Genomic DNA, 216,498 nt, shown 5'->3' with positions numbered 1-216,498 from the left:
CGCAGATATGTATGATTATTTATGCTTAAGTCTCTCTTGAAGGATAAATTATTGCATTATTGGGATTGCCTCCTGGGAGAACCAGATAGCTGGAAATCAAATAAGGATATAAACTATCTACTGCACAGCCCTTTTACATTTTATACTAGTAACATATGACCTATTTCTTAAAGCAACAAAAAAAGGGAGTTTCATAAACGTACCCCTAAGTACCGGCTGGTCTGGGATAGAACCTAATTCTTAATCCTATTTCAGTGCTTTCAACATAACCACTCCTTGAAGTCACCTAGTCTTGAAAACCTACTGGTCTAATTTTTCAGGATTTGAAATTTTGATCCATATTTACAAAATATCAAACCTGAGGACTCATCACAAATCCTGGGCTTATTCTGGAGCAGCTCTTGATTTTAACAAAGAATGAGTCAGTCTTAGCTCAGAAACTTATATTTTATATAATAAAGAACAGAATGAAAGCAGTCACAAACTCCTGAAAAGAAAGGTGACAAGAAACCTAATAGGCCTGCCCCCTGGGTCTAATTTATAGATTTAGAAATCCTTAAGGAAACAGACCCTTACTCAATTTCAGGTTTAGAAACTCCCTACTCAGCATCTCTTCTATGCACTAGTTTTAAATACTTTATAACATTCTCATTTAATCACTAAAACACTGTGAAGTAAGTATCGACCCCATATTACAAACAGGGTGAACTAAGCTCAGAGGTAAATTTCATGCAGCTAGCATTTGGTAGATCTGGGGAACTGGGATCCAGATGTAGGTATGTCTCAAAAATACCGTACCCCAACTTTTTAGTGTTAAGTCACCTAAAACCAGAAAATATTTTTAAAAATATAAAATTAGTTTTCATTTTATGATCAGCAAAATCCTGAAATTTAATGTGTAATCACTGAGATATGATTAATAGAGGGCAATCATAAACAGGTTTGAAGATTTTACTTGAGTCCATTTGCTCTGGTAATTATGCTAATTCTTCATTTGCATTTAACAAAATTTTTGTATTTCCTGCTTAAGAAATGAAATAATCCTTACCAAATACAGCATAAGAGAGACAACCAAAGCTCCCATGGTTAGGTAATAATTATTTTGGCTTCTATTTTAAAACTGGATAGGTAACAAAGATTGTCAGGTTCACCTATAAAACTATCAACAAAAAGGTTTCTTCTGTAATCACTTAGCCGACAGATGGTCAACTTCCAATAACAACCTGGTAAGCATTAGAAAGTTATCTCAATTCAGATACAAGCAACTGCTTCCTCAAATGAACATTTCTCAAATAACTGCTTTCCTCTGTATAAATCCTAGTGAAATTTAGTCAAATTGCAATCATGGGAAATCAAAACAACCATCTCACATGCTTTCTTAGGTAAGTAAAGTTACTCAGAATTCTAAAGCTTAAGGCCACACTAATTTTTAAGATTTAACTCAAAATTCATTCTTGTATTCCACCTTGAACTAGTTCACTTTCAACAAAAATTTAACTTTGTTACTAATGATGTTTTTAACAGTTTACAGCTTTTTTAGGTATGGATTCACTGCATTAGGTCCTCTGCCTCACATTAAAGAAAAAGTTTCCCTCAAGATAAGTCTCAGTTAAAAAAAAAAAAAAAGAGACCTAAGTTAGCTAATAAGTGAACAGAAATGTCAAGAATGAAACTTACTCATTTTGTGAAACTGCCTAAATTTCTAAAGTTGATTAAATTCCAGATTGATTTTTAAAGAACACTTTGCAAATAGGAATATGGGTATATCTGACTTTCTTTTAAGCAAATATTTTACTAAATGAACTGTGTCTAAGAACTGTTAGGCAGAAATACAAAAAAGTTGACATGGTTCCAGACCAGAAGTGCTTTTTAAAGTGGAAGTTAATTTAGCATATAAGACAAAGACGATAGAAATAATATACATAATTTTATTACAAAAATTTTTTTAAAAAACAAAATGCAACATTCTAAAAAACTGAAAATTTACTATTGATACTAATTCCTACGAGTTTGCTGTGCTACCATACACAAGTCAAGAAATTAAACAAACCATTAAATATTCAGAAACATTCAACATCAGAAGCTTTAAAATCTAACTGTATGTAGTAGCCCCTCAAAAAGCTACAACCTGAACTTTAAAAAAAGTATTTTCTCTACAAAGAATCTTATCAGCTATACAAAAATCTGTACAGTTTTTATACTGAAGCTAAATATTGAGCTGCACTTGAATTCACATTCTTAGCAAAAATAATTGCCTGAGCACACACGCACACTCCACACACATTACAAGATAGCCATTTATTCTTCATCCTCTTCCTCTTCCTCCTCATCTTCATCTTCTTCCTCCTCTTCCTCTTCCTCCTCATCTTCTGGTTCATTCTTCTTCTTTGAGCCTGTTGGCCTGCCAGGGCCCTTCTTTCCGGCTTCACTTTTGCCCTTGGCACGGTATGCAGCAATATCCTGAAATATTGTCAGAGAAATAAAATCAGCATCCGGGGTCATTACTCAACTGTGAAAACCACTAAGTTGTAAACAATCTAAGATTATTGACCAATAATCCTGGCGACAGTTTAAAAAGGTATTCAGAGTCTGACTCAGTCTTGAGAGCATTTGCTCCCTCCAGGCTTTAGAAAGCTACTGATCCAAAATGATGGGGTTGTATTAGATCAATGTCAGTACTTTCACTACCAATATCCGTTTACATCACAAAGCCCCCCCCCCAACTTCACATTTCAGATATATCTACATAAAACAATACATCGACCCCCTCTTTTTTCAAACTAAGAGACCTATGTAACTACAAATGAAATCTACCAGCGCTACAACCACCAGCTCCAGTCAAAAGAGAGGAGGTTCCAATTAGCTTCTGCTGCTTAAGTGTACAATTTTTATGTTTCTAAACATAGCTGACAACCATTAATACAAGATTATCTAGACTTCCCAACTATCTACAGTTTATACCTATTTTTCTAACATCTATTTAGAAAACATCTACCTAATTTTAACGTTGGCTTTAAAAAAGACGATGTACCTTTTCGTATTTCTCCTTTAGCTTAGCTGCTTTCTGTTCATACGGTTGTTTATCTTTGGCTGACTGTTCAGACCACATTTCACCCAATTTTTTTGCAGTATCCCCAATGGATAAGCCGGGGTGTTCACTTTTGATCTTTGGGCGATGTTCAGAGCAAAACAGGAAGAAGGCAGATCTGAAAGGAAGCAACAGAGTTAATAAACTGAAACGTCAAGGGGCAATTTGATTGACTTTAAAGCAAACTTACGGAGGTCTTTTAGGAGCATTGGGATCTTTCTTCTTTCCTTTCTTGTCACCTTTGGGAGGAACATAATTTTTCATCTCCCTGTCATAACGAGCTTTGTCACTTTTTGCCATGTCTTCAAACTTTGACTTTTCCTTTGCAGACATGGTCTATGGGCACGAAAGAAGCAATAAAAATACAGCAAAGTTGTAAACTATAGACGTGCAAGATCATCTGTTTCAGGGCTACATTTTCCTTAGTTAGTAGCATTTTGCTAGAGCCATCTTAAAAATAAAACCCTAAAACAGTCTGCTTAAAACTCTAAAGAAACTATTCGGGCGGGCGCTCGGCGGGGGACGCTGCAGGTTCCCGGGGACCGCCCCGCCCGGGGCTGGCCGAAGCCCCACCTGCGAGCGCCGCCTCACCTTCCACCGCTCCGAGCACTTCTTGGAGAACTCGGCGAAGTTGACGGAGGAGTCCGGGTGCTTCTTCTTGTGCTCCTCCCGGCAGGTCTGCACGAAGAAGGCGTACGAGGACATCTTGCCCCTCGGCTTGTTGGGGTCTCCTTTACCCATGGTCACCGAGCGGCGTCCACCTGGCGGGGTGACGGCGGTGGGGGGCGGCGGGACTCAGCTTCCCGCCCAAACCCGCCCGCCGCCCCCAGAACCGCCCCCGCGCACACGCCCTCCCGCAGGCCGAGCTCCGCGCGCGGGACCCCCAGGCCCTCCCCGGGGCCGCGCCGCCGCCGCCGCCCTGGCCCCCGGCCCGGCCGAGGCGGCGAACGCCGCGGGCGCCCTCCCAACCGCGTTCCTGACAGAAACGTGCCGGCTTCCACGGCGCGAGCCGCACTCAAAGGGCTGTCGCCTCGCAACCGACGGTCAAACAACTCTTGGAACCGGGCCCGGGGGAGCTTCCCGCCCTCCACAGCCCCCGGCCCGCACCGGCCCGCAGCCCGGATCCGCCCGCAGGGCCGAACCCCGAGGGCCACAGCGCCCACGCCGGCTAGGAGGCTAAGAAGGAAGGGGCAACAGCAGGCCCAGGAACCTGAGGGGCCGAAGGGGACTCTTGCCTGGTGGCAGCTTTTCCTCAGAGTCCCGCCAAGCGGCCGGTCCGGCAGAGACGCTTCCTTCCAAGGGCTCCGGCGTGAACTGGTTTCTCGCTAACGCAATCCTCAGCCTCTTGTTTTGCAGAGTTCTCCGCGCCACGGCAACTTGACGAGCCGGGCCGCAGGCCACACCCCCGTCTCTCTGATTGGCTCTGATGATTATTCAAACGCAGAGAGGCCCCGCCTCCCCTCCACGGAGGCTTCCGATTGGTCGGTTTCTCGCCAGGCCCTTCCCTCCGGCCCCAGCCTAGCAGGTTCGGTGGGTCGCCCAGGTCGTTAACTCCCAGACCCGTTAGAACCGGTCAGGAGAGGAATGTACTGCTCGATGCTGATTGGCGGCGGGAAAAGGGTTTGAAAAATGGCGGGCCCGACGCTGACTGGCTAGGGCGGTAAACGGGGGGAGTGGTTGGCCCGAAAGGGAAAGCCCCGCCAGATTTAAAAATACCAAGCCGGGAGACTGGGGGTTGTTCTCAAGGGGTTGGCGGCGGCGGCTTGGTTTCCTGGCACGAAGGTAACAGCAGCAGCAGCGCTCTGCCCCTTCTCCGACCACAGTCCAGGGCCTGTCTCCTCCGCCTCTGCTCGGCGCCCCAGCGGTGTCCTCTCCTCGGGGCCCTGCCCGCTCGGCCCTGTGGTCCTCAGGGTCTCCCCTGCCCCGTCCAAAGCGTAACAGAAGGGGAGAGGCTGAGGAGCGCGCCCTGCGGCCCGACTGCCCGGCTCGGCCCGTCGCCGCTGGGGCTGGGGCAGAACCTAAGGAGGACAGAGGTGACAGGGAACCTGGGACGGGGCGCGGGAGGGCAGCCGTTCCCGCCTCTCGTGGGGTGTTACAGTAAGGCGCTTCCCGCCGGTGGAGTTCCCCTTCGGAGATCCCTCCCTTCCCCCTTTGTCTCGGGTGGCAAATACCGAGAGGTAAACACGGGCGCCCTCGGGTCCGGAAGGGGAGGCGGCGGGCAGTGGCTCCGTTGGCCCCGCCCCCGTCATCCGGGTCCGATGCCGGCTGCGCCCGCCTGGCCGAACCCCGCACCCTTCCCTGGGCGCTGGGGGAGACCTCGGAGCCCCGGCGGCCCCGCAGCTGGCCTGGCTGTCACCTCGGTCTTCACTGCCTCTCCCTCTAATGTGATCGTTTTTTAAAAACTTCTCGATATCAAAGATCCCTTTGAGCCCCTCATAAAAGCAGTGAACGCTCCCACCCCCAGGTGCATACATTCGCCCAACTGCACAGCGCAACGTTTCACAGCCGCCTCCAAGGCCAGGTTCAGACCCGCCGGCTTAGTGTCTAGTTCGAGCGCGCCAAAGCTCCCTTAACGAACTGCTTACTAGCGTCACGAGCTGCGTTTCCCAAGGTAGGAGGACTTTCCCTGACGTCTCAGTATGCTGTTTCTGTGTTGTATTTAGTCTTGAGGACTGTTTTTTCCTATTGGCCCATAAGTTGCACTGACAGTTGGTTTCAACACATTTTAAATATTCCTTTTTTCTCAGTAAGTTCGCTGGCATTTGTTAGACTGTGTGCTCCTATTTGGTTTGTATAAGGTGATCACTGTCCATAGTAACTCACAACCTGCAGCTCTTTATCTAGATTTGTTAATAAAAACTAGGCTTTTGAAAATGTATTTTCCTTGGAAATGAATATTGATTGCCCAACATTGTGCATGTACTAATGACACTATATTTAAAAATAAATTTTAAAAGTGCAATGTGTTAGTGATCTGTTTATTGCTGTTTGAATAATGTAGTATGATTTATTTTGTCAATTTGGATTTTTGCATGCTTTTATAGCACAATTGTAACTGACCTTATTTGAGAATAGGGTCATTGCAGATGTAATTAGTCAAAATGAGGTCATACTGGAGTTGAGTGCACCCCTAATCCAGTATAACTGGTATCCTTATAAAAAAAGGAAATTTGGACATAGGCATAGAGGTAAGATGATGAAAAGACAGGGAGAATCTGGCCATCTAGAAGCTAAGGAGAGAGGCCTGGAATAGCTCCTTCCCTTCCAGCCCTCAGAGGGAACCAAACCTGCCCACACCAATTTCCATTCTTTACTCCATTACAGCAGAGAACAGGAAAACATTTCTATATTTAATCTACTTTTACCGTGGATGCCAAGACTTCACTCTCATGCTGTACTTCCTGACCTAGAAGTAACATTGAGAAGCACAGTGAAGTGACAAATGAAATAAGGTTTAAGTGAGATCTAGACAATTACTGATTACAGAACCCTTTTTTTTTTTTTTAAATAAAAACTATATATAGAATCTGGTTACACACACACACAAAATCTAGTCCCAAATGTAGTTCTGAAAAGATGGATTAAATACACAAGAGTCCTGGTTTACTATTATGAATTACTTGGCATACTATTATGACTTTATCAGAAAACTAAAATGTCCTAGAAAAAGGTAATACCAAAGGTCTTTTTCATTGTGTTTCTAATATTGTTATGGTTCTAAATGGGAAAATAAGATTGTATTTCTAAAACTCAACTTTAAAGCCATTTCTTTTCAGGAACACATCAATTTCATATTCTAAAAATAATTTCCCAAATTTATTTTTATTAGAATGAAGAGGAAGTGTTCATGTTTTTCATAAAAAATGTATAAATTAAAATCCAGCAAGGGCCAGTGACTTTGAACAGTACATTTTAACATTTCTAGGCTTTTGATTGACAAACTGTAAAATGAGGTTTGGGGGATAATCTCTAAGATACCATTCAGCTCTTAAATTGTATGATTCTGTAAGTCTGTGAATGTATGAAAATAATGTGGGAAAATAAATATTTTAACTTTTGCAGTCATCAGGTAGTCAAGAGATTATAATTAAAATTTTAAAAGATAAATACCTTGGGTTCTAGGAAATCCCTTGGTTAGAAGAGTACCAATTAGTTGTGAGCCCAGTTACTTCAGAACAGTATGTGATAAAGTTAAGAGTTTATAGCTGTCCAAATGTAATAAACTAGATAGACCAAACTTTCGATTACACAATATTGCTCAGTCGTCTTAGTCTTCTAGTAAAATGATTTACCAGGGTTTTTTCCCCCATAGATGATACCAATATATACTTTATTTACCCACCTTTACCTGAGTTTAGCATCTCACAAATTCTAACAACATAAATATTTAGCAATAAACTAATTATGAGTTAGGATTGAAACTGTTTCCAAAGCAGGTCCACTATCCTATATGTATAAATAGCTATTCTGTAGATAAATTAGAATTTCTCTACAGCAGGGTCAATCTGGCAGGATTGTGTAGAAATGATCTGGGTTGTGCTAGGTATTGAAATTCCTATCATTTATTCATCCAGTTTTCCTAAAAATTTGGACTTTTCATAATCTGATCATCAAACCAGACTGGAAAATCCTGATAAAAGATACTATTATATACATTTTTTTGTAAACCACCCTCACACACAAAGCAGTAAATAATAAATTCTCAATAATTATTTTTTATTATTTATTAATTGTGTAGTTAACCAAAATTAAGTATACTTCACATAAGGTTGGTTGCATATAAAATAATTCTTGTTCTCTCAAGTTGCATAGTTAATGAAGAAAACTAAAAACCGTTACTCTGCACACACATTTGTTTCTCAAAGATGAATCTTATATTGAAGTTTAATATTTTTAAGTTATTTTAAAGGCAGTGACGGGGGAAGGATAAGCATACTGAAGTACTGTCAACCAGGCATATCTACTTGTGGGGAGGTCACTGGTTCTGGGGCCTAACTGTATACTCACTCACTCCAGAGTCAATTTAGTGATGTAGTTTAACAACATATTTTTCGAAAAGTAAAAATGCAGGTCAAGAAAAAACAAAAATCTTTCATTCTATTCTACTGCTAGCATTTTCAATGAAAACTGATAAGAAAACAAAGTTATTTTTTCTTCAAAAAAAAAAAAAAACCATTGGCTATTTTTGTCAATCAGTATGAACTAAATGTCCACCAAAAAGTTATTTACTTCCTAAAAGCCTCCACTGCCACAATTAGGGGGAAGAAAAAAAGGACAAATTGAAAACATCATGTTTTTATTTTTTTTTAACTTTTTTTTTCGAGGTTTAAAAATTTTTTTTTTTTAATTTTTATTTTTTCGGATGTACATCATATTTCAAATTCTGGATACATTACATCATATTCACCACCCGAACACTAATTATAGTGCATCTCCTCACATGTGACCCTAATCACCCCTTTTGCCCTCCCCCCTCCCCCCTTCCCCAATGGTAACCACCAGTCCAATCTCCAATGCTGTGTTGTTTTTTTTTTTTTGTCGTTTTTATCTTCTACTTATGAGTGAGATCATATGGTATTTGACTTTCTCCCTCTGACTTATTTCACTCAGCATAATCCCCTCAAGGTCCATCCATGTTGTCACAAATGGCCAGATTTCAGCATTTCTTATGGCTGAGTAGTAGTCCATCATGTATAAATACCAGATCTTCTTTATCCATTCGTCCCTTGATGGGCACCTAGGTTGCTTCCAAGTCTTGGCTATTGTGTATAATGCCGCAATGAACATAGGGTGCAAGTATCTTTATGCCTTTGTGTGTTCAAGTTCTTTGGATAGAACCCAGCAGTGGAATAGCTGGATCATATGGTAGATCTATCCTTAATTTTCTGAGGATACTCCAAACTGCTTTCCATAGTGGCTGCACCATTTTGCACTGCCACCAGCAGTGAACAAGGGTTCCCTTCTCTCCACACCCTCTCCAACATTTGTTGTTTCCTGTCTTGTTAATTATAGCCATTCTGACCGGAGTGAGGTGATACCTCATTGTAGTTTTCATTTGCATTTCCCTGATAGCTAATGATGTTGAGCATCTTTTCATATGCCTGTTGGCCATCTGTATTTCTTCTTTGGAGAAATCTCTGTTCAGATCTTTTGCCCATTTTCTAATTGGATTGTTGGTTTTTTTGTTGTTGAGCTGTATGAGTTCTTTATATATTTTGGATATTAACCCCTTATCTGATATGTGGTTTGCAAATATCTTCTCCCAATTGTTAGGTTGTCTTTTCGTTTTGTTGATGGTTTCCTTTGCTGTGCAGAAACTTTTTAGTTTGATGTAGTCCCATTTGTTCATTTTTTCTTTTGTTTCCCTTGCCCGGTCAGACATGGGACTTGCAAACATCATGTTTTTAAATACACTGTAGATCTGTTGAAGCAATCGAAAAATAATTCAAACTAAAATTCTAGTCAGGGAAGAGTTCTTCCTAGGTGCGCTGATGATTTTTGAGAACAGTTTATAGATTTTAGGCATGGAACTGAGGATCAATCTGACTTGGTCCAGGTAGAAGGACTTTTACTATAGGAAAGAGAATAGAACAAGCTTTGGGCAGTTGTGTGGGGTTACCACAATTAGCTGGAAACTAGAGGGCCTGTAAATATATAATGATCTGTTTTCTACACACACAGGCTGAATTCTGGGTGGTATGGGTAAAGAATTGTGCCAGAAGCTTCTAAAAGACAACGTGAAACCTCCCAGAGTTTCATGGTACTTAGTGGACAAAAGTCTGGCTGGAGGGAGAGAGTTTGCCGCAAACACAAGACTGGTCTCTTCCTGAAGACATGTGCTGTATTTTGAAGCTGTACAGGCAGGAATGTAGAGAGACCAGCTCAAAACCCTCAAAGAGCAAAAATGAATCTTCCATAGTCTGTCAGGGCTAAGGAGACAGAGATCCCCAAGCCCTCAATCAAAAGCCATGTGACAGAAAGGAGCCAGAGGTGAACTGGGTCTTATTAAAACTTTTCAACCCAGCCTGGATACATACAGCTGAATCCCTCATTGGATTGAGACAACCACCCTTTCTCCTTCTAGCTATTAGAGGGGTTGATTCTGCCTAACAGAGGAAAGGTCAAACCTCTCCAGTAGAAGATACCATCTAGAGCACATCATAATAAAAAATTTGAAAACTAAAGACAGAGAAAACCTTAAAAGGAACCTGAGGAAAAAGACAGTAAATTTTAAAAGCCATTAAGTCTGAGTGCTGACTCTTCAACAGAACTATGAAATCCAGAAGACATAGAATGACATCTTTAAATTGCTAAAGAAAAAGAAAACAACTGTTAACCACAAGTTCTATATCCAGGGAAAAAGCTTTCAAGTGTTAAGGCAAAATAAAGATGTTTTCAGACAAACAAAAGCTGAGAGAATTCATTGACAGCAGTCCTGCTTAAGGAAAATAATCCAAAATCCTCAGGAGGAGAAAAAGAACACAGGCAAGGGTAGTTTATGTAAATTTTAAAAGCCTGTTACGTGTTTAAAACAGCAATAATAATAATGCCTTGTGGGTTTTTATAATGTGGAAGTAGAATATACAACAATAGCACAAATGGTTAAGAGAGATAAGTAGAGTTAAATTGTTGTAAGAGTCTTGCATTGCTCAGAAAGTGATAAAAGTAATAATTTGTATTAAATTGTAATATACCTAGCATGCTATACTTTGATTGGGGTGCTACTACATAGGTATGTGTGTATATACATATACATACATACATACATGTATGTAGATACATACATATATGTGTGCAAAAATTTATCCTCCTCTACATAGGCTACAAGGTCTTAAGTGAGTCTATGCTAAAAAAGCCAATGCCTAATGGCTACTAAGCATATGAAAATATATTTAACATTAATCATTAGGGAATTGCAAATTAAAATCACAATAAGATACCACTTTGCACCCACTAGGACGGCTGTAATCAAAAAGACACAAAATAAATGTTGGTGAAGATGTGGAAAAACTGGAACACTGGTGGGAAAGTAAAACAGTAGTCACTAAAGAAAACAATTTGGCAGTTTCTCAAAATTTACACATATATTTACCCAGCAAGTCTACTCTTAGGCATCTACTCAAGAGAAGTGAAAACCTATGTCCACAAAAGTCTTGTATGTGAATGTTCCCAGCAGCTTTACAGTCATGTGCCACATAAGGACGTTTCAGTCAACGATGAGTCACATATACCACAGCGGTCCCATAAGATTAGTACCCTATACCCAGGTGTATAGTAAGCTATACCATCTAGATTTGTGTAAGTACACTCTATGATGTTCACACAATGACAAAATCGCCTAACAAGGCATTTCTCAGAATGTATCCCTGCCATTAAGCAACAAGACTGTATTTGTAATTGTTAAAAACTAGAAATAACCAAATGTCCACTAACTGGTGAATGAATAAACAAAAACATGTTATATTCATACCCTGGAATACTATTCATCAATAAAAGGGAATGGAGGAGAAAAAACGAACCAACACTGATAGAAGCTAGAACATGGATGAACCCTTAAAAACATGCTAAGTGAAAGAAGCCAGACACGAAAGACAACATATTGTATGATTCCATCTATATGAAATTTCTAGAAAAGGCAAATACATGTATAGACACAGAGGAAGAGTGTTGCCCTATGGCTGGAGGTGGGAACAGGGACTGTTGGCACAGAGGTATGACAGAACTTTTTCAGGTGATGGAAATGTTCTAAAACAGTTATGGTGATGGTTGCACAACTGTATAAATTCACTAAAAATCACTGAACTGTACCCTTAGAATGGGTGAAATTTATGATCTGTAAATTATACCTCAATAAAGCTGTTTTTTTTTTTTAAAGGCCAATGAGTTATTTTTCCACTTGCAGAGCATTGCATTCAAAATAGTCAAGAACAATTTAGACTTTAAGCAATGAGAACTTCAGAATACAGTATGAAAACATAGGGATCGTTTGAGAGGAAGTGAATACTACTCTTCTATTTTAGGAAATAGTAGTTAAGAGTGTCAACAGCTCTTCAATTGTAGTAACATTGTTAGTTTGGCCCATATTTAGCTGAATAGCTATTGCTTTCATGCAATAGGAAAGTAATTCTTTTGTCAAGTTTTTTGAAAATAATTTTTTATCTACTTTTTTGTAGGTGTTTCGAGTTAAAGTAAATTTGTGATATATTAATACTATGCTTATCTTATATCTACACAATGATAGTTTTGAATTTAGTAATGACTAAAAATTTCAAATAAAGGTGACAGATTTACAACTTTGTTCTCTAAATAATTTTGTTACTATTCTTAGTAGTTTGATTATATTTAAAAATATATTTACGAGCAATATGAGATTTTACAGTGTACTTTTAAAAATACCGATCTAAGGGGCTGGCCCCGTGGCTGAGAGGTTAAGTTCGCGCTCCGCTGCAGGCGGCCCAGTGTTTCGTCGGTTCGAATCCTGGGCGCGGACATGGCACTGCTCATCAAGCCATGCTGAGGCAGCGTCCCACATGCCACAACTGGAAGGACCCACAACTAAGAATATGCAACTATGTACCGGGGGGCTTTGGGGAGAAAAAGGAAAAAAAATAAAATCTTAAAAAAAAAAAAAAATACCGATCTAAATTTAAAGCCTAGAATTCTAATTAGACTAAAAAATGCACTTATGTATAGCTGAAGATTGGACTAATAATAATGAAAAAAAGAAATATTTACTGTGTCTAATAGGACAAGCTGAAAGTTTAAAGGACAGTAAAAAATTGAAGTGATCTTACTTCAACAGTCATTCTAGGAATTTCTGTAACCAATTCTCTGGGCAATGATCCAACCCTTTCACAGTCACAGAAGTATTCTGTCTGTTCAGTAACCTCTAAGCCTATCTCATTCCCACATTTTTTTGGTTTTGGGGGTGGTCTGGTCTCAAGGATCTTGGGAACAGAGTAAATATAACGCTAGAATCTGAGTCTGCTCTCCCTGTTGAGTATGAAATCAAAAACAAGTCTATCTCAAAATCCCAAAACAGAAGTCAATGAAATAACTCCGAACAAATGTAAAATAAAATAGTCTTAATGTGGACAAGATTTAACCAAAAGAATCTGTATTTCTCAAGCCTTTCTCCTACACGAGGTCCCTGGTATCCCACTCAGAAGGTTCTGGATTCATCTTCAGGTTCTAACGCCAGTCTTCCACTGCCAGTGCTGCTTCCCACCCTGCACACCTGTCTCACTATGGGAACATCCTACAATACAATAACTTCATAAAAACGTTTAAACCTATGAGCCTCCAAAATATCTCTATTACGTCTAAAGCGAGTGAGAGAAAAAGACACTGAAAAACATACATGCTGATTTATGACAGGTGCGATGAGCAAAGGAGAAGTTAGAGGCAGAGGAGGACACAGGTAGGGAAGTGATAGTGATAAGCAGTAATGACAAAGGAGGATCATGGGGCAGGTTGCACAAAGTGACAGATGTATGGAAAGGGACATTTGATTTTATAAAGTGTATGGCTAATACTGCATGTTTTTAATAATAGAATATGATATACAGTACCATTTATTTAACAAACAGTGTCTGCTTTGTGTCGGGCACTGTTCTAAGTACTCTAAAAATATTAATTCATTTAATACTTCTAATAATGCCAATGAGATAGGTATACTCTTATTATCTTCATTTTATAGAGGAAGTCACAGAGGCAAAGAGAGTAAGTTACTTGCCCAAGGTCACAGTATCAGTCAGTATCCAGTCAGGAAAAGAAAAACCACTTTGGATATTTCAAAAGGAATGTTATTACCTCCATTATTGAGAGAATCCTTACAGAAGGACTGGAGGAACAAAGGGGGGAAAGCATTGTCATCCAGTGGATACTGCATGAAGACCCAGCACCTTAGCACTGGGGGAACAAAAGAGAAAGTAATGTTATCCAAAACTCACAAATGCTGTGCTTCTGAGGTTTTTGGAACTTAACTGTTGCACTATTAGAACCATCTCTGCTAGCTGCTTTGCAGGAAGCCACCAGCCTTCAGGAGGCCTCTGACTCCTGGAGCTAGAGTAGAGGAATACAGTGCTGCTGAGGGCTGCTGGAACCCAAAGAAAGGAAAAAATGTCTTCCATCCTCCTCTTGCCTTTTAATCTCCCATTAGCAGAACCAAACTGGAGACCAACTGGCAAGGGAGTCTGGGAAATGTTTTTTAGGATTCCAGTACCGTTGCCATCCAGAAGAGAGTAAAAGAAGGAGAAAGGAGCTGAGAGACAACAGACGAATAACCAGCACAAACAACTGGCAAGTGGCAGAGCTTAAATCTCAAGCAGTATGGCTTCTCAGTCCATGCTCCTTACTATGACATGACACTGATATACTATAACGAGTATTTCATACATTTTTAAATAATGTCTGATCATAAATATGGGTTGGCAGCAAAGAAATTGTAAGAGTTTTATTCTTTAAATGTTCTACAAATATTTAGCAAGTTCCTACTTTGTGCCAGACACTGTTCTACTGGAAATACAATGATGGAGAGGAAAAAGAAAAACAAAAAAGAGGGGAGAGAGCTCCTTTCTCCCTATTTCAGATTGAACAAAATTCCCTGGGAAGGAGTCCAACTGGCTTAGCATGAATCATATGCCCACCCACTGAACCATGTACTTTAGCTGAGGGGTGGGTATAGGGGGAATAACCTACTGGAAATGCCCACTATAATCCTGAGACAAGGATTTGAGTGCAGGTCGTTTATCTAGAGGATTCAGGAAACACCAGTAGGAGGTGGGGAAGTGAGACAAAGAAGGGAAGGCCGTAAATAAAGGGTGCCTTATCAAGCCAGCTACCACTGGTAATGACTGGAGCATAATCCCACGGGAAAACTGGGAAAGGGTATGAAACACATGCCTTAGAGTTATCCCACCTGAGGGGCAAGAGAGCTGCGGTATCTCTGTGACAAATCCTGTCAGTCACTGGGCCAGAGCTGCTGAGATGGGTGGTGGATAATTGCCAGGTACATCCAAATTGCCAACTACACAGGGACAGGGCTGCCTTTCACCCTTGGGAGGCAGCCCTCAGGCAAAGAGATGCAGAGGCTGGCAGCTGGATATCAGCCTGAGAACACTGAAGTGGTAAAGGCCAGGGAGGGAAGGGCAGGGATCTACCGGGTCTACTACTCTGAATTCCTTCATCATATAAAAATTTCCTCTGCAGAGTTATTATGATTTCAAAAGAAATAATGCCTGTGAAAGACTTTTATAAAGTAGAAGGTAGAATACAAACAATTATTGTTTAGAAGTTTCTTGAAGGCAGGGAATATATATCATGTTTTGTGTCTCTCATAGGACCTAACACAGTACAATACATACGCCATGAGTTAAAATAGTTACCAAGTGATTTTGTCTTTTTAATTGATACCTGAACATATTATTTTCCAGGTTTACAAAAGATGCAATTTTTTTTCTTTTTTTTGGTGAGGAAGATTGGGCCTGAGCTAACATCTGTTGCCAATCTTCCTCTTTTTGCTTTAGGAAGATTGGCACTGAGCTAACATCTGTGCCAGTCTTCCTCTATTTTATGTGGGATACTGCCTCAGCGTGGCTTGACGAGCAGTGCTAATTCTGGACTTGGGACCTGAACCTGTGAACCCCAGGCCACCAAAGCAGAACACATGAACTTAACCACTATGCTACAGGGCTGGCCCTAGTGGAATTATTTTTGAAGTGTCATTAAGATCAATAACTCATTATTGTTAACTTCTGAAAGAATTTTTTATGTTTCAAGAATTTTAAGTAGCATGGTCTTGTTCTATTCCTTCTTCTATCATTCTTCTTCTTTTTTTTTTTTGCAGGAGAAGATTTGTCCTAAGCTAACACCTGTTGCCAATCTTCCTCCTCTTCCCCCTCCTAAAGCCCCAGTACATAGTTGGACAGTTGTGAGTTCTTCTGGTTCTTCCATGTGAGCCGCCACCACAGCATGGCTAATGACAGACGAGTGGTGTAGTTTGTGCCCAGGAGCCGAACCTGGCCCACCAAAGTGGAGCGTGCTGAACTTTAACTGCTAGACCATCAGGACTGGCTCTATCATTATTCTTAAACCTAGGCCATTTAGATAAATCTATTAATTGCCTACCCAATAACGATTCTCTCTTTCCTTCTTACTTTAAAAAAATACCTTGATTAAAAATAGGGTATTGATAGATTATTGCTGGTTCAAATCAATCATGAGAATGCTACTCTGAGTAGCATGAAGGAAAGGCAAGAAAATCATAGGTGCCAACCCTGACATTGTTGAACTACTGAAGTAATACCAATAGCTTTCTTCCCTCAGCCTTCTTATGCCAGAAAAATAAACTTCTAATAATACTGTTAAATAGGTATTCTGTTATATGCAGTCAGTGATCCATAACTTTTTAAGTAGCATTTTTTTGCTCCTTTTGCATAGCAACCCATACAAGTCATTTTATTTCTAGAGTAAATTATTTAAGATAGTAACTCGTCAGAGAACAGATAAGCAGTGAGTGCTTAGCCACTTTAGTTTTAATCCTTTTGGATTCCCCTGTGACTGAGGAAGGATCACAGTATTCCCCACAGCTCTCTCCCTGTGCTCTCCCTTTCAATACTCAGTTTGATATTTTAAAACTTGCATTTAAAGATGCTCAGTAGGGCTCTATCACTGAGAAAGTTGTAATGAGATGGTGATCTTTTGGATGCAAGTTAATTTAGCATAACCAGTCACGCATCATTTCCGCCTACACAGCCACTTTGCTTGGCTCAGCCATATTCAAAAAACATTCTCTTTTCTCCCTTCAGAATATATTTTAATTCTCTCCACTTATTTCCATCTCTGCTATCATCACACAAGTTCAAGCCATAATAATTCTTACCCAGAATAGAGCAAGAGACTGAAGTGGTCTCCCTAATTCTAGGAAGTCTTGGCCTTAACAATCCATCCTTCACAGAATAGTGTGAATGATCTTCTCAAAACATAAATCAGATCAGTCACTTCCCAGCATAAAACCTATCAATGACCTACCATTTTACATGAAATAAAATCCAACACTTTATCATTGCATACAATGCCCTGCATAAGCTTCCCTCTTCCCATCTCCTTTAACTTCATCCCCTACCACTCTCCCTCTCACTCACTATGCTATAGCTATACAGACTATCTTTTCAGTTTCTCAAACACACCAAAATCTTTTTTTTGCCTCAAGGCCTTTGTACAAGCTATCCTTTCTGTCTAGAATGCTCTTACCTTCTTTCTCATCATGGCTGGCTCCTTCACTTCAGGTTTAAGCTTAAATATGAAGTCACTGCCCAACTTTATCTCATAACACTTATAACGTTTATCACTATCTATAATAATATATGTACTTGTTTGCTTATTAGTTTAGTATATATATCCTCAACTAGACCCTAGACCCTCAACTAGAAAAGAGACATGTTTCTTTTCTTCTCCTTTAACAGAATGTTTGGCACATAATTGCTTGTAAATTTGAATTAAATGACTAAATCGATTAATTAATAGCAGTGATTTTAGTTGAAAGCAATCCCCAGATTCCAAACTGGATTTTTTTTGTCCTTTCATGTAAAAGAGGGATGTGTGATTGCAGCTTTCAACATTATAATAAACTAGATGCTTGAGTATTTTTATGTTCCTCCAAAAATTCGTTCTTGAGTAAATTATTCTCTTTAATGCATTACCAGAATGGCAAAAAACAAAGGAAATACCTAAGGAAGTCCCTCCTGCCACCAAAATAAGGGCCAAGGGGAGACCATGACCATGAGCTAAACTCAGAAGTGGTAGCTTTGAGTGATAAGTAAACCTGAGGGCCAAATTAGCTGTGAGAACAAATGCCCAAAGCAGCAGTTTAATTTGTGATCTTACCTATAGGCCAACAACAAGGAAGGGAAAGTGAACTGGAGACAAAATTAAGTTAGGCACTTTAAAGAAACTAAAATGGCAGCACTTTGGTAGCACAACTTGTTTCTTGGCAGAAACATATGAAAATGCTCACTTGGGAAACCATCATAATTTAATGTTACAGAAAAATCACAGATTGATGAAATAAATATAAGTACAAAATCAAAGATGACCAAATACATAAAGAAGCAAGCCACCAGTGAACACCCACGAAATTCAGATATTGCAATCATTAGATTCAGAATATAAAAATCTTTAATAGGAAAAAGGGTGAAATTACAAAGATGAGGAAGTAACAGATGTCTATCAGGAATGACAAGAAAGATCTGAAAAATAACCAAATGGATCTCCCAGACATAAAAAACATAATTATTGAAATCTGAATGAATGAGCTAAACAGATTAGATCAGGCTGAAAACAAAATCAACAAACTGGAAGATATTACTGAAGAAATTACCTAGAATGAAGCATAGATGAGATAAAAGATATAAAAAGTGAAGCTGAGAAACACTGAAAATAGAACAATGTTTGTCAACATGCCAATATGTTTAATTAGTCCTAGAAAAAAAGAACAGAGAAAAGCAAGGAGTGGTACTATTTTAATATTGTGACTGAATTTTTTCATAAGAAATGATATGAATTCAAAGTTAGGAAGCATAAGATAGCCCAAATAGTTTAATAATAATAAGTCCACAAGAGATACTTCAAGTTGAACTTGCAGAATATCAAAGACAAATGATTTTAAAAGAAGCAAGAGAGAAAAGACAGTTCATCTACAAAGGAAAACAATTAGACTGACAGCAGACTACTCAATAGCAACCATGGAAGCCCAAAGACAGTGAAATACCTGTCAAGTGCTGAGAGAAAATGATTGTCAGCCTAGAACTGTGTGTACCCAGCTAAACTATCTTTCAAGATTAGGGCAAATAAAAATATTTTAAGATTAAGGAAAATTGCAAGACTCAATAGACTAGCCCTAAAGGGACTTTTAAAGTATATGCTATAAGTAGAAGGAAATAATCCTAGAAAGACAGTATGAATACAAAAAAGAATAGCATTTAGGAAAAAAAAGGTAAACAGAGTTGCCTGTATGAGAAAAGGAAGACAGGTAAGTAGAAAATAACCAGTCAGAACACAGAGAGAAACAAGGAAAAAATGTAAAATACAGAAAAGAGCATCAGAGATAAACGTGACGAAGTGAAAAGGCTAGCTTCATGTACCTCAAGTCCCAGAAGGTAAAGAGAGAAAATGGGGAACAGTATATTTGAAGACATAATAGCCAAGAATTTTCCACAACTGATAAAAGACACCACCGGTTTAAAAAAAAAACCTCAACCTAAGTCTCACACCTCACACAAAAATTAACTCAAAATGGATAATGGACTTTGATGTAAAACTATAAAACTTTTAGGAAAAAAGTAGGACAAAATCTTTGGGATCTAGGGCTAAGGAAAGAGTTCTTAGACTTAACACCAAAAGCACAATCCACAAAAGGAAAAACTGATAAATCAGACCTCAGCAAAACTAAAAGATTTTGCTCTGTGAAAAACCTTTAGAGAGGATGAAAGACACGTTACAGCCTGGGAGAAAATATTTGCAAACCACATACTTGATGAAGGACTAATATCTATATTATATAAAGAACTCTAAAAACTCAACAATAAAAAAAATCTAATTATAAAATGAACAAAAGAGATGAAGAGACATCAATACAGGTATATGGATGGTAAATAAGCAAATGAAGAGATGTTCAACATGATTAGCCATTAGGGAAATGCAAACTAAAACCACGATGACATATCACCACACACCTCAGAATAGCTAAAATAAAAATAGCAACAACACCAAATGCTGACGAGAATACAGAGAAGCTGGATCACTCATCCATTGCTGGTGACAATGCAAAATGGTACAGCCACTCTGGAAAACAGTCTGCAGTTCTTAAAAACCTAAACATGAAACTACATACAGCCCAGCAACTGCACACCTGGGAATTTATCCCAGAAACATGAAGACTTATGTTCACATAAAAACCTGAACACGAATGTTTATAGTAGTTTTATGCGTAATAGCCCCAAACTGGAAACAACCAACATATCCTTCATTGGGTAAATGGTTAAACAGACTGTTCTGCATCCATCCAATAGTACTCGGCCATAAAAAGGAACAAATTACTGATGCATGCAGCAACCTGGATGAATCTCCAGAGTCTTGTGTTGAGTAAAAAAACAATTCCAAAAGGTTACATACTGTATAATTCCATGTATTTTTGTACATTTTGTGTTGAAATGACAAAATTATAGAAATGGAGAACAGCTTAGTGGTTGCCAGGAGTTAAGGAGGGGTTGGGGACAGGAGGGAAGTGGGTGTGACTATAAAAAGGCAACATGAAGGATCTCTGTGGTGATGGAAATGTTCTGAATCTTGACTGTATCAATGTCAATTCTGGATTGTGATACTGTACTATAGTTTTGCAAGAGGAAACTGGGTAAAGGGTACACAAGATCTCTCTGTAATACATCTTACAACTGTATGACAACCTACAGTTACCTCAAAATTAAACATTTCATTTACAAAACTATAATAAGCTAATGGAGGGGGAAATGGAATGATAAAAAATATTTAATTGTTTACAAAAAGGCAAGAAAGAACATAAACATAGATGGGGCAAATGCAAAACAACTGGTAAGATGGTACTTTTAAATTCAAATATATTTAGTAAATATACTAAATAATACAGTTAAAAAACAAAGGGGCCGGCCCAGTGGTACAGCGGTTAAGTGCACACATTCCACTTTGGCAGCCCAGGGTTTGCTGGTTCGGATCCCAGGTACGGACATGGCACCACTTGGCAAGCAATGCTGTGGTGGGCATCCCACATAGAAAGTAGAGGAAGATGGGCATGGATGTTAGCTCAGAGCCAGTCTTCCTTAGCAAAAAGAGGAGGATTGGCAACAGATGTTAGCTCAGGGCTAATCTTCCTCAAAAAAAACAAAGATTGTCAGACTGATTACAAAAGCGAAACCCAATCATATGCTGCTTAACCAAGATAGGCCATAAATATGGCACAGAAAAAGTGAAAGTAAAAGGATGGAAAAAAAAATATCATAAAAACAGTAACCAAAAAAATCTAGTATAGGTACTCTAATATCAGACAAAGTCAAATTGGTGTCAACAATATTACTAGAGATAAAAAGACCATAAAAGAATCAACATATCAAGAGAATATAACTAAAGATTCTACACATTAAAAGATAAGAAATATCATGGTCAATCAACTTGAAAATTTGGATGAAATCGACAAATTCCTTGAAAACACATCTTAAATAAAACTGACAGGTGAAGAAATAGAGTATCTGAATGGTCCTTTATGTATTAACAAACAGTCTGTACTTAACCTTCCCATGAAGAAAACTCCAGGCATATATTGTTTTACCAGTAAAGTCCATCAAGTATTTAGGAAGTTCACAAACTCTTCCAGAGAATACAAAAAGAGGAAACATTTTTGAACTTGCGTTATGAAGTAAACAAAACCTTGGTACTAGGGTTGCCCACTTAAATTTGAACTTCAGATAAACAAAGAATGATTTTTTAGTACAAAATATTGCACCAGATACACTTATACTAAAAAGTTATTGTTTATTTGAAATTCAAATTTAACTGGGTGTCCCATACTTTTATTTGCTAAATCTGGCAACTTTATTGGACAATATCTGATAAGGACTTTACAAGACAAGTAAATTACAGGCCAGTGTCTTATGAACAGACAGACAGAAGTCCTGAACAAATATTGATAAATTAAATCCAGCAAAATTGGGGCCAGCCCGGTGGTGCAGCAGTTAAGTTTGCACGTTGTACTTCGGCGGCCTGGGGTTTGCCAGTTCAGATCCAGGTGTGGACGTGGCACTGCTTGTCAAGCCATGCTGTGGTAGGCATCCTGCATATAAAGTAGAGGAAGATGGGCACGGATGTTAGCTCAGGGCCAGTCTTCCTCAGCAAAAAGAGAAGGATTGGCGGCAGATGTTAGCTCAGGGCTAGTTTTCCTCAAAAAAAAGAAAAAAAAATCCAGCAAAATAGAAAAAGGATAAGATCATGGCCAATTTGACATTCTTCCAGAAATGCAAGATTAGTTTAACATTCAACATCAATCATTGTGATTGCTAAATTAATGGAATGAAAAGAAAAAAATCATACAATCATCTCCAGATGCAGAAAAAGCTTTTGATAAAATTCAACACCCATTTATGATTTTTAAAACTTTTAGCAAAGTAATAATACAAGAGAACATCCTTAATCTGATAAAAGATATATCCAAAGACCCTACAGAAAACATTACATTTAATGTTAAATGTTGAATTAAGTTTTCCCCTTAGATTGGGAATGAGACAAGGAGATCCACTATCACACTTCTAATCAACCTTGTATTGGAGGTCCCAGCCAGTGTAATAAAGCACTCCCCCTCCCCCGGAAAACTAAAAGAACTGGAAAGAAAGAAACAAATGTAATATGTAAAGTAATGTGTATATATAATATAAAGTAAAATAAAAAATATTGTTTAAAAGTCCAAATTGACTTGTAGATTCAATATAGTCACAATATAATTCCCAGCAGGTTTTTAAGGAATTTGAGAAGCTGATTCTAAAATTTATGTAGGAATGCATCAGGCCAAGAAAAGCTGATAAAGTTAAAGTAGAAAAAAGTTGGAAGATTTGCACTAACAGATATCAAGATTATTATAAAGTGGCAATAGTTAAGCAGTGTGGGGTTGGTGAAAAGACAAACATATAGTTCAATGGAACAGAAAAGACCTACGTATATAAAGTCACCTGATTTATGACAAAAGTATCGCTGCAGTGCAGTGGGGAGAGGATGACATTTTTTAATAAACTGTGCTAGATTAATTGAGTATCCACAGAGAAAAAATTAAATTGGACTACTATCTCACATTATACACAAATATCAAGTCTAGATGGACTGTAGTCCTAAATGTAAAAGGCAAAACACTGTCGCTTCTAGAAAATAACAGAGGAGAATATCTTCATGACCTTTCAGTAGGCAAATTTTTTTAAACAAGATACAAAAAGCACTAATCATATAGAAAACCACTGATAAATTAAGTTTTATTAAAGTTAAGAACTTCTGTTCATCAAAAGACACAATTATGAGTGTGAAAAGGCAAGCCCCAGAGAGAGAGAAGATATTTGCAGTACTTATAATCCAACAAAGATCTCGTATCCAGAAAATATGAGGAACTTCTACAAATCAGTAAGAAAAAGACATCATTTTCTTTTAATAGTCAAAAAGACAAGCAAGTATTGCACAAAAATGGCCAATAAGCATATAAAAATATGCTCAACATCAATAATCAGAGAAATGTACATTAAAACCATAATGAGGGGCCAGCTCCGTGGCCGAGTGGTTAAGTTTGTGGGCTCAGCTTTGGTGGCCCAGAGTTTCGCTGGTTCACATCCTGGGCGCGGACATGGCACTGCTCATCAAGCCATGCTGAGGCGGCGTCCCACATGCTACAACCAGAGGGACCTACAACTATGTACTGGGGGGCTTCAGGGAGAAGAAGAAAAAAAGAAAAAAAGACTGGCAACAGATGTTAGCTCAGGTGCTGATCTTTAAAAAAAAAAACCATAATGAAATATCTCTATATACCACCATGAGAGATAAAATGTTAAACACTGATCATATCACAGTGTTGACAAGGATGTTGAGCATCTAACTTTCATACACTTCTGGTGGGAGACTGGATTGTCGGAACCACTTTGGAAAATCATTTCACTGCATCCACGAAAGCTGATAGCAGGCATACTTCTGTCCCAGAAATTCTACTCCTAGGGCTATACCCTCGGAAATGCTTATGTATGTGTAAACATAGTCCCGTAAACATATGCTGGAATGCTCATAGCAGCATGTTTTGTAATAGCTAAAAAACTCACAAGGGAGATGGGGTGAATTATCTAAGTGGTGAGTTTAGAAAAAGAAATTGGGTATCGGTAGCCTAGCCATTTCTTTTCCCTTTTCTCTCAGGAGTAAACTGCTTTCAGGAATCATACATTCTGCTCTCTTCATCCATGCCTTATTTTCCAAAGTCCAGTGTGGGTATGGCTTTTGGTTGAAAGGTTAACTCTCTAATTCTGTGGTGAAATATTAGGAAATTCACTTGCCTGCTGTACAAATCAATTCCCTATATTTCACCAGAAATAGAGGAGATATTTAGTCTCCATATGTGATGTCTTTGGTCTTCTTTCCCAGTTGCTTCAGTTATTTAATGGACCCCTTTAAGGTTCCAAAATCTGGTGCATTGACCAAAATCATCAAGAAATAAGACAAGGTGGGTGGGAGATTACACATGCAGAGGGATTGAGACTTCTGGAGTGAGCTGGGTAAGTAGCTTTTAAGTTTTCATAGTGCTTTAGTAAGCACAAATCATATGAATTCTTGACCTTGGTGGCTTATACTCTGCAATGTGGTAGATTTTTACACTTATACAGCTTAACTGCTGTGATCTCTGAGGGTGTCTTTCAAGCTTAGGTCATGTAGGTCATTCACTTTGGTGGACTACTGAAATTTATAGTAATAGGCAAATAGCTGTTTTCGTAGGGCCCTAACAGATATAATTTGAGGTAGGAAATAGAATAGAGAGTGAATTTTCAGCCTTGGCCACAGAATTGACCTTGGAATTGATTCAATTAATGTCTCAGCAATGAGAACACCTCTAAAAAGCAAATAAGCTCCAGCAGCTACAAGTGAGCCTTGCTGGCTGGCCTAAGCAAGCAAAGCCCCAGCTTCACAAGTCAAGCTAGGCTCAGCAAACCTACAAGGCCTTCAGAGACCTCAGCGACGGAAAGGCCAGAAGTCTCAGAGAGCAGACAGCAGCACCTTGGTCCTCTTGTGGGTGTGTAGCCCCCACAAAACCAGCTGATTTCTACAGGTTGTGGAAGCCCTAATAAACAAAGATGATCATAGGGAAAAGAGAGTCTTTCCCTGTACAGACCCATCAGACATGAGAGACACAGCAATTATTCGCTGCTTATACTGTACCTTTCAGCTAGATCTGCAATGGAGGACTTACCCTGCACCCAAGTTTCCTGTGTGTTATAAAGCTCTGATGTTTGACCTTCCAGCTTTAAATTGTTATTGCCAAGCCTAGTAGATAGGCAAATCTAAATCTTATCCATTTGTATATTATTTTTGTCTACCTACAGGGCCAAAAGAGGAAACCATTAGGTATAGTACTAACCTCTTGGATTCACGTAGCTTGTCCACAGGCTCTTGAGATTCACTAACTATCAGGTCAATTTTGATTCATTAATTCCATATGTTCTGACCATGGCTTTATCTGTCATGCTACAATCAAACCGTAGCTTCATTAACAGAAAGGGAGAGTATTTTTATTAATAAATAATGGGAGTGTTTATTATAAAGACTATGCCATCTTTTTGGGTTGGAGTAGAGAAACAACACAAAGTATTACAAACCCAAAGGCTAAGAAGACAAAAGACTGCGCTTGGAATATTGTTTTTAGGAATTGGGTGTGCTCAGGAAATCAAGGAGTAGCTAGGGCGGCTTGAAAATTACACTTCAGTCTTATTTTCAGAACAACAGTAATGGAATAAAAACAAAATAAAGGAGGATAGGCTGATGGTACTGGCGAAAGAAGTAGGTTTCCTTAGAAGAATATCTGACCTCTTGGAGAGAGAGCTTTTGGAGGAACTGACTAGAAAGATGTGAAATGGAAAAATGAGATTTTGAATTCCAGGATAAACAGGTATAAAAGAGAAATGGTGATGCACTTGGATCTAAATGTCCTTAAAGCTTTAGAAAATGGGAAAATGTTTTCCTTGTTATTAGATCAGAAAAATGATTGAGGCCCAAAGAAATCTAACAGAAGAAAGACGAGATGAGGGCAGACTAGAATGACTCCCCAAAAGGAATCAGGATCTAGGGAACTACTGAGATGTAGTCTCTAAGGACACAGACAGACTTTGTAAGGGCAATTAGGGAAGAACTTAAAGACTGAGGCTTAACTTGCAGGGAATTTAATTTTTCCTTGGGAATTTGATAATAGGAGGTGGTTTATATTCAAATGTGACATATCTGTGTATTGTTGGTATTTTATTAGTGAAATGATTGCATTTTATTATCAAAGTTTATCTTTATTTTTTGTTTGAAGTCAATAAAGAATCTCTGCTCGGTGCACAATTGTGGTACACAATGTGCCTAGATACAATTTGAGGTAGGAAATAGCGTAGAGTGTGAATTTTAAGTCTTAGGCACAGAATTGACCTTGGAATAGATTCAATTAATGTCCTGTTTTGATCCACTTCAGGGCCTTCTGAGGGAACAGATCTACATCACACACTTTGTGATCTAGGAGATTCACAAAGGAGTGGTGATTAGGATTGGGAGAGGGACAGACTTCTGAAAGTGGGCACAAAATTATCCTGATTGCTGATAAGCTCTTCCCAAAGAGGATAACCACATCTTGGGACGACTCTATGTTTAATGTCTAAGCTCAGTGGACTAATCAAAGAAAACTTACAGAATGGTGAGTAGGGGTGGGGACATGATTCTTCACCTCACTCAGTTCCCTCACTCACTCCTGCCCTGAGAAGGTGGGATGACTTATCTGGTGAATTTGGAAAAGAACTGGGCATTCCTCTTCCAGTCCCCTCCTCCCTCCTCCTTCTTGGGAGTCAGCCTGCCTCAGACAGGACACGTTCTGCTCTGTTCTCTGCCATGTGGCAAAAGAAAGGCAGCCTGTGGTTTTCCACCTCTCCCGTGATTAGATGGATAAGTCTACCTATTTCCAGAGTTTATTACTGCCTAAAGAGGGGAGCTGCATTCCCCAATATTAGCTTTATCTGTAATAAAGAGATCCTATGGTCCTCTACCAGCCCTACTTTTTGGTCTTATTTATAAATTGGTTCAAAACTCAGATGAGAAGTTCTAGTACCATTTACTTGACTCCTTCAAATTTCTAAGAAGATGGTTTCAGAGATAAGGTGATTCCAGATTAGGGCTTGAAGGATGAATAGAGTGGATAGTATAAGAGAAAGGGATGACAATTACCAAAGAAGGGAATAGCATGTGTAAAAGCACAGGCGCTTTAAACAGTATGGTGTGTTCTGGGTGGCTCAGTAATGCAGAAGTATAGAGTGCAAGGTGAGAAGTGGTGGCAAGGAGGCTACTGAGCTAGGCAGGGGTTAATTTATAAAGGGCTTAGATTTTATCCTGTGGGTGACGAGAAACCATGGGGGTGGGAGAGGATGAAAGAAGAGTTTTAAGCATAGGATGTAATGGGAGGTAAAGAACTGGAGATAATAAGTGTACACTACCCTTTCAAGGAGCTTGACTACTATGGGAATCAGAGAGGTTATATAAATATCTAGAGCCTCTTAGAGTTAAGGGAGGATACTGGCTTGTATAAGGTGTTTGTTTTAACATGTGAGAAACTTGAGCAACCTGTAGGCTGTAAGAAGAGACTGAGATATAGGAGGGAGGGGAAGATAATTAATGGAACGAAAAACTTAGGGAGATGAGAAGTAATGAAATCTAGAATACAAATAAAGGATTCTTCCCTCTTCCACCAAAGGGGCCAAGATTTGTGAGAATGCAGATCATTTTATTGGTAGGCAACAAGATGACAAGATTATTAGCATCAATTTTCTTTGTTAAATAGCATGTTAGTCTTTGGGTGAAAATGAGGAGATGGATGGTGCAGTGGGCGGTCAGAGAAGGTACTGACAATTCAATTCTAGCCAGGGATGGGCAGAAGGACTGCAGTGAAGCACTATGGAAGAAGAGGCCGTCAACTAAGATTGGATCAAACCAGAGTTGAGTTTTGCCAAGCAGATAAGAAGGAAGGTTTTCAAGGGAACAGAAAATATTGAAGTAGCGAAAGTGACAGAACATAGGATACAAATAGAAAAGTAATTGAAGAATGTTAATTCTCATTATATCCATACCCTAAAGGCACTGCTGCTGGGTACAGGAGTGACACTTTCTCTAGTTGGACTGAATTGTGACTCTCAGGTACCAATGGGAAAAAAACCCACATAATTAGTCTTTTTGCTTATCAGAATAGTGTCTTTTTTTCTAAAACAGGGCTTTTTATGAACCAAATATACCATCCACATTAAAGATAACACAACATTAAAATAAGTGTAGCAAGAATTATTGGTATTGCAAGCAAAAATTCTCAGAAACACATAATAGTCCACACATCCTCTCATAGGGGTCTGTTGTAAACAAACACAAAATATACCCTATCAGGAGGCATGACTTACAAAATTTGATTATATGCTTGGTGGCAAAATTTCAAAAAATTTCCTGCAAAGGGAAGCAGTCCTTTGCAGGGACTTCCTTAGGGAAGCAGTCCATAAGAGACCACTCTCACTTCTGACACCAACTTCAGAGTTCAGGGTTCCCAGGACCACTCTTAGGATTGACAATTTACTTGAAGGATGCAGAGAACTCACTGAAAGCTGTTATACTCATAATTATGGTTTATTACAGCAAAAAGATCACGATTAAAATCAGCCAAGGGAATTGGTGCACAAGGCAGAGTCCAGGAAAGTCCCCAATGTGGAGCTTTCAGTTGTCCTGTGCCAAGGGATTCAGGGAGTGGTACTTTTCCCGAAGTGACGTGCAACAATACGCACAGAATATTGCCATCTAGGGAAGCTTATCTGGGCCTTGGTTTCCAGAGCTTTTTGGGGGGCTCAATTATGTAAACTTGTGGCTGATTTTTAGTCTCCAGCCCCTCTGAAGGTAGAGAGGATACAAAGCAGCCCAAAGTCCCCAGGTAAACAAAGCCATTATTCCTAGAGATCCCCTCCCAGGACATGAGGACCAAGACCAGACCTCTCTGTGGCTAAGGTTAATTCTTTACTATGCATTCCCAAAACATCAAGTAATCCATTTTCTGATTAGATTCTTATAAATAGTAGACATTAATAACCTACTCTCTGGCTCCCTGCTTGCTGAGTCTTATACTTATTACTTCTTTGTGATTTTACTTCATAGTTGATTGTTTCATTAAGTTTTTCATATTCATGTTGGAATGCTGAGTCATACATTTCATGTGTATTACGGTAACAATTTTCTGGTAAATTTTCAGCTTCTGTGGGACAATTGTGGTACTCTATTTCACAATTTTCTTGTATTTTTGAGTAGATGTTGTGCATATGACTTTCATAATCCTCATATTTGAATAAGTTGAATTTTCCTGGACTATTATCAGGAGGTAGAAAGAAGGGCCAGGATAGCTTCCTGTGGGCTCTTTCCTCAGTTGCTGGAGCAAAAGAGTGTTTCCTTAAACTATGGCAACTCTGGGAAGCCACATTTCCTCTGCCTCTCAGTACTACCATGCCTCTGAAGGGCTTCTCTACACGGTTCTCCACTTCCTGATTTATTCACAGGACTCAGGGACCCCAGCTTTGCCTTCCAAGATGATATTACTACTTCTAGAAAGTTATTTTACTGACGCTTTCTAAGATCTGCTGTCTCTGATTAGGCGCTTCTGTACTCTCTCCCTCTTCACTGTTTGGGCCCTATTCAATCTCACTTCTTTCCCAAAATGTTCTCTTGATTTCCTGGTCTCAGCTGCCCACTGTAGCACTCATGTAATTTTGAAGGTTTAGGGTTTTTTCAGTCAGGTGTCTACCGAAAATTCAGTTTCTGTGAATTTATTTTCATTCTCCTTGTTGCTCTGGATAGGTTTCAGGAGAAGGAATGAAAAGTTTCAGAACTAAGCACACCCCATGTTCTTACAGACTGGTAATACAATTTTTCTCCCATGTCTTCAAAAGATATGAAGAAATTCTCTGAAAGTACTATGCTTATTGCCTTTAGATAATGAACAAGAATGTTATAATGATCAATAGTCTAATTAGAGATAATTATATAGCTGTTCACACCTGCTATGACATTAAGGCTATGTCTAAAGTAGTTTTAATGGAAAATCATTTGAGGCATATAGTGTAGATAAAAATTTTAAATGGAAGATGCTCAGAAGCAGCATTTTATGCTGATATGCTAAAAAGAGAATTGTTAGTAAAATGTTTCTTTTGAACCCAGGCAACTAGAATATTGTGCAGGAATGTTGGAGGAGATTTTATTGGATTGGATCTTATCATTATCCAGTTGGATTATGGATGAGGGATATCTTAAGAATTCTTGTTTTGATCCTGGGGATTTAAAGCTATGTTCAATTTCTTTTTGAAGATTAATACCATTCCATCGTGGTAGTTAGCCACAAATAGTTTCATATTTGTGGAGCAAGCTCCAGCATTACCTAGGAACTACATCTGCTTTTTGTATGCCTCACACTCTCATGAGAAGAAAATCACTGTGGAAGCAACAGAGATATGCTGAGCAAAATGTTAGACTCTAAACAGTATTAGAATGCCGATGTTGTTTTAACATAAACAGTACTAGTTATAACCAGGCAACTTAAGAAATGAGATGAGAGGAAAAGCTGAGCATTTGGCAGTCACTTGGGTCTAGGGTTGAAATCCAGTAAGCATTAAGGGTGGTAACCCTAGTGAAATATCCCCCTCTCTGTGATAGGACCCAAAAAGCATAACCCAAAAGTGGGAATATGGACTAGAATCATTTGTTTGGATCAGAAATCCTCAAGCATTGGTTCCGGACTATTGCACCCTTCAGGACCTGAGAGAAGGAAATGTAACTCCTCTCTGGAGGACATAATATCATCCAATCCTTTAAATTATTTCCGTAATTTTTCAAATAAAATGAATAGCAAACAATCAAAGATAATGGGATGCAAGAAGAGTCGAGCATGAGCTAGCACCAGCAGAAACAGCAGCCAAAAGAAACAGACGTAATAACAAACATAGTCTAAAAACCACTATGCTTGCTATGTTCATGGAAAAAAGTCAGGCTTACAAATTTTGTCAAGGAACTGGAAACCATAAAAAGTGACATTTAAGATTTGAAAAATAACCAAATAGGAATTATAAAACTAGAAAACAGAATAATTAAAAGTACAAAACTATGAATGAATGTTAGAGCAGATTAGGCACACCTAAAGAGAGAATGAGTGACTGGAAGATAGATTAAAAGAAACAACCCAGAGCCAGCCCTGATGGCCTAGTGGTTAAAGTTCTGCGCTCTCATCACTTTAACGGCCCAGTTTGTTTCCCGGTCATGGATCCACACCACTCGTCTGTCAGTTGCCATGCTGTGGCAGTAGCTCACACAGAAGAACTAGAAGGACTTACAATGAGGATATACAACCATGAACTGGAGCTTTGGGGAGGAAGATTGGCCACAGATATTAGCTCAGGGCAAATCTTTCCCTGCAAAAACAAAAGAAAAGAAAAGAACCAACCCAACCTGAGAGAAAGAGATGCAAAATAAAAAATATCGAAGATAGAGCAAGAAGCATGGAGGATAAAGTGGGATGGCCTAATATATATTGAATTGGAGTCCCAGAAATGGAAAAGAGAGGATAAGGGCAGAAAAAATATGTGAAGAGATAATGACTGAGAATTTCTGAGAAATGATTAAAAATATTAATCTCTAATTTAAGAAGCCCAATGAAGTACAAGCAGGATTTTAAAAAACAAAAGGCATATTACTTGAAGTAAAACCATAGAAAATCAAAGACAACAAGAAAAACTTAAAAGAAGCCAGGAAAAAAAAAAGATTACTTTCAGAGGAACCTTGCATTTTCTGGGAAAAGGGCAAAGTAAAGATTAATATTAGATTAAAAAAAAGTAAACAACACATGTTGTAAGTTTTATGGACAAAGAACAGAAAAAGAATGTATAATTTCCAAACTAATTGGGTAGGAAATGGAACTACAAAAAAAAAATCCAACATAAAGCACAAAAAGAGACTAAAAAGAACACAGAGTTGGCACAACAAATATAAAGCACAAAAGATGAAGGATTAATATATTTGGGCTTAAATATATTTTGGTATATTTAGTATATATAGTATATTTATAAGAAAATATATTTTAGTATATGTAAGCCCAAATATATTAGTAATTACATGACCATAGACTGTCTTAATTAAAACACAAAAGATTATCAGATGACATTTTTAAAAAAACATGGAAAACCATGTGCTCTAGAAACATATCTAAGACATCAGGACACAGAAAAGCCAAAAGTAAAAGGACAAAAAAATATATCATGTAAACACTAAGTAAAAGGCAAGTGGTCTAACTATATTGATACCAAGAGACAAAACAGAATTTAAGGCTAAAACCATTACAGAGATTAAAAAGGTCACTTCAGAATGTTAAAATGTTCAGTTCAGGTTCAAATAAATTCTAAATTTGTGTAAACTACATAATATAGTCTTAATATATGTAAAGCATATGTTGACAGAACTAAAATTGATAGAACTAAAAATAAACAAATCTACTAGCTAAGTGGGATATTTTAATTTAGTAATTAATAAAACAAGCAGACAAAAAAGTCTGTAAGGATACATAAGGGTGAATAACCCAAATAAGAGGACACAGTGGACATAAATAAAACACTGACCTATTAGTAGAATATAAATTGTTTTTAAGCACATATAGACTATTTTTAAAAATCAACCATATTCTTGGTTAAAAAGCAAATCTCAATAAATTTTAAAGCATTAAAATCATACAGAGTTCTATACTGATAATGCAAATGTATTAGAATCAATAAGAAAAGGATAACCAGACCTGCATGTTTTAGAAATTAAGAAATCTACATCTAAATAATCTATACATCAAAATAATCATGAGGGAATTTAGATAATATTTTGACTTGTGGGATGTAGGCTAAACAGTATTCATAGGGAAATGTATATAAGCATATATTTGTAAAGGAGTCAGTAAAAAAACAGCAAAATAGAAAGAAAGAAGAGGAAATAATAAAAGAGAAGAACTGAAATAGAAAAAAATACACTAGAAAATATGAACGAAACTAAAATTGGTATTTTGAAAGGTCTAATGAAATTGATAAAACACTGAGGAGACTAATGAAAAAAAGAAAGAAGGCACAAATAATTGATATCAAGAATGAAAAGAGAGATACCAATACAGATCTTGCATACATTAAATATATAAGAGGATATTATGAGCGAATAAATACATAAAAATTTGGATGAAAGATAAAAACTCTGTATCAAACATAATATACAGTGGTGAAACATTAAGTCTTTCTTTTGAGACTGGGAACAACACAAAGATGACCGCTAACCACTTCTTTTCAATATTGTTCGGAGTCCTAGCCATGTAGTAGAGCAAGAAGGAAAAGTATTTGACTTAAAAATGAAGGAAGAAAACTCAATATTTGCAAATGGTATGTTTGGACGCATACCACCGTGAAATTGTGAAAGACGACATGAGTAGAGTTGTATTAAAACAGAGCCAGAGCAGAAATTTCAGAGGAATTGCCTTGCACGGCTTATTTTCTTTATCTTCCAAACTGGACCAAACTGCCAACATTCCAAAAAGTCAATAAGGACAAGATAATCCTCTTTGTAAGAACTGGTAAAACTGGACTTTGCTGACGACCAAATCACTAACCAATCGATGACTGAATCTATGAATTACAGACCTAGCGTGACCTAGCCCAAACCTAGCCTCACCTACCCCCAATGAACTCTTCTTTAATACAACTCCCCCATCCTCTCTTTTTCTCATAAAAACTCTAAGGCCCTCTCCTGTAATCAGAACACGATTTGGGTTTCTACTTGAATTTGTGTCTCCTGAATTGCAATTCTGATTGCTCAAATAAATATCTGCTGTTTAAATTGTAGCGATTTTTCCTCAGCTGACACAATCCAAACAAATATACAGATAAATTATTATGAATAGGAAAGATTGCTGGATTTAAAAATTATTTTGGAAAAATCAGCTTAATTTCTATACACTGGCAACAAAGAAAAAAATGAAATATTAAAAAGACCACTTACAATACATCAGAAATAAAAAGTACATATAAATAAATCTAATAAAAGATATGCAAAATGACAAATAAAATTCTATTGAGAGACATTGTAGAAGATCTAAATGAACTGAAAACATGCCATGTTCATAGATTATAAGGCTCAATATTGTAAAGATATCTATTCTCTACCAGGTTAATGTGTGGATTCAATGAAATGTCAACCAAAAATGCCAAAAAGCTTTGTTGTTGTATTGTTTGTTTTGTTTTCTTTTTTCTGGAACTTAAGCTGACTCTAAAATTTATAAAGAAACGTAAAAGGGCCGAGAATAACCAACACTGTCTTAAAGAGACAAAAATAAGGTGGAAGATATATACTTCCAGGTTATCAAACTTTTATAACCTTTCTAAGTAAGACATCGGGGAATTGGCTCAAGGATAGACAAAAACAACAACGGAAAGAATGGAGATCAGAAACAGATCATATATAAAAACTTGATCTATGACAAGGTGTGATACTGTAGAATGGGATATGGACAGATTTCCCAGTGAATGGTGCTTGGTCAAACGGGTAGCATATAAAAAAAAAATGAAATTGGACCTCTACCTCCCAAAATAATACAGAAGAATATCTTCATGATTTTGAAAATACTTATATAACTAAGGAAATATTACTTAAGTCACAAAGATCCCAGCCATAAAAGAAAACATTGCTATATTTTTTCCACATTAAAAGACTAACCGAAAGTCACCAACACAGTCAAATGGCAAGCTATAGAGTAGGAAAAGATATTTGCAAAACACAACATTGAGAAATGGTACTTATTCAGAATAAAGAACTACAAATCAATAGAAAAAGACAAAAACCCAAAAGAGAAACAGACAAAAGACCTAAATAGGAACTTCAAAAGAGGAAAGCCAAAAGACCAATTAACATGTAACCTTATTAGTAGTCAGGAATATTCAAAGTAAAACCACAATGAGATACTGTACATACCCACTGGATCATTAAAAAAAAAAAAGAGGCATAAAAATATCAAATGGCAGGCAAAGAAACGGAACTCTCACACACTGCATGTGGAAGTGTAAAAGCTTGGAGTGTCTAGTAAAGTTGCAGCTATGCATACCCCATGACTCAGCAGTTCTGCTCATAAATACGTATCCTGCGGAACTGCAAGCACCTATGTATCACGGTACATGGACAAGAATGATCATGGCAACATTGCTTTTAAACTGAAAACAACCCATATGTCCATCAACAATAGAATGGTTAAATAAATTGTATTTTATTTAAACCATAATGTAAAGAACTAGTTAAGCGAGTACCAGTAGATCTTAAAAACAGAGTGAATGAAGCCAGAGAAAACAAAGCACGTGATTCCACATATATAAAGTTCAAACACAGGCAAAACTAAAAAGTATTTTTAGAGTTAATAATTATGTGGTAAAATTCTAATGAAAAGTGAGGTAGCGCGTACCGTAAGTCAGGATAGCTGCGGCCGCTAGCCAGAAGCGGGGGATTATGATGGAGGAGGAGCACGTGGGATGGCAAGTTGTCAGTCAGGGCCGGCTACTTAATTTGTGGGGCCCAATGCAAAAATCTTTTTCCTTTCTTCCGGGCTCTCTCTCCCTCTCGACCTGCCACGGGGTTTTCTAATTTGCTATTTAATGTCACCCTCCCTTGGGCACGCGATTCTTAATTGGTAGAAGGCAGACCCTCACAGGGACCCGGGCGACCCCGACTCAGCGTGGTGCCGGGGGGGAAGGGCCTGCGCACCGAAGCGGACAATCCCTGTGCCAGAGCTCAGACCCGGGCCAGAGGAGAGTGGGAAAGGGCGAGGGAGCTGCTGGAACGTATGCTGAGGAGGAAGGGGCTGACCAGAGGCCCACCATTGTCCCATCCATACTTACAAAACAAATTCAGGGACCAACCTCGTGGCCCAGTGGTTAAGTTTGCGCGTCCGGCTTCCGCTGCCCAGCGTTTCGTGGGTTCAGATCCTGGGCACGGACATGGCACCGCTCATCAAGCCATGCTGAGGTGGCATCCCACGTGCCACAGCTAGAAGGACCCACAACTAAAAATATACAACTATGTGTGTGTGTGGGGGGGTGCTTTGGGGAGAAAAAGGAAAAATAAAATCTTTAGAACAAATTCAGAGATAAAGTCGTTAAGAATTTCATGATGGTGATCCAGGGCATTAAACTACAAGCAGGGTGAACAGCTTGTGGGTTGGAGGGGTTGGAGGAGGTGGGCTTCTGAGCCTGGGGCCCGGTGCCACTACACTCGTTGCACACCTATGAAGTTGGCCCTGTTGGCAATGTTCTATTTCTTGACCTGGGTAGCAGTTATATAGATGTGTATTTTACCAAAACTGCTTAAACTGGGCATTTACATTTTATGCACTTTTTTGGCATGGTATAATACACGGTGATCCTTAGCTGTGAAAAAATAGCGCTGTATATACTGGTATATGCATATAATTTTTTTCTAGAAGAAAACAAGAAATTAACATTGCTTGCTTGTAGGGACAGAGATTTGAGGAGAGGAAAGGAAATAGGCTTTTGTTTTTCATATTGAACCTTTTTGTATTATTTGAACCTATAATCGTGTTCCTATTAGGATTACGGGCCAATTTGTATATTTTGTAAATTAAATAAAATTTACAATTAATTATTTTAAAATAAAATCAGAAAAATTCAATCATGTTAAAAGCCTGTAGTTACAGAGAAGAAAGGTAGGAAAAAATACTTTTTAAAGAATCATATTTGAAACTTTTTCAGAAAGCAAAGAATATTTTCATGATATCAACAACCCTCCTATAACTTAGGTTTCATAAATCTATATTTCCATATTGTCTACTCTGAGGTAGATTTACCATGAAGCTAGTGGATGTAAGGTTCAGAGTGCCTCACTTGGACCGGACCTTTTAAAGGCCTGTACCTAATTTTGCATTCTTAATTTTATATACTTTTTCTTAAAGAAGACCCCTCAAATTATATAAGCCTGAAGCTCAACAAAACCTGATTCCAACCTTGACTGTGAATTATACTTAAAGGGATTCTTACCTGCCCTGTATATATGAAGAGTTGTAGAAATAAACAATGAACTGCGGTTGTTATGAAAATTTCTTTGAAGGATAATAGATTCACAGAAGAGATACTTTAAATCCAGCGTGGAGAATTTACATGTCATCTACTCCGGGAATGCTTTCTACTTGCCAGAAATGAATCATTTCCTCCTGTGTGCTAAAGTCTGTACTTTTCCTCTAATTTTATTGAGGAATGTGTCTTAGTCTGTTTGGGCTGCTATAAAAAAAATACCATAGACTGGGTGGCTTATAAATGAAAAAACTTTATTTCTCGAGGGTTCTCGAGGGTTCTCAAGGCTGGAAAGTCCAAGATCCAGGTGCTGACAGATTTGTGGCTGGTGAGAGTTGGCTTTCTGGTTCACAGACTGCCAGTTCACAGTCTTCTCACTGTGTCCTCATATGGTAGAAGGGGTGAGGTCCTCCTCCCTGGAGCCTCTTTTCTGAGGCCACTAATCCTCTTCATAAGGGTTCCACCCTCAGGGCCTATTCACCTCCCAAAGATCCTACCTCCGAATATCATCAGTTGAGGATTAGGTTTCAACATACGAATTGTGGGGAGACACAAACATTCAGTATATAGCAACATGTATCATGTGCTTGTTGAACTACCTGTCTCTCCTACTAGACAGTGAGCTCCAAAATGGCTAGGACCCTCTCCCACTTATTTTTGTATCCCCAAGGCCTAGAAAAGATCCTAGTATACAACAAATGAGTGTTTAATTGGATCTTTTAAAAAACACTGTATTGTATGTAAAGGAAGCATAACCACAATCCATCACTTCAGTAAAATTCATATGAAACGGATACATAAATAAACCATACATACTGTATATACGTGAACTGATTTGGTCACATTTTGCAGAAGGTAAGATTATAAACTTTTAAGGGCAAGAACCAAACAATAATTATGAATTATTTTTAAAATACATAAAAGTGCAAGGCCAAGTATGAAACTCCAACATCTCAATATCATGTTTGTTTCAGATTCTTTTTTATAAATAAAAACTTACAAATACTCTAGACACCACCTTTAAGCAACTCCCAGATACTATCCCTTGGCCTCTCTCCTCAGAGATGACCACACCCTGAAATTGAAGTGTATCCATCCCTTCCACATGTTCTCATTTTTACCACTTAAGAAAATATATTAATAAGCAATAAATAATATTATCCTGTGTTTTAATACTTTAAGCCAGCATTATGTATTACAAATATAATGTGAGCTACAAGTGTAATTTTCAATGGTCTAGTAGCCACATTTAAAAAAGTAGAAACAGGTAAACTTTATTTTAATGTTATATTTCATTCAACCCAGTATATCCAAAATATTACCATTTCAATATGAAATCAATATAAACATTATTAGGCTATTCAATATTTTTTTAAAAAAAAATCCAGTACTCAGTCTTTGAAATCCCCCTGGTAATTTACACTTACAGCACATTTCAATTTGGAAGGTGAATTTAGATTTCATAAAATTTAAGTTGAAAAAATAGATTCATATATCCAGGTTGTTCCAAATATACTTAAAAGTTTTTCCAATAACTGAAATCAGTTTTTAAAATTTAAATTAATTAAAATCAACAATGCAGTTTTTCAGTCACAACTACATTTCAGCTGCTCAATATCCACAGGTGGCTAGAGGACACCCTATTGGGCAGTGCACTTAAAAAGTTAACACAAACTACTTACCATTCAGCGTCTTTCTTTTGCTCACTCAATTTACATAATATTTTAATTTTTTTTCCTTTGCCATATCCTAGAACCGAAGTGCACAGATGGATTGGATGGCTTTGAATTTCAGGGCAGATGACATTTTACATTTTTTAAAAAAATCATCTATCACTAAATTTACTTAGTAAGTCTAAAAGAACTTTCCAAAAAAACTACTGGTTTGTATTTTTGTTTAAACAATGCGATTGTTAAACAGGATACATCTACTGATGAATAACGACGCCGTGTAACTAGCAAAGCTGCAGCATTCAGACTAGCCGCTCCCATCCCTCCACCCCGCCCTCCACCAGCACGCGTCCACATGCACGCACGCAGACACGCAAACGCGCACACATACACGTACATACACAGAGACGCGCGCACACATACACATGCACACACACGCACGCACGCGCGTGCAGACCACCCAGGAAATGCGGTTTCTTTCTCCCTTCTCGCTAGATAGAGCGAACGCTGGGAAGTTTCTGAGAAGTACTCAAGCTAACTCGATATTGGCGGGGTTCCACGTCCCCTTTCAAGTGATAATAGACTCCGCCTTCCTCCAGGTTCATTCGAGGAGAAAGGAAAAGGTTGGGGTGGAGGCGAAAAGAAGCCCTGTTATGGTCAACTAGCCATTAGCTCCGCCTCAGGAAACAGCAGACTTTGTGCGCCAGAGCATAAAACATATTTCTTGCAGGAACGTGCAAAGATTTAGAAATGGCCTTCAGTGGAGTCACTTGTGCGGGCGAGAGGTCGGGACGGGCGTTTTCCCCTAAGCAGGCGCCCAGCGCAATTGGGGGCGTTGGTGACTGGAGCTATTATCCAGCCGCGCTGTTAGCTGCCGGACCTCCAGGACTCGAAGAGCACCAGACCTGAGTTCTCTGGTTTGAGTTTCCCACAAAAATGCGGTCAGACCAAAAACTCTTGTTCTACAGATACGAAAACAGCCCCGAAACTTTTTTTCTCCCACACGCTCACTCTCCTCTCCTCCTCCCTCCGCATTTTGTGCTTTGCTTCACGAGTGACATATTCGATTAGAATGCCAACTCTGCAAAATCCCAGGACCTAAAGACAACTGAAGTCCTCAGGAGACAGAAGACGAAAACATCGCAACCTCTACTGCACGTCCCTATTTTCCCCAAGCTTTAAAAAAAAACAAAAAAAAAAACCCTGCCGTCGCCGCGCGATGCATGCTAGGATGAGTAGTTCCCCCAACCAGCGAAGCGCAAGGTCACAGCGGAGCTCCGCTTGAGTCCCCTGCAGAGAACTACAATCCCCGTGGTGCCCTGCGGCAGAGTGGACGGGACCGGACGGGAGAGGGCGCTTCGCGCTTGCGCAGGTCGAGGACTTGGAGAGAGGCGGAGGCGCAGTGGTCCAACTACTGAAGAGTCTCCATGTGACAGTGAGCGGGGTCCCAGCTGCAGGCGCCGCCCGGCTCTAGCTCCCGACCCCAAGCCCTGTCCACTGACCCGGCGCCTGCAGACACCAGCAGGCCGGGGACAGTTGGTGTTGGGCCGTGCCTTCGGAGGACTTGAGGTGCAGAGGGAACTGCCGCCGCCGGGCAGGTGCCTGAGGGACCCGCCGAGAGCCCGGCGTCTGCGGGGAGAGACGGAGCGGACTTTCTGTCGGCGCCGGCGCCCCTGAGCGCCCAGGCATGAACGGCTTCACGCCGGAGGAGATGAGCCGCGGCGGGGACGCGGCCGCCGCAGTAGCCGCCGTGGTCGCTGCTGCCGCCGCCGCCGCCGCCGCCGCCGCTTCGGCGGCGGGGAACGGGGCCGGGGCGGGGGCCGGGGCTGAGGTACCCGGCGCCGGGGCGGTCTCCGCGGCCGGGGCCCCGGGAGCGGCCGGGCCGGGCCCGGGACAGCTGTGCTGTCTGCGGGAGGACGGTGAGCGGTGCGGCCGGGCAGCGGGCAACGCCAGCTTCAGCAAGAGGATCCAGAAGAGCATCTCCCAGAAGAAGGTGAAGATCGAGCTGGATAAGAGCGTAAGTGACGACGGCGCTGCCCTGCCCGCCCCCTTGGGTCTCCGGGAGCGGCGCAGACGGAGGTCGTTGGGCGGGGGTTTCAGGCGTCCGTCCCCCCGGACCTGGTGGCAGTGCGAACCCGTTGTGGGGTCTCTAGTAGGACGCAAACAACAAAGTCGCTGCAACTCCGACCGCCACCCCCGATACACAGTTGCACTCTGCGGTCCCGCTGGCCCCATCCCCCACCCGGCTCCCTGCTTCTCTCCCGCTCTCGGTCTTCCCCCTTCCTCCCCCGCCGAGGTCGGGAAACGAAACAAAGGGGACCGCCGCCCGGAGGGCCGGGAGTAGTGTTCTTGCAGCCCGGCAGCGCCTTCTGGAATGGAGGCGCCTTCTTTGTTTTGCTGCCCAAGCTTGCGTTTGGCCCCAGGGAGTAGCTCCCCTCGTCTAGGGAAAGTGGCGTCCTGCAAGGACCTGACCTCGCAGTTGCGAAGGATCCCGCTCCTCATTCCTCCGAGCGCGAAGGAAGCTGGAAGCCGAGCTCCCCCGCGCCTCGCGGGGGCCTGGGGCTGCGCTGTGCCGGCGGTGTCGGCATCCAGGCAGCTGCTCCGAACGTGGGCAGCTCGCAGCCTCTGCGGTCTTGCCGTCCGTTGGCAGCCATCAGGATTTCTTTTTCCGTCCTTTTGCACGTCTGTTCTTCTGACCATCCCAGGTTTTTAGAAACAACCATTGCCACTTTTCAGAGCTCTGGATGGCAGTAAATGAATAACAAGATGTCACAACCTAGCTCACGCCCGGCATGTTTTTAACTTGCACTTAGAAGTTAATTTAAAAGCCTATTAGCTCGGTCTTTAATTGTTTGGTTTTTTAAGGAGTAACTGTTAAGATGTGAAGCTCAATATTTGAGATGTTAGTATACAGCTCTCAAGACTGTATGTAATTAAAGTTTTTGAAAAGTTTATTTGTGATACTTTTTCGGTTGTGTTCATGAGAAACTTTTCAGGTAAATCTGAATGATTTCATAATGCTTTGGTTGGAAAAACGTATTACAGATTAACATTTAATACTCAGAAGGAAAAGTTTACAATTCAGATTTAAATGTAGTTGGGATATGAAACCAACAGCTCATTTGTAAAAATGGATAGTTTTGTATCTGGATTCTAATTGAAATATCAAAATAGAAGGATTAGGAAGCGTGCATTATGCTACTAAAATATACTCTTTAAGTAGAAAAAATACTATCAAATAGCAAAATTGTGGGCAACATCATCTTTCCCCTTGTTAAAAAAAACAGCATGACCTAACTAATGTAGTTCACCCTCACTGCAATTTGATGACAAAATCCAGAGGGTTGGAATCTCGTTCTCCTCTGCCTGCCCTTAACTCCACCCCCCAATCCTCTTAACACTGTCGTCAGACTTGGTATGTTTTAACTGGGCGCAGGATTTAAGAATAGAAAGAAACATGCCATTCTCTTAATGGCCTGTTTTGACTGTTGTTTTTATTTTTGATAATTCACTGTGGCCTATGTGTTTTACTAATACATAGACACATTTTACTGTAATCATAAGTAGTTTGTGAAACTTTTCTGTTTCAGGCAAGGCATCTTTACATTTGTGATTATCATAAAAACTTAATTCAGAGTGTTCGAAACAGAAGAAAGAGAAAAGGGAGTGATGATGATGGAGGAGATTCACCTGTTCAAGATATTGATACTCCAGAGGTAGAGGAAAGTTTTTGTATTTTAAATGTAAATCCTATCTAGTCCATTCTGAAACTTTTACAAAAAGATATGAACAAATTTCTGAATACTCAAAGCATTTGCAAAATCTGAAAATGAAAGCAAAATTAGATGTAGCCAGTTAATATGCAGTTGCACAACTTGACTTGTTATACTTGCAGTTGACAACTCTTATCGCTCTGTTTTATAACTTTTTTGCCCCTAGTTTTTAATATTTATCCTCAAAAAATTAAAGTATTTAATACATTTGTTGTTTTGATTATATAAAAGACTTCTTTAATAATGGAATTAGGTTTTTATTGTGCTGAAATTAAACTGTTATTATACCTATTAAAGAGAAGTTTTTAACAGATTCCATGAACTAATTCATATGTGTTAATTTTTTCTAGGTTGATTTATACCAATTACAAGTAAATACACTTAGGAGATACAAAAGACACTTCAAACTACCAACCAGACCAGGACTCAATAAAGCACAGCTTGTTGAGGTATATATGAGTTTTCAACTATTTGAACTTTGAGTGAGCCTGTTCGTACAAAAACAGTCATTAAATGCTAATGAAATTGTTAATGTAGTGTATATAGCAACGTGTTTTATTTGAAGGATCAAAGTTAATAAAAAATCTATTGTGGAGGAATCTAGTTGCCTAGAAATGTTGGCCACTTAGGAAATTCCTTTACATAGTGACTGTTCAATGGATTGTATGTAGTTTTCTAAGCACCTTCTAATGCTGGCTTTCAGAAATGTTGAGTGAGAGTTTTTTCATTCTCATTCTAGAAATTTGTTCATTTTAAAATTCCATTTTCTCAGTAAACTTTACTGAACACCTAATTGAGGCATAATAAAATAAATTAATAAGTTCTGATGTCTTTATTAGAATTTATTTTTTGAAGTTTCTGATGAAATAGGTCTACAGATAAGCCCCTAAACAATATTTCCATAATTTGCTGATTTAACCATTTCAGAATTTGTCCTTGTTGATGTTAGTTTATTTGAGGCATCCATGTCGTCTTCACATCTAGAAGACACAAAGACTTGTATCCAACATTTTACTTACAGTTTGCTTTGAGATAGGGCTTCTAGTCTTTAGTGAATTTTGAAAACTTGAGTGCGTATTCTCAGGAAATAATAGAACCAAGAAATCCGGCAACATATTAAGGTATTTATAGATTTATGTACTTATACTTCAATCATATATAAAATAAAAATACTTAATCTACTAGACAGAATAGAAACATAAATATATAAATCAGTTTTCTCATAGTCTTCAGCTTGAATTTCATAATCTAACATTTTCTAAAATGTGCATATTAAATAAAAGATGAAATAGAAGGTACAGTTCTTTGGCAGAGTGCTTTTTAACACTGTTAAGATACAATATATTAACATTTTAGCCAGAATTTCTTTTTTCCTTCTTGCCTAGGCAACAAAAATCCAATTTTTGTTTAAATTTGATCTAAAAGATCTAGTCCTTTTTGGATTGTATACTACATTAATATAACATAAATGTGGATATTGCCTACCGTGATGAAACTATATTGATGTGTACAAATACTAATCACGTAAAGTTACCTTTGTTTTGGGACAAATGAGAACCAAAGAATTGATCATTTTAAATTTTACATTTAAATGTATGTATTTTTAAAATGCATACATCAAGTATGAAGTTTTTGATAATCTGATCTTCTTAAAAAAAGATATATTATTTTCAGAGCTCTTTTCTTTTTTAGAAATAGGAAATAGCGATAATCCATATATCCATGAGTATTATAGATAGTCAGAAATGCAGGTATTTATAAATGATTCCAGAGTTAGATGACTGTCCTCTTTAAGTCTCTTAATTATTGTGTGGATAACTTTTTCTTTAACAGTTTTATCTTCCAGAATCTAGATATGCGTATCAGCACCCCAGTTTAGTCTGTTATACTTCTATTGATAGTTGCAGTGCACATGTTAGATTAGCACGATGAAAAGGCAAAAAAGCAAATAAACATTCTTCAGTGTACGACCCTCTTTCCCCTCTCATTTTGTATCCATAATTTTTATTCAGAAAAATTTTCAAGGAACCTTAACAATAAATAGTGCTAATGAATGAGTGAATACAAGCTGTAGCAAACATATTTGTAAGATACTTCGTGGTTTGTTTCTATAGTACCTAAACTTTTTCAGCTTTGTATTTATCCTTTTTCTGTGAGTAGGTTCTGTTTTATTTCATTAATATTTAAAGTTTAAAAGTAAAAGTACCTCCTAATCTAGATTCTAGTTATAAAATTTAAAATAAAAGGAAATACACATTCTAATTAATGTATAATTAATTGAGTGGGCTAAAGGGTCTTTTGAAATCACACTGTCTCTTGTTCATAACATCTTATTTTTATATGCTTATGTCATCCTGTTGGTATTTTGTTAAATACAATTTATTTTAAAAATAAATAGCTCTATTACCATCACATGGCCCTTTTTCTTTTGATGAAAGTGTTTTTACCTAGTTTATGAAATCTGTTCATATCTATAATTTAATTTCCTCAATTTTTTTTTCTTTATAGATAGTTGGTTGCCACTTTAGGTCTATTCCAGTGAATGAAAAAGACACCTTAACATATTTCATCTACTCAGTGAAGAATGACAAGAACAAATCAGATCTCAAGGTTGATAGTGGTGTTCACTAGGAGAGATGGAAGTGAGACTAAGACTTGAATGTTAGATGTTAAGACTGTTTACTGTTTTTTCACATGTAGAAATGTTCCTTGTGTATTTTTTCTACAGAGGATTTTCTTTGGTTTTATTTTCCTTGTTTCTGACTCTAATAATTAGTTGGAAACTCACGCAAAACGAGCTTTCCTAGATTAAAAAATATTTTAAATAAAGGTTGTTACTATTATAGTTGCTTCAGTGTATTTATTTTGTGAAACTTGATTTTTATTATAAACTGACTTTTAGGGACCAGTGTTAATTGAGATTTTAATGTAAAGATCATTTATTACCTTTTTTAAATTTATTTATTTTTAATTCCAAGAAACTAACAAGTTAAGGAAAAGTAACAAATGTAGCATATTTGCTTTCTGTGGGACAATCTGATTTCTAATTCAGGATATCATATTAAATAGCATTATTTTCAAAGTGCTTTTTAGTGCTAACAGATTTGAAAAATACACTTCCATTGAGGTGCAACTTTTTTGTTTCCTTTTATTGTTATTATTACTTGAAGAAGTACCAGGAAGAACAAATAGTTTAAGTTATATTCTTACGTCCTTCCAAAGAAGACTTAATGTGCCAGCAAAGGTAAACACATTGCTGAAAGTTGAAGTAAGAACATAGAATTCAAGTTTTAATTGTTTCTTTAAATTTTCTCTTAGAGAAAAGGTATTTATATAGCATGAATATAGAAAGAACCTCTGCAATACCCCTTAACTTTGAGTCATGTCCTATGCTATTTACATTGCAAATTAAAACTAATAAATTGGAGAGATCTAGAAATCTAACAAGATCTTTAAATTTTGGTCATACGTAGCTCTGATTTGTTTTATTTCCTTTTTATATTTCATTCTCTGTCAGTTTTAAATATTTTTAACCTCTGCTTTTCCTGAGAATTGTGTTGCTTCACCAAGTTCCTATGATTACAAATCAAATTCATAGCTTGTGACACCAAAACAAAACAGTTTCAGTGAAGTGTTAGGAGGTTGTGGGGCAGATTTTAGGCTGGAAACGGGTGAGATCATTAATGTAGCTCTGGGTTTCTCAAAGCTGACATTTGGGCCTGATGATTCTTCATTGTGGGAGGCCGTCCTTTGTCTTGTAGCTTTAGCAGCATCGCTGGAGTCTACACACTAGTGCCTGTAGCACTCCAAAGGTGACAACCAGAAATATCTCTAGACATTGTCAGACATTCCCCGGGGGGCAAAATCACCCCTGACTGAGAACCACTGATGTAGCTAAACCTAAAGTCCTGGGTCAGTAGAAGGTGAATCTGTATTTTTAAGTGTTCTGAATGTTGTATTGACAGCTAAAATATATGGTGAACAATAAAGCAACTGGTCTTTGTTTTTGCGATGACCATTTAAAGATTTACTTGCTACTTTATTGATGAGTAGAGGCTGTAATAACTGGTATGAAAACCTCTCATTCCTGGTATTCCAGAAATCTCTGTGAGAACTGAAATGATGTATGAAAATGAACCACAAAGCTACAAGATGTGATTTATTTGAAGAAAATCTTACTTCTACATTTTATATTTTTCCTAAATCCCTAAAGACTTAATTTTATAATAAAAACTTGACTGTAGGCTTAGTTTTTCTGTAAAAACACTCCATTCTTGTGAAAAAAGCTTGAAATTATTTGCTTACATTAAAGTATCTGTTTATGAATAGATAACCTTTGACTAACAATGTTAGTTTCGTATAATTATTTGCATAAACTGTATAAAAAGTGAAAGAGCAAGAGTTCTGAGTGTTGATTATCCATTGAAATTAAGCCCTTGTTGGAGCAATTTAAAACATGAAAAGTTGAGAACTGAAGAACCTCAGCAAAGCTGAGGAACTCAAGAAACTGCAATGTAAAAGTCAGCTTTATATAAAGATTTTAATTCTTTGCTTTTGGGTTTTAAAAATGATGAATTCACTAGAAATGTTTTTACTTGTCTATATCTGAGCAGAAAAAGTAAATGGGAACTCATATCTCTATGATGGTACAGCTTACCTTTAGGTTAGAGTATCAGGAGAAGAATCCAAATGTGACTGCCATTGGGGTAGAAGGAAGAAAATATACTAAATGTGTAGCATGAGCTCAAGAAATGTCAGTTGTTTGGTAATTACCTTTTACTGAATAATTTAGGAAAAGGCTAAAAAATTAATGTCGGAGATACATTTCTTTAAGAAGAAAAGCTGTATGTTATTTCTGCATAAGGCTTTTTTTTTAAATAGAGGTGAAATTTACTTAATATACAATTAACCACTGTAAAGTGTACAATTTGTTGGTATTTAGTGTATTCACAATGTTGTGCAACCACTAGCTCTAATTTAAAAACTTTTTCATCACCTCTTAAAAACACCCGTAACTAATCACTCCCAATTCCTCCCTCCTATCCCTGGTATCTGCTTTCTGTCTCTGTAGATTTGCCTATTATATCATATAAAGGGAACCAGACAATATATAGCCTTTTGTGTCTGGGTTTTGTCCCTTAGTGTAATGTTTTCAAAGGTCATTCAGATTGTAGCATGTATCAGTACTCTGTTCCTTTTTAAGGCTGAATAATGTGTATACATATATAGGTATGTGTATGTATATATATATTTATATATTTTTTACATTTCCTTTAACGTATACGTAATGTAGATATCAAGTCAGTTTTGTACCCATAATACCCAACAGACTTATATTTTACTTCTAAACCTCTGGAAATATAGATCATTAGATCTTGTATATTATTTTTTGTTGAAAATTTTCTATAGGTTTTTATTTGTAAAATTCTTAGAATGTTTTGGCTACGTTTATGCCACACATTTCTCTTCAGATATGCTACTATACAAAGATGAGCACGTTATGGTGATAACCATTCTATAGAAGTAAATTGAATAGGCTAATTCTGTGTCAATTTACTATAATTTTATCAGTTTCTCTTCAGTTCTTTGAGAGAAAAGTTTAGTTTTAGGCTGTTAATGCAAGATGATTTAGAAATAATATGAATTTGATTATTTTTTCCTTTGGGGAAAATTATTTTAAAGCCTGTAGTACTTTATTGATAGGATTATTTACATTTTAAAGTCACCTGCCATAATATTTTGCAAAAACGATTTATTCTGGAAGAACTCATGTGTACCTGTTGGCACTTGTGAGGAAGTTAAAGTTACGAAATGATCTGTAAATGTTTTTATCTGTCCTTGCCTTCCTCCAATAGTTGTTGCTCGTTGTCTTGGTTCTCCATGTTGCTTCCAGTTCCCTAATAATCCTAGGATTAGTACCTAATTGCAGCAAACAAGATATTCAGGGAGACTCTATGGATTATGATGAGGAAAAGGAAATTTTTATCAAGAAGCGATGAGGTATTAGTAAGTATTACTGTTAACTTTGTGCTCAGTACCATGGAATTCATAGTAAGAACAAAGAGATAGAAAGTCAAAGATAAAAATACAGAAGTTGTTATTTGGTAAGCATTTAGCATATATAAGCCAACTGAAATATACAATTGCATGTCTCATACAAGCAAAGATTTGCTTTCCTAAAAAGGAATTGGATTAGATGATGTTATTAAATAACATAGCAGTTAAGAATTTAGATGCCAGAAGAAGACTGGCCATATCCAAAACCTGGCTCTACTGCTCTGATAATGTACAGTTAGGCAAGCTGCTTCTCTCTAAATTTGGCATCTTTGCCCATAGAACAGAGATCATGATAGTACTTATCTCACTCAGTTGTAAGACAGTATTTGGAACAATAATACATTTTTAATAAAAGCTTGGTTGTATTTTCTTGTAGCTAAAAACTATTGAAAAAATAAAGGATCTATTCATTAATATGATTGAATGAAATGTTTGCTTTTAAAAACATACTAACCAAGTTAGAAAAAGTTATATAAGGCAAGTTGTGTGAGCATTCATGCTTTTTACATTTATTTGGTAATATAAAGAAGAATATGTGCTTCTATAATGCATTCATTTCTAAAAGAATGTAATATAATTTCATATTACAAAGTTATTTCCAGAAAGGAGAGAATTTGATGAAAAATAATAATTATAAAATTTCATTTATTGTTTAGTTTTTTTCAAATACTATTTTCCTCATCAGATTTTTTTTTCCAACTGTTGCCAATCTTTTTTTATTTTTCTGCTTTTTCTCCCCAAATCCCCCCAGTACATAGTTGTATATTTTAGTTGTGGGTCCTTCTAGTTGTGGCACGTGGGATGCCTTCTCAGCATGGCTTGATGAGCGGTGCCATGCCGGTGCCCAGGATCCGAACTGGCGAAACCCTGGGCCACATGAACTTAACCACTCGGCCACGGGGCCGGCCCCTCAACAGATTTTGATTGTAGTAATAAGGGAACACTTAATTAAAAAGCCATTGTTGCCTCACATATGCCCTCATGCTGATCTGTTATTTATAAATAGAGATACTGAATCTTTAGTGCTTTTTTTTCTCCCTCAAAGAGAATCTATACCAAGTAGAAAATGAAACAGGTTCACTGATGATTTTCTTTATTTACCTATTCCATGCACTGTTCCAGAAAGGATAGAAGACTTCCATTATTGAGTTAGTTTGATTTTAATACCAGTCAATTCAGTGACCAAAAAAAGCCCAATCAGATCAAATGCTATGTGGATAAAACAACAAATTTGTTTTTGTTTTTTTTACAATTCCACTTCTTCATGAATTTTTGTAGAGGTCATACTATTTGAAAACATGTTCTGACGTGTTTGTGCAGATTTTAGGAGGAACTGAATTATGACTATCTCAAAATGGTTTGGTCCAACCCTGTAACACTTACTGAACACTGAATAGATATCAGATACTGTTCTGGGTGTGGTCTTCAGAAGCAGATCAGGGACCTCCAAGGTTATATTTCAATGAAATAATGTCACTTTTATTCCAAAATGATGTCTCCTGGATTTGCTACATGGTGTGGTGCTTCTCAAACTTTTCTCCTCAGCAATACTTTGTATAGCATCCTACGCTTATCCTCTGTAGCAGGCTTCACATTTATAAATAATTATTTATTTGTAATTATTACCCCTTTGTTAGAATACAAGTTCCAAGAAGACAAGTCCATCTTATTCATTACTACATCCCTAAATCTTAGTAATAGCTGGCACTTCGAAAGCATTTAATAAATTTTTATAGCATAAGGACTTTCTGAAATTACCTCTGATGGCCTAGTCAATGCATACCTCCTAAGATATGAGGGCATAGTCCACAGCTGCCTCCAACAGTCAGAAAATGTCTCTGAAGGCATCTGTTTTGTTTACCCTTAAAATTCATGTGACTGTTTAATTCTCATCCATTACATGTTTGTTTTAATATGTGTTTTGTTATTCTCAGGAAAAATTGATATATCAGGAATATGTATCATAGTTTTAAGGATACAGCTATGTGTGTGAGTGTGTGTAGTGTATGGGGTTTGGAATTAGAACTTGTTCAAATTCTGCCTTTATTTTTAGTAAATATCTTAAACTTGAGTTGGTATCTGAAAAACAGGTTTAAGAATACTTATTTCACAAGTTTTTGTTGTTTTTTAAGAGAATAAATCACAAATGTACCTAAAGTACTTGACATACATAATGTACACTCAAATATTGGCTCCCTTTCCCCCTCTTTCTAGAAAACTTCTAATTTCCCTTCCAAGAACCTCAATTTTTATCTGGTTCTTTCCATTAAGTATACCTGGTCAATAACTGTCAACTAAGAACTGAAAGTATTCTCAATCTTTGAGCCAGGATTATAGCTATTCATCTGGAGACAGAATTCTTTTACTGGGCATAGTGAATACCTTGTAGATGAAAATTTTCTAGCAAAAATTTTTAAACTGGTACCAACAGTGACCACAGAGAAAAATTAAATTGAATTAATTTTTATTACTACTTAACACAAGTTTACTTGTCCTAGACAAGTAAGAATTTATAGAATCTGCTTTATTGCACTGCATAGAAACTAGAAATGCAGTTACACTTATATAGTGCAGTTTTTGGGAAATGAGGGATGGTGTTCTCCGGAATACATGAAGATTCTCAGTGATTGTTGCAAGGAATCACAAAAGAGATCTTTGGTCCAAAGAAGACATCTCTGAAAGAAAATATAACATGAGTTAAGTTCAGCTGAAAGTTAAGATATATGTTAGTCTCTTCTGGCTTAAAAATGGACAGTGATTTCTAGGATTTCAGATATGGCTATTCTTTTTAGGTGAATAAAGTACAAAGAATGAGTGGGAGGACTTGCCCACAGGAGCAACAAAGACTAAGAAGGTAATCAGTTCTACTTTCCTCCCATTTGCCATTGATATTATGCTATCATTTATCTATAAAGAAAAGGAAAGACTGAGTGATTTCAAAACCTTATAGTCATGCAAAAAGATTAATTTCTCTGACATGGGTGAGGATAGATCATGAAGTTTAAATCTACAGGTAAGAAAAAGAAGGTTAAAAATTTCTTAAAAAGTCAATAAATAAATTTCTAGGTTTTGTAGGGAAAGGAGAAATGTTAAGCTATTCAGCTCTTCTTGTTTGAAAGATCATATAAGGTAATGTATAAAAATGCATGGAATAATATAAAATTGTGTATATGTGCAAGGTAGTATTATGATTATGGCTGATTAGCATCTAATGTACAACATGATGACTACAGTTAACACTGTTGTATGGTATATTCGAAAGTTTCTAAGAGTAGATCCTAACAGTTCTCATCACAGGAAAAAAAATTGTTTTGGTTAATATATGAGGTGATGGATGTTAACTAAACTTAGGGTAATCACTTCACAATATATGTATGTCAAATCATTATGCTGTATACCTTAAACTTATACAGTGCTATATGTCAATTAAATCTCAATAAAATAGAAAAAGATAGGATGGCAAATTAAGATTTATGTTTATAGACAGAAAAAAAAAGGAATATGCTTAGCAAGTTAAGTCTGTTGCTACTGGGAAAATGATAACCCCAAATCAGATAGAAATTACTTTTTTTGAAAGTATACAAAAATCTTGTATACTTCTTCTATACAAGAAGTATAGAAGTCCATACTTCTATTCTCATCGATTAACACAGATAATCACAAAATTGTATCATAAAATAAATACAAGTACATCTCAGTAAATTGGTTCCAAGTCTTACAATTAAAAAACACAAACGTGGTATTTTAATAGTAGATGTCATTTCATTTATGTAGTCTGGGAAAAATTAAGTCATTTTATGCAATCAGTTAACTCAAGTTCTTGTTATCATGGTTTAACATAACGATTCTCAAACTACCATGCATCAGAATCACCTAGAGGGTTTAAGCCATAATTGTTATACCTCACCTCCATTGTTTCTGATTCAGCTGGTCTGGTCTGGGGCCCAAGAATGGATGTGCACTTTTAACAAGAACTCAGGTGATATTGAAGCTTTTGTTCTGGGAACCATACTTTAAGAACCAACTGGCTTGATAGAAAAAGTATCTAGTCCAAATCAGAAGACCTGGGTTCTAGTCTCAGTGCTGATATTAACTAGTTACGTGGGATGGTGCTAGTCATTTTACCTCTCTATACCTTTCCTTGATAAGATGGTTATATCTGCCCTTTCTACCTCACAGATTTCTTAGAAAAATGAAACTATGATGACATATGTTGAAAGTAATTTGAAAAAGTTATTTTCAGTATGAATAGCCAAGGTCATAGTATTCGAAAGATTCCTCAATAACCAAAGGAAAATAATTTTAAAATCAAGTGCTAAAAATATTTATTGATTTATCTACCATTGTTTTATACTTAAATACATCTACTTTCCAGGTCAGTGGATAATGTCTATTTAGTTAATTTCTGGTTAACTCAGACATAGAGCTAGAAAATTTTTCCTTGACCCTTATCAAAGTTTTTTGTGCAGCTAATTACTTGATCCTGTTACTGAAATCTTTTATCTAAAGCCTTTTATTAGTTTTCAAATTGGTTTAAGATGTCAACCTTGAAGGTGACTTCAGCTACCAACAGATTTTTTTGTGTGGTTAAAAATCAGATAGGAAATTTAGAATTTAATAGATTGGAGTGTTATTGATTTTCTGGATTTAATTTGTTTTACTAAAATCTGCCAAACTCTGTTTCTTAAATGAAAATATTCAGTTCTATACACAATGGTGATGATTCTAGAAAATAGCTGAGATTTGAACAGGATTTTACTAAAAATGGTGATTAATTTCAGCAAACTCATTATGAGGGTGTCCTTAAAAAAGAGTTGTTATGCATACATTTCATAGCAACGTATTTTGTGATTGCATTTCCTTACTTTGGACAGCAGAGCAATTCACTGAAGTTGCAGTAACAGATCATCTCACATCCCTTCCCATCCCAGAAATGATCCTGGACGTTTACATCCATCTTTGTCAGGTCAGCTACTCCTTCCGGAAGGTTGTGACAGTTGCGATCTTTCAGTATCTTTTTGTAGCAAGACAGGCGATTTGCAGGCATGGCTTGAACTCCTAGCAGCAAAGTTAGCGCAACGGTGACAGCAAGTACTGTAAATTTCATTTTGGCTTTTGGCCCTGGGATAGAAGAAAAACCAAAATGTGTCAGTGTTTTTGGTTTTTTTAAGATGGAATTCATCTGAACATAAAGTTCCGTGGCATTCTCATAAACTTTGGATAGACAGAATGGGAGGTGATCTTTCCTACTCTCCTCTTTGAATGTGTTTCTCAAAGTGTAGTTTTATGACCATCTACAATAAAAATCACTTAGAATATTTGTTAAAAATCAAATGCCTGGGCTCCACAAAGAAATAGTGAATGAGAAATGCTGGGAAGGGCGGAGGGGGACAGGTAGTGGTAAGAGCCACAATCTGCATTTTTAAGTACCAAAAGTCTTTTTGGGTTTTTTTTTTGTACATTCAGTAGAGAAAAACTGCTTTTTAAGGTGGTAAAACTCAGGTAAATTACTAGAACAAGTATCTTCATCGAGTACAGTGTTCTTGACTTTGCATATCTTAACAAGATTGTCAAAGAACCTGGCTCCCACCCTGACAAAATCAAAAAGCTCCTTTATCCTGATATTGACAGATGATATTGTATACATATGTTTATAGTTCAGTTAAGTTTTTAAAAACTTTGGAATTATTTTTGGGGTCCATTTTTGTTGCAAATTTTTAGTAATGTTGTGAACTTTTATCCCACATGGATTACTTCATCTTAGCCTCAGTTGAAAGCACAAGCTTGAATTCTCCCTAATAAATCTCTAGCCTGTTCTTAACTACCTACCATGATGAAGAACTCATTATTGGCTAAGTCAACATATTCCATGGACATAGTTCTAACGTCTCCCTTATTGTAAAATATTTTTCTGTAGCTTCCAACCACCAGTCCTAGTCTGAACTCTTGGGGTCGTACCAAACAAGTCTAATTCCTCTTCCAGGAGATAAGTCTTCAAGTACAGTATTTGCATACAACTATGGAATATTCACCATCTATTAAATCAGGCTTCTCTGGCTTCCATATTAAATGTGTAAACAATGGAGGCTATTGTAGTAAAGGAAAACTAGCAAAAGAGTGGAGGAACCAAAATCAGAATCCACGGCCATTCAGATTTCATCTTGTTGACAGGCACCAAAGTATCTGTACTACTATGGAATATTGTAAAGAGGGGAAGACAGATACGTATATTGTACTTCGAAAGTAAACAATATTGTTGAAATTTTAGTATGAAGTTTTCAGTGATTAGATACATCTCAAAAGTGAATTATTTTAGGTAAGATAAAGACTTTTTTAAAAAGACTTGGTTCTTTTAGAGCAGTTTTTGGTTTACAATAAAATTGAGAGGAAGGTACTGATTTCCCATATAACCTCTGCCCTCAGGGGTCAGCCTGGTGGCACAGAGGTGAAGTTTGCATGTTCTGCTTCAGCAGCCTGGGGTTCCCTGGTTTGGATCCCTGGTGCGGACCTACACACCACATATCAAGCCATGCTGTGGCAGGCATCCCACATATAAAATAGAGGAAGATGGGCACGGATTTTAGCTCAGGGCCAATCTTCCTCAGCAAAAAGAGGAGGATTGGCAGCAGATGTTAGCTCAGAGCTAATCTTCCTCAAAAAGAAACAATAACAAAAATAAATAAATAAATAAAACACCCCTGCTCTCACACATGCATAGCCTCTCCCATGATCAATGGTACACTTTTTACCAAGGATGTACCTACATTGACATATCATAATCACCCAAAGTCTATAGTTTACCTTAGGGTTCCCACTTTGTGTTGTACATTCTATGGGTTGGACAAATGTATAATGACATATATCCATCATTATAATATCAAACAGTATTTTCACTGCCTTAAAAATCCTCTGTGCCCTGCCTATATAACTTCCCCCCTGCTCCCTGCTCTGTAACCACTGATCCTTTTTATTGTCTTTATAGTTTGGCTTTTCCAGAATGTCCTATAGTTGGAATCATACAATATGTAGGCTTTTCAGATGGGCTTCTTTAACTTAGTAATATGCATTTAAGCTTCCTCCATGTCTTTTCATGTCTTGATAGAGCGATCTTTCTTTTTTAGCACTGAATAATATTGCATTGTCTGGATGTACTGCAGTTTATTTATCCATTCACCTACATCTTGGTTGCTTCCCAATTTTGGCAGTCATGCATAAAGCTACTATAAACATCCTTGTGCAGGTTTTTATGTGGACATGTTTTCAACTCCTGTGAGTAAATACCAAGGAGCATGATTGCTGGATTATATTGTAAGAGTATGCTTAGTTTTGTAAGAAACCACCACAGTCTTTCAAAGTAGCTGTACTACTTTGCATTCCCACCAGCAAGGTGTGCGTTCCTGTTGAGCCACATTCTCACTAGCATTTGTTGTTGTCAGTGTTCTGGATTTTGGTCATTTTGATTGATATATAGTAGTCTCTCATTTTAATTTACATTTTCCTGATGACTTATTATGTGGAGCATCTCTTCATATGCTTGTTCACCATCTGTCTATCTTCTTTGGTGACGTGCCTGTTAAGGTTGGCCCATTCTTTTAATCAGGTTCTTTGTTTTTTTATTGTTGAGTTTTAATAGTTCTTTGTATATTTTGGATAGCACTCCTTTAGCAGATAGGTCTTTTGCAAATGTTTTCTCCCAGTCTGTAGCTTGTCTTCTAATTCTCTTGATATTTTCTTTCACAGAACAAAAGGTTTTAATTTTAATGAAGTTTAACTTATCAATGATTTCTTTTATGGATCATGACTTTGGTGTTATATCTAAAAAGGCATCACCATACCCAAGGTCATCTAGGTTTTCTTCTATGTTGTATTCTAGGAGTTTTTGAGTTTTGCACTTTATTTTTAGGCCTATGATCCATTTTGACTTAATTTTTTGTAAAGGGTGTAAAGTCTTTGTTTAGATTCATTTTGCCGCATGTGGATGTCTAGCTGTTCCAGCACCATTTGTTGAAAAGACCGTCTTTGTCCATTGTGTTGCTTTTGCTCCCTTGTCAAAGATTAGTTGACTATATTTGTGGGATTCTATCTGAGCTCTCTATTCTGTCTCCATTGATCTTTTTGTCTCTTCTTTCACCAATACCACACTGTCTTGGTTGCTGTAGATTTATAGTAAATCTTAAAGTCAGGTAGCATCAGTCCTCCAGCTTTGTTCTTCTCTTTCAGTATTGTGTTGGCTATTCTGGGTCTTTTGCCTCTCCGTGTAAACTTTAGAATCAGTTTGTCAATCTCCACAAAATAATTTGCTGGGATTTTCATTGGGATTGCATTAATCTATAGATCAAGTTGGGAATAACTGACATCTTACAATATTGAGTCTTCCTATCCATGAGCATGGAATATCTCTCTATTTTTTTAGTTCTTCTTTGATTTCATTCAACAGAGTTTTGTAGTTTTTCTCATATAGATCTTCTCGTGTATATTTTATTAGATTTATACATAAATATTTCATTTTGGGGGTGCTAATGTAAATGGTATTTTATTTTTAATTTCAAATTCCACTTATTCATTGTTGGTATATAGGAAAGCAATTGACTTTTATCTATTAACCTTGTATCCTGCATCTTCACTATAATCACTTATTCGTTCCATGTGTTTTTTGTTGATTCTTTCAGATTTTCTACATAGATAATATGCCAACAAAGACAGTTTTATGTCTTCCTTCCCAATCTGCATACATTTTCTTTTCTTTTCTTTTCTTGCCTTACTGCATTAGCAAGGACTTCCAGTATGATACTGAAAAGGAGTCATGAGAGGGGACATCCTTACCTTGTACCTGATCTTAGTGGGAAAGCTTCAAGTTTCTCACTGTTAAGTAGGATGTTAGCTGCAGGATTTTTTAGATAGTCTTTATCAAATTGAGAAAGTTCTCCTCTATTTCTAGTTTACTGAGAGTTTTATCATGCGTAAGTGTTGGTTTTTTGTCAGATGCTTTTTCAGCATCTAATGATATGATCATGTGATTTTTTTTTTTAGTTTGTTGACGTGATGGATTACATTAATTGATTTTCAAATGTTGGACCAGCCTTGCATACCTGGGATAAATTCCCCTTGATCATGATGTATCATACTTTTTCTACTTGTTTGGATTCAATTTGCTAATATTTTGTTGAGGATTTTTGCATCTATGTTCATGAGAGGTATTGACCTGTAGTTTTCTTTTCTTGTTATGTCTTTGTCCGGTTTCGATATTAGGGTAATGCTAGCCTCATAGAATGAGTTAGAAAGTAGTCCTTATGTTTCTATCCTTTGAAAGAGATTGTAGAAATTGGTATACTTTCTTGCTTAAATGTTTGGGAGAATTCACTAGGGAACCCATCTGGGCCTGATGCTTTCTGTTTTGGAAGGTTATTAATTATTGATTCAATTTCTTTAGTAGATATAGACCTATTCAGATCATCTATTTCTTCTTGTGTGAATTGTGGCAGATTCTACCTTTCAAGGAATTGGTCCATTTCACCTAGGTTATCAAATTTGTAGGCATAGAGTTGTTCATAATATTTCTTTTTTTTTAATTTCCATGGCATCTATAGTGATGTGCCTCTTTCATTTCTGATATTAGTAATTTTGTATCCTCTCTTTTTTTTTCTTAATTAGCTTGGCTAGCGTTTTATCACTTTTATAGATCTTTTCAAGGAACCAGCTTTTGCTTTCTTTGATTTTCTCTATTGATTTCTTGTTTTCAGTTTCATTGATTTCTGCTCTAATTCTTATTATTTCTTTTCTTCTACTTACTTTGGAGCAAATTTGATTTGCTCTTCTTCTAGTTTCCCAAGGTGGAAACTTAGATGATTGATTTTAGATCTTTTTTCTTTTCTAATATATGCATTCAAAGCATCCATAAATTTCCATCTAAGCACTGCTTTCACTGGATCCCATAAATTTTGATGTTTTATTTTCATTTTCATTAAGTTCAAAATATTTTTAAATTTCTGTTGAGATTTCTTCTTTAACCCATGTGTTATTGAGAAGTGTGTTGTTTAGTCTCAATGTATTTGGGGATTTTCCAGTTATCTTTCTGTTATTAATTTCTACTTTAATTCCTTTGTGATCTGAGAACAGACATTTTATGATTTCTATTCTTTTAAAGCCATTAAGGTGTGGTTTATGCCCCAGAATGTGGTCCATCCTGGTGAATGTTGCATGTGAGTTGAGAAAAATGTGTATATTCTACTGTAGTTGGGTGAAGTAGTCTATAGATGTCAGTTATATCCAGCTGATTGATGATATTGTTGAGTTCAACCATGTCCTTTCTAATTTTCTGTCTGCTGGATCTGTCCGTCTCTGAGGGATGTTGAAGTCTCCAACCATGATAGTGGATTCATCTACTTTTCCTTGCAGTTCTGTCAGTTTTTTCCTTATGTAATTTGGCAGTCTGTTGTTAGGCAAGTACCCATTAAGAATTGTTATGTCTTCTTGAATAATTGACCCCTTTATCATTATGAAAAGCCCTTCTATATTCCTGATAACTTTTCTTACTTTAATGTCTGCTCTGTCTGAAATTAATATAGTGACTCCTGCTTTCTTTGGTTAGTGTGAACATGGTATATTTTTCTACATCCATTTACTTTTGATCTATATGTGTATTTATATTTAAAGTGGGTTTCTTGTAGACAACATATATTTGGGTCATATTTTTGAACACTCTAACAATCTCTGTCATTTAATTGGTGTATTTAGACCATGAGCATTCAAAGTGATTGATATAGTTGGGTTAATATCTACTATATTCATTATTGTTTTCTATTTGTTACCCTTGTTCTTTGTTCCTGTTTTTCTCTTCCACTCTTTTCTTGGTTTTAATTTAGCATTTTTTATGATTCCATTTTCTCTCCTTTATTAACATATCTGTTATACTTTTTGTTTGTTTGTTTGCTTTTTTTTTTTTTAGTGAGGAAGACTGTCCCTGAGCTAACATCTGTTGCCAATCTTCCTCAGTTTTATATGTGGGATGCCACCACAGCGTTGCTTGATGAGCAGCATGTAGGTCCCCACCCAGGTCTGAACCCCGGAACCCCAGGCTGCTGAAGTGGAGCGTGCAAACTTAAACACGACACCACTGGGCCAGCCCCTTGTTTGTTTTTTTCAGTAGTTGCCCTAGAGTTTGCAATATACATTATAACTGATCCAAGTCCACTTTCAAATAATATTTTACCATTTCACAGGTAATGTGAGTACCTTATAATAACAAAATAAACCTAATTCCATGCTCCCATTCTTTGTATCATTGCAGTCATTCATAAGCATATATATCTATACATCTATATCTATCTGTATACATACATAAGCAGACAATTGAATACATTGTTGCTATTATTATTTTGAACTGTTGCCTGTTAGATCAATTAAGACTAAGAAAAGTTAAAGTCTTTATTTTACCTTCACTTATTCCTTCCTCAGTGCTCTTTATTTCTTTATGTAGATCCAGGTTTCTGACCTCTGTTATTTTCCTTCTCTTGAAAACACTTTTAACGTTTCTTGCAAAGCCAGTTTACTGAGAACAAATTCCTTCAATTTTTGTTTGTCTGAGAAAGTCTTTATTTCTCCTTTACTTTTGAAGAATAATTTTGCAGAGTACAGAATTCTAGGCTGGTAATTGTTTTTCTCTTAAGATTTTAAATATTTCACTCTGCTCACTTTTTGCTTGCATGGTTTCTGAGGGGAATTCAGATATAATTCTTATCTTTGTTCCTCTATAGGTGTTTTTTTTCCCCTTCTGTCTTCTTTCAGGACTTTATCTTTGATTTTCTGTAATTTAGAAATTATATGCCTATGTGTGCATTTTTTCAGCATATATTCTGCTTGATGTTCTCTGAACTTGCTGGATCTGTGATCTGGTGTCTGACATTAGTTTGGGTAAGTTCTCAGTCATTATTGTTTCAAATATTTCTTTTCCTTTCTCTCTTTCTTCTCCTTCTGGTATTCCCGTAATGTGTGTGTTACACCTTTCGTAGTTGTCCCACAGTAGTTGGATATTCCGTTCTGTTTTTTTCAGTCTTTGTTCTCTTTGATTTTCCGTTTTCGAGGATTCTATTGATATATCCTGTAGCTCAAAGATTCTTTTCTCAGCTGTGTCCATTTACTAACAGGCCCATCAAAGGCATTCTTCATTTCTGTTACAGTGCTGTTTTTATCTCTAGCATTTCTTTTTGGTTCTTTCTTAGGATTTCCATCTCTCTGCTTACATTGCTCATCTGTTCTTGCCTGCTGACTACTTTATCTATTAGAGTCCTTAGGATATTAATCATAGTTGTTTTAAATTCCTGGCCTGATAATTCCAACATCCCTGCCATGTCTGGTTCTGATGCTTGCTTTATCTCTTTGTCTTTTGGTATGCCTTGTAAATCTTTCTTAATAGCCCATATGATGTACCAGGTAAAAGGAACTGCTGTAAATAGGCCTTTAGTCATGTGGTGGTGAGATGTGAGGGGAGGGGAAGCATTTTATAGTTCTATAATTAGGTCTTAGTCTTTTAGTGAGCCTGTGCTTCTGGGCCGTGACCTTCACAAGTGTTACTCAGTTTTTTTCTCTCCCTTTAGGTGGGATAGGATGGCTAGAGTGGGCTTGAGTATTTCCCTTCCCCCAGATCAGTTAGGCTCTGATAATACCCTAGCAGCTTCGGCTCTAGTTAACTAGTTTCTCCTGAGGGCAGACTTTGTTAAGAAGAACAGAGTGCTGGGGCCGGCCCCTGGCCGAGTGGTTAAGTTCGTAAGCTCTGCTTCAGCGGCCCAAGGTTTCCTGGGTTGGGATCCTGGGCACGGACATGGCACTGCTCCTCAGGCCATGCTGAGGCGGTATCCGGCATGCCACGACTAGAAGGACCCACAACTAAAAATATATGGCTATGTACTGGGGGGCTTTGGGGAGAAAAAGGAAAAATAAAATCTTTAAAAAAACAAAAAAAAACAAGAAAATAACAGAGTGCTCAGGCATATTTCAAAATGCTTCCTTTTTTCCTCCCTCTCCCAGAAACTTGAGGGGATTTTTCTCTGATATTCACTATGTCTTCCTTGTCAAACTACTGAGGTAGGTCTCACAAGATTTTGAGGGCCCTCCTGTAATTGGGTCCCCTTGAAGTTTTTAACTTTCAGAGTTGTCCACACTAAACCTACAACAATTGGTGAATTATAGTTCAGGTTTTTCTACCTGGATTCTGGTTCCTGTGGTGGTTTCTACTAGTGAGTCTCTGCTCTGGTAAGACTCAACTCCTTGTATTTGCCCATCTGTCTCTCAAATCTTGAGGGCAGTGGTTTGCTCTGTGTCCTTCGCTCTCTTACAGATCCAAGAAGAGTTGTCGATTTTTCAATCTGTTCAGCTTTTTTCTTGTTGTTAAAATGAGTTGTGACTTCCAAGCTCCTTACATGCAAAACCAGAAGTCCAATAATGGATTTTTCAATAAGCACACTCACTGCTTTCTGTCAGTTGAGAAACTAAACATATTCCTTTATACTCTGAAGGAGTTTCAGGTTTTCTTTATTTTATATTCTAATTTGAATGTCATTTTTGGCTTTGCTTATATATTTTCTTAAAATTACAAATACAGATCTTCCTTGACTTATAATGGGGTTAGGTCCTGATAAATCCACTGAAAGTTGAAAATATTGTAAGTCAAAAATGCGTTTAATACACCTAACCTACCAAGCATCAGAGCTTAGCCTAGCCTACCTTAAACATGCCGAGAACAATTATATTAGCCTACAGTTGGACAAAATCATCTAATACAAGGCCTATTTTATAATAAAGAACATCTCATGTAATTTGTTGGGTATTGTACTGAAAGTGAAAAACAGAGTGGTTGTCTGGGTACCAAATGGTTATAAGTGTATCAGTTGTTTACCCTCATGAACTTGTGGCTGACTGGGAGCTTCAGCTCGCTGCTGCTGCCCAGCATCATGAGAGAGTATTGTACCATATATTGCTAGCCCGGGAAAAGATCAAAATTCAAAGTACAGTCTCTACTGAATGCATATTGCTTTTACACCATTGTAAAGTCAATCATATGTTGAACCATAAATCAAGGACCATCTGTATTTCAGTTAATTTCTACCTCCAAATATCAGTGAAAGAAAAGACAAAAATGAGATCTATTTCACTTTATATTTTTTCAGATTTGATGGAGCAAGACATTACAGTGTTGTATTACATCACAATCTAGTATATATAGAATAATATCTTCCAAAAGGTATTTTGCCGATCACAGCTTAAGTTTTGTATTTTTAAAAATATAATTCTCTGAGGTGCTCTAGTTCTCAGTTACTTCTAATTAGGGCCTTGTTTATACCCATAAGATAAGTAATGTTAAAAAAAAAAAAGTGCTACATTTCCTGACATTTTTTTCAGGTTAATCTTCAAAGAAGGGTAATTAAAGCTCCTTTTCATTGACCATTTACTATATAGCAAGAATACCCACAACAATTAAGCTTTAAAAACATATTGAGGTATAGGAAAGAACTCCACTATACAGGCAAAATTCTTAAAAACTGCTTTATTGAGGTAAAAATTGCATTTAATAAAGTGCAAATATTTAAAGTATACAGTTTGACAAGCTTTGGCATATGTATATTCCCATGAAGCCATCACTGCAATCAAGATAGTGAACACATCTGTCATCCCTGAGTTTCCCCATTCCCTTTTATAATCCATCCCTCTTACTTCTCCCTGCCCCGCCGACTGCCATCCAGACAACCACTGATCTGCTTTCTGTCACTAGAGATTAATTTGCATTTTCTAGAGCTTCATATAAATGAAATCATAAAATATGTACTCTTTTTATCTGCCTTTTTTACTCAGCATACTTATTTTGAGATTTATCCATGTCTATTGCATGTATCAGTAGCTGATTTCTTTTTATTGCTCAGAAGTATTACATTATATATGCTATAAAATTGTTTATCCTTCCACCTGTTGATGATATTCGAGTAGTTTTTAGTTTCAGGCTATTGCAAATAAAGCTGTTATGAACACTTCTGTACAAGTCTTTGTAAGATCATAGCTTTTATTACTCTTGAGCAAATACCTAGATGTGGAATAGCTGGGTCTAACAATAGGTATATACCTTACTTTTTAAGAAATTGGCAAATTGTTTTTCCAAAGTGGTTGTACCATTTAAAATTCTGACCAGCAGTGCATGACAGTTCCGGTTTGTCCACATCCTCTCCAAAACTTGGTATGGTCAGTCTTTTTAATTTTTGGCCATTCTAATAGGTGTCTCATTGTGGTTTTATATTGCATTTCCTTAATGATTAATGGTTTTGAGCCTCTTTCATGTGCTTATTTGTCATCTGTGTATCTTCTTTGGTGAACTGTATGTTCAAATATTTTGCCCATTTAAAACAATTGGGCTTGTTTTCTTGAGTTTTGAAAATTCTTTATATATTCTGAATACAAGTTCTTTATCAGATATATGCTTCCCAAACATTTACTCTTCATCTATGGCTTTTTTTTTTACTTTCTCAACAGTGTTTTTAAAAGTGCAAAAGTTCTTGAAATTGATGAAGTGCAACATATCAATTTTTTTATGGAATGTGCTTTTGGTGTCATATCTAATAGATCATTGTCTTACCCAAGGTCACGAGGTTTTTCCTCCTATGTCTTCTTCTACAAGTTTTGTAGTTTTAGGTTCATGTTTGTCAAATATCAGTTTTCAATATAAGAGTGGGCCTATTTTGGACTCTGTTCTTTCCCATTGATCTAATTGTTTATCCAATACTACAGTTTTCATTCTCATTGCTTTGCAATAATTTTTGGAATCAGGTAGAATTAACCCTGAAATTTTGTTCTTGTTGTTTTTGCAATTCTAGGTCTTCTGCATTTCTGTATGAATTTTATTATAAGCTTGTCAATTTCTATGGAAAATTCTGCTGGAATTTTGATTGAGATCGCATTGAATCCATAGATAAATTTGGGAGTATTGGCACCTTAATATTGGATCTTCTGACCCCTGAACATATTTTTCCATACTTTTATTTTTACTTATTTGTGGCTTTATACTTCAAATGTGTTTCTTATAGGCAGTCTATAGGTTGCTTTTATTTTTTATTCAAACTGACAAATCTCTGCCTTTTAAGTGGACTGTTTGGACCATTTACATTTAATGTGATTATGGACATGGTTAGGTTTAAATCTATCATCTTGCAATTTGTTTGCTATTTGGTCCATCTGTTCTTGGTTCCTTTCTCCCTCTTTTTATGTGCTTTTTAGATTAACTGAAGCTGATAATTTTAGTTCACATTCTTTATTGGCTCATAAGCTGTAATTCTTCATTTTCTTATATTAGTGATTGCTTTAGGGTTTATGTTGTGTATCTTTAACTTATTTATTGTCTCCCTTAAAATGATATTATATCACTTTACAATAGTGTACTTCCATTTCCTTCCTCCCATTCTTTATGCTATTGTTGTTATCATTTTATTGATGTATATGCTATAAACCCCAAAATATATTATTTTTATTTAAATAGTAAATTATATTTCAAGGATTTAAGTAACAAGAAAAAACTTATACATTAAACCATGCAGTTTCCATTTCCAGTGCTCTTCATTCATCTGTGTAAATCCATATTTCAATCTGGTATCATTTTCCCTGTGCCTGAAGGATGTCCTTTAACAATGTTATAGTGTAAGTTTGTTGGTCATGAATCCTTTAAGCTTTTTTATGTCTGAAAATGTCTTTATATCACCTTTGTTTTTGAACAAAGGTTATAGTATAATAGGTTATAGTATGATAGATTATACTATGATAAGGTGGCAGTTTTTTCTTTCAGCACCTTATGGATGTATGCTTATGGATACACCTTATGGACTTAATGTCCTTTACTAATTCTAACATTTGTATCAGTTCTTGGTTGGTTTCAATTGATTGATTATTCTAGTTAAGAGTCATATTTTCTTGCTTCTTTGCGTGCCTGATAATCTTTGTTTGGATGACAGACATTTTAAATTTTGCCTTCTTGGGGGCTGGATATTTTTCTATTATAAATATTCCTGTGCTTTGTTCTGGGATGCAACTAAGTTATTTGGAAACAGTTTGACCCTTTCAGGTCTTACTTTTATTATTTGTTAGGTAGTTCTAGAGCAGTACTCAGTCTGGGGCTAATTATTCCTCACTACTGAGGCCGTTTCTTCCTGAGTATTCTACCCAGTGCCTTATGACTTATGAGTTTTTTCACATGTGTCTATGAGTATTCCTGGCCTTTTGTGAGTCCCAGGCACTCTGTTCTCTAATCCTTTCAGATATTTCCCCCCTGACCTTGGATAGTTTCCTCATTTGCATTCACTAATTGGTTTTCTGCTGAACACTTGAATGGGGCCCTCTTCAGACCTCCAGAGTTCTCTCTCCCTCTATCTCTCTTCTCTATAGTACTCTGTTCTGTGAACTCTAGCTGCCTTGGTATCTCCGACTCTCAGCTCCATTTCCTCACCTTGGGGAGTCTGGATTCCATCTGGGTTCCCTCTCCTTGTTTTGCAGCCAAGAAACTTTCTCAAGAAAGTAGACTGGGGGAAATTGTAGGGCTCACCTCACTTGTTTCCCATCTCTCAGGTATCAGTGTCCTTCTTTGCTTGAAATCCAGTGTTTTGACAAAGGTTGTTTCCTATATGTTGTCTGGTTTTTTGTTGTTGTTTCAAGAGAGTGGGTAAATCTGGTTCTTGTTACTCCATCTTGGACAGAAGCAAAACTTTCTATATTACTGTTACTACTTGTAGCTATTTTTGGAGGAATATGAAGGACAGAAACCCAAATCTTACAGATTCTAAAAATAAGCTGTGTGGTACTCTGGTAATTTTAATACTTAAGTCAAATTCTCAGAACTGTTTCTCCTGTTTTTCTATTCTTCCTTTCCCAAATTGAACTATGGTTCCTTTGACATGCATCTCTTGGATAGGGTGATAATTATTGGCCTCCAAAACACAAAAATGAGACCCATTATGGTTTGCCTAAGAAGCCATTTATTCAGGCTGCCTTTCCTACTTCTGAAATGATGATTTTGTTCTAGGTGAAACAGGCTGCTGAAATATAGCCTAGAATCATTCTTTTCTCTTCAGGCCAAAATCTTCGTATACTTCCTCGGGTGACTTAGAATCCCTCTGCCCATACCAAGACCAAACCAGCAAGGATATTCAGGAGAAGAGCAGCCAATACTGGGATAGTGAGGAAGTCAGAGAATAGCACTGATGTGGGACTCACTGATAAGGTAAAGTAACTATGTGAGAGAGAGGAAAACAGTAGCAAGCTAGTTTAATTTGGTTCAACTTATCAAACATTTATTAGTGTTTCCTTTATGCCAGGCACTGTCCCCAGTACGAGGAATACCAAAGGAATTAAGGAAAATATCAATAACTAAACCTATCCTCTCCCAATAGCTTCAATGTCTTTGAGTAAAAGCTAAAGTCACTGCAATGATGGCCTCATATGGCCTCCATATGCAATCTGGCTCCCCATTACCCCTCTGAAATCATCTACTCTTCCCCTTGTTCATTCTGTTCCAACTATTCCTCAAGAATACCAGATGCATTCTTGCCCTAGGGCCTTTTCACTGGTTATTTCCTCTGCTCTTCCACCAGATATCTATCTGTATGTCTAACTCCCTCACCCTCTGCAAGTTTTTGCTCACTTTGCTCCTCAATAAGACCTACCCCACTGTCCTATTTAAAATCATTATCTCTCCTCACATATGCTCAATCTGCCTTACTTGTTCTACTTCTCCATGGCATTTATAAACCTCTAAGTTATTATAAAATATTCTTATTATGTTTCCCTAAACTCAAATGTAAGCTCCAGGAAGGCAGGATTTTGTCTGATGTATATCTCAAGCACCTGAAATGGTGCCTGGCATGTTAGTGAAAGAATAAATGATATATCCTAATCTCCAGATACTCAGTTAGAGAAGGAGGCATTTCTCAGATTGCTAAACTCAGTATCTAGTTGCAGAGAACTACTGTATTTATTACTGGAAGAGGTTAGTAAGCTGTCAGATCGTTAAATTTGCAGGTCATCAGGTACTATTGTTTTAATTTAATTGTATTTAGTTTTTTCTAATTAGTGTGACTTTAAAACGTACTTCCTAATTTGTTTTGTTTTCCCTTTTTTGTCAAAAATAGCATTTTTTTCTGATCAACTAGCTCATACTTGACTTAAAAATATATATTTGTATGTGTGTGTACATTTACCAGAAGATTCAATAACAACAAACACCACCTGCCTTTTCTCTAACCTCTCTCACCAGATTCTTCTTTATTAAAAGATTGGGAGTAGGGGGAGGCATGGGGGGACAGTTTTAAACCCTTTTTAATTTTTTTTCCTAACGTGTTTGAAGAATTTTTTTTATTATTTTAGGTCTTTGGCATTTTTCATATCTTTTACAGCTTTGATCTTCCTAATTTTTTACTGTCCAATCATGTTGTTCTTATTTTTGGTAATCTAGCTTAATTTTGTCTAATGTTTGTGGCTGTTGGATAAAGTCATACATTCAGCCAACTTGGGTTCTTATTGCCCTTCTTATATTTCCTGCATATGGGTGTAGTTTGTTCCTGAGCTCATTTTATGACTATTAACTGTGTAAGCGTTCTTTCCATTAGATGGCTGTAATTAGGGCAGTAAACCTGACTGGATATTATTTTAAGAAAAATACGTTTTCTCAAAAAAAAGTAAAAATACTTAGCGAAAAACGTAAAATACAGAAAAGCATAGACAGAGTAAGATTCAACTAGAGTTTCAATGTAGAGAGAACCGTTGTTAACATTCAGGTGTGTTTGTTTTGGGGAGGCATAGGTGAGGCTGCTAAGAAGGGGAAATTAGCTGGCCAGTGACAGAACACTGGGAAACTTTAACATTTATGTACTGGGTGGAAGATAAGTCAGAGAAAGAGATTATAGACCAGTGACAGAGATTGAGAAGGAGTACAGGGTTGTAAAGTAATGAGCAAAGGGGGAAAGAATGAGTGAGTGGAAGGCTGAGGCATGTTTGACAAACTCATGTCAAAGACTGGTATTAACTAGATTTATTCTTTAGAGCGTCTCCACTACACTCTGCTACATAAAAGTAGATAAATTCAAAATCTGTACACCACTCCCTGGCCTCTTTTACACGCCTTGTGTCTCTGATTATATACATGATATCGTTGCTCAGACAATGATATTTAATATTGTTAAAGTAAAGTATAAGGTTGCCAGATAAACATGAGATACGTAGTTAAATTTGAATTTCAGGTAAATAATGAATATTTTTTAGTATAAATATGTCGCAAATATTACATAGTTTCTACCTCTTGAGTTAATTTTGATAATTTATATTTTGTTAGAAAATAGCCCATATCACCCATTAAAAAATGCATTGCAATAAAGATGTATAGAATATTTCCTTATAATTAAAAAGAAATCTTTCTCCCTCCATTAGAGTCTTTCTCTATGCTGCCCTCTCTGCCAGAAATCCTCTTTATTTGGCTGGTTTCTTCTCAACTTTCAGGTCTCAGTTTCAATGTCATTTCTTCAAAGGCCTTCCCTGACCATCTAATCTAAAGTAGTTTCAACCTGACTCTTTGAAAGAGTCCTCTTCTTTGCCCTAGCAATATTTGTCACAATTTAAATTATATATTTGTGAGTTTACTCATTTTATGCCTATTGTTACCATTAGATGGAAAGCTCCATGAGGATAGTCTGTTTTCTTCACCACCACATACCCAGTGGCCAATAAAATACTTGGTCCTGATTTGTAGAATTAAATGAGTGATTCTCTGAAAAGACTTTTTTAAATCCTGAGTAAGAGCCTACAGAGGTGTCGTGTTATCTAAAAGAATGTGAACTTCTTAAGGGTAATCCTAAGGCCTTCCTTCTACTTCCCCTCTACACCTATCATTTACCATTGCTGAGCTAGCCAGGCAGTCAGACCAGTCATGTCTTCAATCCTAAATATGTGCTTTGCCTTGTTGTTCCCTCTCACCTTTACCCTTTGTATTATTTCTGACCACCCATTAAGGACAAACCTCAAACTCATCTCCTCTAAGAATCCTTCCCTGATCCAGCCATTCCACACTAACAATTCCCTTGCTCTATGTTCCTATAGCACTTATGTATATTCTGTACTACAAGAACTAGGAATTTAACTAAATAATATCTTGTCATTGTGAGCATTTTTCATAAGCCAGTTGGCCACAGAGAATATGACTACAGTTGGAAGTGGAAAATTCACTGTAAGCCATGCAGCCATTTTGTGAACTGGTCATTCTGTGAATTTACGTAGAACCAGGAAGTAAGATATAGAAATATCATAAAAGGCTTTTAGGTCATGATAAGGAGTTTAGATTTTATTGGGTGTATTGGGAAACTACTGGAAGATTTTGATAGGATAGCAACGTGATCTAATTTATGTCTTTTTTTTTTTAATGGTTGAGTTTTTATTTATTTATTTTTTTGGTGAGGAAGATTAGCCCTGAACTAACATCCATTGCCAATCATCTTCTTGTTTGAAGAAGATTGTCCCTGAGCTAACATCTGTGCCAATCTTCCTCCATTTTGCACATGGGATGCCATCACAGTATGGCCTGAGGAGTGATGTATAGGTCTGCACCAGGGATCTGAACCCGCGAACCCCGGGCCACAGAAGCAGAGCACGCAAACTCAACCACTATGCCACCAGGCGACCCTACTTTATGTCTTACAAGAAAATCCTTGGCTGCTCTATGAAGATGTGTTGTGGTGAGTCAAGATTGGAAGTAGTTGAAAAGAGGCTATTGGTGAAAGCTGATGGAAGATATGAGGCAAGAGAGAAAGAATCAAGGGTGGCTCTTAGGTTTTTTTATCTGAATGGTATTGACATTTATTGAGCTGAAGAGGAATTGGAAGGAGTCAATTTTGGAGAAATTCTGGAGCACATTTTTGGACAAGTTAAGTTTGAGATGCCTATTAGCCATCCAAATGAAGACATTGAGTAGGTAGTTGAATATGAGTCTGGAGCTCAAGGCTGGAAATACAAATTTGAGAATCATCAGGATATTTATTGACTGTATTTATAGCTCTGGGACTGGCAAGGTAGTGAGTGTAGATTGAGAAGAGAAGAGGCAAAGAACTGAGGCCTGAGGCAAGCCAATATTCAGAGGACTGAAAGGAGAGATGCCAGCCATGAGGCCAAGGACTGTAACTTCTGCTTCTTTCGCATCTCTCAGAATGCCTGCTTCAATACTGGGCTCACAGTTAAGTATTCAAAAACATTCACTGAGGGAATGAACAAATAAATTGCTGGAAGAGTAAGTGGGTATGTTGCCATACCCTGCACCTCTTCTATGTCCATGCCAGAGCATAAAATAGTGTTTCTGTCACAGTCTCAGTCACATACTACGATGGAAAGTTCCACACCTGGCAAGCACTTACTGGTCATTTTTTTTTAACACTTTATAAATTACACGTTTGAACTGAAATCTTCTCTTCTTCCTTTACCTAAGTGCAGATAAATAACTTAACTATTATTTAGTAAGTGGAAAAATGTCTGAACAGTATGTTCCTGTGATACCTTGGTTTGTTTTTTCATTAAAAGACACCAATCTTAATCCTTGGCAATCCATCAAGGCCATATATTTTCAAGTGCCAAGAAGAGTGAAATGACTGGCCAATATTGAAGGAAATTGCTCTATTTCTGTTTCTCTTTCAGTTGAAGCACAGGCACTTAAAATTCTTCCTGAAGTACATCCAAATTACAAAAGAAAACAAAGCTAAAAGCTGAAGATCTGAAGGAATAAGTAAGGATCCTTAGAAAGTTATCCACTGGTTTTTTTGGGTTCAATTTTATGTAATTCACATTATACCTAATGTTGTCTGATACCATTCATATCCCAATAGTGGCACAATTTTTAACAGATCAATGTAGAGGATACAGAATTATGAGTAAGACGTTTCCAGTTAAGCAATAGATTATTGCTACTATCATATAGGTAGGGAATTGCAAATTTTGCTTGTGTGCGAGTATTTGGCACAAGCAAGATTTGAATGGTTGGAGTTAAGTAGAGACTTAAAAAGAAAAATTATCCCATTTAATGGCTAAAACTAACATGGCTATGTAGTTTAAATGTTCAGACGTTTATGGTGCAATGCTCATACAGGCAGCTGATGTCAGTTCTGGGAACTGGTATTAAGAGCAGAGGAATGAAATAGACTTGAGGAATTAGAAAGGGCGGTTCATTTTCAGATTTCTTTCATAACTCAGCAAGAGAGAAGCAAAGGCTATAAAAGCAAATGAAAATTCCAGCCCAGTTCTTGACATTTCAAATATCAAAATTATAGTTGAAAGAGATTAGAATTGCTGTCCAGCCTGTGATGTTGCCCATTCATCTTTCTTGGAGGGTGAAAATCACTGTTATTTTTTCAATTCTCTGTTCTTCTAACCGTGTTAGAATAGGTTTGTGTTAGAATGACTGAATCCTGAAGAGAAACTTCTCGAAGTGTATGTTTAAAGGAACAGAAGTGTATTAAAAAGTGGATAAGCCTTTTAAACATCATTAAAACAGACACGATCAGCCCAAATACCCAAGTGACCTTCCTTGGTAGAAAAACCAAGTCCACGTCCTCCCTCAAGTGATCTGCCTTCAGGCCTCTCAGAAATATAGAAGATGGTATTAACATTCAGTCTTGCATCATTCTAATTATTTTCCTGGCCACAATAAATCATCATAACTGGAGAAAAATACCAGCATTTGAGAGAGCTTTTCATAGCCTGTGTAACTAAGTTAAAGAATTTTAAAGGGAATTTTTATAAGCCCCAAAGGGAAAAAGTGTTCCCTTTATCTTAGCAGTACAGACACTGTGTTGTGTTCCATGGTGGGGACACCAAAGATGAATTCCCTCTTTGTATCACACATTTATACCAGTTCCTTTTTAGGAATCAGGATTTTTAAAAGCAAAAAACATTTTCTTTCTTAGACATTGCAGTTAACTTTATGTAGAGTAGGTAATATAGAGATAAAGCTACTGCATTTAAGAAAACTTATATACTTCATCATCATCATCTAGTTCTGAGAGGTGGAATAATAAGGTCCTGTTGTATGGAACCAGATTCAGAGTTGACGCGGGCATTAATAAGGAGTAACAGTGAGGAAGCTGCCTCTTTTTAAACCTACGATTGTGACTTTCCCAGTTAAGAAATGCACATTTTTCTGTTCTTTTTTAATCTGATTCTTTTTCTTTATCCTAGGAAACATCATCTTTTTCAAAGTACATCCATCATCTCTTTAGAGAATCCCTCTCTGCCTCTCTGTCTTTCTTTTCTAACTCAAAACATAAATACATTTCTGCTCTAATCTATAGCAGTCGTTTGGAGTAGCACAAATGACATAAAATTATTTTTAAGAAAAAAAAATACATACCCCTTTTCTTCTTTCCTTTTGGTCTTCTTGGCAGAGGAATCTTCTTAAATGCTCCAATTCACTGGGTGAGTTTGGGCAAAAGGAGAAGAGAGGAGGTGCTGGAAGGAGGTTCTTTACAAGTGGACCTTTGTCCACCTTGTCTCTCGCCTGAGATTGACAGACTAGCTGCTCCAGCCAGGACTCGGGGAGGAGGGGAGTGGAAGAGAGACAGGGCTGCAAGAACTGCCTCCCTTGGATCCTTCCAAACCAGGCAAGGACAAACTAAACAGTTTCCTTACAGAGGGAAATAACTGGTCTATGCAAGAAACTCAGAGAGGCAGACTCTTGGAGCAGTAAAATATAAAATCTGAGGGATTTAAAAAGAGCACAGAGAGAGTGATTTTTACCTTAAGAGAGATGTGTGTGTGAGAGAGAGACAGAGACAGACAGAGAGAGACTGAGACAGAGAGATAGGGACAGAGAGACAGAGGGTGTGGGAAAGAAGGAGGGAGGGAGAAACGGAGGAGGAGGAGGAGAAATGGCTAATATGATTTACAAAAATAGCTGAGCACCTCTTCCTCTTTTATAGTCTCTTTGTGTTTTTTCAGCAAGTTTTACTCACTGTCTAGATCTCTTCTTATAACATTTTGGTTGATGATATATTCCAGCTCTCCAACTCCTCACCAATCATTATCAGTCAATAGGAAGCAAAAAACAAAATGACTTTAAAGAAAAATCTATTCTGTGTCTCAGAAATAAAGGCACAGAGGGAATTTCACTCTGTTTTGAGCAAACTGTACTGGAATTGTAACATCTGTTAACTACCTCAGTTGTTAGTTTGTTCCTTTTTTAAAATTCAATTTGGAGTACTGTTGCAGGACTTGGAAATAGAATAGAATAGGGATTATCTAGACATAGAATGGAGGGAAGCACATTCTAGGCTGTATTAATAAAGGCATGAAGGTGAAGGAAAGGGTAGCAACTTTGGGGTTTATAGATAGTTTCATGTGGCTGGAACTAGGTATGGTAGGAGATAAAATCAGGGGGATAGAAAGAGACAAGTTGATGAAGTACCTCATATGCTATGCTGAAAATTTTGGATTTTATCCTCAAGGTAAATGGAAAGATGATGAAAAATATTAAAAAGGATGAACCTCCCTGACTGCAGTGTGAAAGAAGGATGATGTGGGAGGAAAGAGACTAGAAACAGGGAGAAGGAGAAGGACGCTTGCTGTAATCCAGAAGAGAAGATAGTTAGGAGGCAAAACTAAAAAGATTTGGTGACCAATTAGGTTTTTAGTTGAGGTAGTTGAGAGAAGGGGTGGAGAGTATTAACTTTCAAAGGCTTGGACCCTTGGACGGATGATGCTGTTATTCATTTCAGAAAAAGAATACCAAAAAAAGAGCAGTTTTGGCTGGAGCAGGAGTAGGGAGATAGAAATGAGTTAGTCTGTGAATGTTGAATTTAAGGAGCCCTAGATGTAATTGAAAATGTTTGTAGGCAGTTGGTTAAATGGCCTTAGAACTCAGAAAGAAGTATGGGCTAGAGAATTAGAGTTTATCAACTAACAACTAAATAACTAATTGAGTTATTTTACTAAATGATCAATGAACCCATGGCTATACCACATAAAAGTTACTGAGCACTTTCTGTGTGCTGGGCACTTCACATGTCTGAACTCATTTACTCCACCTTATGACTCTATGAAGTAGATACTATTATCAGTCCAATTTTATAAAAGAGGAAACATCAGAGATGTCAGGTAACCTGCCCAAGATGTCACACACAGACAGCCAGAAAGTGGCAAGACCCTGGCAGCGTGGTTGTAGAGTCTATGCTCTTATCATTGTGCCTCTCAGGATGGTTGTAGAAAAGAGAATAGGGCTAAGATCAGAATCTTAGGGACCACTGGCATTTAAGAGATTTGTGGAGAACAAGATGTAGTGGAAAAATTAGGAAAAGTCATGGAAGTCAAAGGAAGAGCATTTCAAGAAGAATGGAGGTAAGCGGAAGGGCCCTGGTGACAGCCATTTTAGGGAAGCCATACATGTGTACCCCAATATGGAGATATGTAGAGCAAAGTGAAGACTAACAAAATCAGAAGGCGTTTCTAGCCCCAAGAGAGGTGGAATCTCTGATCTCCATTTTATTGAAGTTGGAGCAAGTGGCATGGGATTCAAGAAAAGAAATGAGAGGCATGTATGCAATTGACTGCACACTTCCTTTACATATTTAAAAATAAGTTTCCTGTGATTCTTACTAAATAAAGATTATCCCACAGATAGGATAAATTTATTTATATGACTTAAATGTGTAGAAATATGTCAGCATAAAAAGGAAAAAGGGAACTCTTCAGCCTTCACTCCATCTCAAGATCTAACCATCTTATTTACCCCATGTCCATCTAGACCAGAAGTATGGTGCCAACACAAATTGGTTTTTCTGTAGATGAATTCTCTTTTCCTCTTTTTTCAACTCTTACTTCCCTGTATGTCTAATTCTTTTTTATTTCATTTATTGCATTCCTCATTTTGTTTCCTTGTATGGAAACCATAGGTGTTCAAAATAGTTGATTCATTTTTATACTCAGCAATATTCAAATCTATACAATATGCCTGGAATTATGTTTCTTGCATGCCTGCTTCAAGTGGTGCACGGCCACTCTTTGGTAACTGTCTAATGCCTCTGGATCGTGTTCCTAGTCACTCAGGAAAGATTTCCCTTAAAAAGCACATTAGAATCTTGGCTTCCTTGTCCTTATTTTATCTCAAATATTTACTTGTTACTAGCTGGAGTGCTCATCATTTCTAGGGAGAATTATTGAACATTGTTTAATTTAAAAATGTCTGCTGCTATTCACCCTGATGTCCATTACACAGAGTTGCCCATTTGAGAAGCAGTTGAATTGCAAACCAAAGCCTGCCACTGGAGAGGCTGCCCTTGTAATTTTTGATTTGGGGCTCAAATCTGAAACCGCTATTTGTTTTCTTGTATATGGAGACTTACGGCGTTTTGCTTTGCTTTGTTTTCTCTCCTGATGGCCTGATACTCAGACCTCTTGTCGAACCGTGGTTTATATTGCTCCAGAGACCATCTGTCTCTTTGAGGCGGCTTCTGGAGCCTCCCAAAGTAAAACTTTTATATGTGGTAAGTAAGGCCATTCAAATATACTGTCCAGATTTCTGGAAAATACGTCCTGCTATATTTATGTGATACTTACTATATATATGTGTGTATGTGTGTGTTATTTATATAGGTGTATGTTATCACTCTTATGTCTAATCAAGTTTGTTACAAATAGAAAATCCCCACGAATTAGGGACAGAGACAATTTATGAGTAGAGAAAATTTGATAAACAAGCAATTATGTTAAAAGTATTGGTATTAAATTTAAAAAGAGAGCTGATTAGTATTTCTTAACAAACAAATGAACAAACAATAACAACAACAAAATCCTTCTAGTCAGATGGTCTCATGAGATGTCTTAGATATAAATAATTTTAGACATTGGACATCTTAAGCCTGTGGAAAAAAAAATGGGAACACATGTAAGCTCCTCCTTTGATTTCCACCTGGGAGCTCAGGCGTATGCCCTGATTTAGAATCTGCTGCTCCTCTGTTCCATAATTGACCCCTTTCTCTCATTTCCCTCAGGCTTCAATCCTTCTGGAGTCACTGAGGGTGGTTGTGTGGGGAGAAGAGGAGCTGGTTTCAAACTTCACAGGTCCCTCCCAGGAGAGAGGTAGGACTGTTTTGTGTGAGTATCCTTGGCAAAAAGAGTTGCAAAATAATTATGCTAACTGAAAACTAAGTCACAGCATGTTTGCTGAAATCATAGTAATGAGCTACAGACAAAATTACCTTTTAAAATTCCTTTAAAATCTTTCATCAGTTAAAAAGAAACAATTAACCTGTTTTATTAACTTAATTATTTTTGAACTCAGTAAAAGAGTATTCTTTTTCATTAAAACTATTTAAAGTATCCCTTAAGATTTCCTCCGAACTTGGAACATTTGTGTTTAGAATAGTTTTTGCAATTGGGTTGAACAAGATAACTCTATTACTGAAACTTAGCTTTCTGCCACTGAAGTGAAACTTATGAAAGCAGACTCTACTGTGGAGTCTCCAGTGAGGCCCTTGAGGAGACAGCAGAATTATCAAGGAGCTATTGTGTAAGCTGTTGAGCAGATGCTGCTACAACTACAGGGAGAGAACTGCGTCTGAGAGGCATTCGTCCTGGAATGCAGTTCCAAAGGTATGGTGCACTTGGGAACTCCTAGGATTCCCAGACAGGCAGCCATGGCTATGATGGGGATCGTAGAGGCAGTCTTCTTGCTCAGAAACTTTTAGTCAGAATGGCAAATGCAAGACCTCTTTTGCCTCGGCATAGAGAGTAAGGCACCCATGGGCAGTGCTGGACTTTTTCACAGCATTTATACATAGAGGTTGTAAGTACCCTGAATAACATGATCTTTAAATATGACAGAAATAAAGTCAGAAAAATGAACATCAGGAGAGAAGCATGTCAAGGGAAATTATCTAGTTTTAGGAGCCCATGGAATATTTAGATTAAATGATAATGTTAACATGAAAATAAACTTTGTCAGAAAAAATTGGACAAGAAGGAACTTGAAACTAACCACATTAGTTTCCTGGCAGTCTAAAAGAGGCATTGGACTGACAGCAAATAGAATCGTGGCCCAGATCCCAACAATAATTTTGTGGTTTATTGGAAACAACCCACTTATCTAACCTAGAAAGATCAAGAGATTGATTAAGTGTGCCTGTGTGTGTTCTTTTGTAGATCCTGAGGTATTGCCCTTAGTTTCCCAAGGTTGTTTCACAGGAAAAAGCATCTGATTGGTTTGTAATGATAACAGTAATAGCAATGATACAAGTAATAATAATGACATTGCCAAGTGTGCTAAACACTTTAGAAATGTTGGCTCATTTAATCCAAGCAACACTCTTTTATGAGGTAATTTTTCAGATGGGGGAACTGAGGCTCAAAAAGATTAGGCAACTTGGCCAAGATCACACAGCTGGTAAGTAGTAGAGGGGAAACTGGAAAGCAAGACAAAACTGTGCTCTTAGCCGATTACCTGAATAAATAGTAAAAGGAGTAGAATGAAGGATTGGAGAATCCAAAATAACAATACTATTCAAAATGTTCGTAGCCCATAATTTGAGTGTAAATGAACCGTACATACTCTCTGTGACTCGGAGAGCAATCACTCTCTTAATGTGCCTCCTCAATCTATTTTAATTGTTAATACTCGGCTTGAAAAATTCTTCCTTGGGCATGTAAATTTAAATTAGCTAAATAGAGTCTCCTACAAAGTCAGATATGGAAAACTGCCAAAATGTCAGTCCTTTGGATAGAGTTTCTTTTTCTTTTATCTATCTATCTATCTATCTATCTATTTTTACTCTCCTTTTTGGCTGAGGAAGATTCCCCCTGAGCTAACATATGTTGCCAATCCTCCTCTTCTTTTGCTTGAGGAATATTGGCCCTGAGCTAACATCTGTGCCAGTCTTCCTCTATTTTGTATGTGGGTCACTGCCGCAGCATGGCTGACAAGTGGTGTAGGACTGTGCCCAGGATCTGAACCCACAAACCTGGGCAGCCAAGGCAGAGTGTGTCAAACTTAACCACTACACCACGGGCCTGGCCCCTGGATAGAGTTTCTAAATGATTCTAATTCTAGGAGTAAAATTGTAGTGCCAGACACTCAGTAAATATTTGTTAAATGAGTGAATGAGTTAATGAGTAAATGAGTGAATGGATGAAATACATGGGTAGAGAGTAGGTTCTTGGGAATTAATCACCATTCAATAATTATTTATCGAGTATCTACTGTGTACTATGATTGATGCTGTAGTGTCACTGAGGACGAAGTTCGGCAGTTGTTTTCTCAAGCCCCTCTCCAAAGTTCAGGCTACTTGCCAGGCTAGACTGCTAAATCTTACTATAATTCCTCAGTTTTATCCCTTGTAAAATAAGGGGTTTAATTGATGATTTTTATTGTCCCTTTCATTTCCCACTTTCTCTGAGTATATGATTCTCAATATCCCTTTTAAATAAATTTTTTATTTTAGAATAGTTTTAGATTTATAGAAAAAATTGCTAACTTAGTACAGAGACTTCCTATATACCCTACACCCAGTTTCCTCTATTATTCAACACCTTACATTAGTGTGGTACAATTAATAAATCAATATCGATACATTATTATCAAATAAAGTTCATACTTTATTCATTTTACCTTAGTTTTTTCCTAATGTTCTTTTTCTGTTCCAGGATCCCCTCCAGAACACCACATTACGTTTAGTTGTCGTGTCACCTTAGGCTTCTCTTGGCTGTGACAAGTTCTTAGACTTTCACTGTTTTTGATGACCTTGACAAGTTTTGAGGAGTACTGGTTAGGTATTTTGTAGAATGTCCCTCAACTGAGATTTGACTAATGTTTATGATTAAACTTGAGTTATGTGTTTTTGAGAAGACTACAGAGTTAAAGTACCATTTTCATCACATCATATCACGGGTACAGGCTGAGTGTGACTTATCACTGATAATATTAACCGTCGTCACCTGGCTGAGGTAGTGTTTGTCAGGTTTCTCCACTGTAAAGTTACTCTTCTTCTCCTCCTTTCCACTACTGTAACTCTCTGGAAGGAAGTCACTATGTGCAGCCCACATTTAAGGAGTGGGGAGTTATGCTCCACCTCCTAAAGGGCAGAGTATCTATGTACATTTTTTGGAATTCTGTGAGATTTGCCTATTCTCCCTCATTTATTTACTCATGTCAGTATGAACTCATGGATATTTATTTTATACTTTGGATTACAATCCAATATGACTTAGAACGTTTTTTGTTGCTCAAATTCTTCCAGCTTTGGCCATTGGGAGCTTTTCCAGTTGTCCCCTGTGTTGTTTTGATCTACCCTCATCAGGTGTTTGGAGTTTTTTCCCAACACTTCCTTACTGTCTGGCACTACAAGATGCTCCAGGCTCATCTTGTATATTTCCTGTCCCAGGCCTAGAATCAACCATTGCTCCAAGGAGCCCTGGTTTCTTTAACTGGAGAATAAACTAGAAACCAAGATCCAGGCACTAGGTGGGCTGATTGCTACTGATGTGTCATAGCTTCTAGGCCCTCTCAGCTGACAGAGCAAGGAAATGCATAAGTATATACTAATCTGTATATATAAATATATCTATAAATATTTCTATATGTAACCATTTGTATCTATATCACACTAAACATGAGTTTGTACTAATGTCTCCAACTTTAATCCATTGCTACGTGATATGTTCGAGCCTCCGCCCCTTGCTTATCTGTAACCTCCCACTCCAACAGTGAGCAGCTTGTCCCCCTGAAGCTGCCATTTATTTACTTGTTCAATTCCATATATGTGTATAGCAGTATCAGAACTGTAAACCCATATCCTACAATAAGTAATTTTGTCAACTAGGGTACAGTGCTTATGTATAGTGTTTTTGCTTTCAGTTTTATAGACTCCATTTCCAAAGTTACTTAAGTCAGGACTTTTCCCTCCACCACACCTTGAGTGAGGTTGTTTCATGTATTTATAATACAGTTAGATTGTTTTGTCACAATCTGTATTTCATCCTGCAACACCTCAACCTCTTAAGTATACATTTTTTTTTCGTGAGGAAGATTCGCGCTGAGCTAACATCTGCACCAATCTTCCCCTACTTCCTATGTGGGATGCCTCCACAGCATGGCTGATGAGTGGAGTAGGTCTGTGCCAAGGACCCAAACTTGTGAACCCAGCTGCCAAAGTAGAGTGTATGGAACTTTAGCCACTTGGCCATGGGGCTGGCCTCTTAAGTATTTTTTTATTTTAATTTGCATGCATAGAGGTTCAGTCTTTGTGCTGTAAAGGTCTCTGGGTTTTGACAAACGCATAGTGTCATGTATCACCCCCATTACATTGTGATACAGAATAGTCTCACCACCCTAAAATATCTCCTGTTCTTCACCTATTCAGCCTTTTCTCCCGGGACTCCTGAGAACCATTGATCTTTTTACCATCTCTATAGTTTTACCTTTTCCAGACTATCGTATAATTAGAATCACATAGTATGTGTCCCTTACAGTCTGGCTTCTTTCACCTAGCAATATGCATTTAAGAGTCATCCACATATTTTCATGGCTTGATAGTTTATTTTTATCACTGAGTAATATTCCATTATATATATATATACTACATGTGTTTATCCTTTCACCTGTTAAAGGACATCTTGGTTGCTTATAATTTTTGCAATTATGAATAAAGGTGCTATAATCACTTGTGTGCAGTTTTGTGTGGACACAAGTTTTCAAATAAGTTGGTCAATATCTTTTTGACATTTATTTTTCAGGTTAATTGTAATTCTTGCTTTGTAATTATCTAGCCTTTGTATGGCTTCTCAGATATAGCTATTTAAAAAACAATAAACACTTTCACATAATAAATCTGTTCAGAATCAGGCACCATTTTTTTATACAAGTATAAATAATGAACCCATAAATATTTTATGAAATAAGAGAATTTTAAATATAGGGCTGTTTAGAAGTATTTGCATTTAATATTCTTTGAAATATGAACAGACCTGGTCTGCTGAGGCTATTTCTTTTAAATCACAAACAAGAAAGTTTATAGGTGTTAAATTAGCTGCAAAATTGTTCCTTTATTGCTCCCTCACTAATAAAATACATTAAAAATTATGTGTTTGGAAATCTAAATAAAAGCATATGCAAGTTGAAGTAATAAATACAATACAGTGTTAGATAACCAAATGTGTATACATATCAGATAGGACACATGAAATGACAAGAAATAGTAAGCAATGGAAATATTTTCCCTGGATATTTCATCTCTAAACACATGATATGTTTTACATACCATATAATCCTATTAAAACATAATTTTTATTATGTAGGATATGGGTATGCATTAGAGTGGGAGTCAAATATGTCCACTTAAAGTCTAAAACATAATAACAATTCTACAAAAATAAAAAAAAGAAGCCTTTCTAGGACACTGTCTTCTATCAAATGGCAAGTTTGTCTTTGCCTTTACTACTAGGATTCCAAAGAGGGCTCATTCTTTGGGGATGAATTAACAAAAATTGTCCCCAAGATTGTTACCACCTAACAGAATTTTCACTGTATTTTCCCACAAGTATTCAAATGACTTGTGTTGATTTGGTCCAGTAAGGCTTAAGTATAAAATCCCCTAGCATCAGAAAGCTTTAACAGTGTATGCTATGTTTTAAGTTACTTGATATAAAATATTTGAGAAAATGGAGAAGGCCAAGTACCAGTGAGAATGAGGGGCATAGAGATAGCATACTAGTTCAATGTATTTCTCCTCTCCATAAAAATTATGACCTTTTTCGTGTCAGAAAATGAATGAGTCTAAAGCCGTGTTGGCAGATGCTGAGATCTTCTTCCCTGACCTAAATGGTTCTGAGATTTCTCCATAGGAGCCTGCCTCACTGAGAGGTGAGGACTGGTGTGTCAGGAGGCCTCGAGGGCTTTAGGGCTTTAGTTCAGTGGAAGAAATTCAGGAGAGAATTCTTGGGAGTTTGATTCTCTCTGAAGCAGAACAGATCTTAAAATGCGTTGGATGGGGACTTCTGTAGTTAGCCCATCCCCCCTTTTAAAATTGACATATAATTGACATATAACATTATATTAGTTTCAGGTGTACAATATAATGACTAAATGTTTGTATATATTGTGAAACAGTCATCACAGGGAGGTGTTAACATCCGTCACCATACATAATTACGAAATGTTTTTCTTGTGATGAGAACTCTTAAGATCTACTCTCCTGGCGACTTTCAAATATGCAATACAGTATTAATAACTATAGTCACCATACTGTACATTACAGCCCCATGACGTTTTATTTTATAACTAGAAGTTTGTACCTTCTGATCCCCCCTTCACCCATTTCACCCACCCCCCACATCCCACCTCTGGCAACTACCAATGTGTTCTCTGTATCTATGAGCTCATTTAAAAAATTTTTTTGTTTGCATTTTTTTTGTTTTTAGATTCCACATATAAGTGAGATAATACAGTATTTGTCTTTCTCTGACTTATTTCACTTAGCATATCACCCTCAAGCTCCATCTATGTTGTTGCAAATGGCAAGATTTCCTTCTTTTTCATGGCTGAATAATATTCCATTGAATATATATACACCACATTTTCCTTACTCATTCATCCATTGATGGACACTTAGGCTGTTTCTATATCTTGGCTTTTTAAAATAATGCTGTAATAAACATGGAAGTGCATATCTCTTCTCAAGTTAGTGTTTTCATTTTCTTTAGGTAAATACTCAGAAGTGGAATTGCTGGATCAGACCATGCCCCTTTTAATATATGAAATTATGACAGGGAAAAATCTTCCTTCTATCTCTTTTTCACTGCCCCTTCCCCCATGTGACAGAGGGCCCTTCAGATGCTTAGTTGCCTCTAATACCCTGGAATCTCTTTCTGTCCTTTGATCCCATGAAACTTTATAAGTGCTATGCTCTATATCCTTCCAGATTTTAACTACCCATAAATTAGGAAGAAATCTGATAAACCACTTGGGCCAAACTATTTATAACCAGCATTTTTAAGTGTTCCAACTTCCCAGAAACATTTGTAGTGATTTGAAACTTTATATATATTTAGCTGGAGAAGCTGCAAGACGCAACAAGACATTGAGCCCAGATCCTCTTTGATAGTTCCCCGAATACTCTTAATTATGCCAATATAAAGTGAGTAGATATACATGTCTCTGGGGAAAGAGCGTTAGTGGCCTTACAAAGATTGTTCTTGCCAGTATCACCCCAGTATGCCAAATTAAACTTACCTAGGGCCAAGAAACCTTCAAGGGAAAGGGATAAAGACCCTATCCTTTTCTTTGTTGAGATTCAACTTAATTAGAACTTTCTGAAGGGCAGAGATAGCCCTGATATAGGTCCCCTGATAACAAAAAGCATTAATGTTCCCCCAAGAAAAATGAGGGAGTCTAACTAAGTGACTTAGGCTCAACACCAGGGTCTAGAGGTTTGTGGGGGACAGCGTGTTCTAGATACAGTGTGTAGCTGTGGTTAGAAACCCAATTATACCCAGCCACCTTGGCAAAGCTTTCATGTTTGGGGAACAGGGGCTGATTGTGTGAGTGTAAATCCAATAAACTGTGTGCTGCCTGCACAGGGTTCTGCAGCAGCAAGGGCGTTCTTACAGCAGCACCAGGCTCACTGGAGCTTGTTGGAACCACTTTTCAACAGTGACACTGTAGAAGTAATGATTAAAACCAGAACCTGTTGATGGACTGATCAGTTCTCTCCAGATATAAATTAGAAACAAGTCTGCTCCCTTTGGAGTGAGTGAGTTCCCAGGGTTCCTGGACATTTTAGGGTATGGGGAGTCCTTAAGAGAGAGAGACTGAATTACGTAAAATATGGAGGAATGAAGGCTTGAGCAAGTAACTGGAAAAATAAAGAAACATGCACCAGTTTTTAATCCTAAACTGATGGAGGTCATACAGATTATATTGAATATGCCAGTTCATTGTGAATCTCCAAGAGCTGAAGGATTTGCCAAACTTGTTTGACCACTGAATTTTTTTTTTTTTTAATTTAAACTAAGCATCTTGAAGGACTAGATTCCAAAGAATACTTTTTGGAAAATGCTTCTCAGATGATAGAATTATTAGATACAAGGTCAGGACTAAGGAGCAGTAAATTTGGGGCAGGCACCCTTTCCTGGCACCCGCATGTATGATTGCTTAATTATCTCCACAGTGCTGTGGTGTTAATCACAATGTTCTAGTAGCTCTGACCCAAGGAGGGCAGAGTATGCAGGGAGAGGGTGCTGAAATGAGATCACAACTTTCTCCTTGGCTGCATCTATCCCTTGCCTTTGAATGATGACCACCACCTGCAATCAGTTGTTGGCTCCAGGAGTAGGGATTTTCATCTGTTTTACTCTGTTATGTATCCTCAATGCCTAGAACTGTGCCCACCACAGTTTTTGTGCTCAGCAAACTATTTGTTGAATGAATGAGCTTCTGGCAATCACTGTCCTGGGAAAGTTACTAAAAGCCTAACATAGCCATTTCTTTTGCACAGTTTGTACCTTGTGGCTGCAGAGCAGGTCCTTCTGAAGATTGAGGAAGCATGAGAACAGTCATGACTGGCAAAACTTGACTAGGTTTGGTAGGCCAGCTCCTCAGCAACAGATAGTAAATAACATTTCATTTGTAAATCAAAGGAAACTCATATTTGCCCAAGTCAGACCAACCTGGGATGTGGGACAGGGGTACAATGAAGCCATTTCAAACCCCACCAACGGAATTACTGTCCCTTGTCCCTGCAGTTCCACTTTGCTCAATCTAAGGATGATGTGTAACATATTTAACAACCTATCTAGCAATGTAAGCCAGCCCTGGTGGTCTAGTGGTTAAGATTCGGCATTATCACCACTGTAGCCCAGGTTCGTACCCTGGTCAGGGAACCACACCACCCATCTGTTGTTTGTCATACTGTGGTGGCTGCATGTTGCTGTGTTGCTGAAAGCTATGTCACCAGTATTTCTAATACCAGCAGGGTCACCTATGGTGGACAGGTTTCAGCAGAGCTTCCAGACTAAGACAGACTAGGAAGAAGGACTTGGCCACCCACTTCCAAAAAATTGGCCATGAAAATCCCATGAATAGTCACAGAGCATTGTCTGATACAGTGCCAGAAGGTGAGAGGATGGCACAAAAAGACTGGGCAGGGCTCAGCTCAGCTGTACACAGAGTCGCTGGGAGTCGGAATTGACTTGATGATGGCACTAACAACTAGCAATGTAAATTTTAGAAATAAATATAATATATTTCTACAAATCAGTATACAAATAAAAATTTAAAATGTTTCCCTTCTGTTCTCTAACTAAACTATATATCATGAAACTACTTATCCTGTGATACAACTTGCAAGGCAAAATGTTCAACGAATCATTCTAATAATTTCTAAATCATTACTGATTTTTAGAAATTACTGGTGTGGTATCAGGTTTGATAAGTTCACACAAAACTAAATGCTGCCTGTCTCTAAGCTACAGTTTTACCATGGAAACTGCACCAAACTCTCCCAATGGCTTTCCCATTAAATCGATGGTCATTAGATCTGGGACCAGGGACTTGTTGCAGTGGGAGAGTAACTGGGTGGGCCATCCCTCATGGCCTGAATTCTAGTGCTTCTCACATAGCCTGTACATGGAAGGCTTTTACTTCCACCCCCACCTACATCACTGCCACCAGCCTGGCCTGTCCCACCACTCCTGCCAACTCCGGGCCCCTCCTGAGCAGCAGTCAGGCACTGCATTCCCCTCAGCTACCTCCTTGATCTGCTCAACTCATGCCCCAATGTCCAGATGTACCAGTCCCAGGTCCCATTACTGCCTATGCTGTAGTCATCGGATGATGTCATTTGGTGACATATGGTCTTACTTAAGCTATTTACCAACCATCAGAGGAGTATTTCTATATTTTATTGTGCAGTAACACTATGCCAGTGTGTATTGGCTGAATATCAGCCATGCCCCACTCCCTTCTGAATCGTTCAGAAAGTGTCAAAGTCTTCTCTCACATAAGTCACAATAAGGCCATGAATGCTTTTCTTCCATCTCACAATATCTGCCATTTCTTCTTCTGTCTCTCACCTCCATAAAATGGCTCCCATATTTATGCAATGATTCCTAGAAGCAGCTACTGATTATTCTTTATCTCTTAAAGTCCCTCAAGTGGTGTAGCCCTTGCTGATGCTCCATCTCTGAGCTAAAGCAGGAGAAAATCCTCTCCATTGGCCTGAGGGGCCCATAGTTTCCCAGCCAAAGCTGCCTTATTCTCTTCCTGACTTAGCGCTTACTACAATCCTGAATGTCTGGATAACCATATCAGAAAACAACCTGAGCATCACACCACCCTCAGTTTACTGTCACCTCCCATAGTTCACCATCTTGTGGATTGAGACTGTACATTTCAAAACTCTTTCTGCCCCAGAAATTGTTCTCAACATGCCTGGGCATCAAAAGCAGCCCGTTGAGTAGGACCAAATCATGAAGACTGAAAACTCTGTAGGTGAATTTGATCTGCTTCCAGGGTTGAAAACTCTTAGGTTAGGGGTTTGTTTTGGGTCCCAAAGCAAGTACTCAATCTTCCCCTCTATTTGTCAGTCCCGCTGCTCTATCTACTCAATGCTCAATGGAGTTAATCCTTAGGAAAGTCATATACAGCTTAGGTCTTTACTCTGGTTGTTACTCTTGCCACTCTGTGAACCACTCCTATGAACAGTGATGCACAATTTCCCTTAGGTTAATTCCGTAAGTTGCATTTCAAAAAAAAAAAGAGACCTGACATTACAAGGAAACCACTTTTAGTTGCTCCATTTCCTGGAGCGTACAGCTGGCAAAATGCCTGGGACAAGGTGTATTCAATTCAAGTCAAAGCAGAGCTGTGTTAGGAGAAACAGATGGCCCATCTAAGGTGAAAAAATTACTTTCTTAGGGGGAAAGTCAGGGTGGTTTATTCACCTCTTCCTCTAGGAAGGTGGGAATATGTGGAGGTAAAATAAATAAAACACGTTACACATGCATTCCACAGATGAACTGAATAATTGGTGCTGAACGAGGCTATTGGAAACATTCTCCCGCCTCCAAGCAGGCTAGGGGAACTTGTCACACAAGTATTAAAGTGCCCCTAGACCTTGGAAATCACTCTATCAGAAGAAGTAACAAAAACTAACACAAAATTAGAAAGGCCAACCATCAGTAACCCTCTCTGAGAGCTGGTAATGAGGGGCTGAGAAGACCGGAAATAGTTAAGATGAGCCTGGTAGAGGTTCAAGGAAATAGCTGAATATAAAACAAAGCAGTGAGAATTGTATGGTGCTCTATCTGAAGAAAAATGGGAGTAACATGGGTGGAGGTGTGGTAGATAGGTATCTGTCTTTGTTTAGAGAAGGGGAGACCAGGTGGGGAGAATTTGTTGCTGATTATCTGACACTTTCCAGAGGAGAGAGACACTTTCCCTGGGGGTTATTAGTGTTCAGATCACCTAGAAAGTACCTTCCACTCAGAAGGCTTTTCCAATACCCAGATGAAACATCCCTGAGGGTATCCATTTCTTTTGTTCTGAATCCTTGTTCAACAAGTAACATTCTGATTACGAATTTGGTCTCCCAGCTACCTTGACAATGGGTAGGACTGAGGAAACAAGTTTGAAGGTCAACGGAAAGGTTTGTTATATACCTGTTACAAGTAAATCAATTTGTGTTTTGTAGATATGTCCATCTCTTGAGAGTTTGGTTAGCATAGGCCCAGAGATACAGACAAAATCCTGGGCAACCTAATTGCGCAGCAGTACAGACAAAATCCACTGTTTGGACCTGCACAGCTGAGTGCCAGACCCCAGAATACTGTGACCACTCCTCTCCTTTGCTATCCCATGAGGTCCCACCCAAGCAGCCCTCGGTCTTCTTCCCTGACATCTGTGCCTCTCTTTAAATTCAACACAAACCATCCCAGAATATCATCTCCCTGCTTGCTTCTTCAGAACCAACAGAGGATCATTCTAAATTATCTTCCCTGTAATGCGTTCTAGTGTCTCATAGCCCTGAATCTTAGGAAACAAGTTGCATTATCTCTAATCACACTGTGACCATATAGTTTCACCAAGTAGCAAACTTACACCTTCATTTGGTCCTTGCCGTCCTCTTCATCTTGAGAGGGCAAGCCATGGTGAGGCCACATGATGATGTACCGAGGGTCCTTCAGCAAGGGGCCGGAAAGGAAGGATGTTACGTTACCAAACACAGTTCCTACCCAGACCCCCTTGTGCCTCTTTATCAAGTAACTTGAAAGGGAGAGTAGTTTGGGTTAAAGGAAGACAGGATATAGTGTTCTCAACCACAAGAGCAGAACTAGAATGGTACTTCTGTCTGTCAGCTGCATGCGCAGCAGCCATGGGAGAGTGTAGAAATTTGTCCATTTCCGCCCCTCAGAGAGAACGTATGCTTCTATGACTTTCCCTGGCATTCTCATCCCTGACTCGTCTACCGGTGGAGCACCACCACTTTGAGTACTCTCACTGAGTTGTCTCCCTCTCAGGAAGTAAACAGGAGACACTGTGTACCCCTCACTGGATATCGCACACTTGTTTGCTGTAGTGCATTTGTCCATTGGTCTTTGCTGGCCAGTAGTTTTTCCCCATCTTCAGAATGAGATGGAAGCAGCAATGACCCCACTCTGGAAATTGTCTACTAGCCTTACATCCCAGAAATTGCCTTGTATCCCTTGAAAAGAGCAAACTATCTTCTCTTTGAAGGCAAAATAGAAATATTAATATCACACATTAATTTCTTCTTCCCCCAATTTGGAGAGTTGAAAGAAGGACTAACAATGATGGCTATTGTGAAAATTCTCTCAAAATAGTCATTTCATAAGTAAAATGAGATACATTCACTGCAACCGAGATTTATAAAGGTTCTGTGAGCTGGCAAAATGGGGTTGGCAATTCAGGATGTTGGTTGCTCTCAGGGACTGTGGCTAATCTCTTGTGAAGCAAGGTTTCAGTTGAGTAGAGATTGAGTAATTAGAAAAGAGATGTGTGTAACTCCTTCTTCCTCTTTATTTATTGGGGATCAGTGAATATCCTAAGTCTCAGGCTATAGGCCAGCTTAATAGATTTAATTTTTTAATATCTCGCATCATGAGAGCTCAGAATTTCTTGCATGAAGTGGCCATAGATAACCAAGGCCAATATATCTGTCTCTGTGTTGATGTCAAATTTGCCTGACAGATTCACATAAGGGCATCCTAATAGCCATTTCTTTAAAGGAAAAGAGAATTGACATTTTTGATTACTTACTCTGTAGCCACACTACCGTTATTTTTCATGGCAAATCTATGAGATTGATATTATTTCCCCTATGTTATGGATGAGATTGAGACTCAGAGAGATTAAGTAGTTTGCTCGAGGTAATAGAGTACTTTAGAAAATAAAACAAACATGCTGTCTTCTGGTCAGTTTTATGCAGAAGTGAGGTGATAATACTGTCGAGCTGGGTTCTAGGATTTAATCTGAGGCCTGTCTGACTCCAAAGCCACTTCTCCTTTTATTGTACCATGTTGCCACATTAACATACAAGAGGCTAGAGAAATACCACAGGATTTTTTCCTTTTTCTTTTCGTTTTTTGTTTTGCTGCTCTCTATTCTTTTTCAAATTATTTTTTATTGTGGTAAAATACACATAACATACAATTTACCACCTTAACCATTTTTATGGGTGTGCTAGCCAAACCCTCAAGAAATCAACATAGCAAACAAAATACAAATTTATTTGTAACAGGTATATAATAAACCTTTCCCGTGGTATTAAATACATTCATAATGTTCTGCAACCATTACCACCATCTATCACCATAACTTTTTTAATCTTGTAAAACTGGAACTCTATTCCCGTTAAAACAATAACTGCTCATTCCTCCCTCCCCCCCAGCCCCTGGCAACCACCATTCTACTTTCCCTCTCTATGAATCTGACTACTCTAAGTACCTCATATAATGGAATCATACAGTATTTGTCTTTTTGTAACTGCCTTATTTTAGCATAATGTCCTCAAAGTTCATGCATATTGTGGTGTATTGTAGAATTTCCTTCATTTTTAAGGCTAATTTCCCATGTATATATGTACTACACTTGGCTTATCCATTCATTTGTTGAGGGACACTTGGGTTGCTTCCACGTTTTATGGTGAATAATGCTGCTGTGAACATGGGTGCACAAATATCTCTTTGAGACCTTGCTTTCAATTCTTTTGGGTATGTACCCCCAAGTAGAATCCCTGGATCATATGATAATTCTATTTTTAATTTTTTTAGGGAATGCCATACTGTTTTCCACAGTAGCTGTACCATTTTTCATTCCCACCAACAATGCACAAGGGTTCCAATTTCTCAACATCCTCACCAACACTTGTTGCTTTGTTTCTTTGATAGTAGCTACCTTAATGGGTGTGAGGTATTACCTCATTGTAATTTTGATTTGCATTTTGCTAATGACTAGTGCTGTTGAGTATCTTTTCATGTGCTTACTTGCCATTTGTATACCCTCTTTGGAGAAATGTCTGTTCAAGTCACTTGCCCCTTTTTTGTTGTTATTGTTGAGGAAGATTGGCCCTGTGCTAAGATCTGCTGTCAATCCTCCCCTTTTCGCTTGAGGAAGACTGGCCCTAAGCTAACATCCATGCCAATCTTCCTCTATTTTGTATGTGGGATAAAGCCACAGTATGGCTTGATGAGCTGTGTATAGGTTTGTGCCCAGGATCCAAACCCGTGAACCCCAGTCCGCTGAAGCAGAGCATGCAAACTTAAGCGCTATGCCACCAGGCTGGCTTCACTTGATTATTCCTGATCAGGTTGTTTTTTGTGTTGTTAAGTCTTAGGAGTTCTCTAAATATTCTGGTTATTAATCCAGATATTAGTCAGATATAAGATTTGCAAATATTTTCTCCCATTGTGTGATAATAGAATCTTTTTACTCTGTTAATAGTGTCTTTTGATGCACAAAATTTTTTAATTTTCATGAAGTTCAGTACGGTGTCACATCCAAGAAAACATTGCCAAATCTAATGTTGTAGAGCCTTTGACTTATGTTTTCTCCTAAGAGTTTTATTGTTTTAGGTCTTTGATCCATTTTGAGTTAATTTTTATATATAGTGTTAGGTAAGGGTCCAACTTTATTCTTTTGCATGTAGATATCCAGTTTTCCTAGCACCATTTGTTGAAAAGACTGTCCTTTCCCCTATTGAATAGTCTTGGCACCTTTGTCTAAAATCAGTTGACCATGTATGCAAGGGTTTATTTCTAGGCTCTCTATCCTATTCCCTTGGTATATATGTCTGTCTTTATGCTAGTACCATGCTGTTTTGATTTCTGTAGCTTGTAGTAAGCTTCGAAATCAGGAAGTGTGAGTTCTCCAGTTTTGTTCTTTTTCAAGATTGTTTTGGCTATTCAAGGTCCCTTGTGATCCTGTATAAATTTTAGGATGGATTTTTCTATTTCTGCAAAAATGTCACTGGGATTTTGATAGTGATTAAATTTAATCTGTAGATCACTTTGGGTAGTATTGACATTTTAACAATGTTAGGTCTTTCAATCCATGAATATGGGATATGTTTCCATTTATTTATGTCTTTAATTTCTTTCAGCAGTGTTTTATAATTTTTATTGTACAAATCTTTCACCTCCTTGGTTAAGTTAATTCCTAAGTACTTTATTCTTTTTCATGTTATTTGTAAATGGAGTTGTTCTTGTAATTTCCTTTTCAGATTATTCATTGTTAGCGTATAAGAAATGCAATAATTTTTGTGAGTTGACTTCGTATCCTGCTACTTTGCTGAATTCATTTATTAGTTCTAATGGTTATGTGTGTGTGTGTGTTTGTGTGTGATCTTTAGTGTTTTCTACATATAAGATCATGAGATCTACAAACAGATAATTTCACTTCTTCTTTTCTAATTTGGATGCATTTTATTTCTTTTTCTTGTCTAATTGCTCTGGCTAGAACTTCCAGTACTATGTAGAGTAGAAGTGGTAAAAGTGGGCATCCTCACCTTGTTCCTGATATTAGAGGAAAAGCTTTCAGTCTTTCACCATTGAGTAGGATGTTTGCTGTGGGGTTTTCATATATGGCTTTTATTGTGTCAATGTAATTTTCCTCTATTCCTTCTAATTTTTGAGTGTTTTTACTATGAAAGGGTGTTAAATTTTGTCAAATGCTTTTTCTGCATCAGTTGAAATGATCATGTTTTCCCCCCCTTCATTCTGTTAATGTGGTGTATTACATTGGTTGACTTTTGTATGTTGAATCACCCTTGCATTCCAGGAACAAATCCCACTTCGTCATGGCACATAATCCTTTCAATATGTTGTTTAATTTGATTTGCTAGCATTTTGTTGAGGATTTTTGTATCAATGTTTATAAAGGATATTGGTCTGTAGTTTTATTTTCTTTTAGTGTCTTTGTCTGGCTTTGATATGAGGGTAAGGATGGCCTCATAGAATGAATTAAGAAGTGTTCCTCCTCTTCTACTTTTTGGAAAAGTCCAAGAAGGATTGATATTATTTCTTCTTTAAATGTTTGCTAGAATTCTTCAGTGAAGCAATCAGATCCAGGGCTTTCTTTGTCAGGAGATTTTTTATTACTGATTCACGCTATTTTAGTTATAGGTCTAGTTATAGGTCTATTAATTAGAGGTATTTAGATTTTCTATTTCTTTGTGATTTAGTCTTTATAGGTTTTGTGTTTCTAGGAATTTGTCCATTTCATCTAGGTTCTCCAATATGTTGGCATACAATTCTTCATAGTAGTCTTACATCCTTTTTATTTCTGTAGAATCAATAGTAACATCCCTACTTTCATTTTTTATTTTAGTGATTTGATTCTTCTCTCTTTTTTTCTTAGTCTGCGTAGCTAAAGTTTTGTCAATTTTGTTGATCTTTTCTAAAGCCACTTTGGTTTCATTGATTTTCTCTGTTGTTTTTCTATTCTCTATTTTGTTTATCTCTGCTCTAGTCTTTATTATTTCCTTCCTTCTGCTAGCTTTGGGTTTAGTTTGTTCTTTAATTTCTAGCTCCTCAAGTTATAAATTTAGGTTGTTTCTTTGAGATCTTTTTTGTTTTTAACATAAATGTTTACAGCTACAAATTTTCCCATTAGCACTTCTTTTTCTGTGTCCCATAAGTTTTGGCACGTCATATTTTTGCTTTCATTAGTCTCTAAGTATTTTCCAATTTCCCCTGTGATTTCTTCTTTGATCCATTGGTTGTTTAAAAATGCATTGTTTAATTTCCACAGATTTGTGAATTTTCCAGTTTTCCTTCTGTTATTGATGTCTAACTTCTACCCATTGTGGTTGGACAAGATACTTTGTATGATATCTATCTTTTTAAATCTACTGAGACTTAATTTATGGCCTAACATATGGTCTATCCTGGGAAATATCCCATGTGCGCTTGATAAGAATGTGTATGCTGTTGTCGTTGGTTAGAGTGTTCTGTATATGTCTTTTAGATCTACTTGGTCTATTGTGTTAAGTATCTATTTCCTTACTTATCTTCTGTCTGGTTGTTCTTTCCATTATGATGATAATGGATATTGAAGTCTCCAACTACTATTGTAGAGCTGTCTTTCTTCCTTCAATTCTGTCAGTTTTTACTTTGTATCATTTGGCAGTCTGTCATTAGGTGCACAAATGTTTATAATTGTTATATCTTCTTGCTGTCTTGAAACTTTTATTAATATATAATGTCCTTCTAGATTCATATAAACTTTTTTGATTTAAAGTCTATTTTGACTGATATTAATATATCCACCTGTGCTCTCTTTTGATGGCTATTTGCGTGGAATATCTTTTTCCACTCTTTTGCTTTCGATCTATTTGTGTCTTTGGATCTAAAGTGAGATTCTTGTAGACAACATATAACTGGGTTATGTGTTTTCATCCATTCTGCCAATCTCTTTCTTTTTATTGGAGAGTTTAATCCATTTACATTTAAAGTGATTACTGATAAGGAGAGATTTATTTCTGTCATTTTGCTATTTGTTTTCTAAATGCCTTATAGCTTTTTTATCTCCTATTTCCTGCATTACTGTTTTCATTTGTATTTAGTTGATTTTTTGTAGTGAAATGTTAAAATTTCTTTCTCATTTCCTTTGTGTATATTTATAGCTATTTTTTTGTGTGATTACCATGCGTATTACATTTAACATCCTAAAGTTATAGCAGTATAATTTGAATTTATACCAGCCTAACTTCAATAGCGTATACAAATTCTGCTCCTTTACAGGTCTGTCTGCACTCCTTTTGGCTGTTGATATCATAAAATTACATCTTTGTACATTGTGTGCCCAAAAACATAAACTCATAGTTCTTTTGAATGTATTAGTATCTTAAATAACGTGGGAAGCAAGATTTGGAGTTACAAACCAAAGTTACAATAATACTATATTTTAGACTAATAATTGTTTTTTCCCTTTAAATGTATTAGTCTCTGAAATCATGTAGAAAACAAAAAGTGCAATTACAAACCATTGTTACAATAATTCTAATTTTTTTTAATTATCTATATATTTACCTTTATTGAGATCTTTATTTCTCCATACAGCTTTGAGTTACTGTTGAGGCTTTGAGTGCCCTTTCATTTCACCCTGCAGGACTCCCTTGAGCATTTCTTTCAGGGCAGATCTGATGGTAACAAACTCCCTCAGCTTTTGTTTGTCTTAATTTTTCCCTCACTTTTTACTAGATATAGGATTCTTGGTTGGCAGGTTATTTTCCTTTAGTGCTTTGACTATATCAGCCCACTGCCTTCTGACCTCCAAAGTTTCTGATGAAAAATCTGATGATAATCTTATTGAGGATCACTTGTAGGTGACTATTTGCTTTTCTCTTGCTGCTTTCAAGATTATCTCTTTGATTTTGGCTTTTGAAAGTTTGATTATAATGTATGTTTTTGTGAGTCTCTTTGAGTTTGTCTTACTTGGAGTTTGTTGAGCTTGTTAGATGTTTGTATTCAGTCTTTAGTCAAGTTTGGGAAGTTTTCAGCCATTATTTCTTAAAATATTCTCTCTGCCCTTTTGTATTTTGTGTACGTTGACCTGCTTGATGGTGTCCCACAGATGCCTTAGCTCTGTTCACTTTTCTTCAATCTCTTTTCTTTCTGTCCCTCAGACTCAATAATTTCTATTGTTGTTTCTTCAAGTTTGCTGATTCTTTCTTCTGCCAGCTCAAATCTGTCTTTGAATCCCTCTAGTGAATTTTTTATTTTAGTTATTGTACTTTTCAGCTCCAGATTTCTTTTTGGTTTCTTTTTAGGTTTTCTATCTCTTTACTGCTACTTCTATTTTTTCATACATTGTTTTCTTGACTTTCTCCACATCTTCCTTTAATTCTTTGAGCATCTTTAAGACAGCTATTTTAAAGTCTTAGTCTACTATTTCTGCTATCAAATCTTTTTCAGGAACAGTTTCTGTTGGTCTGTTTTTTTTTCCCTTGAATGGGCCATACTTTCCTGTTTCTTTGTATGCCTTGTGATTTGTTGTTGTTGTTGAAAACTGAATGTTTGAATATAATAATGTGGTAACTCTGGAAATCAGATTCTCCCCCTTTCCCAGGATTTGCTATATTTTGTTATCACGTTTGTTTATTGTTTTTGTTTTTTTGATTGTGTGGGCTGTCTGTGAGCTGAGGGTTAGGCTGAGGTGTAAAATTAAGGTCTTCTTAGGTCTTTTCTGAGCCCTTCCCTGGGCATGCCCAGTCACCTTCTAATTTTCCCCATATATATAGTTGTTTTTTAATGTCTGGCTACCAAAAAGGGAAAAAGAAAAATGAGAGCGGTGAAGGAAAACATTCTGGGTCTTTAAATCTCCTAGATGTCACTTCAGCCAGATGAGGAGGGCTGTGCATTAATGGGGGGAGGTGCAACAATGGTAGCTGCCTGCCTCTTTGCACCTCTGTGATCAGAAGCAGCCATCAGTAATCAGAAGACAGACCTCTGATATTGGAGGACAGGGTCCTTTTTGCTTACCCTGGCTCCTGTATGCAGAGTGCTCCAGGAAGATGTGCACAGCTGCTCACCTCATGACTGGGGGTGGGAAATGGGTAGCTCCTAAACTGTGCTGAGACCAGAAATTGACCAAAATTAGCTGTCCAAGTCTTCCCCCAGACATTGCAAGCCTCCAATAAATGTCCAGAATTCCAAAGTAATTACATCAGACAGATTCTGCCAGTGCAATTGTCTAGTGGGGGAGACAGATTCTTAGTGTTCCCTACTTCACCATCTTCCCAGAATCCTCCAGAATTTTACAAAATAGATTTCATTTTTTTACGAGCAGTTTTAGATTCACAGCGAAATTGAGTGAAAGATACAGAGATTTCCCATATACTCCCTGCCTGCACACATGCATGTCCCCCTCATTAACAACAGAGAAATGCCTCAGGCTTTTAAGCACCATCAGTAAAATCATGCGTAAGAAAACTTTTTTTTGAGGACAGGCTGATTTTCATATTAGAGTACTTCAATGCTCTCCACAGCATGCAAGTCTGGCTCTTTTAGGACTAGCGTTTGTGTACCTCAGGGTGGTCTCAGTAGCTAACAGGGAAGAAACATGCATGATCTCTTCTCAGAATTTATAAGAAGTGCAGGAATCACAGCAATACTGCCACCCCAAAGTCATTTTGCCACTTTCTGTCAATGGCCCTAACATTTTCCTAGTTATCCAGGGAGCCATCTTTCATAATGACTTATCCTACTGAAGCCTCTTTATTTAAATAGCTTCCAAGTTGTAGAAATTATGTTGCTGCAACATCTTCCCCATTTCTATGCTCGCTCCCAGTACTCTATTTCAGACTCTTGTATGTGGATTCTGGTCTGTTCTGAGTCTCCTACATAATTCTACCCCTTGCCAGACATTCCTTGTTCCCATCACATAGTTATTATCTATTATCCTATTATCTCATACTTCTGCTCAAAAAGAGAGAAGCTCCCAGATTCCAAAGTCAAACCCTAGAAATTGTCTGGGGCAGTCACCTAGGCTCCTAGGGTCCCCTTTCCATGCGTGAGATCCTAAGACTAGAGTACTCATTTTATGTTTTTGGATGCATTCCCTCAAACTGGTACTTTCTAAGGAACTATCAGATGCAAAAGTTCTTTATAACAATCTATAAGGAGAAAAAAATAATCTAGAACTCGTCTTCACCACAAAAAGGCCTTTGTCCTTTTCCTTTAAATGGTCGTCTAACGCCACCTGGTGTTAAAACTAAACAGTGGCTCTAGGAAAAAAGCAAGAACCTACTGTAAATGTTTTATCTCAAGTTGAGGATCTTTAGCACTGAAAGGAACCTTAAAGATCATTTAGACAGCTGCCTCATTTTATAGATTAGTAATTTATCCAGGATTTAGAGAAAGAACTGGATCCATATGTCTTGAATCTTGGGGTTTTCAATTTTCCAACACGTCCCCATAGGCTCTTAAGTCTCCAAAGGAATTGGTCCAGAGTGATGCTATTTTTGGAAGAAGGCAAAAAAGAATGCTAACATTTATTGATCCCTTATTACAAACCAGTTATTGTGCTAAATGCATTTAGAAACGTGACCTCACATATTCTTCATAAGTAGTCTGTTCTTATTTCTGTTTCACAAATGGACAAAGCAGGATTCAGAAAGGTTGAGCAACTTACTACAGTTACATTGTATTATTTGTTCACAATTATTAATACCCTCCTTGCCCTTGCCATACTTCTGTGTATGGGCCAGATATATGTATTTCCCTGCCCCCACTGACTTTGGGTTTGTCCAATTTGACTTTCTTTGGTCAATGGAATGTGAATGGACTTGATATGTGCCACATGTGAGCAGAAGCCTTAAATTTTGTGGTTTGATTGAGTGCACTTCAGTCCCGACGTTCTCTGTGAGAACAAATGCCTTAGACAGTGACTGTTCCTTCAACCCTGGCTCTTGGAATGAGACAACACGGAGCTGAGCTAAAGCCAGCTGAGCTGAACCCGTCAGAGCCACAGCTGACCCACAGTTAACCTGCAGCCCTCATGAAATGTGAGCAAGAAATAAACATTTCTTTTCAAGCTGCTGAGATTTTGGAGTTGTTTGTTGCTGCAGCAAAAGCTGACCAATACAGGGTTTGAAAGCAAGTGACTGACTTCACAATTTCTCTGGAAACTTTCTGTGAAAAAGCACGCTGCTTCCAGGATGATGTCTAATTTAACTAATTTGAGAACCTTTGTGTTATGTCTTAAGTTGCTGAGGTTCTCACCATCTTCAAGTCTTTGCTTAAACCTACTCTCACTGACACTTATCCCAAGCAACCACATCAATTCTTCAGCCTCCTTCTCTGGCTCTCCCTCCTTGGTACTTTTGATTCCCTTTGCCTTGATCTGCTTTTCCTCTTATTAAAGGCACTCAATACCTCCTAAAGTCTCTATACTTAACTTATTTATCATGCTTGTAGTTTAAAGGTCTTCCTAGCTGAATTTTAAGAGAGAAGGTTTTTGTCTGTTTTGTTTACTGTCATCCCTTAAACAGTGCATGGCACATAGTAGGTCCTAAAAAAATTTGTTAAATGAATGAATGAAAATATGAAAACACTTCTGAAAGAATGGTAGCTGTTGTATTTTAAAAACATGACCAGCAGAGGTCATAGATGAGTTCTTTAAGTATTTTGAACCTGCAACTATTATGTCTGTGTTTGTACAAGATCTGTTCTCTGTGGATGTCTCAGTGATTAGTATGGATTGCCAGATGATCAACTTGGTGGTGGCAGTTAGTATAGATCATGAACACTACTGAAAGGTAAAAATTAATAATGCCTCATATTGGTTTCCCCTGCATATATGACTTAGTCTTGGAGCCAAGCAGAAAAAAAAAAGCAAATGGAAAATAGGACCCAAGATGGGGCAGAAAGTTTTGGCTTTAAGACTGTGTCTATTTATATAAACTGCTTGTAAGTAAAAGTTAAATTCAGTCAAACAACCAGAGAAGATAGTAAATGTTTATTTTCAACTCCCAAACTATTTGCCTAGATTAACAACACAACCTCCCAAAAGTGTGTGTGTGTGTGTATACAAACAGCCTATCAATACCAGGACACTTGATGGACTTTTTGCTCTTCTCTTTTACATAAAAAAAGTGGCAAGCCAAGAATCACAAGCCGTGATCCTGCCTGAGTGTGGCTTATTCTCCCTGGCTCCATAGCTCATGCCTCAATGTCACAGTATGTAACTACATAGAGGGAGAATACAAAGGGATAATGACACTGGATTGGAAGCAAATTGTTTTCTTTAGATTGCATATTGGTTTTGATTGATTGATTAGTTCAAGGATAAACAATTGAGAAGGAAGGAAATTTGGTTTTATTAATTGCCTCCCACATCAGGCACTGTGGTAAGTACTTTCACATATTATCTCACTCACTCCCTGAAGTGAACAATGTCAAAGATAGCACCTAAACTTAGCAGAAGCACAATAATGACTGAATAAATGAAAGAGTGATAAAGTGACTGTTAGGGAAAAGAACTGTTTCTTTGCTTTGTGTTGGTTTGTTTGAGGGAGTTGATTTGTTTTATTTCCTTGATAGAACTAAATCCAATTTAAACCCAGAATGTGGGTACCAGAACGAATAAAGAATCAGTGCTCTTTATTCATTACGTGTCCTTTTATTGGACACTGAAAAGTATGGATAGAATGTGGTTCCTGTCGTGAGACATAAAAGACAGGCATGGATGGAGAGCTAAGATGAATAGATGTTAATTCTGGTCCTGCTGTGAAATTGGCCTTTCCTTTAGATACTGTACCACAAAAATAATCATTACATAATTTCTACCTTTTCTATTGTACAACATGTCATGAGATAAATATGAGATGCCATATTTGAAAGGTTTTGGGTGGTTAAATGGGAAAGCTAGTCAATAAATGGAGATTTAATAAAATTTTTTTTATGATGCCCCTTGGGGAGGAAGTATGACTAACTCACACACTCCATCCAGTAACACATGTTGCTCTGTCTTTGTCTAAATGAGTGGATGAACAAAACAGAACAATAATCTCAATACCATATACTACCTACACCCATTCTGCATTTATGGGTAGAGTGGATTTCCAGATTGAAGAAATCCATTGCATTGGAATATTAGAGATGATGGTTTTCTTGAATTTTGTGTTGGGAAGTAGCGGGATAATATAGTTTTATTCTATCATGAGGCTTGTAGCCATATAAATGCAAGGGCAGATTCTCTTAAGTGAGAATGTGCAAACTAGTCAAAAATATTTTTAGTGGGGGGCAGGTTGGGCAGGAGGATGGGGAAGAGTGGCCATTGGAAGAGTTCCCTCTAAGAGTTTATGGAAGTTCATTATCACTCCAATAGAAGTAAAACAGGGCTTCTTTCTTCTTCTAGTCCCTTTTCTTCCTCTACTGTGCTTAGAGCTTTAGTTAACTATTAGGCATGTAATATATTCATTGAAAGCATAATCACCACACAGAATGTAAAGATGCCAAGCGTGCATGAACAAATTAGAAGTTCTTAGTCAAATCCAAACAAATATATACCTGATAATGGCTTTGGCTGAAATATATTTTTATATTTTATAGCATGTTCACATTTGCCAGTGGTTAACAAAGAGTAAGCTTGCCAAACTTTAATGTGGTACAAATGCCATATTCAAGGCAAAATAAGTGGACTGTTACAGGAATTGGCAAATCAAAGCATTATCAACAGCTGTGGTTTTCAAATGCTTTGTGAGACTGGAATAATAAAGCACATGTGTCTTTAGAGTGGGCATTAATTTTTTAAGTATAACTTAGAATTGTTGGTAGTTTCATATGGTTTTATAGTTACAATCAACTTCTGATTAGATGTGATAATGGCCAAAAGTCAAAAATTGATCGTCTCTAATTAATTAATCAATTAAGGATTTAATTGAGAGACTGCTTTGTTCAATGTCATATACTTGGTGTCAATTGTAACCAATCACTTCACACCCGTCCCCATCCATACTTTTTCCAGAATAGCCATGAATATGTGTTAATTTGACTTTTACCTCTTTCCATTCATCATCATGAGAGGCCATATCTTTAGAAATGAAAAGGTCAAAAGGAAGGAGAATTGTCATAGAGATAATGAAGAAAAACAGTGATTCTAAATTGTTAAACAATTGACCTCTATATAATAGGATTCTATATTATGGTTCCAACTATGTGATGTCACAAACCATTTGAAAAGTGACACAAGATTGACATTTTGCTTTATCTAGTCACTTGAACGGATAAGTTTCATCATAAATATGACCATATATGACACAGATCATTATTTATCAATATCATGAGTTTTAATACTTTAAAAGGCAAATCGACTTACCATAATTACAACTCTGCACCATCAATTAAAAATTGCCTGTCAGAGATTATCTAAAGTCCAGCTTATCTATGCAGGGACAGAATTGCCTCTGTTTTATAAGGAGCAGGCTTAGAGGATCACATTTTGCCTTTGGTGCTGGTGCTGGTTTCAGCTACCTTCAAGAAGACCTGAGTGATCCTGGTTTACTTCAGGAAAAGATTGAGGAGAAACTGTCACAAACCTCAGGATATTAGATTGATTGGAAAGAAAAAAATAATCTGAATTATTAAAGTACTAATTGTGCACTTTAAAAAAAGTGATTTCACTAATTCAAATATTCTTAATAACATACTTGATAGTTACATAGTTGATTTAATCACCAACATTGTTGCCCAGTAAAAGTCCTTTGAAGATGCTTTCAATGCAAAGACAAGACTTGATTCAAGATTTGCAAATCTAAGTTTCTATGTGGTCTAGATGTCCAAGTCGTCATTGTTCTCCTGAGGTCAATAATCTAATTGGACCCATAAATACTTTTTTAATTGAAATGAAACAATGTTTCCAAGAAGAGTCACTGAACCTTTTCAATACCTTAATCAGTCTTCCCTAATCAGTTTAGCACATTAATTTATGTAGTTGATGAAGAAAATGTTTGCTAAAAAAGCTAAATTTTAGGCAATCTGGGGAAATTATTTAAAATTTTAAATTTAGTTCAAATTATTAACAAGAAAATCTTATATTTATATTTTCCTTTAATGTGAATAAACATTTTCACATAATATAATTCTTTTTATTTCTCTTTTGGTAAGATTTTTCTTATAATACTTTGCTGTGAATATAATACCTAAAATGGAAAGTTAACACACAATTAGTTCATATTGGGGGAGACTCTTAGGGAAAATCTTGAGCAGACCACAAAAACTTTAGATATCTGAGGTCAACATAAATGGCTTATTTAGCTGTGCCATGTGGCGTTTCATACTCTTAGTGTTTAGTTATTTGGTTTTATATCTCATTTCTTTTCTTTTCTTTCCTTCTTTTTTTTTTTTTTTTGCTGAGTAAGATTTGCCCTGAGCTAACATCTGTTACCAATCCTCCTCTCTTTTGCTTGAGGAAGATTTTACCTGAGCTAACATCTGTTGCCAATCCTCCTCATTTTCGCTTGAGGAAGATTCGCCCTGAGCTAACATCTGTTGCCAATCCTCCTCATTTTCGCTTGAGGAAGATTCGCCCTGAGCTAACATCTGTGCCAATCTTCTTGTATTTTTTTTTTTTTTGTATGTGGGCTGCCACCTCAGCATGGCCACCAATGAGTTGTGTAGGTCTGCGCCCAGGAATCAAACTCAGGCCCCTGAAGTGGAATGCTCCAAACTTAACCACTAGGCCATGGGGCTGGCCCCTATATCTCATCTCTTAACAAAATAAAAATTGTATCCTTTTCTCAAAGAGGCAAAACAGTGATGTAGTTTACAGGGTAACAATTCACTCTGCTACAAATAGATATCTCCATTTTGTCACTAAATAGTTTTAACATGTCACTAAAAAATTTAAAAAATATTATTAGCTGCTTCTTCCACTGACCCACAGTAGCTTCATTAAAGCAAATAATATGAACTTTGGATGTCAAGTTAGGATGCATCTGATTGGCACCAGGCATTGCTCTAAAGAGCAACTGATATAGAGCTAACCTACTGGACTATCAGTTTGCAAAGCCATTTTCTATACACACTGAGCCTAAGAAATGTGTGAAGCTCATTACATTGAGTGATTTTACAAACCAAAGCAGACAACATGATATGTAGAATTTGTCAGTCATCATCTATTTCTATTAGTTTTCCTAGTTCCTATGCCAATCATCAGAAAACAATTACATATACACTTTATGACTTCTTAGCTGACAAGACTTTGCTGCTGTGGGAATACTTGCATGGTTCTGTAACATCATTTAAAAAATTTAAGGCTGAGTAAACCCATAAGTAAAAGTATATTTTCAAAGAAAAATACAAAAGAGTTATCAGTAAGTTGCCAATTTCAGGACCACCATTTTGACTTTTTAATTTGGTCTTAGGACATTCTTTTCATTTTCCAAAAGATTTCTCATTACTAATTGGGAGAGTTTGGTCATAAACTCAGAAGGCAACATTGTTAAAAAAAGATCACTGTATGCTTTCTTTGAGTTTTGTTCAACAGCAAAGAATTTTCTGGCTGTTTTAATTGGTAGCTGGCTTTCCAATGCAATGATGCTATTTCACTCCACTTAATATAAAAGACATCCGTTTCCATGTCTCTCACGCATCTACTGGATTTCTTCTTGTTTCTCCTAAGGGGGAAGTATGGTAGGCTACTGTATTTCCAAGCCTAGAATCCTTTGTGCTGTTAGAGCTCTGTACTCTTTTATCCCATTGGCTCGAGGCCCAATGAGACTCGCAAGAGGACTGCATTCAGAACATTCATTCCTTAGAGCAGCATGCCTCACCCATCTTTTATCTTATATAAGCCTTGCCAGTGCCAATCCACCCCTGGAATAATCAGATTAACCCCATTTCTTCTCCTCTTGCCTGCTGCATCCCCCTCCTCTATCCTTGCATCTTCTCCAATATTTATTGAACGTTCGCAATAGACCAGATAAACCCAGAATTTTACATGTGAAGCGAGAATGCTCCTTTAGGCCTAGCTAGCAAGACTCTTGGTGCCACTTTTATGCCATCATTCCCATGCACTGGGGGCTGGGACCCTAAGCTAAAAGTTCTCCTGGGGTAAGCTTACCAGATTAAGCAAATAAAAATACAGGAAGCCCAGTTAAATTTGAATTTAAGATAAACTATAGAAAAAAAAGTTAGTGTAAATATGTCCCAAATATTGCATAGGAGGTACTTACGTTAGAATATTATTGGTTGTTTATCTGAAATTCAATCTGGGTGGCTTAAACAATGTAAATGTATTGCCTCCCAGTTCTGGGGGCTGTAAGTTTGAAATCAAGGTGTCAGCAGAATTGATTCTTTCTGAGGGCTGTGAGGGAAGAATTTACTTCAGACCTCTCTCCTTGGCTTGTAGACGGCTGCCTTCATATTCACATGGTGTTCTCACTGTATATGTGTGTCTGCGTCCAAATTTTCCCTTTTTATAAGTAAACCAGTCATATTGGACTAGGGCCCACCCTAATGCCCTCACTTTAACTTAATTACTTCTGTAAGGACCCTATCTCCAAATAAGATTACACTTTGCGGTCAGTACTGGGAGTTGGGACTCTAAAATATCTTTTTTGGGGAGACACAATTCAACTCATAATAGGTTGCTTAAGGACTTAAATATGGGAACTGAGATGAAGCACCTAACAGAAATCCTGGGCTATAGGAAATACTTAATAAATAGCAGCTGTCATAGTTATTATTAATGATTTTGTCTTCTGTTTTTTTTGGAATGATCTTATGAATACATGCTTGCTATCTGTGATTAATGGTCATATATAGAGAGGGTCTATGTGGGAAAAATGTGTAAATATCCAGAAAATGTCAGACATAAGAATCAATTATTGATAATAATAGACTTTATGATTAGATATGTCTTTGGGGTGGAGAGGAGGGAAAGAGCATGGATATAGGATAGATAGTGACTAGAGGTGATAGAATTTAATTGTCCAGACTGACTGATTTTGAATTGATTAACACTCCATTTTAATTCACTTTGAAAACAGAGTCAAAGAAAGGGACAGAATCAAAGTTTATCCTTGAGCAATAAAATTTGTGCCAGAAACAGTCAGAATCATTGTGGTTTTAGAACAAAAAAGGTCATTAGAGGATCAGCCACTTGACTCTGCTGACATAAAAATTCAGACTGTAATTATTCTACAAACATAATTACTTGGAAAATGTTTACTAGGGTAACATTTTCAAGCTTCTGAGGGATTTAAAAATGAAAAATTTTCTGTGGCACTTTTGGTTTCAGTGTGTAATTTGAAGAGAAATTCTCACTGTTAATAAAACTAGAAAGGAGAAAATCATATTTGTTAGTTCATGGAGAGAGACATCTGGTTTGATCTTGAACTTTTCCCTTCAGGACATCCTCCATGGCAGATGGGTAACCAAGACAGTGCGATGGAATGCCTGGTTGAGAGGGTGAGTCTTTAAGATGAAGGGTTATTGTGTGAGAATCTGGTCTCCATTAAGAATAGAACAAGGGGAAATATGTTGATATGTAGAAGGAAGAATTTAGGCTAGATCCAAATACTCTCTGTATTGGTAATCAGTAAAAATAAATCTCTAAGAGAGGCTAAGTAATAGTATTCCTAAGAAGATGTGTAAAATTATGATAGAAATTACGTTGTTAATAGTTTTCAAAACCATAAGGCCTTCTGAATATTCTATTCAGCATATGAGATTTGCATTACCTTACCCAGTTTTCCAATATCACTGTCTTTTCTAAATAATCCTTCTGATTATTATTACTCAATTCAATAAAATAATATATTTTTAAAGAATGGATGGTTGGGTTTGATTAAATTGATCAAGTTGAAAGTTAATTTTGGTGTTGTAAAGGCATAGTCATATAATTTTCCCACTCAAAGATTTCCATTAAAGTCAGGCCAAAGAAAAATTGAAAATGGAGAGAGTTTTAAATATTAAATTTAAGGCCTGAATCCTGATTTTCCCAGGGAGAGCCTAGATTTCTTTGAGGATGGGGCTGGTTCTTTCTTTTTTTTTCAAACCTGATTCCAAAGAATCTTTCTCATAAGGAAACATTCATACCCTCTGTTTTGCTTTGTAGAGTACCAGTAAACTTTGAACTACGTTTGTGAGAGGTGAACAGAAGGGGTGCTGCAATCTCCATCTTGATTGTTTCTGTTGATTGAAGCTGGCAGATAATTGCATAAATCTTCTTTTCACTTTGCCTAAGAAGATATGTTGAATGCAAATCTCTAAGGGATCAAAAGTGGTTACCAAGCAAGTCCATTTTCAGAATTGACTCCATATACAAAGGAATCTCGACAGATGACAAGAACAGAAAGGTTAAAATATAAATACATGAAAAATAACAACATGGGACTTTCATTTCTAGCAATATTTCTGACTAGATAATCTGAAAACTCTCTTACTAAAAATCACGTAGATATATTGGATAAAAATATGAAATGTATGCTTTTAAGTGCTAATAAGAAAGTAAAGTAAATACGTTAGAACCTTATCTTTTGACTGTTCTGGATTTACTTTTTTGCCAGTCTGGTTAACAGTGGGTTTGGGTTTTAGTGGCTATCAAAGTACAGGAGACAAATTTTTTGGTCCATGAAGGGCAGAAATTTGGAACCAAGGCCCTCAAATAAATAACCCTTGAATGACTATACATCTGTGAAAGGAGAGAACTGAAAATGTTTATCCCCTCCCAAAGGGAGGCTTAAAGGAAACTCTTTTGTTTAGCCTAATCTATTGGGGAAGAGGGAAAGGAAGGAAAACCCTGAGAGTCTGAAAACCTCAGGCTGCCCTCACTCAAGTTTAGGATTTGAAGGGCCTAGATTCTCCAACAAAATAGTATAAAAGGCAGTCTCAGGAGGACTGACGTCAGCAGCATGGCAGCATGAGATGCTCCCTTTGTCTCTCCCCTTCAATCTACCACTGGTCAAACACCCATAACTCAACACAGGTTCCTCTGCCCAACACACCAGGATACCAGAGAGGTCCACACATCTGTATATCTGAAGGTGGGTGGATTGGAACACACAGAGGCAGAACCAGGGGAAAAGTAGAGACAGTGTCCATGATCCTGGCCCCTGGCCGTGGCAGCTGAGCTTGCAGCCCGAGGGAACCCAGTAGCAGCAGCAGAGGTGGCACATATAACTCTGTCCTCCTGGCCACAGTGGCACTCATGGCCATAGCCCTATACACAAGGCAGCAGTGGCAGTGGTGCCCATAACCCTAGTCCCTCCAGCCACAGCAGTGCTTGCAACTCTGGCCCCCCCATATACAGTAGCAGTGCCTGTGAACCCAACAATCCTGGATGTGGTGGGGTACCTGAAAATCTTATCCACCCTACCCTCCTCTCCCTCAGCCACAGCAGCAGTGCCTGCAACCCAGGTGACCCCACCACAGAGGAGGCACCTGCCATCCTGGTGCCCCCATGGTGGTGCCAATGGTTGTAGCAACACCAGCAGCTGCAAGGCACCAGCAACCCTAGAGGCACAAGCAGTGATGGGAGGGCATCAGCAACAGTTCTGACAGAGGTGGTGTAGGGTGGAAAGTGCCAATTCTCAAATATACCTAGAGGCAGCTCAGGTAAGAGAAACCAAAAACTTGTGCCATAGTGCCACCTACTGAAAAAAAAAAAGGGCTTCTAATTACCAACCTGTTGAATTGTTAGAATCAAAGTAAAGCTTTACCTAAGTAAGAAAAATATTCACTACTTCAAACGTGCCAGCAGGGGAACAACTCTTCAAACAAGAGTAACACAGAATCACAAAAAGAAAATGACAATTCTCCAGAAACCAAGCTTAAAGTCACAGAAGATTATGATCTAACTGATAGAAAATTCAAAATAGCTGCCATGAAGAAATTCAACAAGCTACATGAAAACTCAGAGAGGCAGTTCATTGAGCTCAGGAATAAAATTAACGAACAGAAGGAATACTTTACCAAAGAGATAGAAACTCTAAAAAATAACCAAAATCAGAAATTCCAGAGCTGAAGAGCTCAATAAATGAGACGAAGAATGCATTAGAAAGCATTGGAAATAGAGCATATCATATGAAAAAGAGAACTAGTGAGCTTAAAGATAGAAATCTAGAAGTGATTCAGGTAGAAGAGAGATAACTAAGATTTTTAAAAGATGAAGAAACTCTATGAGAACTATTCAATTCCATTAGAAAAGGCAACATAAGGATAATGGATATTCCAGAAGGAGAAGAGAGGAAGAAGGGAGCAGAGAGCTTATTTACAGAGATAATACCTGAGACCTCCCAAACGTGGGGAAGGAAATAGATATACAAGTTCACGAAGCTAACAGAACACCTAACTATCTCAGTGCAAAAAGACCTTCTCCAAAACACATTATATTAAAATTGTCAAAAGTCAATGATAAAGAAAGAATTGTAAAGGCAGCCAGGGGAAAAAGAGAGTAACCTACAAAGGAACCATTAGGCTATGGCAAATTTCTCAGCAGAAACTCTACAGGCCAGGAGAGAGTGGAATGACATACTCAAAATATTGAGAGATAAAAACTGTCAGCCAAGAATATCTGATCTAGCAAAGTTATCCTTCAGATATGAAGGAGAAATAAAGGCTTTCCCAGATAAATGAAAGCTGAGGGAATTCATCACCACTAGACCTGCCTTGCAAGAAATGCTGAAAGGGGTTCTTCTACCTGAAATGTAATGGCAAAAGTACACAAAACTTTGAGTATGATGATAAATAGACAAAATCAGAAAATTGCAACGCTATATCAGAATAAGTTGTTAACACTTAATTATAGCATAAAGGTTAAAGGAGAAAAAACCATTAAAAATAACTATAGCCACTTCAATTTGGTAATGAACTCAGAACACAAAAAGAGATAATTTATGAAAACTAAAATATAAAAGGGAAAGAAGAAAAAGATGCAAACTTTAGAGGCAAATGAAGATAAGATGCTATCCATAGAAAAAGGACTATCTTACCTATGAGACATTTTAAACAAACCTCATGGCAACCACAAAACAAAAATATAGGGCAGAGACATGAGACATAAAAATGAAGAAACTGAGACAAACACTGTAGAAAATCACCAAACTAAAATGGCAGACAGAAACCTAAGGACAAAGAAACAATAGAGATATAGAACAACCAGAAAACAAAAGATAAAATGGCAGTATTAAGTTATCATATATCAATAATCACCCTAAAGGTAAACAGATTGAATTCACCAATCAAAAGACACAGAGTGGCTGGATGGATTAAAAAATAAGACCCAACAATATTCTGCCTCCAGGAACCTCATATTAGCTCTAAAGACAAACGTAGGCTCAAAGTGAAGGAATGAAAGATAATACTCCAAGCAAATGGCAGCCCAAAGAAACAAAACAACAAAAAAATGAGGGTAACCATACTCATATCAGACAGAATAGACTTCAAGCCAAAAAAGGTAACAAAGATGGACATTATATAATGATAAAGGGGGATAATCCATCAAGAAGATATAACGTTTATTAGTATATATACATCTACAAAGGAGCACCAAAATATATAAATAAATTATTAATGACCTAAAGCAAGAAATTGATGCCACTATAATAATAGTAAGGGACTTTAACACCCCAATTATATCAATAAATAGACCAGACAGAAAGTCAACAAGGAAACATCAGCCTTAAATAAAACATTAGACCAGACGGACTTAACAGATATATATAGCACATTCCAACCAAAAGCAGCAGAATACACATTTTTCTCAAGTCTACATGGAACATTCTCAAGGATAGACCATATGTTGCAATACAAAACAAGACAATAAATTTAAGAAGACTGAAATCATATCAAGCATCTTTTCCAACCACAAAGACATGAAACTAGAAATCAACTATAAGAAGAAAGCTGAAGGGGCTGGCCCCATAGTTGAGTGGTTAAGTTCACATGCTCCACTTCGGTGGCCTGGGGTTTCACTGGTTTGGATCCTGGGCACAGACATGGCACCACTCATCAGGCCATGCTGAGGTGGCATCCCACATAGTACAACTGGAGGGACCTATAGCTAGAATATACAACTATGTACTGGTTGGGGGGGCTTTGGGGAGAAGAAGAAGAAGTGAAAAAAGAAAAAAGAAGATTGGCAACAGATGTTAGCTCAGGTGCCAATCTTTAAAGAAGAAAAAAAGAAGAAGAAAGCTGAAAAAATCACACATATGTGGAGATTAAACAACATCCTACTGAACAACTATTGGGTCAATGAAGAAATCAAAGAAGAAATTAAAAAGTACTTGAAGAAAAATGAAAGTGAAAATAAGACATATCAAAATCTATGTGATACAACAAAAGTAGTACTAAGAGAGACATTTATAGCAAGACAGGCCTACCTCAAGAAACAAGAAAAATCTCAAATAAACAATCTAACCTTACATGTAAAGGAACTAGAAAAAGCCCAAACAAACAAACAGAGCAAACAAAGCCCAAAGACAGTAGAAGGAAGGAAATAAAAATTAGAGAAGCAATAAATGAAAAAGAGAATAAAAAGAACTCGAGTAGAAAAGATCAATGAAGCTAAGATATGATTCTTTGAAAAGATAAAAAAAATTGACAAATCTTTAGGTAGACTCACCAAGAAAAAAGAGAGAAGGCTCAAATAAATAAAATCAGAAACAAACGAGGAGAAGTTACAATGGATACCACAGAAATACCAAGGATTATAAGAGGCTACTATGATGGCTATATGCCAACAAATTGGACAACCTAGAAGAAATAGATAAATTCCAAGAGTCATAAAACCTTCCAAGACTGAATCATGAAGAAATAGAAAATCTGAATAGACTGATCACTAGTTAGGAAATTGAAACAGTAATCAAAAAACAAAGTACAGGACAAGACAACTTCACTGGTGAATTCTATCAAATATTCAAAGAAAATTTAACATCTATCTTTCTCAAACTCTTCCAAAAAATTAAAGAGGAGGGAACACTTCCCAACTCTTTAATGAGGTCAAAATTACCCAGATGCCAAAACCAGACAAGGACAACACACAAAAAAGAAAATTACAGGCCATTATCTCTGATGAACATAGATGCAAAAATCCTCAACAAATATTAGCAAACGGAGTACAACAGTACATTAAAAGAATCATACACCACAATCAAGTGGGATTCATTCCAGGGATGCAGGGATGGTTCAACATCTGCAAATCAATCAACATGATATACCACATTAACAAAATGAAGGATAAAAATCATACAATCATCTCAATAGATGCAGAAAAGGCATTTGACAAGATTCAACATCCATTTATGATAAAACTCTCAATAAAATGTATATAGCAGGAATGTACCTCAACATAATAAAGCCCATATATGACAAACCCACAGCTAACATCATACTCAACAGTGAAAAACTGAAAGCTATCCCTCTAAGAATAGGAACAAGATAAAGATGCCCACTTTCACCACTCTTATTCAACATAGTATTGGAAGTCCTAGCTGGAGCAATTAGGCAAAGAAAAGAAATAAAAGGCATCCAAACTGAAAAGGAGGAAGTAAAACTGTCACAATATGTGGATGAAATGATTTTACACATATAAAATCTTAAAGATTCCACCAAAAAACTTTTAGAAGTAATAAACAGATACAGTAAAGTTTCAGGGTACAAAATCAATACCCAAAAAATCTGTCACATTTCTATACACTAACAGCAGGATAGCAGAAGGAGAAATTAAGAAAAGAATCCTGAGGCCAGCTCAGTGGCGCAGTGGTTAAGTTCACACGTTCCGCTTCTGTTGCCGGGGGTTTGCCGGTTTGGATCCTGGGTGCGGACATGGCACCACTTGGCAAGCCATGCTGTGGTAGGCATCCCACATATAAAGTAGAGGAAGATGGGCATGGATGTTAGCTCAGGGCCAGTCTTCCTCAGCAAAAAGAGGAGGATTTGCAGCAGATGTTGGCTCAGGGCTAATCTTCCTCAAAAAAAAGAAAAGAAAAGAAAAGAAAAGAAAAGGAAGTCCCATTTATAATTAGAACAAAAAGAATAAAATACTTAGGAATAAATTTAACCAAGGAGGTGAAAGACCCGTACATTGAAAACTATAAGACATTGTTGAAAGAAATTGAAGAAGAAACAGAAATGGAAAGATATCCTGTGCTCACGGATTGAAAGAATAAACATTGTTAAAATATCAATATTACCTAAAGTAATCTACATACTCAATTCAGTCCCTATCAAAATGTCAAAGACATTTTTCACAGAAATAAAACAAAAAATCCTCAAATTTGTATGGAACCACGAAAGACCCCAAATAGCTAAAGCAATCCTGAGAAAAAAAGAACAAAGCTGGAGGAATCACTCTCCCAGATTACAAATTATGCTACGAAGCTATAGTAATCAAAAAGGTATGATATTGGCAGAAAAACAGACACATAGATCAATGGGATGGAATTGAGAGCCCAGAAATAAACCCACACATATATGGACAACTAATTTATAATAAAGGAGCCAAGAACATACAATGGAGAAAGGAAAGTCTCTTCAATAAATGGTATTGGGAAAACTGGACAGCCACATGCAAAAGTATGAAACTAGACCACTACCTTATACCATACACAAAAGTTAACTCAAAATGGATTAAATATTTGAATGAAAGACTTGAAACCATAAAACTCCCAGAAGAAAACATAGGCAGTATGCTTTTTGACATTGATCTTAACAGTATCTTTTTGAATAGCATGTCTCCTCAGGCAAGAGAAACAAAAGAAAAAATAAACAAATCGGACTACATCAAACTAAAAAGCTTCTGCACAGCAAAGGAAACCATCAACAAAACAAAAAGACAACCTAACAATTGGGAGAAGATATTTTAAAATCATATATCTGATAAGGGGTTAATATCCAAAATATACAAAGAACTCATACAACTCAACAACAAAAAACCCAAACAACCCAATTAAAAAACGGGCAGAGGATCTGAATAGACATTTTTCCAAAGAAGACATACAGATGGCCAACAGGCACATGAAAAGATGTTCAACATCACTAATTACTAGGGAAATGCAAATCAAAACCACAGTGAAATATCACCTCATTCCCATTAGAATGGCTATTATCAAAAAGACAAGAAATAACAAGTGTTGGAGAAGATGCGGAGAAAAGGGAACCCTCGTACACTGTTGGAGAGAATGTAAATTGGTGCGGCACTATGGAAAATAGTATAGAGATTCCTCAAAAATTAAGAATAGATCTACCATATGATCTGGCTATTTCTCTTCTGAATATTTATTTGAAGAATATGAAAACACTAATTCTAAAAGATATGTTCACCCCTATGTTCATTGCAGCATTATTTACAATAACCAACATACAGAAATAACCTAAGCACCCCTCAATGGCTGAATGGATAAAGAAAATGTGGTATATATATATATATATATATATATATATATATATATATACACAATGGAATACTACTCAGCCATTAAAAAAAGATGAAATCTTGCCATTTGCAACAACATGGATGGACCTTAAAGCTGTTATGCTAAGTGAAATAAGTCAGAGATGGAGAAGGACAAATACCATATGATTTCACTCATATGTAGAATATAAAAAAAATAAATGAACAAACAAAACAAAACCACATAGATTCAGAGAACAGATTAGTGGTTATCAGAGGGAAAGGGGGTGAGGGGGCATGAAATGGATATGGAGGTCAATTGTATGGTGATAGATGGAAACTAGATTTGGGTGGTGAGCACACTGTAGTGTATACAGAAGTCAAATTATAATGTACACATGCAACTTATATAATGTTATAAACCAGTGTTAGCTCAATGAAAAAAAAAGCAGTCTCAGGCTGGTAATAATACTGGTGCCCTTAATAAAAGTAATTAAAAGCTTCATTTAGAAAGACAAATTTTCAACCCTGCACAGGATTCCTATAAAGTCCCACCAGGGATGGCCCCATGGCATAGTGGTTAAGTTCAGCATGCTTTGCTTTGGCAGCCTGGGTTCCCAGGTTTGGATCCCAGGTGTGGACCTACACCACTTGTCAGCTGTGCTGTGACAGCAACCCACATAGAAAATAGAGGCAGATTGGCACAAATGTTAACTCAGGGCTAATCTTCTTCAAGCGAAAAAAGAGGAAGATTGGCAATAAATCTTAGCTCTAGGTGAATCTTCCTTACTAAAAAAAAGAAAATCCCACCAAACATGAACTCATAATTCTAAATTACAAAATACATGAAGAAACAATTCAGAATCATTGGCAATAACAATCAATATAATTAGACCCTAAACTTCAGAAATAGATTACAAAATAAGTATATTTAAAATTGTTAAAGAGGAAAAGCAAACACTGCTGAAATACTTACTAGGAGTAACTTTTCAGGCCTACAAAGGGATTAATTTGCACACTCTCTCGTATGTCATTTTAATTAAGAAATAACTCATGGTTGGACTTCTGCTTATGGGCAGGAAGGTACACCATGTTATTTTCAGACCAACCCTCCTGTATATGCTGGAGTTCATTAAGCAAAACTAAGCATGGGAATAGGCACAGTTGCTGGCCTTTAACTGGAGGCCATTGAGCAAAGGGAAGTTTGAATCTGTATTCCAGCTGAAGCCAAGTTTGGAAAGCAGACTGACTAATTCCAGAAGGGTGGAAAGAGTGAGAACCAAATGAAAGAGAAGCAAGCCAAAGCCAGTGAATTTAGGAGGTGGAGAATGTGATGTTCCTTAAGGCAAAAGAATACAAATGGAAGCAACCATTTATAGGTCACCTTCAAAGGAGGCTGTGGTTGGGAGCTGGCTTGCACAATATTCAGAAGTGTTGTTTTGACTGAAGTGAAGCCAGATCCAGTGAAAGAAATCTAATTTCAGAAAGAAACTGTCTGCTAGTGTGTTAATAGGAGATTTTAATCCCTGGAACTATATGTATTTAACTGAGCTTGGTTTCGCTGGTCTCCACCCCAGGAACTTCTGTCCTTTGTTATGTGGGTATTGGAGACAAAACTACCAGAGTCTTCTGTCTTGACTGATGAGCTTCCAGATGAATAGGAACGAACAAGTTTAAAACTAGAATCAGGCCTTAATATCTTGTCCTAATGTGAATTTAGCATCATGTCAGGTCTGTAGGAAGCCATCATGATGAAAGGACGTATGTTGAAGTCATGTGACGGTTTCTTTCATCCACATTCAGTTGTTTGGAAGTTTTTGGTACCTGTTTTTAGGATAAGGAATGGAATAGACAATTAAATAAATAAAGCCAATTCAAACTGCTTTTGCTTAAGAAATTTCCGGATTTCCAGACAGGAAACAGCTGTCTTTATAAACAGAATCCAACTCAAAGGTAAAAGCCAGATTAGCATACTTAATGGGAACACATATTAGTTGGCCATTATGGTGTTATAAAATGAAACACTCTAGTTAAATAAGGATAATTTAGAGCCAAGGGACCTGGAAACTCAGGCAATTATGTTTTCTTCCTCCCTCCCTCCATTCCTCTCTCCCTCTCTCCTTCTTTCCCTTCTCCTCCTTTTCCTCCTCCCTCTCTCTTCTCTTCTGCTTGTTCCTTTTCTCTCTAGCTGTCTTTGCAGGCAACCTTTTTGATCTGCCCATCTGCATCTGCCACATGGTGGCCTCAGACCTGCTCCCAAAGTTTGACTGTGCTGCACTCTGTGTTTTCATTTCAGTCTGTGTCAGGTGTTGCAATCAGATGCCTCTTTCAGCCTGAGGCAGGCATGGAGATGGTAGAAATAATCATAGTTCTAAAAGTAATAGAAAGATAGAGAGTGGAGTTTCTTTTTATCTCCTTGAATAAAAATAGAGCCAGTCTTCACTCCATGGGATAACAGGGCACTTGAGATGATTCATACAGTTTCATGTGGCTCTTCTCTGCTTCTCTCAGATATTGTTGAAGCTGGTGGAACTGGTATTTTTTGGAAAACCTCGTGTGATCAAGGGATTCTGATGATCAACAGGTTTAGGATATGTTATTATATAAAATAAAAACTTTGTTCTTTTTTTTTTTTAGAACTTAGATTCAGAATTCAGTGTTTTGGTTTTTTTTTCCATTCAAAGTCTGATCTAGGAGCATCAAGGTGTTGACAGTCTCTATCCTGATAGGGCCAGTGGGGAACAGTAGGGTAGAAGAGACAAAAGGCAATGAGCTTCCCTTAGAGGCTGATTTTGCAGGCTTTTGTTCATCTCCACCCAGTGTCAAGGCCAATCATGGGTCCTCAGAGCCAAGGCAGCTCTGGCAGCTTCCTTTTCCACATCGGGACACCTTCTCTGTCTGGGTACTGGGGCTCTGAGGGATCATCTGCTGTCGGGATGCTGGGAGTCCACATCCTAAATGATCAGTGCAGAGCTCTTTCCAGGTTGTTTCCTTTGTAGGATTTCAAGATATAGTCACCAGGCATCTGACTTCTTAAAGAAACAGCCACATATGTCCACAGAAACTGCCAGGAGCTTATGGAGTAAATGGAAAACAAAATAAATAAAAGAACATAGCCAAGGTCAGCAGCAACAAGGAGTCTCATTTAACTTTAGCCAGGGTCAAGTTTCTTGCTTTGTGACTTTGAAATGAAACACAGAGCAGAGAGCCTCAGCATTTTTTCAGACTCTTGTGAAAAAGGTGAAAGAAGGTGTCTTTCAGGCAGCACGGATCCTCACCCCCTCCCTGCGCGCCTCCTCCTCGGGGCTCGAAAAATTAAGGGAATCAAGAACTTTCCGCTCAAAGTCAGGCAAAAGGAGGCCAAATCTGTCAAGATCATGAAAAATAAGGATAACGTGAAGTTTAAAGTTCGGTGCAGCAGATACCTTTACACCTCGGCCGTCACGGACAAGAGAAGGCAGAAAAATGGAGGCAGTCCTTGCCCCTGGGTTTCCCAGAGAAGGAGCTGAAATGAACAGACACACTGATTTAACTGTATTAAAATTTAAAAAATTCAAACACACAAATAAAGTTTTTTAAAAGGCTGCTTGTTTTCTAATTGCGCCAATTGGCCAATCTCGTATGGGGTCCAGTTCGGGTAATATTGTTGCATTACTTAGCGTGGAATAGTGATCAGGAAATTCACTAGGCATGTGGTTTTTCAATAGTGGAATCTGTTGACACGAAAAATCCTCAGCACATTGGGTGATTCAAATGCACTTTCATAATTTGCTCTCAATTTACCCCCTTTGTTATTTCCACATTTCACGAGAATCCGTCACTTCTCTCTGAATTATGTGCTGCTCAGGACTGATGCTATACCACCCACTCAGGGAGGGCAACCTCAGCTTCTTGAACTCATAGAACCTATTGTTCTGTCCCTTTCTTACCCAGTGCTGTCACTGCAGCCCTACACTCCAGCTGGGAGGGCAGGGAAATGACTCCCCAGGGAGCCATTCATCAGGGTCATAAATGTTCTGTGTTTTACTAAGTTCCATCAAAGTTCACCCCCACACGAAGCAAAACAATCGTTCTCTATGCATTCTTTTTTCTGTATCAACATATACATTACCCGTAAAAGTGCATAGGTAAACTATTAGTGTACGTGTGATGGGTAAACCTGAAGCTGTGTGCACATCTGTACACAAGCTGAGTGCTGGCGTGTTTGTCAGTAAATTCAAGCATCTGGCGGTGCTTCAAAGACACCTTGGTGCCTAGCTGAACCACCGTCTTCCCAGGCTTCAAGTGCATACTACGACTGCTTATGTGCTTGGATTTTCATTAATTACTCTTCTCCAGTTTTCTTCCCAGCCTCCCAGGTGTACTGATTTTAATTACTTCTCTCATCTAAGCATCTCCAAAGACTGTAAGAGACTACTTAGCAGGCCGAGCCTGCTGCCAGCTTTTCCCTCTCCGCCTTTTTTGCCCACACACCCAAATTAACCAGAAACATTCATTGCTCAGTAATGAGGTTGAGATTCCTCTGTGGAGTCCTGGAAGACATAAAAGGCAGGCTGTCTTTATGTTAACATCAACTCTCGCTTTCATCGTCTTATTTCTACTATACTCTCTCTGCGACTTACTTTAGAAATAAAGCAAACATTACCCCGGCATCCCAGAGCACGCAGTCCTGTTATTGAGCAGTCTTAGGACAATTTACTGTGTAAGACACCCAAAGCAAAACAAGACACACACACACAGTATGCCAAAACAAAATCTTTTGGGCATCTTTTCCTTGTTTTTAAACCTCATTTACTCAGTGTCACATTTAATAAAGCATATACCAACTTATTTTGCCTAGCAGTATTTAATACAATAACTTACACATACAGAAAGACCCAAACATTTAGCCACAGATGTCTTCAAATAAGGGAAGGTTTGCGATAATGGCCTGTAATTTAATGTTTAGATTTTAAGAGATGTCTGGTTAAAGCAAAAGGGCTTATTGACTTATTTGCCGTCCTTATTAACTCTATGTTCGAATTGACTGAGCAAACACCCAATTAGAGTGGTAATTGTTAGTGTCACACATTAGCTGAAAAGAACAGAGGAAAAAGAAAAGCTGTAGCAGAAGCTAGAATTACCAAAGGCTTATCTTGTATGAGATAGGATCTAATATCTTTTAAGTAGGCTGATGACAATCTATCCCTTTACGTATTAAAGATAAACAATTTAGACATAGTCCCTGACGGGCTGCCTTGATCTTAATTGCAGGAAAAGACAATGTGAAATACAGAAGATTAAACAAACAAACGAACGAAACATAGGCTGCGCCTACATGCATGAGGAAAGAACCGTTCCAAATATTGTGCTGAACTTAACTTTCCTTCAAGCGATCCATGAAGCCTGCTTATACCACATCGCTCCAGGAAACACCAAGTCTTTCTGGGGTTTTGGTATGGATGCTATCAGAAAGTTCAACTGGTTTGATCAAAATCGAGGTTGTGTAGATCTAGCCATTCTCAGGGCAAAAACTGGTAACCAGAGTTTCACAATTAAGCTTTTTGTAAGGGAATTTGCAGTTTACAACCAAATCCCACATTAAAATAGCTGTCATCTGTTTATTTACATTATTTTAAATTCTAAACTTTGGAGATAAGGAGATTTTTTTGATAAAATAATGGAATCTGAGAAATATATTGATTAATCAATGACTAACATTAATCACAAGCTTCTTAATAGTAAAACATCGAGAAGAAAAGTTAGAACAGCATCATCCAGTTGTTTGACCAATTCTGAATATCCACAGACCCTGTTTACATTAGACTTCACATTTTTCAATAAATCTTTTATGTTCTATCCAATTTTTTTCTTTCAATTATTGCTGTTGGGACTTAACAGATTTACCTAGCTCTTTCAAGACTTGATTATGACATTTTACTTCTTTTGATTTAAGACTTCTTATAATTTTTGAGACGTTGTCGTGGACAATAATCATAGTAAGACAGAGACTGTGCACCAAACCAGATTCCTCTTCTTCCTGGGCACCCACATGGTTTCCAAGGCCCCACTGCAATTAGAGGCAGCCGTGAGACTGACTCCTGAGCCAATGGGATTTGTACAGAGTGATGTGGACACTTCTGGGCCTTTCCCCTTCAGAGCCTCCCAAGAGTGCTTCTCCATGCTTTCTCTTTCCTCTTCTGCCAGATTAAATGGAAGGAAGTACAGGGTCCTTAGAAATCATATATTGAAAATGGCAGTCACAAGATAGAAGGAACCTGGGTCTCAAAAATTACTGCTTGACAGAATACTTCCCCACTCCTCAGGACTACCCATTTATGTGAGCAAGGTATAGATTTTTTTTGTGTTAAAGATTTTTGGATATATATATCACTACAAAATATAGGAAGTTCTTCAGCATATAAAAGCCTTCTTATTTGGGGCAAAGAAATATGTGGATACAGGTCTTCACCTCCTGTCACTATAGCTAAAGATAGATAAATAATTCTTGTCCCTTCTCCTGGTAGGAAGAGCATGAGCATGTGGCCCTCATCCAACCAATCAAATGTTCCTTCCAGGGCCTTCAACGTAGAGTAACATGCGTAATCATTCTTGTTTCTTTGCTTTGAACAAGGATACGTGACACTGTCTCCACAGAATTGATTTTCCTCTTAGGTTCTAATATGACTTCTTCTAAATTTTAACGTCTTTTATGGCTCTTAATCTAACTAATAAACATGTGAACATCTCTAGGTGAAGTTTCAGAGAGGTACTCCTGAGACGTTAGCTGTATTTTTGCAAAAATATTGAGATATTTCTGTCAAAATTAGGAGGTTTAGCTTTTAAGGTGTGTCTAAGCAAACTTCTTACTTTCTCCCTATTTTTGCTGCCTGGCCATTGGTAAACCCTACCGATTTTGGTTTTTGTTTCATTTATTAATACTCCATGGCTTGGGCTGGTGGCTTCCAGCATGTTTACCATAAAGAATTTCTTTTCTAACTTTTGTCCTCTACAGAATTTGTGTAGATTGGAAGATTTTTCAACCCACTAAAGGCTCTTATTAAATGGCAATAAATTTTCCTTTCTATATTTTCTTACTGTCTCCTAGTCCTCATGCTGGAATAAGTGGCATAGTGGGCTGGGGCCATTTCTAGGGCATGGCTTTGACATGGGTTAGTGGAGTCTGGAATTTTGGCAAGCATGGGACATTTAAATTTTGGTGGACATTTAGAATTGTCAATTGTGCCCCAATCAGTTTACTTTAATAATATTTATTTTGTCAGATATTGTATGATGTGCTAAGGACACAAAAATGAGTAAGACATTCTTTTATCTCTAAGAAACCATAATCTGGAAGGAGAGACATATACACAAAAAGATATATCCACAATGGTGTGGCAGTGTCGTATGTCAGTGGATATAAAAGTAAAAGGGCTCTATGTGAGTCTCCTAGGGCTGCTGTAATGAATTACCACAAACTGAGGGGCTTAAAACAACAGAAATTTATTCTCTCACAGTTCTGGAGACTAGAAATCTAAAATCAAGGTGTTGGCAGGGCCATATTCCCTCTGAAGCCTCTCAGGTAGAATCCTTTGTTGCTTCTTCTAGCTTCTGGTGGTTGCTGATAATACTTGGCATCCTTTAGCTTGTAGATGCATCACCCCAATCTCTGCTTCCCTATTCACATGGCCTTCTCCCCTATGTCTGGATCCAAATTTCCTTCTCCTTAGAAGGACACCAATCATATTGGATTGAAAGCCTACCCTAATCCAGTATGATCTCATCTTAACTTGATTGTGTCTGAAAGACTTTACTTCCAAATAAGGTCACCTTCCCAGGTTCCAGGTGGACAGGAATTTTGAGGGAACACTATTCAACCCAGAATAGGTTTCTAACCAAGATGACGGCAAGTCAGAAAGATGATCCAATGATGTTTCCTACAGGAGGAGATGATAGCTGAGCTGCATCTTGAGGGGTGAAGGGAAGTTAAAATAGAAACAAGATGGTTAACCATCTAAACATGTGTGATACCATATAAAGTACATTAAAGAATACCTTCTGCACAGAACTTTTATTGTGCTATTTTAATTAAGATGAAGTTCAGTCTCCAACAGTTCCTTTGTCTTTCTCCTATAGCAATGTCTCCTTCACCGCTCTAATCCAGGCAATTCTACTTTATTCTCAGCTGTGAAATATTTAGAGGCCATGTGCTAAATATATCACATTAACACTTCCTAGTGCAAGAATCTCTCCGTAATCCCAGCCCCTTTGGCCTTATTCCAACTGTGAACATGGAACACCTGTAGCCCTCTCTTTTCCTCTGATTTTGGATCTAGGGCTCTCCTCACTCAGAAAGAAGTATAAAAGATGACTGCCTTAGGATCAGAACTAACTTCATTCATTCACTCATTCCATCATTCATTCCACAAATGTTTTTGAGTATTAACTGTGTGCAAACCACAGTGCTAGGCATGGAGAAGATTAAAAAGATAAATACAATATATGTCCTGTCCTGAAATAGTCTATAGTCTAATAGGGAGAAAGCAAATATAAATAATATGTACAATTTCTGGCACACAATAATTACTCAAGAAACATTTGCCGAATTGAACAAAAAGGCTTAAACATTTTGGAGCAAAAGGAATTATTTCCTATCTTAAACTCCCTGGGCCCTTGCCTGCCTGGATCTTTAAAATGTACTTACGTCCTCAAGCCTTTGTCATTGCCAGCTTTGAGATTCAGTACTTAACCCTCCTGGGATCCGTGCCACCTTGCCTTATTTCTGGTGTGACTCACCCTATTTTAGGCTTTGCGTGAAGATATGCAACTTCCTAGGGGCAACCATTTCTCAGATGTGGCTCCTGGAGCTTCCTGCTAATGGCTCGGGAGTCACTGCTGGGGCACATGCATCCTTGACTACTTGGTGGGACAGATGAGGCAGATCTTTCTCTTTTCTTCAAACTGCTATGACTGGTTCCCATCTAGTTTTCAACTCATGAAACTTTTGAGAAATCTGAAGTCACCACCTCAACTTCCACCTCAGTGTTCTGAGGAGTCCTGTAGGACAGATGGAGTAGGAATTTGAAGGATATTTCTCCATATTCTTATATCCTTTCAGTGTTTATCTTTTAGCACAATGCTCGGCACATAATAGTGCACATTTGAAGTATCAGGTTAGGAAAGTACCCAAAAGTGGTAGTTTTGAGGATAACGAGAAGTAGTCATGGATTCCTTTCTGGTTTAGCTCAAGGATTTCCTAATCTCATTCAGGGTAAATCCTCTTGACTGGAGTGAGGCTTCTAGTTTTACCTCTTACCATGAGTGCTTTCCCTTGTAAGACATTCTAATAGGTGAGAACAAGAGAGAAGTGTCACAGAATAGGAGGGAAATGATACAAGACTTGTATCCACAAAGTTGGACAAGGATGATAAAATTCCACCTTTTTATCTAGAATCAATCCTAGTATTATGTAATGATTACAGCTCAGGAAGACCTAGGGAAATCCAGGGGAAGATCCTTTACAGGGCCTGTAATACCAGTGTCCATGAGTGGAAAATGCTAGACCAGACATTCACATGCTGCTCGCCTGTCCTTCAAGAGTGAACACCAAAACACAAGGAAGCTGAGCAGAACAGTGCTGCCCAGACCAGCATTCTGTCCCGGTGTCTCCTGAGACATTGTAGGGGAGAATTCACGTACATTGAAAATATTTTTGCCTTGCCTCTATTGATCACTTTCTCCTCTGAATTCTTATAGCACTTGTAAACTTTGATACATAATTTATATATTTGGCACTCTGCAATGTACTCCATTGGCTTTATCTCCACATTTCGAGAGCAGAGAGCTTGTTTTTTAGAGCCACCCTATCTTGCAGTAGTCATTGCAGTTGACTTGTCATCATTTCTTCTGCTATGAATAATTCTCTACCCCAGGGTCAGTAAACGTTTTCTGTAAAGGGCCAGTGCTATGGTTTGAATATTTGTGGCCTCCCCAAAATTCATATGTGGAAATGTAATGCCCTATGTGACGATATTTGGAGGTGGGGCCTTTGGGAAGTGATTAGGTCATGAGGGCAGAGCCTTATGAATGGGATCAGTGCCTTACAAAAGGGACACCAGACAGCTCCCTCATCCCTTCAGCCATGATAAGATGACAATGCAGTGATAAGATGGCCATCTAGGAACCGGGAAACAGGTCCTCATCAGACACTGAATCTGCCAGCACCTTGATCTTGGCCTTCCCAGCCTCCAGAACTGAGAGAAATAAATTTCCATTGTTTATAAGCCTCCCAGTTTATGGCATTTTGTTATAGCAGCTCAAACTAAGACAGCTAGATAGTAAATATTTTAGGCTTTGTGAGCCACATGGTCTCTGTTGTAACAGCTCTACTCAACTGTTACATGAGAAAGCAGCCATAGACAATTTATAAAGGAATAAGTATGGCTGTGTTACAATAAAATTTTATTTACAAAAACAGGCTGTGGGCCAGCTTTAGCCCTTGGCTATAGTTTGCTGATTTCTGGTCCAAATAAATGCTGGTCATACCGTTTTTCTTGATAGTGACTGGATCAGGAATGAAATGTTAAAGAGATATTAAAATAATGAGTCTGGCTTCATGAGAAATGGCATGTGCGTGTGACCTAACCCTGGTCAGGAAACAGGAGGGGAAATCTGGTGGGGACCTGGGGGAAAGGCTTCCTTGATTTTAAGGAGGCACAGTAAAGGCCTGTCCCTTGTTTTCCTGTGGACCTTGTTGAATTGGGAACAGGCATCATACCACCTGCCAGAAGATGACCCAACAGTGGCAAGAGGACAAGGCTGAGAGAATCAGAGAAAGAAGGAGAGAGACCCTGACATATCTCACCTGGAGCCCACTCTGCTCTGGTCTCCAAACTACGCAAATTAATCAATGTCTTTCTTGTGTAAGCCAGTTAGTCTTTTTCCTTGCAAGAAAGCATACTAATTGATATAGTTACACATCTGAAATGTTAAAGAGATATTAAAATGATGAGTCTGGCTTCATGAGGAAAAATGATATATTTCATATTACATTTCTGATAAAGAATACGGTGTCTAACTTTTTATAGAAATGATAAAATGCCATGTTGAATCAACTATAAATGATATAGTTGTATAAAGTTTTTTACATTGCATATAAACTGGTGATTAGGGCAGGATAGAGTCGGTTACTTCAAATTAACATGAATATGTATTATATGAAGTTCTTATGAAGCTCCCCCCACTTTTTCAGTGGAGACACTAGGCCCACTTATTTTCTTCATTTTATAAACTCCAAGTCATACTGGATCATTTTTTTTAATTCAGACAATACAGAAGTAAAAGCAATGGTTTCCCTCTTATGCTGCTGAGGATACTAATATTTATTTTCTCCTTTATGATTACCCTGTAGCCAATATATGCATTATATTTCAGGGAGTCTGTGAGGTCAAAAGCATTTTCATGATAATACTAAAAAATGATTTGCCTTTTTCACCACGTTGATGTTTCCACTGATGGTGCAAAAGCAAGGGTAGGCAAAACTGCTGGTGTCTTAGCATGAGTCAAGGCCATGGCTTCCGACCGCACTAGTAGTCACTGTGTTCTTCAACACCATGAACTCATATGAACAAAAAAATGCTGGTATTAATTAAGAATGTTCTTGAAGGATCAGTAAAAACGATAACTTTTATCAAATCTCAACCCTAAGTATACATGTTTTTAATATTCCATGAAGCAAAAATGCATACTTCAGATGGAAGTACTTCTGCATACCAAAGTACAACCATTGTCTGGAAGAGGAGCACTTGTGTCATTCTTTGTGTGGTGAGCTTACCTAGCCTCTTTTCTTTTAATTTTTTTTTAAAGATTGGCATCTGAGATAACAACTTTTGCCAATCTTTTTTTTTCTTCCCCCAAAGCCCCCCAGTACATAGGTGTATACTCTAGTTGTGAGTACCTCTGGTTGTGCTATGTGGGATGCCACCTCAGCATGGCTTGATGAGCAGTGCCATGTCCGTGCCCAGGATCCGAACCAGTGAAACCCTGCACCACCGAACCTCTTTTTTAATAGAATACCATTTTTACTTGAAAGAGTGATAGACAGACTACGGTTATTCAGATTGAGTTTTGGCAGATATTTTTGCTAACGTGAATCAAGTGAGGCAGTCACTTCAGGGAATATTGCCAATGATAAAATTTGAACTTCCAAGTGAAAACTTGAATTTTGGAGAATTTGTATCTGCCACCATGAGATTGATAGCTTCTCAATACTTAGACATATTTCTGATGAGATCAAGTGGTGTTATTAATTAACGTGATTTTTTAAATACTGTATCATGAAATGTGTCAACATTTAGAAGATCTTTATAACTCAATTAGCCACTATTTTCCAAATGATCTATGCCTTATGTTATGAAATCATGCATGGGTAAGAGATCCATTCAAAGTACAAGATGGACCAATGGAATTTAATGAAACAGGAACACAAAGTTCACTGGTATAGTTTCAGACCTCACGATGTAAGCAACCTTTAAGAAACTACCACTTGTCCAGTTGTGGTGTAGTGTCAAAGAAGAATAGCTATAATTATCTGAAAAGGCTATTAAAATGCTCCTCCCTCTTCCAACTACACATCTGTTTGAGGGTGGATTTCCTTTATATATCTCAGCCCAAACAACATATCATAAAGGACTGATCACAGACGAAGATAGGAAAATCCAGCTGTCTTCTGTTAAATTAGACATTAAGGAAATTTGAAAAAGTGCTAAAACAATGCCATTCTTCTTGATTTTTTTGACAACACTGTTATTTTTCATAACGAATATTATTAACAGAAAATTAATAGTCAAAATACATTTTAAATTTCTCCGTTTTAATTTCTAATATGATTAACATCAATAGATATAACTAACATAAACGAAACCTCTTTGGGGTACTCAATAATTTTTAAGACTGTAAATGGGTCCAGAACCAAACATTGATTTAGAAGAATACTTAATGACACATGAAAATACTGGAAATACACTATCAAGGGGTAAAAAGCACAATTTTGAAATGGACATACCGTGATTCCAATTACACAAAAAACACATGTGCACAGAAAAGGAATAGGATGAAACACTGTAAAATATTAATAATTTAGGTAATTCAAGTTTTCTTTTATTTTCATGGATTTTTCCAAGTTTTCTCTAATGAAAACTTTTTTAATTAAAAAATAAAAATATGTATGTCTTACAAGAAAAAGTTTTGCCATTATAATCAGGAAGAATAAAATTTCAATTCCAAACACAAATCATAAATTTGCCTATAATAGTGGCATCCATCAAAAGAACGTTATGGTTTCCTTTTATTAGTCATGTGTAAGAATTTAATATGTTTGACTATAAGACAATAAGGTTTTTAAATAAAGAAACTTTCCAAAATCAAATGAATGTATTTTTTCCTAATAGTTCCCTCAGGAGGCTATATGCTTGTTCAAACGATGTTTTTTGGGACCTTTATTGAAGGATTGTCTGTAGACAGTTGGCCACAGAAGAAATTAATCTTATATCTTTATAAAGATGTAGCATTTTCTCTCCCTCCCTCCTCTGCCTGCTTAAGCTAACAGTTTGTGTGATTATTGATATTGACCTTGAGAGCTGTTGGGAAGAACCGTGAGGCCACATGCAGGAAGGAGCCCAGAAGAGCCCCCACGTCTCCAAGTAAAAGGAAGTCTACCTGTGGACTGCAAGATCCTTTAGTAGCTAATAGAGGTTTCCTTGGCTGTATTCTATAAGTTAAAAGAAAGTGAGGAATTAATTGCACTTTCCTTTTTATCCCTAATCTATACATAGCACAATGCTGAGCACCAAGCAAAGACTCAATTAATTGACATTAATTGGGCATCTACAACATTCTACATAGTGCTGGTTGGGGTTGGATTGCTAATATTAATTTATCATTCAGCTAAAGAGAAGCTGAGAATTATCAGCTTCTTTAGACTAATGAATAGTTCAGATTTCCTAAACAGCCTAAAACTTGGTCTTCTACTAGGGTGACCAACTCGTCCCCGTTTGCCCAGGACTTTTCTGTTTTTAGCACTAAACTCAGGCATCCCAAGAACCTCCTAAGACCCAGACGCACTGGGATGGTTGGTCACTGTGTCCTTCAGTGACCTGACTTTAGAATAATGCAACGTCTCTTCCATTTAGTTTGACCTGGCTCCTCTAGCCAAGTCTGTATACCCAAGGCCAACCAAAGCCGGATGGAGGCATCTGTTGGCTGAGCCATCTGACTGCTGCTGTATGTCCTTGTCCTTCAGATGAACAAGCCAGACAAAGGGACTAACTGCACAGAGACAGGGCCCCAAACCTAGAAGATGGTTAGCTTTCCTAGGAAAGCCTGGGGATCCTGGCTTACTCATCCACTCCTTTTAAAGAACAACTGTTTTTTGGTTTGAGTCATCACTCCTATTTTGCCCTACTATTTACAGAAAGACAAACGGACAAGCCTGAAATGACCCTCCTAAGAACAAGATTTTATGCCAGGATTTGACATGCCAGAAAACTTGTGTCCCCAGAAAAGACACTCCAGCCTTAGCATTAGTAAAATGAAGACTTTTTTTTATTTATTCTTGCATTCAGAGAGGAATGACGATGTCATCTGTGTCTTAGACACATCTTAATTTGTGGATTTTTTCTAATTTAACTCTCTTAATTGGATGAAAGTATGCTGCTGCTGATTTATGGATCTCCAGTTGTGCCAGGCATCATTTTAAATGTGCACAGCTGCTCTGCAGTAGTTTAACTTGGCAGATAGTATCAAACCATTGAATTGTGTCATTTATTTGTATATGCATACAATAGCCTCCTTGTGCAGGTTCGTCAAAAATCCTTGCAGGCATGGTTTGGACCAAGCATTTAAAGAGTCTTGTAGAGTGATTTATTCTTTTGGAAGGTTTTCAAAGTTTCCAGAATGAAGAATAGGATATCATTTTGTGCCATTGATAAGTTCCCAAGAGAATCACAGAGACAGGCGGATGGAGAGGTTAACAGAGTGAGAGGTCTCAGGCTTACGTCTGGGAACTTCAATTTCAGAGGTCTTCAGACAATGTAGGACATGTTACTGCTGACAACACTCTCACTTTCATTGTGACATATCACAGGGAAGCAGCTAAAAGAGGGGGGTGATCTAATACAAGTTGCAGCATAAATAACTTGAGAAGCTCTGTTGACAATAGAAAATCTGGCATTCACGGTGCTTAACAATGCTATCTTCAAATTCAAAGGGCCCTGAGATTTGTCACTGTTGCCCTTTGTAGTCAAGGATGATACTGTTGACACTGTGGTTATCCCTGTATGCAAGTGTGACTGGAAATACTCAAGGGTGACAGAAGATAAGGCCTTTCTGCAGAGTATACATGGAGAGCCTTCTTTTGGTTTGTGTCCTTTGGCCTCCCAGCACATAACTTGCCTTGTCACAGTCATCGTGTCTCTGCAGCCGACCCAGCTGCTCTGGTCAGGACCTCTTGGCTCCAGTCTTCCACAAATGTCTCCATTGCTTGAACGTCTTTCCCCTGGGCTCTTGTGCCAATTACGCTTCCTACCTGATCTGCCTACTACCTCTCATGCAAAGCCAACCAAGCAGGCTCAGCCGGCCTCCTTCCTACACTGCAGCTTGTGAGAAAATCACTTTGAGGTGGGATGTGTTGCTGGATAGCTTTGTTTATTGATGATTTTATTTTGCCATTTGAAATGAGTGTTTTCAACTAGAAAGACCTTAGGGGCTGAAATAATTTTTTCCCTTCTCAGTATTGCCTGTTTTAAAAAAAAGCAGAGGAAATGCTTTTAGCAAAGGCATGCCTTTCCTGTAGGTGGACTAGGTAGACACTTTTACAGTTGGTTGCTTTAAAAAAGTGTTCCTCATCAGCCTATACTTAAAAATTGTTTTAAGACCAGAAATTTCCAAAGGGTCATCTCTGAAGCCTAATAATGGGTGTTCACAAGCCACTGTGAACATCTCAGAAAGCATTCCTATGCTGGCCGCTCAGGTGACTTGCTTTAGGCAACAATTAGATCAGGTCAAGATGCAACACTGGTGACCTCACGCTGATAGCAAGCACTGTTGGGCAGCTCATTACTTTGCCTCTTTGGCAAATAAAAATCTTTTTACACGTGGGTTCAGGATGGGGGTTAGGAAGGGTGGTAACAGAGCTTCTTGATGGTGCCTTAGCTTTAAAATCTCCTACAGAGGAACGGCAGATTGCCTTGGATAGGGAAACCCCAAAAATCTTATCAGTTATTTAACCTCTGAGTGAATTGCCTTATAAGATCTTTACGAAGGATCTGAACTGAGGATAACTTCATTCATAAGAAAATTCTGATGAGGATAGCTGAGAGAGAAGGGAGATGAGAGCTCAGATTCAGCCTAGGTCTTTGGGCTTCCCCAGAGGGGAAAGACTTCACCTAGAGCTTCCATGACCAGCACTGGGACACCCCGTGTCCAAGAAAGGACATCTTATCAGGCAAGAGAGAGGGCTGGAATTAGAAGGTGGAGGAACTGAAAACATACTTTGCTTACTTGACAGTTTTGCCTCTCTTTGATTTGAGGTCATCCAACAATATAGTTCAATCTGACCCAATTTTTGAAGTTGTTTCTCCAAGGAATGTCTTTGGATTAGCTTTAAGCTCTTCTCAGTCCTCCAAAGATGTTAGAAGTGAGGCACAGATACCCCAAGACTCTAGTACGTGTGGCAGCAGTCTCTAATCTTCTACTTATTCTATTTTTTTTTAAGAGGAACTAAGAAGAATGGGATTGAGAATAAGCAAGCATCTAGTATGAGGGATGTTTTGTTATTCCTATTTTATAAATGAGAAAACTGAAGTTCAGTTATGGACCAGGATCATGTAAGGGCTAAGTAGCAAAGCTGGGATCTAAACTGAGATGCATCCGCCAGGGGTGAGCAGGTCCACAAATGAGCTCAATTCAGGAGCTCCCTGAATTTTACTTCTCCAATTCTGTCTCAGAACTGTGGGGTTCTTCTCTAAAATTCTGACCAAGAACCTCACAAAGAGGAGAGCAAGTTCTCCTCATGAAGTTTGAGAAATCACCAATGGAAGAATGAGCCTCAACTGTATCCTTGATTGCCTGTTAAAATAGTAAGTAGTAGCATTGTTATAATGGTGAACATTAAAATGCCACCATTTATCCCTTGGTCATTTTGAAGGTACCATGCAAAATCTGCTGTTCTAAGACCAATATCTAAATTATTTTAATTAATAAACCTTATTTGGTTGGGTGAGTTAAAGTAATGCCGTTAACTTCCACTATGCATGTTAGATAAGGGGCCAGAAAGAAATAGTTACTCTCAGATAACTTTTTCAAGATGATCCTAATTAAGGTTTGGGTTGATAAGACATCCAAGGAGTTATTGATTATAAGGACTGACATGCTCTAAAATTAATGTATGCCTGATAGGTTTATCCCATATATTGTCCTTCTTTTTCCATTGGCTTTCTAAGTGTCAGGAATCCCCATTTTCATGACCTGTTACATGATAGGGCCCCTTCTAGTTTACAAAGCTCTTCCTCATGCATAATTTCATGAAACCTCAGGGATCCCAGGGAGAGAGTCAAAGCCTCTGTTATTCCTTTTCTATCAGGTGAGGACACTGAGACAAAAACACCCATGCATTCCTGAAGGTACTGGAACTACTAAACGAGGGAGCCAGGACTGGGATCTTCAACCATTGCCCCACCTTGCTCCCTTCTCCATATTGCACACAAGTGTTTATTAAGGATCACACTATTGCATAAAGCAGTCTGATGAGCAGCAATGGTCATCTGAAGCCAAGATTCCAGACTGTGGAGCAGATGAGGCTTGAGCATCTCTTGCCTTAGCTTAGGATTGGCCCTAAGGATTTCAATCATGGCTGGACACACGATTAGAGTACATAAGGAAGAAGGCTAAGGATGGAAGGTAAGCCCAGTCTGACTTTTGGCAGTGCTGGTGGCACTCAATGTTAAGAAGCATTTTCAAAGTATCTATGAAATACTTTTAAGGTGATATAATCTTTACATTCAATTTGTCAGAAAATATTTGAAGCAAGCCATTCTTAATTATGTTGATGCAAATGGTCCTAAGACACACTACACACACATGAGTTAGACCAAATTCTTCATAAAACAGAATTGAATTCAATTATTTAAAATGGGTTTCTTTTGGACTACATGGTCACATATATGTGGTTTGATCATAGCCCTTACTTTTCAAAGTTTTGAGTGTCAAAAAGACATAGGATGGCATTTTTCTCAGCAAACGTGATTTATAATATACTCCACACTCAATGAAAATTGGGTTTGTGTTTTAGTTAGGATTAAGTTCACTTATGTGACAGAAAGCCCAAAATAACAGTGGTTTAAAGAAAATAGTTTATTTTTCTCTCACATTAAGAGATCAGGAGAGGGGCCGGCCCTCTGGCCGAGTGGTTAAGTTCGTGCGCTCTGCTTTGGCGACCCAGGGTTTCACGCGTTCGGATCCTGGGCGTGGACCCAGCACCACTCATGAAGCCGTGCTGAGGCAGAGTCCCACAAAGCAGAACTACAGGGACCTACAACTAGAATATACAACTACGTACTGGGGGGCTTTCAGGAGAAGAAAAAAAAAAGATTAGCAATGGATGTCATCTCAGGGCCATTCTAGAAATAAAAAGAGATCGGGGGTAGTCTGTTCAAGGATGCTATGGTGGCCTCATGGTGTTGGAGGCTTTTGCTCCTCCTATGTTGTTGCTCCACCATTCATGGATTATAGTCCCTAATTTACCTCATGGTTCAACATGGCTGCTAGAGCTCCAACAATTATATCTGCAATCCAGGCATTCGGAAGGAAAAGGGGACAAGAAGAAGTGAATGCTCTCCCTTTCACTTCCGCTTATATCTCATTGGCTAGAACCCAGTGATATGGTCACATGTAGTTCCAAGGCAGGCTGAGAAACGTATAATTTTAGCTAACCATAATGTTCTCAGCTGAACAAAACTAGTATTATTTTTACAAAGGAAAAAAGGGACAATTAATATTTAGGCAATTAGGAGTTTCTGCTACAGCTTGGTTCTCAAACCTATTCCCTTCATCTTGTTTCCTATGCTCCCACCTCTCCTTCCCTACCCCCTCTTGCATATATGCATTTTGAAAAAAGACCCTACTGCTTGGAAGCCAGGGCCATACAGAGCAGAAAAAACAAATATGGGTTGGAACTGAGTCAAAGTAGAGAGTGTGTTACTATCATTATTTTACCTTATTAACAATATCATTTATATCATCATCAATAAAACCTATTGTGTACTCAGAATGTACAGGGGAAACTATCAGAGGTGTTAGGAAATATAATACAGGATTCTTGTGTCTAATCTTGACTTTCTCATTTAGGGGAGATAAGATTCCCATAGAAAGATACTGTCAAGAACTGTGAAAGGTCTGAGATTTTACCCTACTCATAAGGAACAAGCTAGCCCAACACAGTGTCATGGATGCGGGTAGGAGACACAAGACTCCTGGGTCAGAGTTAAAGGATTTGATTATAGCAACAGTCAGAGCATCAACATTTCCTGTGCCAGTTCCCCAGGTCCCAATTCCCACAGGGTGATGCAGATGGCCACATGACAACTGCACATGCAGTAGGTTGCATTACAGAAAAGGAACTCTGAGTTTAAGGAACCCAAGTCTCTTATAATGGGTTGTAAGCATGCCTGCCCTTTTCTCCAGAGGGGAAACACTATCTCTGTCTAGATTTCAAGGCTATTCACTGTATAAACATCCTTACAAAGATAGTCCAGAACAAAGGTAGTCAGAATCTCTGCTTGCGAGATGTTCAGCAATAAGAAAGACCTGTGGAGAATTGTCTCCCCAAAGATATGAGGCAGTGCATGCCAAGTGCTACACAAGTACCAGAAACGCTAAATATCACAGCATTCTCCTTAGGAGTGAGAAGTGAACCGGAGGCTCAGCAGTCTGGGAAAGAAGCTGGACTTTGAAGGGAGGGGGGAACCTGGACCAGGAAAGAGGAGAGAGCTTCTACTTAGACACGCACGTGTGGAGACAGGAATGTGAGGATGCATTTGCAGAACTCCAAAGACCAGTTTGGTTGAAGGGAAAGTTTATTTAGGAAGGCTGTGGGAGGTTGGACTGGTCTCCAGAGGGCCTGGAATGCCTAAGAAACTTTCTTACAGTAATGAGGAGGGACAGTAACGATGCTAACTGGCAACACAGCATAGAATGGGCCAGAGTGGAGGCAATTAGAGGCAAGGCGAAGAGACCGCTAGAAGTTTATTGCAATGGTCTGGGCATGAAGTACTGAATACTTGAATTTTTTCCACATGGCAGGAAAACATATTTGTATTTATTCAATTTAGTTTCCTTTACTAACGAGTACCAAGGCAAACTTTCTAGGTAACTCTGTATGTGTAAGGATCGATTTATAGCATCATTAATAAATCTGTTAGCTTAAGTGGCACTTTTATAGACTTTATCATTCAAGAGAATCTCATCCAAATGTGTTCAGTGCTGGATTCTCTCATGCATTTAGGGATTAGGCACCCCAAAGGTGTCAGGGGTCAAGTCTAAAGGACCTCAGGGGATCCTTCTTGGCTAAGATAAGGGAGGGTTTTGATGTGGGGGCAGATTGATGGAAGAGACACCTGTTGTACATGGGTGACCAGTTACCATTTTAGCTCTCAAAGTGAGAAAACTAATGTAAGAGACATGTCCTCAAGGAAACCCAGGGTACAACAAGCAAATGATTTGAACAGGGGGAGCCTGTTGATAAAGTAAGTATTAAACATCCACGTCTTTAACCCTGAGACTAGAGATTGAAATGACCTGTAGTGGTTTCCTATTATTCTTATGTAATAGTCTTGGCTCCTTGATCTTGTTGTAAGAAACATGAGTAAGTCTCACACCTGCCTCTCCATAAATGAATGAAGTGCCACCTTACATGTCCCCAGGCTCCCATCATCCTCTGGGGCCTCCTACAATCCTAGGTCCTCAGCAGTTCCGTAGTGAGGCCACTAGATCATCACTGAAGGCTTTGGCAGACCACCGTGTAAGCAAACTCCTAAATATTTTTAACAGAGCCCATGGCTGACGGGTGTCAAACTTTATATATTAAGGGAATATTAAAAATACAGCTATTTCTAATAATTTATTATGCACACGCTCATAAACACATTACACTTGTCACGGAACATATACCTGTAGTAGGCCTTCCAGAAGGGAATAAATAACACTTACCTAATGAGAGGCTGATGTTGTTTTCAGATGTCAATCACAGCAAGGTTCCAGCATTAAGGCAGAGTCACGGCTGGTAATCTTTTAGTGGGCAGTCTCCTGACCACTGGCTACCTGTAGTGTGTGGGCCACCAGTTGGGAACCACTGCTCTTGGCAAAGGAGCAATGATCCCTATAGCCTTACTCAGACCCATCATTAAACTGTTCCCTGAAAGTGAACTTGGAAGTTTTCACAGCCAGTGACGAACGTAAACCTTCAAAGGAGAAGTGGAGTGAATGTCAAGGGCTCACATGGAGAAAAGCAATCTGTCATAAGTGAAGAAAAGCCAAATTATTAATGGAAAATCACCACACCCAGTGCACTGTGCCTGACTGCGGACACCACACTTCAGGAGACATATAAACCAAAAAATGTGATACATTCAGAGGAGACAACATTCAACCAGGTTGGTGAGGGGACGCAAAACCATGCCACACTGGGAACAGTCAAGAAACAGGACACAAGTGGACAGCAGAAGACTTGGGAGGACACAATAGCCGTCCTCAAATACTCTGAAGGTTGTTAAGACGAAGGTTTTCTCAGGGGCCGGGGAGGCGGAAACCAGCGATAAAGGGTGGAGACCACAAAAACAGCTTTAGGCTGAAAAAAGGGGGATGAAGAGGGAACACTTTCTGGTAAAGCTCTTAAAAAAGCAGTTTTTTAAGGACTAGGCAGTTTGGGAGATGTTGAATTCTCTGTCATTTGAGCCAGTCAAGCCTTGACTGGGCAAGCATAATGGAAGAATAGTGCAGAAGGACTCCAACACCGGGCAGTAAACGAAGTGACCTGAAGTCATTTCAGCCCCAGGATTCTGTGATTCTAAGTAGAGGGAAGTTGAATCTGAAGTAGAGTATCCTCGTGCAACCCTCACAACTTCGACTCACCACAAACACTGAAGCAAAAGCTGTACGGCAATGAAACGCATGTGAGTGAAGAGGACGCATCCCAAGAATATTTTTACGCTCAGTTGTTGATAATGATGTGAGCTCGTTTGGTTCTCAGTGAATCTGAAGGTCAGATTTGGTCCCCAAAGAATCGTCCCGCGCTCCTAGCTTTCTCCTGGGAAGTTAGCTTTTCCAGCGGTGGCATTTCATTTGGTTGTCTGCTATCACCTAGAATATGCACGTGGATATACACATGTGCATAGACATATAAATATTGCCATAACTAACAGTTTTGAGATGCTCTATTATATTAAAAAAAACCAAACTTTTTGTTATATAATAATGTCCACTCATTTGCAAACTTCTCTTATTGAAAATCATAGAGGTTGCAAGTGGCAACACTGTATTTCCAGCATTGGCAAGGCAATAGGCATGAACAGCTAAGAATATGTACAAAATTGGGAAGGAATTAGAGAAAATAATTGTAAGGGTTTAGGGAAAAGTAGAAAGAGTATGAGAGGTTGTACTGCTCCAGAGAGAATGGAAAGAAAGTGTTGTTGTTTCCTGTCCTTGAGGATAACTTTCTTGTGCCTCCTCAGGGTGGAGGTGAGGGGTAGGGCAGGGGTCAGGTCCCCACCTCCCAGGGGTCTCAGCCTAGATTTGGTCTGGCTTGCTTTCCGGGCAACACTTGACCCTGAACAGCAGAGGAGCTGTGAAAGGGGCTCGGAAGGCCCTTTTCTCCATGTCTACATCAGAGGCCAGGGAGGCAAAGAGGAGAGTTAGAAGCCAATGCATTTGTCTCCTTTTTACCAAAACTAGAGACTAACTATGCTGAAGGCCAAGAGAGCCTGCACTCTGCTATTACCCACGTTGCTTAGAAAAGTCTCCTACAGGGAGAGGGTACCAGGGTGGAGAGGGCCCTCCACTAAGCCAAGCCCATGGCCTGTGCAAGTACTGAGGAGTGAAGAAGCATTTAGAACTTGTAGAAAAATGCAGCAAATTCTTAAGACAGAAAGACACCCCCAAAAAATGATGCTATGTTAGGATGCTGATAATGCTGATGATGACACAGCAAAGAAAAAGGAGGGTTTTCTCACATTTCAGAAGACTGGGGAGTGGAGCCAATGCCTTGTGTTTCTTTTTGCTATGAAAAGAAAAAAAATTCTTTTCTTTTGGCTTTTGTCTTGAGTTTGTCTCTGTTTTCCACAGAGAGTCAAAACATTGGGTAACCATCCTTCCTCACTAAAAGAATAATTAGTCCTTGGGGACTGGCCTGCAGACAGTCTCCCACCCACTTCCTGGTGAGGTGTCTGTGCTCCCAGATGTGGGCTAGGAAGGCTCGCTCAGGACTGTGAGGTCGCCCGGAAGCCTGTAACTCAATAGTCTCCTGTTACTCTACTTTTAACTCTGGTTTTATCTATAAGACTTTGCTGGTTGTAGTATTTTAGGCATATGTGCATGCTAAAAAAGTCATCAGTCTTGTAGTAGCTAAGGAGTGCGTGAAAGGTATACTGACACTACCTGGACAGTTGGATTCCTAGGTTTTGCTCATTCTGTATTTGTGTCCCATTGTCACTCTTCTCCCACTACCCCTGACCTCAACCCCCACCCCCCCGCCACCCTACATCTTGTTCTCTGTCTCCCTGAAGGAGAGTGTTTCCTGAGTGACAGTATTTCATTAGTATAGGGTCTGTCCATGTCTCTAAATCCAGGGGGACCATGGCTTGCCCTGGATTCTAGAGTTACCTGGCAGGGAGTGTGGACACTCTCAGGACAGGCCTTTGCCAGGCTGTGAATGAAACGCCCTCTGAAATGCCTAAATAGGAATGGGCATGGGGGTCTCAAGATCCCTAATTGCCCTCCTAATGGCCACTACTGACTGAGATGATCTCAACTCAGGAGTTGAATGTGCGCCTAATCAGACCACTAGGGGCCTGGGGTGTATCCGGGGAGGCCAGCCATCCTGACACTGTCAGAGGGGAATTTAAGAGTATAAAAATTAATCCAGTCAGTGAAAGAAAAATCAGATCAGTAATGACCAATTGTTTAGACCTGCACTTGTCCTGTAGAAATATAAATGTAATCACATACGTAATTTTAAATGATTTAGTAGCCATATGAAAAATATTGAAAAGAAACAGGTGAGATTAATTTTAATATTACATTTTATTTAATATCTAAATATATCAATATATTATATATTTATCTAAAATACATACCCAATATATCTAAAATATTATTTTAATATATAGCCAAAATAAAAGTATTCATAAAATATTTTACATTATTTTTATACTAAGTCTTCAGAATGTAATGTGTATTTTACACGGACAGCCCATCTCAATTCAGATTAGCCACATTTCAAGGGCTTACTAACCATCTGACGCTAGTGGTTATCAGGTTAGACAGCAAAGGCCTAGTCAATGACTCAATCTGTCAATTCTGTGGCCTTATCTCCTCAATAAAGTTGTTATTAATGATCTAGTAACCTGTTGCCCTGGCGTCTGTACGTATCCTCTGCATGATTTTTCATTCGACCACACTGTTTCAGATACGGCATCCCTCACCTTCATGAACAAGGTCCCTACTCTCCAGTCTCTGACATGGGTAAACAAACAAGGATATACAATAATTGCTGCTAGTAAGAAGCAATATGAAGAAAATAAGACAGCATATTGAATAAACTTTTTCTGTCAAGGTGTCTGAATTCTTGGCGAGGCTGAACTTGCCCTTTGCCTTGAGTCTACACTCTGCCCTGAGGAAGGCACATGAATGAGCCCTGGGGTAAGCAATGGGGGTGAAGACCCTCCCTGGATCCTGAGAGTTACCACAAACTTGCATTTCTAGAACATTGTCTCTTAATGGCTCTGTCTGGTCTCAGTAATCAGAACGATCTCCTGCCAATGAACAGAGACACCTTGGAGGGAAGGCACCTGGATTGAGAATCAGTAGACATGAATGCTCATCCTAGATTTGTCTCTCACTAGCTCTGAACAAGCCTCAATTAACTCAATAAACCATATAGGCCTCAATTTCCTCTGTGCTCCCTAAGTTCTAATATTGTGATTCTGTGTTCATGCTAATGGAGCTTTTATGACTCATAAACCTCAGGAAAGACCAATGACAATGAACACTGAGAATTCCAGAAGACTGGGAGGAGGAGTTGAGTGGGCAGGGCATATTACAGAATAATGAGGAGCATGAAGTTGGCATTTAGCCAGCAGTTAAAAAAAAATCAAAACAAACAAAAGAACCGAGCTGGTGGTCTAACAGACAGCTGAGCCAGAATTAAATGGGCAGAGGGGGGAAAAATGCTGACTTAAGCAACATTTATGACCAGATTTTAAAATTGTTGAAAGAGCTTGTGGTCAAATGAACTGAGTACTTTTTAGAATCTTCTTTTTCAGTTGGGAGGGGGTGGGGGTAGGGTTGTTGGGGAATGGAGCTTCCAAGTGATTTTTTTAAGAATCTCAAACTATTTTCACTTGGACTGGATCTAGACACACATCTAAAGTAAAGTAGAAAATTGCAATTACCTAGATAATTAAATAAAAATCACTTTCATCTTGAACCGTCTAGATAGTTTATGGAAAATATCTAAAGATGTCCCAATTCAGTTTTTGTCATTACTTGCTAATCACAAGGAGTAAAATGACCTTTAATGAACAGACAGAATTGCAGGTCATGGCTACACATAAAACAGGACTAGAAAGTGTTTATTTAGTTCAGACTTTTCATAAAGTTTGGCTGATGGATTCAGTTGGAAACAATTAATTGTACTTTCTTGAAGAACAAAATAGTCACCAAATTAACCAAAAAATGTGGTTATAAAGAAACACCACCAGACTAGTATCTTTCTTTTGTCAAAATATCATTTTCAAAATGTTAAAAATATACAGGAGAGAATAGACATCTTAGAATGATTCTTATCAAAGAAATGGGGGGGGGGGGGCAGCCTGGTGGCACAGTGGTTAAGTTCACATGCTCTGCTTCAGTGGCCCAGGGTTCATGGGTTTGGATCCTGGGTGCAGAGCTATGCACTGCTCATCAAGCCATGTGTTGGAGGCATCCCACATACAAAATAGAGGAAGACTGGCACAGACATTAGCTCAGTGCCAGTCTTCCTCAAGGATAAAGAGGAAGATTGGCAACAAACGTTAGCTTGGGGCCAATGTTCCTCACCAAAACACACAAACTAACAAAGGAAAATAATAAGTGTTGGTGAGATGTGGAGAAACCTCGTGCATTGTTGGTAGGAATGTAAAATGGGGCAGCTGCTGTGGAAAGCAGTTTGGCGGTGTCTCAAAAATTTAAACATAGAATTACCATATGATCCAGCAATTCCACTCAGGTGTATACCCGAAAGAACTGAAAACAGGGACTCAAACAGATACTTGCAGACCCACGTTGACAGCAGCAGAATTCACAACAGTCAAAAGAGCGAAACTATCCAAGTGTCTATCAACAGAGGAATGGCTTAACAAAATGTATATATATACAATGGATATTTATTGTTCAGTCTTAAAAAGAAATAAAATTCAGATACATGCTACAACATGGATGAACCTTGAAAACATTACGCTAAGTGAAATATGCCAGACACAAAGGACAAATATTGTATGATTCCATTTATATGAGGTACCTAAAATAGTCAAATTCATAGAAACAGAAAGTAGAACGGTGGTTCCCAGAGGCTACAAGGAGAGAGGAATGGGGAGTTGTGTTTAACGGGTACAGAGTTTCAGTTTGGGGAGGTGAAAAGTTCTGGAAATGGATGGTGGTGATGGTTGCACAACAATGTGAATGTACTTACTACCACTGAAGTGTGCACTAAAAAACAGTGAAAATGGCAAATGTTATGTTTATTTTACCACAATTTTTGTGTTTTTGTGTGGACATGCATAGACAGTACCCGCAATGTCCCAACGTTACTTTTTTGTGCACGGGGCAAGTGGTCTGTCTTCCCAGGTGTGAAAGGAATGTCATTTTCTTTTCCTTAAGCCTTCCTTTGAAGAGAGAGGAAAATTAGCGATAGGAGAGACTTGGTGCTGGCTTAAAGCCAGGCCCACTTCTCCTTGGTTTAAAGAATATTTATGGATAAAATGGCCAATCTGAAGTGAAAAGGAAAAAAAGCAGGAGGGAGACAGGTTAAAAAAAGAAGAGGAAGAAGAATGAAGAAGAGGAAAAGGAAAAAAAGAAGGAGAAGCAGGAGGCGGGGCAGGCCGGGGGGGGGGAGGAGGAGGAAAATCTTGAGAAACTTCAGAGGGCTTATACTTGTGGTCATGAAACAAGGTTTTGCTTTTTTTTTTTTTTTTTGGTACATAAACTTGTCCCAAGCAATGCACTCAAAGGGAAAATTCCCAAGCAGCGAAGCTGGGTCTGGAGTCATTTGTCAAGTTAATCATGATATATTTCCTTGACTTGAAATAGCGTCAGCTGGAATATGTTACATTCCATCCTAAGAAGGGAATCCAAGTGAACAATTCCCAACAAAAAATTGTTCAGTCTACAGAGAGTGAAAACCTCCAAGTCCTTTCATTACCGCCCACAACATTTTTCCATGGTCTTCCAGTTGAGGAGACATAGTCAAATTGGAAAATGAGGACTGGAACTTCACACAGAGTTTTGGAGCCAACACAGTGTTGGTGTTAGGGGAGACCAAGATTCCAATCAGAAGCTAATGCTGGGTTTGGTACAAGATATTCACTTAGGGAGAGTGGAAAAAATAATGTCAGGCCTGATAAATATTTGACACAAACTTAAAGAAAGAGTCCAATGCTTAACTCAGCCTCTTTCTCAAGTACCTGAAATAAATGATCTAATAATGAAATTTTAGCATTCAGCCATGTAATATTTGACAAAGCAATGAAATTAATATCCCAAACTGCAAAAATGCAGTGAATTGTAAAACTGAATAGCAATTTGAAGACTACAATAGATTTAGAATGTAAAATGTTATAATTCTGAAATGTTATGTTCATTTACTTCATTTGAAGTAAAATATGCCAATATTCTATTTGATTTACAAACTTGATATAGCCACCTTACCTAGACATGTCCACAGGGAAAAAATAAACTTGGCTATAAACTAGTTTCTCTAGTTTCTGAATGTTGTCAGCTATGAGTTCTTCTCCCCCTCTTCTGAATTTGGGCCTAATATTAGTATGACAGGGGACATATGCATCTATACATGAAAAGTAGGAAGCTGGGAATTTTCTTGATCATTTGGATTAAAAAATTCTTTTTCATGGAATATGTAACCAATTAAAGGAATGTTTTTAAAGAAAATGCATTTTTCTTAATTATAATTTATTAAGTTAATTTTCTCTTTCTTCCCTGGTTTGGAGTGAGTAAATAGTCTACTGATGAAAGGCATTTTCCTGTTGTACTAAAGAATCACATTGTCCAGGTTTTTGGCATTGGTCTAGGATCTAGACATCTTTTATATTATGCAAACAGAATCACTAGATTTACCTTAAGTGACTACTCAATGCACTAGATTAAAAGTGAATGAGTCCACCCAGGAGACAAGCAAGCACAGGCATAGAGTAACTGATCCATGACATGCCAACTGTTGCCTTTTGGGTTCCTGCGAATGTGGGGAGGGTGGAAAAGACTGAATTTATTGACAAAAATTGCTAGTCACCCAAGACCAGACTTTTTCTCTTGGATTGTTTTGGGAGAATTTTGCCAACAATTTTAGGAAAGACGGTATCTTGGACACTTGCCTATAATTCTTATAACCTCTCCCAGGTGGAGCTAACTGTTAGCACTAAAACTCTCATGTTCAAATGGTCCTCTGAGGTTTAGTATCTCTAGGCTGACTGGATCTGCTCTCAATTCCATTTCACCTGAATTCTAAAAGCTACGTCTGTTCTTATATTCCAATAATGTTGAGTCACATTGAGTCAGCTAAGCCGGCAGCCTTTGGGGCTTGCTGGAGGAGGACATTTTGAAATAATCTAAAAAGAACATGCTTTTTAATTGAAAGAGGGCAGGGAGTAAGGAGATGTCTCCTCAAGTAATTGGACCCAAATGCAAATAAGGCTTTGCAAAAATGGAATAATTGAAAAATATCAGTAGAATGATGTCTAGATGTTCAAGCCAAACAGTGGCTTCCTACATATTTTAGCCCAAATAGGCCCACAAAATCCACCCATTTATCCATTTACTGATGAGAATATTTGCTGAAGGTTTACCATGTGCCAAGTGTATGTTTGGGTATTAGATAGCACTGGATGTGTAAGGGAAATGAGGAAAGAGCCCTCTGGCCCCGCTAGGAGTGTCACTCTCAGAGATGGTCCCAACCAGACATGGACAACTTCGTCTCCCATCTAGTCTCTCTACCACTGACATTTTCTCACAACCCAAAAGGAGGAGACGGTGATTCAGAATGTCCTTTGAAGTACTTCACTGATTGAACTACTTCAATTGTTTGCAATTGACAGGCATCAGAAAGAAATCTTGACAATGGATAGTCAGGCACACTAACGACACAACTCATGGCTTGTAAGTGAACTCAACCCTATTTTGAAAGCCACTGATAAACACAAGCTTTTTGCCTTTAGAGACACACTGACATCACAGTTCAAGAACCTATTCCAACAAGGACCATCAAATGGGGGACTGAGCCTGAACCACTTTTGGATTTTCGGCACCATGTTTTGCTCAGTGTAGGTGCTCAAAAACTTGTTTGAACTAACGTGAATGACGTAGAAGCCTTCTGCACGGGGCAGACACAGCAGGGGCTTGGAAGCCTCCCCACTGCAGTGATCCCTGTAACTTAAAGTGAACTTTGCCACCGTATATAAGCAAAGACTGCCCAAGGTATTTTTATTTCATTTGGTTTGGAAGTCACTCAAGGCAGAAATTGGATACTATCTTGGATGTTGGTGATGGGCCATGAAAAATAAATTAAGTCCTTTAAATAGTAAGCATAAAAAAACCTCAGGAATTATCCAGAGAAAAAAACGGCAAAGTAAAGTTTTAAATACATTTTTTTGTAATCAATTGACTTTTTAGAATTCAGACAATATAACAGATTCAGAACTTTATCATAAAAACAAAACTGCCAAAATAATAATATAAAGTAAATGTAGAATACTTCATTTTTATGAGTTTTTTCCAAAAGAAAATAGAAATTATGCCAATTTATTCCTCAATAACCTTCCCACTGTATAAAGCATTAAAATAGTATACGCTATTTTAAAATTATTAGGAACCCATTAAATTTGCAAGATTTCAGATTTCATGCATTCAGGAGTTTGCTTTGGTGGGAAGCAAATTCTATAAACTGTATAAAATATGCATGGAATTAGATATTTCTGGATGTGAGCAGCAGTTTTCTTCTAACTAGAGGGAAAATGTTGTATAAGTAAGTGTAAATAATAAATTTTTAATCTGCTGAATTCTTCTCTTAGCATAAGACACCAAGGAAACAACCTGAGGACGGAAGGAGAAACCATGCTCCTGCTCATGGGTTCTCCCCTTCACGGATTAGATACACAGAGGGGAAGAATTCTTCTCCAGCTCCTTCAGAGTCTATGGCTGTGTCAGGGGAGGCTTGTTACTGCTGGCTTTATTGTCTACACAAGGCCGCTGATTCCACTATTAGAGGCACATATTGTCCCATATCACTGCTTCATAGCTACCCAGGCTCCGTGGGTGTGTGTGCATCTTTCCAGTAAAAGAACGATAACCTTTCTTGGGGGGGGGGGGTCTTACCTTCTGCTGGGAGGCCGAGCAGCTGACCCAGCCCAGGGAGAGAACCCAGACAGAGCTGAGAGCAAGGAGTGTGCTCACAATACATTAGTGATCTGCCCGCTTCCTATCTCTTTTTTCCCTCTTCTCTGTTTTTTTTCCCACATATCATTGGTAAGCACCTCAATATGTGTTTACCAGGTGGTCTAAGCTACTAAAAGAACAGAAGGAAACTAGACTTTGAACTGGTGCAGAATCCTATGTTGGGCATCTCTTATATGCAATCCACCATCCAAGTCGTAAGGAAGATGCAAGAAGAATGAGACATAATCCCTCCTTTTTGGAGTTTACAGTCTAAACGACTGAGGTCGGCTCAGAGGGGATCAGGTGTTTCACATTGATTTGTCAAGCAGTCTCTGGGTGCTGAGCAAGTGGTCATAAAGACTGAAACAAACAAATCACCTCCCACCAAAGCAAATTAAATAACAAAGACTCAAATTGGATCATTTGCCATTTTCTCTTTTAAATGTACTTCATATGAACATTTACTTACTCAGATGAATTTTTGTTTTATACAACATTAAAGAAAGGACATTACCCTTTTATTTCTTTTTAATACAGTTTAATGAAATTATCTGGTTTCAGCACCTTGGTTTGTTATTTTTTAGCATTGTAGGGATTTTTAGAAACACTATTATCCTAACTAATAACAATGGAATATAAGTTTTATTTAACAGTTTTTAAAAGTTATATATGTTTATAGTTTAGTACCAAATGGTGACTAAAATGAACAAATTTCATGAAATATCAATGGACTCTAGGAAACAAGACATTTAAAAAAAATCCTCTATGAGCAACAGACTTTAAACACATTTTTCCCCCAAAGAACAAAGGGTATGAATTTAGACCAAATAAGAAAAGTCTACTAATTTTTAATCTTTAAATATTGTGTATTTATGCGAAATAAAAACTGAAAATATTATTTTTTTTGAAAGATTGGCACCTGAGCTAACAACTGTTACCAATCTTTTTTTTTTTCCTGCTTTTTTCTTCCCAAATCCCCCCAGTACGTGGTTGTATATTTTAGTTGTGGGTCCTTCTAGTTGTGGCATGTGGAACGCCGCCTCAATGTGGCCTGATGAGGGGTGCCATGTCCGTGCCCAGGATCCGAACCAGCGAAACCCTGTGCTGCCGGAGCACGGGAACTTAACCACTTGGCCATGGGGCTGGCCCCTATTACGTATTTTTTGAAAATTAGAAAAACATCACAGCTTGGCTCATGTGATGAAATAATGCTGACTGCACACAAAGAGTTTTTAAAGCCAATTATTCCTGGATACTGAGATTAGAAATGCAATATAGACTGAGTCTGAAGAAAGAAACCATCTGATTGATTTATGAGAATAAATTTTAAGACCTTCAAAGAATTAAAACCACCTTGTATAACAGCAAGTACCTAGTAGGTTCTTAGTAAATACAGGGTGCAACTGGGAGAAAACAATGTATTTTTAGACTGGAGGATTAAAAAGTCTTCTAAAATGGCTTCTCGATTGTGGTTAAGCCTCCACAGCGCCCCATACATGATCCGGATTCTGAATAAGAATCGCCCCATCCCCAGGAGGCAGCTCACTATAGACATTGGAACAGTCTCCTCTTAAGCTTCTGCCAACCTTTCCCCCTACATACACACACAATTTTATACTCAAATGAGTATTTAATTCAATAAAGCCAAAAAATGTTTAAATGGCCATTCCAGAGTTTTAAAAAAATCAGGCAAACCAGTTTTTGGATTGAATTGCCTGGTCACTACAGTGAAACGGTCACTCTGGTAGCCTCGTGCAGCCCCAGCCCAGGAGAGGGTACTAACTCCTGACAGGGGAGAGGTGGGAAATGAGTTTTGAAAGCAAGAATCATACTGACTTCTTACCACCTCTGCTTCTTCCTTTTCTTACCCTGTTTCTCCCTTAACTTCTCCACAAAGCTTTCAGTTGTTATTTGGTGAATTTATCGTGGAAGAATTTTCTTTTAAAAATTAAAATGAAGAAAAATAAAAATCCAATGTCCAACACATGGCCACGGAATACACTAATAATATGCAAGATGTGTTCACATAAAATTTACCTTCATTGTAAGTGATTTCCTTTATCCAATTGCATCTCCACAATATTAACTTTTTAGAAGAATTATTTTTATGCGAAGCTTTGAGATACTTCATGGCTGAAATTAACAAAATTAGATTTCCTTTGGTTGTGTATATCAGTCAGGGTTCTCCACAGGAACAGAACCAATAGGATGTAAATCTATAAAGAGATTCATTATGAAGTGTTGGCTCACACAATTCTGGAGGCTGAGAAGTCAAAGATCTGTAGTCATCAAGCTGGGGACCCAGGAGTACTGACGGTGTCGTTCCAGTCTGAATGTGAAGGCCTGAGAACCAGGAGAGCTGAGGTGTAGTTCTAGTCTGAAAGCCAGCAGCCTTGAGACCCAAGAAGAGCTGATGTTTCAGTTTGAGCCTGAAGGCAGGAAAAACACTGATGTCCCAGTTGGAAGGCAGTCAGGCAGGAAGAATTCCCTCTTACTCTTGGGAGGGTCAGCCTTTTAGTTCTATTCAGTCCTTCAATTGATTGGGTGAGGCTCACCCATATTAGGGAGGGCAATTTGCTTAATTCAGTCTACCAATTCAAACGTCAATCTCATCCACAAACACCCTCACAGACAAACCCAGAGTAATGTTCGACTAAATGTCTGGGCACCTTGTGGCCCAGTCAAGTTGACACATAAAATTAACCATATGAGATTCGATTAAATGACTGCTGATAGTTTTATGTGCAAAGAATTATGCTTATATCAAAAGTTCAAGGACTTGGCCACAGAACATTTGAAAATATGATTAGCTAAAAGTGTCCTAATTTGGGAAATAGATTATTTAGCTATCCAGCTATAAGGGATGTGGGAGACGTTTCTGTAAGATACAGTAGGGATGCCCATGAGGGAGAGGCTGAGTTATCTGTTGGAGAGTTGGGGAAGGAGAGCCCTCAATGGACCCCGTGATTGATCCCGAAAAATGAGGATAGGTGTTTATCAGGCAGAGGGAGAAGGGGGAAGGGAGCACCATGCGTAAGGGCCAAGTGGCAGGCATGAGTAGTGGGTATGGGACAACTGTAAATATTTGGATGTATCTGGGGCAGTAGACGCCAGGTGGCTGGGGGGAGGCAGAAGGCTGATACTGGCCTGAAGCAAGGTTGACATGAGGGAAGCCATGTTGTATCCTAGAATAACCTCTGACTAACTCAGCCAAGTTGTATATGTTTTGCCTTTCATGTGGCCCAGGAGATAAATAGCTACCCTCTGGGAAATAATCCTGGCTGACATATGTAACTCCCCATAGTGACCGATGATAACTTTGTTCTTTTGAGTTTCTTAGAACATGGTAACCTCCTCAGAGAAGAACATATATGCTGGCATCCATCATCAATGACAACTGAAAGATCTGGTGTGGTGGCTCCAGTCACCAATGCCAGATGGTCAACGTTCCTGAGCCCCTCCGTCATAGCCCACCAGTCCCCATATAACTGCCTCAAGATTATGTGCTTGCTTAAGAGGGTCTTTGGAACATGAGTCTGCCATCTTCTGATTTTTCTGGCTAATCGAATAAATCCCTTTCTCAACTACTGACTCATTTGCAATTGATTGGTTTTAGGGTTGCGACAAGCAGAATGAGCCCTTGCTCGGTTACAAGGCTGCAGGGGTTCACAGTAGCTGAGTCCTGAAGGCCTCTGGGTTGTGCTAAGGAGTTTGAAAACATGCCGTTGGTGATGATTACCCATTGGCAGGGGCCACAGCAGATAATGGTTTAGGTTAGATTTGTGATTTAGAAAATTGAACATGTCTGATAAAACTCAGCTTTCTGAAGATTTACTAATTTGAACCAACTTTTAAAAAATTAGGTAAATATTAGAATTATTGGTCTTATTATCTTCACCATCATAATTAGAGCTTTTTATCAAATGATGATTAAGTTCTAGGCATTAGGCTAAGCAGGTTACATACACTGCCTCAATTAATCCTCACAACCCAGCCTTCTAGGTAAGGATTATCTCTGACTTCCCATGCATGTGAGTTTTTGGTGGAGGAGAAGTCATGAAGAAATGTTCACCCTTTAAAAATAGATAAGCAGTAATTTCAGGTTAGTACATTTAATAATATTTGCAGAAACGTTCTGATTTTCTCATTGGTCATTCAGAAGCGCTGCCAGAAGCCAGAGGAACTAGGAGCAGGACTTCTCTCAGCTTCCTGCCAGGCCTTTCTCAGACAGCTGCCACCATCTGTTGTCACCAAGGGTATTCTGATACTCTGAGAGTAAGCTCTGTGAATTCACGTGCTTCTTCAGGTACTATTCATTTTTTAATTTTAGATGAAACCATTAGTAGGAAATGTCATTTAATAACTCAGGATCCGGGGGCCGGCCCCGTGGCCGAGTGGTTAAGTTCTCTCGCTCCGCTGCAGGCGGCCCAGTGTTTCGTTGGTTCGAATCCTGGGCGCGGACATGCTACCACTCATCAAGCCACGCTGAGGCGGCATCCCACATGCCACAACTAGAAGGACCCACAACTAAGAATATACAACTATGTACCGGGGGGCTTTGGGGAGAAAAAGGAAAAAAAATAAAATCTTTAAAATAACTCAGGATCCCACAGATAAAGAAGTGAACATTTAGCCAAAGAATAAAGGAGCCAAATGGAAGTTCAAGTGGAAAAAGACACCTGCTGGATATTTGCTCAGCTCCTCTCTAGGTGACTGTTGCGAACAGCACAGCACAAGGCCCCCCCAAATTAAAGAACATCTTGGTCCATAACATCAAAGTATGTGGCATAACTTTGTATGCAAGGACTCCTATAAGGAAGTTTCAGAATAACGGAGCAAGGCTGATTTCTCATGGGACTCCACAGGGCATTGTTAGTGACTTTTTAATTTTTATTTTATAAATTAAAAAAAATTATTTTATAAATCCAACTCTTGCATATTTTCTCTTAGACTGCTGACTAACTGTTCATGTTCATGCAGTACACCAAGGCAGGAAGGCATAGCTGACATTCCTTCCAATCAGCTGGAATACATCTTTTGCTTTATCTTTTCTTCTTACGAGAAATTTTAATTTAAGCATTATTTAATTAGTCACCACTTTTTAGGAATTAAACCACCATGTAAATGCAGAGATTTTTGGATGGGGGAGGCCAACTCTTAGAGATTAAATCACTGGGTTAGAAAGTAGCCAGGTCTCAGACTTCGGAGCCCTCAACCACCTAGGGAAGCAGATCATTTGAACATCAGAAAGTTATGAAAATAAAGCTCTAAAAGGTAAGTCAAGTTTAAATAAAGTGGAAAAAGAGTCAAAAATTCTTCACACTTTCAGAACATTTAGCTCCTCCCAATTGTGATATGTGTATTCTTATGATCACTTACTGGTCACTATCTATAATTACACTGTTTTTAAGAGACGATACTGAATGATCATTTAATTGAACCCCCTTGCTTTCCCATTGGAGTTACCTGTGGTCATGAGAAGTCAAGAGACTTGACAGGTTACAGCTGTCTCTAGTTCACTTGTCTGTAGATCACTGGTTTGTAGTTAGCCACAGACAAGTCACCAGACTAGTATCAGGTCCCAGGAAAGGGACAGTATGATATTGTGATTTATAATAAAAAATACATATTTGGTCTTCCTCTACTGTTCCCGGCGCATAGCTCCTAAAACCCTTGTAGTTTCCTATATAAGAACCACGGGGGCATCTTTTCTTATAATATTTGGTCTTCTGTCATCAGTTCCTGAAATAGCTTGAGTCATAAAGGTGAAAGGAGTGTCTTATTATTCATAACAAGCCCCTTCCAACCACACCTGAGTTTATGTTAATGAGCTGACTTTTGGAATGCCCCTAAAGATGGAGCTGGTTGCCAAGGGAACCAATCATTTGATTAGAAGGTTGGAACTTTTAGTCTCACCTCTCGATCTGCAGGGAGGGGAAAGGGGCTGGAGGTTGAATCACTCATGCCTATGTAGTGGAGCTTCCATAAAAACCCAAAAGGAGGGGGTTCAGAGAGCTTCTGGGTTGGTGGACACGTGGAGGTGCTGGGAGAGCGTCTTGCTTGGAGAGAGCATGGAAGTTCTCTGCCCTTTCTTTATGCTTTACCCTACGCATTCCTTCCATCTGGCTGTTCCTGAGTTATATCCTTTTATACTAAACTGGTAATCTAGTAAGTAAACTGTTTTCCTGAGTTCTATGAGTTGCTCTAGCAAATTAATCAAACCCAAGGAGGGGTTCATGGGCACCTCTGATTTATAGCTGCTTGGTCAGAAGCACAGATGACCACCTGGACTTTCGACTGGCCCCTGAAGTGGGGGGAGGGGGCAGTCTTAGAGGACTGAGCCCTTAACTTGTGGGATCTGACGCTATCTTCAGGTAGACAGTATCAAAGTTGAGTTAAATTGTAGGACACCCAGCTGGTGTTGAAGAATTGCCTGACGTGTGGAAAACCCACCCATTTAGCGTCAGAAATGAAGTAGTGTAGTAGATGTACTGGGAGAGTAAAGGACAGACACACAGGAGCGTGTTCCTCCTGTAGAGATGGGAATGACATTTGGCACTGCATTCACGTCATTAATGTAATTCTTATGCTTTTTATTTTTTTTACATTTTAATTCTCCCACCCTCCACTCTCCACCTCTGGCAACCACCAATCTATTCTCTGTATCTATGAGCTTGTATTTTTTTTTAGATTTCACATATAAGAAAGATCATATGGTATTTGTCTTTCTCTGACTTATTCCACTTAAGCTCAATGCCTTTGAGGTCCATCCATGGAGTCACTAGTGGCAAAATTTAATTCTTTTTTATGGTTGAATAATATTCCATTGTGTATATATAATACCACAATGTCTTTATTCATTCATCCATCAGTGGACACTTAGGTTGTTTCTATATCTTAGCTATTATAAATGATGCTGCAATGAGCATGGGGGTGTATATATTTTTTGAGTTAGTGTTTTCATTTTCTTTAGATAAATACCCAGAAGTGGAATTGCTGGATCATATGGTAATTCTATTTTTAAGTTTTTGAGGCATCTCCATACTGTTTTCCATAGTGGCTGCATCAATTTACATGCCCACCAACAGTGTACAAGGGTTCCCTTTTCTCCACATCTTTGCCAACACTTGCTATTTCTTGTCTTTTTTGATAATAACCATTCTGCCAGGTGTGAAGTGACACCTCATTGTGGTTTTAATTTGCATTTCCCTGATAATTAATGATGTTTAGCATCTTTTCATGTACCTGTGGGCCATCTGAATATCTTCTTTGGGAACATGTCTATTCACATTTTCTGCCTATTTTTTAATTGGATTGTTTGATTTTTTGTTATTGAGTTGTATGAGTTTTTTATATTTTTTGAATATTAGTCCCTTACCAGATATATGATTTGCAAATATTTTCTCTCATTCAGTAGGTTGTCTTTTCATTTTGTTGATGGTTTCCTTTGCTGGGAAGAAGCTTTTTACTCTGATGTAGTCCCATTTATTTGTTTTCGATTTTGTTGCTTTTCCTTTTGGTGTCAGCTTCAAAAAATCAATGCCAAGACTTATGTCAAGATGTTTACTGCCTATGTTTTCTTCTAGGAGTTTTATGGTTTATGTTGTATGGTGTCAGGTCTTACATTCAAGTCTTTAACGCATTTTGAGTGGACTGTATATGGTATAAGATAGTGGTTGAGTTTAATTCTTTTGTGTGTGGCTGTCCAGTTTTCCCAATCAAGAGACTGTCCTTTCCCCATTGAATATTCTTGTCTCCTTTGTTGTAAATTGACCATGTATGCGTGGATTTATTTCTGGGCTCTACATTCTGTTCCACTGATCTATGTGACTGTTTTTATCCCAATACCATACTGTTTTAATTACTCTAGCTTTGTAATATAGTTTGAAAGCAGGAAGTGTGATGCCTCCAGCTTTATTCTTTTTTCTCAAGATTGCATTGCCTATGTAGATGTTTTTGTGGTTCTACACAAATGTTAGCGTTATTTGTTCTATTCTTTGAAAAACGTCATTGGAATTTTGATAGGGTTTACACTGAATCTTGAGATTGCTGTAGGGAGTATGGACATTTAACAATATTGATTCTTCCAATCCACGAGCATGGACTATCTTTCTATTTATTTGTGTTTTCTTCAATTTCTTTCATTAATGTCTTGTAGTTTTCAATCCACAGGTCTTTCACCTCCTTGGTTAAATTTATTCCTAGGTATTTCATTCTTTTTGCTGCAATTGTACATGGGATTATTTTATTTATTTCTCTTTCTGATAGTTCATTATTGATGTATAGAAACACATCCGATTTTTATATACTGATTTTGTATCCTGCTACTTTACTGAATTCATTAATTAGTGTTAATAGTTTTCTGGTGAGTTGTTAGGGTTTTCTCTATATAGAATCACGCCATCCACAAGTAGTGACAGTTTTACTTCTTCCTTTCCAATTTGGATGCCTTTTACTTGTTTTTTAGGCCTAATTGCTCTGGCTAAGACTTCCAATACTATGTTGAATAAAAGTGGCGAGAGTGGCATCCTTGTCTTGTTACTTATCTTAGAGGAAACATTTTTAGCTTTTTGCTGTTGAGTATGATGTTAGCCGTGGACTTGTCATATATGGCCTTCATCATGCTGAGCTATGTTCCCTCTATACCCACTTTTTGAAAGTTTTTCTCATAAATGGATGTAGAATTTTGTCAAATGCCTTTTCTGTATATATTGAGACAATGATATGATTCTCATCCTTCATTTTATTAATGTGGTGTATCACATTGGTTGATTTGCAGATGTTGAACCATCCCTGCATCCCTGGAATGAATCTCATTTGATCATGGTGTATGACCTTTTTTAATGTATTGTTGAATTTGGTTTGTGAACATTTTTTTGAGGATTTTTCCATCTATGTTCATCAGGGATATAGGCCTGTAATTTTCTTTTTTTCTGTTCATATGTTTTGAAGGACATGTTGTATGCAAGTCTAAGGCCTTTTTAAAAACCTAAATTTGTCTGACAAGAAAATAAAGATTACAAACATTCATATTTACTCAAAAGAAGAAAGTAAACAAGATGAGAAATCCTTGTATGGTAGTTAATATTTTGAAATATAATCTCCCCCCCCCCCACCTTGTCCCCTGCAGTCAATTAAATTAGGCCATTCTCTACTTATTGACTCAAGGAAGGATGTGACAGCAAGACAGAGAAAAAAGAACCTCGCCCAGGATTTTGAGTTTCCAGAGACAAGGTCTTAAGGCATCAGAAAAGAGTCAGATAACAGAATTATTCATGATAGCCCAAAGATGGAAACAACCAAAATGATCATCGACAGATGAACAGATAAACAAAATGTGGCATATACATACAATGAAATATTAATCACCCTTAAAAAGGAAGTAAATTATGACATATGCTACAACAAAAATGAGGCTTAAAGACATGTTAAGTGAAGTAAACCGATCACAAAAGGGCAAATCTTGTACAATTCCATTTATATGAGGCACCTAGAGCAGTCAAATCCATATGGAAAGCAGAATGGTGGCGCCAGGGGCCGAGGGGAGTGAGGAATGAGGAGCTGTTGTTTAATGGGGACAGAGGTTCAGTTTCAGAAGGTGAAAAAGTCCTGAAGATGGATGGTGGTGATGGTCAAACAACAATGAGAACGTACTTAATGCTACTGAAAAATGGTTAAAATGGTAAATTTTATGCTAAGTATATTTTACCACAATTAAAAAAAAAACAAAAACAAACTCACTCAGTGGCAGAGGAGGTCTGACATTGAAAGCAAGTCTTCTCTGCCCTTAGTACCAAAAAAGGATTCCTCAGGCTGGGAGAAGCAGTAAAAGAGGCAAGCCTGAGAGGCAGACCGGATGGGTTCCTGAGACAGGGCCCTGCACCCTGTTCTCGGGAAGTGGCCAGATCTTCACAGATGTAACACAGGAAGAATTTGCACCTCACTTCCTGGGTAAAGCCCTGAGGATGGCAAGAATTCTGAAGATGGAAACTACGGCTCTGTGTTATATCTTGGCCATCCAGGTCTTAGCCTCACAAAATCCCCAGGTCCCAGTGGGTCCGAGAAGGGCAGAATAATTGGTGTGTGCCCAAGAGTGGTAGGGAAGAGGCATGGGAACTGAAGGGTTGGCAGATGGAGCTGAAGGGACTGAATTTATGACCAGTGACAACCCAGGCTGATGTGCAACACAGTGTCCTCTGAGTGGACAGACAACATCCAAGAACCAGGTGAGCCTCTCCAATGTCTTGGCTCTGTGTAAACCATCCCAGAATTCGTTTGTTGACACCAGGGACAGAAAAGGTCCTGAATGACAGCTTGAAATAGAATTGTAGTTGCATCATAAAGTTACATTTCTTGTACACTGACTCTCCAGTCTGATATAAAAAGCCATCCTTACATTCCCTTCAGCTGTCTAAAGGCTATTCAGTCCCTTGGAGTATTCGTAATAACATTCTATCCTAATTTTTCACTTGTATGAGAATTTCCATCATTCAATTCCATTCAATTAGCATCTCAAGTGATGCCTTATCTGTTCATTCTTTATTTTACCTGGGACAGAAGGAAGAAATTGGCTGCCCAATCTATAAGAATTTGAAGTTGAAAATGGCACCACTCCATGTAATTTTATTCAAATGAACCAGCAGATAAAAGGTGGAAGCTTCAGACACTGCTTCCTTTGGTCCTTCCAGCCAAGGTCTCTTCCGCAAGAGAAATGAAAAATGTAGTTCAGTGCCTGTAACTGTCTTATCCTATGCCTATACTTACTGTAGCTTTCAGAGTGAGGCCACCCTGCTGCAACGAGCTGCTGAGTAAATGATGGCCTGAAGCATGTGTGGTCTGCAAGTTGAATTCTTTACAAAGGTGCGACTCGGAGCTTTCTTAGAAAAAGGGGGAAAACATTCACTGCACCAGGAACAGGAAAGTGTCATTTCTATCTTCTCTTCCCTGTTAGGTAAATGCTTTTCTTCTGTCATTCACAAAATGCTCCCGCTCAGCGTCAGAGAGGAGGGGCATCAGCAGAGCACACACCTACAGGAAGCTGGGACACTCTCCCCTTCCAAGGCTGCACAGCCCACGCAGAAGCAGTTCCCAGTTGTAAGTGACTATTTTTCTATTTGAACATGGAGGAAAGAAGCTGAGCTGAATGAATATGATTGAGCTTCTGGCCTGAGATATTCAGCACATGGTCTTGTTTTTGTTTTTCTTTCAAGGAATGACGCTAAGCCCAAGTAACTGGGTTTGGCTCCCCCAGACACCTGGATTTTAGTATCTGAAAATTTAAGCTAATTAGAAAAAACATAATTCCTACTTCATATAGCTTTCATCTGCTGATATCAATTTAATATGATTACTCCCAGTGTTAATTTCAAGTTCTAAATACAGTCTCACGTAATAGGCAGCTCACACAGAGTCCCATCTCTTCATTTCACTAATTCTACTGGAGAAAAGTGTTCCCTGGGCTATTCAGGCAAATCCTTGTAATCCTGGGAATGTGGTCCTTAAGTAACTAACCTCTTGTTGGAAAAAAAAAACCAGTCCTGGTCTTCATCACATTTCTATACTCTACTGAGCCCAGCTTTGGGCAGTTTCCAGTTTTCTCGTGTCTAGAGACTTCAGCTGCCTGTACAACTTCTGAATTTTCTTGTTTTTCTCACACGTCTGTTGTGGAGCGTCTCAGTTTTAGTTCTCCCTCTGTCTTGCTGTTGCTCTCTCTTTCCCCTCTCATCCTGGGAATTCAAGGTATGTGCTCCGCAGTCTCAGTAATGCTGGCTTTTAAGTGAGACCACAGTACAAAATAACAAATGAGATTTTAAACAATGTTTGAAGTGGGTGCGAACCATGTTGTTCGTTTCAAGACTGATATTCTTGCAGAAGCCATTGTGGAAGATGACGAAAGGCAAATGAATTGCAGATGAGGGTGAAACAAAAACAAATGAAATAAAGAAAATGAACAGACACAGATTTTAGAAATGATTTTCTATTTTTGATTAGGCTTGATCCTACCATGTTTGGTTACTGGTGTGTTTTCCCTCACATCTTTTGACCTTCTTGAAAAAGAAGCAAAGTCACTTCAAGGGACCCATATTTCAGTTGCAATGTGTAGCACAAATAGTTCACAGTAAGAGTTTGGCAGCACTCATACCTGCTGCAACACCTGGCTTCTGGTACGCTTGGGTGATGCCCAGATCTCACTTCATTACTAATGACGATATAATATTCACTTCCACAGAGTTCTATGCTGCTCCAGTCCCAAACTTGGCATGTAACGATCATAAAATAAAATAAGTGGATAAGGGAACTACAATACACAGCTCTGGGACCTCACTAATGCCCAATTTACTAGCCCAGGTATGCATGACTGCTGTAAACCAGAATGGTACCCAAAATGACAAAGACATGGGCACAGAATGAATAGTTATCTGACAGCTTAATGCAGACATTGGTTTGTTCCATAATTTTAGGTTGAATATGTCCAGCTTGACGAAGGCTTTGAAAAATTGAGTATAACTTTTTATGAAAAGCAAAAGCACAATGAGTGATGTTTTTTAAAAAAATCTAACTTTAGGGAACTAGACATTTTTGTGGCGCCAAATTATTGCCCCACTGATGCCTTGCTAATTGACAAAGGGAAGATGCCTTATTAGTGAAGAGAGCTGTGGCTGCCATCACTTTAACTCAGCGATCAAACTTGGCATCACCAATAGCGGGACAACCAGGCTTAATGTGCTGCTGATGTCACATAATATGAAATAGATAGTCTCACTTCTGGAGTATTCTTCAAAATGTATAACCTGAATCTCATCAAGACTTCAGATCTAAAGGATATCCCGAAGATGGAGGAACAAGCTAAAGCACAACGAAAAAAGAATCAAAAAGTCCAGAACTGGAGCATTCTACAAGACAATGGCCTGGCCTCTTCAAAAAGTCAGTAGTATGAGAAACAGGTGTGTGCGTGCTATTCTAGATTAAAAGAGACTCAACGATTGTAACATGTGCTCCTTGAGCGGATTCTAAATTGGAAAAAAACATTTACAAAACCAAGGTTACAATTTTTAATATGGACTGGTGTTACATGATACTAGGGAATAAACATTAATTTATTAAGTGAGATATATTGGAATTTGTTTATATAAGAGGATGTCTTCATTTTTTGGAGCTGTACACTGAAGTGCTTGGGGGGGGGGTCACTGACCTTTATCAACAAAATGCACATAGATAGATGAAGCAAAGATGGCAAAATGATAATAACTATTGACTAAGTGTATTGGGTTATGTGTATATATAGTATGATTTTTTTCTCTATTTCTCTGCATGTTTGAACAATTTTATGAAAAAAAGAAACAAAAATATCCTTACCTTTATTAGCTGATAATTTCTGAAAATTGATGTTTTGAAGCTAATTAGTTTCTCTCCATCCATTTGGATGAGATCAACCTGCCAAATTCACCAAAAAATAAACAAATAAATAAATAAAATAAAATATTAATAATTAAAAAAAATTTAGAGTAGAAGCTGCAGCCCTCACATGAAAAGTCCTCCACTGGCAACAACAACAAAGGAAAGGCAATACTTTAAACTAAACCACATCAATTTCCCTTTAATAATCTTTATCTTACGAGGAAAAACCAAAGACTTGAAGTGGTAATGGTGCCTGGTTTTCACATAAGTTAAAATCCGTATAATTGATGTTTGCTGTTATCGATGAGTGATTTCTAAGTAGATGGTTAAAAGTGAAAACAATCTTGCTAACTGTAGATTATCTGCTGTAATTGACTTTTCAGTGTGAGTTAGTTCAATAGAGAGCACCTGTCTGAAAAAGTGGGCTAGACTTAGGGAACTGCCCATAATCTGTGAATAACTGGGCCAGTTTGCAAATTAATAAAATAACTTACTCCTCATGTCTATTTTAACTAGCTTAATTTCCTAACTGGATGTCTGTGTAGAATACGCTAATTAAATAAAATATTCATATTTTACGGCATACATTTGACTTAAATTGTTGTCCTGATTTGGTGCTCAAACATCGATTTACAAAACTGCTGAAATTCATTTGCTGTAACAATACAGTGATCACTTGGGCATAACGAAAATGGCACAGGACTGGGAGTTATGAAACCTACATGATAGGCCATGCTTATAGGCTTGAATACTAAATATGTTTGACTTTGGGTAAATCTTTAGTCTCCTTGGGCTTTAATTTCTTTATTTAAATATGCCAATGGTTAGAATAAAGGCTCTTAATTTGGGTTAAAAGGATCCTTGAATCCCCTGAAATTAAAATAGTTTGCGTGTGTTAGTGGAGAAGCATTTTTTTGAGGAGAGCTGTGGTAGATCAGACATGGGGGTTGCAGCAACTCCCATCTAAAGGTATTGACTATTTCCCCATCCCTCGATCTGGGCTGGTCTTGTGACTTGCTCTGACCAATAGAATGAGGGAGAACTGAAGTTGTGTGACTTCTGAGCCTTGGGCTTGAAGCTTCTGCTCTTATTCTCTTGGGATGCTGCCCACACCAGGTAAATTAGCCCTGGCTCTCCTGCTGGAGACATGTGGCTCAGCTGACAGCCAGTGACAACCACCAAAGCTGTGACTGAGGCTCTCTTGGACCAGCTGGCCTCAGTTAAGCTATCAGATGACTGAAGTTGCCTGAGTGACCCCAGACCAAGCTGGCAGAAGAACCGTCCAGCTGGGCCTAGCAAAAATTGCAGAATTGTGAGCAAATTAATGGTAGCTGTTTTAAACCACTAAGTTTTAGGATGGTGTGTTATACTGTAATATCTAACTACTTCAAGAAGGTTTTTTTAGCTTTTATCTGATTCTCAAAGGTTACTGAATTTGAATTAGATTATTTAAAATTTTATGATTCCTTGTCTCTAATCTCTTCATAAGCTATGTCATAGGTATGATTTAACTTGGCAAGTCTTGCATTCAAACTGCATTTTAAAGTATCTTCTAGAATTTTTGAAAGGAAGAATTAGCAGGTCTTCAAGTCTGTAGTTCAAAGACTTTTTCCACTTCTTGAAAAAAAAGTAGACAGTGTTCATGCACCTCTTTCATTCTCCATATTTTTTTAAAGATTAAAGCAATTATATCTGAAAATTCTATTAATATTCTGGCTTGTTATAAGTTGTTTGAACTTATTTAGGACAGGTGGCATTTCCTCCTAAGTGATCTTCCTCCTCAATTCCTTCTTGCTAAACTTTATCCCACCCTTTCTAGTCTAAGAAGTAGAACAGGGTATGAGGGTGCGGCCACCTCGTATGTTCACCATTCACAGGACACCGACAAAATGCCATCCCAGTCCTGCATGGACTCTGCACTAACCTTTGTTTCCAACAGCCCTCCTCCTCATCTAGAATGTCAGCCTCCAGGATTTAGTCTTTCTAACTCTTTTCTCACATATTCTTGACAGATTTTTTGTATTCATACGTGTTTTTCTAAATCATCTTCCACATTTTACATACACCATTTAAAAATATATCTGATCTCAGTACACAGCTCCCTGCATGAAGATACTAAATCTTTTTGGCTACCTCCTTCCTTTTTCTTTCTTCTTTTTTCTCCCCTGTTTTGGTCCATTTACAATAATAGCATCAGAATTTTATTTTGAGGACTCTCCTCTGCTTATTTTTGGAATCTCAGACTAGGGGGTTAAAGTCAGGCTTTTATAATTTCCTAAGATATTTTAAAACTCAAACTAACCGAGTGTGTGTCTGGCAGTGACCACATCCCTCTGGAATTTTCTGATGGCCAGGTGGCCCTCTTCCAGAATTCCTGTCACTTCTGATTTTCCATTCAGGGCCTCCAAGTTGGCCAGAATTAGAAGCAGAGTGTTAATCCTCTTCATCACTTCCTCTCCCCTCTGAAAGATGAAATTATCACACAGGTTAGTGATTCTCAGCCTGGCTGCACATTCGAATCACTTGGGGGCACTTAAAAACAAAGATCTGAGGCTCTAACTTGAGATTCTGCTTTAATTAGAATGGGTGGAGCCACCTTATCAAGTTTTTTTTTTCTAATTCTAGGATTATTCTAATGTGCAGCCAGGGCTGAGAACACTAATTGAGGATTTATCAAATGTTCTTAGTTTAGAAAGTAAGACATCTGGCAGATGCCTGGATAGCTGAAGCTGCCACCATTAAGACTTTGAACACTTCTCTTCTCCAGTCCATTAAGTTTTAACACAGGCAATCTAGTCCTAGCACATCTAAACAGGATAATGACAACCAGAACCACAATATTACTTTCTGATTGTTGATATTCAGCTCGACACAGCTCTCACATCTTTAAACAAGATGAAGCTAGACAGCAAAAAGTCCATTGAAAAGTTCAGAACAGAGTTTGCGACATTAGCTTTTCTGAAATTCCAAGTAAAGAAGAATTACATTGTTTTTGATGGTTTCCTTATAAGTACAGAGAGTAATTTGACAAAAGAAGTATATTTAAAATGAGAAAATGAAGCATTTTTTTCTCTTTGGTCAATTTTCAGGATGTTAATGTCTGTGTTAATCAAACGGCAACTGAGATGTCAAATACATTAGAGTTTTGAAAAATTCTCTCTCACCACACATCGCAGACACCACACATTTGGGCTTTTTAAAATTTTAAATTCTAAATAACTGTTAATTATTTTCATCAAGTATGCAAATACAATTTTTCCATGAGGCTATTGTTCTCCTTTGGAGATTGAAATGGCCTTGTTTCTGGTTAGTGGCAGAACTGATTTTGGTGTCATTCTCAGAGGTAGGCTGAGTGTCAGCCAAACTAGGTCTTTAAGAGTGGGTGGCAAATCACCCTTGAAGATACAAGACTCGGATCTACTGAGGGCACGGCTGCATCTTGGCAATTATGGCACGGGCCAAGAATGGACGGGTGTGGCTGTGCAATTTGACAGGCATTGTTAGACAGTACAGGCATGCCGGGGGAACTGAGCCTCCTGCGAATTAGAGATGACCCTGGGAGAAGACGAGGATGTGATGTTCCTGAATGCTTACTCAAGGAATAAAAGGCATAGAAAGTTCTAAAACTCTAGCTCTCATCTATTCTCAGTTCGCTGTGTAGTAACTGCTGTCTGGGGACAGTAGAAGTCCAGAGGGCTCTGTAGGAATCTAGAAACAGACAACAGAAAGGGTAAGCAACGTTCTCATGTTGAAATACTGCAACTGCTTTCAATCACGCAGGCACTTTTGGAATCACATGCGTTTTGTCAATGATTCAGTTTTGCAAATGTTTTGGAATATGGTTTCATCTGACAAACTCTCAAAATGTATTTCTTCACTTTCTAAAGAAAGCACATGTAGAAAATGGTGTCAAATAACATTAAAGGGTGTGTTTTGAAACTGTGGACACTACAGAAATTAGTGTTGGTTCTCTCTCCAACTCTAACTCATGCCATCTTGAGCTAGGATTACAGGAGTCTGAAACAATGCATGAGAGGATGGTGGAATGAAAAAGAATGCCTGACAAAACAAGACAGAGCTAACAGCAGAGTGAAGACAACTGATACTGGGTTTCCTAAAATTGTAGATTTAACTCAGACTGAGAGTTATTTCAATGTCTCTTTCATTTTAAATAGATAGACATACCTAAATACACACAAATATTTCACTATCCACTGCCAAATATCAACACTGAAAACAATGCATCCTGTTGTTCTGTAACAAAAAAGGGCAAAAATCACAAATTCATGCATAAATGTTTACAGAAGTTTTAAAAAATAATTAAGTTACATTTCTGCTCTTACCAAAATTATGTAGTCTTTCTAAACAATTCTGTTGACTTTCCTGGAGAAAAGAGAAGATTCCTACTGCTTCAAATTAAGGTCCTCATATTAGCAGAGCAATTATTGGTTATGACTGATTGAAAACAGATTGGGTGTTCCTTCAATTAGAAATAAGCACATTAATTTTAGAAATGATTTGCTGCAGGAAAGCAAGCATGTTCAGATCTTAGGAGTACATCATGGATTGCTTTTTCCACCTCTTTCCTCAGTAGTGCCGGAAAAACCATATTTAGTACCCCTAATGTTTGGTTTTGAAGCAATCTAATGAATCTCCTGTTTTCCTTCTAAACCAGTAGGCGTTCTTACTTTGGTACAGTTCAACCAGGACTGCACAAATGACTGGGATCAAAAGAAGACATTCTACCTCTTCACTTGAACTGAACCAGTGTGAATTAATTTAAAACGTCAAACTCGATTTCCAGAAAACAGGCTTGAAGAACAATACTGTTTGGTTAAGAAAGAGGTTAATGAGGAAAATGTAATCCTCATTCGAATGCCATTGGAATGCAAAGCCGCATTTATTTGCATGTGTGGTATCTGTAAAAGGTCCAAGGAATTTGTTTTTGGTGTTTTGAATTGTTTATAATGTATTTGCTTTTTATTCCCTCTACTAACAATTCCCAGAAATGATGGAAAGCAAAAGATGGAAAAATATAAATGCATTTGGGTTCTAAGAAAATTACCAGTTGCAACATCAGCTCTAGCCACGGTTCATAAAGCAGGTGATTATGGAGACAACAAAGAAAAATGTTATTAAGTCAGTAAAAATCCCTTGAATATGGTCAATTCTGCGATAGCGCCTAAAAGTCTGACACTCCAAAACACTCCATGCCATATTTTGCAACAAAATCTCACTAATAATGATGCTCATTTGCAAGCATATCATTTAGATATTCCAGGCTGCAGGACACGGAACACGCAGGATAATTTCTTTGACATTGCTAAGTTTTATTAAGTCATTTACCAAAATGTCAAATAAAACAAATCTATTATTTTAAAATCAACCCTGGAAAGGTCACTGACTTTTCAATAGACCAGTTTTTCACCACACTTTTAGGTTATTTTCTTGCACATTTCAGGGTCAGGATCTGATTCATTAAGAACACTGGGTTTCAAAACAACCCTGTTTCCCTCAGGCCCAGCAGCCAGAGCAGAGCACTGTGCTGGGAGCCACAGGCCATCGATTAACAAGGAGCCAGGCCTTCGGGGCAAGGGGTGTCTTGGCAGAAAGTCAGTCATATTAACGTTCAGGCCACAAGTTCCCATTTACTATGGAGTTGTTGCCCTATTATAGCAACGTGCTGATAAGTTACCTTTATTCAGTGATAACGCTTAGGAGTACCAGGTTTCAACTTTTATTTCAATACCATGGTTTGTCACTTGAATGAGGGTTTCAAACATGCGAGAATAAAAATGAGACAAAAATTAACGTTTTTATGGCCTCTCCTAATATTTCTCTTTCTGGCAAATTCTTTTTGCTATGTAGAGAGAGATAATTTTACAGTAACAAAATCCTTTCGGAAATCTCTATTTCTCTCTCCTAAAGTTTTCAAGGGGCAGAACCTCCTTGAACCTCTTCCCGCCTCTGGCAGGGAGGAGGAGCAACTGACCCGATTGGTGCGTTTGGAAGAAGGACCTGAGCATCCCCCTCCAGCCCTCTTGGACCAAACTCTGGCCAGGATGAGAGGTGTAATTTATTAGCCCTCTCGGATCTCAACCACTTCACAGAAGTAAATTAACTAATACAGAATTAATAGTTTTAAAAAAGTTTTAGCAAGGGGCTGGCCCCGTGGCCGAGTGGTTAAGTTCGCACGCTCCGCTGCAGGCAGCCCAGTGTTTCGTCGGTTCGAATCCTGGGCGCGGACATGGCACTGCTCGTCAGACCACGCTGAGGCAGCGTCCCACATGCCACAACTAGAGGAACCCACAACGAAGAATACACAACTATGTACCGGGGGGCTTTGGGGAGAAAAAGGAAAAAATAAAATCTTTAAAAAAAAAAAAAAAGTTTTAGCAACATGTCCATCCTGGATTCCTGCTGGCCTGCTCCACATCATCTTCACCCTGGGGCCCAGGCTGGGGAGCTGCCTCTGTCTGCATCATTGCTGACCTATGTTTATAGGGACTAAAGACCAAGCACAGTCATTTCCACTCACACATCGTTGGCCAGAGCCAGTCACCTGGTCACAACCAAGAGCCACAGAGTGGGTACATGTACTCCCGCAGAGAGAGGTACCATACATTTGAGAACAATGACAGAGTTACCAGAGCAATCAATTCCTTCTGCACAAAAATTAGTGCCATATATTAAATCTTGTCTCTGCTCAAGAAGAATTGATGAGCCAAAGAATCAGCTCCTAAATAATATCTGCAGGTTCAGGCATTAGCTGGCCAGAGGAGATGCCCTGTGATCTGCCGTGGCAGAGGAGATCCGTGATGTCCATCCAGCTCTCGGTTCACACTAAGCGAAGCCGACTTGCCCAAGCAACTTGTTCACCCTGAGGCTGGAAACTGAAAACTCATTACCTTCCCTTATCTTTCCTGCTCATTAAAATGGGTAGAACAGACAGTCAGTGAGCCCTAGCAAAAAGTTTTGCTTGACTTCTGCAAAGAATGGCTGCTTTTCCTGATTTGCTGCAAAAATCAGGAAGAAAAGCCAGTGGAAGTGAAGCTTTGTGGAGAGAGAAGCAGAATGAGATGAGAGCAACCCGTCGGTCATCCCTTCAACCTCATGATTTCTGGATAGTAGGCAAGCTCTCCTAGATGGGGCTCACCACCCCCAAATTGCCCCCAGCTGGGGACAGTCACCTCACTGCCTTCAGGTCTCTACCACTCCGTGCCCACGATAATCCAGACCTCAGGTATGAAGCACTCAGACAGCCTTGTTCCCTGTATCAGTCAGGGTTCCATACAGGAAAGAGGAAACACTCTCGACCTTTCAAACTCACAAGGATTTAACACAAGTTATCAAGTGGCAGGGCTGGAGGAATGGAGTCGGGGCAGCCATCAGGGCCCCCTACACCCACGAGGCTGGTGACCAGACAGTGGACCATGGCATGCGGCCACTGCCCATATTCATGCTTCCAGAGCCCTCTTCTACACCTACACAGCTGAAGAAAAAGTGTGTCTTCCTCTTTTCTGCCTTTCAAATCCTACATGACTGCATTTCATTATCAGAACTTGAACTGCATCCTGAATCTTGCTGCAAAGGTGACTGGGAATATAGTTCTTACACTTCCAGGCCCTGCAATAGAAGGTGGTGGGGGAACTTCGGAATGCCAAGGGGTAGACAGTAATCAGCGCAGCTCTTCTACAGGGACTCTGCAGTGAATCCCATCCCTTAGTGGTCTGTCCAAGAATAAGGTGTTCTGGAACCCATCCTCTCCTGAGTCCCCCTCCAGATGGAGAGTCCCCAAACTAACCACTGAGAGCTGGTGTTAGTGACGGAGTCACCCTACTCCAGATCTGAGCCCCTGGCAGCCTAGAATGTTAGGGGACTGCCTTGGGGTGGAAGGCAGGGTTCATGGAATTAAGATGGTAATAAGGCCAAGAACTCAGGAGTGCTTTCATTTTGCCCTGTCAGTCACCTTCCCACTCCACACTCCTCTGGAGATTTTATAGAGCAATGGTTCTCAAAGTCTGGTCCTGGGCCAGAAGCATCAGCATCACTTGGGAACTTATTAGAAATGCAAATTCTCAAGGCCCACTACAAACCTCATGAATCAGAAACCAGGGGTAGAGCCCAGCAATCCGTGGTTTAACGAGCCCTCCAGGTGATTCTGACCCACGCTAAAGTTTGACAACAACTGCTGCAGGGAATTACACATTTCTGAAACTAACAGAAAATGGGAAACAATGGCCACTTATTATGAGGCATAAAACAGCCTATGCCTCAGTACAGAGCTCTAGTCAAGCTAAGATGGAGCATGTGGCTAGGTCCATCTCCCCCAAAGTCCAAATCTACAGCTCTTTTCCCTCTGGCTGACCACATGGCGCAGGAACCCAAAGCCGTGACCAGCATGTTTTCAGGTGAATAGAGAGAAGGAAGGCCACACCCAAGCTGGGTCTGGGCTCAGCTAACCAATCCTAGTATCTGGAGTGGAGAAAAGAGGGAGTGGGCTGACAATCTTTAGAGCAGGCTTTAGCAGGTCCACTTACCAGGAAATAAGAGAAAGAGCCAAGGGAGCCATCACCTTTTAACACAAAATGACCCGTCCTCTAGTAATTATGGTTTAATCAGTGTCCTGAAACTTGAACAATAAAAGTAGTATCTGCTCTTCCTAGACACCGGGACAGAGAGAAAGAGGGATAGAAGCATTCCTCACCCCAACATCAGTCATTGAGCTCCTAAATTGCTTCTCATGCTTCCAGACTCTTCTACCAGTTAAGATAATGAATCCCCTTTCCAAAATTTCTGACTCAAGCTACCCCTCCCATACCTAGTCTGAATAAGCAGGTTTCTGCTTTGGTCTATGCTCCAGGGTCCTATTCTCATCCTCCTATTGCTACCAGTCCTACCACAGGTCTGGGGCTCCATGTCATTCTTTCTTCCCAGTCCTCTCCCTGGGGCCTGAAGCCCGACATGATGTCTCATCCAGTATTACTTTCATAACCAGCAAAGAATCCACTGTGTTGAGATTTTAAAAACTGAATACCCACCTCACAATCTCCTTTCACTGATGGTCATTCTCAGTGTCAAGGCTGCAAGGGGGCACATACCCACTGTAGCTCGGTGTAGAGCACCAGGGGGCAGCAGGGGCCTCAGCCTTGCGCCCCAAACCAGAGGAGCCTAACACTGATGGGAACTTTGTTAGAGAAAATGGAGTTATCTAAAACCATAGCTTTCAACCTTTTTAATGTAATCCATGGTAAGAAATACATTTTACACTGTGACCCAGTACACATGTATCTATACGGGAAAAAAGATTTGTGAAAGAATATTTATCCTTACCATCCTTCCGATATCTTCTCTTCTTTTCTATTTCATTTCAAAAACGCTAGTCAAATCCCACATAATTGATTTCACAACTTACTAACGGTTGGCAGTCTGCAGTATGAAAAACACTGCTCTAAGTGCACACTATAATAAACACACCAGGGTGGCATATAAAAAGCAGCATTAATAGCACACTGTCATCATCACTAACATTGCTGAGTGCTCTCTGTGTTTGTATGTGTGTTACTGTCATTTCAATTAAAATCTTCAAATTGCTATAGGCCATAATACCAACTCTATTCTCTTAGTTTTCCAGTGAATATAAAAAGAATTACTTTTATTGAATTCATCTTAACTTGAAATTTGGTGATGATTTGCAAGAGCGGTACATGTGGATGGCTAAATTTTAATTTCCAGATTAGTAGCTGTTTTCTAAATTTCAACCAACAGTTTTGTTCAACGAAGTTTGGTTTAAATCACGTAAATCGATATAATCGTAAAATGGAGTTTCTCCCTGTTAAATAACAGTAGTTCAAAGACTGGAAATATTTCAAGGATTAAAAAATGGGATTTTTAAAAACCCGTGTGCTTTCCATAAGAGATTCAGGTCCTCAGCTGTCATGTAAGGAAATCTCAAAGCCCTCCTTTCACAGCTGGGAGGACTTCTGCCTCTTTAGAACCATGCACTTTCTCTCTCACTTACGAATAGATAGGCCACTACACACGACACCCGGAGACCTGACCCTGCACCCACAGCTATGCGCACACCGAGGCGCGCGTGCCCTCCCGGCCCCGCACTCATCTGCCGCACAGACAGATACAGGATGCTGGCAGATTGGAACCGGTCTTCACTTCTCGCTCTCCTTCCCCAAATCAAAACCCACCGTAAACACTGCGAAGAGCCAGGAAACCTCATGGCTTTAATTATTTCCGTTCCCCAAGCTCCATGTGGCACACAGGACACCTCGTTTCCCTTTAGGCTTGCCGTCCTCCTGCGAGGGGTGCGGAAGAAGAAAAAAGCAAAGCTCCAATTCCAAAGGGCGGAGGGCGCAGAGAGAAAGCGGCTGCCCAGGACAGTGCTCTTCCTTCCACCTCCTCTCTCTACTGTGAGCAAGCAGGGAGATCCTCCAGCTGTTGCAGGGGTTGAGAGTTGGCGCCACCTGGCTTCTTTAAGAAGAACGAGAGGCAGGAGACAGGCGAGGTTGAAGGAGAGCCCTCGCCCTCCTCTCCACCGCGGGCACCAGCCGACGGGAAGAAAGCCCTGGGGCGCCTTCCACTTCAAAGCCCTCGGGGCAGCCTGGCAGCTGGCAACTGCGCGCTGCGGAAGGAGAGGCAATTACCCTCCGGGGAATCGAAAAAAAACAGGAACTTCCCTCGCTACTGATGTTAGAACAGCAGATTCCACATTTAAGGCAAGTTCAAAGTGCAGAAACAACTGTGGCAACTGAAAGCGTTATAAATAGCACCGGTCAATTTCGCACTGATCAGCTCTGGCTCGTTAGTTTCAATCATCTATTCTGCCCAAACTTTCCACACTGGCCTGTGGGCAAAGAAAGGAGAAAGGGCATCCTAGGGTTCTGACCTTTACTGGGCTGCAACGCTGGCAAGGAGGCAGGTTGTTAAAATGAGTCCCCTGTGCCTCGGTTTGTACACATGCAAAATAGAGAAAACAGTGCATTCAATAATTGGTGCAAGTGACTGAAGTGAAAATAAACCGAAAGACTGGCGGGAAACTGCTTTTCAACGTTACCGTTTTTAGCAGGAAGGTACAATAATAGTCGTAGTAAAAATGGTAATGGACTATTATTACCCTTCAGTGCTCTATAAATTTGTACTAATTTTGTATTTGTGTGTATGGATGAATTCACAGAATGACTGCTAGTTAGAGGACACTGCTACAACCTGCTTTATAAAGAACCTGGACTAGTTATCAAAAGTAGTTATTTAGCCACCCATTTCAGCATGTCTTTTACAGGGTTGAACCCAAAGAAAGGTATGTTTGGAAACTGCTTTTCCATGTAACCATGCAGGTGCACAAACAGACACATGGACACATATAATATGTAGACATTAAGTGCATGTGTGAAAACGTGTACCTGCACGGGAAATGTGGGTTTGCATTTATTGGCATAATGACTCATGTACAGTGTTACGGTTTACACAAGAGTTTTGCATCGACTTTTTATTTAATCCTCACAATATGAGGGGGCGTTGTCAGTCTCCATTTTACAGATGAGAAAACAGGCTCAGAAAATAACTTTACCAAAATTTTGATGATAGAAGCTATAGAACCAAAGGCTTTTATTCTAAATCTGGGCCATTCTCATATTCAGCAAACACGTAATGGACACCTACTGTTTTGCCAGGCACTTAAGCACTGTGGCCACAAAGATTAAAGACTTTTTCTGCTGTCCTCGAGAAACTCACACCTAGTGAGGAAGAGAGAGATCACAATTATGTAGGATATAAACACCATAATCAGCCTGGGGCTTAGTGAAGGCTTTCCAGAAGAGGGGACAGACACCTGGGCTGAATCTTGAAGGACAAGTACAATGCTGTTTAATGGAGGAGTGAGGTGTTTACCAGGCAGAAAGACATGTGCCAAAACATGAAGGCGAAAGCAACTAGGGTGTTCAACATAGTTTAGCAGAGCCAGGGCTTGGCATGTGTGTAGGCAGAGTGGTGAGAAGGGAGACTATAAAGAATATTATACGCTCTGCATTTGGATTTTCCTCAAGTCTATGGGGAGTGAATGAAAGGTCTAAAGTAGGGAAATGACATGATCAAGTTGCCTGATATAAAGATCACTCTGGCCACACTTGGCACAGACTGGAGATATGCTGGCAGTAGGAGAAATGATGGAATGATGCAGTCAAAGGTCAATATCTGTCGTTACTAAGGCAGGAGGTCAGAAGTGGGGCAGGAGAGGGTGGATTTGAAGGATCTGAAAGATATTTAGGACCTGGTGACAGCAGCCAGGTTACTGGCCTAAGCTCCTGATGCCATTCATGGAGACTAAGAGAACAGACTATGAGTGTGCAACAGGGACTAGAAATAAATTCTGTTTTGAGCATGATGAGTTTTAGAAATCTAAGCACATCTACATGGAAGTGTCCTCCAGCAGGGAGTTGGATATTCAGGTCCAGAGTTCCAAGAAGAGGTCTGAATTGTAGACAAATGTGTCACCAACATCAACTGAAACCACAGAATGGTTAATAATAATATTTGCTAACATGCATTGAGTACTTAACTATGTATCTGTCACTGTGCAAAGCACTTTTAGTAGATTGTCTCATTTAGTCCTCACAACGACCTCAGGAAGTGTTATGATTAAGTATTGCCCAGGGAGAGATTATCATATAAAAGAAAAGGTCCAAAACAAGACTCTGATGATTACACTTAAGAATGGCAGGATGGTCAAGAGGAGTGCAGTTGGTTGGGTGGTAGAAAGAGGTATCCTAAAGACTTGATCCTTGCTCACCTAAACCTGTCACAGAGACTGGTGGACCCCATCTTTGCAATAACTTTCCTGGAGGAGTATGGCACTGAGCAGGAAGCCACCCTGGGCTCTCCAGCTGCGTGACCTGGGGAAGTCAGCTCTCTGGGCTCATGTGCTCATCTGTAAGGAGGGGCGGAAGCATCTCTAAAGCACTTTGCAAGTTTAACATTCTCTGAGTACTTAATACAAGAATAAGCAGAGTTCGTGTTGGTTCTGTTACTCCTCCATCTCGTATGGGTAAGGAGCTCATTGCATGTTGATACATATGATAGCATCAGAGAATACGAGAACAGAAATTAGATTTATGGACCAACAGATCACCTGCAAAAATTAATAATATACATGTGTATAGATACAGATATAGAGAGAAGAGCAAGAGTGAGGGAGAGAGGAGTAGATCCAGAGAAATTAACTGGTCAAGATATACAGTGAGTTGATGGCAAAGCCAGGTTTAAGTCCCAACTACTTGTCAGGTAATTTGCTCACTGGTCTCTGTGTATGTCATGTAAGTGACACTTATAAGAACACTGGAAGATTTGATAAGATTTGTGTTTAATCAGCTCCATGTGTGGTGTGCTTCCTTGCCCCACCACCATCAATACTGCATCAGAAAAAGCTGCATGTTCTGGAGACAGCATGGATCTTCTTTTAAATGGGAGCCCCAAGAATTTACCCCTGCCTTTAATACTAACTCTACATGTCAATCTGCTGAAGGAGAATATTCTGAGATCATTTTTCAGAGGTGATGAAAGGAATCCATTTATTGGAAGAAGCTAGAAGAGAGGAAATTATCCAGCTTGTCTTTCCACTTAGGGCAATTACCGGGTAGTGAGCCCAGCAGGGAAAGACGGCACGTCCCCAGCTCCATCCCAGCTGTGTGCCCTTGGCAAGTAACTTGAACATTTTGGGTCTCAGTTTATCTTCAGGGAGAAGTTGCACTAGATCACTTTAAAGATCCCTAATATTCTGAGGTTTCATCTTGAGAAATTCCTAAAGAAAACTGCCTGCATTTTTAGGCAACTGTCCCCTGCCTCTCTCTGCTAGGTAATTTTAAAAACTGGGTCAGTGATTTAGATAATAATAGTAATAATGATAATAGCAGTTAATGAGGAAGGGGAGCTTTGCAACAGAATCTTGTTTAGACTGAAGTAAAAAAGTGGTTTGCAGGGTATTGCCTTCACTTAGTTCCTTCAATATTCACTCAGTTAAAGATCTAAGTGCCCCTCACATACCGAGCAAGATGCTAAGGCCGGGCATACAGCCAGTGTATCTTGACCACATTATGGAAGCACCTACCGACAGGAAAATGTGCTTTTGCAGGTATAATGCCCAAAGCGACCTAGAGTGTTCAAATCTGATAATGCCTCAACTCTGCCACAGCCGGCTCTGGGGTCCCCGGCAAGTCACGTTCTCTCTGGCCTGGCTCCTGCAGCCGGCCCATCTTCAAAGTCCCTTCCCGGGCTAGATTCAGTTCCTGAAAGGCCTCATTGATGGCCTCGGCACAGCAGCCAACTGCCTCACGTGAACGCAAGACGCCCTAGGTAACCTGACCCTGCAGCTCCCTCCCATTTGGGGAGAAAAAAAGAGACGGGGTGGGGGTAGGGGGGCAGGGATCGGAAAAAAAGGAAAGGAGATAAATACTGAGAAACATGTTTTGGCAGGCAAGGCCTTCGGAGACTACCATATGTGCTCCACATTGAGCAGCCCCGGGTCTTTGATGTTTTTTCTGAAAGAAAAGACATTATTCTTTCTCAAACAGCGCCTAAGTACTGCAGACATTAAAACAATGAGGCCAGGACGCGCGCACCGGCTCTAAGTGTTTAATTCGTCCTTCACCCACGTGCTTGCCACCAGCGAGCTCCCCCGTGTGCACCCTGGCAGCTGGCAGGGCTGCCAGCCTCTCCCGGCCCCATCCCCCTTTCAGGCCCGGTTTGTCTGGATCCTAGAACACCCCAGCGCCAAGTTCGGAAGTAAGTACTTTCCCAAACGCCGGACGAAAAGCCCCCAGATGTTTCCTGCATCACGGAAAAGAGCCCAAGTTGGATCTGAAGCATTCTTACGACGGCGGGTCACGGGTTCCGCCCGGCGCGCGCGAGTCCCGCTCCCCGCGAGCTGCGGGATGCGCCCCGGGGCCCCCCGCAGTCCCCAGGTTCGCGCCCACTCCAGCTCGCAGGGGAGAGGCCAGCACAGCGGGAAATAAAGGGGGGATTTATTACGTGTGGAATTATGAATCGCAACCGAAGATCCCTAGTAAATTTACACTCTAATCTTTGGGGAGTTTATGAAATAGTCACTCACGGGCCGATTGTAAATTCCTCCTTCCCTTCGCCTCCCTCTACCCACCGCTAGTCAGAACGGCGATCTTAACGAGGGACCTAAATCCACTCGGGGTCCCTCTAGGGGACAGGGAGGCCCCAGCCAGTCGCAAGCGAGGCCCCCAAAAGCGGGAAATTCCCTACCCCGGGGCGGGAGGGTGGCGTATACGCCCGGCAGCTGTGGTGCCCTGCGGGGCTTCGCAGACCCTGGCCGCTCAAAAATGGGTGGGGCGGGAGGGCTCTCCCCCGAGAGCGGCGGTGTCCGAGCCCCCGCTGCTTCCGGGTCCCCGCAAGCGCTTCCGGGGTGCGCGCTACGCGCCTGGTTTCTGCGCCTATGGATGGTCTCGAACAGCAATCCGGACTATGAGCGCCAGGAGAGCACAGTCACTAGTGTGACCGATAATATGGGGGGGGGGGGGGCGACATCAAGGGCCCTTTAGTTAGTCATGGTCAAGCCCTACTGCTCAAGCTCGTCAAGGTCTTCTCTGTTCTGGCCCTGAGAAGGGGCTCGGGATGCACCGGGGATCCGCGAAGCGCGTGGCCAGAGCGTCGCCTCAGCCTCCCGGCCCCACCCGTGGTCGTGGGCACTCGGGCACCGCCCGGGCGCCCCTTTATCCGGAGTAAATTCACTGGGCGCACGAGGTACGGCCTTCCTGTGCTCTGGCCTCCGGGAAGGTCTCTGCTCCTGGTGTCCGGAGTGAGTCTGGACTCCGCAGAGTGGGCACAGCTCACCCTGACCCCCAAAGGTCAGAATAGGAGCACTGTCGGGCAGAGGTCACAGTGATGCCCTGACTGTCTTAAATGGGTCAGCTGCAGCGGGCTTCCTCAACCCCACGGTGCGGGTTATTCAGGAGGAATCGGCCTAAGTTTGGGCTCTGGGTTGAAGGTGGGAGCAGGTCCTCCAAGGTGATGTCACATGTGAGGCTGAAATTAACTGAACAGGAACAGGCACACACGCGCGCCTTCACTTAAAATCGCTGTCAAGTAATGGTCCCTTATCCTTCGGAGCATCCGTTCTGTCAACCAGGATTTATTTTCTCAGCACCTACTGTGTGCTCATATCTTTACCAGGCCCTTTGGGGGACACAAGGTCACAGCAGGTCAGTTTCCCGCTCGTGAACCTGGCTCACTTCTGGGAATTAGTGCGTTAGTGGAAGAAAGAGAGGGCGCCCATTAAAATTTCTTCTTGTGCTACACTTTTTTTCTGGAATGAATCAAAGGCACCCAGAGAAGAATATAATATTGCACGCCTGGACTTCGGGCTCGGCTTCCTTTTTCTGACCCTCCCTTAACCCGGCTTTCCCTCCTCAGGAGATTTGGAATTCCCTTTACGGAGGCTGGGCGGGGAAACAGCCAGCCCAGGTAAGTATGGGAGCCACATGGTCTCGCAAAAGGAAAAAAGGAAATCATCTCCAAATGCAGCCAGCCAGGTGGGGGTAGATCGAAGCTGAAAGGGAATAGGGAATCTGGATAACCCCCAAGCAGCAGACTCGGTATCCGGTGGGGAGGTGTGAGAAACAGTCAACATTTGGAGCACTGGAGTCAGAAGATTTTTGGCAGCCATTAGATAACTTCCTGATCTGCAATAAAGTTCACGTGACCGGGAGGATGTTTCTGCGATTCTGTTGCCTGGCTACCTTCCTCTCCTCTCTCTCGAAGTCTTCAAGTTTAAGAGATTTTTCTGGGTCCCAGCTGAGTGATGGTGCTGGCCAAATGTGGGCCCTGGAAGGAGTCCTGGCGGCCCAGGACCGCTGGGGTCCGACAGGGGCAGTCCCGACCTTACTGACCTGTTGCCTCCCCAGTTCTCACCTGCAAGATGGCATAGAGGCCCCCGTTTTCTGAGTGGGAAATCCAGGCACCCCCCCTTTTGACCCACCAATCCGTCTGTTCTTCACCCTCCCCAAACGGTCCAAACTAAACATTTTTTTCTATCTATGTAAAGTGACTTCCGCGGCCCTGACGCCCTCCTGCGGCCACAGCCGCGTTTCTGGACGCGGTTTTCCGTAATTAGGGCCTGACCACTATGGAAATATATGCAAGATGTTTTCTTTCCTCAGTGAAAAAAATTAAAAGGGAGCTTGGCGCGCACTGCAGGGCTCCCTGGGAAGCAGCGCGCATTAAGAGGGGCCCAGCACCAGCCACACTTCTCCAGCTTGGCGAGGGCTGGGGGAGGGGCGGTGGAGCCCAGGCCCACGCGGTTCCCCCTACAACCGGAATCTCTGGGTTCGTCCTGGCCAGGGATCCTGCACAGCCAATACAGGTGTTGGCTCTTGGTCTCCGTGGCCAGCTGGCCCTCGCCTCGTTCCCACTCCCCGGACCCCTTATGCAAGTGCAGACTGGCCGGCCCTGCAGGTGGGTGGGAGCCGGCCGTGCTCCATTGGCATCACCGATCAGGGTTTTGCGCCGGTTCGGGCCCGCTTTGAGGGACCATCCTCCCTGGCGGTCGAACGTGGGCTTCCCCGAAGTGGAGTGGGAGGGTAATAGAACTGTCTGAGAGCAATCAATCGCGAGAATGCGAGATCAGACCTCACCGGCCAGGGTCGGGGGAACGCAAACGTGAGCAAGCTCAAGAATGCGCTTGTGAGATCCGAGGAAAGGACTTGGAGTCCAAAGTCTACGCACCGCTTGTCAAGCCATGCTGTGGCAGGCGTCACTCACTGTAAAGTAGAGGAAGATGAGCACGGATGTTAGCTCAGAGCCAGTCTTCCTCAGCAAAAAGAGGAGGATTGGCAGCAGATGTTAGCTCAGGGCTAATCTTCCTGGTGTGGGAAAAAACCTAGGGTCGTTGCAGGGGTGGAGGGAGGTGATTGGCCTAGGAAGCCACACCTCCCGGTGAGAAAGGGAGATGGCAGTTCCATCACGTTTCCCTCATTTCTAGGAAGAAAATACAAGGATTTCTCCAAAGACAAATAAACACACAGAGACGAGGATCACCAGGACTAGGCGCGGCAAACCCCTTATTGGGCAATTGTTCCCGGTTTGCAAATGCAAGAACAAACTCAGAGAGGCCGAGATGCTAGTTCAAGGTCACAAAGTCAGCAAGTCCAGAAGCCAGGCCCATGGTGGGCTCCGAAATGCATTAACCACTTGCCACTTAGTCTCTGACAAGCAGCTCAAGCGGAATCTCCACGATGTTCCTAATTCTACAGGAGTCCCTGATCTGTCCAAGCTCCTGACGCCGTTTGAGAGGGTGTGTCATCCTTAGCAAAGGAGAGACCTACCTTAAACCTGCTGCTGGGGAGGACGGGGGGGGGGGGGGGGGGGGGGTGGTAAGTCTGAAGTAGCCAAGAGTGTCTTGTAGTTTCCACTGGCTATAAGCATGGTGTAGTCTAATTGCTGCACAGAACTGCCTTCCAGCCCCACACAACTGCAAATTCCAGAGCTCAGAGCACACCCGCGCGCTCTGCTTTGCCCAGCACTGAGTGGATGCTGAAGAAGCAGCTGTGGACATTGTCAACCTGTGCAATCTCCCGCTTGCAGCCACCACGCAGAGTCCAAGCTGCTCTGGTTTTCTCATTTGGATCCATTTCTTTTTTATCTTAGCTTGAGAAATTGTTGTAGTCATTAATAAGTGTAATAAGATCACTCTAGCTCAAGTCACCCAGAATGGCCAAGAGCCCAGAGGCTCCCCTGGGGCAGCTGGCCGGAACTGTGTAGAGGAGGACCTCCACCCCCCTGCCTGCACCTCCCAGGGCTTTTCCCATCTGCACTCCCTGCGCTGCCTCCAGCTTTCGCTACCCTCTACCAGTGGGTAGAGCCCTCTCAGAGACTAGACCCACTTGTTTGTGAATGTGTTGTTCCCATGCAAAGAACCCCAGAGGTACTAAACAAGGGAATTTGGCTCTAGAAACCAAGCGGCAAAACCCACTGAAGTGGAGACAGATGCTCTTTATCTTCGGTTGTTGGAAACTCAGGAAGAATTCTGAACGCCTTTAAATTTGGTGCAAAATTATTTTCCTTTTTCTTTTCCTCTCTTCCTATAGTTTCTTGTTCTTTTAATTTCCCTCTTGAATTTCTTGATTTTTATAGTTTACAGACCTCCAGAGTACCTGAGAGGAGAGGAGATGTCATTCCAGGGTCATGGCCACCTTGGTCAGAGGAAGACCAAGTAGAATTCAAATTGGCAACCTGATGCCAGTCCCACAGCCTCACCGGTCTCTTGTGGTGAGCCTCTTCCACTTGGTGTTCCTAAAGTCCAGTGTGGTGCCACCATCCACAAGTAGCAGCAGAAACCACGGCAGAGTAAGATGGAGGAGAAATACACAAATGCAGTGCCGCTTTCCTAACTTGGTTTTCACTTGTTTGTCTGTCTTGTTTGTCACTGAATTTGAGAATAAATGTTTATAAAATAAAATTTGCGGGAGCATAGGGGCTTACTGGTTGGCATTTAGGAAATCACCATAGTCCCTCCCTCTCTCACCACAATGACTGTAAAATGAGTAAATTTACCTTGGCAGGGTTAAAAAATCCTATTAAATGACCACTCATTTAGCTGCCTCCAGGTTTGCAATAGTGCTCCAGGGGAATTAGGGTCCAGAAGTTCAAGAAATGCATCTGATATTCCCAGAACTTCTCCTCCATGCCTGAAGCGAAGAGAGAGCTCAACAAGGATGAGTATGGCTTCAGGACTCTTTCAAACAATGTGTCCTTAATGCCCACCTGGGGTCGGTGCCCTGTGCAGCTGACTGCCCAGAAGAGAAGGATGTGGGGTCCTGCTCCCTAATTCTTCTTCTTGCTCAGGCTTAGCAGCAGGAGAGTAAAGAAAAGGGAAGGGGGAAAGTAAATAGACAATGGAGAGGATCTGGGCAGGACCTGCGTCTTCATAGGAGAGGAAACAGAAAAAAACTTTCCCTAAGCAACTCCCAAACCGCAATTGCCTCCCCCCCACAGGCCTGCACACTTGCCTTCCTTGCTTTCTGGTTTTGCCTGTTCTGTCTCACCCCTCCTACCTCCTGCAAAAGTTCAAATACAAAATCTAAAGCCTTTTCTCAAGAGGATAAGCAAGCAGTCACCAGACAGCCTCTCTGTGGATGCGAAGGAAGTCATGACACCAGGGAGCAACTACCGAAGGGCTGGGAGCTGGATATGCAAATCACAGTGTTTGGGAGGTGGAGCTCCTGGGGTTTGCTTCCAAAAGTTGACACGTGGGTTTCCAGAGCCCCACACTCAGTCCTCCTCCACCTTAGGGTGGCTGGTCCCTGTTGCTCACCTGACAAACTCTAACCTCAATGAGTAGAGAAATGACTGAGGAGGCACTTGGAAGTTAAGAACCAAGTTAATCCCTTCCTAGGCCTCCCTCCCCAGGACTCTAAGCCCCAGGCTGGAGGGGGAGCTTTGGGGTCAGTTTAGATATTAGTGGTATAAGCAGAAACTCAAGTCCAGTGAATCTGAGTTTAAATCCTCTCAACCTTGGTATGGAGGGGCAAGAAGAGTAACACTGAAGGACATGTGTGGTAGACTCGGGGCTCCTCTGGTTGAGTAAGAGAGTCCTGGTAGCTTTGTCTCATGGATATTTTGGAGGCACAGGTATAAGGGCACAACAGGTTAAAATGGTGCCCAAAGCTCCAAGTCCTCAAACCAGATTTCCCAGCACGTAAATCACCCTGTGGGAGTGTATGTTAGAGGCTCAAGGAAGGCAGCAGCTCAACTTCTCTCTCTTCAAGGTCACCAGGAGACCTGGACCAGGCTGCAGGACCCCTCAGTGCGTCATCAACTCCTAGGACAGTTGCTAGACATGTAGAGTGGTAGGAGGCCTGGATTGTGTCTGGATGCACAGATCTGCGGCTCTGGCCAGGCTCCTCCTCTCTGCACCTCAGTTGCCTTGCAAGTACACGGGTGTGGAAATGCCCTCCTTACAGTTGCTGAAGATTAAACCACATGCAGCCTGTAAAATGCTTGACCTGTAATAGGCTCTCTGTAAAAGGGAGTTCCTTTCCCCATGTCCTGGATGGGGGACAGGCAGATTTCATTACTCCTCTTTTCCTGATGGAAGAACTGAGGGGACGTCCTGGAGGAGCAGCAGAGGACCACCCTTAGATTGAAGTCCCAGGGCTGCTGGCCTCAGTCCTGCTAAGGTGGCAGACTCGAAGCCCCCTTCCCACCCCTGTGGCACCATCTAGGAGTCCAGGCACATGCCTAGGTGAGGACCGGCATGGTGGTGTCTAGTGCCCCGGTCAGGGCCCAGTCCACTGTAACTGGAGTCGGAGAATCCGGCTGCCTTAGGTTCCACCTGCCGTAGGTCCAGAGAGAGTGACTCGAGTCCACTCTACAGCCAAAGAGCAAGTGACTCTTGGTGCAAGGAGCAGTGGCTTCCTTGGTGCCTGGCTCTAACTCGACCCATCCACCCTAGGTTTACCAAGGAGCTCCTGATTCTCAGAGCTGCTGTGTGACAGCCAGATGAGGCGGTGGGGGGCATTGGGCTCTGTCACCTCAGAGCCCCCTGGTGCCCAAATGCTACCTGTTGGGCCTGCAGCTCCTGAGGGACAGGCCGGGAGGTGGTGCTTATTATGCAGCCAGGCCCCTCCTTGCTCAAGGCCTTGTTCTCTAAAAAATTGCCAGTCTAACCTCACACATCACTAAAAGCCAGAAGCGTCCCCAAGTCCTTCACATTCTTGAGGGACCAGGGCTAAGAGCTCCTCCACACCTGAGTGCCCCCCTGCACTACCTTACTAGGGTCTGGAGGTAGATCCCAGGAGAGGAGAAGAAAGAAGCCAACAAGCTGGCCAAATGAGAAAGCAAGCCTCCTACTATCACCAGGGGAAAGCAGAGGATCCCGCCGATCACAGGAGGGCTGGCTGGGTGCATGGAAGTATTTAGCAGCTTCACTGCTGTTATTGCCTAACAGGGTGTGAAAAGTAATATGAATGTGAAACACTGTGGGAAAATGGAGAATTTCTAAAGCAGACAGGGAGGCCCCTCTGCTGCCTGGCCTGGAAGGCTCAGAGTCCCTGCTACCCGCCCCCCCCCCCCCCCCCATGCGGCCTGGAAGCTGCTACTGGTTTGGAACGTGGGGGGAGGGATTAGGGACCAGGGTGGGAGGGGACAGTACCACAGAGAGGATGAGAGGGGCAGGTGGGAGCCAAGCTGGCAGTATAGTATATGGGAGAAACCTCAGTAAAGCCCTGTGGGCTCCCCACTCCCGGCTGCCGAGTTTGACACCAGGCAGCTTCCTAGAACGCCCCCTGAACTGTACAAAGAAAGAGTCAAAAAATAGATAAGGATCAAGTTGTAAGTTAGGTTAAAAACAGGATTTTACCAATCTTATGAAACAACCTTTCAATCCACTGGGTAAAGATGACAGGAGGTAGGCGGGTGCTTTCTGCAAGACTTGGAAGTGGAGATGAAGTGGCGAGGTCCTAGTTGATGGAACTTTCTCTAATCGATTCTAGATGGAGAGCGCACCAACCCGACAAGCATTCCCACACAGTGCTCTGCAGACAAAGGCCCCTCCTCCCGGTCTGACAACAATCCCCCACCCCCTACGCACACAGGGTTCGGCCTTTTCCACCTCCTGGGTCTCAGCAACCCCTAACTGCAGGACGCCCAAACCAGAGGCCGGCAACAGGGGGAGCCAGACCACAGGCCGCGTCCTTAACGCTAGGCTGGTGCCCAAGCGACTTCTCTCCAGCAAGGGCAGGGCCCTCCAGAATAGCACTAGAGGCCTGGGGCCGGAGTTTCCCCTTTACAGCGTAGACCATCCCCAACCGCCATCCCACCCAGCCCGGAGCCGGGTTCTGCACCGTCGCCAGCTCTCTTCCAGATACGAACGAGCTCTGCGACGGCCAAGCGACGACCCCGCCCGCAGGGCCAGTCCGGCTGGAGCAGCACTCGCGGAGGCAGCCGTGCGAATGCCTCCCTTTGGGATAGGTGCCACCGCGTTTGTAGGCGCGTTGTCCGTTGGGAAACGCTGGTACCGCACTCTCACATTTTCTGCTTTCATGGCCCGGTGCCAGGTGAGACAGCTGGCCTCCCTCTTTAGAACATTTCCCTAGACCCGACTGTATCGGAGCGGCCGGGTGATGGTGCAGCTGGTAGCAGATGGTACCAGGTTTGGAAACAGACCCCGCAGCGTATTATTGTAATTCACAAGTACTAAGAAGTATTCAATAATTGGCCGCCGTGGTCACCGTTGTTTCCTCATGCAAATAATTCAACATTCGAATCGTAAATCAAGGCTCCAGGACCTGCTTTTGCAAGGGGCGCTGACGACGGAGAAAGGGAGGCGTGTGTGTGTGTGTGTGTGTGTGTGTGGTGCACGCGCGCGCAGGAGGGGCAGAAGCAGACGCTCACGCGGCGGGAGGGTGGGCAAGCACCAGGACGTGGGGGCCGCGTCAGCCTGAATCAAGCCCTCGCGAATCTCGAGCCTCCAGCTTCGGTGCTGAAGGCCTGAATCCCGCGAGTCGCGCCCGGCGCTCCTCCTCCCGGGGAGCGCGAGGCACAGGATGTGCGCCTCGGGACGGAGCGGGCGCCCGCCGCCCGGCCCTTGCAGAGCCCTCCCGGCCACTCCCCCGGGCTCGGCGCGCCCCCGGGCCGTGGCCTCGCCTTTCTTTCCTGCCTCCCCAGTGAGCTCACTTCCTCCCCGCGCCGCTCCCCTGCGTCAGCGGAACCCGCTCCCCGCCGACCAACACGGCGGCGCGCGGGACTCGGGGCCCTGCGCCTTCTCCGCGCCCGGGACTCTCTGGGGGGCGACTTCTGCGAGCTGAAACTCCACTCGGAGGACAAGGGAAGTCGAAACCTCTGAAAAGAGGAAATGGCTTCATTGGTGACCAAACTCAGAACGCGGGCCGGGCGGTTCCTCCTGGGCGCCCCTGAGGCGGGCTCAGCAGCCGGCGTCTCTCTCCTGCCTTCTTTTTTCTTTCTCCCCCGCCCCTTGTCCCCTTGTTTCTTCTTTAGTTTTCACATGTGTTTTAAAAATTCATATGTGGGCACGTTTAAAAAGCAATTTCGCATTGTAAAGTCGGCAGCAGCAGAGGAAGAATTACAAATAGGATTGGATTTAATTAGCTGGTAATGCTCCTCTCATGCCCCCATAATTAAACAGAGATTCTAGTGGTGCTTCAGGGCCCACAAGTGATTATTACAAGCATATTTTACATTTACATTAAAATGCTGTCCCCGGGGTGTAATCCAAGATCTGGCTCCATTTTTTCGGATTTCGAACCTGAGCGCTGAGGCCTGAGCACTGCTCCCCAGCTATGGAAGGATGGCTAGTGGGGGCTGTTGCTCGGTTTCCTTGGCTGATTTCTCATTTTATCCTGTTCTGTTTCTGAGGCTTCAGTAAAGACAGCGCGATGACTCCCCAGGACCCCCTGTATCCGGCCGGGGTGCCTTCAGCCTCAGACCCTACTGAGACCCACGCCAAAGAATTAAAAAGATTTTTTTTAGCATGAATTTGTGCAAAACCCAGAGCCACCTTGGTGGTTCCCCGCTCCACACAGAGAGGCACATGCAGCCCAAGCAGTATCTTCAGCCGCGACAGCAGCCCGCTTCTGGCTGTCCTGCGGGTGGACTGTTCCCCTGTAGAGATCCAGAAGACCGGTTCATGACTACGCAGTCTCATTCCTCCCGCCCCCTCTTTTTCCTAATTTCATCCTTCTCTATCGCAGTCATCTACCAGCCTCCTCTGAGATTCCCCGTGAATCGACGCCAGTCTCCCAGCCGGGCCACCGCCTCCCTCCGGGCCCGAGGATGCGGCCCACCTGGAACCCAGTACCGGGCGCTCACCCTGGGACCCCGCAGTCCTAGCTGTCCCTCATCCCGCCTACGCCGCCTGACGATTTCCAGGCTCTAAGCGAAGCGCGTGTCCGTGTTGTCACCAGAGGCAGGAGCGCTTTTGATGAGAGTTGCTTCCCTTTTGGAAACACCATTCCCTCTCCCCAAGAGAGAAGAATCTATTCTCCTCGCTTGCTTACATACAGACACACACACACACACACACACACACACACACAGACACACACTCACACACGACAAAGTTTTTGTCGTGTGAAAACGTCAGCCTCTAATAGCTGTCTTGGAGTTGAGTAAAGACTTTCAGGAAATGGTGGAGATAGGCCTGCTCAAGTAACCGACCTCGGGATTGTCATTTCTCTGGCTACCTTTTCTCCCGCCTGGCCCTCTACATCATTTTTTCTTCAAAACCCTTCCTACTGCAACCTCCTCCATGTTTACGGCTTTATCTTTCTTAAACAGGAGATCCCTGGCAATAACTACCTAAGGAGAGGAAGGGAACCTACTCCCCAGTTTCACTGACTAGTGGCACGTGCTGGCCAGGTACCAGGAGCATCTTTGAGCCTGAGCCTTCTCATCTGCAAAGAAATGGTTAGAACAGGTGAACTCCAAAGGCTTATTTCCATCTTAAATTCAATACTTTCAAGACAAGGCCTTTCTATTTCTGAATGACTGAAGATTATGTACATATATAAATGCATACGCATTTCAGTAACATCCTGTGCCAAGGCGCAGAGGAGGAGGACATTTAAACTTCTGATGGTGCCCTCCTTGACTGGTTCCTCCCAGACCAGTCATCCTCTCTGGGCACAGAAAGAGATCCTCAGTGTGGAGAACCCCAGGGGTAGGTCTCCTGAACACAGCTACCATCCAAGTCCACTTAAGATCACATGATTCATTAGGACCCTTAATCCTCATCTGACCCTGCCGATTCAAGCACTTCAGTGAAACCCCATAAAACCAGCCAAGAGCCTGGCCAACATATGCACACGTTAATTAGAGTTATGTGGGCCTTTGGCTTCCAGTCTGATGAACAGCTTAGGGCTGCAGGGGGCAGAGCGTTTGGGATCTTTTTCACCTACCATTGCCCTTTGGTCCTACCATGGCATCATTTGAACACAGTGGGTGATCTGAAATCTAGTCCCTTTCAGAGGGTGGCTAAACCACAGTAACTAAGGCTAAAACCTGGCAGTGGGTCCCTAAGAGGGCCAGCAGGGATCTTATCTGTTCAAAGGAGAAAAAGAGAATCAACAGTGAGCTTCTGTTGTTATTGCTTCTTCTAGTAGGGAAGGCAGAGAGAAGCCCAAAGTGAAAGGAGAGAAATTTTTGCCGTTAATAGAAGGCATGAAAACTTAGCAACCCTCTCCCCCAACACACACACACACACACACACACTGTATGGCTATAGTCTATCAAGAAGCTGAAAATGCTTCCAACTTCATTTATAAGGATAAGGGAAGGCACAGTGAGGAGGAGTGCGTGGGCTTGAGCCAATTTAGCAACCACAATTCTGGCCAGGTACCGGGAAGTCAAAAAACACCCCAGAGAGCAGAACTGGCCCCCTCTCTGGCAGAGGGCCCTGTGCATGGCACTTTTCCTACAAGGTGTGTCGTCTTCTTCACCCACATCTGAATCCTAGATAGAGGATGCTGAGGGTCAGTCACTCTCTGGCAGCAAGACCCCTTAGCCTCTCCGAGGGCTGCAGTGATGTAACTGAAGGTGCCACCTGCCCTGTATAGGGAACAATCAACTCTAGCTTTATCTTCAGCCTCTTGTTGAATTGCAAAGGACAAAATGCCTGAGGTCTATCAAGTCTACATATACTCACTTATTACACTGCAGAATTATCTTAGTTGTTTTATAATATATGTGCATTTCCCAATCACTCCCCCACTCCATTTATAACCTATACAAAATATCTACAGGCCAGACATGACAAAACCTTTCTTACCATAGGAGGAAATTTATTTGTTACTTATTCAATGCATAACAATTTAGTCATTTCTAATTTGAGTTGGGGAGAGCACACCAAAAAATGAGAAGCCAGATTCACATAATTCTAGAATTTGAAAACTTCATTCTTTCTGCTTGCTTTTCTTCCTTCCCTTCTTCCATTTTTCCTTATTCTTTGCACTCAGCCACAGAGAAAAGACAATCCAGCCTGAAGACTTAGGGATGGTCTGTTGCGCATGTGCCCCGTCTTCTCTTTGCTAGATATCTTAAATTACAATCAGGAGGCATCTCACACCCTGACCAGATTGTATTTGGTGTGACCCTCTTTAAGTTCTTCAAAGCTTCCAGGGATCTCCCCCACTGCCCCAGGCCCACCTGATCAGGACAACAGATACAAATGGAGTAACTTGTATCATTCTAGATCTATAGAAATTATATTCCTATTTGCTTTCCTTTGCATTAGGAAGTTCTGGAAGGATGTTCAAGAAATGAATAACAATGGGAGAAGCAACTGGACAGATATTGAAAGAGAGACTATTCACATGTACATTTGGTATATTTTTGAACCTTGAAAATGTACTGCCTATTCATTATAAGTTAATCTGATCAGGATATATATGCATATAAGAGATGCTAAATGATAAGTATGTATAGACATTACATTGAGGAGGAGGATCTAGAAGACATCTACCAAGAATATAAGATTGAAAAACATGTAATAAACTTTCTGTTTTGCTCAATGGATCAAACGTTGGAAATCTGTCCAGAAAATAATATTTTTATGCAGAAGTATGAAACTTTAGGTGAGGAAAAGTGTCCACTACTCCCTTCCTCAAAGACCCCTCTCCTATTTGCAGATGCAGATGTTTGCCAGTTTAAAGCCATTTGCTCCGCCATTTAAGTGAGGTCACTGGGAACACAGACTTGAGGACTGGTGGAGCCCCCAGTCCTAAATGGAAAGGTTAAGCTAGAACACAACTGAAAAAGAAGGATTGATGTTTCCTAATAGAAGTTTGAAAATGGGCAATTTCTCACAGAAGGAGGACAAGACTCTTCTCTAGAAATGGCTGCCTCTCAGCCCACTCCCCATCCATCCTCACATCCTTTTATCCCTCTCAGGGTGGGCTTGCCCTAGGGTGTCTGCCCCTTTCCCTAGGCTTTAACTAGGTGTAAAAATTCTTGTTAGGCAAACCCCACTCAGAAATTTAATGTTTTAAGCCTGAATCAAAAAAAGGAGAGTAAAAATTCCCTTCAGGATGTTAACGCAGAAACAGAAAGGATCAACTAAGCAGTGAGTTGAAGAATCAACCTACTCCACTCTCCACTCTCAGGTCATTAAATGGCCCCCGAATGTCAAGAAGACTTTGCGTTAGAACTTCTGTGCTCTCGAAAAACATGCAAATAAACAACTCCACCCCACCAGGGGACACAGCTCTTCACCTCACACTAGTGTTTACATCTCCTGCAGTTTTTCCTGTAGTATAGTCCCTGCCAGAAAAACAACTGAAATCGCTGTCTGGGCAAAGGTCAAACTGCAAAAATGCAAGAGATTTTGCAAAACTCTTCTTTAAAAGTATGGTATATAGAAAACCACAGGGGGAATAATCTCTACTCTACACTCTTGTGTTAATAAACAAATTCCCCCACCGAAACACAAAGTCAGGTCACCTTTTCCCATGAAAGCAGGTGGTTAACTATGTGATATCCAAGGAGGTACTGGGTTATACTGGAAACTGGGAGAAATTTCAGAAGAGGGACCAGGAGAAAAACAGGCCAATGTTTGTGAGATACAAAAAGGTGGAGTTTGGGGGAAAACAGTGAGACAGGAAGGAAAGGGAAGAGAGTAGAAAGAGCCCTTGGTCTCTCCAGCTGTTTGCAGAAGTCGGAACATATGGTGCCAGGGTTTTCCAAAGATGACAAGGGATAAAAAGTAAAATTATTTTTTCCCCAAGACATACCTTCCCCCAAATGAAGACATATTTTAAGGCTGGAGACTTTTTCTGCTTCCACAGGGAATGAGCAGAGGTCACTTAGAACCAATTCTCCTTGTTCAGCAAGACCAGCAGAGTGGTTATGGAAGCAGCAGGAGGAGTCAAGGTGTTCATGCTAAAGAACTTCAGGATAGGGCCTGGCCCGAAGTGGGAATATCCAAACGGGTTCTTCATATTGCACATTTTATAGACAGTCTTTCCCCTAAAGGATATACTTTCATTAGGTCATAAATGCTCCAACAGATGAGAGAGAGGGAAAGAGGGGTGTGTATGCGTGCGCTTGCGTGTATGCTGGTCGGCTGTGGTGGGAGGCGGAGTCCAGGCGCCGAGGTGTGTGCCATCCACCCCAGCGGGCAGAGGTCAAGGACGACGAGTTGAGGCCGCCCGCGGTGAGGTTCCCAGGGATTCTGCTAAGCTTTCTGAGTTGTTATGTTTGTCGTGGGTTCCCCCGAAGCTCCTAACTGTTCAAAGTTCAAGCCTTTTCTTGCCTAAAGGCCACAAGAAGTGGGTGTGTGGGGGAGGAGGGGAGAAGCGTGTTTTTTTAAGGAGAGTTTGTTAAAAATTTAACTGGGGGGAAGTTTACTAGTTGGGACGTGCGTACCTGACCCTAGGTGGGAGGGAAGCGGCTTGTCTGGCGACTTTCACTTCCCGGCTGGACTCAGATTCCCGGACGGCAGAGGTTTACCTCCCCCAACACCCAAGGAGTGCGACTTGCTGCCCTCAGGGGTGAATGCTCGCAGTGTCTGCGCTCCCTGTTCCAGGCAGGAGAGGACTTTGCAGACAGGGGATCTCCCCGTCTCTGCTAGCCCCCTTGGCTTCTTTCAACGCCTTTCTCAGAGTGGGTCGCTGTTACGCAGCCAGCATCAGCTAGCCTCCTGTGTCGAGTCCCCGAGTCCGGCAGGATGTTTAAATCCATAGCACTGATTTCACACGTACAAGTCGGTAGCACTTTTGAAATTATTGTAACGCGTCACCCGGGTGATACATTGTCTGTCTAGGCCAGATTGGCAAGACACGCGCGCATACTCTGTGTTTAAATCACACCCTGAAATGCGTAGAAAATGTTTCCATAGGGATCTACGCACGCCAGAGAAAAACTGGAGCAATAATTTCCCTCTTCTTTGATTTCCTGTTTCTAAAGAAAGCCTTGGTATCAAGGACGAGTAAGGTAATGTGAACGAAAAGGCAAGCAGGTCGCTGTCGTTAAAAACCTAATTACAGTTCGTAGTTCAAGGAAAACTACCTTTAATTGACACCGTGTATATTCCTCTGCTCCTCTCGGGCTGCCCTGGCAGGGACGCCCCAAGAGTATTTATTTCTAGGGCTGGAAACAAAACAACCAGCCCAGTCTGCTGCGTAAGAGAGCGCTCCAAGATGGACTGCCGGAGAAAGGCTTTTTGACCCCCGTGGAAATTAGTCATATTGACAGACGCCCAGGGAAGGTAAATTACCCCGCGCGCTGACGTTACGCAGAAGCGCGCCCGGTTGCGACTCCGCTGCGGCGCCTAGGGGGCCAGAGGCTTCCAGTTCGTTTCCCCAGATTCCGGCCAACAAAGCCCCACTTTGCTTCTCTGGGCCTGGGATTTCTACGTGAAGGCGACGGAGAGAGCGGTAAAAAGGTGTAGAGAGGAAAAGGGCAAGAGAAAACCAAAAAAGTGGAGGGAAAGAGAAATGCTGAGCGCTCTAGCGCGGGCAAGCTGGAGAATCTAGGAGAAACGAGCAAAGTCCGCGGGGGAGGGAGAAAGGGAGGAGGCAGGGAGGGAGAGGACCTTGCGGCTACGGCCTCCGAGGTCCGCCACTTGGGAGGTCCCGGCCCCAACGCAGGCCTGGCCAAATGTCCCCCCGGGAGGCTCGAGGCTCGGGCGGGGTCACAATTACACCTCGGCTCCAGGCGAGGACTTAAAAACCAAGTGGCAGGCGGCTGCAGTCTGGAAGCAAGGCCCTGCGGTCATCAGAGGGGGGCCGGGCCCGTGCACAGGAACCTTTTACAAGGCATGTGGGTACAAGAAAAAAAAAAATCAAAATAAACCACTTTCATCCAGCGTGGGCCGTGAAAATAAAAGCCGCTTTTTAGAGGGGGCGAGCGGGAGTTTTCAAATTCAGCGTGTTTTGCTTTTATATAAAGAGTTTTGTGATTTTACGTGATAACCTAGGGGGGAGTTGTAGGGAAAAGAACTGCTAGATTTTTTGGGGGGGAGAGGGCGGTAATAGGGGTTCACAGCTTTCTCCCAAATCAGCTAGTATCCTAGGACAGCAAGCAGCTGCAGATAGCCATATAGATCCTTATACAAACTGGGGGAGAATATTTGCATGGCCGGATTATTATTGGCAGAATATAGGATCTACTTAGCTATCCCACCTCTTTTCTTTCTATAACTGAGTCTTTAAAACAGTCTGCGGTGGGGGCAGAATGGAAAGCGTTAAAAATGTGGCATCTGATTTTACCAGAGGGTGGACCGGAAGGTTTCTCTAAGAGTAACGAGTGTGGCTACAGAAGACCCGGGTCAAGGAGCAAAGACGAGGCGAAATTCGCCCGGCGGCTGCAGTGTGAGGGCCCAGCTAAGCCCGGGCTCCGGCCCTTGGCTCAAAGGAAGGGACCCAACAACCAGCCCGGCCCTCGAGGTGGAGAAGGCGGCTGCCCCTCTCCAGGGCAGAGCCAGGGCTGGGGGAGGCGGCTAGCTCCTCCTGGACCTTGGGCCTCGCGTCTGAGATATTTTTAGCTCCTCTCTCAGTTCCCCAGAGGCTCTTTTGAAAGCCGAATGGAGGCTCTCCAAGCTACCCTCACGCCGGGGGGTGTGGGAGTAGGTGGAGGGGGCTGCGCGGGTATTTTGAAGGAAAAAAAAATGCTTATCTTTAAAACAAAACTCACTCTCTCTAGGTTTCTGTCCTTCCTTTTCCTTGTTTCGCCCCCGGCTCAGGCTCGTGGGAACACGCCAAGTTCCACAGTTAGGAGGACCGTGGGGGTAGGGATGGGTGGGGTCTGGAAACCCGAGCAGAGTCAGGATGCCGCGCGCCTTCCTTACCGCCTTTCGTCCCCTCTCTCCCGGCCACCGCTGTTCCCGGGGAGCCGGCCTAGGAACTCTCACGAGGGGACGGGAGGAGGGGAGGAAATCTCCGTGGCCTCGGAGGAGGCAGGGATACAGAGCATTTGTTTATTTTTTAACTAAAGGTTTAAAATAAGTCCAAATGTTTCTGCAACGGAATTTCCAACCCGATGTGTGTCCAGGAATGTGAACCTTGGCACTCAGACTGGCAACTCTCGAGTGGGCCCATGTTCATTCTGTAGAAAGCTGGGTCTCGCTGCGCCCCCTCTCACCTTGGAGATGCCCCTGTCCAGCTTTCCGGCTTGGGCTGCCGCTGAGACTTCCGCCGCCCCCCGTCTCCCCCAACCTGGATCACGCTGGGCCCCTGCTGGCTCCTATGGCCCGCCTTCACCCCCCTTTCTGATCCCAGCAGACAGCCCTTGCCCCGCTTCGTGGGTTCGGCGCTGCCCCTGGAGATTGCCGAGGCTGTCAGGACAGAGCTCGGCTGGGGAAAACGAGGAAGGGAAGCGAGAGCCAGGCCTGGGTACTCTTTCCTTCTGCCTTAGATTAATTCCTCCTCCTCCCACTCCCCGTCCAACTCTCCCCATTGGGAGTGTTCGCCCGTGAGGTCCACCCCACCTGCCTAGGGTGCTCTAAGTTGCCCCCACGTCCCGGACGCCGCACCCCTACCCACCGGATTGCCTTCAGGGCCCCTCGGTTCGGTGTCGAAGGCGCGGCGCTGTGGGCCAGGCGAACAGGAACCACCAGGCCCGTCAGGTCTGCGCTCTTAGCAGCCGGGCAGCCCTGCGGGTCGAAGATGCTCAGAGGAGGAGAAAGTGCAGAGAAAAAAGAGGAGGAAGAAAAAAAAAAACTAACACACACGCACGCAAAACCAACTTTAGGGTTGGACTTTTTCAGTTTCACACGAAGCGACCTGGAGTATCTGGAGAAGGTTTTTGAAGACGTTTAGGAGGGAGGGTGAGTTTTCTGCTGAGAAACTCAATCTGCCATACAGTAGCGGCCCCATCTGGGATCTGTCACTGCTGACAGCACCACAGGGCACAGCCGTGATCTTCTGCACAGCCTGCACTCCCCGAAATACCCTCCTTAATCAAAGGATGTCTGCGCGCCCGAGCTCAGCTGACCGCGCCAGGAGCAGAACTGCGGGCGAATTGCACCCCCGGCCCGCCCCCTCCCCACCGACACAGCCACGGGCCCCTCTCATCTTCCCAGCACGTTAATTAAAAGCGGAAAAGAGACAGAGGCTGATGTCATTGCTCTCAGATGATCATAAACGTGAAAGAGTCATCCTGTGAGAATCCCTGAAAATGACTTTAATGAATAATTTTAGAGACAGTTATGGCTTTGGGTGATTACTGAGCGAGAATATGAAAACCAGATTTGCAAAGCGAAGGCGATGGTCAGGCGGCCTGGCGGCCACTTTCTCCCATTCAAACCGACCAGCTTTCCTTCAAGCCAAGTTCTAGTTACAGACTTAGGTTACATTTTCTTCTTTAAAAATAAAAGCAACAAACATTTTTCTTTTCCTGCATTTTTGCCTTATCCTAAAGACAGAAACGTTAGCTCAAGGCAACAACAACCCACTTTAAATAGAAGGCAACCATGGACTGGCCTCAGTGGCTACTGGCTTCCATCTTTTTAGGAAGGAGGTATTTGCTGCTATCTTAATGTAGAATGATATCTCTTTTGGCCTCTTCTCTAGGGAATGCACTTAATGAAGTTTGAAAACTCTCTTCCCTAAGCACACTGTTTGTTCTAAATCCTTTCAGCTGGTGGAGCAGCCAACAAGGGGGTAGCAAATGACCCCACCTCTTACAGAAAAGTCTGAAGGTCCCCCTGACTCTTTAGTCTTTGTTCACCAAGGAATTGCAGGATGATTTGGTGCTACAACAAGCAATGATGTTTTGAAACACTCCCTCTGGTCACAGGGAAGCATCTGCTTGGGTCTGGTTGTTCATGATTACTTGTGCATTAAATACACTATTTGAGAAAGCCGGGTTGTTAATTGGGGAGGGGCCTTGTGAGTACCCTGTGATCCTTTGTATGAATGGGTTAGCTGTCTGCAAGCCTGTCTCCTTTGCTTGGAAATATAAATTGGGATTCTCTGGACCTGTGGCCCATGTTGATTCATTCCATCTAATTCAAGTAAAAGTTCATTTATGCTACGTGCAAGAAAGTATTAGAGGCAAAAGTGATGTGGGTTTTTGTTATTGTTCCTTTTGTTTGTTTTTGAGTGGTCTGAACGATTCAGATAACTGCCTATTTGTCTGAGTAGACTCCATCATTAGGGAAGAGCGTCGAGAAGCCACTTACCAGGCCTATGGGAAACTACTTTGGGCAGCCATTACGTGCCCCTCCCCCTCTAGAAGCACAGATAGGCCCCTCCCCCTCCAGTCCCTAAGCATTCAGTTGTCTAAAAGCCTCTTTCTCTATCCCGAGCCCATAACACCCTCCCCTCCACCACCAGCTCAGTATTTCCTTCCCCCTCTGCTGGGGACAGGGGTGGGTGGAAGGGGGAGCCAAGCTCTCCCAGGGTGACCTTTTCACTGACTTAGGAGGAAATGGCCCTCTTCCCTTCTAGATGACATGAAGACACTTTGGAGTTGGTGTATTGAGTTGCCTCAAAGAAGTGAGGAGGGATGAACATTTGGGAAATTTTATCTATTGGATTTTTGTTTATTTTTGATACCCTTGGTCCCCCAAATAGATCTTCTTGTTACTACACTCAAATCATGAGCTATGGCTTGTTTCCCCTCTAGCTAAATTCACTGTGGCCTCTGACTAGACACTAAGCTCGGGCTTTGCAGCCTGTACCGAAATAAATAGCATCTTCTGGGTTGCCTGGCTAAACTGAGGTGTAGGACTGATCCATGATATGGCCAATTCTCTCCCTGTAGAGACCTGAAGTAATGCAGGCCTTGCCTTCCCCCTCCACATCCTTCAGAAAGCCACGCCCATCCCCACTGTCCAGTGTTTCCCTTGACCGTTGAGAGAGTGCCAACGGTGAGAGACTGGCTGCAGTGGGTCTGTGTGGCCTCAGGCAGGGGTCCCAAATCCCCTGAGGGAGCTTTTGAAAATTGCAGAGTTCGAGTCTCATCCCTGACCTGCGGAATCAGAATTTTTGGTGAAGGTGGGATGAAATAGGGGCTGAATTTATAATTTTATCAAGTTCTTTGGGGATTTGGGATAACTAGCTAGGTATGGGAAGCTCCAACTTAGAGAGTTTGGGAGTTGGATTCATTCCAGGGACCGGGCCAGGGCCCCGGCTCCAGGTTCGGAGGTCTGGGGTGTCGTCCTCCTGTCCACGAGTGATACAAATTACCTGGCCTCTGTCCTGGGCACTGAGACATAGTTGGGGACAAAGCTGCCGCCAGTCATCCTTGCGCTCAGGACGTGTCAGTGTTTGCGCCAAGGACAACTCCCGCGGGGGAAGAAGGGGGAGACGGAAGAGGGTGTAGCGCCTCTGCTCCTTAGATCCATTAGGCTTTAATAGCAGGTGCAAAGACAGAGGCTTGGAGAGATGTCAGGTTCAATAATCAGGGTCTGCCTTGCCACCCCGCTGGGCAGAAACTCCCACTATTTTGGTCCGAGAGCTATAGGAGCCAACTAGGTGCCAGTGCGGGGAGGGGAGCCCTAAGAGCCGCCTGGACTCCTAAGATCCGCCCCACTCCCGGTCCCCGGCCTGCATGGGCACAGAGGCACGGGCTGCAGCTGTTGGTGTAGGAGAGCAGCACCTCGGTGCAGGGACAGCAGAGGAGCGCCCGCCGGTCAGGGCCGGACATAGGAGGCTTTTCCAGGCGGAATACACCAGACGCAGCGAGTTGGAAAATTTAAACGTTAACCGGCCCCACCTCACCTCAAACAGGAAAACAAAAACGTCTCCTGGGCTAAAAATACATATTTAGCAAGTCCCTGTGCGCAGGCGGGCGGCGCGTTCCAGCTGCTGGCCTGGCCCGCGGAGGACTTGGCCGCGCGGCCGCCGATTACACCCAGCTCGGCTGCGATGGCTCCGAGCCGTCTGCCCTGACGTCAGCGCGGCTCCGGCCTCGCCGCGGCGAGATAGGCAGCGCGGCCGGGCGCGGGCGCGGCGCTAATCACTCCCAGATGTCCCTAATAGCGGAGATAAAGACGGACGGAGCGGCCGGGAATAAATTTGTAATCAGGGCTCTACCATCTGATCATCAAAGCGGCCCAAATGCCGGGAGAATTTGAAGGGAATGTGTGTGTAGGGGGGTCGCGTTTAGGGGAGAGGCGGGAGGCGCGCTCCTCGCAGGGACCGACTGCGGCAGGGTGGAGCGAGACCAGGAGGGAAGTCTCACTTGTGTGCGCGTGTAAGGCAGATACCCAGGGCACTGTGACGTCCCTTAGCAGGACTGGACGAGGCCTCCGAGCTGCTCCAGGCCGGTCAGAAGCCGGCGGACAGCCGCGCAGCGGGCAAGGATGCTCTGTGCAGCGGCTGGAGGGTGAAGCGGCGCGCTACGAGCTGTCCGGCCCCCGGAAATGCGGGAGTCGTTTCCCCTCCCGGAGTTGCCCCCTTTCCCCTCCGCCCCTTTCCAAACAGTTAAAAAATACTTCGTCCCCCTTCCCTCCGTAGACATAAACCCTCCAGCACGGCTGATCTTCCTCAGGGATGGGGCTGTTGAGGCCTCGAGCCGGGGTCCTGGACCAGCCTGAAGGCGGCTCCAGGCTCTTCCTCTCCGAGAGAGCCCCGGGCTCCGACAGGCCAGGAGTCCTGTGCATCCTGGAGACTCGTTAGCGCGCTGCCTCGCGCAGGGATCTGGAGCGTAGCAGTTGTGCCGGGTGGAGGGAATGGGTTCTCTCGGGTCAACAGAGCCAGAAAAGACAGGCAGTGCCCCGGGTCCAGAGTCAGCCTCCACGGGCACACGCCACAAGCCTCCTTTCCGGATCATCTCCGCTTGGCATCCATCACCAGTCGCTGTTCCAAATCCAGGCGCGTGGGTAGGTCTCGCGGGCAGGGAGAACGCAAGGCAGCTGTGGAAGAGAACACTGCGAGCCGCAGGCGCAGCGTCAGACAGCGTTTCCTTAAAGCTACCGGAATAACCGAGAGGTTTCCCGCGCTCTGTGGACCCGCAGTGCAAATGCAGGCCCAGCTGTTGTGCTGTCCGTTGCCCAGTTTACTGTTCCCTGCGTACACTCCTCAGGCCTCGCAACTGGTTCAGGTTCGCCCTGCAAGGCTCAAGTCTCAGAAGCAGCTAGAAGGCCTCCTTCTGTTCCCTGTGACTTTGCATTTGAGCTCATCCTCGGCACTCCTTCCTGCGAAATCCGCGTGAACACAACGCACTCACCCTCCTGCTGCCTTAACAAGTGGGTGGGATACCAGCTCTACATCCTCGCCAGCCCCAGATGGCCGCCGGCAGAGGCGTCAGGGTGGGGGAAGGGATGGAGCCACTCTGCACCCCTGACTCATGCACGCTTGCTTTCCAGAGGCTTCCCTCTCTGGCGCTACTGCTACGCCCACCTCATCGCGGGGACAACCAGGCTGCCTGGTCCTGCCACACCTGAGGAGGGCAGACTGGGCCGTCCCTTCCTACGCGCCAGGCCCTATTGGCTAACTCAGACGCAGGCGGGAGCTTCCCACGGAGCGACCAGATGTTGGCCCCGGGATTTGGAAGGCAAGAAGAACCCCCAGTGAACTCGCTGTCATCTCGGCGTCTCGACCTGAAAAAGCTCTTAAAGCTGCCGTCGGTGTCCCGGCCGGGGGCGACAGTCCTGGCAAATTGCGACAGGGAGCAGGAAATGTGCTTAGGTCTCACTCTGTCGAGTTTTCCAAATTAGTTCCCAAGAAGTTGAGAATGGGTCTGTAGGAAAACACACACACACACACACACACACAGGCCGAGCCCTCGCCCCGCCGGTGCTCCAGGGTTATCATGCGCTCGGCCTGCGCGGCGGTCTGGGGCCTGGCCCTGACAGCCAGATCTACCATCAATTTACCTTCCGCCGCCCCAGCTTCCCATTTAGCTTTTAACGTCAAATCCTGCATTTTTGTCGGCTCCGGCCTGTCTAGAGAGCTTGTGATTTCGCTGCAGGAGTGATTGCTTTTAACAAAATGGCAGCAACCACATTATCCGAGCAATTAAAGCAGAAGCCTTTTAGGCGGTCCCGCAAGGCAAGAGCTTGGAAACTTTTTTTTTTAAAGCGAAGGCGAAAGGGAGTTAAAAAGAAAGAAATGCGTAGAAGAGAAAAGCATGGAAGCGCGGAAGAAACCCCTGCCAGCCCACCACTCACTTCCCTGGGACTTGACCACGCGGGGCAGAGATGTTGGGTGCCCGGGAGCATTGGGAAGGTTGGGATGTAGGGGCGGCTGGAGTGACAGGAAATCTGGTGTGTCTTGCCGGTTGAAGTGTCTGGCCAGTTGGGGTGTGCGTCCGTTAGGGTGTTTAGCCCCCTGGCGTGTCCGGTCTGCTGGCTATCTGGCCAGCTGGGGTTTCCAGCGGGTTGGGAAGTCGAGGTGGTTAGGCTGTCGGAGCCTGGTGCTGCGGGCCGAGCAGGCGGCGCGGCAGGCAGAGGAGGCCGGCGGCTCCCGGCTCAGGCCAGACAAAGAGGACGGGTTTCTGGAGCGCGAGCATAAAACCATGTGTAGCAGCGAGCTGCCCCGTAGCGAGGTGCCGCCAGGGTCTTCTGCTTCCCCTCTGCTGGTGTTTGAAAACCAGAAAAAGCGTTAAGCGAGCAGAAATGCTTTAAGGCCCAGGTGGCGAAGAGGAGCAACTACCCAAGGCAAGCATGGGCACACAGGCACGATGAAGATAAGCCTCTCCGGCTCCTGTTTCAAAAACCTCACCCCTCCACCATCATTCAGTCCTTTACTTCGGTAAACTCCTTTCTTCCACCCCTAGGAGCTGGCGTCTTTCTCTTGAAGGGATTAAAGCAAAGACGCAAAAGGCGGCTGGAGGCAGGAGAGGGAGGGAGCCACTGGGTCAAACAGACAGGGATCCCGAGAGTCATAGAAAATCAGGGCGCGCCTCCCTCCGCCCCCCAGTGCTATAAACAAAGGCAAGTGTCTGTAAACACAGCCCTGCGCCCACCACGTCGGCCCAGCGCTGGCTGACCCGAGGGGAGAAAGTTCAGATCGCTTTGGCCGAGTTGTTCTAACCCCTCGCCCTCGCGTTGTCAGCTGCCCGCAGGAGAAGCCCGCAGAACCGCTCGCTCGTCTCTCCCCGGGCACTTGCGAATTCGCCCGCTGCAGGCGGCGGGCTCAGAGTGGGCACCGGCGAGGCATGGGAACCTCTGGGACATCCAGGGAGGATCTGGAACCGAAGCCGAGGTGCGAACATCACCCGAGAAAGGGTTCCAGGATGGAAACCCTCTGGCAAGCCTTCCCAACACCAGATTTATATACGTGGCGTTTCATGAAACAAACCGCTTTTTAATACGTTTCACCTTTCTTCTCTCCCCTCCTCCCCACTCCCGAATCCCTCCCCTCCTTTCCCCCCTCTCTGGCCTGCAGGGTCCTTTATGGCACTTCAGTTTCTCTGGTTCCTAGAGCGGAGATTCCGGCTCTAGCCAAGCCCACGGGCAAAGGAGGCCTCAGGGACTTCCTTCCGGGATGTGCTGGGACTCAGGGAGACCGAACCTCCGACGAGGTGAAGTCCCGGGCGGCTGGTAGCCGGGGGAGGGAGACGCTTGCTCCGCTGGCCTGCGGCCGGGAAGACTTCAGACATAGCACAGTTAATATTGAGTTCCCTGTAGCTCCTTGTAAATCTGCCCCCACCCCCTTTAAATCCATGGTCTTGTTCGCGATTTCTTACTTGACGTAAAATTCCTTGTTACCTAATCTTGGACTTTTTTCGAAGGCCCTCCCTCTCCCCTCTCCTGTTCAGATGAGAATTCTCTTCCTCCCCCCAACTCCATAGAGACTACAAGCAAAAACCTCCTCTTTTCCCTCTTTCCTCTTCTTTTTTTTCTTGGATAAAAGCCGGATACTTTGCATTGAAAACTCTAGACTAGTTCCTGCGGCTGCAGTGACGCTTGGGGGGGGGCTCCTCACACCTCCACCACCGACAACGCGCTCCCCAAACAAAAACCGAAGCCCCCACCGAATGGCATCTGGTTGATTTCAGGAAAACAAGGACACCTTTCCACCTTATGGGCGAACGGCAGAGGCCTTTCCCTGGCCCAGACTGTCCTTCTAGAAACCACTCAGCGTTCTCCTGGGGGGTAGGGGGAGAGGGAAGGAGACAGGACTAGGATAGAGCCCAGGCCCTTTGGCAGGACCAAGGAACAATTCTCCAAGGACACCTCTTTTAAGGGACACTTCTCTTTAAGGGAGGGCCGGAGCTCAGGTTGATGACTGGTCGGAACACTGACTCTTTTAAACAAAGTTAGAGGCAATCATGATAATTTAGTTTACTTCTGAATACTTTAAATATTATGAAAACAAGTATAACAGCTTTGTTTTCAAAACTCTTTTGAGGTATCAATCATAAAAAGATTGTAAAAAAAACACACAGTGGTTTATTGAATACTTACAACGTTTACACCTTCAATATTAATTAAATTCCACTTAGTTTTAGAGGACGGAAGTGCACAAAACAAATAGCTGTTGGAAACATCTTCGAATAGGGAACGACCACAGATGAAAGGACAGCACTATATACCGACCCCAACGGAAATGTTAGTGGCCCCGTTTTCTGCTTTGAAATAAAACTTTATAATCCCCAGGAATATTTATATCCAAAGGCCAAGTATTAAAGATACACTTCACATATACACTATTGTCCGATGTCTTTATCTTGAAGGGGTTGGGTGGGTGGGGAGGGGGCAACGCTGGTGTCTACACAGCCAGGAGGAAACATTCACACACAGAGAATCTACGAGACGACGGGATCCCTTACCACGCGGGAGTGTCCTCTTCATATTAAAATATGGAATGCTTTTCTTCAAATATCCACTTTTTTTGGAAGGGGAGGTGGGGAGCGGATGCCTCAAAGGGGGGCAAAGAGAGGGGAGGCAAATTGCACATAAATAAACCAGATGATTCCAAATGCAAGAAGTCCTCAGAGCGGAGCGCGGAGAGCATGCCCGGAGTCCTGGGTCTGTATCCGGCTCCTGGGCCCCGGCTCACGCGCTCTCCTCCTCCTCCTCCTCGTCCTCACTGCTTGAGCTCCAGGGCCCAGACGTGCTGCGGCCAGCCCGTCCGGCCTTTGGTTTTCTTGTCGTTGCTGCTCACTGTGCTTTTCAAGATTTCGTTCTGGGCAGAGGGGAGGTGAGGGGGAGAAAAGTGGAAAGAGAAATTCAGAGAGGAGACCCGGTTCCACCCCCCCGCCCCAGCGCTTCCTGGGCCAGAAGAGACAGTGAGAGAGGGAGAAAGGGATGGGAAGTGGGATGGTTTCAAGTCCCAGTCCCTGCAGAAAAGCTACGAAGGTTTGCGCTGCCCTGGCTACCGCCCAGGCCTCCTCGCGCCTGAAACGCTCAACTACCGGATCCACAAGTTTATAAACAACCGCCCGTTTTCAAGTCGTTTATGGAGGAGCTGGGGGCCTTTTCTCTAACTCCAGATGTAGGGGCGCGAGCTGGGGTCGGCGCTAAATCTGGTTTCCCTGTTTTCAATCGCAATCCCAGATCTGCGCTCTGGAGAAGATGGGGAGAAGGTCCCTCCGCCCTGGCTTGGGCCTCTCCGCCCGCGCCCGCGGCTCTCCGCCTGGGGCTCTATAGTGCCTCTCCTCCAAGGTCTAAATTCCTGGCTATAGGGGAGGTCGCTCGGTTATGCAGCAACTAAAGCGCCACAGGCCCCAGAGAAGAAAAATTCGACAAATGGAATTCCTTTGCAGGCCCTTCATGGCAATAGCCCTGCTCTCAACACCACCACCCTATGGGCACTTGGGAGGAACTTGAGAATACTTTAATTTTCAGTTATAATTTCGTCGTACTATTAACGACAATAACAATGACCACAGTAATATTTACTTTTTTTGTGTCAAAATGTACAGGCTCATTCCAATAAAATAAGAAGTACCCCTGAAGTATACTCATCCAGGAAGTTACCTTTTAACCTCATTGCCAGACAGAAACTGGAGCTGCATTTTGAAGTTAAAAGTACTTATTGCATGTTGACCTTTACGTCTTCCACGCATAGTAATGAGAACAACCTTAAAACTCTCTTAGATCAGTGGCAGCCTGTTCTCAAGAGAGGGAAATGGGATCAGTAGCGAAATAACTGGAATCGAGCGCTTCTGGGCGACTTATTTTAGAAATATCTGAAAGCAAGATAGGACTGGAGGCCAAATGAAGGCTCTAACGGACACGGAATGACGGGTCGGGCCAGTGCGATGGGAAGATCAATCCGGCCCCTTAGTCCGCGAGGCCCGCCCTAAATGCCTGGGGGAGCAGCAATATCCTGGAGGGAAGATCACCAGCGCGGAGCATCCCTCTTTACCTCCTCCTCAGGCTGACACCCTTCCCCATCTCCTCTGCTTCTGCGGGAAACCATCCTTACCACAACCTGGTACAAACAACCTTGGCTCAGGACGCAGCAAAGAATGCAGGATGCCACTGCTCTGCCCAATTGGAAGGAGACCGGGAACAGCGGTGCCCCGAACCCCGCACCCCCACAGCCCACTGCCCCCTGGTACTGACCAGCTCCTTCTTCCTCTTCTCTTCTTTCACATCTGTCTTCTTGATCTCCGCCTTGAAGGCCTCCGCCTCGCCGTTCTGGTCGTCCTTGGCCAGCAGGTCCATGAGGTAGGCGATGTAGCTGGTGGCCAGGCGCAGAGTCTTGATCTTGGAGAGTTTGGTGTCGGCGGGCACGTTGGGGATGCACTCGCGCAGTTCGGCGAAGGCGCTGTTGATGCTCTGAGTCCTGCGCCGCTCCTTGCGGTTGGCTGTGCCCCGACGCTTCACCGGGCGCGGCCCCCCCAGGCCCGGGGGCCCGGCGCCCGGCGGCACCCCCCCGTAATGGGAGTGGTCCAGGCCGGCGGCGCCGCTGGCGTACTCGGGGCTATAGGACAGGGCCATGCTGTAATCGGGGGGCGACATCTCGGGGTGGCCGATGAGCCAGCCATGGAAGTAGGGGTTCTCCTCGTGGCTGCAGCGGCTGGCGGCGGCGGCGGCAGCAGCGGCGGCGGCGGCGGCGAACGGATAGCCTTCATGGTGCACCACCGGGTGGTGGGGGAAGCCCCCTACCAGACTCATCTCGCCCTCTGCGCCTCTCCACGCGCCCCAGCGTGCGCGTAGCCCCGCCGCGCCCTCGGCCCGGGCCCTTGCTTCGGCGCTCGGCGGCCTCCCCCACCCCCCACCCCCCAGCCCCCGGGCGCCCGGGCTGGCCCCGCAGCCACAGAGGGGGGTGCTGCAGCCCGGGCCCCGGCCCCCCGCCTGGCCCGCCGGGCCTGCCTTAGCAGCGCTGCGGTTGCCGGCTCCCCATGGGGCGCGGCGAGCTGGTCCCGGCACCGTGCGCCCCTGGCCGCCGCCGCCGCCGCCGGCGGCTCCCGCCTTGCTCCACGGCCCGCGCGCCGGCTCCTGCTTCCTGGGCTGCTGTGGGGAGGCAGAATCCTCTCGTGCTCATGCAAAGGTGCCCGGCTTCCGCGAGGCTGCTTTGAGGAGTCGCCGGGCTCCACGCCCGGGCCGCGCTCCTGGCACCGAAGCTAACTCGGAGTCCCGGGACGAGTCCGAGCCGCGGTTGGAGGAACCGGCCCGGCTCTGCAGGGAGGCTGCGGGGTCGACTGCTCACTGTGAAGCTACCTCCATGCGACCCTCCCCTTCCCGCCCCTTCCCCTCCCCCCACCAGCCCGATCTGGGTTCTTGGGCGCTTATTGTTTTAATGAATTTTTTGGTTGTTGTTGTTTTGGTCCTTGAATGTGATTTTAGCTGCGAGTAACGTGTCCTCGCTCCTCTCGGGCTCCCTCGGAGGGTTTTCAGAGAGGTCTCAGTGCATCCATTTTCTCAGATCCTCTCCTTCTTTCGGGGGAAGGATCTGGGGCCCTGGAGGCGCCTTGGAGCGCGAAGGCGGCGGCTCCGGCTCTCGGAGGGGTCTGCGCAGTGGCTGAGGGAGCTCCTGGGTGGCGGCGGCGGCGGTTCTCCGGGACTGGACGCCGTGAGGGGAGCAAGCGGATTTTCCCAGCAAGATCTCCATGTACAGCTACATCTTTAGGGCCGCTCGGGTTAATATATGTCGTCAGAGGCTCCTCACGCCAATCCCGGGGCGGCGGGGGCGGCGCCTCACTCGCTCTGCAATAAAACTTTTTGATGTTCTCCTTGCTAATTGCCTAGGTCCTCTTCCAGGATTGGCTGCCCCTTCATAACCATAAGATAATTAAAACGGGGGGGGGGGGGGGGCAGGGTTAAAAAAACTTTTTATCAGCCAGAGGTTAATGCAAGTGTTTAGCAGATGCTTCACAATTAAAATATTTTTTCCCTTCAAGTCTTAAATATTGAAGAATCTCAAACCAGGTACAGTATCGCTCTACTTTCTTTTCTGGTTAAAAAACCCCAACAACTCAGCTATTGCTTTTCTAACTGTTTTGTAGGTCATCGAGGTAAGGAAATAAGCAGGCAGCCTCGTGCAGTTTTGAGCAGGGGCCGAGATCAGAGGAGGCGGGCGGCGGGGGCCCCACAAAGGGGCGACTGGAAGCCGGAGCTGTCTCTCCGCCCGGTCGGGCACGGGGCGCGGCAGGCGAAGGCTGCTTCTTTGACCTGGGCGCAGGCTGGAAACCCCGGTCTTGCTGTCTCTTTTCTTATCTACCACGTTCCCCCGGCCAGGGCTGCCTGGGGTGGCTCCTGTTATTGTGGCCGCTTTTGGAGACGGTGGTTGAGACCCTCGGACGAACGGTCAAGCCGATTGTAAATGCTCTTATTTCCCTATTCTTCAGGGACACCAGCCCCAACGAAACACCTTGGGCGATTTCAAAGCGCAGGCACCTCGATTCCCCGAATTTGTGGTGTGGCCGGTATCGGTGTTCCCTTGGTTTAACTAGCCTGTCTGGTAAGTAACTGAATATTTTTTACAGCGTGTTCAGAGCTTATTTTCTAGTTTTTATGAACAAACATATAAATATGTCTCTGCATTCCTGCCTCTCTCATAAAAGCGGGCATCTGTGGAAAGCAGGTTTAGTTATCGGAGGGGAACCATTAAACACCAGTTTAAGAGGCAAGCCGGGAGGACGGCTCGTGGATGTTTAGACTGCTGGCCTTGGTGATCTTGAACGCATTATAACGGAAAATGGATCTCCACTTGTAAGTTACCGGGCCGCAGGGCACAGGGGCCTCGGCGCCCGCGTGGCGTGAGCATCTTGAGAAGACTCGGAAGGGGCCGAGAGGTGGGGGCGGACAGTGGCAGGAGCTGAAATGATCCCCGGGGCTTGATGGGAGCCGCGAAGGGAGGCTGATGTGTAGATGCGGATTCCGCCTGATAGAGTTCCGTGTGGAAAAGGGTGTCAACAGGAGCCTGCGGGCCGTAAATTAGAGAGACCCGAAGGCGGGGTGTGTAGAAGCCGGCTCGGGCCAGGGTTGCCCAGGGGAGACCAACACCTCAGATATCTTCCTTTGGAGGCAGAGTCAGGCCCCAGGCCGCAAAGGAAACCCCAAGAACTCGGTGAAGGCAGTCCTTTCCTTGCCGCTGGGCGCTTGCCGCCCGGTACATGGTTCGGGGATGGAAGGCAAGATCAGAGCGAATGGAGGTCGGAGTTGGGGAACTCCCAACTCCCGTGCTGCCAGGCATTCGGGGCTGGGGCCCCGCCAGCCACCACCCTGGGGGCCCTGGGCAGCAGCATTGAGAAATAGATTTTAGATTTGCAGTGGGTGGATGGTAGGAGAGGAGAAAGGAGTCAGAGAAGGATGTAGAAATCCAGGCTGGGAGCCCATGCAGGGCCCATTTTATTTCCTCAGTGAGGGGTCAGTTTCCCCGGACCCCCCAGCAGAGCATCTTAAGGCAGAGCACAAGAGGTGGGGAGTAGCTGAAAACAGACTTGTTGGTAAGTGCCAGGGGCTTGCATTTGGGCTCGGAACAAAATAGTGACCTAGAGCTTCGAACTTCCAACTTGGGTGGGTCTGCAGCTATGAGCACAAGGAGAGTCTTTAAGACCTTGTTCTTCAAGGAAAGAATATAGGTAGTGTGCTTGGGGTTCTGTTTACATTTTCACCAGAGAGGCAACCCAGAATGTGTAAATACTGGTAGTTCAATCCTCTGACGTTTGATACATTGAAAAAAAAAGTCTGTTTATAAAAACACATCTAGGCCTTGGGAGCAGGTAGACAAAATAAGATGATCGCACTCCTGCTAGAAACAGATACAAATTCAGGGACAGGAGTTGGTAGGCTGCTTTCAGACCCAGAGGGAGTTTTGGGAATTGAAAGGAGGAATAAGAGACCAGGTAGAGGACTGGATTGGGGATTGAGATGCTGTGTCCACCAGAGGCAAGTGGCCTCAGTGGCAAAGCCTTCAGAACTTGCCACTTTCAGCCTTTCTCATGCTCTTTTAATCGAAACAAAAAATGGGCGAATCTCTTCATGGTCCCTGATAGCACAGCAAGTGATAAAAGAGATAGACAACATGGAACAGAAAAAAGTCGTAAAAGTTGCTAATCTGAACTTCAATCCTCACTGACAGTATCATTATCGGTTAACTAATGTGGTCCAAGGATCTAGGGCTTCTTGTATCTCAGAAAGCCAAACCCAGGGGCTACAGCCATAGGAAGGCGGCTTGGAGGCAGGGGACAAATGGATGAACTCTAGTGTCTTCAGCTGTAGTTGCTGACACAGGCCAGACTAGCTGAGCTCCACTCTTAATGCACAACCAAATGCATCCACTTTTTTTGTCTTAGTGTCCTTCTTGGCACACATTTTGTTCCAGGTCTAGTGGGATGCTGCATTAGCCTGCTGCTTTGGAAAGCTGTGAGGCAAAGAAGCCATCTCAAGTTTGCCCTCAATTTAGGTGGCCTGTGCCTTCTGGTGGTGGTAGTGGTGGTGATGGAGGGGGAAAAGAAAGGGAGGATGGTGAAGTTCCCAGCTTAGATGTCAGCCCAGGGACCTCAACCTTGGGTTGTACTATCGTGGCCTCTGATGTGCTGTTCCCCAAAGGGCACATGTTTACAGTACTCGAAAACATGAGCAGCTGAGATGTTGTGGGCTGGAGGCCACCCGCAGGAGGAATCCTGCAAGGGCGTACTAACCACCTCTCCTTTTCCAAGGCCCTGGGCTGAGCTGCAAACCATCTTACCCAGGGGCTGCTTCAGAGGAAAGCAGCCCCAGTTTGGGGGAATGTTTGTGATTGTGTGTCCATAGTCTTCACTGTAGCTGATGGTATGCCCACTGTGCTGTGCATTACATCTGCCTCCAGCTAAACAGACAGAACCGGGTTCAAATATACATTTTGAGCCCATGTCTCTTGTCTTTTTCCCTTCACCCCGCCCCTTCCCCTGGAAAAGATTCAAAGGGCACAGGAGAGGCTGAGCACTCGCTTGAAAACATTTTGATCTTGTGAGATATTACTTTTAAAATCAATCTGGTTTAAACTAAATATTTTTTTAAAAAAACTTCAGTCTGTTTTTAGGAAAATACAGATATTTTTGAGGTATTTATTATTTCAAAAGCAAGGGCAGTTTGTATCTTGTGTTTTGCTCATGAGAACTCAAAATAAACTGGACCTGAAAAGAACCAGGCCGGAGGGCCATAAACACACATTTTATGTTTACGGGAATTATGGCTCAATTCCCCTCATCGTTTTTCAAATCTCGTTTTACCTTATTTTCCCCAACGAATATAGTAGAAGTGACTGAGCATTCTCTGATAGATCTATAATGCTGTTATATAAAGTGAACCCCACAGCATGCTAAGAACCCCAGAAAGAACATCCAACCCAGAAGGTGGCAGAAGAAGCAATGTGTTCTTGAAGATGTAACCCCAGCCCCACCTGCTCCAAGGATGGTACTTCTTGCGACACTCTGATGGCTTTGCATTCCTGTTGGTGCTAGGGTAGGATTGAGTCCTTTTACATGTTAGCCACTTAGTTCCAGAGACTTTAGGACGTCTAAAACAAGGCATATTGTTGAGTGGGGCATATTGTTGAGTGTCTCCTTTTAACTGGAGTTTTTTAGTCCTTCCCTTTCTTGTTTTCCTTTTGGGAAATAGTTGTCTACAAACATAGCAAGTGACAGTGGCTTCAGAAATGTGTTGTGTACACCTACAAAACAGAATCAAGTTTGATTGGACTTTCATGTCTGTTTCAAAAATGAAGAGCAGGAAAAGCTGCCCTTGGCTCTTATGAGGTTTTGTTTCTTCTGAGCATTTTCTTTTTGGATTTTGGGATGGGGGCGGGGTATTTGGTGAACGAGCCCTCTTCCTTCCTTTTCCCCAACTAAAGCAGATCTGTGGAGATGGGGGTGGGGAGGGGCTGGTCCATCAGCAATGATGACCATGGAGGGGATGATTGCTTATGACTCCTTCAGCCCAGTTTTGCTTAGGAAACATTTAAGTCAGTGGAGAAAATGGAACTTGTTTGGTGCCTGTAAATTCACCCCCTCCCCATTTAACCCTTCACTCTCTCTCTTTCTCTCTCCCAACCACTCTCTGTCTCTTTCTTTCTTTCCCTCTCTCCCTCCTATCTCCCTTCTCTCCTTCCCTCCCTTCTAATTTACCTTCCAGCAATGCTTGGATTTACAAGATTTTTTGTGTCATTGAATCTGAAACTGGTGAAAAAGAATAAGATACTGGTTCATCCTTACATCTTTTGAGGAAAATATTTTAAAAAATTGAGATATAACAGACATAGAACATTGTGTAAGTTTAAGGTGTACAGCATGTAAGAATAATCTTAACATCCAGGATTATAGGCAGTGGGTATTTCATTTTCTCCAACTAATCGTGACTAGAGCTCCATAGTCACTGGCAAATATGCTGCTGCTCTGGACAGATTTCATGATAAGGTAGAGCTAGATGTTTTGCCAGGCATCCAAGTCTGTCTATGAAGCTAAAATACTTATTCAGACTAAAGGGAACAAAAGATATTACATGTGAAAGGGCTTCACAAGAGCCAGTGTGTGTACATGGGAGGTGTTATTAATGTTATTATACTGGTCCTAAGAGGTACTGTAAATCTGATCTTTGCTATTTTGTAGTAAAATATAGCGTTGAGAGCAAAAGTGGCATAAGAAAATACATCCCACAGGATTTATGTTAGCTACTCATCCAAATTCTTGTTTCAAGCAAATTACATACACATTAGCAATATTTTCTTCTAAGCCAGGAGGAAAGCATTCAACATTTGGGTGAGGAAGTAGTTGTAATTTTGCATACGCGCTCTGCTCTATGGGAACAGTAAGTAACAGACTTCAACTAGCCTGCAATTAGGTCTGGGTTTCAGAATAAAATAAGAAAGCAAAGAGGGCAAATGGCAACTTAAAATGTGGGGCTTTGGACAAGCCGTTTCTGTGACTGAAGGGTTTGTTTGTGACTTGACGGCCTGTGCTTTCCCACTTCTGGCTGCAGTGTTGTCGCATTCCTGGGATGTCCAGTTCTGAAGCCTCCTTTGCAAATTCACAGAAATGGATTTCTTTAGCGCTGGCAGTTTCTCCCAAGCCTTTTCTATTTTCTTCTAGGGCCTTTCCTTCTAGACAAGGGACGTGAGCCAGGATGGTTAGGTTTCAGGTTAACAAAAAGAAACACTTTTATTGTCAATATTAATGGCAAATCTCGATTTTTACAAGGCTTGGGTTTAGCAGCACGAGCAGATCAAAAGCAGCTTGGCTTGGTTTCTCAATATTCTCTGGAGCTTAGACAATTAACTGCAATTTTGCTTCTAACGAAACAACACAGAAAAGTTAGTTACGGAATTGTTCAAGTTAGTCTTTCGGCAGAGATTTTTACCTGTGTACATGTCAGAATCTCACAAATTTGTCCACTGAACTGGAGTTGAGTTTTGAAGGAAATCTCCTTAAGAAAATGTGTGAGCAGAGTGTCTTCATTTGCAACACCACAAGCCTGTTTCAGTGTGCGCATTCCATGCTTGCCTTTCTGGCCGGGTAAGGATCCGGCAGACTGAGGTCTCCCTGGTAATTTGGGTACACCGAGTCTCCAGTTAATGATAGATAATCAGCCTTTGGGTCATTCGGTCATTCTCTTATTACAAACCCCTCCTGCTCTCTCTGATCTCCTTTCAAACTAAATTTCACACAAACAAATAAAGCAAGACAGGGACAAGTTCTTAAAAAAAAAAAGAGAGAGAAATATTAGAAACTCCTGATACAGAACTCTAAACAAGGAAGGCAAGCTAAAAGAGGATAGGAAAGAACATCTTATCAAAATGAACATGTTGTGTACAAAACATTAAAAGAAAAGGCTCTGGTTTCTGTTAAAGTGACAGAAAATTAAAATAAAAATAATTGCAGGCAGAAAAGTTATAATATAAACAGAGAAGGCAGGATGCTTGCTGGAAATGCGCAGCACTAGGAGGCTCATTTGTTGTTACAGATTATATATCTGCCTCGTGAATGCTACTTTGTTCCATTTTCCAGAAGAGAATGGTTTTCTTTTTAATACTTGTGTGAGTGCCCACTTAAGTTAACACAGGCCAAAACCTCGAGGAACAAAAAATGGAATTGCATTCTGCTTGCAAAGCATCCAACTTCAAATGAAGAATTGGTTGCATACAAAAAAAAAGCAGAATTCCATACAGAATACATTTGAAGGCTCCACTAAATCGGTGTGACTGATGCTTTTTTATTTTGCTGACAGAAGGCGAAGATCATACTTGGGCAAGTACAACCGAAACCAGTCCTCCCCTGGCCCCTCCACCCCAAGGGTCTTCATTTTCCCAATCTACATCTGCCTGTGACTCCAGAAAGACAAGCTTCAGATTGGCCAAGGTACATCTCTGACCAGAGCCCTCCGGGAAATGTGCAGGAATGTGTGGCTTATGGTGAGGAGCTCTGGTGAGGGTGCCCCCAGTGCCATTTTCCTGCCCCTGCCCTTGACAGTCCTTTCTGGCCCAAGTCCGGAGCTCTGGAAGGTCAAAGTCTAGCTGCTGGTGTCATCTCCAAGCCCTTGGTTGTCAATCCTGAGACAGATTGGAATTTCCGCTCAAGGCTTGATCAACTCACAATTCTCCAAGTTGGAGGTGCATCCGGGAGATGGCAGCAGGTGGTGAAAGTGTGACCCCCACTTTGTCTCCAGGTATGGGTCTGGCACACTTTGACTTGTCGGCATAGCTGGCAAACAACCCATCTCTCTCCCACATTAAAGAATCCACACTTCTTTGTTTCTTCCAGGCCCAGCTTAAATTCCACCTCCTCCAGGAAGCCTTTCCAGGTATTGCTTCCCTTCTCTTTGCTCCCCCAAATGAAGTCTCTTTTCTTCTGAACTCTTTTCTAGTGCTCCTCCCCATATTCCCTCTGGTAGGTCTCTGGGCACCTATCTTTCACCTCCTGTGAGTGTGGGTTCCTTGAGAGCCCAATCAATGCATTGTACCCGGTAGATGCTTAAACAGCTTGTGTAAAAGGGATGACTTAGAGAACTCGGGTGAATTCCGCATATCCCAATTGCAATCGGATTGGTTTTCTTTATTTTGAAAGCGACTGGAGCTAGTAGAGGAGTTGGACGTCTTCCATTAGGCAACAGAACTTCATCTCCACGCCCTAGAGAGAAGCAGGGAAGGCTTCCTCCGGATGGATCGCGCTTGCAAGGGGTCTCCGTCAGCCGTCGTTGGATCCGAGCGTGGGACACCCAGCCCCAGCCTGGCCTTCCCGGGTCGCCCCTCTCCACGTCCTGAGCTCCCGAGTCAGAGCTGGGCAGGGCGGACTCTGGGCTTCCCACGGACTGGCTGCGCGACCTCGGACAAGCTCCTCGGTCTCTCTAAGCCTTAGTTTCCCCATCTGAACAGTGGGGAATGACACCGACCTCGAGAGTGTGCAGGGAAGGTTAAACGAGATGAAGGTGCACGAAAGATCGAGACGCCTGACGCACAGGCTGCGCTCAATAAATGTTTATGCATTTTCTCTTCCCGTCTCTTAGCTTTCTTGCCTTTCCTTCCAGCCGCCCGAAGACCCAGCCCCACCGCGATGGGCCGGGGAGCATCGGAGGGCACCACCTGGTCTTGGTGCCCACGCCGCGCAGAATCGCGCCGCCCTGGGGATCCAAGGGCCTCAGCCTTCGCAGGACGCTGGGCTCCGGAGAGTGAGAGGCCGGGCTGCAGCCAAGGCCCAAGGGTGTTGGGGGGCAAGGGGCGCGGCCAGAGCCGCCTCTCCGGATTTAGGCCATTGGCCTTGTAGCCCCTGCGTTGGCTGCTGGGCCGCCCCCTCCATCCTCGTTAAATTCTCGTTTTGATCCCCACCCCCCTCTCGGTTCCCGCCACTCAGGAGGCCGATTCTCTGTCGCGCAGGCCGAGGGAGGGCACCGCTCCCGGGTGGGATGGACCCCCAGCTTCCGCCGCTCGGCTCCGAGGACTTGCCGCTGGAGGCCGGCAGGAAGGGGTTAAGCGCGTCCCTCGCCCCCACCCCCGCGCCCTGTGCGCCGGGCGAAGGCCGCCGCTTCCCTCCTGAGGTCTCATTAGGGAAACCCTCACCGCTATTTTCAACATTTCCTCAATCAAGTGCCTTTAAATAGAGCTGCACAAACAAATTGGCGGCAAAAGCGTAGATCTTGTCACGATTGAGACCAATCCAATATTTCAGCCTTGTTTGCTTTGCAATTACGGGTTGGCTTGTGGCTGCGGTGCCACCGGGGCAAACCTGCAGCCGCCCGCCTTCTCCTCTGCACCCGCGGCGGGTGGAGGAAGCGACCCGCAGAGCCACTGTGGGGAGGAGAGAGGGTGGCGCGGGGGAGGGGACGCGAGGGGACACGGGCGGCGGAGCCTCTCCTAAAGCCGCGCGCAAAGCAGTGTGAAAGCAGACGAGCTTTTCAGGTCCCTGACTGAGCCACTGAGGTACCACGTACAATAAAAATAAAATGTGCAATATACATGTGTCAATCAGTGTCGTGTCCTCACCCAGCTTCCTTCCTCGCCTCTTCCCTTTCTTCTCTTCTATCCCCATTACATTTTTCTTCAGTATTTGTTAGCGGTTACTACTGGATTTCCCTTCTCTCTAGCTGTTAAACTGCTAGCATGATTTGTTATATTTTCCATAGCTCCTTATTCTTGTTTGACTTCTTGTACAAAGTCACTTTAAATCTGCTGCAGGAAAAAAAAAGCTGCAAGCCCTTTGGATGCGTTCCTGCAGGCGTGTGGCTGCCCCCAGCCCTCCTTGACTTCTTGCGGGATGGTTCTTCGGTGTAAATCAGCCGCCGGGTGCGTTCGGTTACACCGCAGGCCAGCCTAGTTTGTATCAGCAGAACAGTAGTTAACTCAAATCAGGTCCTAAGCCTTATATTTCACAGACAATTAAATCTTGGCTGCTGTTTAACAAAATTGTAATATTTACTCTGCTCTATGCTGAGGAGCACTTTCAAAGTCAAAAACAAATACTACATTTCAAAAAGAAAATATGATAATAAATCTCTTTTTATGGATTCTCTCTGCGTAAGTGGAAACAACATGATTTAAATCCTCGACACCCCACCTCCCTTTCAGGCGCAGCTGAAGCTGTACAGATACTGTCTTTTAACACACATTCTCCATATCTGGGGGGAGGCACCTGTATTTGTTACATTCAATTTCTTTCCAAGATTTCACACCCCACCTTGACCCATATAGCCAAATGCAGCAAGGATTATGAAATAATTGGGTCTGGGATGTGAAGTCTGTTTTCACATGCGTTCAAGAAAGATGAGCATGACTTCGGTAATTAATTTATAATTTTATGTTACTTTCTAAATGACTGCTCATTTTCCTCTCATGTCACCTTCTGAAGGAGGTAGCAAAGTTGAGGCAGAGAAATATTTTTATAAGACTCTGGGGTACATATGAAAATATGCTTCTATATTTTTAAAAATGCATGAGGTATGGACCTACATTTGTTTGCTCGTGATCATAAAATAAATTCATAGCCGTTCTGGCTAATTATCTATCTTTTATGCTTTAAAGTTTTTTGATTACTAAATCCCACCTGAATTGTTTCTTCATTCTTCTGGATCACCCTCCTTTTGTAATATTTTGATTCTCAATTTCATTTAAAGCAAAACTCAGAAAAGATGGTTTCATAAAATGATGCAATGACAAAGCCACAGAATCATATTTCAAGTCCGTAAGACATGCATACCCATGTATATCTCTCATTAAGTTTTCTAGCTGATTGCTTGAGTATTTCAAGAAATGGGAAGCAGTAGCCAGAAATGGTACCATTTCATAAGAATTCTCTATTCACCAAAAAAATTGGTCTGGCATATTATTCAATACGCAAATTATAATATTACTTTCATGTGTGTTAATCTGTTTAGTATTAAACTGCTACAGTGTCTTAACCATTCACATGTTTTAGCACACCACTTTCAAATGGCTGATCTCAGATAATTATGAAGATTTTGATATTAATCTCACATTAAGTGAACAACTATGAAAATAACCTTAAAGCATTATTATTCTTATATAAATGCCAACAAACAGAATTGTAGAGGGAACATGATTACTTTTTATCTGACAGTATCCTATAAGGATGTGGCTACATTCATTTATTTTAAAATCAGAACAGTTTCAATTACTTTTTAACAGAATTCTTTTCAACACAGCATTTTGTAATGTCTACAAACCACAACTTTGTGCTGACAGATATATATTTTTCCTACATTGTTATTCATTAGCCTCTTTGCAAACTCACTAAAATAGAATAATATACAAAAAATATCAAAATATAGAGAACAATTATTAGGGTCTACATATTTATTTAGGTTGGCCAATGTTATCAAAATTAAAAACATGTGCCTGGCATATAAATGTTTCTTTAAGAATTCTTTTTTGGATGCACAGTTATTATTTTTAAAACCAACTCAGATTTTCAAGTACTGATTTTTCCCTCTAAACAGGCATTGCATTGTTTAAAACAGTAGCTCTTGGAACAATACCCTTTAGTATTTTAGACTTCCAAATAACAATTGGAATTGGATAAGTGCCTTCAGCTGGGAGCACTTTCCTAATACCTTTGGAGGTAATAGGATTGCCTATTTCTGCTGGGTGACAAACAGACAGTGCACTGGACAGACTGCCTACCCTTTGCAGAATCCACCAGAAAATGGTTTGTTTCCTATGAAATTGCTTGTGGTCCATCTAAAAATAATTCTGTTAAAATCTGAAGGCAGAGAAAATGAATGAGAGCTTTTTCTACCTTCAGTTATGAAATGATGGCTTAAAGAGGGACGCACGATATAAGACAGGAGGAATGCAGAAACATAAAATCTGAGAAAGCCAGCTTTCATAGGCAAGATCTGGCTGTTTCTCTACAAACAGGAGAGGGATGAATTGGATCCAAATAACCAAATGATTGTTTTTTGTCTTCCTCCATTCAGTGATTTTTAAAATAAAGATTTCACTGGATGAAGAAGCCAAATCAAGGAAATATATATAAATTCTGGTATATAGGAAAATATTAACTATCTTAATTTTTAATATTGGGTTAAAATATAAGGACCTTTAATCCACTATAACACTGTTCTTTCTAAATGAATGCATGTTGTAACAACTGGTGTCAAAAAGCATTGAATATTTCAAACTGGTGTTAAACTGGAAAAATAAAGTGTATCCATGAGGTGATTTTCATAAACTCCAACTTGCTGAGAAAAAGGTGAAAACAACTTTTTTCAGGAAGAAACCGGGCAACTTTAACTGTTATTAGTCTGGGATAAATACAGTGAAAAACTGCCTCCTTACATTCCTAGTAATTCTTTCTACATTTCCAAACATTGTTAAGTTCTTTGCATCTTATACTATTTAAGTAAAGATGATGTCAGCAATAAAATTACAGAATCTAATCAAGTGACTGTTTTTGCTTTACTACAAAATATACATATTATATTGGGCTGACGATGTGCTTAGTTGTTTGAGTGCCGAATTTTTATTTTTTCAGATAGAGTGATATTTAATGAAGTATTTATAAAAATCAATACGATGGTTTATCAGAGATAAAACAGTCATGGAAACAAAGTGGCATTTGAGTCTGTGTGGTGTGGGCTGCACTTTGTAAATTACAGTGCTTTTAGAATCATGACCTAGGTGTCTGTAATGAGGACATCTGAGAAGAGAAGCTCAAGAGTTTTTAACCCAGGCAGGCAAGAACACATGATCATGTAGAACTTGCCCTTAGAAGCATTTCTCTATTGAAATTGCCATTTCTCCATTTCCTCCCACCTGTCCTTCTACTTGCTGTATTTTTCTAAAAAGTCACAGAATTACGAGTGGCTGCAACTCTCTGGACTTTTCTCTCCTTAAAGACCTTACTATTACATGGTATTAATATAGCTACACCAATGATTGAAAAGTTCACTCAGTTGTCCCTAGGGTCTTTTGTTCTCATTGTTAACTGTGTGAACATGTGGAAATAACTGGATCACACGTTGATTTTTCTCATTGTCTTGGATGCTAGGAGTTTTAACTTACAACCTCAGATTTGTTGTTGTTACATACCGTCAAGTTGGCTCTAACTCCTGGTGACCCTATGAATGAGGGATGTTCAAAGTGTCCTGTCCTCAGCAGCCCAATTCAGCTCCTGGAGACTCATGTCTGTGGCTTCCTTTATGGAGTCAATCCATCTCATATTTGGTCTTCCTCTTTTCCTGCTGCCTTCTGCTTTTGCCAGCATTTTTGTCTTTTCCAAAGAATCCTGTCTTCTCATGATGTGCCCCAAATAGGACAGCCTCAGTAAGTAAATATAAGCCATACATATTTTATTGTATTGTTATTCATGCCCTGCTTCATGTCAGAGAGGATTTAAAGCAGTTGTTTCAAAAATTGATAAGATCGGGGCCGGCCCCGTGGCTGAGTGGTTAAGTTCATGGGCTCCGCTGCAGGCGGTCCAGTGTTTTGTTGGTTCGAATCCTGGGCGCCGACATGGCACCGCTCATGGAGTCACGCTGAGGCGGTGTCCCACGTGCCACAACTAGAAGGACCCACAATGAAGAATATACAACTATGTACTGGGGGGCTTTGGGGAGAAAAAGGAAAAAAAAATAAAATCTTTAAAAAAAAAGCATTGATAAGATGAATTTTTCAAATACGTTCGTAACAATAATTCCTATAAATGTAATTTACTTTGATGCTTACTATAAGATCAACGGTGTATTCTGGTAAATATTTTGATCCCAAGATGAAGCAAAATGACGCTTGGAAGGCAACAATTTTTTTAAATTAATTTTGAGTATGTTTTAAAGAAATCTTAATAAAGACACAGAAACAAAACTACTATTATGCGTGTAAAGCAGCATAACAGAGTGATGAAGAGCAAAATCTCTGGAGATGGAGGCACAGTTTTGAGTCTTGACTACAATACTTATCAGCATGTGATCTTGGGAAAATTATTCAACCATTCTTTACTTCGGTTACCACATCTGTAAAAGGTAGATAATTGTAGATTCTGTCACAGTGTCATGATGCACATTTGGTGAGATGATTCACATAAGGTTCTTAGTAGAGAGTCTGGCATTGAGTAAATGCTTAATAAACATTAGCTCTTCTCTTGGCATAGCTCTACAATGTTAGGAGTGGCATGCCACAGTTACCTTCTGAGAGTCACTGAGTAAGTGTGGGGATGTTGACAACCCTGCAGACTTCTGGGAATTGTCTGTGGAGTCTGCAGTAGCTTCCAGCCCTCAAGGTTGACAGAGTGAAGGCAATGGCTTCTGGCTGTCTTCAGAGGCTCTAGAAAGGTATGTGGAAATGGTCCTAGTGATAGCAAGCTGCCAGACTGGCAGAGGACATCTAGCTTCATGCCATCTTTTCCATGTGTGGTGTGGTCTCTCGGTGTCTAACACAAAGGTCGAAACTGGGGAAACTGGCAATGTAAAGAAATGGAATACCCTAGGTCAATGGTCTCCCCATTTTTTTTCTTAACACCAAATGTCAGATGTGATTCATTCTTACCAAGAAGGTGGCTTATGTGGTCATGCCACCACCCGGGAGGTCAGGGAATTTTAATGCCCAAACTCCCCACAATGAAACAGCTTCAAATACCATAAACTTTTAGAGAAACGGCAAGCAATCCAGGACACAAAAAATATATGTATATTTTTTAATGCCAGCTGTCTTTGGTTTAAGCTTTACAACATAAAAGCTGTGTACTTTAGACAAATTACTTAACACTCTGAACCTCAATTTCTTTATATGTAAAACCTACCCCTCCAAGTAAAGAACTATATTAAAGGAATAATGTGTGTAAAGAGCATAGGATAAAATAAGTGCTCAATAAACGCTAACTCCTTTCCTCCACATCACTCCATTTGATCCTGTGTATTCTAGTGCAGGTGCTTCCTCCTAATCCATTCCCAGTGCCACCTAGAAACATTGCTTCTGTTCAGTTTTACAGCTCT

At 40.9% G+C, this 216,498-nt stretch overlaps 4 protein-coding genes and 3 long non-coding RNA genes across 23 annotated transcripts; 2 read left to right on the top strand and 5 right to left on the bottom strand.

The window, feature by feature from the left end:
• Positions 1–1,914: 1,914 nt before the first annotated feature.
• HMGB2 (high mobility group box 2) lies at positions 1,915–4,759 on the bottom strand. Of its 2 annotated transcripts, none has more exons than XM_070257051.1 (5): positions 4,299–4,759; positions 3,680–3,849; positions 3,279–3,424; positions 3,032–3,206; positions 1,915–2,460 (listed from the first exon to the last, which is right to left on the bottom strand). In XM_070257051.1, exons 2-5 carry the CDS (start codon positions 3,827–3,829, stop codon positions 2,299–2,301), a joined length of 633 nt encoding a protein of 210 aa, XP_070113152.1. In that variant the 5' UTR covers positions 3,830–3,849; positions 4,299–4,759; the 3' UTR covers positions 1,915–2,298. The 2 variants fall into 2 exon arrangements, with proteins under 2 accessions (XP_070113152.1, XP_023492058.1); XM_023636290.2 differs by having other exon boundaries at positions 4,324–4,759.
• A 3,620-nt stretch (positions 4,760–8,379) lies between these two features.
• On the bottom strand, positions 8,380–35,073 carry LOC138921760 (uncharacterized). Its single transcript, XR_011434634.1, has 2 exons — positions 34,925–35,073; positions 8,380–9,509 (listed from the first exon to the last, which is right to left on the bottom strand). It is a non-coding gene; the product is annotated as an uncharacterized lncRNA (long non-coding RNA).
• A 2,193-nt stretch (positions 35,074–37,266) lies between these two features.
• SAP30 (Sin3A associated protein 30) lies at positions 37,267–119,315 on the top strand. Of its 13 annotated transcripts, XR_011434604.1 has the most exons (9): positions 37,267–40,713; positions 42,287–42,412; positions 42,820–42,918; positions 51,319–51,380; positions 75,960–76,053; positions 76,561–76,648; positions 76,997–77,161; positions 105,930–105,988; positions 106,638–107,054. XR_011434604.1 is itself a non-coding variant. In XM_023636281.2 (8 exons), exons 1-8 carry the CDS (start codon positions 40,384–40,386, stop codon positions 119,181–119,183), a joined length of 873 nt encoding a protein of 290 aa, XP_023492049.1. In that variant the 5' UTR covers positions 37,267–40,383; the 3' UTR covers positions 119,184–119,315. The 13 variants fall into 13 exon arrangements, 7 of the variants coding, with proteins under 7 accessions (XP_023492049.1, XP_023492048.1, XP_023492055.1 ...); XR_011434606.1 differs by lacking the exon at positions 42,287–42,412; XR_011434623.1 differs by lacking the exon at positions 75,960–76,053.
• On the bottom strand, positions 50,974–168,910 carry SCRG1 (stimulator of chondrogenesis 1). Of its 3 annotated transcripts, XM_070257007.1 has the most exons (5): positions 168,461–168,851; positions 160,561–160,720; positions 158,217–158,294; positions 53,392–53,647; positions 50,974–51,201 (listed from the first exon to the last, which is right to left on the bottom strand). In XM_070257007.1, exons 4-5 carry the CDS (start codon positions 53,631–53,633, stop codon positions 51,147–51,149), a joined length of 297 nt encoding a protein of 98 aa, XP_070113108.1. In that variant the 5' UTR covers positions 53,634–53,647; positions 158,217–158,294; positions 160,561–160,720; positions 168,461–168,851; the 3' UTR covers positions 50,974–51,146. The 3 variants fall into 3 exon arrangements, with proteins under 3 accessions (XP_070113108.1, XP_070113116.1, XP_023492057.2); XM_070257015.1 differs by lacking the exon at positions 160,561–160,720 and having other exon boundaries at positions 168,461–168,910; XM_023636289.2 differs by lacking the exons at positions 158,217–158,294; positions 160,561–160,720; positions 168,461–168,851 and adding an exon at positions 72,927–73,066.
• Positions 168,911–198,563: 29,653 nt separating this feature from the next.
• On the bottom strand, positions 198,564–201,620 carry HAND2 (heart and neural crest derivatives expressed 2). The gene is made up of 2 exons (XM_001915555.6): positions 200,704–201,620; positions 198,564–199,318 (listed from the first exon to the last, which is right to left on the bottom strand). The coding sequence occupies exons 1-2, from the start codon at positions 201,256–201,258 to the stop codon at positions 199,220–199,222; spliced, it is 654 nt and encodes a 217-aa protein (XP_001915590.2). The 5' UTR covers positions 201,259–201,620; the 3' UTR covers positions 198,564–199,219.
• Positions 201,621–202,322: 702 nt separating this feature from the next.
• On the top strand, positions 202,323–210,047 carry LOC102148848 (uncharacterized). 2 transcript variants are annotated; one of them, XR_001380197.3, is made up of 6 exons: positions 202,323–202,512; positions 202,932–203,044; positions 208,789–208,919; positions 209,031–209,226; positions 209,322–209,361; positions 209,625–210,047. It is a non-coding gene; the product is annotated as an uncharacterized lncRNA (long non-coding RNA). The 2 variants fall into 2 exon arrangements; XR_011434632.1 differs by lacking the exon at positions 202,323–202,512 and adding an exon at positions 202,515–202,598.
• LOC138921759 (uncharacterized) lies at positions 207,226–208,241 on the bottom strand. Its single transcript, XR_011434633.1, has 2 exons — positions 207,922–208,241; positions 207,226–207,664 (listed from the first exon to the last, which is right to left on the bottom strand). It is a non-coding gene; the product is annotated as an uncharacterized lncRNA (long non-coding RNA).
• Positions 210,048–216,498: the final 6,451 nt, after the last annotated feature.

The sequence above is a fragment of the Equus caballus genome, chromosome 2, assembly GCF_041296265.1.
Source record: "Equus caballus isolate H_3958 breed thoroughbred chromosome 2, TB-T2T, whole genome shotgun sequence".
In the NCBI taxonomy this organism is placed as follows: Eukaryota; Metazoa; Chordata; class Mammalia; order Perissodactyla; family Equidae; genus Equus; species Equus caballus.
Note: the sequence above shows the minus strand (reverse complement) of the source record. Positions and strands in the feature narration are given on the sequence as shown.

Coding starts and splice junctions, on each gene's coding strand:
- HMGB2 (XM_070257051.1), bottom strand. CDS start 3,829: ATGGGTAAAGGAGACCCCAACAAGCCGAGGGGCAAGATGTCCTCGTAC. Junction 3,425..3,679: donor AGTGCTCGGAGCGGTGGAAG/GTGAGGCGGCGC, acceptor TCGTGCCCATAG/ACCATGTCTGCAAAGGAAAA. Junction 3,207..3,278: donor AATGCTCCTAAAAGACCTCC/GTAAGTTTGCTT, acceptor GCTTCCTTTCAG/ATCTGCCTTCTTCCTGTTTT.
- HAND2 (XM_001915555.6), bottom strand. CDS start 201,258: ATGAGTCTGGTAGGGGGCTTCCCCCACCACCCGGTGGTGCACCATGAA. Junction 199,319..200,703: donor AGAAGAGGAAGAAGGAGCTG/GTCAGTACCAGG, acceptor CCCTCTGCCCAG/AACGAAATCTTGAAAAGCAC.
- SAP30 (XM_023636280.2), top strand. CDS start 40,384: ATGAACGGCTTCACGCCGGAGGAGATGAGCCGCGGCGGGGACGCGGCC. Junction 40,714..42,286: donor AGATCGAGCTGGATAAGAGC/GTAAGTGACGAC, acceptor TTTCTGTTTCAG/GCAAGGCATCTTTACATTTG. Junction 42,413..42,819: donor AAGATATTGATACTCCAGAG/GTAGAGGAAAGT, acceptor AATTTTTTCTAG/GTTGATTTATACCAATTACA.
- SCRG1 (XM_070257015.1), bottom strand. CDS start 53,633: ATGAAATTTACAGTACTTGCTGTCACCGTTGCGCTAACTTTGCTGCTA. Junction 51,202..53,391: donor GAATTGCTCTGCTGTCCAAA/GTAAGGAAATGC, acceptor ATTTTCTTTCAG/AGATGTCTTCTTTGGACCAA.